At 34.9% G+C, this 288215-nt stretch overlaps 6 protein-coding genes and 2 long non-coding RNA genes across 33 annotated transcripts; 3 read left to right on the plus strand and 5 right to left on the minus strand.

Moving 5' to 3' along the window:
* The first annotated feature begins 2509 nt into the window (after window positions 1-2509).
* On the plus strand, window positions 2510-89820 carry LOC108381104 (platelet binding protein GspB-like). 5 transcript variants are annotated; one of them, XM_017637687.1, is made up of 10 exons: window positions 2510-3868; window positions 5117-5531; window positions 15372-15437; window positions 71194-71469; window positions 85011-85288; window positions 85363-85466; window positions 85580-85997; window positions 86075-86538; window positions 86606-86728; window positions 89180-89820. In XM_017637687.1, the coding sequence occupies exons 1-10, from the start codon at window positions 3691-3693 to the stop codon at window positions 89258-89260; spliced, it is 2403 nt and encodes an 800-aa protein (XP_017493176.1). In that variant the 5' UTR covers window positions 2510-3690; the 3' UTR covers window positions 89261-89820. The 5 variants fall into 5 exon arrangements, with proteins under 5 accessions (XP_017493176.1, XP_017493246.1, XP_017493036.1 ...); XM_017637547.1 differs by lacking the exons at window positions 2510-3868; window positions 5117-5531; window positions 15372-15437 and adding an exon at window positions 28829-30075; XM_017637615.1 differs by lacking the exons at window positions 2510-3868; window positions 5117-5531; window positions 15372-15437 and adding an exon at window positions 28829-30075 and having other exon boundaries at window positions 86609-86728.
* LOC108382403 (uncharacterized) lies at window positions 70568-71194 on the minus strand. Its single transcript, XR_001849685.1, has 3 exons — window positions 71103-71194; window positions 70966-71059; window positions 70568-70910 (listed from the first exon to the last, which is right to left on the minus strand). It is a non-coding gene; the product is annotated as an uncharacterized LOC108382403 (long non-coding RNA).
* Window positions 89821-100462: 10642 nt separating the features above from the next.
* vap (RAS p21 protein activator vap) lies at window positions 100463-108772 on the minus strand. 10 transcript variants are annotated; one of them, XM_017639353.1, is made up of 13 exons: window positions 108705-108771; window positions 108463-108643; window positions 105637-105719; window positions 105213-105501; window positions 104872-105063; window positions 104614-104727; window positions 104320-104392; window positions 103841-104250; window positions 103550-103761; window positions 102834-103468; window positions 101858-102764; window positions 101477-101627; window positions 100463-101411 (listed from the first exon to the last, which is right to left on the minus strand). In XM_017639353.1, the coding sequence occupies exons 5-13, from the start codon at window positions 104951-104953 to the stop codon at window positions 101263-101265; spliced, it is 2733 nt and encodes a 910-aa protein (XP_017494842.1). In that variant the 5' UTR covers window positions 104954-105063; window positions 105213-105501; window positions 105637-105719; window positions 108463-108643; window positions 108705-108771; the 3' UTR covers window positions 100463-101262. The 10 variants fall into 10 exon arrangements, with proteins under 10 accessions (XP_017494842.1, XP_017494771.1, XP_017494504.1 ...); XM_017639282.1 differs by having other exon boundaries at window positions 105213-105359; window positions 108463-108772; XM_017639015.1 differs by having other exon boundaries at window positions 108463-108772.
* Window positions 108773-111105: 2333 nt separating this feature from the next.
* Window positions 111106-131847, minus strand: LOC108354138 (probable serine/threonine-protein kinase DDB_G0282963). Of its 4 annotated transcripts, none has more exons than XM_017605432.1 (3): window positions 131254-131847; window positions 112982-113426; window positions 111106-112469 (listed from the first exon to the last, which is right to left on the minus strand). In XM_017605432.1, the coding sequence occupies exons 2-3, from the start codon at window positions 113399-113401 to the stop codon at window positions 111372-111374; spliced, it is 1518 nt and encodes a 505-aa protein (XP_017460921.1). In that variant the 5' UTR covers window positions 113402-113426; window positions 131254-131847; the 3' UTR covers window positions 111106-111371. The 4 variants fall into 4 exon arrangements, with proteins under 4 accessions (XP_017460921.1, XP_017460993.1, XP_017460850.1 ...); XM_017605504.1 differs by lacking the exon at window positions 131254-131847 and adding an exon at window positions 121621-122921; XM_017605361.1 differs by lacking the exon at window positions 131254-131847 and adding an exon at window positions 113561-116937.
* Window positions 131848-132184: 337 nt separating this feature from the next.
* RpL17 (ribosomal protein L17) lies at window positions 132185-134240 on the plus strand. The gene is made up of 3 exons (XM_017606091.1): window positions 132185-132263; window positions 132488-132578; window positions 133618-134240. The coding sequence occupies exons 2-3, from the start codon at window positions 132498-132500 to the stop codon at window positions 134095-134097; spliced, it is 561 nt and encodes a 186-aa protein (XP_017461580.1). The 5' UTR covers window positions 132185-132263; window positions 132488-132497; the 3' UTR covers window positions 134098-134240.
* Window positions 134241-141467: 7227 nt separating this feature from the next.
* LOC108383169 (synaptic vesicle glycoprotein 2B) lies at window positions 141468-202378 on the plus strand. Of its 5 annotated transcripts, XM_017605262.1 has the most exons (5): window positions 141468-142033; window positions 149336-150425; window positions 195347-195628; window positions 197889-198579; window positions 201043-202378. In XM_017605262.1, exons 3-5 carry the CDS (start codon window positions 195592-195594, stop codon window positions 202187-202189), a joined length of 1875 nt encoding a protein of 624 aa, XP_017460751.1. In that variant the 5' UTR covers window positions 141468-142033; window positions 149336-150425; window positions 195347-195591; the 3' UTR covers window positions 202190-202378. The 5 variants fall into 5 exon arrangements, with proteins under 5 accessions (XP_017460751.1, XP_017460546.1, XP_017460683.1 ...); XM_017605057.1 differs by lacking the exons at window positions 141468-142033; window positions 149336-150425 and adding an exon at window positions 156989-157056; XM_017605194.1 differs by lacking the exons at window positions 141468-142033; window positions 149336-150425 and adding an exon at window positions 172492-172670.
* A 4281-nt stretch (window positions 202379-206659) lies between these two features.
* LOC108354450 (E3 ubiquitin-protein ligase ariadne-1) lies at window positions 206660-228105 on the minus strand. 6 transcript variants are annotated; one of them, XM_017605662.1, is made up of 9 exons: window positions 227845-228105; window positions 227146-227748; window positions 213405-214497; window positions 211654-211809; window positions 211508-211564; window positions 210764-211410; window positions 210576-210699; window positions 210275-210501; window positions 206660-208614 (listed from the first exon to the last, which is right to left on the minus strand). In XM_017605662.1, the coding sequence occupies exons 3-9, from the start codon at window positions 213621-213623 to the stop codon at window positions 208533-208535; spliced, it is 1512 nt and encodes a 503-aa protein (XP_017461151.1). In that variant the 5' UTR covers window positions 213624-214497; window positions 227146-227748; window positions 227845-228105; the 3' UTR covers window positions 206660-208532. The 6 variants fall into 6 exon arrangements, with proteins under 6 accessions (XP_017461151.1, XP_017461280.1, XP_017461479.1 ...); XM_017605791.1 differs by having other exon boundaries at window positions 227200-227748; window positions 227845-228071; XM_017605990.1 differs by lacking the exons at window positions 227146-227748; window positions 227845-228105 and adding an exon at window positions 215946-216453 and having other exon boundaries at window positions 213405-213885; window positions 213955-214497.
* Window positions 228106-229270: 1165 nt separating this feature from the next.
* Window positions 229271-242247, minus strand: LOC108355217 (uncharacterized). The gene is made up of 3 exons (XR_001846540.1): window positions 241459-242247; window positions 241239-241391; window positions 229271-229402 (listed from the first exon to the last, which is right to left on the minus strand). It is a non-coding gene; the product is annotated as an uncharacterized LOC108355217 (long non-coding RNA).
* Between the last annotated feature and the right edge of the window lie 45968 nt (window positions 242248-288215).

Below are 288215 nucleotides of genomic sequence, written 5' to 3' on the forward strand. Positions count from 1 at the left end.
CTTTGTTGATCAAAAGACACATAAATCGCATAACGGCCACCACCGTTTTTCGTTAAACATTTTTTATACAAGAAGTCTTCTTCCCTAACTCAAGAGAGTTCCCTGCTGGGCATGCGCCCTGTATTTGAAGACAAAAGAAAGAAAATGAAACCGTAGAAAATAAACATTCAATTAGGACATGCGTATGTTTCTTTACCCCGCGGCAAATGCGAAAATTGAAAGTTCGCGCTGATGGGCAGCTGGTGGTTTAATGGGCGTGCTAAGGCAGCCAAAATTCTATACATATCCACTAAATAGTAGGTATGTATGTACATATATAGTATATGTAGTTGGTTTAGTTGGACATTTAAACGATAGTAATAGACAGTGAAAAGACAGCGTACACTGAATCGGTCGATTAGTTTAAAGGTCGTCAATGGATGAGAGCGCGTGTTGAATGTTCGTCATGGCGTGGGAGTGTCGGAAATATGATTTAAGTGAAAAAATGTTCGCTTCGTTGACTGTTCAGTAATGAAAATAATTTGACTAAATTTTTTTTTTAAATATTAACAATATACATACATACATGCATACATGCGTACATTAGTGAAAACTTTTAAGACATTCAAAACAAAAAATTCAAAATTGAATATGGAACTATTTAGTATATTATTTGTATTAAAATGCTTGAAAAAAAAACTATATTACAAAGTGCCCATCCCTTACAAGCGCTATTTTTGCTGTGCTTCCGTGTTTACTTTGCTTTGTCTGCGGGCATTTTAATTAAATAAAAATCCACACGTATTTTTGTATCCACTTACAAATGTAGATATGTATGCTTGTATGTGTGCGTCAACAACCCAGCGGGGCAAATTTGAGATGGTGTGGTGAAAAAAATGCCAAATACTGTATAACATGTCAGAAATTGGAGGAGAAGTTTGGTATAAACTGTCTATTAACCCATTGAAGTCAAGATGAAATAGCCCTCCTAAAATGCTACTCTTAAAAGCGAATCTTTAGGGTATTTGTTTGCTTGTCTATACGTTTTTGAGGACGTGAGTGATGTTATTAACTTGTTCATATCAAAAAAAATTTATCAATATTTTTCAAAAAAGTAGATACATAAAAAATTTATACATATATATTTTAGATTCAAAATAATTCCATTTACACCAAACTAATAATTTTTAAAATAAAAATTAATAAATAATTTCATTCCAAAATTTAAATAGTTAAAAAAGCTTTATTTTTGAACTAAAAATATCTTTATTAAGTCTTATACATACGAATATAGTTATGTATATACACAAAAAACTTGTAATTTAACCCTTTAAAAATTAAAATGAATTGAGAAAATACATATATGTACATATGTAAATTGATTTTTATTTTGTACTGAAAGAACTATGTCTTAAAATTCAAAAATACTTTCCTTTCATAAAGTTTTTGAAACAAATTTTTTTAAATAAAAAATTCTTGTTTTTCCACAAATTTTTTCTTCAAAAATGGTCACAGCTCAATAAAAAAGAATAATTTTTAATTAAAAATATCTTCAGTGAGATATGTGTACATAAAAATTTAAAATTTTACACCTAAGAAAAAGGAAAAATGTATGAAATTAAAAAATATATTTATTTTTTGTCCTAAAAAAATGTATTTCATACCAAAAAAATAAAATTAATTAATTTACAAACCTTTAACTATATAGGAGCTTATTAAAAAAAATTCTCTTTTAAAATAGTAGAACAAAGTTTGATATTAAAAAAAATCGAAAATTGTTTTTAGACCTAAAATATAAAATAATCTTAAATTAAAACTTTTTATCTTTTTATTTATTGGCCGTTCGTTTTACACAGTATTGTATATTTTTCGAGCTCAAGGCCACATGAAAATCGAAACAAAATTTTTGATTTTACATTTGTTTTTATTTGCCGATATTTCGACTTCAGTCTGAAGTCATCCTCAGGAACATTTGACAATGTTTGATCGACATTGTCAAATGTTCCTGAGGATGACTTCAGACTGAAGTCGAAATATCGGCAAATAAAAACAAATGTAAAATCAAATATTTTGTTTCGATTTTCATGTGGCCTTGAGCTCGAAAAATATACAATACTGTGTTAAATTAAAACTTTTAGCTTTAATGGAGCTAACATGTCTTGTAAAATATTTTTTTCTAAAAAAGTTTGCGAAAAATTTAAAAGTATATTTTTGGTTTGCTGACAAACCGGTTTTTTCAGTGTCATTTTTCATGCTTAACAAGGATTGACCGAAATTCGTTCCAAAATAAATGATCTTATCACCATGTCAGAAAAATTAACCAACACCAATAAATGAAAAAATGAAAATATACGGTACCAAGAATCTGCTATTCAATTCGTTATTCGTTTTTATTATTTTTTTAGATACAACTTTTTGACTTTATTTATTCAGCTCAAAAAAGACAAAATCTATAACCGTAAATTATTTTTAAATTAACAAAGGATATGTAGTATTATTAGAAATTAAAAAGGGTTTGAAAATAATTTTTTTTTTATAATTCAAACCCTAGTTGGTTTATTAACTGCCGGTTTCAGGAAAGCAGTTAAGTGAAAAATGTCAGTTTCCATATTAAATTCTGATTATATATTTCACTTAAATTCCTTTCGTGAAATTGGTTATAATATATATTAAAAAATATATAATCTTGTTGTTGAAGAGCCGTAAACTAGTTCCAAGTAATTCGAAATTAACAAGAAATTTCTAAGCTCCGAGTTCAGAACGGGTGGACTTCCCTACAGGGTCACTTCAACACGCAAACACTCCCATACATCTAACAGTTCTAACAGTCAATCATCACAACATTTTTTCTCTCCTACAATTTACAATTACAACATATATGTATGTATGTACATATGTATATATGTGCGTTGCCATTGAAGGCGAAAGTGGGAGCGTCGCACAACATGCGGTCGGTCACTTCATAACATCTGTTACGCCAAGGGGCCATACTAGGGTATCAACTACAAACAATTCCACTATCGTTTATTTATCATCATTTTGAATGGCAGCCAAGAACATTGATAAACAAAAGCATTGTGTTAAATACACAAAACAGCAACAAAATCCATTTTCAACATTCAAAATGCTGTGAGTGTCGCCGTGTCGACGCTTACAAAAACCTTTTCCTTATTACAAAACCACAAAAAAACTTAAAAAAAAAAAAAAAATGTGCCAGAAATAAAATCAAATGCAAAGTAGCGAGACTGTAAGCAAACATAGCAGCAACTTGCGGAAAATTAGGCGGTGTAGAGGGTGGAGTGGGGGAGTGGGTACAGGGGACAACTTGAGAAAGCAAAAATGCAACAGAAAACAATGAAAACCTTTTGGCCTCGATGTCGCGATGTGCTTCCGCTACACAAACGCCGGGTATTTTTTTATGCTTTTCAATTTGTTCGACAAAAAAAGAAAATAGCAAACCGAGATTCTCAATAAGACGTCGCCCTCAACAGCAAATTGTTTGCTAATTTTCATTGTCAATTTCAGTGACAGCGTAACCGTCCGCCCGACGGCTTGCTTTCATAAAAGTATCAAGCCTGTAAATTGTGCTGATTTCAGGACATAGCATACAAAAAATTACTTTAAAAAAATTGACGAATTTTAAAGTGAAGCAGTGTAAGTGCCTTAAAAAAAATTTTGAAAGATATCCGGGAAAAGGAAGAACACAAAAATATGTCACAAAATAAAAAAAATATGCAATATCTCTCCGTCAATACGGAGGATTATTTGCGTCCCCTCCGTCCGGCTCATCGGCGCATTAGCCGCTCCATCTCGCCTGGTTTGGATACAATGGAATCATTGGATGAGTGCGAGAGTGATCATAATTTAAGAAAGACAGCGAGCAGTAAATGTGAGTAGTGAAAGCGTCTGAAGAATGATATCGTAGAGTGCACAACTGCTGATGGTGATGGTGGGCAGCAATAAAGCTGATGTCAGATAAAACTTTGTGGCTTTGCGTGACATTTATAACTTTGCCAGCAAAGCGCAAGACGCAAAATGTACATAGTATGTATTTAGTTTTAAAAGTATTAGTAGTGTAATTGAATTCTATGTTTCTGCATGAAAATTCGAATGTGGACGACATAAAATAAATATTTATTTAGCTGATGGTCAACGCGCGCATCTTTTCGCTTCGCATGCTTTGTGCATTTTCATACATTTCATCTTATCTGTCAAAGCGAATCTGTCACGCAAAGCGAAGCACGCGTTTTATTTAGCTTCAGATCAGCTTAAAGTAAAAAAAAAACTCTTTACCCACTAGAGCTAACAGCGAGGATTTTATGCTTTTATCCCATTATTTTTTAGAAAACGAGTTGAATTACATACATACCTATGTAGCCATTTTCGGCCTTCCGCCCCGGATATTAATTAATGGCTCAGGTTGATTTTTGAGGAAAGACATCTCAGTTTCGAAACCAACATCGTCGACCTGGTTAAATTGTGATAAATCACCGCTAGTAGCATTGCCGATGGCTGAGCTTCGGAGTTGAGTTAAAAATCTGCGGTCCTTTTTTCTAGCGTCTCGTGGCTGCCCAAATTCAACATACCGCCCTATTCTCACGCCAATGACAAAACTCGTCGCCGCCTAAAATTTTGACGCCGTTCTTACGTACTCAATAGGTCATAACAATAACAGAAAAGTGTCATCGGCCAAAATCGCTTAGGCGGTTACAGAGACAACGAAGAAGAAGAAGAAGTTGAATCGGTAGAAATGCGATGGAATATCGCTGCGAAGCATGAGAATTCGCTGGATATTGGAGACATGTTACTATCTATCCGCCTATTTACGGCCAGTACTTCCAGAATTTTTTTCCTGCGGCTTCTTAGAACAAAAAAAAAAATATATATATAAATATCTCCTCTGAAGGACCACTTGCTGAGAAGTATCTTCTGAAAGTAATCTTAACCTGAGCTAAACAATTAGCCAGCGACTACAGCCTAAACTGTTTCTATGTACTTTATGCCTCGATTATACTATGTAGCTGCAAATTCAAAAAAATACTTACATAAATATTTAACAAATTTAACTTTTTCATCCACTTAGTTTATGCATTTTCCTCACTCATCTATTGCCCTCCTCATCTCTTCTATCCCACAGCACTGCTGATGCTACACAAATTCACTTCGAGTGATTCGAATCTCAGCACCACCGACAGTACGACAAGTAGTCGCAAAGCATTTTACAAGTCCACAGAAAATCTCTGCTTTGTACGGCCCAAGAAGCATTTGCGTCGGCAGGAGCAAGTCAGTGAAGTGTATCGACCACGACCGCGTTGTAATACTGATCCAGTGGATGTCGATTGGCTGAGAGAGAAACGTATTCCGGTGCCTATTTTAAGTGTACCGCCAACATCGAATTCTGCCTGCAGTTCCTTGGCGAATTCTGCTGCTCCAACGCCACTACTCGGCCGAAAACATCACCAACGTCGTTCGAGCGCATTGAGTTCTTTGATCGAGCAAGCGCTGAAGGTGACGACAGCATCGGTGGGATTGAAGTCGAAAACGGAGGAAAGGTGAGTTTAATGCCGGCCAATATGAAGCTGGGTGTGTATTTATAGTACGTGTATGGCTACAAAATTTGAAATTTTTAATGCTATTATTTATGTATGTAGTGTTATTTAATTCGGTAGTGGAGTTTCAATTTTATACTTGACCTCATATGACTGCTGCATTTGACTAGATCAAACTCATGACGCTAACACAAGCACATGTCATAGATAATAATCACTTGACATCGCACTCATTATCGCATCATATTACATCACATCACATCATGTCGCCGACTACATATGTATGCATGTACATACGTAGTGTGCGTGTTAGTACATCTTCTTTAAAACTATTCCACATTGATGACATCAGATTAGACACGTGGTAAATGATCACATCACGACTATGCGGTCACACCTCTCATTCTGTATGTAACTATGAATTACGCAATAAATATTGTACATATCGCATGATTAACTCGTCATACAAACTGATGCTTCTACATACAGTATTGGCCAATACAATAGCACCCCCATTTCAAATTGATATTGTTTGCCAGTCATGTTTATTTATTTATTTTTAGGAATTTTAAATTAAAATACAGACTAATAAAAAATTTTTTAGCGACGTTAAACTTGCACATTATCGGACTAAAATTGAATGGGCTATGAAACTGCATACTCGAGAAAATTCTTACACTTCTGAGAAAAAAGTTTGAAATTTGGGTTAAAATTTGTTGCGTTTTTTGTAGTCTTTTAAAAAGTTTTAAACTTGGTTTTATATTAGTTTTGTTAGAGAATGAACTGTATTTTAATTGAAAATGCTCAACAATAAATAATTAAACATAAGTGGCAAATATGTAATAGCCCTTTGAAATGGGTTTGTTATAGACATGTCCAATACTGTACATACATATCGTCGTTTAAAGTACAAAACCGCATATCGTCATTCTGCAAAGCCGCGTAACTGACATTGGCTGTCAAAAATTGGAAAATTGCTCTCACAAGCTCTTGGCCCAATCCTTATCCATTCGTCTTGAAATATACTAGCCAGAAATGCGAATGCTTTATAAAAAAGTGAACCATTTTGAAATATGAGTGTTTTTACGCTCTAGAAAATAATTTCTACAACTTCACATACGCGGTTTTGCATTTTGCTGATACGCGGTTTTGCATTTTAAACGACGATATGTATGTACATCAGTATGTATGTAGTTAGATCCGTTAGGTTTTGGCTAAAGTTTCGTGATTCGTCGAATATCGATTTTTTTTTGCCAACCATTCGCGCTTTTTGCAAGAATAATAATGACGTTTTCGGGTAGTAGGCACTTTTCATTTTTGGGCTTTCTACTATTGTGTTTTTGTTAGAATACCCGACAGGAAAACTCATTTTTATACGAAATGTTCGGAACGTCTTTGAACGCCTTTTAAAATTATACTTATCGATAAAATGCACGTAATGTAGTGCAGAGATTTTCCGTCACTTAATAATCGTGATTGTTAAGTTTACCGATACATTAATCGATATCATAATACTGTCATGTTGGTATCGTTATCGATAAGATCCATCTTATTATCAATATTGCCTGAAATTTAGTTGTCGATTTTTGTATCGATTATCTGCCAATTGAATTTTCAATAAATTATCGGTGGATGAATCAATATTTTTCGATATATTTGTTGGTATTTTTGTGTGCAATATTGCTATCGATAGAAAAACTTTTAAAACTAAAAAGTAATCAGGCATATTAATCGATGGATATATTATTGGATATCGATATATTTAATAGACAATTTAATCGATAAGATTGCTCGATTGATCTACAAATTAATCGATATGCATATTTATCGATGGGTATATTAATATATTACTCCAGACCATTTTTTTATTTGTGTAAGGTGTTAGCCCAAGTTTACTAAATTTAAAACAGTTTTATTCAGCCTGAGGACTCTGACTGGCACCACTCGATAATTTTAGCTTCTTCCGCATTTCCTGCAGGGTGCTCCTTGCGCCACACACGCGGACATGAGTTGGTAATTAATCGTTGTCAAAGTAAACAAGCTTAAAAAGAGCTTGAGAAAGAAGTATAAAAAAAATAAAAAAAAATAAAATAGCATTTGTGGGGGAAGATTAATTTCTGTTTAACTACAACACAAATTACCAGTCGAATAGTTCGAATAAATTAGATAAAAAAAAACGCCACACGGATTGTTGTTGCTTGTGACTTTGAAAAACAACCACAATATTGCATTAGTCCCATGCTGTTGAATTCATTTTCAAATGACTCAATGCACTAAAATGTTCGACTAAAATTTATTCACACAATCATGAAAATTCAATCTGTCTACCCTTATTTATTTGGTATTTGCGAAAATTCGAACGCAGGTCGGTACTAGGCCAATAAATATTATTGCTGACATAAAAAGCCCCTCACTTTTGGCTAGTGCACTTTTGAAGGTAGAAAAGACATAAAACACTAATAAACTTTGTGCAGCAAAGAAATGTCGAAGTTAGTTGTGGCAGGTATTTCATGTCACGCTATGCCCCACTGCATCTGACTCCTAATTTACCGCAGAATAGAAACACATTTACCAGCAATGTAAACAAAATCGTTGCCAAAAAATTTCTACATAAATATGTATGTATGTTATGTCGAGTGTGTACACTCATGGACAAAAGAATAGGAGCAAAACTCAAAATAACATTGTTTGTAATTAAAGTTTATTTATTTATATTTTTAATAACTTTCGTTTAAAATGTAATTCGTCCGTTGGGATTATTATTATTATTTTTAAAACCTACACAAAGTTCACAAAAGTTCCATATAAAAATAAATTTTGTTCATGCATTATATGGAAGAAAATGTTCAACTCAACTTGAAACTTGCACTTTATTTTACTAAAATTGAATGGCTTACAAAACTGCATACTCGAAAATTCTGCATAAAAAGTGTGAAATTTGGATGCAAATTTTTGGAAATTTGTTAATTTTGCTGAAGTTTGTGTAAGCTTTGAAATTTCGAACTATATTTTAAGTTAAAATTATTAAAAATAAATAAACATAAGTTACAAACAATACTATTCTTTTGTCCATGAGTGTATGTATGTAAAAAAGCTCGGAAAAGAAGCGATATCAGAGTGAAGATAAATGGAAAAATAAAATAGAAAATCACACCGAATCGATAACGTGAGATGTCAAATAAAAGGGCTTGGCTTCTAGATGTTTAGTGTGGTATTATTTTTTGAGTAGGGTTGCCACATTTTTATAAATTATAAGATCCTCGCCGTTTTTTGGACTTAAAAGGAGGTATCAAGTGAAAGGATGTGGTTTCCGGATGTACAATAAGATTTTATTTTTTTTAGTGGCATTTTTTGTTAATGACATCAGATTTGTACAGTTCATTCAATTATAAAAAATGAGGTGTCCTGTCTAAGAGCTTGGCCTCCAGATGTGCAATAAGGTTCTTTTTCGAAGAGGGTTACCACCTGTACGAAAAATTATAAGATGTGGGATGTTCGTTGGACTAAACAGTGAGTTTTTAAATGAAAGGACTTAGCCTCCCGATGCGCAATAAGGTTATAATTAATTTAAATTTAAATAACAACAAAAAAAATAATAAAAAATACGAACTTTAAAAACATAAAGAAATAAGTAAATAAAGAAATCTAATTTCTGATGACTAAGATTACACTGTAATTAATGAAAGCTTTTTTTGTTGTTGGGTTTTTCTTCCGTTAAAAAATAAAATAAAAAAGTGAGGTCCTTTATTCCTATAACTTCCTCGTGGTAGGCACTGCATACTGCAAGTGTGTAAATTTGCAGGCTAATAACAGGTTAAACTTTGAAATAATTTTTAATATCCATTTATCAATTTTAGTCACATGAAGGAATTTTTGTTTTAAATAATTTAACATAAAATGCACCACTTAACATTTTTCAATTAAATTCGCATTCTTATTTTTTAAATAATATAATTTAAATAATTAAAATGATAGCCTTAGTTGATAGATAGGCAACTTAACACAAAATCATGTTAATGCTAAAGCTTGTTCAAACACTTTCCGTTTGATACCCATATTATGATATTTAATAAGCATACATTTTCTAATAAACGTAACGGTAACTTTTTAGAAAGAAGGTGGCAACCCCACTACAAAATAATTTTGTTTTAACTCTGCAAAAAATTTTTAAAATACAGAAATTGAAGTATGCTTTGCAGCTTTTGAATAATTATAAATTTTCTTATATCTGGCAACCCTGTTTTTAAATTTTTGTCCAGAAACTTCCTACAGAAAATACCAAGTAGAATGGGAGAAAATATAATAACGGCTCTATTTTGTATCTGTGACAAATTTTTTTCACAGATTTTATTACGGAAAAGTATATGAATAAGTTTAAATTTGTCAGTAAAAAATTTTTGTCACCGATACAGACTAGGGCTAAATCCGTTGAGGCTGTTAAAACTTCAAAAAATTTAAAATACGTGCCTTTTCGGATTTTCCATAATTTTTGGACACCTGGTTCTTTTCGATGTACCGCGGATTTTGATACCTTAGACAATAAGCTATACCATCAAAGTATTTTTTTTTTTTTTCATTTTTTCACGTTTAAATAGCCAAAAAAAATTTTTGGCCACGTTCTATTTCTTTTGGCCCACTGTGCAACTGTATGAATTGATCAAAGTTGATTGCGTTTTCCCACAAAATTTATTTTTTTAAATAATTCTCTATCTTATTAAACGTGCGATATCATCACCTGAAATTCGAAAAATCCAATATTTTCTTATTGATTGATTATGAAACATTTCATCGAATTACAAGTCCCCATGCCGTTTTTGCAAAAATTTGTCTTTGTTAGTTACAGCTTTTCGCATTTCAGGTGACGATATGTACATTATTATTATTTAATTCTTCGCAATTTTTTTTCGCAGTGAGTCAATTGGCTTGGGGGTCACTGAACTTTTTAAAGAAAAGTTTAAGAATGCAGCTTTTAACAGTGGCGCGTGGCTCTAATTGCTTTAAAATTTCAACCACGAAATGTAAGACAGAGATTGTAAAATTAAATTTAGCGCATTGCAAAAGTTTCCGATTCTTCTTCGAACGGCAGGTTATGCTTGAAGATTATCGCAAAGCAGAAGAAAAAATGACAATATTAAATAACGGTTACATGATAATAACCAAGCAACTAATAACTGTTGGCATAAGGCAAAGGTGATGACTTAATGGCTCAAGAATATGTATTGGCGGCGCAAATCACAGCCAACTATGGACGGTGTAAGAGAAGCCTACCAGCCGCGGCAAAATGAAAACACAACAAGAAGGAAAGCCCACATCGACTAAAAGAATTAGACAACTTGCCACAAATGTCGCACGTTTGTTGATTTCGAATTTTTTTAGAATTCGCATATAACAGTACTGTTGCAATTTCGAAATTTGTTTGCGCATGCGCTGTCGCTAGACCATTTAAAAAAATTGTCGGTGTTGACAGCAAAGAAGCTGCCGGGTGCTAACGAGAGCGCAAAGAGGGAGAACGCACGCGAAGCTGTCGTATGGAATGCTTGACGCTGGGCGTATTACAAATGTGCGCATGCAAGAGAGAGCGCAGTCGTAGGACTCACGTGATGCACGGCGACTCGTAAGGGAAGCTGAAAATGCGCCTAAGCGTTGGCTGTATCAACGACGCGGCAGCGAACACAGAAGTGGCAGCAAAACGACTTCGGTAAGGCAAGGCAAGGGGCAAAGGGCTAACCACCTCCCGCCTACAGCACAAGCGCACGACGCACATCTGGACAAGAAGGCAAGCAGCTGCTGGCTGTGCTACTCAACGCTGCTTGGGGGAGCGGGCGCTACGCTAGCGACCACAACGGATGAGGTTTGTGATTACATGAACACTGCTGCTGCGACTACGGTCGATGACGGTGGCTTCGTGTGTGCGCGAATACGCTAAACGCGCCCCATCAAGAAAGCAGGAGGCTGAAAAAGGCTTCTTAATATCACCGAAGGCGAATAGAAGGCGGTTTAAAGGCGCTGCCAACGTCGTCAATGTCGTCGACGTCTTCGCGTCTGTCTCTGTCATCTATGGCTGGCTGGTTTGCCTTTGGGTCTGCGAGATGTCATAATCACTTGCGAAAATTCAGTATAGAGAGCACACGCCTGCAGTGACGGTTGCACGGAGTACGCGAGCGCTAGTTGTATGGATTCCAAAAATGCCAAAATGTTATGAGTATCTATACTTTATGGGGGAAAAAATTTAAAATGATGTGAAAATTCTACTGCGAAAAGCAAATTGTTTAGGCAGTTGCGCTATATTGTGAGAAAATTTGCCAACAAATTAGTGAAAAGTTGCACAACACGCAGCCAGTAGAGTTGAAAGGGTCTTCCTGCACGCAGTGTATTTAATATTTACGTCGTAGAAAAAATTTTTGAGAATCCTTAAGGTAAAGTGACTCCAATAAGCAGCAACCACCCGACAAGCAAACTCACTTAGAATCACTTAAAAATCGTGTAATTTTTTTCATCATCAAAATACGTGCACACGAAATTCATAAGAAGTGTCAAGCGTTTTGGGAAAATTGCATCAATCTCAAACGCCATGTAAAGCAATTGAATAAATCGCAAAAGCACAAATCACATTTATGCAATACGAAAATAAGGTGAGTGATAATGCACAGCGCTAGCCAGCGCATAAGAGAGGAGGATAGAAGTTGTTATTGTTAGGGGTTGCCGAGATGGTGGTGGTGGTGGTGGTGTTGAGACGTTTTGCATTTCGCTCTTTATTGTGTTCGGAAAGTGGGCCGTGGTGGTGGGTGGTATAGCCTGAATGGGGTATGCATGTAGGGTAGGTTGGTTGATTGCGCCCTACGCACTCACACCGACGCACATATAAGCGCACGAAAATTGCTGACAACACAGCGTGGTAGGTAAACAAGCGGAGATGAATTTTTCCGCAAGCCGTAAGAGAAGCGGAAATCGCTGTGGAAGCTTAGCTACTTTGAAGGTTGTGCAAATTTTAAAATGTAAAAAAAAAAAAACGGTAAAAAAATACGCAAATGCAGAGTAAAATGCAATGAAATTTATAGAAATAGAAAGTGCTGGAAAAAGTCGATGTTGCAGAAAAACATGAACAGCAAAAAAATAGACTCTTAACGGGAAGGATCGAGTATGTACATACATACATACATACGTACTCATGTGCGTATGTACATAGGTGTTTTGCATTGATTTTGTCGGAGGGTGAGCGCTTTTTTGAAGGCGTACCTTCATGCAATAGATACAAAAGTACATATGCACATTAGGGTGGTCCAAAAACAGTAAAGTCGAATTTGTAATGCGCTCACCCCCTAGGATTGTTCTATATCGAATATAAAAAGTATACCCTTATTTTTTATTTTGAAATCAAAAAAATATTTAGAGGTCGCTCAAAGCGCTCAAAGTTTTCCATATATTTTTATATGGGGAAAAACATTTTTTCGTAGAAATGGTATAGAATTCTTGAAAATCAATATTTTTCGATCGAAAAACTACGGTTGTCTTCAGGAGACTTTAAATAATAATACCAAATTTTTTATTTAACCATTTTTTAATACTAACGATTTTTTATTGTTCCCCCCATTTTTTTGGCGAACCTATAAATTATAGTTTCGATGAAAAAATGATTAAATAAACAATTGAGTATTATTATTGGGAATCTGTTGCAGAGAAACAGAGTTTTCCGATAGAAAAATATTTATTTTTAAGAATTCTATACCAGTTCTACGAAAAGTTGTTTTTTCCCCATACAAAATATGTACATGGAAAACTTTGGGCGCTTTGAGCGACCTCTAAATATTTTTTGATTTTAAATTAAGAAAAGAGGGGTATACTTTTTCGGTATAGAACAATCGTGAGAGCATAAAAATCCCACTCTACTTTTTCACGTGTATTTTTAACCACCCTAATGTATTTGCATGTTTACATTTAAATACACATGTACATATGTATATTTAAGCTAAGCGTACATACATACATATACGCATTAGGATGTCTCGTACACAAGTAATTTTTTTTTCAATAAAATCTTTATAATTTCCGTCATTTTAATTACCTCAATCACGCTCTAAAACTAATTTTTGCGGGACAAAATCAAAACTACTTAAAATGTTCGTATTGCAAACATTTCTAGACAGAAATTTATCTATATAAGTACATACTATTTATGTAGCAAACGTAAAAAAAGGTTACTGTGGAAATTTCATAAAAATTATAATTTGAACTAAAAAAATTTATTGAACAAAGTTACATTGCCAACAAAAATTTACTGGAAATTTTACTGAAAAAACTTGTATTGCAAACACTTCTTAAAAGAAAGGTTTGCGAAAATTTGTAGAAAAAATTTATGTATGTATATGTGCTGCAAAAAAATGTACCTAAGATTAATGTTATAAAAATTTACTGAACATTTAAAATTTATATTCCAACAACAGTAATTTACTTATGGTAGAAGTTATAGGCGGAAACATTTTCATTTATAGAATATTAGTTTTTATTAGGCAAAAAAGGAAAATTATAAATTAAAAAATTTATCTAAAAAAATGTATGTATGTAATGAAAAAAACTGCTAGACCTACATATATATGTATGCACATATATAGTTATGTACATATATACATTAAAGCTTTGCCGATATTTAAAATAACTAACATTTTAAAGGATTTTAATACTTTTGTTTTTCCTTACTAAAAACTGTCTTAAAACGTATTTTCTCCGCTACTAATTTGAAGACACATAAAAAAGTAGATATTGAATTTAAACGCCTAAAAAACGCCTTAAAAATAAAAAAATGTTTTTATGTGAATTAATTTTTTAACATATTTTTACATATATACATAGTTTCGCTTCAAGTTTTTGGTGAGGCAACATAATGTTTACATACTGCTTAACATCTTTTTATAATAGGCTGCATATTTTTTTTTAACAAAATTTATAGCATTTGCGTTCACTTCCTTTCACACCTTCCTGTCAAAATAAAACTAGGCGCCTCTTTATATCTCCTGCTGTTTACCATAGTCGTATTTATAGTGCACCCCACTACTCCCTCTACATCTTCATACCAGTTCCTCGCGTGGTCATTTGCATATTTATTGAGCGGATATTGCCACACCACATCCTCATCCTGCGCATTAATTATACTCGAGAAAGCAATTACTTACACATCTGCAGAACGTTGTTGTCTTCGTCCTTTTACTTTTTCATTCGTTCCTTTCGAATTTAATTTTCTCTTAATTTTTTCATTTGAATGAGAGTTATACGGAAGTTTTGTCATTTGCATACCAAGAGAGCAATATTTTGATAAAAAAAATCACACAATATCTTAAAGAGCATGACAGGGGGATCTGTATTAAAATAAATAAAGGTTACACTTTACTCAAAAAAAAAATCGAGGAGTATTTCATCTACCAGAAATATATGACTTATTTATTCAGTCTCTACACTCTTACGTCTTTGCTTTCCTTGCGGCAATTCAAAAAAATTGCGACTGGAAGTTAGTAAAAAAGTCGCTGATGATGGCGACCGACCCTTGGGCTGTAGGCTAGCTCTGCCTTCCAGTTGCTGCTAACAACTCACCGGATATACTATTTTTAAGTTCTTTTGATCGATATAAAAATTTGGCACTCACGAGTTTCGGCTTTATTTGGGAAAGTAATCATCAAGCCATTAACATATCTGCACAAATTGCTTCACAAGTAAATAACTTATCTACCATACACGGCTTTCTCAATTCAATCATACAATCTCAATCAATTTTTTTCGATCGTTTGTTTGCTTCAGTAACTAATTTGTTGTGCTATTTGAATATTTAAATTCTATTTTTTTTTTCGCTTGCAGATTAACTCAACAACAAGCTACAACAAAATCAGCAAATGATGATAATGTCAAACGCAGACTTTCAAGGTGAGTACGTAAATCGATATCTTGCACGCGTACTATTGCATACAAACACACTATGTGCTTACTTATATTTGACATAGAGAAAATAAAAGATTTAACAGTAAAGAGCGTGTCAGACTTGGCAATATTTCCAACTTTTCCACGCAATTCGCTGTCAAATTGAGAAAGAGAAATTTTATTTCCATGTGTGAACAGCCTGAAAGACCTTTCTGTCACTTTTCGGAAATCACTTTCAGAAATGAATGTTGCAAGATGTGACTGCAGCTCAAAGTGCGCAAATCGATTTCGGAAATATATTTCAGCTTGCTCGTGCTGCATTAGCAATTTGCATTTCGCCTCTCGGAAATAAAAAAACCTCTCTCGAAAGACCTCTTTCGAAATAGATTGCATACGAAATACGTCGGACACGATCTTAACAGTAGCAATGTTATGTAATGCTGTGGATATGACAATAGTTTGGATTCCCTGCGAGTAACATAATAAAGGGCCTAACTGTGTTGTGGGTGTGAGAATATTGGTGATGAGTGTCTACTACTATGTACATTTCTGTGAAATTTTGAGCAAAAAATCGAAATATATTTCATCAGGAAGCGCTTCCTAAAAGTATGCCATGCCACAGTCTTGCCTTTTTTCCTTTTTATTTTTTTTGGCTACATAGCAATTCTCAAGCGGCTTATGAAATAATATTTTGAAAGCTGATCTTGTTAGACCTTCCTTGAAGTACTTTAGCCAAAAATTGAATTCATAGTCATTGTATAATTTTTTAAGAACGTGTTCACTTGTTTCTAACTCTAAGTAATTTCTAAGTAAACTTGTCGGTTAGGTAATCATTGGAGCCTGTAGAATTCACAAAGTATCTAAAAGGACTATGGGCTGTGCATACATATGTCTATGTTTGAAACTGCAGTGGCAATGGGTTTTCATTGACCTTAGTTCAACGAGAAAATGACTGGAAAAACCAGCCGCCACTATAAAATGTGTTGAGACCATCTTTACATCGTCCGAACGACTTGGTCGCGTGCTTGGGACCCGAGAAAAACTCGAGAAAACTCTTATACATCTTGCTCTTCAAAGTAGACTAGTAGCTTACGGAGATAGAGCTATCTTATAGCATATATCCACCAAAGTCCTAACTGCAGTTAAGAGCTCAGATAAGCTCCATGATTTTAAACATGGGGTGATCGGCAAGATTTATTTCTAATTGGCTGAGCACAGATGCTTTCCGTGAGGGAATGGAATGCCACCTACGCCAAAAAAGCAGAAGCGTCTTCCTGGTACGTTAATTGGCATCTTCGAGGGTACACCCCACGGGTTCGACCACCAGCTCTTTACATGCCTACTGTCGGGTCCGAACCTATTGAAATTGCTCACGTAAGTGGGCGGGGTCCGTTAAATGACACCTTTTTTACTACTATTCTACTACTATTACTATAACTTTTACTACTATTAGTACTACATTTACTACTATCACTACTACTTTTCTATTACCACATTATAGTTGAAATATGCTTCTGGTCGCCATTGATTCGGGGCGGACAAGTGTTTCTTGGTCGTCAAATGGTTAAAATTTGTGTACGAGTTTAAATTAAATTTGAAATCTAATTTTCTCGTTAAGCATAACTTGACGAACATTAACTCGCCAGTAAACTTTTAATGCCATTTTCCGCCAATCAGGACAATAGTACTTTAATTCTTTTTTTGAATTTCTTTTTATCATAATTTTAAATTCATAGGATTCTAATTGAAGCGACATGATTTCAAATACTTACGCACACAAATGTTTATTTAATAATAATTGCCAAAGCCAACGCTTGCTTTCGCCATACGAAACGCACGTCTAGACCAACTCAATGCACTGACCAATAAATAACTAAAATGAAATAACAAACTGCGGGGAAAAAAATATGCCAAAAATAAAAATAAATGAAAGCCAAGTATTTGGCATTAAAAAATCACGCAAGAGTGAAGGCGAAACATTTTCTGAGCGCTCACCTTGTGTCGCTAAAGAATATTTTTATTTATTTATTTACTCAAAATCTGCTCAAACGTCATCAATTATGACGCTCTTCGACTATTTTCCTGGCGCGTCAGAGCGTTAAGGGCAATTTCAATGACGACTCACATTCTTTAGATGTCCAACCATGCTTGGGACCACGAAAAATAAGAAAAAAACCCAGACAAAATCAATTTGCGCGATTAAATCTCTTATTTGCATTGTCAATATTTTGCATTGCAAAAATCCACCAATACCAAAAAAAATCATTTATTTGTTAGTTTCATATACATAAGCAGATATGTATCTATCTACACTAGGAGACAAATGAAAGTGTACACCTTGTTCTAATATAATATTCACAATTATTTTCATGAACATTTTTTTGTATTATTTATTTAATATAAAGCATATAAATTTCACAAAAATTCAAAAAAATTTCACGAAAATTTTCAACTTTGTATATAACAAGTGCAATTTACAAAAACTAGCGTTGCTTTTTTTGAAAGCTTGTTGCTAACGGTCTCACGCATTTTATGCTTTATCATATATGTAATACTTCCATATTGGCAGTAACAGCTAGAACCGTTTAAAAAACATTACAGTAAAGATATACATTGCCGGCAAAAAGTATTGGCACAGCAAATTTTTCACAATATATGCAACATTTTTTTTCTAATATTTTTCCGCCAATTTAAAAAAAAATTGTTTATTCTACAAAAAAAAAAAACATAAAAATTTTCGTGAGTTTTCCACAAAGTTTAGGAATTTTATTTTTTTTTTTTTTGAGAAAAAAAAATTTTTTATTCTAAAAAAAAAAAAACATAAAAATATAATTCCTAAACTTTGTGGAAAACTCACGAAAATTCAGCAATTTTTCATGCAAATTTTTAATAAGATATTTTAGATCTTTTTGAGTATGCAGATTTGTAGCCCATTCAATTTTATTATAATAAAGTACGAATCTCTTTTGCGTGCAAACATCTGGCGAATTTAATATAGCGATGTCCTACGAAGCGTCAATTGCCCCTCGCTGCATACCTTTTTCGATAGTTCCGAACTAGTCCTAAATTCTATAACTCCGAACCAGTTCTAAAATCGACAGACAAAAGAAAAAAATATCATGATGTTACAATATTTTTGGTTCTTTTCTGTGTGCGATTTTAAATTATTTTCAAAGAAATTTGTTTTCAATTTGAAATTAAATTTGTTAGAATTATTGTAAGAAATGTACGTTCACATACCTTTGGCTTTAGCTGAGTTTGCAGAGTCGCTTGCTGTTATTGGTAAGATTCCAGAAGGTCCCAAGATGTTAAAATGTTAGCACAAATTTTCGCTTTGTATTACCAAACTATGAAAAAGCATCTGTGAAGTGCACAATGAAATGCGCGAACGCCGCCAAACACATATCTATGTAAAGTAAACAAGCCACCCGCGGCATCCATTTTTCGATAGTTCCAAACTAGTTCTAAATTCGACAGATAAGATCTAGTTCGTTCTGAATTCCTTTTTCTAAAGTTCACTTTAAATATAGATTTTTAATGGAAAAAGTGAAATAAGATAGTTTTTTTGTTTAGTGCCACATTTCGCTGATTTTGGACTGGTGGGGATCTAGTTACTATCGGACTGGTTCGTTTTTGGCGATAAAGATCTAGTACGGAACTCGAAATTTGATTCACTAGTCCACGGTTTCCCTGCAGGGTATCTACATATGTATGTACATATGTAGTTTCTGAGAGCTGGCCAATCCAGACAATTCAGCGTTGATACTTACATTTGACATTTGCGACTATCAGCCATCAGAATATAAAAGGACGACATTTTGAAGGCCATTCAAAGTGTTTTGTTATTGTCGGCTGTGACTGTGCGGCTCCTTCCTATGCACCGACAAACGTCCATTGTTGTGTTGCGTTACGTTGTAGTACTTTGCTGCTGTTGCTATCACTCTGCGCTTAATCAGCCCACGCACTGAATGCCGCTTTGCATATTTTAGTTGATGACTAATATTTTTATTATTTTGTTTACAACTTTAGTTCTTTAGTTGAGCGATCGAATTTTGTTTTTGTACGCATATGAGTACATTTTGCTTGTAATTGTAATGGCATTTAATTGTCTGTTGGGCAATGAAAAAGGCTCCTGAGCAGCTCATGTTAGTGTGTATTCCCAATGATACCATATGAACATGAAAAGGCAATTTTTTGTGTTGCCTTAAGTGCGTATGTACATGCATATACATATGTATGTATGTATATGTATTATATAGCAAAGAGTAAATAACAGTCCCCCAGCACTGCTCCTTTTAATTAAATTCTTCAAAATAGCGGTAAAAAGGCACATCATGGGAGAATTTAAGGGCTTAAAATGTTAGACCAAAAAATTGTTCGCTAAATTTCATTACATGTGTGCATCTGAAGACAATCATTATGTGCTGAAAAAAAATTTTACTTAAATATATAAGGAACATACACGGTTAATTACGGAATTTGTAATCAAACAGTGGAAACATCAATCCACTGTAAAAAAAAAATCGACGAGGCGAAACAAAATCCTCTTAGACCCACATGGATGGGCAATGTTTCGCTGTTGCCCCAAAAAACATCTTACAATTGGCCCAAAGTGAAGTAGAATGGCGATTATAAATGCATACAATTATTTTTTTCCTCAAAAACCCAACGTATGCACAAACTCCGCTAAATAACGAATAGAATAATCTTTATTTAAATTAAAATGGGAAATTAAAAAAATTTATAATTTTTTTTCAAGCGATCGGAGTTTTTTTTGATTTATGATGTTATGCCTTTATTTTATTATAGGAATAGGCTCAAAGAATTAGTACCAAATATATTTCCTGTATATACCATGTGGCTATATACATACAATTGTAAATACATATGTATGTATGCATCTAAAAATGTCTGCGGCAAGGAAAAAAATTTTTCGCGCGCCGCATTTTTTTTTTAAGCTTTTCGCATATTCACACACGTCAGTTCGCACGCAGCCATTTTCGGGTACACAACGTGCTTCGGAGCATTTTCATAAAGGTTTCATCTGAAAAAAACTTGCTAAAAAATCGCGAAAAGTATTTCACTGAAAAAGTTTTGAAATATAAGAATCTTTGGAAAGACCTAATTTATCAAAAATAATTAAAAAAACGAAAATTCGTTGAATTGTAATTAACTAGAGATAAGCGAAAAAATGCTCAATTCAAGCGGAGCAAAATTATAATAATCAAAACGGCAAACACTGATTTTCTAAACGCCTCGTAAGCTTCGATAAATTGCGTTCATCGCCTCTTAAAATTGCTCTCACCCGCTTCCAATTATCAAAAAAAAAATGTTTACCAATAAAAAAAGTATCAATCATCAATCAACGCTGAATAGGAAAAACTTCCAACAATTAAGCGCTAAAAGCACCCTCATAAAAATTTTCATGGCATTAAAACCATAAAAATTTCATTGGAAAATTGTCACCACATATCAGCCAGTCAGCCAGCTTCCAATGTAAACTTAGATTAGTCAGCATTGTAGTTACATTCTTATGAAGTTGCGCTGCTGGAGCGGACCGAGGAAACACATTTTCCTTTGCCTAACAACAAAAACAAAAAATTAATTTCTTTAACAAGAACAACAATAAGAAGAAGAGTAATTGCGAGCAACACAATGACGGGAGTGAATACGTATGTATGCACGTACATAAATATCTGCGCGTGTGTGTGCGAGCATCTGTGAAAAAATTGGTAAAAGCATCTACGTAATAAATAAAACAAATGACAACATCGACAATGGCATAAAGTCTAAGTTTAAATGTGCGTTTTCAGTGAAACGCACAGTGGGTTGAAGCTGAGCAAATATACTTTATAAAATGTTCTATTTTTTATATTATTGAGTTTTAGATACATATAATCGAATTTCCAAAAGAAATATGGTTTAAATTTATTTTTTAATTAATACGCATACATAAAGATAATGCAAATAGATTTGAAACTTTTGCGTTGCGTTTTTAGCGCTGAGTACAATGAGTTGTTAATAGACAAAGTTCCGACCATATATTATTCTATTGTGATCCTATTTTTTAAGCGAAATCCTTCTTAATTTTCGAAGGCGAGAAATTATTTTTTTAAATTACTCAAATTTAAAATTTTTTATTTTATAAGTTTTTCAAGTTCTATAGCTTCTGTTCTAAGTTCGCAGTTTAATTTTATATATTTTTGTTTTTGTTGATTTTTTATCTAATTTTTATTTATTTGTATTATTTATTTTTTAATTTTAATTTTTAATTTTTACATGTTATTTTATTTTATTTATTTTTATATGCTATTTTATATTATTTTTGTTTGCATAGTTTTTTGTAGAAAGTTTCCTTGTTATTAGTGCTATCATACACACTGTACCAACATTTTTAACACTACCTTTTATGTGTGTTGAAAATCATGCGGCACACGCATACGACATTTTTATTATTTTTAGAAATTACACATGATTTTCTCGTCTACTTTTGTAAACTAACAACAACACAACAAAACGCATTTGAATTTTATTTATGTAGAATATACTAAATAAATACATATGTAGATTTTAAAATTCTTACGTTAGAAAATGAGATTATTCAACTTAGCGAGAATTCTTGGGCACTGCATATAAAATTGAAAAAAAAAATAAAAAAAAAATTAATGACGGACGCAGGGAAAATTGCGAGAAACAAATGATAAATGGGCTATGGACGCGGTCAAAAATATAAAGTTTTGTTATAGAAAAATAAAAACGTTCACTCAAATCGATTCGTGTGAAATTTAAATGAGAGCTGCTAATTTTTGTATTTTAAAAATTTTTGTTTTGTATATAAACAATTTCAAATTTATTTCGAAAATAATTACTCAGCTTTCCGTTAAATTTTTCTATGTAATTTTATTGGAACTTCACTAGCTAAAAATTTATATAAATTTAGGATACTAAGATACAAATTTTGCATCAAAAACGCCATTTATTGCACCGAATAATAATCGATAGCTATGCAAGTATGTATGTACATATTTTGCTGCCACACTATAAATATTTACATACATCAAAATTTATTTGTTTACCCCAATCATATGCTTGACCCGTTCGAAAGATTAAAAATTCAAAATTCTTATAGACTATTCTCAAAATATGTACAAGGGTGGGTTGAAAAATTAACAGACTTGGCGCGGGCACTAAAACTAATTTTTATTAAAATTGTCCATCAGCTGATTACTATTCAACCTGTTTAAAACTTTTCTTGAAATATTTAATGAATGACAAGTCTTTGAATAATAAAATTATATCCACTTTAGAACTTTATGTTTTCAAACAACCAAAATTTCATGGGGAATTTCTAAATCACCAAAAACGTATGTTTAGGTTTCAGAAAACCGTAAAATTATATCTGTTATAAATTAGTAAAAGTTTATTTCAAGTTTTTTGTTTACCAACGAAATTTTTTTCCAGTCTTTTAATTGACAAAAACTTCTGTTTAGTTTTTAAAATACCGACGATTTGTTTTTTTTTTTAGTTTTCAAATAACCAAACATTGCCAGTTTTTGAATCAACACGATTTTTTGTCCAGTTTTTAAACTATAAAAAATTTATATCGAGATTTCGAATTAACACATTTTTTTGTCCAGTTTTTTCTAGTTTATAAATATATTTTTATTCAATGAATGTCTAGCTTTTGAATTGCCAACAATTTATGTCCTAAAGTTTTTGCAGTAACAAAAGTTTTCGTCCAGTTTTTTTTTAATTATAAACAGTTTTTATCGAAGTCTCGAATTAACAAAAATTTTTTATCGAGTTCGATTTCTAGTTTATAAATTAACAATAATTTATGTCCAACTTTAAACGACCAAAAATTTTTTGTCCAAAGATTCAATTATAAGAAGTTTATGTCCAATTTTTCAACTAGCAAAATTGTATTTGCAGGCCATAAATTAACAAAAATTTATGTCAAGGTTTTGAGCTGCCAAAAATTTTTGTACAGTTTTTAAGTTCTCATAATTTTTCAAAAATATAAATTAAATAAATTTTCCACTCATGTCGGCAACCCATCTGTCCACCCTATTAAATATTTATTTATATGGTAAAATACAATTTTCTAACAACCGGCCAGCAGCGCTTTATTTGCTTTTATAACAAATTTTGAATGCTATTTAAAGCCAATAATCAAGCGAATATTTCCTCATAAAACAAAAAATAAATTAAATTTAGGGCTTTCCTGCACCAAAAGTAGCTTTTCTGATTTGCAAAATAAACAAATGTTCACTCACGCTGATAACCGCAAGTCGCATATCGATAATTGATTGTATTTTATTAAAATTATGCCATACTAATAGCTGCTAAGTACTTACGTCAATATTTTTTCTACATATAATTTCACGTGATAATTATTTGCTGTAAAAAAATATGTTATGTTTGTATGTTTGCATATCAGATTATTTTAACCAGGCAAGAGCATTTTTTTTTAATATTACTTGTACTTATTCAAATATACTAAGCATGCTTTTTGATGACGTACGAATAGCTTCGAGTGGTTGAGCGAATTCTGCGCCCCACTCAGATACCGATACCTTGCGATGAAATAAAAAAATTTTTAGAAACTTTTATCGGGGGAGAATAAAAATATTTGTGATATCATTACTTTTTGCGTATACTGTATGGCATATATAACATTCGCTTTGATATGAAATCTACATTTATTTTGATTTTGTTTTTGCCTCGTTACAGCCATTTATGCTATGCACCTATGTATGTATGTACGTAGATAAACCTAGGTAAATTTTTTGGTTTACATTGAACACCTGCATTTTTATTTATCGGGCGCTTGATTTTTTACCCAATCATCTCAGCCAATATGGATAACAAGTTAGCATTTAGCAAAGGCCTTTGGACTTCTACGGGTTTTCACGTAATGCGATAGCGCAGGTGTGCTTTTCGAACATTTTTTTTTTTTTTATATAACTTAACATACAAAATTTTTCATATTTCAATTCGTCGGCTATGATTTGTTTTAGAAGTTTGTCAGCACTTTAAAATCCACCTTTAAATCCATAAAATTGAAAATAAAAATATGAAATTGTTCAAAATTGTTGTTGTTTGTGATAGAAAATGAGAATTTGTGAGTGAGTTTGGAACATAAATTTTATAATCTATTGCTTGCAAACGTCAAAAATGCTAAAAATGCCTCTAAGCGGTTCTGGCTTTCTATATTTTTTTATCATGTTACAATCAATAAATTTTTGTTAAGGTTTTGAAGCAAAAATAGTAAGTAGATCTTTTCCGAAAACCACTTAAACTATATTTGTGCCATTGCCACTCCAATAAGCCATAATAAGTATAAATGAGTTGCTGATAAGTAGAATATCAGTTTGCAAATTTTCACAGGGATCAGACTAATCAAAGTTTTGGGGCCATAAACTAAAAAAAAATAACATTTCAATATCCGGCATCATATAAAAAGCGATTAACCTTTGAAAGCGCCGTTGTCAGTTGATTACTTTATGGGTAAATAAAAACATATTGTACTCATTGAACTCATTACTCGAAGCGACCGAATGATGGAGGCGCCCAAAATGACTCATTCCGATTCCGATAGCTGGTAAAAACACCTGTGACAGATGGCAGAGATAGTTTGCTTGCTGACTGATATATTTAGAAATCATTTTGAATAAAATTTCAATGCCGACTGAATCAGAACTCAGACTGTGTTTGTTGTGATTCATTTACTTGGACTAGCATTTCTGCTAAAAATGTTATTCGCGATTTTCAAGGCGGTGTTTCTAAAGTACAGCCTGTGGCTGCGAAATGAATCTTCATTCAGTGTCATATTCAGACAGTAGGCTCCTGATCTATGTCGCCTGGCGCGCATCATAACTTTTCCTTTCAACCCTCAGAAAAAACTCTTTTTGAACTGTCAATAACAAACTTTTTGTTGATATTTCTCATTGCTTCTTTGACTTTCATATCGCTCACAAGGTTCATGAATGCATACTTACATACATACTAGCCATACGATATACAAATAAAGCGATAACAGCTGATAATTGCCATTTAAAATGCTTTAAAAAAAGTAAGAAACAATAACATGAAAATATACAGTTTTTGTTTTTTATCGCCGCTAAGCTTTTTGCCATATCATCTTATAAAACAATAGTTACGTAATTCATTGACAACTACAACCAAACCGCAAAGGTTCTATCAAGCTTATATATGCCCGCTTTGAAGAAAAATAAGGACCAAAGTATTAGTTCACACTCTAATTTTATATTTTTTTTGTATATTTTCTTCCATATACATTTCTTTTATATAGAAGAAATTGCCTAGCACCGTCAGCAAAAAAAAAATTATTAAAAATCAACCAGATTTTCTAGCGTCTTGAAATTTTCACTGCGTACCTAAACTTTTTCTAAGAATACAATTTTTGGGTGTAATTGTTAAAGTTTGTTGAATTTTTATAATTTTTGTACGAATTTCGAAATGTGGATTTATGTGTGCGCTGTTAAAGTAAAGTGCTAAACTAAAAAAAAATATAAACATTAAATAAACTAAATAAAAATAGCCAAAACTGGTAAAAATGTCACTTAACTTAATCAGGTGACCACAAGTGTATGTACATATCTATGGTTTCTTTAGAATTTCATTTCAAATAATAAAAAGTCTATACTTTGAAAAACCGAAAAGTTCAAACAATTTTGATCAGAACTTAAAATAACGATTAAAATATGTATACATTCATACATACATGTGTTTTCCACTTCTTCTCTCTTTTCTTAAAATTTGGGTAATAACACCACTGATTACTGCTGATATGTTAGGTTTCTCTGCATTAGGGAGTTGATTTATTAAAATCTCATAAATTTCTACCCAGTTATTACAACGATTTTTTTAAATGGAGTTACTAGCTATTTCAAAACATGAAATTGAAAATATTTATATATCAACAATAATAATAACAAACATAATTAATGAAATTTTAATTTTCAAGTCCAAATTAAATTTTTAAGTTAAAATTGAATTTAATTAAATTTGCAATGTCGGCGTTGAAGAAATTTTTTCGAGTTGTTAAACGAAATAACACTTTTTATACAAATAAATATTAAAAAGGAATATAACCATATGTGTTTGAAAATATTTTTTAGTAGGGCCGCCATCTACACAAATTAGAAATGTGTAGAGTTACCACCTATTTAAAAATTAAAATTAATCAATTGTTTAGCTTATACAACCACCGTATGGGTATTCGGGAAAATATTTATTAAGAATTTTTTTTTTGTTTTAGAGCTGCCATAGTTAATTTTAAAGTACAAAAAATTAAAAAAAGTATCGAATTTTTGAAACACTTTCATGAAATTATTTTTTGGCAGCATTGCCATTTATAAATAATTTAGTTATTATTATCAGTAGCAAAGTGGCTATGAGCCCTGGACATTGACGGGATTAGTAATGAAATTTAAAGAGATTATAAATTTCTAACCTCCCATCTAACCTTTGGAAATTACAAAAAAAATATTAATTGTATAAACAAATACAAAATTTTGTAAGTAAATATTATAGTTGTAGAGCTGCCACCTAAAAATTGTTCAATAGGAAATTGTGTGCGCTGGATAGTAGCTGATGTAATTGAATTTAAATTAAGATATTGCTAACCTCCCTTTCTGTGGTTTCTTTAAATTCCAACAGAAAAGCTATAATTTTAATTGTGACGAACAACGGATATCATTAGTGTTAAAACAACTGCGTCATAATTATATAATTAACTGCTCACTGTTAATTATAGATTTTATAATTATACAAAATACCACTTTATTGCTCAACTACAACGCGCGCTTGGAAAAATAAGACTTACAAAAATTAATTTCATACGCCCTGTCAACCAAGATTTACGAATCGGTAGCGCTTCTTGGTCCGCCCCACAGACAGCGGAAATTATTTTTAACAGCATTTGTCTTAATATCTCCACAACAAATCAACCGCCGCACCACTGCCTATCCCGCTACCCACCAACCAGCGCCAGCAATCGACAAGCGCCGATGCGTCGCGCAAACGCGTCAAACGCCGGTCAGAGGCGTGCCTGCCGCCCGTCGCTCGAACCTTTGTGTTAGCAACGCTTGGGCTTCAGTTCGAAATCGGCGCATGACAGCAACGGAACAACGGTGAATGCTATTACGTGCGAGTACGAGTGCTGTTGTTTGGGTTGTGGTAGTGGTAGTGGTAGTGGTAGAGGTAGTGGTAGAAACAAAACATATGCGGTTAGTGGTGTGACGATTTTTTACTCACTGTTTCTTGTTGTTTGAGGTTTGTTGTGCGAGCGCAATGTGTTTGAGGCGGTGAAAAGTTGTTGAAGAGACGGAAAATCAGTGTTTCTGTCCGATTGGCATCTGAAAAATGTCATTGTTGGCATGAAATGAGCTGTTGAATAGTAATTTAGTCTCGTGAAAATGTGAAATAAAAATAAAACATTTTTTAGTAAAGTAAATATGCAAAGTAAATTTGTGGATATGTGAAATATGACATCACTGTGGCGTTACGGTGTTGAGAATATACGCGAACGAGCGTGAAGAAAGTTTTTGACGACTACAAAAGGCATTGGCAATTATTTTGTTTACTGTTGCTTGGCATTTGTTGTTTTTGTGCGCGATTATTTTTTATTATTATAACCTGTTTCCAGATGGTGTTAGCAGTCAGCTGACAAGGCGCCAACCAAAAATAAAAGTGAAATATTTAGAATGAAATCGATTAGCAAAACAAAGCTAAGAAAAGCTGGAAATTTATAAAAAAAAAAAATTTTCTTGAGTTAAAAAAAAGTGACTACAAAAGTTTGAATAGTGATTAACACATAAACAACAACAACTAGCGCACATATGGACTGCAGCCATAACAGAGCAGCGCCAGATGTCAGTTGACATATTGAGCGCGCTGCGGCGGACGTGTGTGAATTGAGCAGCGCGCGCATTGGCCAACAAATACTGTAAGGCGTCGTGAAAGCGTGAGCGCGTCGGACTAAACGCTTGCCCGTGCCCGAGTGAATGTGTAAAAAAAAAACACACACCGCTGTATGCCTTAGAATCTGCGCGGCTGATCGATGAGCGGCTGTGTAGTGTGCGCGTGTACGACATAATTAATTAGCGTGACGCAACAACAAAATAAAGTAAAAATGATAAAAAAAAACTATAGAAAACAATAATTTAAGCCCTGATAAAAATAAAAATAATTAATAAACTAAAAACAATATACAACAAAAAAATTTGAAAATAAATTTGAAGTCAAAAGAATTCAACTAAAAAAGAACTAGGAAGTTAAAAAATGAATAATATAAAGAACCAAAAGATAATAAAAAAAAAACATAAGAAATGAAACAAAAAAGTATTAAAACAAAATTTTAAAACTTAAAGCTTTAGTACAACCAAAAATGTATTCCTTAAATAAATAACTACAAATGACACTTAAAGATACATATCTTACTAAAACATAAGCTTCATAAAACGCAATAAACCAAGCTGACCGTTGGAGTGACTCAAACATTACAAACGCATAAATTATAGCCAGCAATGAGCCTAATTCAGTTGCCCGTAGCGACTCTGACAAATGACAATTTGGAGGCGCAAGCAACAGCGTACAATTGCGACATGCCTGGTAGTTGCGAAAACGCCTCACCAAACATGGCTGCCAACAGCGTTAGCGCTGCGCTATCAGCGCCATCGCCATCCCCAACCGCTGTCGCGCTGTGCCGCAACAACTCTGATTCGCATATCGCGCGGCTAAACGTACAAAAAAATCAATCAAATCTCTACTTCATCAAGTCGTACAGCTTTATAGACCGGTCCTTGACCAATCATTCGCGACCACGAAAGTCAAAAAGCGCATCACCTAATCCCACCAGCTTACGGCAAATTGAGGCGCTGCTACTCGACGACACGCACTCACATGACAATGCAAAATCAGGAGCGCAACAGAAAGCAAAAGCGAAAATGAAAAAATCTAAATCGCCGCCACCAAACGATTCGGATGAGAATTTACGTGCCCTGCTGCGCCACCCCGCCGCGCTTGAGCAGGAGAGTATGAACGCAGATAAGGAGAGCTTAATACGCCGCGACACGCACTTGCGTCCAAAATCGATGCCCGCACCATCAGCAGCCCACAGCCAAACGCAAACAGACCCGGTGGCGCCACCGCCGCCAAATAAATCAAAAAAATCCACGTCTAATTTATTTAAGCGTGATTCCTTCTTACGTCATAGCCTGCAATCGATACGTCGCAGTTTTACCGCGCACAAGAAATTCGCCGGCTTCGGGCAAAATGCTGCAACGTCTAATGTGTCTACGAATTCCACAACGTCTGCGTGTTCGAAGGCGTCGAAAATATCTTCAGCGTCATCGTCATCCTCGTCGTCATCGAAGTCTTCTGCGTCCTCATCGACCACTTCGACAGCGTCGGCATCGGCGTCAGCAGGTGCAGATGCGGCAGACAACCTGAGGCATTCAAGCAAAAAGTGCCGTAAAAGTGAAAAGCCTGGCATCACTATTATGTTGAACGATAAGGCTGCGCCGCGCGTGGAGGAGGCAGTTGAAGATTGCGGCTGCGGCAATCACAGTTTTGTGGCGAATGCGACGGAGAACGCCGACGTGACTTTGTGTAAAAGGTAAGCTTACCGTTTGCTTAAGTGAGCGTTTTCTAAGGATTATGCGAATTCAATAGGCAGCAGCGAAGGGTGTGTGTGTGTGTTTGTGAAAGGCTGCTGGGCACAAGGTCAAGTAGTTTGGCATTCAATAAGGTTGTGTAAATCTAAGATTTAGGTGGTATTAAAAGCCCTATTGATGTGTTCTTACAATATTTCTATGAGTTTGTTGGTGACTGCGGAAAGAAGTGTGCGTCGAAAGATTTCAAGTGGGTATTAGCACAACTGACAGCTTCTTGCTAGATTAAAATGCGTATAAAATTGCAGCTGAAATAAAATAAATGTTTACCCATATGTGTCGGTAGAAGTTTTGCCGGCCTAAGAATTCAAGGTCAAAGCGGCTACACAGAACCGCGCGGTTAGCACCAAACTGGTTTGAAGAGATCAATCCCACTTCGTGAGTTTTTTAAATTCTGGTATTTCCTTTACTTTCAATGTATTACTTTTTGCGTTTTGAATCAGTTGTACCTACCGCGGAAAACGCTCTTTAAGTTGTATCAGGTCGTTTCTAGTAGAACTTATCTACACTCTAAAAACTGCCTGTAAAACTACTACTGAAAAGTGTTTATTTTTCAACGAGAATCTGTGCAAAGTTGTTTAAAATATACACATAAATACATACATGAAATATTTAAAATTACAAATTATTTGAAAGTAAAAATATATTTTTTACAAATAATAAATATCAAGTGCTCATGTTTACTCAATTTTAAACACTTTGTGTGTAATTTTTCTCTATGTGACAAATTTGGTATGTAAAAGTAAACAGACAGTGTGTAAATTTGCATTCATTAAGAGAATGAACTGCTTTCCTATCTTAATATGCTCAAATTTAAACAAAAAGTTTTTAGAGTGTAGAAATTGGGTGCTGTTTGAGGCTTCAGAGCTTTTTTGGAGGCTTTTTTATAAAAGCATTTCTATATTCACTTGGTACTGGGAATATTACTTATGCCTTCCGACCGCTTGAACCGGACTTCGACAAACAAATGTGCCTGTTTGCAGGACCAATAGTCGCACCTTTTTTTTTTTGGCTCCCAAGCAGTGCTGGACTTGAATTTGAGCTAAAGTTTATTCCCTCTGAAAACTGTCTTTCGAACACTAGGATTTCGCCTCCGCCTACCCACCGGACATAATCTATTGTCTTCCACATCCGAGAACTTCTGCAGAAGCTGTTTCATTTTACAATAATGCCTCGGCAGTGGTTTTATCTATTCCCTCAGTATTGGTACTCGAGATACAGTGGATGTGTGTGGGAAACAATCAAACTGTACTACGACAACATTTTGGGTCTTTTCTCTAAGGCTTCGATGAGGAGGACCCGACAGTCAAAGGAAGAGGCATTTTTATACGAGTAAAAGCTTCGATTCGATTGACAATTCCGTTCACTTGGTCTTCTATAATAAGTGACGTTTTGCATTTGATTCTTACTCTCTCCTTGTGTCCTAAGAAAACAGTAGTGATAATGAATTAGTTAGTGTTCGACCGAAGGTTCGCCCCGACTTCGGTATTCGGCCTATTCGGCTGATTTTTTATCTTCAGCTTCGGTGCCGAACAATTAGGCAATTCCAAGGTGTTATGTTTGTCGTGAAGTTACATTATTTTACCACAGTTGTTAAAATTTTGTTGTTGTTTCGCATCTCTATATAACACTGTGGAAAAATTAACGTAATAATAAAAATAATTTGTTACAAAATAAAAAATCACAGACTTATTATTTTTGAAACGTAAAATTTAATTTTAATGTTCGGCTTCGGCTTCGGTGTTCAACCAAAAATCGTATAATACCTAATATTCGGCTTCAGCTTCGGCTTCGGCCACAATTCCAGCTTCGGTCGGACACTAGAATTAGTCTAGCTGTACTAGAGCTTCCAGTCAGGTCTCCTTTGAAGTCCCTTCTCGAGATAATAACTTTCTTACTTCTTCTGCAATTATTTAACTTGAATTACTATCTTTTGTTGTATCAGACCTTTCTCTACTTAATCAAATAATAATGTTCTTCAGCTGCGTGCTCTTACAAAATTGTTACAATTCAAGAGCAACCAAACACTTTGCATCCACTTTTACTTGAGTAACCTTCCAAATAGTGCCCATCTCAGGTACTCGTGAACTTTTCACCTTTAAATTGTAAATTGCTTCAAAGCCAACGGAAGGATACACACATGTTGTTGTACGTTCATTAATTCCAGCAATGCCACAGACTTGTAGTTGGCAACTTTTCAAGTGAGACGCCCCCATTGGGCATTTAAAAGTAAAATATAAAACATTTGACTGCAAGCATATGAAAAATGGTAGGCATACAGTTGTCTTCTGCTGGCCGTTGGCCAACGTACGTCCAGTGTATGTGTGTGTGTGTGTGTCTGCTAGCGCAACGGAAACAGGATGTGCTCGCCTGGTTGGCTGGCGAACCAAGTGCCAAAGGATTGAAAAAAAATATATATATTGCGCTATTAGGTGCAAACTGCGAACTGCAGTGTAGGCAGACACTGTTGAGGCGAGCGTGGTCGGTGTGTTGCACAAGATGGCGGAATGCAAACAAATCGCCAACTTGCCGCAGGAAGTTGCAATGTTGTATGTGGTGTAATCTGGCTGGCGTGTGTGGAATTGCATGTGCGCTTCCTTTGCGGACTGCCTGCATTGCTAATTGCAGATTTCTTAACTGCGGGCTATCGAAGGTTTTTTCTTTTGATTTCTTTAATTTTTTGTTTATTTTTTCCTTTCATTTCAGTTACTTTATGTCGTTTTTTCTTTTTATTGCTTACATAATTGACTTGGAAAAAGCCGTTTGCCTTCCACTTTGGTTTGTTTAGAGTCGAAAAGTTTGTATCCTCAGCTAATAAGTTTTTTCTTGTTTATTTTTCGGTATGTGACTCTTACTCACAGTTACGGTGGTCTCCAGTATAAGGCTATTCCTCATTGCCGCAGTATTCAGAGATCGCTGTTCTCGCGCCTAAACCTTTTGGAAATTTATAGCTCCAGGCGCAAAGAAGCTATTGCCGGTCCCTTATGCTCCATTCCGGTCTATATGAAGATTCTTGCATTGTAGGGTATTGAAAATTGACGGGATTTTCCAATGCATGCAACTCAACGGAAATGAAGCGGCAGTATCTTTTCTTGCAAGCATTCTTGGTCCACTTCTTGATATTCTCCGTGCGCGTGCTTTCCAGCTGAGATATTATGCATGCATACATACATACATACATATGAACATCTTAATCTCCTTCTTTTATTTCAATATCGATCTACTAAGCTAACGCAAATCTCAAATGTTTTTCACATCACCAGTTACAGCAATAATTCTCGCGTTGATCTATTTAGTTTGCATCGGAACTCTTTTAAATCGTTTCTAATAAAATTGCTTTTCCCTTTCATAAGACACGTACGTACACAATCCAACAACCAATTCTCCGCACGTTTTACCTTCATTTCGTCAATAGCTCAATAAACTTTTCTCACGCCAATGGCACAGAACACATAACAAAAATAAAAATCAAAAAACTAAATAGCACAAAGAGCACGAAAAAGTGATACACTGAAGAAATTTGCATTTAATTTTCAAACTGTTTTTTTTTATTGTTTTTGTTTTTTTCTAAGTAATTTGCACGCTACGAGCAACGAATGAATTATTGAGCAGCATTTACTCGTACGATGATTGTGCGACGACGGGCGAACTGCCGGCACATTGCAATGCGATGCCTCCCCCTACTCGTAGGGAAGCTAGTGTCTTCAACCTAACTTTGCTGCTGCAGAAGCTCCTTCGCAAATACACTGCTTTTGTAGTAGTAAATAGTTTGCATAAATCACTTGAAAGAATAAATAAATAAACTAAATATTTACTCAAAAAGTAAGACGAACACAAAATTGACGCAATATCACGATTGCATTAGTGTTGTAAAATATCACTTCATTTGCCATTTGCTTGCAGTGTTGCTTAGTATTCAGTGGCAGCTAACAACGCGTGTGGATGCTGAAATTTTTCATATGCACTTACAATGACATGTCACATAGGTCAAAAGCGTGGGAAAATTGGAGTATTCACAGTTAAACTTAGCATTCGCATTTGCGTATTGCAAAGTGCTTGATATTATCTGGGTCATGTGGCAATTGCTAAGAATATCTGCAAATTGTAGGCTAAATTTGAAGAGGTGTTGAAGTAGGCGCGGTAGAGTAGCGGGGGGTGAAGTGCGTATTAATTTGTAAACCGCTAATAAAAGGGCTGTGTGTTATGGTATGGACGCCAAAAGATATCCAATAAAAATTTTGATAGTTTTCGAGCTTTAGCGAATACTCGTAGAGAAAATGGTAAAATTGCTGCAATTTTTGGAGTAAAATGTTACCTGTAGTTTTTGCTATAAGCAAAGTAAGAAATTAAAAATTTTTTGAAGTGTCTCTCGCAAAACAGATCCTTTAAAAACCGTGGGCCCTTATTGCTTAAGCCTGCTGTAAAAGCTAAGATGCGTAAATAAATCAAAGGAAATCCCGAAAAAAATATCCAAAAAACTCCCAAAAATCACGAATGACAAAAATCAAAAATCCCCTTTTGCCTTTAGCCCGTCGCTTTCAATATGTTTTCAGGCATGACTCTAGAAGTACCCGAAACTCATGATTGTCTTTATCAATATCATTCTTGGATATGAGTCCAAGAAAATGTCGTAAAAACTAAAAAAAAAAAAAATATCATGAATCGCTTTCCGATTTTTTTTTTTGCAAGTTTGCCTTAGAACCTCGAAAACATGCCAGATAAAGTCTCGAAAAAATCTAAAATGCTATGAATCACCGCTCATAAAAAAATGCCGAAAATTGTTAAGAAATTCCGAAAAAAAATTTTAAAAAGAGTCCAGTAAAAAGAATCCCGATAAAACTTAAAGAAAATGCGTATCATTTATTTTTTTCTTCATTATTTATTAAAAAAATTAATATAACTCTCGAAGATAATCACAAAATAAGACCAAGAAAATCCCGTGAGGGGTCTCGAAAACCTTTTCGATCACAAATCTCTTCATTCCGGAAAAAATCTCAACACAATTTGGAAAGTGATCGGAAAAATCTCTCGGATCCAAGAATGTTCGCGAAAAATCGGAAAATTGCGATTCCTATCATTTGTTTTAACAGCATCCCGAAGAAAACCCCCGATTAAAAAAAATAAAAAACAGAAAAAAAGTCTCGGAAATCCCAAAAGAATAACTTCATTCCCAAAAAAGTAACCAAAAAAATTACAAAAAAAAACGATAAAACCCCGAAAATACCGCAAAATAACACGAAAATATTTTCTGCCCAAACAATGACTGTCACAATTTTTGCTTTAATAAAGGGAAAAGTAATCGGGTTTTTCAATATGACAAAGTTCATAATTTTTTTAGGCCATTTTTGTTTTCGAAATATAGTCTGTTTACAACAGTTCCTATTAAAGTTATTCCGTAAATTTTGTTAGAAAATCTTATTTATTATTGTAACGTTGTGGCAACTCTTCATCTGCATACATCGCTAAAACTAAAGCGAATAGTCAGCGATTGCCGATACTTTTGACACACTACAAGCACTTTTCATCACTTTTTTTTTGGTCCTTATTTTCGTGGGTCATTGAATTTTTCGTCGCCATTCATCTTCAGTATAATACCGCACAGATATTTAAAAAAAATAATATTCATACATTTACAATAGGGCAATTCACATAAATTCCTAAAAGCCTCATAACCACGTTAACAACGTAAATTTGTATGGAAATCGGGTTTATTTGCGAGATTTACGAGGTTACGAGGCATTTATGCGTTTAGATGAATACCCTGAATTTTTTTCACACCTCCAAAGCAATAACATTACGTGGAAAGTGACACATTCTCTTTCCGACGAATTCGCTCATACTTAATCGCGCAGCCGCTACATACATACATACATATCTAGTATATACGTACTCATTTTCCCGTCTGTGTGCGCATTCCTGCATTTCACAATTTCCTTTGAAAAAAAAAACAAAACAAACATGTCACATCAATTATTTGTTACCAAGAATGATCAACATCAATCAAATTAAGACAAGTAATAAATGTATAAATAACTGCATATGTAAATATGGCTCATCAGCATGCGAGTATATCGGATATCTGTGGAAATATGATGTGCATTTTATAGCAAAATTCATAAATTAATTGACCTACTTGGCTGCCATTGCAATTGCAAGTGTAACAACTGCAGCAGCTGCTTCTTGCATTTAAATTTCCAAGCGTTCAATTGAGGGCTGTCACTTCGACTGCCGGCAGATAGACAAATAATTGAATTACAAACAAAAAAATAAAAGCAAAACTGATACGAAACTGTGTGAAATAAATTTGTGTAAAAAATGGTTGGATGCGTGCCACTGTACCGCGCAAAGTTGTGAAATCTCTGATATGAACTAAATTTCTTTGAAATTTTTAAAATAAAGCTAATTAACTGAAAATTTATGATTTTCTTTAAAGCCAAATAAAAATTGTTGCCACATTTCTGCCCATACGCGCGGCAATAAAAACGTTTTAGTTTGCAACTACAAAATTGCAACATAGACTGCAAGAAAAGCGCGGAGCAGCACAATTCATTTAAAATTTGTTTGAAATTTTTTATCCGCTGAGCGCATTAAATTTACTGTACATTTTTTGCTTGTCATTTACAGCATAAACGCCCGCAGCTATTTACTAGTATGTATACATATGTACATATGTATCTTAACTACAAGTGTACGAGTTTGTAGCACTCAAAAACAAATAAACGCCTCTTAAAAACAAATTCCAATTGCTTTAAATTTAGACCGGGAGTCAGCGTAGGGCGTACTAGTGTACATAAGTACATATGTATGTATGTATATAGTACAGCTACATAGGGTCTCTCAAAGTGTTTTCATGTTAGGCAGCTGAAGTCGTTATCACTTCAGGTGGTTGTAAAATGTCGAGAAAATAATAGAACTAAAAACCGGGAATAAAAAATGATGCAAATACATTTGTTTACATACATAAATACATACATATATACATATATGTGGGACGTTCCATGTCAAACGGACCAAAGCTCTGTCCAAAATTCTGTGGGATAGAAGCTAACGTCAAAAACATGTCATTATGCATCAAATAAAACGTGGCAGAATCGAAAATTTAGTATTACGTAAATACTGCGACCCCCCCCCCCCCNCCCCCCCCCCCCCCCCTAGAAGACGGCATTTCCGTAAATGCGTAAATAAATTTGTCATTCAGTTTGTTAAAACAGTTGTCAGTTATTAGGTCAAGACGGATTCTAATATTTTAGGGTCGCTGATCACGAATATAGGTTAAGAATTTTGATATTCAAAATGGCGGATCCAATATGGCGGACGATTTTTTTTTAATGTTTATCGGGTTCACTTAGAATTCGTTACTCGGGGGGCATCTTTGTCGCTGATTACGAATCAGAAATAAGATTGGAAAAATTCAAAATGGCGGACCCAATATGGCGGATAAAAAATCGAAATTTGCTTAGAATTTCACAATTTGGGGCTTTTTACGTCGCTGATTACAAATTAAAAAAAATTCAAAGTGGAGGATCCATATAGGATCTATCATTTATTTATGGAAAAGTTAAAATCGATTGGAAATATTCCATTTATCACGGAAAGCCAAAATCGAACGTATGTACCTACATGGGTATGGGTGACATTGTCATCTGTCGGTGTAACTCATACGCCATGTAGCTACATACGTTCGATTTTGACTTTTCCGTGATAAATGGAATTTTTCCAATCTTATTTCTACGCGGATAGGGGTTCTGCGCAAAAATAATGTCGCCCCGGATCTAGTTTGGTCTAGGCAACATTAGAGTGGAAAAATCTACTTTCTTGCTGGCGTCCCCCAGAATTATAGAAAATGAAAAAAAAATAAGGAGACGCTTACTTTATTATTTTGAAATCGATTAACCTCTAACCGTGCCGCTGGGTCTTTAAAGTTTTCCATATATTTAATATATATGGTAAATAAATGTTTTCGTAGAATTGCTATAAAATCGTTAACAATAAATATTTTTTTAACCAATAAAAATATTTCCCTTCAGAAATTTTCCAACAAATATGATGCGAACTTAACTAATTTTTGTAAATAAGAGATAGGTAAATAAGATTATCACTTCTCAAAAAGTAGTTGGTAAAATTTTAGAGTTAAATAGGCATTATAATTTTATTGTTTTCAGATTTCTCAATGGTCATATTTTTACTCAATCAAAAAGTATTTATTTTGAACGATTCTACGAAAATATGTATTTTCCACAAACATGTTAAATGCTAATCGACTACAAAATAAAAAATACGGGTCTCCTTATTTTCCTTATTCTTTAGTTCCGGTCGGTGCACAGTGGTCTGAATAGGAAATCTAGCGGGAAAAAACAGTTTGAACAGGTTCGCGTTGATGGATTTGTACACCACTACGTATCCACTAGTTTGTATGACCACTGATTACAAATCTTCAGTCAGTTTTCAAAAATCCAATATGGCGGACACAATTTTCAAAAGTGATTAACTTCGCTCGAAACTTGTTACTCTGGGGTTGATGGGTCGATAATAATAATTTTTAAAATTCAAAATGGGGTTCCAATATGTTACTCGCAGCTTCTTGAAATTGAAAACAATTATATGGGTGACGTAAAAGCGCGCAAAAATAGTATATTTTACCTTAAAGTCAAGACTTTACAGAAATAGTTTTTATAAATTTCAAGTCGGCACTCAACTCAATTTAAGAATTTATGAAATAATTTTCTATTACCGGTAGTCACTTCTCTTCATGAAAATAAAATTTGCAATAGACGCAAATCCCGACCTGTGTACGGTTACTGGACAAAAATGTGGGACAACCCTAATGTACTAAATACAATGTATGCACTTAAATAGTTTAAAGAAAAAAAAAATGTACAAAAAAGTGTACAAATTCCACAAAGCAACTATTTAAGTAATACAATTGCATACATCTTTTTTTTTTAACAAACATGTCATTTGTAAGTGTGTATGCATATATGCATTCAAACATCCACTATAGAAGTTTGCTCATTGAAATATGTACAACTGTGCCACTATTTTATGACAGCGAGAGCATCTCATTTCTTAATCAGCTATGTTAAAATGTAAATGTTTTCGTGTTTGTAGCGCAAATGTGATGCGAGTATACAAATGATGTAGTATCAATTACAGCCAGGGTTGCCAACAATCATAAAGCTGTGTGCACCGTCTAAGCTAAATTAACGGTATTTTTGTTAAGTCTTGACTCCACAAAAAATAGGCGCATCTGAGTTACGATAGTTTGTCTGACAGCGCTGAGATAAGATGAACATTCGTGCTCGGCTGAGGTCAGGCATTCTCTGTCTAATTTTGAATGCGCCGTGAATTAGCTCACAGCCCTTATTGTCGCTTGGATATTCGAGTGGAAGATCTTAATTGCCCTTATTGACGTCAGACAGTCGATCAACTTATAATTTTTTTAATGAACGTTACCCATGTCTGGAAAACACTACTGCAGATATGTATCTCTACCGATCTTTGAGTCCTTAGTCGATTTCTAAATTCCGGTCTGAAATTCGTTCGTGTAAATTTTCACTGCTCTGAAAAGTACACTTCAAGCAAAAAGTCCGAACTGTGCTGGGTACAAGGTTACTCCAGGGTGAGTCATGGGTACATAAGACCCGCAGTGCCTGCTTGAAGTAATCTATTTTCACATATCATCCGAAAAAACCCCTTACTTTTTAAAAATCTTGTAAAAGCAAAAATTCGCTTTATTTTCGGGTAGAGAACTCACTGTATCGTGTGGAGTCTCCCTCTCCTCTTTGTTGTAGTGAGAAAGCTTGCGCGAGACACGCTTGTGTTTGATAAATATTTTATATAGTATACGCAGCATTGAGTTCCAAAGTTTAGTTCGATACTACAAAGAACATTTTTCCCATCGCTTTCATACGAGTATACTGGGCCGTATGAGTAAAAACTAAGCAATTGCTTTTTCATAAAATTCATATTCAAACAAAATTGAAGTTAAAGGCATGAAATTTCAAGAAAATGCAATTGCTTAGTTTTTACTCATACGGCCCAGTATACTCGTATGAAAGCGATGGGAAAAATGTTCTTTGTTGTATACAGTGGGCCGATACATATACATAAATAAAGTCTTATGGCATCTCTGACAATCACAGAAAATGCATATAGCGCGCAACAACAAAGAACTCAGTCAACGGCAGTACTTTGATTAGCACAGCAACGCGGCTAGTCAGCGCACAGCTTCAATACCTTCACCAGACTGCAAGCGGATTGCTGTGTTGGGAGATCTTGAAATGCTCACCGAATTTTATTCATCCCGCCGACTCGATTCGAACGCAAAACCTCGCGTAAATTGAAAAACCTCAACAGCTATGTACTAGTCAATCGCGTACGTTTGACTTGTGTCCTCCGATTGAAGGAATGTACACGCAGTGGGAAAGAAATTTGCAGAAAATTCGCACACATAATTTTCCTAAATTTTTTTCGTATATTGAATTTTTCTTTTTATTTCTTTAATTTATGCGGCGTTGTGTCATTGTGACGTTGTGTTAAAATTTTTACCGGTGCTTGCGGTGATTTCACAGTTGTCTGTATCTTGGCGTGTTTACCTTGGCAGCGTTGCCAATTGAATGCATTGAATTCTGACAGAAAAAAAGGAACAGAATATGTGTGAAAAGCGGGTTTTGTGAATTCACATATTCATTTACACAAAAAGGCAGTGCAAAAAAGAAAATCTTAATGAAAGCAAGGTTAATGCACTATTAAAATTTTCCGTAAGGTGAAAAGTGTGTGGGATTTTCGTTTGTGCTGCTATTTAACAAATATCAAACCGATAGTGTCAATAGCAGCGGAAGAGGCAACCAGTCAGATATTTCGTATTGATGTCTGCTGAAATTTGCGCCGCTCGAATGCATCCAGTCAAAGCCAAGTGAACCGGTAACAGATGCGCAAATACATACATATGTACGCAAATAATGGCTGAAAAATTTGCAGCGTGGAGCTGGAAGCTAGCTAGAATATAAAGCAAACTGTAAATAAAAGTAAGCAAATAAAATGTGATTTTAAACAAAGAATTTCTAGGCAATGAAGCGATGCGTCGATGGGTATAAAAAGCCGCAGTTTCCGCCCATTTTTCTGCGCCCAGCGTCCATAGCTTTGTTTTTTTGTTTCAGAATTGTGGGCGTCATTTTAATTATTATTTGTTTTTTTTTTTTAACGCAATATATTGTTCCCAACTGTCGTTGCTCAGCGAATCTTGATATGTTTTTTTCATTTCCGCAAACAATTAACGAGTAAAAATATAATAAATTATAAGTAGAAAAAAACATGGAATTGATAAAACTGGGAATAAAAAAATGGGCACTTTTCAAGGCGTACTTATGTTCAAGGCAGACTGATTAAACTCGTTAGCAGCGTCAACTTTCGTACTCGTCGTATTTATATTTATTATATTTTTAATTGTGTTAAGTGACTTTATTGTGATAACACGAAAGTGTTGCGGACTAAAGCAGACCGCGCAGGCGCTTAATTTTAGTATAGGTCAGTTGTTTAAAGGTTATCCAATATAATAAAAAAATTGCAATATTGCTACAAATAAAATTATAGAAAAAGTGAAATATTAAACGAAATTTAAAACGAATTTACATTTAGCGAAGTTTACTTTGGAATTATCCATATATACATATTATATAAAATAAGATTTGAATAACAGTTATTTAATACATACATACCTTAGTAATACATTGCCTTTTACTAAATATTATATTTCTCTTTCTTTGCAGGTATGCATTTAAAAGAGAAAATCTTTTTATTTGTAAGTAAACTTAAATTTTATTGCATTTTTTTTGTAGTTCTAAATACATACAAGCAAAAATTAGAAGTGATCTCCTTAAAATAGAAAAATGCAACGCTGATCGAAATAAGCGGAGTTTTTGATCTAACACGAAGTATTCGGTTGAAAAGTTTCACTATTTATCTGCCAATTGGCGACCGTAATTTTAACTCCATGAAAGGGAGGGAAACGAAAATCGGCTACTCGATTATAGGTGAATCTTAATCGATTTGTTGATATATCGAACAAAAATTTGTTCAGCGATCATTTTGTATTAACAAAAAGCAAATAATGACGATGGCAAAACTAAATGGAAAGTTTAAACACTTTTGAATGAACTCCTCATGAAAATTAAATGTTATGCTAAAAGAATATTTGAAATTATATAATGACTATAGCGGGCGTTGTCGTCGAATAATTATATAACGGTATGCACGACACTCGGTATACTTAAGGTTCGATTCCTTTTCTATGACTTGTCAAAAAATTATCGCACAAAATGTTTCTCATTTAAACCCCATCTAAGTAATGGTACCAGTACGTACGCCGTAAATTGGAGTAGAAGCTCGGTCAAATAAATAGCAAAATGTGTGCCAATGAACTAAATTGCCTTCTTAATTTTACTTTTGTTTTTTGAAATAATCGATTAACTGTGATAAATTGAATTTATAATAATTAAATGAAATTGTGCAATTTGGGCAACGTGGAAACTCCCTTTAAGCCCTTTCTTGCTATTTCTATACGAGTATACTCAATTAACAGCAATACGTGATAGCCGCCTCAACGAAGTGACTGATAGTCTAATTAAATTAACGAGAAAACTCGAATGATGAGCAATCATGTCGTTTAACGAGCAAACAATTGTCATGAATTGAGCTATTAAATGTTCTCATTAGCCAACTAATTATTCACTGAATTAGGAAGGCGATTTGTTAAGTCCGAAAGCTAGGGAATGTCTTTTTTAAACTTTTTTTTTAGTAACTGGCCGACGCCCTGTGTTTATTAGCCATTGTAAATGTCTCGGAACCGATTGTTCACCAACGCTGAGTATGCGTGTTTGCTTAGCATATCTAACCTTGAAATCAGCCATGAAGTTGCCTCTTATACTCGTACTAGTATTACCAACCGTTTTGCTGCTGGTTGTTTAAACAAAAATCCGAAAGAGCTTTGCTCACAATTAGGTATTTAATAATGAATTTATTGGCTTATAAAGGGCGAAAATCAATATCCTTTACGATTTCACTGATTTGTGCATTCCATTGAATTCTTTAGGTTTCCACTTTATTTTTTTTTTTCCAACTCTTCCCATTTTCGCTCCTCACGATACGCTTTCCCACTAAACAAGGGTAGCTTTCTCAAATAATTACCGCTACACTTAACCAACCACTTAATTGTCTGACTGTCTGGCTCTTATGACCAAAGCGTAAATCACACATTGGCCAGCGCTGTCAATGGACGGGTCAAATGGTCAGTCCACATTTGAATAGGCGCTCGCTCACTAATGCGATTAAAATGTCCCGCATTGCCCCTGTTGCATTTCTTTCTTTTTATTATTTCTTTTAACTAGAATTGCCTGAAATGGTGAGTAAAATGCTGTTTGTTCACGCGTATTTTGACTTGGATTTTGTTGCTTACCTCTTCGCCTTTGGGTTAGAGCTAAGAGGGTAAATGAATTAGCGTGCAGCGAGCAGGCGGTTACTAAAGCATAAAAACGGCGCTGCACTTCCGCTTCGAAGGGGCTGGAAAGAGCGCGACAACACCTCGTTGCCTCTAATTGCTTTCGTTAGGAGGTCCGACGACTGTCTGCCGCTTGTCGCTCCACCCCACCTCCACTCCACTACTCGTTGTTATGATCACAAAACAAAAAGAAAGTAAACGACTTGCCGCAGATGTCGCGTCAAATGGCTCCAACCTGACGTTTATTAAAAAAAAAATGTTGAAAATATAAAGAAATTAGTGTGAAGTAATATTTTTTATTTGCTACAAACAAACTGCAACGAAAGAAATTATGTATCTACAATAGTGATGTGTTCGTTTGGTGGCAGCAAGCGAGTAAGTTTAACAATGTCACAAACATCAAGTAAAGCGTGCGAACAAGCCATTAGGGTAGCCGGAGCGGAAGTGAGAGTTGTACTCGCACGTAGATTGATACACCTGCGGTCAACTAATTAGCACCGAAATTCAAAATGATATTGTTTGCAACTTATATTTATTTATTTATGTATTTTTAGTAATTTCATTTAAAATATAATTAATTCTATAATAGAAACCACATAAATAAGAGTTTCAAAGCTTGCAGAAATTTAAAAAAAAATTAATCAAACCTCGAAATATGTTCATCGAAATTTTAAAAGTTTTAATCAGAATATTTAGAAAATTTTCGGGTATGCAGTTTTGGTTTCAAGTCGCTAAAAATTACCGTTAATTTCTTAGATTACTTTTGTGGAGGGTCTTGCTACTTTTGCACTTTATTAGACTTTTTATTATTTAATAGGCTACAAAACTGCATACCCAAAAATTTGCTAAATATTCAAATTTTGATGAAAATTTTTTGAAGTTTGATTAATTTTTTATTGAAATTTGTGCCAGCTTTGAAATTTTTATTTACGTGGTTTCTGTTATAGATTGAATTATATTTTAAATGCAAATTATTAAAAGTAAATAAATAAACATAAGTTGCAAACATAACCATTTTGAATTTCGGTGGTAATTAGTTGGCCGCAAGTGTATGTATACATGTACATATGTACATAGATACATATGTACAGTATCGGTCATATCTATAGCACGCCATTTCAAAGTGCTATTGTGTGCCACTTATGTTTATTTATTTACTTTTAAGAATTTTCAATAAAAATACAGTTCTTTCTCTAACAAAACCCATATAAACCCAAGTTTAAAAATTTGTAGAAAACTACAAAAAAGTGCAACAAATTTTCACCTAAATTTCAAACTTTTTTCTCGGAAGTGTTTGAATTTTTCTGAATACACAGTTTTATAGCCCAATCAATTTTAGTCTGATAATGTGCAAGTTTAAAGTGGCTAAAAGTTACTGTTGAATTTTTAGATTTTTTTTCGCCAAAGGTGTTGCGGTTTTCTTCCATATACAAATAAATTTAGTTTATTCATTATATGGAAGCCAATGCGACAAAAAAAGATTCTAAAAAATTAACGGTAATTCGTAGCCACTTCAAATTTGCACATTATCAGACTAAAATTGCAGGGGCTAAACAACTGTGTCCTCAAAAAAATTCTATCACTTCCGAGAAAAAAGTTTGAAATTTGGGTGAAAATTTGTTACACTTTTTTGTAGTTTTCTACAAATTGTTGAACTTGGGTATATATGGGGTTTGTCCGAGAATGAACTAAATTGTAATTTAAAATTCTTAAAAATAAATAAATAAACATAAGTGGCACACAATATCACTTTGAAATGGCGTGCTATAGATATGACCGATACTGTATGTGGGTGGCTGCTGGTGGAGTATCAGCTAAAAATATGTATGCAATTTGCAGGGAAATGTAAGCGGAAGTATTGGTTAGAGTTCGTTAAGCGACGTGGGTAGGAAATATGTAAAAAGCAGTGAGGCGGATTTTTAACTTATAAGGGTTGTAAAACTACTGTACACTTGACACTTATGCATAGATGTGTATGTACATACATATGTATTTGTTTCGTAGCTAAAACAAACTAGCTTAGCTGTTGTAAAAGTAATTTATTATTCGTAGAATGGGGAGAGATAATAAACCAACTCTTATCGCAAAGGAAGTAAAAAAGAATAAAAAAGGAAAAAAAAAGTTTGTAAAGAAAAAATAAGAAAAATTAAAACAAAAAAGTACAAAGAAGAAAAAATAATAATAAACAAACTCTTATCGCAAAGAAAGTAAAAAAAAAATAAACAAGGACAAAAAAGTTTGCAAAGAAAAAATAAGGAAAATTAAACAAAAAAGTACAAAGAAAAAAATTAAAATTAAAAAAAGATTAAATAAGTAAAAAACGAAAAATGTTGTTTTTATTTTCATTTAAATATTCTTTCTTATCGTTAAGAGTAACCTACTGCGAAATTCATTCTAGAAATTTGATTTAAATACGTTTACGCTAGTTAATTCATTTTAAGAATCTCAGGTGGGTACTTCAAGTAATCGCACTGAACAACCTCAGTGTGTGTTTAAAGTCAGAGGAACGTGTAGATAAGTAAATAAGCATTGCTTTCGAAGGAATTATCATACATTTAGATTAAAATGCCATTTAAATTTATTATTAAACAATATAAACCGACCTTCACTCAAATTTCGCAGCGCATACAAATCAAAAGCTTGTAGAATTGCGCGTTTTAGTTTTTTTTTTTTTATTAAAAAATAAAGGGAACTTTAAAAACGAAAACGAGGTTTAAAGCTTTCAAGGTACGTTTAAGCGCAATAAAAAAATAACAAAACATTAATTGATTGTCAATTCATCGAGATCATTGGAAAAATCCAAAATACTTCAGCGTGCGAAAATCGATGATCGGTTATTTTATGGATAAGAAGCAAATAGAATCCAGCAGTACCAAGAAAATATTAATAAATAAGCTTTGAATAATTATTATTGCTTCCTTTAAGATAGGTCAGAGACAACATTTTTATTTTTAGATAATAGAAAACTTTTATTTTTTTATTATTTTTTTCGAAAAAACTTTGATTTTTTTAATCTTAAATAACCGTTATTTTATTTTTTTTTTGCAATTTTATGGTTATAATTTAAATTGCATATTCAAGACCATTTTAAATATTTGATGATCTAAAAAATTAAATCTGAAAATACGGTTATAATATCCGCGAAAATAAAAAATAATGATACAAAATTTATCGAAAACATAAAAATCAAAAGATAACGGTTAAATTTGATCGAAAACATAAAAATCCAATTTTAATGGTTAAAGTATGATTTTTTATTATAAAGCAAAATCGATTAATCAAATATTAAGTAATCGAAAAAATTCTTAATACTTAAATCGAGAAGTTCATCGCAAAAAATAGGGTAAAGCTATCGGTTTTGTTTTTATGATATTTGTTTTTTATAAATGTACTCGCAATATCTCGAAGGAAATTCATAAATGTATCGATCATTTATCAAATGACAAAAATACAGATATATAGTAATCGAAAGAAACTCTTCAATGAATCGGTGTGAAAAAATTTCATCTAAAAAAATTACAAAAAGAGGCAGTTATTTGTTGTTGTTTTTTTTTAAATTGTTCTGCGTAATGGTCGCTAAGAATCAATCGATTAATAAATCGATCGAATTGATCAAGTAATTGATCGCAGTTCGAAAATCTATTATAGATTAGGTTATGGATCACAGAAGAATGAAATGGATTAATCGTTTAAGTAATCGAAAGAAATTCTAAATTAATCAACTATTCAGTATCTTTTCAGATTTTATTAATTTTCAAAAAGTCGGTGCCTAATCATTAAAAAAATTTCATAGAAAACAGACTATTGATCATTTTATAAATATTAATTAATCGTACTAACGCGATGTGGTAAAATCCATTTATTAATTACCTCATTTACAAAAGAAAAATTTGTATTGATTAATCGAATATCAATCAGTCGAAAGAAATAAAAAAAAAAATGGGCGCTAAATTTTTTCGATTAATCGATTTTTTCATAGCAAACATACATCGTAAAATGACATATTATATTTCGCCTTGGTTTTCATAAAATTTTCTTCCAAAGAAATCACCTGGAAATCAATAAATCGAAATTAATTAAAACAATTTGCATAGACTGGATGATCGATTTTTTAATCAGCGAATGTTTTAGAACTAATAGATTAATTGTAAAGAAATAATAATAAAGAAATCCATTAGGACAACCAAATAATAAGTCATTCCCTGTAGGGAAAACACGAATTAGTGAACCAAGTTTCTAGTTCAGTACTAGTTCTTTTTCGCCAAAAATGAACCAGTAATGGTTATTACCATTCCTAGCATACGCAGATTCTTTTATTATAAAATTGTTAGGGTTCGCCGTTCCATATCTATTCTAGTTTTTATTTCTCCCTTTCTGTGACTTTTAAGGGTTATACGTATGTGTTTACTTATTTTTTATTAGGTTTTATTTTATTTTAAAATTTTTAGCTCTATATTTTTTATTTAATATCATTTTCAATCTTTTATTTATTTTTTTGTATGTTGGCAAATCAAATATGTATTAAGCCCTCATTAGTCTCAAATGTTTGATCCGCTTGTCATTCTGTCCATAATATCGGCAATTACTTCATGATGTAAATAAAAACAAATAGCCATTGCCTCATTTGACTTTGCTGTCATTCGCTCATCGCATGCGCTTACCTTATTTCATAGTCGTATTACCATTGTACTTTGTCATTTCCTCGCGAATACTTTTAATTGCCAGTTACAAAGGCGCATGTGTGTAATTTTCTAAACTTTTTGCTTTTCCATAAAATCTGTAAACTTTGAACCGACCGCCAATTTTTTTTTTTTTTTGTAAAATCTCGTATTGTTTTCTTTTTCTCCAGCAATTTGTTTATAACTGACGATATTTGGATGTTTACGTACTTGTGTACGTATGCATGTGTATGCATTTTATCTACGGAGTAATTGGCCATTAAGACTATACAAAAAAAGCACATTCTCGCTGAAAATGGAAAGCAATGAAATGTGCGATAAATCTTACGTCATTTCGACAGTGAAATTTTTATTGAGTTAAATATTTTGCCACAACCGGGAGTAATAATAAAATATGATTAAAGCTGTAAACAAATAACGTTAGACTTATTTTTATTTGTTTTTTGCAATCTGCTGCTTTGAGATTTTTTATTTTGCATTTGCATTTGAAAACATCATCGGCCACTGCAAAAAAAAAATGAACTCTACCTCAATTAAATATCAGGTTTTTAGAGATTGATTTATGTTTTGATAATTGCCGAGCTACCGGAAGTGTTTTGATTGACATGAGAGAAGACTAACTACATATTTTGCACATTTATAACACTGTACAGCACTTGGCTGGGTATTGGACCAAACCAACCAGATTGAGTCATAAGTAAAAAAGTAATTTCTCCGTTTTTGGAAGCTAGCCTCCGGAATTGAGATATGGGCCTTCGAAGTTCGAAGGTTGACCTTTGGTAAAAAATATTTTTTGTTATTGTATGTGAACAACTAAAAAAGTAAAAATATGGGCGTGACCCGCCTTTTCCTCTTATTTAAACGGTACATAAGGGGTCAAAGGTCAGATCTTCGAAAAATCAAAAAAAAAAAAAATTATTCCAAAAAATTTTGAACTGATTTTTAAAGGCTGTTTTATTAAAAATTTACATATTTAAAACAGTTTTAATTTTGTAAACTTTACTGTGAAGTTCGCGATTGTTTAAGACGTAAGATCTGTATCACCTTAAAAAAGAAATAACAATTACTTACAAAGTTGTAAATTAATAAAATTAATGCTTTATAAAAAAAAAAGTACTGAAAATTTTCGAACAATTTTTTTAGGTTCCTTAAAAGCTTAATTTATGTATAGCTATGTATTAACAAGAACGGAAAATTACTTTTTTTTATATTTTAAATTTTTTTGTCTATTTGAGTTTATTCTAAATTTTATAATGACAATGCTGAATAGTTGCAGATTAAAAGTGAGATTTTTCAAAGTTATAGTTTTTTTGATTCTAATTTTCCATCTAAAGTAGTCAGTGAAATCAAATTTGTAAATTGATAAAATTAATATAAAAGCAGAAAACCCATTTACGCCATGCAATGCTATTTAAAGGGAAAGGGAAAAAAAACATCATCCAACAAATATCGAATACCGCCAATTTTCCATATAAACTACGCTGCGTAGTAAAAGTCCCAAAAAATCGTTCAAATAATCTTTCTTAAAATAAACATTCAAATTTCACTAATCGATTACAAACATTTGCTTAGGTTTTGTTTAAATTTACATTGTCTGTCGGCGAACCGATTGCGGTAAACAGACGAACAGCCTAATTTAATGCATAACAATGGGCATTTGCGATACGCGCTACTCACGAAAGCTGAAAAATATTTGCTTGCTTACTTGTGAACTATTTTGGGCAAGTAAAGTCAACACTCTGTATGTTTTTGTACAAAGTATTGTGGACAGAGACTACGCAAGCTCTGTCTAAAGTTTCTAAAGCTTTGGGGGGGCGGAGGACCGCAATAGCTGGCCGTGGCGTATAAGTAACTAAGCATTGGTTGGCAGAGTGTTGTTGCTGTTTGTTTGAAAATATGTATAGATGAAAACAGTATGTAAATGACATAGAAATTGAAATTGAAATGTGAACCCTAATTAGTGACGATAATTTTTATCTTATTTTGATATTTGTGCAAAGCAAATGACATATTCGACTCTGTGCGCATAAGTGGCGGATGAAATTGAGAAGCGCCTGGGTTAAATAGGAAATGCAAATTATTTTTGAAATTTAATATTTATTATTATGTAATGGAAGAGGAAACTACGTCGAATTAGAACGGGCGGCATTTGAGAATTTTATTAAAAAAAAAAAGTAAAATTGCATAAAAACGTATGGAGTAAGCGCAAACTTGGAATAATGTGAAATTACAGCCAGATTCATAAATAATTTTTAAGTTCCTTAAAATAAGAGTATTCCATGTAAGAATACTGATCACGTCGGTCAGTACTGGGTACGATGTTATTGTTGTTATAACGGGTGATTTTTTTGAGGTTAGGATTTTCATGCATTAGTATTTGACAGATCACGTGGGATTTCAGACATGGTGTCAAAGAGAAAGATGCTCAGTATGCTTTGACATTTCATCATGAATAGACTTACTAACGAGCAACGCTTGCAAATCATTGAATTTTATTACCAAAATCAGTGTTCGGTTCGAAATGTGTTTCGCAAACCCAATTGCTGCGAACGGCGACGAATCGACATTTCACGGTCTTCAGCAACACTCTCAGAAACAGACGCAATATTCTCTTCTGTACGCACTGTACGCATTCGTGTGGTTGGTTTAATGTCCAATAAAGTAAACTGAGTGCGAAACTTGGTCACAATCGCATTAATTGTTTGCTCACTTGGTCGATTATGTAGACCATAAATCGGACGTAAAGCGAACCGAACACTGATTTTGGTAATAAAATTCAATGATTTGCAAGCGTTGCTCGTTAGTAAGTCTATTCATGATGAAATGTCAAAGCATACTGAGCATCTTTCTCTTTGACACCATGTCTGAAATCCCACGTGATCTGTCAAATACTAATGCATGAAAATCCTAACCTCAAAAAAATCACCCGTTAGTAGTTTACTAAGGCCTGGACAGATCGGTGGGTTCATTACGTGTTTTTGTGCACCAAGCTCAGCCAAAAGTAGGCCCAAGTACAGAAGCTGCTTGGAAGAGTTAAGTGGGGAGGTGGTGGTTTGAAGCTTTATAAATTAAGTTTAATTTGCTGCAATATACTGAAGGGAGTAGCCCCAAAGTACCGCAGGCCTGCCGGGCGTGGTCGGATAGTATTATTGGGGTATAAGTTAATAAAGTTTTCGTTTTCCTCTCGATGAGCACCGTTCAAGGCCTGCCTATTCTTCGTCTGGTGTCGCTGAGATCCGTGAGATATGTAGCTTCTAATCTCGCGAACGATGTGCTGAGTACAATCTCTCAATGGGCGGTTCTATGTTAGCGCTCCGACCCGGAAAATCCTGACGAAGAGAATTCTCTCAGTACAACTTAAAATGAGACGGTTTCGAGGTGAATTAGCCGCAACCAAGTTCTTGCTGGGGAGGTCAATGCAGTTGCAATCCAATAGGAATTGCTTGCTTACGAATATTACGGCAAGACCAGAGCAGAGGTATCATTCTCCAAATCACACACTTAAGAGGAGAACAACGCAGTTTACTGCATGTGATGCTTCGTTACCACAATACCCCAAAACAATGCCGAATGCGACGTTTCTCCCAGAAAAAGACCAGATTTGTATCGCGCGAAAAATAACCGCATAACGTTACTGAATATTTTGTCTGTCCCTTTCAATTCATCCATCTAACGCCAAAGCTGATTTCCACCCCTCCTTTTTACTCAGTTTTTTCTAACTTTACCAATGCACCACCATTACTGGTTGTAGTTATATCCATTGACCTAACAACCCGCGCAGACTTCTTTTTCACCTTGCTGCGTGAAGTCAATAAGCATACATAACTCAAACGCTGTGGTGTATAGTATCTCACACATATTTCTTTTTCTTTTTTTTTTTTTTGAAGCGGCTCTGACGTTGCCATTTAGTGACGAAGCATTGTTTCTTACTTCATCACCGCGGTTGGGCTGTTAGTGCAAGAGGTCGCGATTGGTCAATCAGCTGTTGCATTGCGCAGAGCTACGCATCACATTTCTCTCCCTGTAATTTATGTATACAGCTGATTGGAGTTACTCAACACCTTCAATTTAAGCAACTATGAGAGTGCTCGTAAGGCAACTTCATCGCCACAATACGTGAAGAACTTGTATAACTGGTAGTGTTTGCAGCTAACTACCTGCTGTTTTTTGTATTCACTACGCGTGTAACTACAGCATATTTCTGCTACTTTTCTAATTCTCAAATGAGTTTCTTTCCTGTAAAATTTTTACTAAATATCTTATTAGCCATTTTATTTTTCGAATTTGTTTTTCTTTTTATTGACGTAGTTTTGTTTTCCATCCAGTTTCTCTTTCTACTTATTCGTTACTTTATACCTACTTTCTTATCTTTAAACCCCTAAACAGCTGCACTACTCTCACGACAAATGCATTGTTTAGCCGGCATTGCAGTGAGCAGTGTGACCAGATGATCGCAAAAAGCGGAGCTAAATTGGTGTTTAAAAAAGGTTAGAAAAGGTTATACGCTATGAAAGTTGAAGTTGAAAGAAGTCAATATATTAATTTCTTAAACCGATTTTCTGTAAATAATTTTTTAAATTATTCTCATCAAAACACAAAATAGCATCTATCAGGCCAATAACGGCTACATAACTTCTATAAATGCAAAGAGAAGTTTAGTTAAGGATAAGAAAATGCGAACATCTTGATAAGTACCAAGTAGGCCAACAAAATCAAATTGCAAAAATACGGTTTAAAGCAAATGTCTTAGGGCCGGTTTGCTCAAAGCCTTGTTGACACTAATCTCCGATTAACATCGTTATCGACGCTTTCCACTGCATGCATATAACAGGCTGTCGGTAACGTCGATGCCGGAAATTAGTGTCAACCAGGCTTCGTGCAATCGGTTCTTAGTACAAAGTCAAAGAAATGGTACTTTGCACCGTTATTGTTATATTTCAACGCGCAATAGTAATTTTAGAAATACTAAAGTTTTTTAGTAAGCTTGGGCTCTTTTTTATAGTTTCCGTTCGAATTTTATTATGAATATTTAATTTAAAAAAGACCAAAAATAAGCCACGAAGTCAGATCTAAATTTCTGAGGCTTTGACATAAAATTAAGTGCTAACTCTAGCCTCAAAAAGGCTCACCTGGTCACACTGGCAGTGAGGCACTATTCAGCCTCATACCCGAAGTGTTGCTGGAAAATAGTCTTTGCTTTACTTGCTTCTTCTCTCTTGATGACTTGTATGTAGATACATACATACATACATTTATTTTATTATTCTTCTTGCATTTTTAAGTACATACGTATCGTACTTTCCAATGCATGCCGTGCGGTTTTTATCCAACCAGACATCCAGTCAGGCCAGCCCAGCCGCGCGTTTGCCACGCTATCGTCGTCACCCTCCCATTGCCTTAAATCACCAATGCTTTGTTCTCTGTGTGTAATACTTTATCCTTAGTGCTTGCTGCGTTTGGCTGTTGGATATTTTGTTCGCCTTTTTCTACATATTTCCCTCGTTTTATTGAACTTAATTCAAATGCAGCTAAGCGCCTGCCAGTTCGGTCTCAGCGCTCGCGTGCGTCGTAACGTCGTTTGGGGGGCGCGTGCATTATTTTGAGAGTAAGCTATTTTTTATTTTGCATTTCGCAATCAATTTTATTGCTTGACAAAATACAAGTTTTCGAATAAATTTTGGGCATAAAATCGGCAAAAAACGTTTTTTAATATTTTTTAACATTTTTGATTGCCTTTGGCGCTTGTCTGAAGACAATCTGGCACGGCAAGTGCTGTTAAACCAAAAAAAAAAGAAACAAAGTGTGCCAGTTTTAATATAAAGAGTAAACCACAAAAAAAAGGAAATCAAGCCCGCAAAAGTTTCTTGTGCTCATTTTTTTTATAATTCTTCGCGACAAAATTTTTTGGTTCGCCAAACTTATCTTGATTACCTAAACGTGTGAAAACGCGCATTGCGGAGAACAAAAACAAAAAATGTACTCCAACAACAATTCGATGATGTGTCTGTTGCAGGGCGTTGCAGCAGCCACCTCCGCCACCACAAACAGCAACAGCAACAACAACAAAACAAAGGGCAGCAGCAACACAGCGAATGCTGCCGCCAACAAAGCAGGCAATTTAAGACGCCGTGGCAGCTGTGAAGAAGCCATAATACCACACGAAAAGTTAATGCCCACAACAACAACACGACGCAGAGGCATACTGCTGAGAAGGTATATGTACATACATAACATACATAAATTTAAAAGGCATACATATTTATGTACATTAGGGTGTCTCACCAAAATTAGTCGCTGCTCCTCGCCGGAGTTATAAAATGTATATATTATATTTAAAGAATTTCAACAAAATATTTCGGAAAAATATAAATATTTACATAAGCTGAACCAATTTAAAAAGAACTCAAAAAATGAAGCTTTTTTATAAAGAAAATAAATTTTACCTAAAAATCCACTAAGTTGCATAAAAATGTTTAAATATTTTATCAATGGAATGAATATGATAATATATTTGGAGAAATTTTAAAATCAGTCCAGTTCAAGTAAATCTTTTTATTTTTCTGAAACATTTTGCCAAAAATCGTAAAATATGACACCTGTTATAATTCCGGTGGAAAACCCGTACCGATATTTTTATGTGTGGAGAATGATGCGCCCTAATGTACATAGCACGAAAATAGAAAAATAAACTGAAAATAAAGAGGTGAAAAACGAAACTGAAAACTCGTTTAAAAGCCACACGCGTAAACAAACATACATACAAACATACCTTTATGTTAAAAATAGGCTTCACTGTTTTGGAGCCCTAACCTAACCTAACATTAGCATAACATAGTATGTATGCACAAATGTTTGTATCTCTAGCTACAGCGCAATCAATTTAGAAAAACTTGTTTCTGATGCCCTCTATACGTATGCATGTGCAAAAAAAAAACCAATTAAATAAAAATGCTGGGTGCATAAATTATCTACCATTGAATCAGCAAAAGGTTGAGGATAAGGATTAATACATTCATACATACAACGATATTATTTATGTAAACATTTACACACAAGTTTATTCTTAGGTTTGAATAATTTTTTAAAAACGTAAAAATATATTTTAGCTTTTAAAATTTATACATAGATACATTACCAACATAACCAACAGACGGTATAACTTTTCTTATATTTAAATCCTAGGCTTTAAGTCCTTACAACTAGAAATCATTTTTCGCTAATTTTGAAACTGGACATAAATTTCAGTAAAGAGAGAAAGAAAGTAAAGATTTGACATACATTTGGAAAAATCGAGCATGAATTATTGGTACTTTAAGAACAGCACGTGAATTTTTGTTTAATACAAACTAGACATAAATTTTTGGTTATTTAAAAACTAAGACCCGAATTCATAAAAAAATAAAGTTGATTTTTTAAATAATTTTTTTGTTTTTTTTTGTGTAAGCATAATTTATGTGTAAGAATAAATTATGGTAGTTTAAAATGCGGACATAAATTTTTATCAATTAAAAATTTTGCTACAAAATTTTGGCCTTTTATAAAACCTGGATACAAATGTTGGATTATGTATTTAAAAGCTGAACATATGTAATTTTTTTCTCAAATTGGACACACAATTTTGAACATTTACAAATGTTCCATATTTTTAGTGATTTTAAAAAACGTAATAATAAATTTGGGCCTTTGAAATACATTTTCGAAAATTTAGATACTGGATATAAGTTTCTGGTAATTTTAAAAGTGGACATAAATTTTGATCATTTAAAAAATGCACGTATGTAAGTTTTTGGTAAGGCAAACAATGAACATCAGTTTTGGGTAATTTAAAATTTTGGACATAAATTTTTGGCCATAAAAAATTTGGACGAAAATTTTTGACCATTTAAAATTTGATCATACATTTTTAACCTTTTAAAAAGGGGCCATACATTTGTAATCTGTCTTCATATATGTATCTGTCAACTTGTACGTCAATTCACTTGTTAGATTATTGCCCAACTACCTCAAAGAAGCGGTTTTTTAATATATTTTTTGTCTCAGGTAACTGTCAGACCATTTAGTTTTTTCTATTCTTTTCTCAAAAACTATGTATCTACATACCTATGTACCTGTAAACTTCACTACATAAACGAGTATCTGCGAGCAGCTCATGCCCTTGTGCGCTTCCTGTCTTCGTTATAATTTGATGTCTCTTTCTCTGTTTTCTGTTGATCTTTTGCTGTTACTATTCTTAGTTGCGCAATTTTTTATGAGAATTTAAACAGCTTAGCTTGTACTGGTATATATCCCCCCTTTGTTTACTTCGTTTGTATTTATGTACATAAATTCGGCTTAATTTGATAAGTCTTTACATTTTTCCAATAATTTTCATTTCCTATATACATACATATGTATAAGTACATATCTACATACATATTATGCATATTACATACATACATATTATATATATTACAAAAAAAAAATACCTTCTAATTCGAATAATAATTTTGTTTGGCCTCTTCAGCTTGTAATTCACATTTCCTCTAGCATAAAATATTCAGTAGTATTCTTGTGTATGTATGCTTAAATAAGTGCTTACATACATATGTACATACGTCCTAAGGTACATACACATTTACACATGTAAGTATGTCGGTATGTCTAGGCACCTCGCATTGATGTACTGTTTCGTGGCATCGCCCTCTTTCTTCGCCTTCCTTACAAAAAATTGGTTGGGTTATTAAATTGCGGTTGGGTTACTTCGCCGTAATATACGTTTACATTTTTTATTCACCTTTATAGTGCAACATGTATGTACCGCCATTAGCCACCCATATTCACCTCCGTTTTGTTCCACCAGCACTTCTACATACATATAGCCCTGCCAGTCCAAATTCACATTGCGCGTAATGACCTTTGGCGTGGCTGCTTTGACATTTGGACGATTGTTTCATGCACAGTCACACAATGTGATCGCGTCAGCTGCTTGGGTCTCAATTTACACAATTGTGTTTTTTTTTCAAACATGCTGGTAAAATAATGAAATATTTAGCATTTTTAAAACATGCAGCCAGGTTCTGGAAATTACAAGAAATTCAATTTTTCGTGAAGCAAGTGGGAGACGTCTGAGAAGTTGGCTAGTGCTGTATCTGTTTTTTTTTTGTTTTTTGTTTTTGAGACATTGGGTTTAGATTTGGTGTGTTATATGCTAGAGAATCACGTCCTTTAAGGGCTTAATTCTCTATGTACAGTCTCATGAAAATTATTGGCTGTATTTGATAAAAGATCGAGCTGGTTTGCGGCATACTTACATATGTCCATAGGGTCGGAAGTCCCCTATGACTATAACAATTGATGCCTCTGTGGAAATTCTTTCAGCACTGAACCCATAACTACATACAAACATACATTCATATGTATGCATAGAACTGGAATTAGCAGCTCAACCTTCTCAGGTTGCCTTTGTAGCTAAAAAAAAGTCAATCTTCTTTTTAATTTACCCACACCACAGCTCTCGAACTGTGGCCCACTTTTGGAAAAAATACGGAAGAGGCAATCAATACTTCCGCACACTGCGGTCGCATTTCACTCTCTCTACGATTTTCACTTTTCAAAGCATCATTGGTCAAATGTAAACAAATGTCAACTAAATTCAATTAAGATGAAATTTTAACGGCACATAAGCTAACAATGACAATAAAGAATTTTTAAATTGAAACGGAAATAGATGAAATTGAAGAGTTGCAATAAATAGCCGGTTCGGCTATGAAATCGAAATGTTGACAAAAAAAAAAAAGAATGAAAAATTAAATAATTCGATTAGCTTTCATTTAATTGAAGCGACATACTACAAACGAGCTATAGTTCTTTAATACTCAGTACATATATGTATTTATGTACCTATGTAAGTATGTGTATTTCTTTTCAAAGTGAAAGAAATGAGATCTCGCGCTTCAAAGCAACCGCAGTTGCTAGCGCTTAAAAATCGAGGCCATCGCAGCTCAAGTCTGTGGTTGCTTGGCACACAATACATAGTATTGAACCGAAGAAAAGATGCTTTATAAGCATGTTTTTAGAACATACACTCCCACGCACTTGAATAGGGACAATGCTATTTGGCTTTTTTGTGTTAATTTTCTTTTATTTAATTGCCATTATAATCAATTAAAATACAAATCTTTCTGTAACAATAACCATACAAACTTTGTAAAAAAAACAACAAATAATAATAAAATTTTAAAATTTTTTCTTAGAATTTATTTTTAGTATGCTCTTTTGTAGCCCGTTCAATATATATACATAGTAAGTATAATAAAGTGCAAGAGGCTACAAAGTACCGTTGATTTTTGAAAATTTTTTTACTGAGACTTCCGCATTTTTTCCATTTTCCTTTTTTTAATTTCAACAAAGTATGGTTTTCGTTAGAAAATGAACTGTTTTTAATTGATAATTAGTAGAAATTAACGCAAAGAAATTTAACCCAGAAGAACAGCGAACAGTCCCTATTCAAGTGCATGGGAGTGTACATATGTACATATGTTGAAATGTATATACATACATTCATATGTGAAATGTAAAGTTGAAAGCGGTGTGTATTGGAGGAAAACGTGTCCGAAATTATAAAAATCTGCTTGGCAACAAAACTAAAATGCTGACTTTATATGTATGTATATTTTTTTAAATTTTATTGAGGAGCCCCTGTAACGAATCGTTAAATCTTTGCATGAATTGTATGCCGACAACTGTTTTATTATAATTATTACTTTTTTATATATGTATATTTTAAACAATTAAAAGCGCCAACATAGCGCGAAAAAATTGATTATGTAGCGGAAAAAATTTGCAGCTCAATTTAACAGCCGGAGGGAATTATGTACATACATAAGTGTAATTAAGAAGAAAATTGGCGATTAATAATCAGCGAAAATATGTAAGAAAAATTGGCTGTAGTTTTTGTAAAGAAAAAAAACAAGCAAATATAGTATTTACATGTTCCTTAATTATTTCAACTAGCGTGCGCTGGGTTTGGGTCCCGCCACGTTAAAACCGCGCCCAATGAAAAAGTTCAGAAAACCTCGAATGAGACCCCTCTTTTTTGATGACGACCACGGCAAATGTATAAAGGACTATGGTTTGAGGGTATGCATCTAGAATATCCGGACTCTTGATGGGGAAGGTGCCTCTGCCCGACTGGTTGATGTCCTCGGGAAGACAAAGGCTGACATCACCTCCGTCTAATAAATGTCATGGACGGGGCAAGGAAGGTAAGCGTGAAGTTTGCCACGCAAAGGAGCACAAATTCGGTGTTGGATTCGTGGTAGGAGAGAGACTCCGTCGCCGAGTACTGGCGTTCACCCCGGTGGACGAACGTCTAGCCACAATCCGCATCAAAGCGAGATTCTTCAATATCTCGCTCAGCTGCGCCCATGCCCCGAAGGAAGAGAAGGACGAGGCGTCCAAGGATCTCTTCTATGAGCGCTTGGAGCTTACATATGAGGGCTGCACCCGACACGATATCAAAATCGTGCTCGGCGATTTCAATGCCACGGTGGGCAATTAGGGGATCTTTGGAACCACCGTCGGAAAATTCAACCTCCACGACGAAACGTCCGACAACGGACTGAGGCTGATCGACTTCACTGGCGCCCGAAACATGATAATATGTAGTACTAGGTTCCAGCATAAGAAGATCCACCAAGCTACATGGCTGTCTTCAGATCAAAAAACGAGAAACGAAATCGAACATGTTGTGATAGAAGGAAGGCATGCTTCCAGCGTTTTAGACTCCCTTTCCTGTGAATTATTTAATCTGATGCTGGAGAAGATAATAAGAGCCGCAGAACTGAAACGCTCAGACACAATACTTTACAAGAGCGGTCAATTGCTGGCGTATGCCGACGACATCGATATTATCGGTAAAAACAAGGGCTACCCGTCTGTTATGCCTTCTCGGGATTGGATAGAGAGGTAAAGCGAATGGGTCTGATGGTGAACGAGGACAAAACGAGGTATCTCCTGGCATCACACAAACAGTCAGAGCATACGCGTCTTGGCACACACGTCACTGTTGACAGTTAAAAGTTTGAAAAAGCAGACGACTTCGTTTATTGAAATCCAACGGAGAATCACTCTTGCCAACAAGTGCTGCTTTGGACTTAGTAGGCAATTGAGAAGCAAAGGCCGCTCTCGTCGTACAAAGATCACACTCTATAAGTCACTCATCATGCCTGTGCTATTGTATGGCGCGGAGGCGTAGACAATGAAGACATTTGATGAAGCTGCTCTTGGAGTTTTCGAGTGAAATATTCTGGCTGGCGTGCTGTTTTGGACTCGGCCAAAATCGCTCGGCGGTTCCAGCGCCAATAAAGAAGAAGAAGGACAGTTTAGGGATGTTCTAATCGTTGCACTAATTTTGAGTAACTACACCAAGGAAAGTCTTCCAGACCACAGTCGTGGTTGCACGATCGACTGGACAGAAGAGCTAAATATTTTCCTGATTTTTACGCGTTCACAACCCGCTCGTTTTACTGGCTAGCGAGAGACAATAGTGTTGAGAGATACGAGGATTCAAAGGTTTTTCGGCGTTCTATCAACGAACAACTTCCGGTCATACATTATGGAACTGGTTACCTTGGAATGATGATTCATGATGCTGAAAGCATATTTCGGATCAATTTTCGGAGGAGGGTCTGAGAATGCTCCCCACTTCGAGGGATTTTTGCATCTAAGACCTAGACAATTTAAGCATATGTAGTTAGTTCGTTGTAGAGGCTGTTTAGATTCGCTAAAAGATCGCGATAGTTTAGGGACATGTGGGATAAAACTGGCAAATGCTTCTCCCGGGCATCACAATAGGCCTCAATGGCCACCGAGTGAACTCAGCCCAGCCCGTCCATACTAACTTTACCTAACCGAAGGTTTAGTGCTAAGTTTCACGGTTCAGAAAATGTAGAGAAAAGCAAGGCCAGAATTCCATTAGCACTATATTTTTGTAAATGTCCCGATCAACAAAATGATGAGCTTTAGTTTTCTGGGGAGGTGTTTTTTTCTTCAAGGTCTTGGCTTCAATCTCCTAGGAAAGACAGAATGGATTTATCAAAAGATTCGGGCTCTTTAAAATCAGACGTATTTAAGACAACATACGAAGCGCTTGTTATTATAAAAGGGCTTTCGCGAAGGGCTCATTAAACTTTTAAACAGAAATTACGCAGCTATCTTATTTTGCTTCGAAGAAGTGAAGGCAAGTTTCATTAAATTAAGAACACCCTTAATAGTAATATTATGCGTTTTCAACAGAAAAACACTTTTTAACGGTTTATTGAACTGCTACAAAAGTAGTCGCGCGCCGCTCGCATTAACGTCAAAAGCGTGCGGTAAATTTTAATTTTATTTTTTGTTTAATTTTTGTATGCTTTATATTCCTTGTATTTTTCTGTTAATTTTTCTGCTTTCTTTTTCGCCACTCTTCTTGTTGCAAACTATTTTTATTACATTTTGCGCCATTTTCTTCTTACATTTTATTATAGCACATAATTTTTTGTTAAAAATTTTTATTTTACTCGTAGCCGTTAAGAATATTGTTTTTTTTTGATAATTTATTATTTGTTTTTTTGTTTTGTTCTGGCTGGCTGTTTTTTTCTTCTTTCTCTCTCTCAGCCCACTACTTTCAGCTACATCTCTTTATTGTTTGATTTTCGCTACTCTTGCTATTCTCATCTTTCTTCGCGGCGGCCTCTTTTGTTCGCCTGTCGTTCGTGTTCAGTGCTGCTTTCAATGTTTTGTGTAAAATTTTCTTTTATTTTATTTCACTATTCATGCGCTTGTTTTATTTTGTTGTTTCACTTTATTTAATTTTTCGTTTTTATTCCCAATTGTCTTCTGTTGGTGGCGTTGTTTAGTTCGGCGTTTTTGTGTTGGTCATAGCGTAACTTCCAAAATTAGTTGAATTCAGTTTGTATTCTTTGGCGGCTGCTGTGGTTCGCGACTCGCATTTCGCGGTTGGATTTTCAATATTTATGTTGTTGGGGCTTTTTCTAAAGATATTCGTAATTTTCATGTACACTTTAGTTCTTCTATCATAGAAATGAGACGTGGTAAAGTGCATATGAAAAGAAAAATATAAAGTACTTAATAGAAAACTTAAATTAACCACCTTAACTGTGTCTATAAAGTGTCGGTAGTGCAGTGATATCAATGCAATTTTCGTTTTTAAATAAAGTTCCGAGAATCATTATGAATATATTTACTTGTACTTAATGATCATAGAGTAAATTCTAGCCAACGTGTTACTAATTTTTGAGTATGTACATTTAAAAAAATTCATTCCGGTTCTCAGCTTAAATATACTCGCTTATACCCTGCCTCGGTATCAACAAGTGATTCGTTACGGTTAACGGGTGAGTAGAAGACGTTTATTTACAAATAAAAACAAAAAATAATAATTCATAAAATCACGCAGTCGTGTCGTGAGTTACAATTTAAGGTTCGTTTACAATAAAAATTCGAATTTTGGTAGGTATTAAATAAGTTCACACAACAAATATTAAAATTAGTTATAGGATATTAGTCGAAGAAAGGGTGGGACATCACATGCGTGGCTTACGTTGGGTATATCGGGGTCGAGTCTGGATAAGTGAGAGTTTAACCAGTATCCAGTAGTGCAAGTAACTCCTCGGGTGCTCACGAATTCATTAACCGATCAGAATCTTTTTGTTCAGCATAATATTACATATGTTCCCTTACTGCAGCGACGACCGGAGTAAGCTTTCACTCTATGTATATGCGTCCACATTAAATCTATAGGAATTATTGAAAAGCTTCACTTGCTGGATATGTGTTGGTCGTCAGTGCCTTATTGAAATTAACTGCACCTCTCGATGGATGTGGTGCTCAGACCTTATCAAAATATTTTCCGTGGCTATGAGGAGTGCTGTTTTGTTCCATGTTCATAGCTTCCTTTACTGCATCATACTGTTCTCCCACGCTAAAATATTTAGTCTGAAGCCGCCCGGCAAATGGTGTTGTATGTCTCCAGCAACGCTTCTTTTTCTTTGCCATAATTGATGTCGGCGAGCTATTTGGGCACTTTGTTTAAGCTCTGCAACTTAAAGGTTATTGTGGTAGTGTACGCGGGGAAAAAGAGCAAGCTGTAAAAGAGCGGTCCAAATTGGAGTTCAACTACTAAACGCAGCTTCTTTGCTTCGGGTGGTAAAAATGGTTGCGAACATTTCGTAGGTAGAGGATTAGGATCTAAGAGGTTAGGTGATAAATTGGAAAAAATATCAGTTTTTTTCTAAACACAGGTCACCACTGCATTACCTAAACCTAACTCTGGCGGTTAAATAAGGTCTCGATATTTAGATATTAAACAGCAGTGGTTAGTGGACAACAATTCCAACGTCCTGCTAAATTTTTCTATGTGTTCGAAGCCTACCTACAATTGTCGGTAGTGGTGGTGGGAGGATGTCACAGGTCTTTTCACCGATTCAACACGCTCTTAGTCAGTTTAGATTGGCGGAGTCTTCAAACATGATTCCCCTACATAAGATTTGTTAAGTATTCGGCTCCGTTCATTCAGCACCTTCTTCAACGTTTTCCTACGGCTTAGTGTCGACTTACAACGACAGATGGTTTTTTCGAAGAAGTTTTGCCATGCTAGGCTATCATGTGATTGTGTGGTGTGCTTGTCAATATTTGCAGCAGGAAACAGCTGTCCATGCCATATGATTTAAAAGGTCACCGTGTTCGAAAAACCAATATTTTTAGCTTCGGTACAATTTTAAAATTTTCTTCTTTTCAAAAATCCAATTAAAATATGTCTTAAATTTAGTTCTTATAAAAATGTATGTCTAAACAAAAACTAGACCACCTGCTGTACAGCTGCTTAAATGCATTTCAAAACTCTTCACGAAATTCAAGGTGCGACTACATATCTACATACATACAAACGTGTGCACCCAAAAGCAATGTTTTGCTGTGGGAAAATATTTTCGTTTGATTTTTTCTTTTTCTTTTTATTTTTTTTTTTTTGTTTGGTGTTTTTGTTTTTTTCGGCTTTGTGTGGCAAATGTGGCAAACGCTCATTTATCATCAAAACGGAATGGGCACAGCTGCGAAGGTTTTTGGGGCAAGGTTTTTTATGTAGCTTAGCTTTTGAAAAAAAAATAAATAAATAAACAGCTTTAAATATTAACAAGTAAGAAAGTCTAAGTTCGGGCGAAGCCGAACATTAAATACCCGGCGCAAGTATTAAATATATGTTTTTTCACCTTTCCGAAACCTTCCGCTAGATGGTNGACGGACGGACAGACAGTCACCGCTTAATCGATTTCTCTTTTCATTCTGATCATTTATGTATACATTTGTCTATATCTATCTCGATTCGTTTTGCCTGTTACAAACAACCGTTATGTGAACAAAGTTATAATACCCTTGTGCACAAGTGCGCTCGGGTATAAAAAGCAATAAACATTTGCTTTTTTGAAATCTCGTTTCACCAAAAATGTGACATAGAAAGTGTGCTGGCGCTATTCACTGAACTGCATGCAATTAGGTATGTGGCTTTGTTACACACTCATTTAGCAACTGTTGCAACAGCTCAAAACTAACAACATAACGGTCAGTAACATAGGCGGAGGAAAACATACAGCCGCATTGTTGCAACTCTTCATTAGCTAATGCAATTAACTGCTTACCAATAAGCGGTTGGTATTGCATATATGTATCTTAATATTTATAATAATATTTCTTGTTTTCTTTTAAATATTTACATACATACAGTACTACACATCTACTTGTTATTGTTGTTGTAAAACGTTTTTAAACCGTAATTAAGGCAATGGGTGCAAAGGTGGGGAAATAATATTGATTGGTGTACATAAGTAGATTTTATGCTATGCGGGGCGAGTTAAAAAAAAAAACAATGGGGTAGAAATTGTATTACAGCAGAAACTCTTTGCAACTAGACCAGTTGGAAACTAGTTTGAAACTGACTTAATATTGCCCAGTCAAATTTCTTAGCTGCTTAATTTAGCAGTGAAGTAAACATTACGTTTCAGTAATAGATTGATTTGGACTAGTTGCAAAGTAGTTAAAAGTTAGCTTGATATTAACCAGTCAGCTGTTTTGAAAGTATTTCTTTATAGCTCAATAGCTGTATGTAGCTATGTATACATATCGTTATTTCTGGATTAACCTCGTATCTACAATAGAGAAATTTTAGAGATCGTAAGAAAAGATATATATTTTCTTTCAATAGCATAAAATAAACGGTTCTACTAACACTAGTAAGTGCCCTCAATAAGTCTTTGTTTTACTTTCAGATAATATGACTCTATTAGTTTTCGCAAATGGTGTAGATACGTGGTAAACGCATTTAAAATTTTGGGTTAAAACTGCAACAATCTTTGCTGTCCAGTATTTTCTTTACAATTTACGCACTCAGGTGGAGCGATTCTTCGTCGCACAGAATAACTAATTTTGCGTGTACCTTCCTAATAATTTTTTTTTCTTAATAATTTTAAAATATTATCAAGCCCTTGATACAGGAGATCGGACTCAACAAAAAAAAAAACTACAAAAATTCCTGGTTATTCTTCCGCCGCAAGCTACATTTGCGAAAAAATTTCATTTTTTACAGCTGTGTATACACTTTGATCTACATATTTATGTACGTATAAGTACCTCAAAAAGTAAAACGAAAACAGTTATAAACTTAATTTTGGTTACCGCTGTTGATGCTTAAATCGTCAGTTCGCCTAATGTTACAAAATCAAATTCACCTTCTTTCACACGATATCTCATAAAAAATGTGTGCGGTTTCAGTTAACTAAAATTTTGATTATAATTATTAGTGTTTAGATAGTCGGCAAACACGACACATGCCTATGCTACTTGCGCTATACAATTAGATAAAAGTGAGGTTATGTTACAGCTAAAGCACAGCAGCTGTTTAAGTTAATTTGTGGTGAAAATTTTACAAGTTTAAAAATAAAAAAATTAAAAAAATCGGGAAAAGCGCAAAAAACGGTCAGGTCTGCGCCCAAGTTAAGTTTTAATAAAAATGTCGATAAGTTTGTCGGCTTTTGGAATATTTTTATAAAATTTGCTGCATACAAAAAAAAACTCTGCACATGAAGCTTAGTAAATCCTCAAACTCGCCGAAGCTTTTTTAAAAAAAAGAGTGTTTAAAAAAAATCGCCTTTAGACTTATTGATCTGAAAACTTGGGAAAATATAGACAATTGCATGCGCTATGAAATATGTATATATGCAAAAATTCTATACTTTTTTATTTTTTGTTCATTCATAACTTTTTTCAATTAACATTTTAACAAAGACGATGTTAGTCCGAATTTCAAACTTTGTACAAAATTTAGCAAAATTCGACAAATTTTCATCAAAATTTCGAAATTTTAATTAGATTTCTAAGAAACCTTTGAAGTGTGCAATTTGATTTTAGTATAATGAAGTTAAATTTTGAAGTAGATAGGACTTACCGTTGGTTGCGTAACACCGTCACAAAAAAGTTTAACTGGCTATAAAACTGCATACCAAAATAAAAAAATTTGGAAAATTTGATACAATTTTGTTTCAATTTGGCGAATTTTCCAATTTTGTATGTGAAGTTTGAAATTTGATTACGAGCTATACTTACATAAAAAGAAATATATATTAAATAAAAAATAATAAATATTTTCGCCACAGTACATACATATGTATATGTACATATATGTTTTTCACCAACTTATATGAGTATGCATGTAATATATTTCTACATTTTATTAAACACATAATTAACAAATAAGCAAAACCTTTACGATTATTTTACCTCGTTTTACAGCAAAAAAAAAGGAAATTTCTACATTTATTGGCGAAAGCGAAGGAAATTATAAAGTAATATTCACTTTGCTAGTAATTTACATACATACATACATATGTAAGTGCATACATACATACATATGTATGTATATTTGCATAAGTATGTAAGCATGTGTACTTACATAAAATGCGAGGTAAAAAGTGTAATTACTTTTAATTATGCACCTAACGCACTGTGCTTACATTATAACTGCCGTGATTTCATTTTTAAACTTTGTATGACAGTTGGACGACACATTACTTTATAACACCCATTATGTTAGGTTTTAAAAAAAAACAAACGAGAAAATGCGCGCACTAATTTGTCATAATTACTCGGTACTTACTGATTTTTTAAGTAGACTTTCTGCTTATTGTTTGAAAAAAATTTTCATTTATTGTTTAGAATTTTTTATTTTATGCTACGTATTTAGGGTCTATTTAATTTTAGCTCATTTAATTTTACATTATTTTTTTTTTTTACTGTGATTTAATTAAGTTTAATTGTGTTTCCATTTGCAGTATTTATTTCACTTTTTTTTCTAAGTTTTGTAAGTTTTTGTTGGTTGTATTTAAGTGACGTTTTATAATAATTCAAGCGACACCAACATTCACTCAAGGTTACCGCCGCGTTCTATATAAATAAATTATTGATAAATGATAGAATTTACATACTCGATTTAATGGGCGTATCAAATGGCCATGCTGTTGTTTTTTATTTATTTTTATTACTTTGAATACAAATAAGCAATTTTTTTTTTTTGAAATTTCGTGTGCTCTTCTAGATTAGAATCTAGCCTATTTAATCAATAATTGCCTTTTTCGAGCTTATTTTGAAACACTAATAGCCAGTTTCACGAAGGTAATTTAAGTTAAAAATATTTTTTTTTTTATTTGAATTTAATATGAAAACTGACAGAAGGTAGTCAGTTGTGGAAAGTGATTTTGACTTATCGATAAAGGTACTAAAATGAAATGACTGAAAAATAACAATCTATTTCTTTCGATTTTCAATAATTTTTCGCAGGTTTCGCCGTTTTCGAGTAAAAAAATCTTTATTTTATGTCCAGAACTGGTTTTTTATTACTTAAGTTTAATAAGTTTTTTTTTTTTATTGTTTATGGGCGGTCGCTTTGGTGAGTGGTGCGTACTACCACTCCGTAGTTTTTTCTAACAGCGGTCGCCCTTCGAATGTGTTTCTGCCATGAAAAAGGTTCTCATAAAATCCATCCGATCCGTCCGGGTCGGCATAAAACTGAAGGTCCCCTCACTTCTGTAAGAAGATCAAGACGCACACCAAATGGAGGTGAAGCTCGGCCAAACACTTAGCAAAAGTGTAAACGCCAAAATATTATTATTAATTTTTTATAAAAATAAAGTTCATTCTTTCTTTAACAAATTTCAATGAAACTTTGTTGATATTTTTTAATAAAAAAAGTAATAATTTAAATTAAATAATAAAAACTTGCCAATATGTGGCTGTCGTATAGTTATGATAAGCACTATACATGTGGGAGCACAGACTTTTCTTACTTAAACAGACTTACTAACAGACTTAACTAACTTAAAGATGCAGCTTTAGGATAGAATACGACCCTGGGTCCAATGCGACCCTGAATGCAATGCCGCTAGTTTACTTAAAAATTCAACTCTACAACTAAAAATAACGGAGTTACAGTTACTTTTTGGAAGTAAGCGAGTATACAGCTTAATTAAAATACCGTTAAATATCAGTTTTAAAACTAAGTAACTTTTGTGCCACTAAGTACTTTAATTAATACATTTTAAATATTTAGTCAATAAACACTTTCGTTTGTACCGCTATGTACTAGTGTTATTCGGCATCCTACATACATACATATGTATGTAAACATATATAATATATTAAAAAAAAAACGACAAAATATGAGATAGTAGTTCCTTATCAATGCCACGCGCTTGTCAAATACATGCTTACCTAAAGTTTCTTGTCCAATCCTAAAAGCAGGCAACAAATTTGTATACTGGTAAATTTCTTGTGGAATTCTACGACTATAGAGATCGGCGGTTTGGCGTAAAAAATTGCGCTTGTTTATCGGTCTGTTAGCCCACATGCCTCTCGACACTGACGTCAAAAGCCGCTGATGGACGTCATAGCGGCCAACCAAGCCTCCAGATGAGAATAAATTAGACTGTCACTTTGAATTTTACCAGCCCCAATGTTTGAACACCTTCATTAGCATCGACATATTTCGTTTGTTTTTTTATTGTTTTTTTTCGCTTATTTGCTGTTAGCAAGGCAGATTGCCAGAAATATGTGTATACTTAGTACATTTCTGAAGATAATAAATATTTTTTACAGTAATGTATGGGTGCGTGTAAACTTGCATGTTTATATTTTTTATTGAATGAAATTCGCATAAAAAAAATCAAGAAAACCCCACCCAACAAATGTGGTTTTGAAATTGAATTAGGGAGCTCACAAGGTGTTGTATACTGTCGTAAACTTTAAAAGCTTAAAAAAATGTTTAAAGGACTTCAAATTACAACCAAGTATTTTCTAACACTGTGACAATTTATAATATAACTTTCATGGTACCTAGCGATTGCCCTTCATATACATACATATTTTTAGCCGTTTAACAACACCTTTTGAACTCCCTAGAATAACATAAATAAAGAGGTAAGTTAGCAGAAATCTATATAAAAACTTACCGATGTGCGCCTTTATGTACGCAATTAACTTTCAAATGAACTCCAATTAAATAAATAATAGGCTAGAACTAAAAATACGCCAAAGTCACCAGCAGAGAGGTGATCGAGTACTATGTATGTATGTATGTACATCATATGTATTAGGTAGATTGACTCGGTTTTTCCAAACCGGTTTCCACCGGTTTTTTTTTGCATATCTATAGGCGTTTTTTTTGAAATCTTAATTTTTCAAATATCGGATAAACCGGATTTTTTTTAATATAACCAACCAGTTTTTTCGTTTTATACAAATCTTGACCTCTAAATAAATGTTTTGAGTTTTTCGAAGGGTTCGGGGATGAACAGTGTATCATATTTGGCTCCAATAAATGAATGTTTGGCACTTAAACGTTTTCTAATTGTTTGCTGGAGCTTCTCCTCCAATTCTGGTTCTGCTCCGAAGAAGTTTTTTTATGGCAGAAGGATACTCAGAGGTTTGCATAGTCTGCCAAGGGGCGACCGCTATTTGGAAAAACTGTTTTTGATTTTGCAGAAATTGAACCATGCACCTCCCGAGTGGCAGTAGACATATCTAAGCACTCGGTTACGGCGACAATTCCATTCCAATTCCAATTCAATTCCAAAAAAAAATGCAACGAATTATTAAAAAAAGTTAAAATAAAACCAAACGTGAATTTTTCCCTGATTTTTTATTTGTATTAGTTTTGATCTAAAAAAACTTTTGAACTTATTTTGCTTTGCTCTTTTCGAAATAAAATCAAACTGTTAACAGTTTTATTGAAAGTTATGGTCATTACTTCATACCAAAAAAAGAATTTTCATTGTAGAAACCTATCTAAAATAAAACCGGGTTATCGGGCTTATGCAATTTTTCGAATAACTCGGAAACCGGTTTTGGGAAAAAACCGAATAATCGCAAACCGTAGTATGTATGTATGCATATACGAAAAAAAAGTGTAACTACACTTCATACATTCACACAAACTTAAATGCAAAACAGCTATTCTCGTTTTTATTGCAGTCAATTATCAGTTCAAAGGTTCAATGGACAAATGATAATGCCAACTAATAATAGGCTATAATACAAAAATTATAATAAAATAAAATAATATAACACTGTTGCATACTTACAAAAGCTATTGTGAACCACACTATAAATCATTATGGGCAATGGTAGTTGTAGACACTTTCTACAATCTTAAAGCTTCTACTTTTATGGCCTCAGCTGTATAACAGATATTTCTTTTGTTACAATTACATACATTTACCTTTATTTATTGTTAAATACATATTTATTTCTACTTATTTTTTTTTTAATTTTATTATACATTTCCACTTTCTTCTCCTCCTTTCTTCCAGCGTCAGTACATTTGCTGCAACTCCCAACGATTCTACTTCCATGGCACCATTGCAAAGTCACGCTGAAACGCAAAGTGTCACAACGTTAAATTTGCACGAGAAAGACAGCACCGCCTCGCCGTTGACGTCGATCGGCAGCAATAGCAGCAATTCGAACAGTGCACAGAAGCAAAAGCAGCTGCAGCGTCATCAGCGTAACAACTCCAATCAAAGTGATTACTACACCGCAGCCTATTCGGCGACAATATCGGACAGCAACGGCCGTGGCGAAGGGAGGTGAGTACTTACTTATGTACATCCACCCCAAGATTATTGAGATTAAAAATATGTATATACATATATATGTGATTTGTTGTCTGCTTGAATGATAAAGTGGGCGTGGCGAAAAGAATTTAAATCCAAGGGCTTAGTATAAAAATTGTGCCGGTAAAATAAATCGTTAGAGGAGTGCAGTGAAGAAAGACATAAACAAGTAATTTTTAGCAAAAAAACCGACTTAAAAAAAAATATATATATATATATGTATCATAATCGAATGATCGGATCTAAACTAGATTAGTGTGGGACCACCTCTGAGACACTTCCTTTCCGATGCAAAAAGAATTATCTAAATCGGTTGACGTGGTCCAAAGTTATGCGGTAACATACATAAAACAAAAACAAAAAAAAAAATATTCCGACGGACTGATAACCTTCTCTTTTTTTGGAAGTCGGTTAAAAAGCATAAAAATGCCTGTTATCCGAAAACAAACATAATCGGTAGGGGTATATCTTATTAGTTTTGTTCTATTTAATTACGTAGAAAATAAATGCGACAGTGTGCGAGGTTCTGTTCCAAATTTTATTTTTATACCGGAACAAAGTATTGGCACATCAAATATTTCGCAATATATGCAACAATTTTTCTTCTAATATTTTTCCGTCAATTTTGTATAGAAATATGGTTCATTCCACAACCAAAATCATAAAAATATAATTCCTAAACTTAGTGCAAAACTCGGCAAAATTCAGCAAATTTGCATGCAAATTTTAAACTTTTTAATCAGATTTTTTAGAATTTTTTAGAGTATGCAGATTTGTAGCCCAATCAATTTTATTATAATAAAGTACAAGTTTTTAATAGTTAGCAATTACCGTTGATGTTTGATTTTTTTTCACGCAGTCTCCTGCAAGACAGGGCTCAACACACTCGCTCATTTCGTCGAGAAGGCAAATAAAATATGATCGGAAGAACCCACATGGGGGACGACTTGACAAATCTGGTCCAGCCTCGACGAGCAAAAAAAACCGACAATGACTTCTGCCGAAGTTGCTGCTACGGGGACGAAATTGAGAGTGTGGAAAACTATCTCTGTCACTGCCCTGCCCTTTTGTGGGCCTCTTTGTCTATCTGGCCGACCTAAGTGAAGGACGTATTCATGAATTCTCGCGCTTTCTTAACCTAACCAACTGGTTCTCTATTTGTAGGTGAACAGTCGGGTTCGAATTCGTGCTCTGAATTTGTATCAAAACTGAATCCGAGGTGCCTCTCTCCTAAATTGTATGAAAGCAGCCGCTTCAACCTAAGTGTGTTCAGTTTACATCACTAGCTTCTGTTTTTATCCAAATGAAACTTCATCCGAACTTTTGCGAATGGGAGCCGTTATAAGCGAAGCTTTTTGGCCTCGGCCCAAATCGACAGACGGTTGTAGTGCTAAAAAAGGATAAAAAGTCAGCCGACTCCTTCAGTTCCTTCTCGGGGTCTCTACGATGGGACTTAACCATCAAATTCGCGTTGGGGTCTGACGTTTCTTGATGATTTTAATTCAATTATAAAGCTTCGGCTCGGTTTCTAAGTATTAAAACTTCTAATTGGCTGATGTGTAAAGGCTAAAGTTTGCAATCGGTAGAAAAAAAACGTATTTACATTATTATAAATTTCAGAATGTGTAATTAAATGCCGCATGACCTTGCGAAAGCGCCCAGAGATCTCCTTTAATAAAAAAAATAAAAGAATAAACTCGAAGATACCCGCAAGTGTACCAACGATTTTTTCTGTTTACAAAGTTTATCAAGAAGAAAAATACGCAATAAAGAGACAAACCGTAATATATTTTTTTTTTTAATTTGCAGCTTTTAATCCCGTACCATGTGACCAAGTCAATGCGAACAAGATATCCTCAAACCGTCAAAATAAAAAAATAAAAACAAATGAATAATTAAACACTCTAATAAAACTACTTTCTCATTCAAATTCTTTGATACCATTTTAAGATAACTTATCTAAATAGTATACTGCATACATAGTATGTAAATATATATGCACAATGCAAATATTTAGTAGCGCACTGAGCTTTAGCTGGCATTGTAGTAAACTTTTTATCTTTTAAGATATTTGTAGCTTTATCAGCATCTTAAATACTCATTTAAGAAAAGAGAGAGCCGCCTACTTGATGTGCATCTTTTAGCCTCAACAATGATGCCGAGACATCGTAGTTATTTACAAGTTTAACAACTTATGAATTCTTCTACATACAAACCGGCATCTTTGCGGAGCGTAGACCGTGCGCGATTAACTTGTCATAGCAAGTATCTGAAGAGGAAACATGTAGTAATAATGTAATTAAAATCATTCTACGCCAAGTGGACATTTGAAGCATTTATGTCGCATTTAGTGTTGATTAATTAAAGCTTAAAAATTACCTACAACTTTTGACAGGCAGTATGCAGATGCCGATGCTGGAGAGTTTAATGCATTTATTCTGATCTAAATTGCTAAACTTTTAAATTTCACTCCTCCGTGCATTAAAAGGCAATTTTTTGTGCGATTGATCAATTGGCTGGGCTATCTATAGTATATGTGTAGTTGGTAGTTTTTTCTTTATTGAGATCGATAGGTATTCAGCATTCTACGTTGGCGATTGCTCATTCATGGTGGCCGAAAATGCCATTGATTTGCTTTGTTCAAAAAGCAATAGGACGAAACATACTTTTACACAAAATAGCGGAAAAAATTTGAATAAAAATTGTTGCATATATTGTAAAAACCAAATTCTCTGTGCCAATACTCTAACCACACACGACATTAAGTATCTTTTCCCTTGCCAAAACAAAGGTCATTGGACAATCTATTCTAAATCTAAATAACATGAGTTTAGCCTATATTTACGAAAGTACATAAAATGCACACCGTCTCCAAAAGAGTCACAACTCAAAATTTGGCATTTTTGAAATTATACGCTAAAAATGTACACAGAGCTTTTATTTACCTTTCAGCTAAAACTGGAGCAAATTTTTATTATAATTTGTTAAAAAAAAACCTAAAGTGAAGTCGCCCTTGCCCATATGAATATCATGTGTTAGGAAATAGTTTTTCGCATTTTCTGACAAACGTATTATTTTGAGTTGTGACTCTTTTGAAGACGGTGTGCGATATGTACATACATACATACGTCCATAAATTTTTCAATGTGAAAACGTTATTTTTTAATTATTATTATTTTTTTGATTGTGTGTAATTAGACAGGTGAGTTCTAAACTAGATACGTACGTACAGTAGAATCTCGAAAAAGTTAACCGAAATGTCGCGAGGGTATTTAATTTTTTCGAACTACATATTAACTTTTCCAAGCGGTTTTCAAAATGAAAAAAAAATATATATATATGTAATAATAACATAGTTTTTAGGAATTAATACGCTAAATTTATGACAATGACAAAGTCTTCATCTTTACGAAAAATAAACTTGGATTTAATGTTTACCAGCATATTCTAGTTTATAGAGAGTTGTCTCGTTTGCTTCTTCATATGCGCTCGCTACAGCCTTCAAAATATGATGACGTTAGATACATCATAATTCAACGCCAATCGATTTTCCTAAATACCATCAATTATTATTTTTTTTCAATCTCAGCTCTTTGATGTAGATTTAATCTGATTTGCGACGACTTTTTCTCCCTGTTTGTTGACATTCTTAAACACACAAACGATACACAACTAACAAATTCAAACGCTCACAACAAAAAGAAATTCGGAGAATAGCCGTAAACAAATTGAGATCGGGCTTGTTTTTGTTACCAAACAAATCGTGGGTTTAAAAAATTTATAAGCTCCCAAAAGTTAACACAAAATTTAACTTTTTACGTGCACGCTGAAATTCGGTTAACTTAGCCGAGCGATTAACTTTTGCGCGAGTTAATTTTTACGTGATTCTACTGTATTTATTTGACACACAGACATACTCACTTATCCACTTACATAGCTTATCATATTTGTAGCTAAAAATTCCCTCGAAACCCTTCAATTGAAGGAATGTCGAAAATTGTGTATTTATGCTTCCAATTTATCGTCAAAAATAAGTCTTTATTTGCACACCTGGTTGTTTTATAGATAAAGCACTTATCTATTGAATTGGCAGTTTTTTTTTTATGTGCGAACTCTAAAGGGAATCACTGTAATTGTTACATATTTATACGCACAGGTGTTCACCAAAGCGATAACAGTTTTGCTGATTAACATATGTACATATGTACATACATAATTGTTTGACGGCTGAGGGTTTGTGCGAGAACTGCATATGTATGTATGATCCATGAGAAGCATTGGTGCTCTCAGCTTATTCCTACATATTTTTTCGAAGATATTGTGGTCACCCGATGTTTATAATAAACAATTACTTTGTATACCCCTATCAAATATATACAGCTATCAAACGCTTATTATCAGCTATAATTCACGGGTTAATTTTTTCCGCTTATGTAGTACATCCACAACGTTCGTACTTAAGGCTACCACTTACATACGTCCCTTATGATCGTTTCAAAATTTGATTGCTTCAATTTGATACATAGTTTGACGTCAACGTGACATATATCTTCTCATGTATAAAGCGGATTGTCACTAGTGATATTTCCAAAACACTCGTGATTCAAGGCAAAGTTAATTAGGAAAAATAATGAAAAATCATATGACGGCTCGAGCGAATTTCAACGAAATTGCTTGACAATTAATATCAAACGATCTGCACAAAAGTACACCAATGTCGATCGGTTAAACTCTTAAAAGTGGTCTCTTAGCTTGTTCTTTACGGATGGACAGGCTCCGAGGTGTCAATGTGTCTACTCTGAGGGATGAAGATTAGATGGAAATACTTCTTGCCGCTGCCTATATCAGCTATCTCTCGATCGTTGTAGTCAACTTCAACAAACGACAGACCCTGGAAACGTGCTGTTGGGATAAGTTGAAAGCTAAGGAAATTTGGTGTTAGCTGGGTGAGGTTTAGGGAGGAAAGAAGACGTTACGAAGAAGATCGTAACTTCAATCATCGCTTGAGCCATAAACCAATATTGATAGCGAGATGAGACCTTTCAGTTTTCAAAAATATAAAAGTGAAATAAATGAGATTTTTTCTTTTTAAAAACTTCACTTTTCCTCCAGACGGTGGATCCAACTCTGAAGGGCACCATTCGAATAGTATCGTATACTTTGAACGGCAATGTCTCTGAATTCTTTAGAAAGGAATATTCATGCTGGTTTAAAATTTTGTGTTCGTTTCTTAAAATTTCACACCCTTGTAAGGCAAGAAAGGGACATTATTTATCTGCCCTTTGAAGCTTTTTCTGAGGGGAAGGTTGCCCTGAAAACCAGGTGATTGCTTAAAACAGCAACAATATGAAATGCGTGAGCCAGACAAGGACAAGGGGGGCAAAAAAATGCCCTTTTTCAGGGTTTAGTGTAACATCAAACATATTTTGCACCGTGTAAAGGCAACATTTTTTGGAAGAAACGAAATCACCATAAGCAAAACTACGGACCGACAGTTTTCAGGAAAGAACGCCTGAAGTTTTGTATTTCTGAACGATTATAGAAAGTGGCAGACAGGCCAAGACGTTAATGCAGAAAGCGTCAAGAAGGTAATTCAAGGCATTTTAAACTTTTAAGCCTTAAAAGCTTTTACGCCGTTTGTAGCAGGGTGATGATGAACTTGTTAAATCTTACGAAGAAGGAAAAGCCGAGGAAATAATGGCTCACTGTGAAGTCCCCACAAGGCTTAGATCGGGATGCCTGATACTTACGAGCAAAATGAAACCTCGCCTTAAAGACTTAAAGGTATCCCAAATTTTACCTGAATCTGTGCATGTAGTCTATCCTAAGAAACGAATCTACCCTTATCATGCCCATGAGATCGTCAAAGGCCTCACCATGCTCAGCAACAGAAGAATCTTCTCCCGGAAGTTGATCAAAGCCATGCCTGTAATTTGAAACGCAGATTGTCATCAAAAGCAATATATCGATAATCTACATACATATGTAACGCATTTGCTGCCTCTCAATCTTCCTCTCCCAAAGCTTTCAAAATTTTTTTAGCTGGCATTTCAGCAGTGATTTTATTTCATTTAGTTACTAATACTTGTTTGCATAAACACACTTTTCATACACTTGTTGAGTGATAATGGCGTCAACACTTTGGCTATTCTTCTTTATTGGCCATCTGGACGGAAACACCTGTGTCTGCGTTACAACTGATAAGTGGGCTATTGTTTACAAAGGTATAGTTAGAGCTCTTCTGCTGCCAAAAAAAAGGGTTCGACGTTTTAGTTGAAATGTGTTAGTTTATAAAAGTGGTTCATCGGTGCGCAAACGAGCGTTTTACCCAAGCATACAAGGGCATACAATTAGTTAGTGGAGCGTGTAAGCAGCAATGTTTAAGCAACGAAAACACTATGCTCCGGAAATAATGTAGGGGTTGAAAAGCAAAATTCAAGATTCAGTTGCTTTTAAACTGGATAATTTTTTTTTAATTTCTAGGACCTTGTGTATTTTTAGTAATAGATTGGTACACTAGTCGTTGCCAATACCTGAAATAGTACTATATATATGTATTTGCCATTGGTTATATTTTAATAAATATATACATACAAGCGCAAATATATCCTTAGCTACTCCGATAGCCATATCAAATATATCTCATGCGGTAAATTTCAATAACTATATAAAAATAGATCGATAACAATATACAAATATATCGATAACAATATAAAAATATATCGATAACCATTTTAAAAATATATCGATAACCATTTTAAAAATATATCGATAACCATTTTAAAAATATATCGAAAACCATAAAAAATATATCGAAACCATATAAAAATATACCGATAACTTATCGATACATTAATATATCATTCTTTCAATTGTAATTTTTTTTATTAATAGGTATATACATATACTCAACCCAAGTGTATGCACTAGAAAGGCTTTTGTTTTACTATTTTTATGGCGCTTACATAAAATGAATTTCCGGTACTCTACTCAATAGTAAACGCGCATTTTCTATAGTTAGGGGAAACCCCTTTAAATATTGTTTTATTAGTTGATAGATATGTAACCAATTTGACACACAGTTTTCGAAAGTAATGTGTTACTAACTGACAAATAAAAATATTAATTTTATTTTTACCTTCTTACCTTCCTTTTATTAGCTCGGGATGTAACTATGTAATATTGATGCGCCTAAAAGATGCAGCGATTTCTATTCTCAAGTTAGATACCTGATGACAGTACGATTTATTATACGTTATCGTTTGAGTTCTAAGAACTGTGCATATGCATATCTCAGTGAAATAATACCGATGTACATAGTTTAGAGACACAGTAAAATTTCACGAGGAATATTTCTGCAGTATATTTTAACCCACTAACAACTGAGCCAATTTATTAAAGTTGTATCCATCAAGCCAAGTTTGGGTTAAAACAAAATTTAAAAAAAAAAAAAAACCCAAAACACTCTTCACCTTTTGCCCCCTGTTTGTATGCTTGCATGTTTTAAATGCTCAACTACATTTCGTCTTCCTTCGTTGGAATATTTAATGCGTTCGCCGGGTTGCGCTGATAGATAATAACTGTTGATAGGGCTAAATAAACAAATAAATAAAAAAATAACTGCAGGGGGAGGTGCATATAAAGATGGCTGGATGGCTGCTTGACTTGACTCATTCACAAACACACACAAGCACACTGGCACGCACATAAAAAATAATTCCCTCACCTGTTAACCTAAAAAGTATTCACACACAGCGGCGATCACAAAGCTATGGAGGAATATCGCCTGCTGGAAATTTTTTTTCACTCCCGCCAGTTGGTTAGTTACTCGTAGTATGCCGCGTGCGAGAGTGCGATAAAGTTGCGATTTCAATGGGCGCCGGAAAATGAATTGAAATAAAATATTATTGAGAAATTCACTCGCGACGCAGTGTGACTAATGCAGTGAGCTTGCATATCGGTGCGATTCCCGCAAAATATTCCGCAATATTATAATTTGCAATTAAGAAACAATTAAAAAAGGAAATATTACATATTTATACTATGTGCAAAGTTAAATGTCTCCACAGTGGTGACCCATGGTTCCTCAAAGGTTATGGACGTATGTGCGTGTAAAATTTTAACGTTAGCAAAAGTAAAGAAAAACCGGCGAAAAGTATTTTGTGTATTGTGTCGTTAAAATTATTTCCCCCACCATCGCCATGGTCAACGATACGCTGAGCAATCTAATTTACAGCGCGAAAAGCGTTTTTCAGCCCAAAAATGAAAATGATATAAGAGCATTTGAGAAGTATATATTCGATAATTATATATCCGATGCGGAGGGCGACGGCGAAGCCGTGGCCGAGATTGAACATTACAAACGTTCTAAAGGCAAATCGATTTTCGAACTGCCGTGGAAACATGAAGACACGTATACGGTGCAATTTCGGCGAGAAATGTCAAGGGAGTGAGTTTTTTTACATTATTTCTATAGAATTTTTCCACTCGAAAAGAAAGGTATTTGGGTGGGTAGTTTTTAGAAGAGATCACTCGGAAGGATTAAAGACCTGTTTCAAGGGAAAAAGTTTTCGTACACTTTTTTTTAACTGCGATTGCCCCGCGGGAAATATATCAGGCATGAAAAAGATTCTAATAAAATAAATCGTCTGCATAAACCCCCCCTCTGGGATCCCCTTTTGGTGTGCTAACATAAAAGTGTTACAGCGTAAAATATTTTTTTTTTTAGTTTTATTATACAGTTTACATGTATATAAATACATATTAAGGTGGTCCTTAAAATATCAACATCATGTGCGTGAATAAGTTTCAATAATATGTCCAATTTACAAGATTTAAAGTAAAATTGTGTCGAATGTTTTTTACCTATAAATTTTTTTTGAAATTTTCGCGGATTTTTTTATTTTTAGGGACCACCCTAATAAACACACACATACATACATACATATTTTTTGCCATTGCGCGCTTTTAATAGAAAATCGTTGACAGTTCCTTAAACATATATTAAAAAGATTAAGAAATATCTCAAGCGCTATCAGCTATAGCTGCCCTACATGTTTAACAAGAGCTTATATTTTTCTTGTCCATAAATGTAGTGTTCATTAATTTCGTAAGTGCCACGGCAATAAATAATGGACTCACACAATTCAATAAAGTATTTTACAATTATTTTATGGCTTATCTCTACTTAACAAAAGTAAAGAAATATATTATTTTTTTATTATTCATAAGCGTGCAATACAGTATACGGTTAACGCATTGTGAACAATGCAAAAATAGTAGAAGTAGTTGTACCAGCGATTTTCCTACAAGTGGGGACTCAATTTCAAATATTTTTGGAAATCGATTTAGCTGGTATCCTAATGTGTCACCAAACTAACTACTAAAGATTGTAGAAATTAATGTAGGAAAACTATGGGTTGAGCTGAAAATACTTTAGATTAAAATTTAAATGCAAGTTTGGCATGCGATATCTCAATATTTCATCGCAAAATGGCCCTCAATGATATGATGAAAGTTTTTCACCACACTCTCGGGTGAGGTTTATGCCTTTGACAGCGCCACCAACACGCTAGTTTACCAATTTTGCTAGCCATAAAATATTACCTAAGGAGCCGGATAAGATCACACTGATTTGTCAAAACTGTGGAATTTTTAAATTTATAGTCAATGAGATTTTATGTTTTGTTAAATGTAGAGTTTTCTAACCAGTTTTCACAATCCGTACGTAAAAACGTATATACGTATTTTGGTGTCAGTCACCAGCGATAAGATGTCGTCACTTCTAAACGTCGCTAATATATTTTTTTCTATGCTAATCAAGGGCAATAAATAATTACAGATAATGCTAATTTACTACATTTAACTATTTTCAAATTACTTATCTTTTATTAATATATATTAAAAATACTAATTTATGAATATAAACTAATAAGCAAAAAACAAAAGCAATGTAAATTTGTTAATCTTTATTTGTGTTTACCTGTATATAAGTAAGTACACAGAATTTTTAATGAGAAATTCAAAATTCCACCATTCTAGAACCCCACCGCATAATTCATGCCCACTATCCTTTATCTTCATTATTATTATTACCAGCTTGTCTTGCCTGCACGCGAGCGTCCTTTGACTCATTGCATTTTATTTAAGATTTCCCATGGACACTTAAGCTGAATTTCACGACCCTTTTTCTCGTAAACAACAGTAGCCTGCAGCAGCAATTTATATTAATCAATATTATTGGGGTAATTAAATGATGATGAAAAGGAATACCATTTTTTATAAGAAAAAACATTTTGTTAATTTAAAACTATCAGGCAGGTTCTGCATAACCGAATGAATTTCAACCCCCGCTTTATTGAGCTCAAGCCTGCCTGTATATGTACATATGTAAATATGTATGTACATAAATATAAACTTTACTTTCATTCGGACATTAGGTGTTTACAAATAAGTGTAATAGATAATTATATACCAAAGTTATACATATGTACCTACCACATCGCTGCAAATGAAGCTTATTATATACATATCTAGTTTGGATTAGAAAAGGATTAGAGACATGTGCCACTATTCAGTAGTTAGGGTTGCCATCTTCGATTTTCAGACTAATTACCCAATTTCGCTGATGCTAGGATTGATAACAACTAAACATGTGTCTGTACGTACGTACATATGTCGACATTCCCAAAAAAAATATGGTTATTTATTAACATAATGCGCTATATAATTTAAATGCATGAAATTTTGTATTGTGTCGTTTTTACAGAGGGCCATTATATGTAATATCAAAACAAAACCAAATATTCACACAGTACTTAAGTTTTTAAGACCTTAATTTTCACAGTAAACGCTTGTGAACAAAAGCTGACTTTATCAGAATAAAAATTTAGACTAATTGTAAGCTAAGGCGCACTATTTATCCATAAGTCTCTTGAAATATTTCCAATATTATCTGCATTGACTCAATCGCCTTCAAAAATTCTTAGTTTCGAAGTAACGAAACTTCGTGAATAAGTAGGGTCATTTGTATTTATGAACGTTTTTTTTTTCCGAGGAGAAAGCCTCGAAAGCCTAACCCCGTCGATGTGAGACTTAAACCCACTAAACCTCCTACAGTCTATGTACCGATCCCCCCAAGACCACCGTTAAGTATTTCGTCGGGAGGCGGTTTGAGCACTAAGCTGCACGCCTATTACTGGTCATGTTATTCCACTGTCTGTCTTGGTTGGTGTTAACCTACAGACCTCTTTTGTTCGTTCGTTTCTATATTTGTACTGCCCGGATGCAGCAGTTTAATGCAGGTTCTTCGATACTAGTTTAGAGGTTCGTCCTCTGATTGCCGTAACTTTTCAAGAAAGCGGGCTTTCCCTATGACCTTCCCAGCCGTCATTACGGGTTGTATCGGAGATATTTTAGCACTTGGGCAGCCATATGGCAGACATCTTTCCAGGCTTTCTCGTTCTTAAGCATTAACGATATCAGATTCCCCCCGGTTTGTGTTTGAGGGGCAGATGCATTTTAAAAGCTACTTGAGAAAGCGACACTTAAATAATATTGTTAAAAATCAATATTCAATACATATTGCAAGACACTTTCTGTGGGGGACAAATTGCGCCAGACGCTTTAAAGTTCACGTAATCAATATATAGTTATTGATTCCCACAAAATAAGTTTCATCAAACGCGCGGATACATGGCGTATGAGCAACATATTTGCTACAATAAATGAAAAAAATTTATTTTAGTTCAAAAGTCACATAAATTGCTTTTTTGCATTTTCAGCCAAGTGGTAAGGTTTAACATACAAATAGGTTAGACAAAAGATCATGGAATTATCTCCATATAAAACTGTAATGATACTTTTGTTTCTAAGAACTACTAGGGCGTATTCCTGTTTCCGTACGAATCGAAATTCTTGAAATTTTCTTATCATTTTCTATAAAAAAATTTAAAATTTTTGATTCGTTGGAAAACAAGAATACGCCTTATTGATTCTGGACAATTTGTTGAATTTTTATAATTTTTTCTACAAAGGTTCAAATGTGGATTTATTTATATGGTGTTTGTTGTATAATTCGCTATACTTTCATAAAAATATTAAGCATTAAATAAACCAAGGAAATATGGCCAAAACGGGTCCAGCTCATTTCTTATCACCCTGACATACCAATCTTAATATTAGTAAATAAAATCACGCCATTAAATTAATCGATTTTTGCTAAGGAAGTATTTTGATTATTCCAGTAGAACTATTTATTTATAAAACAATTGGTTTCCCGAGTCGCAGTAAATAATTTCAGGAGTTAAGAGCCCTTACAAAAGGCCTTCCTGAAAGTCAAGTCCACTCTAAATTCCTTTCTCCTTTCTGTTCCCAGAATGGCTTTTATATATAGGACGTACTTCAGAAGGCCTTTTGAATGAGTTCTTTTAAAGTTGTTTCTTTAATTTATAAAAAGCATAGGTACATCTTTGAAGAATTTGCTTAAGGTTTATATCAAATATGTATTATTGCAACTTAAAATGTTTATTGAAATTCATTGTAATGCTAAATAATATAAATTTATGCATTCGCGTAAATTATAAATGAAGAAGCCATTCTAAAAATCCTGCAAGGAAGCGGGGGTTTTCAGCCCTTCTTGGGTACGCCTCTTAGAATGGCTTCACTTAATAATTATCTTCTGGAATATTGGTGTCACAGAAAAAATGGGGTCACCAAATTCGGTCAAAAATTTCAAAATTTACTTCCAAAAGCAATTTAGACTTTAGTGTACGGCGAAGTTTTTTTGTTGGCTTGTAAAGTGGGGCGGTCTAATGTAGATATGTATGTATGTAGGTATGCATAAGCATATACATATCAAAGTATGCTCTACTAATAGCCAAATTGTATTATTGCTTTCGCTGACCATACGCCGCATTGGTCTGTGTATGACGTCATAAATTATCTGTTACGATAGCGAATGCGGCAAATGTGCGGAAATTAAAAAAAAAAAAAACAAGAAAAAATAAACATAAATAACTAAACCAATAAACAAAACCGCTGTTGTGCAGCAGACCACATATTTACATTGGCAGCTGGTGTACAAAGATAATATGTATGTCATACATATGTAGTAATTATCTTATCTTTTTTAAAAAAATATTTTTGTTGGTTCATATTAATTGGAAACTACTTTCAAATTCTACTACTATTTTTGGCTCAGCAAAACGTTCTCGAACACAAAAGAATCCTAGCTTCCTCAGCTCACTGGGCAGGAAAAGTTTTCATGACCCTTCTAAAATTTAGAAAGACCTTAAAAACATTTTGGGATATTCCAACGTTCGAAACTCGGAAAAGCTATTTTTTAAAACATTTAACGGCTGAGTAAATGTTGCCTCGAGACTTTTGAGCTTAGATAAAAATACCTATCTATTAGCTGTAATATTTTTCGTTAACAAATCCCGTATCTAAAATCCTTTATTTTGAGTATTTACTAAACCTGCCCTATTTTTCCTACTTTTCACTCTGAATTGCAGATCCTTGAACCCTTTAGCGCCAAGCGAGTCTACAACCAGCGTGCGCAGTATCAGTCCAACGTCGCGTAAAAGTGCCACCAGCAGTAATTGGAGCAGCCACACCACGGCGAAGCATGAGCAATCGACGGCGGCAGCAACAGCTGCTGCTGCTGCCGCTACAACAACAGTGCCGGCGGAGAAGGAGAAGGAGAAGAAACGCAAAGAGGTCTCCAGTTCGCGTGTGAAGAAATTCCATCGGCACTTCACGCAGGTGTCCAAGGATGAGAAGCTCATTAATTGTGAGTTGCGATATTTGAAAAAAAAAAAAAATAGATCCATACAAATTTTTAATTTAAATACTTTCTCTTGGTAGATTTTTCTTGTGCGCTTGTAAGCGACATTCTGCTACAAGGACATCTTTATATAACGGATCAGCATTTCGCATTCTACTCAAATGTGTTTGGTTATGTTACGAAGGTGAGTTGATTGCGAGCAATACTCAGCGCTCTTCCCCATTGAAGGTGAAGTTTTTCTCCACACACTGCTTGTTATTGATCAAACTTCTGCTTTTCTCCACTCCCCCGCGCCAGGTTGTCATTCCCACTTCGTCGGTAACGAAAATTTCCAAAGAGAAAACGGCCAAAATCATACCGAATGCTGTCGGTGTCGCCACCGCCGACGAGCGCCATGTCTTCGGTAGCTTTATTAGCCGCGAGGCAGCCTTCCGTCTGATGTGCAGCGTTTGTCCGCCACTAGCTCCTGCCGAAATTCTTCCAAAAATACCCGCAGAAATTGAAATTTCCGAAGAGTATTCCATCGAGGATGACAGCAGCTGTTCGATTAGCGGCAATGAGAGTCCACCACAAGCGCTGGTAGCAGCAGCAGCTGCCGCCGCCGCTGGTGGTATAGATGGACTTGGTCAAACGCTAATACGCCGCAATGTGGCTAGCTCAAGTTTGAACATAGCCGATGGCAAAGCAGCAACGTGTGAACACCAGCGACATTCCGGTGAGTTACATACATATATACATATATAGCGCGCGCAAAAAACAACGAAAATCGTAAATAAAAACTCTCGATTACAGCTCCTCCAGTAGATGCCAAACAAGCCGGCGCTTACTCCAATTCAGGTGCAGCGTCACCCGCGGCACGCAGCGGCCAGCCGCTTAATGCCGATGGTACAAACGCCAGCTGTAGCAACGATGCTATTGCTGGCGCAGGCATTGCACTGATAGTGGCCGGCACCGCTTCTTCCACATCGGCTTCATCGTCACCCACACCGTCGACATCTTCCTCGTTGCCCACCACAGTGATGGCGGCCACAAGCAGCAGCACACCCAAGTCAGCTGCGCACGCGGCTGTGTCCAGCTTTAAGAGGCTCACACAGAAGGCGCTGCTACGCTTGAAATTCCCCACGGAATTACATGTGGTCTACTTGGGTGTGCTGCTCACCATGGTGTTGGCGTTGTTTTCCGTTTTCCTGCTCTATCGAATACTAGACATTGAGGCGAAAACGAGCGCGTACCGCACGCCAACTGAATTTCATTGGGTAAGTGGTGGAGGGCGGCTAAGTGAGGTAGAAGAAAATTATATACGGATGTTTTTCGTTTCTCCAGCAGCGTTCCGGTAACGATGACGATATATTTGCAGAGGCTTTGCGTTGGCAAAGGGAATTGCAAGCAAAAAGTACCGAAGAAGCTCAGAATATACTTACACAAAATTTAGAACAAATTGCCAAGGTGGGTAACGTTTTCTTAACCACTTAAATCATTTTCAGTTTGGCAGTGGCAATTTTTTCTTTTAATATCGTTTATTTGCTAAAAGTAAGCGACGGCTCAACGACGGCTGTTGCTTGTTTGGTTTCTCTTCTCTCATTTGACGCTGTAACCGCCTAAGCGAGTTCAATAAAGCACGAAAGTCGTTTCTCTTCTGCTTTTTTGGTTTACTTTTGATTTGATTTTATTTTAAGTGTTATCACCTCAATAGAAAGCGCATGATTACTCCAGTCTCAGTCATATATTAAATTAGATTACCCACTTCAATTAAAAAAAATAAAAATTTGCATTGCTGATAATCATGCTATAAATAAGTCCTAATTTTTCACAAATCTAAGCCAGTAAAAAAAAAAAACAATTTCCTATTTAAAGCTTATAGTCTTGCTTTCAAGAAAAATCACAAGAAATATTTTTAATTTTTTCTGCTGCTTGAAAAGCAGTTTTGCTGTAAATTTTCTTGAAGAAATACTACAAATAAAATCAGTACGCAGCTCTCAAGAAAAAATGCTCCTATATTTATGTATGTATTTCTTCAAGAAAATTTACAGCATCAGCAAAGTACTTTGTGACTTTTCTTGAGAACTGCAGACATCCGTTTGAATTTAATTAAATTTAAAGTGGCATACATACGTAAAATTAGTAAAAATCAACGCGACTTTTTAGCCGGTTGAAACTTGCACTTTATTAGACAAAAATTGTATGGGCCATAAAACTGCATATCTACCGAAAAATGTTCAGATTAAAAGATCGAAATTTTTATGAAAATTTATAGAATTTTCCTAAATTTTGAAACTGTGATTTATATGTTTTTTGTTAAAGCTTAAAATAACAAAAAGAATTTAGCTCAAAGAAGATTACGAATATTAAAAAAAAAAAATCAACACGTGGTCATTTGTTTGAGTCACTGTATGTAAGTTTGTATTTACATGCTATGAGTTAATGCATTTGTACTTATTGTTTATTTATTATATTGCACCTGCTCATAATCAAATATAAATGTCAGATGTGTGCGCAATAACAACAATTAAGTTTTGTAATTTTTTTCTAATTTCAAAGCAAAGCTTATCAGCGCTGAAAATAAGCTTACCTAGATAACACTAGTCAATATTGAGCAGTAAATTAGTTATAAAACTTAAAACGAGCGCCAAAACATTTCGTTTTAACATATTTTCAACTTTTTTTTTTTTAGTTAGTGAGCGCCTCTAATGTTTTCCAGCGCTGAGTAATTACAAAAATAGGGTAAAGTAGGCATATTTATGTGATTATCAAAACTCCCGTCAGAATTTATCTATTTATATGGCAAAGTCCATAATTGGAAATCTCTTAAGTCTCAGTAACCAATAAGAGGATTATTTTCTATGAAAAAAAAGCCGTATTATAATTTCAATTCATGTCTACTTGGCGAACCGTTGTGGTCCTCTTGGCCCTTCGTTAAAATACGGAATACAATCGATTTATTAGTTCATTCATACACATACTTATGCCGTAGTACTTATTGCTGAAGGCGATAGCACAGCGGTGTTCCAGAAAACGGGGAAGAGCTTAACCCTCTGCAGCGGACGCAATTCTACTGACGTGTAGTCTGACATGTCACTCATTTTCTACACCAAAATATATTTCTTAGCTATTTACTAATAAGTTCCTTTTTGCACTGAACTGCAACTTTCAAAATCCTTGGCAGGATATAAATCTGGGTCGTTCTAGTCCCGTAGACACGACTGCAGTGGGAATACTGCCAGAGTGAACTCGTTAAGTATAGTTCATAAGTTTTGTTCGGAGAGAACGCAAATAGCTATAGCGCGTGTATCCAGCGCCCCTACAATGCATTTTCAGCCAATCTTAGCGCCTGAATATATATTATCGTGGTCTACTTATGTTGTTAGCATTATGTTTTGAATTTGGACCACAACTGCAATTCCATCTGTTTTGTTTTATATTGAAGTGCTTCTCTTCCGAGTTATTCCGAAATTATCAAAACCTTGTCAAGGATTGAGATTTAATAATGGATACCACACCGATTAGGATCTAAAACTCGGTTTTAACTTGACGGTTGTTTTCGTAACAGCATACAAATTCCCCCAAGACAGTCCTCAGCCAGATGTAAATCTGGGTCGTTCCGGTTACGTCGTGGGAACGGTTTTAATTTGGTCAACAGTTGTCCTTTTTGGCTTTTTAAGCCTCCCTAAATGAATGCCTTTATCTACGGTTATCTGCAATTGCAACGTTGCCAATTTTCACCTCATCCCTCTTCATGCTACGCATATTTTAAGTTTACTATAGTTATTAGCCTTTAAATTTACGCACAAATATTTTTATTATGTTATTTATATTGAAGACATTATTGTAAATTAATATAAATGGTATTGCAGCCTTTATATTATTGTATCTCTTGTCTCTCCTCCACACTCATTGCAGGTACGTCGCAGCTTAGAAACACTCTCAATGTTAATCCATGACCGAAGCTCAGCTTATGCAGATCGCGATGATAGTGACTGAATTTATATTTTTAATTAATATATTATTACTAAATATTAAAGGTTAAATTGGAAGACCTACACATGCACACCATAAAAAGTACATTCATACATACTATGTAGGTTCACAATAATTTTTAAGCAAATGAAATGAAATACTATTATATTTAGATAATTATATTATGAATACAAGAAAAACTGCGTACTAAAGAAGGCGAATGCATGTAGAGAATGATGAAATGAAAAGCGCAATAGTGAATAAGTGAAGCGAGAAAAAAACTTAATTAAGCAAAAACTAGAAGAGGAAAAAATAAAATAAATAAATAACATTGAATATTTAGCCCGCAAACATATGTATGTATTTCAGAAACACTTTTCTTAGTTACTGTGCACATTTCAAGTTGAAATACCTTTACTAAATAGTATTAACCTAATATTATTAAGTGTAAACAACGCTGTCAAAAGAAAGTAAGCGAGCAAGCGAAGTTTTTTTTTTAGCATTCTCGTGCATATTTTGAAATGAGCCGACTGCCAAATTTAAGATTTTTTGTTAACTACAAACTATTTATATTTTTATATATAAAAAAAAAAACATTTCTTTGCATATGGCTGTGCTTTCAAGTCACTTTTTTATGGTTCCTATTAAGGGTTAAAGTATTATTTTGGTATAACATGTACATAGTCATGTCAGTATGTGCCAAAGGTATTTTAAAAACGTGCGAATGGAAGAACTACCGCAAGTCGAGGAAGGCTACCTGTTCACTGTAGGCAATCTACTCATTTCAAAATATGTGCATGTAAAGAGCAGGCCTTTTGTGTGATAATTCAGAGTTCTATAGTAGCCATTGCAATTAAAAGTATGCACAAGTTATTAAGAATATATCGTCACCTGAAATGCAAAACAGACGTAACATCATGAAATGAAATGGAAAAAGTCGGTCACTAATATTTTAACTTTTTTCACAAAATGATGTGGGGAGTTTTAATTCGATGAAATCCATCATATAAATCAGAAAGTGAATTTTGATTTTTTTTATTAGTTATGATTTTTTGAATTTCAACGAAGATGTTTGTTACGTCGTTTTTTCGTTTTAGGTGGCGATATGTATTTTTGAAATTCAGATTCCATTAAAGATTATTATATTTTTTAGAAATTTGGCAACGTCGCAAAGACGGATTAGTGTATTGCCAACGTAACGCAAATGATGGCCGTAGGTGTATTAGGATGATAAGTGTGAAATTTGGCAACACTGCAAGAGTTCATAGAGCAAGTTGGCCGCATGCATAAAACAGTGAAACTTGATAAGGCAGCAAAGCATAGGCGTTCAAGTAATAACGTGCCTAGTATTATAAAACCTAATAAAAAAAGTATAATATCACTTTTCATTAAAAAATTGAAAACATTAAAAGTATGAGGAAAATAATGAAAATTGGCAAAGTGCGAAGCGCTCGGATAATAAAAAGTCCTATGAAATATTGCAAAAATATCGAAGATGACAGCAGCTCTGGGCACAAGAAGTTAGTTGAAACAGCACAGAGCTGACTGAAAATTTGCAACATTGCATGGCAGTTGAATAAATCCAAAATTGTGGAAGTGCTCAAAATATTTTCCACTGAAAGCGGAACTGCGAGCCGGTTGGCCGGTTATTGAAAAAGTTAGTTTATATTGAAAGAAAGCGATTACTTTTCAAATGTGAAATAGGTGCTGTTGCCAATGAAGTACCACTTCATGGCGGTTATGGGAAAAAGAAACAAATATAAAATTTTGGTACTAAATATCAGCCATTTGGGATTTTGATTATTAAATGCATTGTTGCCAATTTTGCATGCAGCAGAAACTGTAAACTTTTTCAGTGTCTGCTAAGTGAAGAAAAACGTATTATTTTCACGGAAAAAAATACACTATAAAGGGGGATTCATCTTTGTAATTCTGAACTTTTTCTTCTATGTGGTTGTTGTTTTGGTTCTCTCTCTGATGTTAGAAAAATTTATACATTTGCGCTTGCTTGCTATGCTCTACTGCACTGCTCGAATGATTGCAAATAAACTATATCTTCGCATTTTTAACTAAGAAAAAAAAAATGAAATATTTTACTTCACAAGCGATAATTGCAACTAAATTTACTACACTTGCAACAAAAAAGTGAAATAAAAAAATTCATAAACCAAGAATATTAAATTTAAAGCCGCTAGCAGCTAGAGAAAAAATAAAAAAAGAATAAAAAAATGTACGAGAAAGCAACTAAAAAGCCTTTCTGTAGCAAAAAAAAAAACAAGCTGGGACATGGTGCAATGTTGGAGACGTTTGTAGGCCGCGGCAAGTAGCCAAACGGCGCGCTTGCGCAGTGCCACGCGTCATAATAAAATAATAAAGCAAAACAAAACATTTGGCTCATTCAATATCATTTATGTAAACATAACAAAAAAAAAATACAGTTAAACAAAATAAAAAAATAGCATACCATTTCCCTGTCCCCGCAAATGTACATACATATGTATAGTTTTTTAAGCATATTTTTAAGAATTCTTTCGTTAACTTCTTAGCTGCGCGCGCCTCAATAAAATTTAAAAAATTTAAAAATTTTAATTTCGAAGTTGAAAACTATTTCCCATTTGCATAAAAATTAGCTTTCAAAAAAAAAAAAGAAATTTTAATTTTGCTTTCGAAGTTATTAATGCACTTTTCGTATTTCCCATAATTTTTATAGCAATTTGAAAGCGAAAGATTCCCCTGTGATACATAATAAACATACATATATGTATGTATAAGAAAATGCAAAAAAGTAATGCAGCAAAAATTTAAGTAAATTTTCTGTATTTAGCTAAAATATATTTAAACTTTTATAAGTGCGAACGATTTTTGTTTAGTTTTCCATAAGTTTAGTAAAAAAAGGTTTAAAAAAAAATATAAAATATTGGTTATGTTAATCGTGTTATATCGTAAGTTATCTAAGTACTAATAAAGTAAGCTTTTAACACCTAAGAAATGTTTAGCTTGTGTGCAATTAACTAATCTTATTCGTAAACAAGTTTTAAAAAATTTCCCCATGCTATGTGACTGTATGTAATGTAAAATTTTGTATTTTTTGTTAAATTTCATACATTTGTTATAAAATTTTTTCACCTCTATATACGCTCTATTCCTTCTGCTGGCTCTTGAGCACTTTTGCTGTCGTAACTAACCATTTCAAAAAATTTTATAAAAATATTTTTTTTTTGTATCTTAGTGGCGTAACAAAAAAAAAATTAACTCAAATTTATTATGTGTTTTTGTATGATTATTAGCATTCGACGAAATTAATATTAAAATACAAAATTTAAATATTTAGCTGTAGCTTTGGCATGACTCAAAGTGGTCGCATGCAAACCAATATAATCCACACTTCCATTAAAAAAGAAGAAAATAATTGCAAAATGAAAATAAGTAAATAAATAAAATTATTGAGAAACATATTTTTAAAAATGTATGTGTAAAAAATAAAACAATATACGACAGTAGTTGTGTATGTAATGATGTATAGCAATAATTTCTGTTTAAAGGAAATTTGTGTAGTATAAAATTAAAATTTTTAAATAAAAAATAATAATTTACAGTCCCAATTGGCTTGTAGTAAGTAGTTGATAAAAATATATTTAATTGTGCGAAAAAATGGAATAAATAAATCCAAATACATACTAGCGTAACCAGCAGCAATTTGAATGGGAAAAGGTTTAGCATACAAGAAAAAAATTATATATAAAATACGATTAAATATAATACTCAATAAAATATGCAATTTAGTGCAAAGGTAAAAAATAACAAAAAAAAAAGTTGTATTAACAAAAACAATGGAACTAGATCGTTGATAGGCAAAAGAACGAGCAGTGATAAGATTTTTAAGAGCGGTAAGTAAATTTTATAGGTCGATTTAAGTCAGCAGTATAGATTGATAAGCATTTTAAAGAATCACTTCTTCTTAAATTTTTGCTCAAAAATATTACTTTATAAAATTCCAAAAATATATTTACCGAAATCCCCATATAAACAAATTCATAAGTACACTCAGTAACTGACAAAAACAATTCAACGATTTTGCTGTTTTATTTGCGGAATAACCGTTAAAAAGATATCTAGAAACTTTCGAGAGGTGAGTATTTGTTTTCTAATTTTTGGATCTGAAATTTTTCCCAATAATTTTTTGGAAACAAAAAAAAACATATAAATCCAAATGGCTAACGAATTTCTACGACGTTCGCTGGTAGGGGACACTTTCGGCGAATTTTTCTGCAAAGGTTTTAGTATTTATAGTTTGCTGCCAAATATGCACAAATCAGTTTGGACCAATTTTTTCAGGCCTCTTAAACTGTCGGCACCGCAACTTCAATTGTGATACTCGAAGTGTTTGTTGTAATGCGTGAATTTTCGAAAACGACAAATGAAAATTGCGTGGAAATATTGTAAAAAAAAAATTTCAAAGTTGGACTTGAGATCCGTTAAAATTGTCTTAATTTGACGTCTTTTCTAATAAAATTTTTCGTTTCGCCAACAAAGCAGCCACGAATGGAAAGAGGGAGTTTTCATCTAAAATTGAAAAATGTGAAAACGCTTTTGCCGTGCCCCCTTTTATCCTTTTTGTGCTCCGAAACAAATTAAAATTTGAATTTTTACACATTTTTCTAAATAAAAAGTTACAATTTTAGTTTTTGAGAAATATGAATCTATTTTGTAAATCTAGAAGGAATTCCACAATTAATAGTTTAAAAACGAGTGACGGAAACTGCGTGCAAATATTTTTAAAAAACATTGGGTTTTCACAAAAATTGTATATGCATGGGATTCGAAATCGTATGAGACGTCGACTGCGGTACTTCTCAATAAAATCGGAATAACGGTTAAAAAGATATTTAAGAGCTATCGAAGAGGTGAAGAAGGTAGCTCACGAATTTCTACGTCGTTCTCCATACGATTTTGCCCTTAAAAATATCGAAATTTACGCCGAGAACTTGCCTTTTCCTGAAAGGATTTGGCACATTTTTAAAACTAGTTTTAAAGAAATATATGCAAATCTGCCAACAAACGGCCCCGATATCAATAAAACAATAATTTTTTAATATTTTCTGGGTTTTTATTAATTCTTTTCCTGCTATATGCATATCTTTTATTTCAAAATTTTCACATACATACTTCTAAATGCGTACATGTGTTTTGGTTGTATAAATTTTGCAAATACAATTACATTTTTTTTTTTGTTCATTATTTTCGCTTAGGCTTTTGTAATATATTTTTTGCGCTTATATTAAAAAAAATTAGACTTGCTAATTCCCTTTTTTCTTTTTTATGTATTTATTACCATAAATAACTACGTATACATGAATACAAAAGGTTTGTTTAAGTTTAGGAGCAGCATTTTTCGCTTTTTTAACTTTTATTTTTTTAATTTTTATTTGGGTTTTCCACTTGGATTTTTTAAATTTTTTTCTATCGATTTGAAAATATGTATCTTTGTGGGTTTACTAGTGACCCACTCTCACCTTCCGCTAAGCATGGCTTCGTTACGGGGAAAAAATATTCTGCGTTTGATTTAGTTTTAAATTAAGAAATGAATAAAAAAAAATATTAAATTACTAAAATTTTAAAATAAAAAAATGCGAAATGAATATTAGAAAATACTTGCAAGGCGATTTCGTACAAGATTATAACAAATTATACGCCCATTGACAATCAGACAAAACAAAAGTACAACAAACACATCATTTTGACAATAAGTACAAATTCGCCTCGAAATCAATAGCAACAACCGCATGTATTTTATATTCCGGGTGTTATTTCAAATCTCAATTCGCCCCAAAGTTTACATGTGTTTTGTTTGTGCTTGTATAAAAACGCCTTGGTAGCTCGTTTCTGTAACAATTTCAAGGAGTACTTAACAAGGTGATGTTGGGGCGACAGCTGAGTTTTTCGCCGTGAAAAGCATTACGTCAAAATGATGTGTTTATTGTTATTCCTACCAATTGACAGTATAGATATCTGCGTATAATTTGTTAGTGTAATTTTTAACTTATATACGGCTAACACCACTTTGTTAAATACGTCTGAACAATTCTCATATATGAATTCGCCGCCTTGTTCTCTTATGCTAATTAGAAGTAGGGAATGACGTATATTCTCCTCCAGTAGAGAAATAATCGGTAGAGAAGAGTTACAGAAACGAGCTACTGGTAACACCACCTTATATGAATTCGCCTGTATCGAAAAAGTAGAAATCTATACAAAGGCGATAAATAAGTAAAATATAATAAAATACGAAGATAAGAAAATTAAATAAATTTGACACATCGCAAAATTAAAAACAATTGAATTTGAATTTAAAACTTAAAAGAAAATAAATAATTTGAAAAAAACTATTTGACGATAATAAAATAACTTAAATTAATTAGAAAACTGTTTTATTTCCCTCTCAGATTTCTTGCCGATTTTCTTAAAATGAAATTTACTGTGCCTACTTCGATTTTTTTACGAAATTTCAGAAGGCAATCGTTTAAGAAATTAAATTTAATACTGCGATGTGTAGAATTTGTTTCAAAGTTTTCTTAAAGAAACCGCACAGAAAGTTCTTTGAGTTCGAGTCAACCAGTTCACAGGATTAACTTTGAAGATTCGTGAAGAAATCGGAACATATTGCCGGTATTCTTAAATGTTTCATTAAGATTTCGGAGAGTTTGGTTACTCTGCAAACCATTTTTTCAGAGTACTCTAAATTGTAGAGAAATTTTTTGTCGAATTTTCTAATATGAAATAAACTGTGTACACTTTGATTCTTTTACGAAATTTTGGAAGAAAATCGGTAAAGCAATGAAAATAATGTTGCTATGTTAAGAATTTCTTGTAGGATTTTTTTTTAGATTTTTCTTTATTTTTCGTACAGAAATTTCATTACGAGTTCGTGTCAAGCACTTCATATCCTTGTATTTGAAGATTTGTAAAAAAATCGTTACAGAAATGTTATACTCCTAAAGATTTCGTAAAGATTTTGGGAACTGTGGTTTGCAGGGTTGCAGGGTAAATGAAAAAATCTAAAGCAAAATTAAGCAAATGTTAAAAATATGATAAACAAAGATTTTTACTAAATACATATCGTCATCTGAAATGCAAAAAAGGCTAACTAATGATAAATTCAAAATTTACTCTTTGATATGATGCATTGCATCATCCACACTTTTATGCAAAAAAAAAAAAAAATTGTTAGACACGCCTTTTTGCATTCCAGGTGAGGATAAACCAAAAAAGCATAATTAGAAAAAAAAATCCAAAATTTAAAAGAAACAAAACAGTAATTAAATTAAAAAATAAAATAACGCAAAAAAAAAAACAAAAAATAGGCAAGTAAAGAATCTTTGCAAAAAAAAGCAAAATTAATTGGAAGAAAAATTATATTTTAGATCAAACAAAAATTGTGAATGAAAGTGTGTAAATACTTTAATGTAATTAAAATGAATTGAATTTAATTATAAATCAGTAATTAAAGAAAAAAATTAAAAAAAACTCATTTGGTTAAAAGTTCAACTAGAATAACTAGTAAAGTTTAAAAGAATATGAGAAAATAAAGTATACAAAGATATATAAACATTCATAGAAATTAAAATGAAATACTTTACGAGGCCCATATTAACAATACTATTTAGACTAAACAATAAAAAAAATTTTTTAATCTTGAAAGAAAATATAAAAACAAGTAATTTTTAGCAAAAAAAAAACCGACTTAAAAAATATATATATATATCTATATATTTCATGATCCAATGATCGNAAAAAAAAAAAAAAAAAAATATTTCGACGAACTGATAACCTCCTCCGTTTTTGGAAGTCGGTTAAAAAAATAAAATTCGATTTAAAAATTTCTTAACCGTAATTTTTTTGTATAAAAAAATTTATTAAAAAAAAAACAAAATAAGAAAACATCTGATTTTTTTTTTTCATTACAAACTTTAGTGGATATTTCAACTTCGAAACAAACTACAAGCGATAGTGAGTTGTTGACTTGGCTTAAGAATGTATCGCATCTGCAGTCTGAAAATAACCATGACCACGTTTTCATGGACATGCGAGCTTCGACCGCTGCTGGCAGATTGTACTTTACCGATTTAGATGGTATTGATTATGCATTCTACGATACGGAAGAGAAATCTAGTTTGGGTTATTTACGCTTTAAGCCGTTGCAGTGCAAACCATTGAAGCGAACTAAGAAATATTATCATTTGCACTTTGTTGTACTTGCGGGCAAATTTCGAATTGGCACCGAGCGCGAACATGGCACATTTGGGATTGGCGATATGGTTGCTGCTATCAACATCGGTTGCCATTATAAAATCACTAATTTAGATAATGACGTTGCTATTTTAATGGTCATTAAAAAGTAGTGGAAATGCGTTTGCGAAAAGCATTTAAATAATACCCCGGTGCATACACAGACAAAGGAAGACGAGTTCCAAGTTGCATGTTGTTTTGTATTGATGTGAAATATATACACAATATATACAATGTCAGTAGAACAACTCTGCTGTTTTGTTTCAGTTTAAGCATATTAAAAATTAATCATGCGCGGTATGCTCGATTCATGCGTATGTATCTGCAACACATAAAATGCAAATCGGATACATTGCACAAATACAAAGCAACATGCAACTTGGAACTCGCCCAAAAAATATGCATTGAAATTATTACATATATAATATTTCTTTTCTACATACGAATGTATTTTTGTTCAGTTTTTCCCACTGGGAAAATAGGTAAGCACCTTGCGAGGTAAGCCATGTTTTCTTTCAGTTTTTAGTACCAAAATTGTCATCATGGCCAATGTCATCTACTAGTAAAGGGCAAAATGAACACCTCCGAAGACACATTACGTTGTCAGTTGCAAAATAACGTGCAGCCGAAGTTATTTCCAAGCACCGAACTACTCCGAGCGACTGCTCTGCATTACACGTAACTTACTTTGTAAAGCGGCTCAGAAGTATGTCTGATACCAAATGTACATTCTAAATTCCTACTTACATAAGGCGGCCATGCCTTTGTAAAAGTAAGGGACGTTCGGCAGGGAAATGGTAATGACTGCCAGGTGAAGAGTAAGTTGCTAATAAGGTATTATTACGTGCTCCTAATTCCCACTGGGTTCTTTTGTAATTAGCTTTAATTGTAGTAGTGTAGTGTCCTCAAGCACACTGTGTATGTGTGCACTGTAATAATAAAACGAAAATTGTTATAGCACAAAAAAAAAAAAAAAAAAATTTCTGGTCATAAGAAAATAATCGTGATCGTGTGTTATACGCTTCAATTACTTTTTTCTTTTTTAACCGACTTCTCAAAAAGGTAAAGGTTATCAATTCGTCGGAATATAAATATTTTTTTTTATGTATGTTAGAGCATAACTTTGGACCATGTTAACCGATTTCTATAATTCTTCATTTTTTAAAGGAAAGGTGTTACCTCACAGCTGGTAATTTGAGAATGAGAATCTTAAATTTGTATATGAGAATTGAAGTCGGTTTTGTTTAGTGCTTAAAAATTCCTTGTTTTCATTCATTTAATTAATTCCGTTCTTTGCTAAGTTCTTTTTGCATAAATACTCCACCGAAACTAAATATTTGTTTATTTGGCCAACTGAATCAGCTCCAAAAGCTCCAAAAAGCCTGTGACCAGGTTTATGTACTTTTTCCTTCTGTTGTTTAAAAAAAAAAACATGTGTACGAATTATGAATCTAAGCTATACACTGGAGTTATTGAATTTTTTTTTTCGGAAAACTGCGCACTTTGCTATTTATGAATTTGATTTAAGCTACATATCTATATGAATGTGCAATAGTATATATATGAGTTTATTTTTGAATAAAAAAATCCATTTCGCTATGAGTTTATTGAGTTGATTTCGATAAAAAAAAAATTGTAGGTATGAATGGTTTTAATTGCAGGCTAGAAATTTAGTATTTTTGAAGATACCAAAGGCTGACAATTCCCATTAAATATACCAAAAAAATTTTTGGTCAAATCTTTGCTGCACTAAAGGTTCTGTAATTCCTGCAATTCCTATATTTAAATACCCTGAAGCGGCATTCAAGCGAACAATTAAAATTACAAATTGAAATTTTTAAAATTTAAGTTGGCTGCTAAGCAAAAAAAAAAGACTACTTGGCGTTTTTACTTTCACGAAATATTTTATGTACCGGCATTAGCATTAACATGCTTAAGAAAGTTGCAATTCCAATATTTTGCTATTTTTATGTTATTAACTGTTCTGTTTGTTATTAAGTATATTTTAATAAAAGCCCCGGCATATGATTTTTTTCCACGTCATATATCGATGGTCCTCTGTAATAATGACACAATTCAAAATTCAAAAAATAAAATCATTAACTAATTGGCTTAGTCCTTGTCTAACCCATGTCTAATTCTTACTAAAGTAAGTAGTAAAGATTACTGCAGTAAGTAGTAAGGATTAGACATGGATTAGAGACATGAGCCACTTGACAGTAGTAAGTTTTTATTTTTTTTAATTGTGCCGTCATTGCAGAGGACCATCGATTTGTACATACATATGTATGTAATCTATTTGCTATTGTTGTATGCTTCAACTTTTGCTTAGTAAATAAACGATAATTACGGTAATTGCTGTCAGAGGAAATAATCCAGTATTCATGTACATAAGTTCGACTAGGATATAAATGTTTATGCAGTTATATTTTTTATTTTAGTTTTTACTTTTAAACTCAATTATTTTGTTTTGTTTTCTTTTGTTTCGGAATATTTAATTGAAAATGTTTAAAGCTAAATAGTGAATTAAATTTAATGTTTTTTATTTTACTTCGCTTCGCCATCTTACGTTTTACATTTTTGTAATCGATTATCATTAATGTGTATATAATTTATATATGTATGTAAATAATTACAAAAGAAGACGTATAATACGTGTGTAATATGTATAAGAATATATTTATATAACATTCATATGCTTGAGTATGTAGGTATTTATTTAAATAAAAAAGGTAAAAGCAGAGAGCAAGTATTGGTTGTAAATAAAAAAAAAGCGCTTGAAAAAAAACATGTACAAATAAAAAGGAACGCACACCAAAACGGAATATTTGTACATAAAAAATATTGAGGAGAATTCCCTTAAAAATTTAAAATGGAACTTTCGAAATGCGAGCATATTTTTCAAACAAAAAAAAAAATATGAAAGTTTAATAAAAGTGTCGTAAATTTCGAGGTTTACCCAGTTAAAAAAATATCGGTATTCATATAGTTTTAGCACAAAATGTCATATGATGAAAAATTTTAGGCTTAAAAACATTCTATAAAAAAGCTTCTTCTTGAGTAACAGTTTTAAAGTTTCAAGGCTTGTGACAAAATTGATTTAGCACTTTGTTCCTTAGATATTTATATCGTATTTAAAACAAATGCAAAAGAGAGATACATACATCTGACGTGAGAATTTTCGCATAACTAATTTTATATAATTTAAAATCAAAAAATAAGAAAAATCACCGTTAACATTGCAGCACATATTTTGGCCTTATGGAATTCTTCAGCTAAACATCCAGCTTTAAAAATAACTTTTTCTAAGCTAAACGCTACTAGAAAGTGTTCGGCCGCGCAAACGAAAAATATGCGCGCCAACTGCTCATTCTACTGCGCAACATGCCAAGAAAGTTCATACAAAAATTATTATAAAAAATGTTTATTACTTCACGTACGTGAAAATCGCTCTTAGTTTACGGGCGCCGTCAACACTTTGTATTCGCAATTCCTAAGTGAATATGTATGTTTTTACATTCGACCGCGCATTACATTTATGTAGGGGCGTTAGCGTACTATTTATCGCACAAATAATTGTTTGGTGTTGCTTCTGTTTCTTTACTACATATTTCATTTTTGCACCACTCTAAATTTCCCCGCTGCCTAACTGCTGTGCTGACTTGTGGTAGCTGACTTGCACTGCTGCCACGGCTTGGCTAACGCGCTGCAGCACTCGACGCAACTTATTCACAATCATCTTAGCTAATCTTTTCGCGATATTTTAGTTTATGTTTTGTCAGCATATCGGTGACTGTAACCAATTTCTTAATGGATAGTATATTCGAGAGTCCTTGCAGCTCGGGCAAGTAGGAGACGCAAATGTGATGGAGTGTGGCCAGTTCGCGACCTGCAAAAACAACCAAATATATAAATAACTAGGCATAAAGGTTGCTGAATTTGTGTGCTCCGCACCAGTATCCTGCACAGTATGATTGGAATTTTGTTCACTGAACATGCCAGGCGGCGGATTCGGATCCGTAACAAGCGATAATTGATCAAGAAATACAATCATGCGCTCTTTGTTCTTCAATATGAATGGGTTGACCACCTCCATGTATTGCTCCTGCAAATAAAAAGACATAAAAGTGGATAAATATTTAGATATTCATATTGCCAATTCCAAGTGAATTAATTGTTCCCATGATTTTACATGCAAAACTAAAACAAATTGGGAATTTTTTAATTTTTATTTTTTGGTTTGGTTTATAGTGTTTGAAAATATTTGTTCACATGGAATTCGCGATATGGCCGATTATTGGCTACACCCCTTTCTCTTCTCTCCCTCATACGTACCTTGCCTCCAAACTCGATGAGATTGGCCAGATTTTGCAAACATTTGGCCACCATAATCAGCGAGCGTGTTGCCATTGTTGGCGGCGTCTCGCTTACCAAACCGAATTGACGCGGATTCAGCAGCGCCGGGCATAGCAGACGCAAGAATATGAAGCCAGAAACGACGCGCGTGCGCACCAAACGCTCTGTGGGCCATTTAGCCACAACTGCCTTCTGCAGGCAATTGCATATGTAGCGCACGCTGCGTGGACACGCCTCGGGCGAGGTGAAAATCGAATGCGTCACCAAATCGAGTATTTGCAACAAAAATTCGGCATTCGAGCAGGCATCGTCATTCACATCCATCTTGGTGGGATTCAGCTCGGCCGACTGCTTGCTGTCGAGTATGCGCTGCACTGTCTCCGAAACGGCGGCATTCAAGAAGCCGGTACACTCAGTGCGCATGTGCAAATCCATTAGCGTGGTGGCCAACGAAGCACCGCGGAAGAGTGTGGTGGTCTCATTTTCGCGTGCTACCTCTGCCTGGCAAAGTATGCGTATCAGTTCGGTCTCACGCTTCTCGTGGCGGAACACGCGCAACAGCGCAGTGGCGAGAGGCACCCGATCGTTGTGGCAGAGTTCAGCCAATGCTTTCACGACGCACAGTTCTGGCTCCAGCAGCAGTTCTTGCAGCGGGCTATATTCCTCGCAGGGCATAATCAAATCGTCGAGGTAGCGCATGCGCAGGCGCAACGAACCCCACTCTCCCATCGGAGTCATGCCGGTGAGTTGATGCCATCCCTCGGTCTCTTGGCCATTCTTTAGGCTAGCCAAGTCGATGGTCAGCTCAGCCACTTCCGAATCCTTGCCGCGCTTGCCACGTGAAACAAGAGTTATGGTGAGTGAAACCACATCGGGCGGCACGTCGCTGAAGGGTAGGAAATGAAATTTTAAATTGAAATAAATAAGTGTACTTCACTTATTTTTCTTTACTCACTCCAATACAAATTCCTCCTCCCACACCGGGTCTGGTGCAATCTTCACGCGCGTCTTTCCCACCTTCACCTGATTCAGCGATATGCTGCAGTACGGATGTGGCACCAATTTGAATGGCAACTTATGCGCCTCCAATACATGTAAATTCAAGCAGCGCAGCTCACGCAAGCAGGGCACTTTGATTTGCGCGCGACTGAACTGCGAACTGCATTGCGCCTTTAATGCATTGATCCACTCCACGTAGGTCTCCTGCGTCGCGCACAAATAGGTGTTGTTGGCCAAGCACGGCAACGCGCGCTCGACGATTTGAAAACAATATGGCCGCTCCCATAGCGATTCATGGCACTGATAGAGATAGGCACACGATAGATCGATGAGACCTTTCGGTTTAGTCTTTTTCGGATTGTCGTAGAAGCAAAGATGCGTTTCGCTGCCCTCGCTGATAAGCGCAAAGTACAGTTGCTTCCATTTGGCTGTCTTATCGGACTTTTTGAACAAGTGGCCGTGATGCTTGATGCCCTTTATCTTCTTCAAACCAATTTGATCGCGACATTCACGCAGTGTGGCGTATATTTTTTCAGCAGCCTTTTCAACGACGAACTGCTGATTGAATTCCGGCTGCGAGCCATTGACCACCTAGCAGAAAAAAAGAAATGACAAATTTAAAATAATATTTAGTGCAAATAATGCAAATGACAGCGAAGTGAATGCACTTACCGGATGACTGAGCGAGTGGCCCTCGACGATTTGCTCTTTGCGATAGCGATTAATCACGGCGTCAAGACACTCGAACGTACGTCCACCCATCAGATAACGCACGCCCTTTTTCTCAATGCGAAAACGTTGAATTTGATTGTTGATGTGGAAGAAGAGCGAATAATCACCAGGCGAATTATCACTAGGGCGCACCAAGAAACTGCCTGGTCCGGCTGTCAATCAAGAGGGGACGATAAAAATGATTTATTATTAAAAATTTACTCTAGAAATAAACTTCATCCTCTTACTTACCCTTCACCAACATATCAACAGCTTCATTCTTCGTGCAGTTTGGATGGAACCACGGAAACACCGTATTAGGATCAATGACCGGATCCAAATCTTCGACTAGTTCACGAAAGATCATGCCCTGCTCACCGGTGCGATGAGCCGTCACCCACAACCAACCATCGCCCATGTCATTGTGTACAAAGAATATGTCACCCTTCTGGAAACTCAACTCATCGGTGTCGGCCATTTTAGTGTAGGGTAAATGTGCTACAACACGCTTCTTATCATTCACCGGCTCGGGCGGTGGCACTGGTATAACCAGGCGTTCACGTTTTAGCAAATCACTACATGATGTGTAGTAGCCAACGAGATCGCTCAATGAAACGAATTGGCGACCGCCTATATAAAAGTCGCCGCACACAGCCGTAATTCTAGCGGAGAGAGGGAGGCATATAAATTAAGTTGGATATCAATGAATGTTTGAAATAGATTTAACTCACCGAAAATGATTAATGCCTGTGCGACCCAAATAGCTGAGCACATATGAGCCGGGTTTACGATCACTCTCACGTACTGGTAGTTTGAAAAAGAGAAAGAAATATTACGAAATTTTTGCTTAAGCGTGTAACTTGGTTATTCATTATCACATAAGAGCATTTGCTTGGTGGTTGAATTGGTTAAAATGATTGTTTGTAGTTGATCAGTCAGTTTTTAGTTAACTCTTCTTACGCCAAGCATATACAGCATTTTTGTGGCAAAATACTTTCTAGAGGGAGCTTATAGCTTCTATTTACCTAAATAGCTGCCCAATTTGCTGCTTCCGCGTAGTCGCGATTCAGCCGAATATCGATCCAAACGTCCATGATACCATTCACTCTCGGGTGGAGCAATTATGGCTGGACGTTCACCTGTAAATGTAAATGAAATCAGATGGAGTACATTCCATGCGTTATTGCATAAGTTTGAGTTAAATTGGCAATACAACCTTAATTTCGTATATTAAACTGAGCTTAATAAATTTTTGTAAAATTATTTAGCAATTTTCTACTCACCATTCAACATATTTGGGCCGTCAAATTCATCCTGATCTAACTCCTGGGCTAAATCGCCCAAATCAATACCTCCCGTAGCCATCAATGCGCCAAGACCGAGTGCGGCTATATTACCGTCATTCAAACCGCCAGTTGGTGAACCAAGTTTATCTTTCTGTATGACAACGTCCACATTCCCCAAACGTATTATATCTGCCATAGTTTGCAAGTCAAAGCGGATTTAGTAAATATTTGTTTTTGTCGAAGGTATACTAGGAATGTATGTATGTGATGATTTTGTATACAATAATATTTTAAATAATTTATTATAGAAGTGCCAGCTAATAGAGCACACACATTACAATGAGCAGAGCAGCTAAGATTTACGTATGCATAAATAGACGGTTTGCGAATTCGTTCTTTTTCGCTTTTTTTGTTATTTTGGCACGTGCTGTTGCTGATCACGAAATCATTAAATAGTGCAGATGACTTGTGGGAGACGACGTTGTCTATATACGAGATAAATATGTGTTGAAATGTGGAGCGCGCGAGGTATACACTGCTTTGTGAATAATGAATGACGTTTCGCGATGACCATACCACAGAGCGCACAAATGTAAACACACGAATTTATGCAGGTTATTAGTAAGACTGATTAGTAAGAGAATATAATCGAATATGCATTAACGATGACGTTAATTTAATGCAAGAAAACGCATACATATATATAAATACATATATGTATATATATATATATGTTTTGTACGTATGTATATATGATATGACCTGGCTTTGCCTTTGTGACCAACAATGAACAGGTAGGTGAGTGAGTCAGTGGTGACGATGGACCTTCACTATCGATGTAAAAACTGGAAAGAGTAGCAAGCAAAAGTTTGCATCTATGGCTAAGTGAAATAAAAATCAATGCAAATTATAGAAAGCAAATGGGAATTTGTTTATACAAACATATGTAGGCTCATGCATACACTCCACGAAAGCTCATACGCAACGTTTAAGAAATATGTGTATGTATATACATATGTATGTCCAAAATGTTGAAAAATCTCAAAACAACTCAAGAATTTCATATCCAATCGGAATTATAGAATGCAACACAAAACAACAGCGTACAACAGGAAAAAGGAAATAAAAAACCGGAAAGGAAGGTGAGGCACCAGACAGTATTAGTGAGCGCCACACCGCTAGAGGAATACTGAAACAGCAGCGTATGCGCTGCGCCGCACTTCAACGTCGGAAGCGGCGTCATTGTCAGCAGAACGCTGCCGCGGAGCACAGTGATATTAATAAATGCAAGGAACAATGTTGTTTATTTTAAAGTGAATACCCAGCATTAAATGCACTTTGGAAAGTTGGCTCTACGTTCTTAATTTAAAATTTCCTTCATTTAAATATCTGTGTTCGTATGGAAAAGTAGCTTATGTCGAAAGGCTGGCTTTAGTATAAATCGGCATTCGCAGCATACGATTGCGAATGACTTACGGGCGCTAAGCCGTTAAACAGCTTTTAGCAAATAAACGTGCAAGAAATAGTTCCGATGCTAGCAAGTCAATATTCTTTTTAAGTCTCATCAAAAAATTCCTTGACGTTTAAAAAATAAAGGGAATGCCGCATTATACTAAAGCCGGCCATTCGACATAAGCTACTTTTCCATACGAACACAGATATGTATGTACATACAGGGGTCAAAATTCAGATTACCCTAGGAAGACGTCTTAACCGACTCCGATCGGGACCAAAATTTATATGTGATATCTTCGACTACGGTAGTATCAATTTTGGGTATGAGTTGGCAAAACAATTAATTTTCATTTTTTGAGCCGTGGTATTACCGATTGAAGGGGTGAGACTGAAAAAAAACGCTCAATTGATTTTTTCTAAGGACCACCCTAATGTGCATAGACTTTCTGCTAAAAAATATTATCCACTACATAGATATGGCTCATTTACAGCAGGCGTGCCATGATCAAAAATAATTTGGAGTTAACTATGCAGAAGTGACCGCCGCCTCTTTTTCTATGCTGCGTAAAAATTTCATAGGTGTATCGATTACCAAAGCTTATTAGAAGCAAATGGGTCTTCATTTTTACTATGTGAGCGTATGTAAACTATAAACTTAAAAGGTTCGCTATTAAATAAATAAAATAGGTATGCGGACAAAAATGCTAAGCAATCACAAATAGATTCATACAAACATATGTAGAAGTAGTGCTGAACTTTGAAAATAAAGTCACCAAATATATACATATATTTTTTTGTTTTTCTATATACCCTCAGGTTTACAAACTTCCTTTGTTTACCATTAAATCACTGTGCATAGACTTTTTCGTCGTCGTCAACGTTGTTTAGTGCCCTCGCTGTTAAGTGCATTGGCCAGCGCGAAGCCGCACTGCCGCGACTTCGACGACCTAACGACGTCCGCCAGACAGACAGTGTGGTATGAGTCAGGAGTAGGGATGAAATGGATGAATGAACGCTCGTTAATTCGACAGTGTGAAGTATGGATGCAAACACACAAACAAACACACAGTGGTTCTACAGTTCTATAGGGGAACGTGGCTGAAGTTGTACGTCTAGACGAGCTAACATGGCAAAACATAAACTCAATTAGGCATGTGGGCGGTGGCAGACGCAGACGGCTGCGTGGAATATGTAGGCACTGCATGGATATTACACCGATCAGTTGCGGTATATTTGCAAAGAAACGCAGGAATAAAATTATTTCTGCTAGTTATATGTATACCATCATTTTCAAGTATGTTAAGTCGCTGACTCAGCGTGTGGCACACGTATACGTAGTGAAGAAATAAATAAATTTTCCTATTTATTCACCAGCCTGCAAAGGCAAGTCACATAGAAACTTACCACCCTCCAGAAAAGTAAAAAATCGCGCAAGACGCTAGCATGCAGCAGACTCAAATTGACATTTTAAAATAAGGAAAACTACACTTTAAGGAACAAAATTTACTTCCAAGCAATAAAAAGTTATCGTCATAGACAAGAGAGCCGCGAATTTGAGGTTGTCGTCTATTCGTTTCACACTTTTCTTCAAGAGTTTATTTATTTCTCTATTTTATGTGCACCCACTAAGCGCGCCGCCGACGTCTACAACAGCGAACGACCACCACTAGACTATACTAACAGCCAGCGGAAAACCCCGATGTGGCGACGATATTTAACAACGCAATGACAAAGGCGACGACTGCGACGGCGCTAACAATGCCACAGGCAACGCCGACTTCGAGATATATGTTGTAGCCGCTACAACAACAACAACAACAAAAACTTCGAAATATGACGAATACACCATCTAAAGCAGCGACGTACTATCGCATAGCATCTATATAGCGTGCGTTTTGGCCAGTGTGTTGCCCGGTCCGTGCGTTGCTGGACCGCTGAGTCGTCTGCTGTTGCTGCGCTGCTTCAGACCTAATTGAGCACTTTCAATTTTCACTGCATCACCCGTTCCCGGCCACACATGCATGCACAAACGCACGCACCCCACCCACTCGACGGTGGGCGCTATTACAATTTTCACTTCCATACATGCAAACACACAAACTAATCAATTTTTGGATATACATTTGCACTCACATCACTCCTGCATTGCGTTCCTTTGCACTATCGAATCTCCGCTGCTGCTTGCTCTCTGGCCACTGTTTCAGCCGCGCCTCCTGATAGAAACACCAATATTTTCCAATCGAGTCCAATAATCGGATGTTGGTTAAGCCGCAAAACTTCCAGTCCACGTCGAATTATAAGCCACTGCACACTTCTAATACAATTTCACAATTCTTTATTTTAGCTTACAAATTATTGCAGAAAAGCCTAATTACCGCTGGTTTTTCCATGACAGATTGAGAAAACCTCTGGAAGTGAAAATTTCCCTTCCGCATCTGCTTCTTCTTCTTCAATGAACGGCCAATTCGTGTGAATACGGCTTGACAGCAGTGAAATCGATAAACGATGACTGTGAAACCGATAAGAGCAATGTTGCATGGTTTGGGACAATCTGAAGAAATTGTGGGATCGGGGGAAAAATTGTGCTCGTAATGAATTACAAGTGATTTCGTTATAACTTTTATATATCATTTTTAATTTGCGATTAGCGAGCAGCTGCGTAGTGGAATTGACAACCTTGATTTCGCAATCGAAAAAAATGCTAGCCAAGTTCACAACCGCTAGCAAATTTTACATTACTTCAGTGCTCTTCAAACGGTCTTATCCAACCGGGCTGGTTCTTTGGTGTCGGTACCAGTGTTGCCATTTAGTTATTATTTAGCGGTAAAATTTAGATTTCGGTGACTAGCGGGATTTTTAGTTTTATTTAAGAGGTCTTAGCTAATTTTTACCGATTTTATTCATTTACATTTACATTTTGCACTGTAAAAAATCGAGACTGAAAAGCTGTTTGCTATTCATAAGATTTTTCCGATATTATCAAATGGTGCGCAATATATAAATTTCGGCTCTGGAACTTGTCCTTTCAGACCGACTACACAAAACCAGTGTCAGTGCGGCTCGGAAACTTGCCCTTTCAGACCGAACACAGCTTCTGACTAAATCCTAGAGTACTGGAACAAATTGTTGATTATTGTTAAAAAATCTTTATTCACATTTCTTATTATACATGCCACAAATATGTGTTTTACAATTCAAGTCTACAATAATTTTTATATTCAACATTTTTAGAAATTTGTGTTTTTTATGACTAGGCAATCCCTTTACAAAATGCTTAGCAATGTTAAATAATTTTTTTTGGTAAGCACATTTATTTAAGTACATGTTTTAAATTGAAAGCCAACCTTATAAAATACGAAAACATTAAAAAGAATTACCTCAATGTTTTACATTTCACTAAGAAAAACGGGTTAATAGTTCACTAAGATATATACGGGAAAAAAACGTAAAAAAAAAATACCGAGTACAACACTCGAAAAGTCATGGCATTGAGACCAATTGCATTCATTAAAAGCAGTCAAAATATTCAGCCACATTGCGTAATTCGTAAATTAGGAAGGAAAAATTCTACGACTCGTCAACATTGGCATTAGTTGCGTTTCAGATGCTTCGCCATTTGCAGGCCCCAACTTTTTCAAATCCTTTAATACTTTTTCATTATTTGACCAGCTTAATCAAATTGAAATTTGTTGCAGTGATATTAATGTAATGAAAAATATAAAAAATTATGCTTATTCATGCCTTTTGTTTTTAAATACAAGTTAATTTATTTCTATAAATGAGTACAGCATGTAGATGTACATATACGTATATTCTAAATTTATGGGCACATATGAAGAGTTTACAGGTTTTTAGTATTCCAAGCTGCTTCCCTTTAACCTTATTTATATCCAAAGATAAACAGACTTCAATACCAAAAGATATAAATTTTTTTTAAATAAATATTTACTTACAATACTTCATACATATTAGCGATGATAATAGGCCGTATTCTTGTTTTCGTACGAATCGAAAATTTATAATTTTCCTATTGTATTTATAATCAAATATTTCAAATTTTCAATTCGTACGTAAACAAGAATTCGGACCAATAGCTTATGTTTGCTCTAAAACTTATAGAAAAATTCTTGCTAAAAACGTAATTAATAAAAAAAATTTTATCAGTAATAATTGGCAACTTCATGCAATATTTTTGGTTTGAAAGTGATTTCATTTGAAATTGTTTTGTTTTTGGTTTAGGGTTCGATTTGGCAAAACAAAAAATTTTTTAGTTACATACTTATGTGTGTAGGTATGTAAAAAAAAAATTAGTTGGCTTCCTGTTTCTTATAAGACAAGAGGACTAGATTAGGAACCGTATTTGTACATTTGCTACTTTTAATACATTTTTACAAGCTATGACACACAAATTTTGCATTTATTGAACTACATATTTAACGCATAACGAAAACAAAAAAAAAACAAATGCTTAGTGAGGAACGCATAACCAAAAAAAAAAAAAATATTTAGACACAAAATACTTGCAACGCTAAGACTTACAAATCTATACGCTTATTAACTAAAATTTAAAAGTTAGCTGCTATGCGCACACTCTTAAAGCTGCACGTTCTCCAGCTGAGGTTGTGCATCTTTTGACTTCGCCCCTATTTATACATTTTCACCAGCAGACATGCCACATCCTCCGCATCATCGAATTCCATCTCCTCCGCGTAGGCGTCTAATTCGAGAATTTCGAAGTTCTCTGCCGCCAGTTTGAAAGCCTCGCTCATTGTATGACCAGCCGCATTACCAGTGGAGGAGGAGGATGCAAGCGAGTTGCCAGCGGCGCGTAACACTTCATCTCTCATCATTTTCGCCGTCACACCACTTTCCCCCGCCACTTCTTGCGCATTGAGCTCCAAAGCGGCCGCATCGCTTTCAATCATTCCGGTCGCACCAAGCGCCTCATCTGCAACCTTGCCGTCTACTGCGCTTGCCTTCCTCTTCTCATCGACCACCTCTTCCGCCTTAACTTCCTCCTCCTCCTCCTCTTCCGTATCGGACTAGCTGCTGCTTGTCGGCGTTTGCAAACCATTCACTTTGCCGGGAAAATGACACATGCACGCTGGCGTCGGATTATGCGCCGCATTAGCGTCCAACTTCTTCGTAAGCGTCTTCCAGTACTCGATTTGTGCATTCAACAAGTCAATTTTTCTCTCGCGCTCCTTTATCGCCAGCGACATTAGATAATCATTATTGCGGCTATTAGTGCCGCTGTGTGCTCCACCGCCGGTACCCAAGCCGATGCCGCTGCTGCTACCACTGCTGCTGTTGCTGTGATTGTGCAGGCCGCCACCGCCGTTGCCCCCATGGCCGTTGTGATGACTGTGACCGTGATTGTGCCCATGACTGTGACTGTTTTTGTGCAAGCCAGCATAGCCGGCGTTGGCATTCAAGCTCAGCAGCAGCTGATTTGTGCTGTTGATAAGACTGCTGTTGCTGTTGTTGTGGTTGCCTGTATGTGTAGCGCGCTGCAGCTGCGGCAGTGGCGGCTCCGGCGGATGCACGGCGCTCAAGCCAAGGCCGTTGAGTAGCAATTGCTGCGCGGCTTGCTGTTCGGCGCTCACCTGTTGGCGTGTGCTGGGCGTTTGACGGCCGTTATGATGGCTGCTATGTGCGTTGCTATTGGTGCCGGCATTGTTGTGGCTGCTGCCGCCGCCGCCGCCGCCGCCGCCGCTGTTGTTAGGTATGCTGAGCGCAGAGTTATTGACGCCATTTTGTAGCGCCTTCAAATTGGCCAAGCTGCCAATGCTGCCAACGCGTATGCCGCCAACATTTTGTATTGTCACTTCGGGTTGTTGCTGCTGCTGTGAGCCGTTTTGCTGCGGAGGTGGACCATTTGCGGTTAAGGAACCACGTTGAGACGTATGTGCTGGCGGGAGGGGTGTTGATTGGCGTAAATCAGTAGCGAATATTTCATCATCTTCCTCCTCGAGGCAAACTTCCGGTATGTCCTTCGAGCTCAGGCAATCTCCATCGTCGTCGTCCATGTCCTCAGGCGGTTGCGACTGATCATTGTCGCTAATGTCCTCGGATTTTATGACAATCACGTCGGGATCCATGCCATCGTAGGCGAGAGCGGCGAGTTGTGGGAAGGGATTCTGGAGGTGAATGGAAAAATAATACAAAAAGCCGAGATTAGTAGAAGTAGAAGAAACTTGATTGAAGCACCTCTCTAAATCCTCTAACTGCGTTTTGAAATCTTTTTTTTTTATAAATTTTCATACCCTAACGCAAGCGAGCAAGCGATTTTAGCCGAAAACTCTTCTTAAACCTTATGATTGCTATTAACTTACGGGAATCTCCAATAACTCTCTTATCTATTCCGCAGTTCGCGTACTCGTTGCTGCTCTGCTTTATCGCTCGCTCCCAGTTTAATCTGTACCGCTGGTAAATCGCACTTGTTATCAATCGCACGCCTACAGCCCCTTGTCTAAACACATATCTATCAAGCACTTAGCTACTATTCACTTTCCACCTCCCAACTGCAAGTAAGAGCCTCGCCTAAAACAACTCTGCACCCCATTTTCATTGCTAGCCACCCTTCCATGCCCGCACACACTTATCATGCTAATATTTTAGTATCTTTTTACATTTTTCATTTTGAACTCACCTTTGAGTCATCGTAGTCATCATCGTATTTGTGCTGTCGATTGCCGCCATAGCTGCCATTGCCCACGCCGCTACCACCGTTCGGCGACATTTGTTCCGATATGTATTGCGCCACGGACTCCTGCTGCGACAGCGTATGTAACAGATCCATAAATGTGCGGTTGCCCTTGCCTTCGCCACAGAGATCCTTCTTCAACAGCAGCTTCATATTCTTGTACAGTTGACGCAATTGCTTGGAGGAGCGTTGGTGGTAGACACGCGCGTTGAACTCTTTTGCTATTTGACGCCAGACTTCGTCCTTTTTTCGATTCGATTCGGCATCGGTGCGCTTATTCTCGATGACGTCCTTATATTGAGCGGCAAAACCCAACACCATATTGCGCTCCCGTTGCGTGTAGCGGGGAGTCTTCTCCATTTTCATGCGCTTTTTGTGAGACGTCTTGAAGCTGCAGATTTGGTATAATACGCGGCACGCAGCACACAAATGCAGCAGGAGTATGAAATAAGACAGAGAGAATAGTCAAAAAAAAAAAAGATTAGCTTGATAAGCTTGCGTTGAGCCTTAAAAAAGTTTATCTACAAGTAGAGCCGGGCCGCGGCTGTTAACGAACCACAGCGTGTGCGTTGTTGAGCTGCGGGCTGTGTGAAACGGACTGGCCGTTTAGAGTCGGCCCAGAGCACGTATAACTGACAGTTAGACGAGTATTTTTTGTAGCCGCCTGACGGTAGTAGACCGAGTTTGTGATAAAACCGTGAAACTTGCATGCTTGTCTGCGTATCCAGCTACACATATACGCACATTTACTAACACATAAGCGCTTTGTTTTTTGTTTTTTTTTTTGTTTTACGTTGCTTTCTTGAGCGTGCGCTTTTTCACCTTTAATAAATATGCTTTTGTTTTGTTTTTGCTTTACTGACGATTAATTAATAAACGTTTGACAAAAACCAAAGCTAAAGCCAAAGCAGGGCGCAGCACACATAATGAGAATATTTAGCCCCAAAACAGTTAAGCGTCTAAACAAACGGTAACTTTCGAGCTCGTACTAACACTGGCACAACTGCAAGCGGACACACACACATATGCAGCGTTCGACGAGTTATCGTCGTTGCTGATAATGATAACGATTTTAATTTTATGATAAGCGCTCGCTTTGGTTTTGGGACGAACTGTAGCTGCGCTGAGCTTAGTCTCTGGTCTGTGGCGTAGTTCGCTTTGCTGCGTCTCCAAATTTTAGCACGCTACATACATGCATACATACACCTTGTCCACCCTTTCTGTCAGCCAGTGCTAGCGTATATTTGCTTGTTTTACAAGGCATTAACTGTGCCGTAGCCACGGTGATGACGCGCTTGAATAGCTGGCGAAAGGCAGAGGGTGGCGTATAAGATGATTGTTCTGAAGAGGCCAGCGAATGTAGCTTATTACTTCAAAAAATTGCTTATGAACAATGAAAAACGGAATGAAAACTTCTGAAAATACATTCTCATACATACATACGTATGTATGCATTGAGGTGAGGTTAGGTAAGGTTAGACGGCAGCCTCGCGGAGGATACACTTAGACATTTTTTATATTGTCTATTGTGTTGCCACTTAATAACTCGATTTTGCTAGAACGGTAACCGCAGATAATCCATATGTAGTTGTTGTTGAGAAAAGTGCTGAATGCTAAAAACGAAGTTCCGCAGGCAGCCAATGATCACCCACCCCAGAGTATTCCTCGATGGTGCCGCTGAAATACGAGCCGAATGTATGAACCTTAATCTTGCAAAAACAGCACAGATACGGCAATGGGGGTTAGTGTATAGTGTCCGACCAAAGCTCCTATCAGAACCGAGAGTAGGCGATTGGCCAGCTGAAGAAGTGCTGTTGTCCATACCGCCAGTCGACTAACGGCTAGATCGTAGAACACTAATTGCCAGTCGAATGCCCCTTTCATACATAGCTGCCACCTCTGATTTAAATACGAGAAGCCCCGATGAGCTCTCTGGGTTGACAAAAGACGGCTGTGCAACTTTGTTGTCGGCAAGCTTAACTTTCCATAGTTGCCTCAAAGTAAAACGATCATCTTAGTGAATAAAATACATACACATATATACAGGGCTGAGTTTCGCTCTCACTCGGCAAAATCAAAATACAATGTATTTCACTTGAGACCTTTAAACTCGAACTCGAGGGTATTTTTCTTAAGTTTCGCGATACTCGGGGCTATCGAGGCTTTTTTGAGTTTAAGCAAATATCCATAGTTTTTTTAAACCATTCATTTGACTCTAATATACCTACATAGATCTCTACCATTATATGTAGGTACGACTTCACCTGCTACTTAAAATTGCTGAATTGTTCTCCAATGCCTTTTGAAAGAACCCACTACGTACATATGTACATATCAGCCTATCAGCGCTTCAATCTTATCTTAAACTTTGTTGTCGTCGCGGGCTGAGTATTTGTTTGCGTACACCTCACGCAGACCAGCGCTATAAAACTTAGGTGCACAAACTCATACAAGTGTAACAAAAGTACTTACATATACATACATAGTTTCCAGCGCAGCTCTGACTCAGCTGGCTTTGGAACGTACATATGTATATCGCGCGCGCTATCAGTTGATATAGCCTAATTTAATTTTTTTTTCCTATACTCGTACTCTGCGTGCAGGTAGTCTTGCCCACTTGTCGCCACGCCGAAGTGTCAGCCACCTTCGTGGCAGGTTGGGTTGTGTGTGGTTGGATGGTGGTGCGCCTCTTGCATTTGGCTGGCTGGCTGGCTGTCTGTCTGTCTACTACTCTTATTTGTTAACCTACTTAATCCTACCCTCCCCGCTTATTCTTTACCAACGTGTTGCAATCTTAAATACACAGTCGCCGCGCTTTGTTTGCGCATTCACAATAAAATCTTCTATTTAGTTTATTCTTATTTTTCAAACTGGACTTGAAGCGCGTCTTACAGTGTAAAATATCTGTATAGCTAGCTGGCAGCTATGTATCTGTGAAAAATATTTTCTCAAGTTACAATGCCCCCTGCTACAAAATCTATTATTTTCTAATCAATGCTTTGTTTTAAGTACTTATGTAGATTTTTAAGCTCGTCATTGTATGTTTTATTTTGTTCATACAAAAGTATGGTTTGTAATGATCAAGCGAATGGCCTCCCACAATACGTCCGCCCCTACATTGACTGTCGTTACACGCCTCAGCCTGTCCTATCAGTTGCGTGGCTTGTTTGCACACTGTTAATTTTTTCCACCGATTCGCTAATGATTAATATAGGGTTAACTTGAATTTTTACTCATAAAGAAATATCTAAGCTGCTTTGCTCGTTGTTGCACTGGTTTCTGTGTGTGTGTGTGTAAGTGTGAGTTTTTGACGCCACTATTTCGTCGACTTCAATTTGAAGATTAGATATCTGTCGCAAATATTCGATTTGTAAATATGTATGTATGTATATGTGAATTTTTATGAGGTGCTTTTTTTCAATTGCTGGGGTTGAGTCGTAAGCGCGCGGAAAACTTTCAAGTTTAATCAAAGTGGGGTAGGTAAATAAAGACAGGTATTTTTTTCATGAAAGATTGCCTTTGTGCTCAACGAGCAAAAACGTGGCTTTTATTACTACACCTTGATAAAAACGATTTCATGGAACAAAATCGAAAAAAAAAGATGGGATGAGGACTAAAGAATTGTGAGCAGAAATTGGATTCGGTATGGAATAAAGTATTTACTGAAGCGTTCTTATTTGGTGAAAACCAAATTATGAAATCCAAATACATATTGCCAATCAAGACCAAGATTTTTAGGTCTACTTATTAAAAATCTCTCCCCTTTATAGCCACCGTCAGAGAATGTCCCTTCAGATGCGAAATATAATTTTTTTGGAATTTGTAATCAGCTTAACGTAGAGATTCGTCAGTAGCCTTTTCATACTCTGTATGGTTATCGTTATCGTTATCGGTATACTATTTCATATACATATTCTTTTATGTAATCATTTAAATATTTATCGATAAGCATTGTTGATATACATATTTATCGATGCGGCCATGTAACATCATTTAACATTTTATCGATACATTTTGTTGATATAATTATAGATTCAACCATCGTTACCGCCAAAGATATATTTAATAATTATTCATAAATTTATGGACACCGTTGTTTAGTGCGCATTTTACGATGCAACAAGCGGCGCAGTTATCGATGAATTTAACGATCGATATCGAGAAACAGAGAAACTTTTGTTGCTCATTTTCGGCAATTTCTCCTTTGGTGTTGCCCTTCGCGTTTACACAGAGAAATTCGTTTGTACACAATTGTTGTTTCAGCTGTGAACGGCCAACTAGAATAACTCAAACGAACGAGAGCACAATGCGTGTTAACGAAGCATGAGCAACTCGGTGCCCTTGCCCCTTCCTCGCTTCCCCCTCTCCCACAAGTAACGAGTTGCCGCGACAAAAGTTTCTCCGTCTGAACCTAGACTAAGGAGACTTCCTCAAACGAATTAACAGTTCTCTGTGGCTTTAACTGTTGACTACTATGTTAACATTGGAGTAAATTTTGAAGCAAATCTACATACATACTTCACATCCGAAACTCCTCTCACTCCCCTAGATTTTAGTTAAAAGCATTGTAAATATGTATCTAGTCTCTAGTTTTTACGTCCGATTTTGTGCCTCAATCAGTTTTAATCGGCGCTGCTAAAGGTAGCCTCCGATGGCCACAAATTAAGCGCTCACTATCTGCACCAACACAGTAAAAAAAACCATACAGATAAAGATATGAAAAATAAAAACAATGTAAATAAAAAATAATGAAAAACAACACAGAACGAACACGGGCTTGAGTGCTTTGGTTGAAGCTCAATATCTACACGCGAACACATGAAACACACCTTCCCGCTGGGGCACAGAGCGGCAGGGTGGGGTGATAAAAACTGAAATCAAAAAATGTTATCGGTTCTTATCAGTAGATTCACCTGTGTGTGCAAGACTTTGCAGCTAATTGAACGCGCATGCACACATACATACGCACATACATACAGTAAAGGCTTAAGAGACTATTTGCATGTATTGATGCAATTGTGGCTCATCGTCTCAAAGTCATGCGTTTGAACTCGTATCATTTCGAAACACCACAGCACAAATGCCCACTTAACTGTAAATTTATCAAGCACTTAGCCAAGGATTGTAAGTGTGTGTGTGTGTGTGTGTTTGTATTTGTTTATTAGAGAAGAAAAGCTTATAAAATAACAAAAAAACATGGCCTCAAAACAAGATAAAGACAATGTTTATTTTTTATATGTATTTTTACCTAATTGTTGTTGTTTCATCGTAGTTTTAGTATTACACTATCGCGAACGTAATATACTACATACTATGTGCATACATACATATGTACATAGTGAAATAAATCAAATATGTACATCGTATACATATAAATATTTTTTTTCAAATGGAGTTAGAGATCTCAACAGATTTTCTGAAGTCAAAAAAGGCTGTAGAATCATATCCAACTCCGATTGTTGGGTTTTTGAAATTGCAAATAAAAAAGGTATACAGCTAGACTGTGCTAAATCACTTAGCATTAACAGATGGATGAGCGCGCAGGCATAGGACCTCCAATTCTGCATAGCTCGATTTAAGTATACTACTTTGTAGATAATAAATACGAATCATTGTCAACCTTTCAACTGAGTCAAAAATGCATGCATAATGAGCAGTCGAATATTCTTAATACCAAGAAAACAGCTTAGTTTTGGCAAATACAGACACACAAATTTAAACAAAACTAGCTGTGTATTTTCCGAAAATACTAAGAAAAGCACTGCTAAAGCTTTATTTATACATTCCTATTACAAATCCACACGTATGTACATATGTATGTACATACATACATACATACATACACAGTATGTGTGGCGAAGAAAATGGGAAATTTATTTTTGGCTAAGCCAAAATCACAAACAAGAAAAGTCCAAGTGAGTGAAAGAGATGGCAGCGCTTGAATTTGCTGTTGAATATGTGCTCGAAATGTTCGATTAACGCGATCGAACGCATGGAAGAAGAGAAACGCTTAGGCGCAATACGCTGAGGATACTTAAAATAAAAAAAATTAGCAGAAGGCAAGTTTTTTAAGTAAAAAATATTTCTTAGTCATTTGCCACTAATTGACAATGCTAGAAATGACAAAAATAAAAATTGGAGAGTTATGGAGACTTTTATGTAATGCCTTAATATAACTTTACAACGAAAGGAAGAGTAATAAAAAATTGATTTTGAGTCTTGGAAATGCCATAAACGCGAGAATAACACGCTTCAGATGACAGAAAATGGAGGATTAGAAATATTACCATTTAACAGAGAAATACTTTTTTTTTTAAAAAGAAGGCATTTAAAGTGGAAAACTCAAGCATAATAATTGCACGACAGTTGAGTTTTATATAAAAATCGCAAAAAATTTTGGAGACTTGGAGGCTGTGGAGATGTTGAGACATGTTTTTAACATGCAAAAAATTTCTCCGAACAAGAGTTAGGTTTGTTATTTTCAAAAGCTTCGAAAGCTTGCTCTACCAAACCAAAACAAGTTGGGGAGCTTAAGCAAAAATTAACTAAAAAAAATTGAGGTTTAGATTTGTAGAGGTTATTTTTTACCATTTAATACACAAATTAACCTATGCTACAAAGAATAGTAATTTTAATCTACATTTTGCGTATTAGAATTGGGGACAAAAAAATTGAGGAGTTAACGCGGTGCGGCACTTCGGTATTTTTCAACAAAACCAAAGCATTCAAAAGCCAAAAATTTGAACTAGGTTGCCACAAAAGTGAATGCTTAAGTCTCCAACAGAAAAACTTTTGTAGACTTTTAGAAAATTAAAGTTGTTTTAACAAAATTACAATTAATAAAATAAAAGTATACAAACATACATATGCATATGCATGCTTGTATACTAAAAATTAAGCTATAACCTGCAAAAACTTGTTTGGAGAATTACAAAAGTGACGGCAGTTAGTCTGGCATGTTTTCCGTATGCGTTGTTTTGTGTTGGTTCTGATTAAAAGAAGTTATTTTATGTTTTTTTTTTTAAATCGAAATATTCAGCATTTTTTTTTTTAGAAAATATGTAACTTTGTTGATTCTAAATTTTGCAAAAATTAATTATAGAGGCCAAATCGAAAGTGCTATAAAGACGTTGAATTAAAAAATTTGGCGTTAGATTTTCAAAGATTTCGAATCCGATTCTGCTAAATGGAAAAATATGTAAATTGAGAGCCATCCGATTACCATGCGAATTACGAACAAATCGCTTGCGTCTCTAATTTTAATCGGAAATTTATCGAATCAAAACTGGAACTTTTTATGAGAATAATAATAAATGTGTATATCACCAATTTAATACAGAAATTTATAAATATTTAGCAATAACTTACATTTTGCATCAATTTCGTACCGAAAAAAAACACAGAGACACAGAACAGTCAAATCGAATTAAGAATGTGCCCGTGGTGAATGAGGGAATTCGCGATCGTAATTGGGGGAGCGAACAAAGTAATTCACGGTAACGTGGGAAAGCCGCATTAGAAGTTAACTACTCAAGACATTGAAACACGAGAAGCAGTGGAGAAAAGCATTCAGCTTTGTCTTCAAACTACTTTAAATAAATATAAATACCCGGGAAAAAATTCCCAAACCGCAGTCGTAAATTTCAACCACACACTATAAGAAACCCAAAGCATAGGGCGGAGATTTCGAAATGCGTTGCTATTTCCAACCCCACCTTCAACTCGCAAGCAAATATACACACACATATTTTATAAATGTACAAGTATGTATGCATGTGTGTATGGATATGTAATGCACACGCACCCGCCAACAGCAAATCCGAAATTCCAATTCAAAATCGAAGTGATGAACGCTTACACTTCGCTTTTGCTGATCAACGCGCGTATACGCAACCCAACAGCCAAATTAAACAAACCAACAGTTAGCCAACAATCAAGTATTATGGATGTGTGTGTCGGAGGGAACGAGAGGGTGTACAAGTGAGCAGAGGCCAAACAACTAGCCAAACGAACGATCAACCGAACGAATGATCGAACAAGCGAACGAGCGAGTGATCGCGCACAAAAGCCACAAACGCTTTAAACCTTGGACTAAAATTAAATCGAAATGAATTTACGCCAAGATGTGGTGGCCAAAAAGTTCAAGCGAAAGCGGACACGAAAGCGATCGCGAGCATCTAAAAAATTATGCAGAGCGCAGGCACTTGTAGGCGTACGAGAGAGTGAGAGTTCACTTCGCTGGCCGCTATGCGATCGTGTGTGTGCGTGCGTATAAGTAGCCTAGGTTGGCGGCTGAAAGCTGTTGGCCACTACGCCTTCATATAAGCAGGCCACAAGGAAAATACGAAAATTGGAAAATGGAAAAGCCTTCCGCAGCAAGTCGCAATTGTTGTAAATGATACGTAGGAATGCAGCAGCGTTAGCGGCTGGCTGCCACCACAAATGTGAGCGTGTGTTTGTGTGCAATTATTCTAAACTGTTGCGTAGTGCTTGAATGATTGTTTATTTTCACATCCGCCTAACGCAGGGAGACAGCAGGCAGGCAGCACTTGGATGCCTGCTTGAGTTCGCGTTATAGTTCTTACCTCTGTGAAAACGGCAAAATTGGCACCAATACTGCGGCTGTTACTCCCTTCACCGCACTTCACACCTGCTACTGCTGCTGAACTATGCCTTTTCTATTCACTTACATATGTATTGTTCGTGCCACCAGGCGCTTCGCTTAGTTTGATCGAAGTTGGATCTGCTGCAATCCTCTATCTGTTCCTTCTTATTTCTTAATGCACTTATTAAATACTTCCTTTGCCCGCCTCTTGTCTTTGCCGTGCTTTGCGCTATTACTTTCCACCTCAGCGTTTACGACGAAAGACGCGTGCACCGCGTTCAAAGACAGAACACAGACTAGACACAAGAGTTGTGCTCGTACAAAGACGATGTTTGAGTTCTATTTTTAATGAAAATTAATGCAACAACTACGCAACGTTTTTCTTAGCAAAGGAATATCTACAACACTTGAAGCAAGCTGATGTGGGCGAGCGCGCAAAGTGGTGGCTGAAAAACGGGTGAGGGCGGCTTGTCGGTGCGCTGCGTTCAGGTCAGCGCCAAAAGAACTGCTTACTTGCGCTGGCTGCTGTGCTTTTGTTTGTTGATGCTTTGGATTTTTAGTAGAAAACTCAATGAAAACACGGCACTGAAACACTGCTCGGAGGTAGTAATCGACGTGTCGGGATACGAATGTACACTGAAACACGAAGTGAAACTCAAATTGGCGCTGAGCGTTGGAAATTTGTCTGCGCTTGATCGGAACGATGCTTTTTTACAAATGGCTTTGAATTTTCTTGGTGGAAAACTTTTGTGCTGATCTTCGGTGTAGCGAAGGTAACTTAGTAAATGTATAATGGATGTATGTAAGTACGTACATATGTTTACAGAAGGAAATACTTGAGCATTTAAAAATAGTCTATTAATTGAGATTACAGATTTTTGGGCTAAAAAAAGTAAAAAAAGTTTGAACTATGATGAAATCAGATTTCTGTTTTAGAGAGCTTGAAGTGTAAAATATTGAATTTTACAAGTCGCTTAAAAACTCCGGATGACTGTAAATAATATCCAAAAGATCAGTGAGAGAGAACTTACATATTGTTGATACCGCGCTACTTCTTTTGTCTGACAGCGCTGAGTTAGTACAAAGTTAGGATAGTTCTTCGAGTTCAGATAGTCTTTCGCGCGGCTTTCAAGATAGGCTGGATTGACGGTCATCGAAAGATGAAGTAGCCCAGGGCTATCGATATGTATAGGGCCAATGTCTATCGCCTAGATTCTCACTTCAAAGTTAGTAGAGAGCTTTCTAGAGCTTCAGGCTCTCTTGCAGCACTTAACCCTCTACCGCATACGAAGTCATATACGGTGTCAGTAGTGTTATACTTTTTTTTTAAACTAACGCCCGGAGCTCAACTGCGAAAAAGAAAAACCAATGAAAAACGCAAGTTGTTCTTGTAAAATAAAAAAAAGTTCTTAATTCACATTCTCCCCTCTGTCAATCAATAGTTAGTTTATCAATATCCAATAATTTTCTCTTGTTTTCATGCAATTTCCCTTATATTTCTTTCGCAAATAACGTTTTTCACAGCTAAAAATTGTTTATTCATCTCCTTCATAATTCACGCAGTAGAGGATTAAGGCTTAATTATACGTCAACACCTTATGTAAAGAATGAATTTCATAAGTCATTTGAGAATTTCTGAATAACAAAATATGAGAAAGAAAATGTTCACGAATTTTTAATCGTACAAGGGATGAAATAAGAACGGCAGCTATACGAAGAAGAGGAAAAAAGATAAATTTCACAAAAAAATAAACGAAAATTTTAACTCAGTTTCTTTCGAAAGCAAAAGCAATAGTTAATAGTATAACACCGAATGTCCACTAGGCATAGAAATGACAAAAAATTTATTCCATTTAAAAAAGTCACCGGGAGCAGACACATTATATTTATTATTAATAGCTAGGGATGGCAAAAAATAATCGATTAATTAATCAGATGATTAATCACAAGCCAAAAAAATTGATTACAATTAATTACAATTATTGAGAAATAATCGATTAATCGAATTTTTAAGGGCACTTGAGTATTCACAAAAACACTTTTCCAAAAAAAATATCTAATTCTCTTGTTAATTAGCCTTATTTTTAGCGGCGATAATTATTTAGTATTTACCATCACCAACCGAGGTACCAACTAAATGACAGTATTTTGGTCGAAAGTCCGTAAGGTTTTGGCTAAACAGTTTTAATTTCCTCCCAAGCGTCGATGATATATATTTCGCTTTAGTTGTAGGACTTGACAATTTAAATAAAAACTCATTTCATCTTGTGGGTGACCCAAATCATAACTTTTTAATTTTTTCTAGTGACGACTCGCTACCCGTTTCCATACAGTCATCTGCGCACATTATTTTATTTCGCAAGAACTTCATTACTGAGGCCAATGCTAACGGACCTTTGAAATGAATTTTTGTGAACCTCGGATCGAGTAAAGTTGATGCAGCTAGAAAAAAAAGATTGTTTTTTACCTCTGCTTGACCGAACCGGTATAAGTTTCGGAACCTCAAAGCGTGAATTGCCAAGTTTGTCCGAACTATTTAGGGTTAACTATGTAGGAAAAAGCTGAGCCCTGCCTCGTCTCATTCTACAAATCTTCGCCAGCTACCGGGAAAAGTTTTTCAACACAAGATCTAAGGTCTTGTGGGGGGTGGGTGATGGTTAATGGGAAAATGTTGCATGACGAACTTTATGAGCTTTAGAATGATCCTCCAGTTAGACCATTCTAGAGTAAAATGAGGCAATGAAGGATACTACATATCCTGGGCCAATGAAGTTCGCATAGAAAACCCACTTTTTCACGATCTTGTAAGAACAGTCGAAGCCTCAGTAAAAGCAAAAAAAAAATGCAAAAATTAAAATGCCTATGAAATTTTTTTTATTTATTTAGTATTTGTTTTTGTATATGAGCTCATTTAGCAATGTGTGGCATTAAATAAAAGCGCAGAATAAATACTAAAACCATTTCGTTTCAAAACCAAATGGCCTATATGTACTATGTACATAAGTATGTATATTTGTGCGTATGACTCAGCGCCGAAGCGGCCAACTGGTCGCCTGACTGCCAGACTGACTAACTAAAGACTGTATGCCTGACTTCTCGAGACAAAGCGTGCCAAAAAGCAACAAAAACATAAAAAAAAGGAGGCAAAGCCAGAGAGCAGAACCGAGAGCGCGATATGAAACGATTTTCCAAGAGTGTGCGATTGCTAATCTCGGACTAAAAATAGTAACCGAATACCGAAATATTTACAAAAACGAATGATTGCTTAAAGAAAAAAATACAACATTTGGATGGTGCATAGGCAATATAAATCTACATATACATACATATGTATGTATAGTACATATGCGCATACATACATACAGATGTATGTATGTAGATACGTAGAAAGATAAACAGACATTAGTAATAACATACCGGAATTCTGCGATTGCTGCAAACCATAAAATTAACCACCCACATGTGTGCAAGCATTAGTACTTACAGAGAATAGAAGAAGAAAGGGGTTTGTGAAAAAGTTGCCTGCTTTGAGGCCGAGCGTAAGGAGAAGCAATTCCATTACCAGACTTGCGAACAAATGGTATTGAACTCTGGTTTGCCTAGGTGTTATTTTAAGAATAGTTCAATTACCTCCTCGAAACATGCACGCTACTATTCTTGCTGCTGCTGACACTATAAGGCCTCTATAAATTTATAAACAAAAATGATGAAAAAGTAAAGGAACCAAGACTCTATGGCAAGCCATAAATAAATCTGAACTCATCTCAGAGCATTTGATGCGCAGACGAACCAACGCACAGCAGACTCCGCAGCTACTACTTATTCTACTCCAGCAAAGAAGGCAAAAGGAATTGGCGCAGCGCGGACCAACAGCACGCATACAGGAAATACTCACATACCCATAAACAAAGCACAGCGCCCTGCCACGGTGAGCCAACCCTATGAGCATTGTAGTGACGGACGATCAGCACGATCACTAATGTTGCTGATGGCTGGCGCATTTGTAAGACTGTTGGTGTTGCTGCTTTGCGCTACAAAGTTTCGAATTCAACGTGAAAAAAGTATGTACTTGCAACGAAGTGCATTGCATACATAGAATACGATATCTTCAAAAACACATACAACAATCCGTGATCATTGCTGAAGACACGATCAGTAGTAATGCGTTGCCAAGGTATACTCACACGCAAAGTCTGACACACATATGTATGTACGTGCGTACGAATACACAAGTGCAATGCCAGAGCTGAGCAAATATGTATGAAAATACGAATGTTGCGAGTTTATTTTTAAAACTCATATAAACTATGTATGTATGTAAATGTATTTGTGCAGAAGTAGGCGAACGTGCACCTAAGTAGGAGCAACAGCGGCAACAGTATAACAACAGCAATAATAATTTTGTAGAAATGTTAAATCATCGATTTTCCATCGAATAACAAAAGCTCGAGCCCGGCGTCTAATGACACAGAACAGCTAGCCAACCAGCCCGTGCCACAAATGAGAGCAAAGGGAGCTGCGAGCTTCTCCGTAGAAAGTAGTTGAGCTGCTCTGAATTTTATGCTCAGATCACAACGACCGGATATTTATGTATATCCACGTATCCTCTGGGTAGCGACAAAACACCCGTTTGGTAAGCGTGGAGCCTTGCGACGTCTGTGACGTGTGAGACCCTCCGTACTGGCGTTCACCCCAGTGGACGAATGTCTAGCCACAATCCGCATCAAAACGAGATTCTTCAATATCTCGCTCATCTGCGACCATGCTCCGAAGGAGGAGAAGGACGAGGCGTCCAAGGATATTTTCTATAATCGCTTGGAGAGAACATATGAGCGCTACCCCTGACGCGATATAAAAACCGTGCTTGGCGATTTCAATGCCTCGGTGGGTAAGGAAGGGATCTTTGGTGCCACTGTCGGAAACTCCAGCCCCACCGACGAAACGTCCGATAACGGATTGAGGCTGATCGACTTCGCCGGGCCCGAAACATGGTAATATGAAGTACTAGGTTCCAGCACAAGAAGATCCACCAAGCTACATGGCTGTCTCCAGATCGAAAAACGGGAAACGAAATCGAACATGTTGTGATAGATGGAAGGCATGCTTCCAGTGTTTTAGACTTACGTACACTTCGAGGGCCAAACATCGACTCGGACCACAGCAAAAAATGTCCGCCCAACAATGCAAGGAAAGCTAACGTCTAAAAACTGCAATCACAACAGACGACCAATTTATTCGCCACTCGACTCACAAACCTGCTCTCTGAGAGCACTCTTCAATAAACCGAAATACGCGAGCCGTGGAACCACATCTCCCGCTCATTTAGTACCGCCGCCGAAGAAGTAGTCGGATTTCAGCGAGCCCGAAAGAACAACTGATACGATGAGGAGTGTCAGGAAGCTACAGAGAAAAAAGATGCCGCCTATAGGGCCACGCTGCGATCACGCGCAACGCGCGCTATGTGGGACCGCTTTAGGGATCTGAAGAGGGAAGCGAGACGTATTTGGCGCAATAAGAAGAGAGAGGCCGACATACGTGAGTGCGAAGAGCTTGAAATGCTGGCCGACAGGAAAAACGCCCGAAAATTTTATCATGGAGTTAGGCGACATACTGAAGGTTTGAAGATCAGGGCGAACTCCAGTAGGAACAACCCTGGCGACCTAGAGACTCATATCCAGAACGTACTTAAATTATGTAGGGAACACTTTTCCAGTTCGTGTTCTAAGTTCGTGCGCTAGTTCGTATAGATGCCCTCTGACATACCTTGGCGAGAGCTCCTCTGCAAGCAAGTGTCTGTTTGGGTATCCACGTCTGTGGCTCCGTACTAAGAATTGCTTGCAGAGCATTGTGTTGAGCTCCTTAACGGGGAGCATTTGCCCCGCGTCATGTAAGTGATGTTGTGGCACCATCAGAAGGCATCCGGTAGCTGTCCGTAGTGCAGTGTTTCGTACTGTCTGCAGCTTCATCCACTGCGTCCTACTAGTCCCCGGCGACTAGACTGGCGCTGCGTAGTTTAGAACTGGCCGGCCAATCTCCTTGTATGATGCCAGCAACTTTTCTTTGTCCTCAACCCAGGTGGTGCCGGCTAGCGACTTGAGGAGCTTGTTGCGGCTCTGTACTTTGTTGACAATTACGGTTGTGTGCGCAGAGAAGGAGAGCAGACTTTCGAAAGTTACTCCGAGGATTTTCGGGTTATTCACCGTCGGAATTGGTTCGTCATCGACGTGAATACCCAACTGCAGTCTGACCTCCTACGAATTGTGCGGGAAAATTTAACTCACGCACGTTCACGACAGACAAAATTTCAATTACGCAAGATGACGGAGGATACGTGATTCTCGTGTGAGGATCATCGCTAAGGGGAAAGTTGATCTATCAGGACTATTTACCGAGAAAATAAAACAAAGGCCTTCAAAAAGCCATTCAATATTTCCTTTAAGTATAACCATTTTTCTCTCTAAGTAAATACTTTCCTTTAAATACCCTAATAGGTCAGGGTTTCACCAAAATTTGCTAAAATAAATTACCCAACTTCTTTTTGTTAATATGGAGGTTGATTCGGTGAATAAAATTGGACGAAACTGAGGAAAATTCTTAGCTCTTGAAAACCTGAGAGTGTTTACAAATGAGTCGGTAAATATCAAAGCTGTCTAAGTCCACAGATTTTTTCCATATCAATCATATTTTTGGTACAATATACACTGACCTAACAAATAAATAGTTTAAACTACTGGACTAATTAATGTCGATAAGATAAAAAAAGCCATTTAACTGTAAGTGTAAATAAAAATTGCTTAAGTTAAGTAAGTAAGAACCGGTGGAGTCAGGCAGGTTGGATATGTATCAACTCAATAATGAGGTTCAAGAAGCTATCAACGTTCTGTCTCGAAAACTTGTACTCTGACAATGCTCTGGATAAGATAACCGGTAAATTTTGTTACCATCTCATGAGCAGGTAACAAAATATTACCCCGTGAAATATGCAACACCAGAATTTCAACAAAACTCCATTGCTGAATTGCTGAATAAATTAAAACGTTACCAAGGTAAATAGAATTGCGGTTGCAAGCAGTGGTGACAATTGTTGGTAACAAAATTAGCTTGTTACAAAATGTTCGGTTACAAGCAGAATATGCCTGTTATTCTTACGTTCCAATAGCTGTTTGAGAACTTTCTCTAAGATACATTCTTTTACCATGACGATTGGTTTAGAGTGTTATTAAGCTCAAGTTTATAAAGTCTCACTGTTATCCGTTGGAAACCAGTCTACCCTGTTAATATTTTTGTCGGTATAAATTAATTTACAATTTGCGATTAAAAGGCGATATATCGGTCAATGTGGCTAGAATTCCAAGTATTTAAGTTCTATAAAGGCCTAGCATTTCAATTCGCTTGAGCTTATATTAAATTTCACCAGCCGAAATTCTTCTCTTCTCCAAACTATCCGCTAATTACATTATAATATACCACGAACTGGAATACTCAGCTGTCCTTTGACCCAAAAATGAGGATTAAAATGAGCTCATAAGAGTCGCTAAGTCGCTGAGTGTTTTCTGCTTATGCAGACCGCAGTCGATACTTTTTGAAACTAATCAATAGCAAATTAATAGCAAGCGAGGACACAAAAACAATACAAAACGCAACAAAGTGTGGGTTGGAGTGTGGGTGGAATTGAGACGACGTAGCCTGAAAAACCGCAGCCTAACGTCAAACAAAAAAAAAACAGTCGGTGCCAGGCACAAGCGCTCAGCAACTGTATAAATTAAAACAAAACAAAAGCAAATGCTGAAACAAGGCAACCACAAGGATAATCGCCGCTAAAGTCAAAGTACAATCAACAAAGCAGTTGGAAACAAGCAAAACAAAGCTGCGGCTAGCAAGTCGAGCTACAAATCGAAGCGCAATTAAATGACAAGCCACGGAGCAATGAAGCATGGAGAGGAAGTGGAAAGGTGAAAAGGCGACAAGATAGAGAGAAATATCAGGAGTATATACATAGCAGTTGGGTAGACAAGTGGAAAAAATGGAGTAAAGGTGTACTTTAAAACAAAAAAAGACATTAGGATTGTGGTGACAACACATATGTAGATAAGGATGTTTGTGTGGGGCCGTGATTAGAATCGTCGTGAAACGACAAAGGCGCGCGTAAGGACTCAAAACGGCATTTGAGGCGAAGCGCTCAGCGCCACCTTAAGCTGGAGCATGTGGCAGGGGGGAATTAGTACAGCGTGAATAGCAACTTGCTGCTACATTCATTTGTATATATGTATGTATGTATGTACTATGTTTGTATTTGTCTCGGTCTGGACATGGCAAATAGACAAGTTGATGTCATAATCGAAAAAGTAAAGTACAAAGTGCTATTAAAACGCGCGCTCGAACACAAAATATTATCTAGCAAGGACAGCCAGACAAATAGTCATTTAGTTGACGACAGGGTATTGAGCGCAAAGAAAGCCTACGTCGATAGAGTACGGCAAATGGGGGAACGAATTAAAAACAAAATGAGGAGTGGCCGAAGCGCTCAAACGAATGAACGAACACGAGTTCGGCGACGTGTTTCGAAACTAGGTGGAGGCAAATTGCTGGACGAGTCATAAGACTCGTTTTAGATGCCGCTGTGTGCATTGAATTTGTTGAAGCCAACTTGGTTGGGGCATTGGATAGGGTGGTGGTGGGTCTTATGTAAAGCCGAGCTGTAGCGCTTCAGCAGGGTGTAGATGCGGCGGCTGTTGATACAACAAAGAAGCAGAGAAAGAGCGCAGAGTAGAGCGAAGTATGTATTTAGCTGAAGGCGGACTTAAAAATTGCGCATTGATGGGTAGAGCGCGGAGAGCGCCTTGTGCTATTTCATAAACGATTAAAGCTAGCAACTCAGCCATGCCGCTTCAATTGCATGACGTGGTGTGCATTAAGCTAGGGGTGTGTGCATGTGTGAGGTAACTTTAGGCGCTGGGAACAAAGCTTGTCGACAGTATAGACAGCAAACTGCAAAATAAATTTGTGTGGGCAGGAAATCGATGAGAACCGCAATATGGCAGATAATCATGCCTTAAATGACAAAGCCTCAAATTTGCAAAGCATACTTTTCGGGGCTTTAAGAGAAAAAACGTCGATTGCTGATTAAAAATTGATTCATATAAGTAAAATAATATATCAAATGGAGAAAAATTACATTTAAGAAATGAAATTAAACTTTTTTCCAATAAGATTATGTTATGCCAAAAACCTCTTTAAAACCAGTGAAGTTATAATCACCCACCGGAAATGCAAGAGCAAGGCTTGAATATTTCCTACCAGATTTTGTTCAAATCGTTTTGTTTTAGTAAAAACTTTGCTTTACTTTTGAAAATATTTCAAAATTTCAATTTGCCGGAACCATGTGTATGCCCTGAAGCCGAACATCGAAACACTGCACACTGATTAAACCTTAAACAGAAACCGGAAGGGGTGAAAAGCCAAACTTGTGAATGGATAATCGCACATTTTTACAAACAGTTTTCAATCCAATTAGACTTATTTAATATGGTGCACTCCACTACTGTTTCAAATTAGATTATATCTTTTCAAACTAATATTTTTCTAAGAAATTTAAATAAAATCACACACTCACCAGTATCAGCCGTTCTTCCAATGCAAAATGCACTTTTTGGTCCTTTAACTGCTTGCCACTAAAACAAAACCAACCTGCCACATTCGTTTCGAGCAAAAGCCAGCGTTGAGCTCTGCTTATCCTGCTGACGCGAGCGCACGCAATCGGTTTCTCTTTTTATTTGTTCGTTGGTTTGATGATGATGAAATGCTGATGTTCCACGCACCAACTATACAAACGCAAAATACACACAAACACGGGTAAAGAAAAAGGGACAAAACGCGATTTTACTTATGTTCCTTTAAATAATTCAGCACTAAAAAACACAAATATGAACTTCACTGCACACAATGAGCACAACAACGCAACTGCTGCTACTGTTCTCCTTGCAGAGTAGCTGCTCCTCCGTTCGCAGTGCGTCAAGATTTTCCTATATTTGGCTTGGCTTTCCCCGTGGCTCGCCACAATCCCGATCACAATGCTACGCTTGAAACGACGAATAAACTCGAACTGGGCTTTGTTTTATCGCTCGTTTGCTCACAACTAAAAGCCAACCCACCGCCACCCTTTGCGCGGCAATTGCTATTTTTCTTGCTAGTAGAAATTGTTGTTGCAAAATTGTTCCATGCGTTTTAATTGGGTTTTGATTTTTTCAACCCCCACTGCATTCATCTGTCAAACACAGCTGAGAGTCAAAATACCGCGGAGAAATGAGCTGAAGATGCCGCTGCGGTAATAAAGATGGCGTTTCAAAAATTGGTTGTTCATTGTGATGAAATAAACAGGCATTTTAACTAAAAGGCGTAATTGTTTTCAGATATATAATTAACTAAATTAGAAAATAATCGAAATTGTTAAAAACAAAACTTCTTTCATGGTCACAACATTTTTTGTGCAACCCTGCAAATTCACTTTCACATTCCACTGTGGAACTCCACGTTCCACTGACATTTCTACTGGACTGCACTGCCTTACCAACCAACTGACAGCTGTCAAAATGGTCTTTTCCGGTTTAATTCATCACGAAGAAGGTACGATTTTGTGATAGTGAAAAATAAAAGTGTTCAACATCCATGAAAATACCGATAATTAGCAGGAAATATGGATAAAAGTATAAGCGGCAAAGTGTGGTCTTGTGTAATTAATGAGCAATTTCAGCATTTTGCCTGCGAATTCTATTAAAACGATTCGTAAATTTCGTAGCATCCAAAATGCAAGTATCGAATAAGTGTGTTTTTTTTTTATTATTTTACAGAAATTAAACAATGGGACGGTACTCGCGGGAACCAGATAATGCCACAAAGTCTTGCAAGGCGCGCGGACCCAATCTACGTGTGCACTTCAAGGTGAGTGAATTTCCTATAGCAAAGTTGAGTATGAATAAGTACGCTTTACGTTTGCTTGAGGTGGAACTGTGGCTCTGAAGTAAAATTTAACAAACAGTGAAAGAACTGTTTAGTCCCAACCGACGTGGAAATTTTTTAACTCGTGTCTTTTTTTCGGGTAGCGTTGTTTACGTGTATATGTTTATGGCGAAATCTTGTTATGCATCTAAAATCAGTGCATGAAAGGCAGCCCTCTTTCATGATACTTTTGCAAAGATGCTAGAGAAAATAAGCAGTGACTAAAAATCATTGCAGCCAAGCATCAGCTGGGGAATCGTCATTAACTGCGATTAACCATCTAGAACTTGTGCAACAATTTTGTCATATTAAAGACGTTCAAACTCGATAGCATAATACATAATTAGTGGTGCATTTAACACAACACAGTGCACCGCTGGATTATTTATGCTGATATAAACTCAGCAGGAAAACAGTGGTAAATACGCCTTCAAATGCGGTTCATCACTACCTGTCCTGTTGCACAAAAATATACATCATATCGTTATAAAAATACAAAGCGTGCATCTTAAATCAGTGCTTAGGAGAATCTAATTTTTTGACACTTTTGCAAAGATGCCAGAGTAAATAAGCAGCCCCTTATAGGCTGCGGCCAAGCATCAGCTGGCGAATAGTGAATCTGTGCGATTTGCCATCTAGAACTTGTGTCACAACTCATACGCTACCACCAACAGTTACACCAGCCAACACATGCCATCAGAAAAAACGAAAATTTTCTAATTCGAACTATTCGTTATAATTTATAGCATAAAATGTGTTAGTGGCGCATATGATTTTTTTGCGTCGCTAAAATATATTGTGCTTAAAGTAAAATCGATGGGAAAACAGTGGTAAATGCGCCAACCACTGCGATTCATCACTACCTGTCCCATTGAACAATATTAGCTCTTAGAAGATTATATCAGTTTAAAATATATGCACATATCACCTCCCCACCCAGTTTTATAGCACACTAATAATCTTGCTCTTCCTTCTTTTGCAGAACACCCATGAAACCGCCCAGGCTATCAAGCGTATGCCACTGCGTCGCGCTCAGCGTTTCTTGAAATCAGTCATTGAACAGAAAGAGTGCGTGCCATTCCGCCGCTTCAACGGTGGTGTTGGCCGTTGCGCGCAGGCTAAGCAATGGAAGACCACTCAAGGTCGCTGGCCAAAGAAATCCGCTGAATTCCTGTTGCAGCTCCTGCGCAACGCTGAAGCCAACGCTGACTGCAAAGGGCTCGATGTCGATCGTCTCGTTATCGACCACATTCAAGTGAATCGTGCGCAATGCCTGCGTCGCCGCACATACCGTGCTCACGGTCGTATCAACCCTTACATGTCGTCACCATGTCACGTTGAGGTAATCCTCACCGAAAAGGAAGCTGTCGTGTCTAAGGCGTCCGAAAACGAGCCAGCCAAGAAGAAGCTGTCGAAGAAGAAGTTGCAGCGACAAAAGGAGAAGATGATGCGTTCCGAATAGATGTTGTAAACTTAAGTGATTAAGGTAGTAGATTCAAGAGAGTGGACAGCTGGATTTGATTTTGTATATGCGTTCGTGAGTACAACGGTGTTGAACGCAGCAAATTTTTCAATAAACAAAAATTTGTTCAATACATATCTCGATTGAACGCTGTTTTTAAAATATATCGCTTTTATTTAATGAATTGGCTGGGTAAGCAAACAAAAGTTCAAATATAAGATTGTTATGTATATTTCCATATATAATTGAAAACGAAATGTGAATTTTTTGTTCTATTTAGGGCCGTTTTCTCAAGTGGGTTTTAAAATTGATCTGCCCTTTAAACATAAGTTTGGTTCTGAAAAAATGTGTTCGCAAGGACAGGTAAATTTTAAAACCTACCTCAGAAAATGGCACTTAAGATTTTGTAAATGCTGCATACATTTAGGTACTGGCATTCAAATTTGGTAAACGTTTCTAGCATCGGTGTATTAACGCTTGGTACCCGACCCTTCCTTTTTTGCGTCAGTCAATTTGCAGCGGACTGCAGTGTCGTCTGTTGGAAACGAAATTAAATTTTTGAGTATATAATTTTTTTTTAATATACATACATATATGTGTCTATAGGGATAAAACCAGAAAAGAAAATAAATGGAATCATTCAGTATCAAACCCAGTATGTATCCAAACTTCCTTCCACATTTCATTTCCTTTAATTACTTTGAACCTTAATCACCCTGTGAGCACAAGAATTCAAAAAAATGGACACACGGAATATCCGATAAAAAAAATAAAAATCTGCTGGTTTCAACTTCCTGCCGCTTTGCATTTCCTTGAATATCTATACACCTTGGTCACCCTGTGGGCAACTGCACTTTGCTAGTTTGACAATTGAAATTAATTTTGTGCGCCAAACTTTGCCAACGCGGCCTGTGAGAAGCCAATATTTTGGAAAAATTTAAGTTTTTAGTGAAAATAGTGCAATAAATAGTTGTGTAATCGAAGTAGCGTAGTGTAAAGTGTGTGTGAGTAGTGAAGTTACGTATACAGCATACGTGCGAGTGCATTCCTTCAACACGCGGCTTGGTGTGTACTGCATTAAAAATTTGCAATTAACGAATCTCTGCTGTCAAATTATGAATGCAAGTAGTATGAAACGTTCCTCTAAACTATTGGGAATATTTATACTCCATCTTTTTAACAAAATACCGGACTACCATAAGCGGGAAATCATGCGGTGCTTGGTGGCAGATGAGCGCAACACGCGCCTTCAAATTCCAAGGTTTTACTATATTGATGTGCCAAATATAATAACACTATTGCATTGCAAATTACGACCAGCAAATTACATACCCAAACAAATATGCTACGTGCCGCCGATCATCTGTTCATCTATAACCAAAGTTAAGGGACGCAAACAAGCTGTGCAAGGTATGCTATTTGCCATTATCACTTAAGGGNTATCGTTCCATACCCTTCTTAATGCCGAACTCCGGGGATGCCAAACTAAATTGCAGCCTAAGGGTGGGAACTACTAGACGGCTGAGTTGGAAATCGGACCTATCTCGGCAGTCGATTCGAAAACGCCCTATTTCAGAATTTATTTGAAAAACGCCCTATCTGAGAATTTGGTTAAAGGGCAAATTAGAGGTGCCATAACCATAACGCCTTAGCCATAACGTAGCAAAATACTTCAGAGTTGCCTTTGGTTATGGCGAAAAAAAAAAAATTAAATAGATACATGCGATTATGGTTATGGCTCTGGTGTTATAGTATGACACCAATAATCGTTTACAGAGCTGCGCGTACGTTTTATCGGAACATTTTATTGCTATGGTTATGGTTATGCCTAATGTATGGCACCACTAATTCAGCCCTACCCCAGGATTTGATTCAAAAACACCGTATCTCAACTGAAAATATGTTGATAGTGCGTTTTCGAACAGGCTGCATTCGATATGTCTTAAGGACTTGTTCCCATTGATAGGAGATTTCGGCGGATCAAACTAAAAATTTGGCATTTCTCGTGGTGAATAGGAAGTTCAGAATTTTACATATGTAGCTCATGGGACCAGATAAAATTTTGACAGATTCTAAATATGTATACACATAACATTGTTTGGCGGTAAAAAAAGCGAAAATCTAAATGGAAGCTAAATAAGTTAATAGTAAAAACAAACATCTCTAAGGCAAGCTTTCTAAATATGAACGAAATCGGACCATAAATACTGGTTTACGAAATATATCGACTCGTGCGCCACCTATCGGGAAGTTTTTTTAGTGGAGTTATTCCTTTTCATTTAGTTAAAATATAAGTTCCAAATATGAACCGAATCGGACTATAAATACGAGTTTTTTCAAATATCTCGAACGAGCCAACTGTGAAGTTCAAGTCCTAGTCTCTAGGTCATCGGGAATTTGGTCAAAACCTGATTGCAAGATTTTACAAACAACATACAAACATACAACATACAGAGCAAGTTAAATAAAAGCTTGTAAAAAATCCTACGGTTACAAAATAAATAGAAATTTCAACAATTTCAGCAACACACAAAAAAAGAATTCGCGCGCGCGTTTGTTTGGTTTTTCGTGTTGCAAAATTTTACCTTGTATTTGGCATAGCATAATTCAATTTATTTGTAGGTACACCATAGTAAATTTTTTCATCCCGTCACGCCACGAAGATAAAAGTTACCGAATGGCACACAGCCTTAAACACAAATCCTCAAGCATCACTCAGATCAGCGCTAAGTATACTTTCAATTTATTTGAGCGCAACTTGAATTCAATTGAAAATTTAGCTTGCAGGTTTGTGAGCTTTCATTTCTAAGATTCTCATTTGTATGTATGTATATTAGGGCTGTTCACGATGTTGTAGAAATGTTCTTGGATTTGCAGTTGGAACTGCATTTGCAATTTTATGCTTGCAGCCATGACAACCGTGTGCCTTTTATTGTTGTGTATTTAGAAAAGCTACGAATATGCAAATGCAAGGGCATATCGCTAGCTTAGAGTGAAAAGTTGCTAAGTCCACTTTTTAAGAAAACTCATATTTTGATATAGGAGGCTAGAGAAATTGAACGCGCATCGTTTCGAAAATTATAAAGGTACTTGTTTTATTTTTTCCTCTTCATAAGCAATAAAAGGAAAATTTGCTAAGTCCAAAAGAAGCACCACAAATCCGATAAGGCCAAAATAATACGACATCTTTTAATAAATATCGAATCCTTCTGATTCTTATGGAGTTTTGCTTTGCTTTAAACGCGCAAAATGTTTGATTCAAAGTCTTGCGAAATAGTTAAAGAAAATGGCTATAGGATGATTTTTTCCTCTCCTGTAAAATTTTTAAAATGGGACTTAGCAACTTTTCTTTCTAAGCTAGCGATATGCACAAGATCCTTAACAGCCCTATCTATACATACATATGTATGTGTGTATCTGAGCATGCAACACTTCGACAACTAGCAACTGCACAATTTGTCAGTTTAAATTAATTGAAGTACATATTTATAACAAAATGTGTACGAACTCCATTCCGAGATTGGCTTTTTTTTATATGTATTTACATATATATTCACATGCATACGTATGTAGTATGAACATATATAGTATCTATATTATGTAGTACATGGGTCTTTCCATGAAAATGTAAACCGAAAATGCAAGCAAATGAATTCAAACGGCTTTATAACTTTAAATTTCGTAATCACATGGCGGAAAAAGGTTTTGAAAACGCGAAATGGTGGAGAAGAACTGAAAAAATTAAATTAAAAATTTAATTTAGTATGTGTTACTAGTAAAAAAATTGTATGGTGGAAAAATCTGTCGCGTACGTTATGTGGCGTATGTTACTATGTTTTTTTTTTTAAATTAAAACTAACCAGTGATAATTTCTGTTAAAAAAGGAAGGATTATTTAACTTAGTTTAGGAATTTTTAAAGAAAAGAAAAACTCTCATGATTCGCAGACTTTCGCATATATGTATATGTGCCTTAAAACCACTTCTTTTTTTGTCGCATACGTTACCACCTTGTGTTGATCGGATAAACGGTTTTGATCGAGATAAACGGCTTTAAAGTTCTGAATTCAATTTGTTTTAGTGAGATACTGGTAATCGTTATAGCTTTGAAATTTTTACACAACATGGAAGAAGAGGTAGCGGTAATTTCTGCATACTTAACTAAATTTTCAAGATTTTTGGATTATGACTATTGAAGTAAATAAAGAAAATATAATTTTTTTTTTTTATAAAAGTATAGCTCATTATCTTACAAAAACCATATAAATGCATATTTAAAACTTTGTGCAAAAATTATAAAAATTCTGCAAAGTTGCATCTAAATTTTCAACTTTTTTTTCGAGTCTTATAGCCAATGAAATTTTAGTATAATAAAGTAAGTCTTAGGTTGCCAAAAAAACGCGTTGATTTTTTTAAATTTTTTCACGCAGTTTTTCCATATAAAGTACCTACTTACGTTCCATAATTTTTTTTGTATGCAAAAAAATGCGTAATACAGTCAGAGAAAAAAAATAAATCTTCAAACTAGCACTTTATTTATATGTATAATAATTTATTGAACTTAGGTGCAGTTTTGCAGAATTTTCATCATTTCTGCACAAAGTTTGAAATACGAATTTATATGGGCTATACTTTTATAAAAAAATAATATATATTAAATAAACAAAAGAAAAATAGGCAAAACTTGCTAAACTCTCTCGTCCCTATTTATTTTTCCAACACTGTATTGTACATATAGGCACCCACGCTCTTGCGTACATACAAATGTATGTATATATGTACGTACATATGTAGACTCTAAGCGCGTTGACTTGATTCCTTAAATTTTCCTCATTTATGTATACTTTTTACACTCGTTTTCTCCGTAATTTTACTACGTTAATATTTACATACATACATATGTATGTCCTAGAGATGGGCGCGGGATATCGGGACCCGCGTGACCCGCGGTACTGATTTCAAAATGAGCGGGATGGGACCAAAATCCTTTCCCGACACTACCGATAATACCCGAAACCTCCACAAATTCCGAACATCTTCCTTAAAAAAGTTTTATGAATTAAGCAGTTTTTTATGTTTTATTGACACGAAAACGAACAGCAAAGAAAAAAATAATAATAATCGGAAAATGTCAGATTTTTTATTTCCTGCGGTACAATTCTTAAAAGTGTCGGGATGGGCGGGTTCGGGACTTAAAAATTGAATTTCGACATGGGCATGATCGGGACTGGAATTTCTGTCCCGTGCCCATCTCTATTATGTACATATGTATTTACCCTATTCCTCCTTTACAACTTTGGCGCTTCTCGATCCACCATTTACGTCTTACAATGCAAATTCATTGGATTAATTCAATTTGTACGCAGTACACATTTATTCACATCGCCTTACTTAGGAATTAGTAATTTGTAGAATACAATATGTAATAAAACAGTAGGGGGTGCTGGTAATGCAGGTGGGTGGCGGTGACTTCCTTACGTCTTTGTTGGTGTTGTGGTGTGACAATTTCGGTTGGGAACTGTTTTCTTACTTGACATGAATGTCATAGAGTGGGCGTCATATTGTACCGATCGTGACATGGTTGTGCTTGGGCGAGTATTGGTATTAGAGTGAGCTGGTAAGTTCGTCAACCTCCTGTAAAAGAATGATAAGAAAGCAAAAGCATTGGCCAATTGCTGCATTCGTCTGCTAAATATCATAAAATAGTGTTTATAATTAATTAAAAGTAATATAAATAAAAGTAAAATAAAATATAACAATGAAACCAAAAAAAAAAATCGGAAAAAGACTATGAAATATCTGTTTCCAAACGATGTCGTCAACAATATCTTTTAATTTAATCTCCACTAGTTTGTGCTTATTATGCCAATTTTAAAATAAAGATGGAAAGGAACATGAAAAGAGGATAATATTAAGCCATCAACATTGTAGTGAAGCTCTTTATGAATAATCAACGCGAGCGCAATAAACGAACCACTTTACGCCCGCTCATAAAGACGCAGACTTTTATATGTGTATAGCTAGATACGGACACACAGATGTCAAATCTTATACTTCACATCTAGCAACCTGTCAACAATGCCGCCATTATAAACATGGGCGTACATACAAATTTAAGTAAGCGGGAGCATCCGCTTACGTATATTTCGCAGTTGCGATGGGTCTGCCGAAGACCTGCGGCACGTCGAACAAACGGTGCCGTTGAAGAAACAATCAAGAACGTAATGTGTATGTACATTAAGGCGTGTCAATTTTTGTTGACTATACGCGTATAGCATAGGAGGATTCTATGAGTAACTCTTATCAAATTTTCCGATGAAACCATGGGTCTAAAATCAATTTGGAGTTTGCCAAATTGCGAGAATAGGTTTCAAAGAAATAGTGAAAATTTTCAGTGCTGCGTCCTCTGATGGAAGTTTAAAGAAAAAGATAAGTGCAGAAATGGATTCCTCATATAATTAAATCCTTATAGCATGTTCTTATACAATATTTAAGCACTTCTCTACGACAATTCAGCAAAATGCTAAAAAACCTCCAAACTCCAAATTGATGTTAGACCCGTGTTCTCTCCGGTAAAATTGCTTAGCATTACACGTAGAATCTATCTGTACTACTTATACGCACATAGTCCAAAAAATGTCCCATACAAATTGACCCGCATTAATGTACATTCAGTCAACTCTTTCACAAAAACAAAAAAAAAAAATGCTTTAACAGTGAAACTCTGCCAGCCATCCATAAAGCTATCGACCGGTCTGTAGTAAATTATGACGATTCATTGCTACCAGCGACTCGCAGTGGAAGAATCTCTGGATATTCCAAACACAAATGCTCTGCGAACAGATTATGGGTGCATCCTTATGATCAACAACCCAACAGGCAGCACAGCACATCAAAGTCCGCTGTGGGCCAGAGCTGGAGGATACTTATCAAAACCCTTCACCGCAAGCTGTCACCAGATCCGGTTGGTGCACTAGGCTTTATTTTCACACAGATTATTTAGCAAAAGGCTTAAAGATGTCTACCCCAACTCAAAATCTCTGTCGTATGCTTACTCGACTAAACTAAAATTGGAAGTTCAATTTACTTCACGGATGTCGACAGAACCCGGACATAGAAACTCAGCTGCCGACTCGGAGGCACTTTAGGACCTTCTTGGACTTGTTTTATTATTTTCTTCTCTTTCCGGCCATGAATTCAGCACTTTTCCAGCGCCCTTTTTTGCAACACGCCCCTGCTTCCAATTGTTCATCTCATCCATTCGCATACTCAACGATGTCGCCGATACAAAAGGCGACATGACAACCGCAGATCAACAGATCAAGCCCGCTGACAATGCCTGATGAGCAGATTTAATTTACACGATCGCATTATAATCAGATTTAGCGCATTGAAGCCGAGCTCTAGCATCGAGGCGCTACACAAATCAGCTACGCAAACAGACATTCTTACACACACACACACACAGACATATACGGACATAGATAGCAGTAATTGTAGTGCGCTCATAGACATTTGTTAAGTGCAGTCGTCCGGCACCGCCAAATACCGCTTGCTGGAGGCACTTTCGGTCGGTGGATCGGTGGATCGGTGCCGGGCTGCCGGGGCAACTCACACCAAATTGAATTTGCGGCAATTGTGTCTGTGTTTTTGGAGCGAATGACGGATTTGCTTGTAAATCAGCTAAACAGTTTAGCATTAACCGCGCCACATAACGTTTCTACGACGAGTACGAATTTCCACGGATCGAAAAATTGTTGAAAGCTGAGTTCTAAGATCTAAAAGGAAAAATTGGAATATTTATTTAAAATTTCGCTAGCATTGAGCTAAGTTTACTAATTCCCAGGCAGTGCAAAGTGGAATAGTGGAATTAAAAAAATATATGTATATCGCCAAGCTATTTGCAGCTTCGATGCTTCTCCAACTGTTTTTCTGAGCGTATGTGTTTGAATTTAAAATTAAGTGAAAAATCTAGAAACAAAAACCAAAAAAAATCAGCATTTCAAATGAGTAAAAAACAAGACGAGGAATGATTGTGAAAAATACTAACTACATGTAGCGCATAATAATCCATACAATTGCATTAGAATTGGAAATTGAATTACATTAAAACCAATTAAAATCACACAGAAAACAAAAGGAAAATTAAGGCAGAAGAAACAATAGTCCAACTCACTAGCGACGACATCGCCACCGACAATGAACGCGTGTGACTAAATCGTGTTCGAGCAGAGCGTTTTTCTTTTCCACACTTTTTTTTTTTTTGTACACTGTTTGTCGGCTTTTATTTTGTTTATTAAGTGCCGGCATTTTTTTTTTGTTTTGTGCGCGCATTAATTAATTAATCAAAACAATTATTTATCTTCGTTTAAAAGTTTTAAATACTTTCAATGATAAAAGTGCAAATGAAAGACGAAATCAGCAGCTAAACGGTGTGGCATGTATTAATTGAGTGAGAATTAAACCGTTTCAATGCACATATGTATGTATAATGTTAGTCACTTTTCCACTGTGGCGAGTTAACTCACATTCAGTTGTTATCTGTTTATAGGTTTACAGTACAAAAATTGAAAGTTAACTGCAGAATATGAATTTACACTGCACCATGAAAACGGCCCTAAATACCTATTCTATGAAGTCCAAAAGATTAGGATAGATAGATCACTTCTGGTTGGTTGGTTGGTTGAAGTGGCGAGTTTAACAACTCCAATTAGCACTTATGCGTGCCGTTTTAAAACCACTACTCGCAATTTAAACCTGAAAAGACAGCCCGAAAAGAAAGCAGCAGAAGTCGGTTATATATCTCAAACCCAGCCTGTGGAGTTCAAGAACTTAAGAAGTTGCAGTGGGTTAATATCACTTATGTCCGTTAAACCGCAGAAGCAGGGTTTGCCTAGAAGCCTGATTCTAGTCCTACATAGTGCTGGGCAATCGCAGAGCAGATGCTCCACCGATTCTTCTGCATCTGGTGAATTGCAACTACAACAAGATATGTTGTGTTCCAGTCCTAGTCTTGCAGCATGGATTCCCACGACCCAGTGGCCTGTGTAAACGGCAGTTAGTCGAGATAGATCCTTCCTGTTTAGTTTGATAAGAAAAGCAGTGCGTTTTGCGCAGTAGGTGGGCCACAGACTCCTGCAGACCCTACAGGATTGTAGGTTTTTCCACCCACTGCTAGCCACATTTTTCCAGTGCTGAGAGATGCGGCTCTTGATATAGCTCAGAGGCACAAGAACCTCCTTTGCCTCTGAGATATCCAGAGCCGACCCATTCCTGGCCAGCTCGTCAGCCATCTCGTTGCCATGAATTCGGCTGTGCCCCGGCACCCAGATCAGTGCAACGACGTGCCTGTTGGCTATAACCCTAACGTTCTCCCTGCACTGTTTTATTATGCTGGAGGTGTTGCTTACAGAGCCAAGTGCCTTGATCGCTGCCTGACTATCTGTGAAAATAGCAATGCTGGTTCTCGCTAGCTTCGAGGCTAAAATTATTTTGCACGCCTCATTTATGGCAAAGACCTCTGCCTGAAAAACACTGGCCGAATTAGGTAATCGAATAGACTCTTCAATTTGGAGGTCGGTTGAAAAAATTCCCGCCCCTGCCCCACAATCCATTTCTGAACCGTCCGTAAAAATTGATACTTCGAAGCGTTCAGTAAAAATAGGATCCTTCCACTCCTTTCTTGATGGAAAAATCGTGCCGAAGTTTTTCTTGAAGAGAGGCGAAGGACAAATGTAGTCAGTTTTTTCGCGAATGCTTGGGTTGTTGAAAGAATACAGGATACGTCCATGCCCGTACGTACGTTCTTTCCACAATCCAAGTTCCCTCAACCTGAGCGCACTCTGTGAAGCACTTTCCTTGATAAAGAGATCAATCGGTGGCAGATGACAGATGACATTCAATGCTTCCGTTGGACATGATCTGATCGCCCCAGTAATCGTAATGCAGGCTGACCTTTGTACCCTGCCTAACATTGTGCGTATGTAGTTCATCTCTACGGCTTTCCACCATACCAGCGAACCGTATGCAATAATTGGGCGAATCACTGCCTTGTACATCCATAGCATAAGATCAGGTCGTAGGCCCCACCTCTTATCCAGCATTTTCTTGCAGGAATACAGAGCACCATAGGCCTTTTTTACTCGGTGCTCTGTATTCATTTTCCAGTTTAATTTCGGTGTGAGAATGACTCCCAAATACTTAGCGTAAGGGGAAAGAGAGAGAGTAAGCCCGTTCAAGGAAGGTAGGTTAAAATTAGGAATCTTTTTTCTTGTAGTGAATAATAGTAATTCGGTCTTCGAGGGATTAACGTTGAGCCCGCAGCCATTTGCCCAAGAACCCATTTCCCCCAGTGCTCTTTGAAGCATTTCGCTTATCACATTTATAGGTAGATCACTTTTATTTCCCCAGTTAAATATTCGTTACGGATTTGGTAAGGATGAACATCTTCTTAAATAATTTGTCCAAAAGAAATATAGCCTAAAAACAACAAAGATAAAGTGAGAAAACCAAACGATGAATTATACAGTGTAGGCCTAGGAGAGGTGGACGCTTTAGATTTCGCAAGACGTCAAACGATACTCTTTAATAAAGTCAACAAAATAATACAGACACTCGCTGCTAACTTACCATGCAGCAAGGGGATTTTTATTATTCTACAGACAGGGTTTAAGGTTTAACGGCGTTCGCCTTGAAGTTACGTAGCTTAGCGAATCTGGCTTTAAAAATACATCAGCTCGAGGAAGTATAGAAAAAGTCATCAGGTTCGAATCGAACGCGTAGCTTTTCGAGCAAATTTTCCCTGCTCGAAAACTCAATACTGAGTTCAACAGTGCGCGCCAGAAATTTCTTCGTCGTGGATAATGGCACCCATCATCAACTCCAAAAGAGAAGCCGATGACTGCTGGAAAACTAGATTCCAATGCGGTTGTAGACTTTCTATTTTAACACTCCGCTATATACATACGGTGGCGAAAATGTAAGTAGGGAAGGGATATTTTAGCTAGTGTTGGCTATTTTTCTTTATTTAAAAAAAAGTATTATTTTTTTTTATTAAAATATAGTTACTATCTATAAAAAAAATATGTAAATCAAATTTTCAATCTTTGTAGAGCATTTATAAAAAATCGACGAATTAAAACAAAAATGCTCATAAAAGTTTGAACTTTTTAGCAGTTAGAATTTTCGTGAGTATGCAGTTTTGTAGCTCATTAAATTTTAGTATAATAAAGTTAAAGTGTGAAGTAGATACTACTTACCGTTGATTTTTTGCAATTTCTTTTGTTCGCGTATTTTCTTCCATGAAAAAATGTCCAAAAATTGCCAAAACTAAGTGGGATACAAAACTGCATACTCAGAATGTTTCTAATAAATCTAATTTATAAGCTCAAAATTTTTATGAAATTCTGTACAAAGAATTTTCCTAATCTTGGTACAAAGTTTAAATTTTTGCCTCGCATGGTTTTTATTAGATAACGAACTATACTTTCATAAAAAAATAATAAAAATTAAATAAGCGAAAGAAAAGTAGCCAAAACTGAAATGCCTCCTCCCCATTTTTATTCGCGCCACTGTGCATACCAATATACATACATATTTACGTAGGTATTTGTTTGTTTAGAAAATTTATCTTATGACGTTTAAGAAATGCTAAAAAATTTGTTTAGTAACACAAAAACCTAAAAGAAATGCCAAGTGTTTGGCCGAGCTTCTGCTCCGATTCGTGGCGTACCGCTTGATGTTATCGCACAAAGGGGAGCGGCGCTAGGAGACACTTTTTTCGTTTGGTGTTGGTCGGAAACTGGCACTTCTAACCACTACACCACAGCGGCCGCCTTTTATTTGGCCTATCTTTTTCTGGCCCTCAAAATTTTAAAATCAAGTTTCTGTTTTTATTTGCTCTTGCAGTTCTTTTGATTTTAAAACTGAAACAATGAAAAAACAAATCACATTTTTTTAAGTAATTAACAAAAAAAAATTTATAACACTTTTTCATACGTATTTTGGTTTTTTTCAAAAGTCGACAAAATTTTAAACAGCGCGCGTTAAAAAGGGAACAATAATATATTTAAGCGAATTTATAATTGCTTATTTCCTTCGCCGCTTATTTCTTACTTATTTTGAACTCAAAAAAATTAAGAATTAAAACAATACCGATTTGTAACATAAGCGTAGAATACGCTTTTTTTCGTGTAAAATATTTCTATTTGCTTTTTCTGTTGTTTTTAACAAAAAAAATATAAAAATATCCAATGGAAATTTCTCCAAAAATGTAATTTTTGAAAAAGAATTGAAAATAATTCCACTTTTTTCATCGAGGTACATGTGTACATACCTATGTACATTTTTTTTTCAAGAATACCGATTCCACAATAGTTTAATATTTACATACATATTTTCTTCTTTCATCCATATCTTTTCTTAAATATTTTCAAAATTTAGCAATGAAATTCTTTAAATTTTTCCTGTCACGAAAGCCAACCGATTTGAACTCGCCGCTTAATAAATTGATTAATAAAAAGATAAAGTGGCAACAATTTGAAACCATAATTAATAAATTGGTTTAAACTGGCGTTCGTGATGCTATGCGTGTACGTGAAATCAGCCAGAGAAGGTTAATTAACCTGAAAATTATAAAATAAAAATCTACTTGACGCGCCTTACCCTTTTTCACAACTTCCGCCTGAAGTACACCTACTCTTTGTTTCACTTTCCACTTCGTTCCTTTGCTGGCATACAGGAAGACCCTTTCACATTACATAATGTGTGCTGAAAAGGCGCAACCGTAAAGGACTTGCGCACACAAACACATGCATGGCAAGCCGCCATATTTTCTCAATTGTTTTTTTTTTTTTTTTGTTTACTTTGCTCTGTCTCCCATTTGTTGCCTGCTGCTACATACATACAGATGTACATACATATGTCGCCGACTCATTCATAATTAAGGTAATTGATGAAAACATAAAATCAGCCTCCATTACATACATACATATGTACATATGTGTGTATGCATGTAGATATTTATGTATGTATGTGTACATAACGAATACACCTTGGTTTTACTTAAATATGCCCGCACATATCGTCGTTGGGCGTTTGTGTGTCACCCCGAAAAAAGTTTGCTAACCGCAAATGAAACTGAATTTTTCCAGTATGGAATTTCACTTGCCGCCAGCTTAGCTTCGGTGACTATTCCAGGCAGACGCTGCGTCAGGCAGGCTGTGGCCGAGAGCGTAACGAGATTGAGGAATGAATTTTCATGAAATCGCAATTTGTTTACATCACAGAAACTAATAATGAAAAAAAAAATATTTCGCCGGACAGCCGAATGAGTGTCGTATTTCTTCACAAAGAAATGATAAAATTTGCTAAGCAACAATTTGCAAAAACAAATATATGTATGTATACATACATATATGTATGAATATTAGCTTTTTTATTGATTCAAGTAGATTCACTGAAAAAAGAATAAATTAATAAAATTCTACAGTGCTTGCTAAATGTAAGCGACCGACCATAAATAGCAAACAAACAATTTAAAAGCGATTAACAATTAAGTGAAATTAATAAAAGAGGCAATAATTGTTGAAAATTTGCTATAAATAAAGCATTGATGAAATTTAGGAAAAAAATAGCAAAAACAACGGAGGCAATACAACGGAAATTTGGAAAGATAAGTAAAAAATACGTTTATACTATTAATTGAGCGTAGGTCGTCAGCAAAATTTGAAAAAAAAAATCATAAAAAAAAAATTAAAATAAAAAAATCAATTATGCCAATTAAAAAGCGCGTAGGAAATTTACTCACACAATTTCTTGAAATTCCTTGCGTGTCACGTTCGCTTTAGTCTTGCCTTCATTTATTATTGAAACTACATTTTTTTCTTGTATTTATTTTGCAATTTTCATCAAATCGCCTGACTTCTTAATTGAAACTTGTTCTCGTTCACGCTCAGAGGAGGCGGCTTGACGTTGTGAAATTGTTCTTTGAAGCAAAAATAAAAAAAAAAACATTTGTACGTTAGATGGTTTCAATATGCAACTTATGTATGCTACAAAAATAAAATTTATACAATTTAAAATTCTCGCTGTGCTACAATTTGCACATTGAACTTACTTCTCGCCGGAAAATAAACAGAGACGCGAGAATTTAACAAGTTTTAACAATTTTACTTTTGTTTATTATTTTTTTATGAGTCCAAAATTCAAACTTTGTGCAAAAGTTAGAGAAATTTAACAAAGTTTCATTCAAATTACAAAACTTTTTAAACAGAATCTTTAGAAGAAATTTAATTTCAGTATATAATTATTTTCTTGGCGACGGTGTTACTCTTCTTATTAGGTACGTATAAAAAAATTGTTGAACATACTTCGTGTGGAAAAAAATTTCCAAAAATCAACGGTTAGTTCTAGCTACATCTAAACTCGTAAACGCCTTGTAACAGCGTAATTTAGTTTACGAGGTTACGTGTAGATTAATTGCTACATAACTGCATACCAAAATTGTTTCTAAAAATTCGGGTAAAAATGAATTAAATTTTGATAAAAATTTTTCTAATTTTTGAACAAAGTTTGAAGATCGGACTAAAAGCATGAACAGATGGCAGCGTTGATCCGGATCAACTCTGGAATTAACTGCAGTTGATCCGGATTAAGTCCGAGTTAATCCGGATCAACGCTGCCGCCTGTTTAAGCTTTTAGATGTGTTTTGTTAGACAGTGAGCTATACTTTCATAAAAAGTAAGAAATATTAATTAAACGAAAAAAACTATCCATAAAAAAATTTAAAATGTCGCGTTCCTATTTAATTTCCCACCACCGTATTTTACTATGTACGCATTTAATGTCCTTGAGCTCAGCGGTTTTATAATTTTCATGCCCAACAATAAGAGAAATTTAAGGAAAAATCCTAAAACAAAGTCTTAAGAAATTGCCTTTTTTAGTTTTGCGAAAAACATTCTATGAAGCATTAAGACTCCTGCAAATTAAATTTTGCAAAAAAATATACAAAATAAATTATTAAAACAAAATGATTTGATCGGAGAATTCTGCAGTGAAAAAATACTTGTTAAACATTACCTAAAAAAAAACAAAGAAATAAAAAATTGTGATATGTTCATATAAAACGTGCTAAGATCAGTTTGCATAACCTTTCTAAAAAGTTATTGAACAAGAGTTTTTAACACTAAAAAACAGAAAAAAAAAATTTGTAATTTTTATAATTTTTTTTTTAATCAACAGTGACCGATTGTGAACAAGTTAATACATATGAAAGTGTTTAGTAAAATGATTATGAAATAGAATAACTTAATAACAGAATAAACAACAACAAAATCATCAAAAAAAAACAAAAAAGGACGGGAAATATTTTACTGAAATACTAAAAAGCTTAGAAAAATCTACATACGACTATTACTACACATGCATAAAATAAAAGCACACTCAAAAATTTCGTCAATCCAAAAAAAGATAATAATTGAAAAAAATTATAAATCCACTTTAATATCCAACAACGAATCGGAAGTGCGCCAAAAACATAAAAATTAGCAGCCACAAATTGGACGAGACCAATGTGCAATCACAAATAATAAATGTTACAATCATACAAATATGTATTCTAGTTAATATAATACAATAAAAGTAAAAATTATTATGATTGTTTAAAATCACAATCAACAAACTTAAATTGCTGAAGAAAAGAACGCCAACACAATCGGAAAGCGAGCAAGCAAGCAAGCAGCAGAAAAAAACAACGATTTGACGTCGGTGATCAAACGGGCATACTGAGTGTCAAATTGTGCGCGCTCTCCAAAACTGAGCACGCAATAATATCGCACCAATCGCAGTTGTTCTTTTTCTTATCTCACGCAAACTTTCCCCAACTTAAGCAAATACACATCTACTTTATAGACTACGCTCGTTTGCCATCGCCAACGCCACCTCCAAACGACTTGCTGCTGCGCCCCTATTCCCTCACAAATCATCAGCTCTCCAGCAACGCAATCAATTGACCCAACAGCGGCGCCATTAATTTCCTTTTGAATGGAAACACTGGACAGTGGCATTTATGAGACGCATAACTGCCGCCGCCTGCGACACCTGCAACGCCTGCTACTCAACGCTGTTTGTCATCGTAACGATAAAGGCAGCGACGCCGTTAGCATCTGCTTCAGCTGCAACGTCAACGACACAGCCAACTCCAAAGCTAAGAACAGCGTCAGCGTCCACACGTACGCCATTTGCGTACAACAACAACGCCTCTTCTGCGGCTGCTACCTGCTAGCTAGTGGCGACTATACGCTGTGGATTGTCAAATTGAATTATCCAAAAGGTAGGTGAACAATAGCCGCTAGGCGGTGAGGCGAACGGGGAGAGTTACATACATATGTACATAGATACGGGTAGAGAGGGCGTTGAGTGAAAATAATGCACTAAAAATACATACAAAACAAATTAAAGCACTTCGCTGTAAGCAAGTTAGTTGCCATAGCGGAAAATTTTATGCCACATTTGCTGATATCTTTCAAATAACAGTTTGCACACAAATAAACAGTATCTTCTGTTTATCTTGTAGCTGCTCTAGTATATTAGCTACAAGTTTTAGAAATGCGCCGGAGACATGCCAATGTTCGGCGCGCAGACATTTTGACGGACAAGCTTGTAAACATAAATAAAACACGCGCATACCTCCACCTCCACCTGCATATTCGCATTCACACACACACACAATCCCAAATCACTTCATGCTGCTGCTACACTTCCACTACCATTACTGCAATCCATCAAAAACACTAAAGTAAATAAAACCGCAAGTAAACAAAAAAAAAAAACAACACGAAAACTCTCCACTCATCGTCAGCAGAAACGCTGCTTTTCCGTTACTCATACGCCATGTTGCACCGCCACATTGTTTTGCTTTAGCAGCCAGTCTCTCAGCTGTCAGCCATCAGCCGTCATACGTCAACAACCTGTTGCTCTTGCACGCTCTCGGAGTATTTCTGCTTATCACATTTAAGCAAAAATACATACATATGTATGTAAATATTTTCTATTTAAATTTGTGATAAATTAAATTAAATCTAATTTCTAACTGCGTTGCACGTCTAATGAGACATTGTACTCTCCATGCGCTTGTTATTGGTGTATGTTTATGGCTTGTTATGTGCTCGTTACGTGTTATTTAATTCTTATTCTAATACAATAAATTAAAATGTATGTATGTATGTATGAACTTACATTAGAGTGGTCCACAAAAAAAAAGAAAAGGCCAAGTTTGGGTTTGGGGCACCTTCCAAAATTTTTCCTCTTGCCGAATGAGTTGCTGGTAGCAAGCCTTACGTTTCTAAGTATAAATTTAGGGGTTGCTCATGATCAGGGAAAAGGAACGGATTTTTGTGAAAATTGTCCTTTTTTCTGCTAAAGAGATAGAGTATATTCGATTAAGAATGTCCACGATTTAGCTTTCCCTGATTCCATGTACACTCATTTGATGTTGCCGGTTTTTTCTATGTTTAAAGTTAACCATTTCTATTATCGGTTTTTGGCGTATTTATGTTTCTTGGTTGTAAGCTAATTTAAAATCGATAATAAAATGTTTTACTTTAGAAACAATGATAAATTTTAATGCAACCTCAACATATAAAGTACGCTTTAAAGTTACAGGTTACTTGAGAAAACGGCCCTAAGTGGGGTCATATGAAAATGCGCAAAGAATTTTTGTATGAAAAATGAGCAGGAAAGAATGTTACTCATACGCCATATACACCTGAAAATATCTCGAAAACTTATCTACAGAATAAAAAATTAACTCGATTTTCGGAATCAGCTAGAAATTCTATATCGGAATTTATTAGTGGCGTCCGTTGAATATTTTTTCTGCAAACCAGTGTGTTATTTTTCAGTTTTTGTCCTTTTTTAGTGCCTTCTTTTGCCTTTTTCGCTATTTCTAATGCCTTTTCCAGCCTAATTCGTTATTTTATTTTTTGCTTTTTCCAACCTATTTCGTTATTTTATTTTGCCTTTTCCAGCCTATTTCGTTATTTCTTTTTTTTGCTTTTTCCAACCTATTTCGTTATTTTATTTTTCCTTTTCCAGCCTATTTCGTAATTTTTTTTTTTGCTTTTTCCAACCTATTTCGTTATTTTATTTTGCCTTTTCCAGCCTATTTTGTTATTTTTTTGCCTTTTTTATAGGTTTTTAGGTCATAAAGTTCCGTTCCTTGCTCACGATGCTCATATTTTACTTAGAAGTATTGCATACATACATACTTGTATATTAATCAAACAATTGGTTAAGTAACCTAACAACATTTCAAATTGAAATTATCTAAGAAAATATCATAAGCTCCAGTTGTCATGGCAACAGCACCTTTTTATAAAAATCACCAATATTTTTGCCAGTTTCACAGCGATCCAGTAGCGCATTTCAAGGCGATTGAGCACCCTATATTGGTTGCAGTACAAAATTGCAAGTTGGTATAGATATTACAAATCGATGGCTGAGTGGAAGATCGACCTATCTCGGCAGCCAGTTCGAAAACATTCTATCTCAAAAAACTTTTCAAGAACGTCCTATTTCAAAATTCGTTTCAAAAACGCCCTATCTCAGCTGCCGATTCAAAAACCCCCTATATCAGCATATTTTCAATACATTTTGAAGTGCGATAGGGCGTTTTTGAACCGAATTTTGAGATAAGGTGTTTTTCAATAAAATTCTGAAATAGGGCGTTCTTGAAAAGTTTTTTGAGATAGAACGTTTTCGAACTGGCAGCCGAGATAGGTCGATCTTCCACTCAGCCATCGAAATATTAAAAGGAAAAAAACTAAGGGGGTCCCCCGTTTTCTAGGATGGAAATTTTTTTCCCGATACAAAAATTGGACCACTTTAATGTATATATATACGTACCTATGTATGTGTGTGTTTGTATGCATGTATGTCAACACTTGCGAAAAATTATAAACAAAGTCTGACATGTGACTTTGTTTGGGTGCCAGGCAGTTTATCTAGGTCGCTGTATCACGGGTAGTTTAAAAAAAAAAAAAAAAAACTGGAAATTTCGTAGAACATTAAGTTATTAGAAAAATAGTTTTTTTGGAAATTTCGCACCCTACAAAATTCGTTGGAGGGCTTTGTGACTCAGAAAATTACTGCGGCTTACTGTACGTAAGCGTCAGCTTGTCAATAAATTTTGGAAAACATGCATGAACTGGAGAGCATTTATGTCGCTTTGTTCTCAGGATCCGTTTACCTTGGGAATTCCCAAAGGAACTTGAAAGGATTTTTTTCTTATTTACAATTAACGGATTCACAACGGTGTCGTAAGTGTCGTATTGTTGTATGTCGTAAACTTTAAAAGCTTAAATAAATGTTTAGAGATCTTGAAACGACAACCAACTATTTTTTAACACTGAAAAAATTCATAACATGACCTTGATGGTACTTTGCGAACCCGCTTAATATATTTCTCACTTTTTTCGTTCAGTTTGAAATCAAAAAAAATAAAAATAAAAAAATAAATAGGTATTTATATAATTTTGCGCGCACTGCCTCATCAGTCGCAATGGCTGAGTGGGCAGAGCACTGGCGTGCTATTCGAGAGATCTGAGTTCGTGTCCTCGGGCAGGAAAATTTTCTTTTTTTTTTTTTGTTTATTTTTTTCTTGTTTAATCTTCAGAAACTTTATTTATTAAATTTTTCGCTTATTAATTTAATTTTCTTTTTCTTTTGATTTACAGATTTGGTTGTTTTAAAAGGGAAACTAATATTTTTAATTTAATGCAGTTTTTTAAAACGGTTTGCTAAAATACAAACAAAACCACTAACAGGCCAATTCTGGCATCTGTCTTTCAACTCACCACAGTCTTTCCAAAGACAAAAGGCTTTCTATTCCGGAAACTATCTTGAAAGTTCTTTTCTGTATCTCGAATGACTAATTGACAGATCTATTAACGAGGATATTAAAAAATAGTTTTTTTTTTTTTAAATAAAACCACCATTACTACTGTAACAGCAACGTTAGCGAAATTGAAATTTATTGAAAACAAACTAAAAATTTCATAATGAATCGTTAAAAAGTTAAGTAATGGTTTTTTATTTACTTAATTTAATGTTCATTAAATGCTGTTAATGAATTCATTAATGATTTTTATTAATTGAAATACCCTTTAACTAGTTCAATGCGGTGTTCTAACTAAGAGCCTATAGAGGCTATTTCAATGAATTTAATGAACTAGAAGTGAACTAATCCTTCCAGTGATTTAAAAAATCCAACTCTACTACCTACATACATACTTGTTATTGTTTTACTTATCATTATTGTTTTCGATAATCAATTTGGTTACCTCTATTACTGTTATTATTGTTTTGAGTGCTTTTATCGATAATGCTATTGCTGATGTTATTTTCATAGGCATCGATACTCTTATCGATACCAATAATTATTTTAGTTAACGACTTTTGATAGTTGTCGATATTTTTATCAACGTTGCCAATGTTGGAATTATTATGGATATTTTAATAATTTTCCGTTATCGATAAATTTATCGGCTAAGTTTAGTTTTCGTTTTTGCTGAATTTTCAACATTGTTATTTTTAAGGTTATCGAAATTTTTATCATCGAACTCTTAGAGTAAAAGTTTGTGAAGTGGGCCACCATTTTTTCGAAGGTCGAGCTTTTTTGTGCAATCATCTGCTTATGCTTCATAACGATTAAAGAAAAATACTAGTTTCACAATTTTTCGAAATTCTAGTTATTTTGGAAGTTATAGCTATTAACATTTTTCGAAATTGTTTAGATTTTGACTGTTTTCTCGCGATTGGTAATACCGATTCAGCTCATATTTTAAAGAATTGAGAATGATGGTGTTTTCTTCCCATTTTCATTTTTTATTTGGCCATACAGTTTTTTTTTATGAAAATTATATATTTTTTTTTTAATATCAGTGACATCTCAATGGCTTTAAAATCGCGTTTTGGGGTAATATTATTGTACGTTCCATTAGTAATTATTTGCAAAACAAAACTTTGCCGCAATGCATCGACACGAAAGTTATTATATGGAAAACGAAGAAATGAGCATCGCAAGGGCGCTAGATTCGCTGTCAATCGATACTTGTTGAAAAACTCATGCGGGGTAAATATCTACGGCAAACGTTTTCCAGCAGCACTGCACATACCGTCCCCAATTCTGCTCGATCCTTTTGGCACCGTAAAGCAGAACTTCTTCTAAGGCAACATAAACAAGTTTTTCCAATAGCGGTCGCCCCTCGACAGGCAGTGCCAAAGCTCCAAGTGTATTCTGCCATGAAAAACAGCTTTTCATAAAAATACAATCACCGCTTGGAGTCGTCGTAAATCTGGACGGAGGGACGTAGGTGACAATATCAATATGCATGTCACAAATCGAAGGAGGACATACTATTGTGTAAGCGCCAATCTATTATACTAATTATTATAGTTAGTTAATTATTAAAAAAGTTCGATTGCTGCTCCATAGTCTTCGGTCAACTTTATTTAAATTTTTTATGAACTACTCTATTGCGTACACGTAATACTTTTAAATATTTTATCTGACCAGCGTACACATATGTATGTATATTATGTACATAGTATCGTAAATAAATAAATTCATGCATCTGCTGGTGGATTTGTAGGTGTAAAACCTTTCTGATTCGCTTTAGCTTTAGTTTTTTACTTGAAATACTTATCATTAGGAATTGATATTGAATTGGAATGCTGATTAAATTTATAGTTGTAGATATTGCATGCCTCGGCAGAACCCTAATAATTCCACTCGCCATGTTATTGTTGTATAACTTATAAGCTTGGGAATATGGCGTAGCTTTACGCTGTAGCACAAACTCGCGCCAGAAATTGTATTGATCACCTTATCTTATTACGCCAAAGCTAACAGCTCGGCTTATGTACGTAGTAGATAAACTTAAACGCACACATACCTGAGCTACATACATATATATACAATTAATATCTTTTATTGATTCCGATGTAATGATTTTTTTTTTGTGTTAGAAATTCAGTAAAATAATTTTTGTCCCAAGAGAAGGCAAACAATTTATTTCCCTTGACGGTCTTTACACCTGTGCGGAGTTGACAGAGAGCCGATGAAAGGTAACTAGTGAGGAAAGCAGTTTTGCGCCGAAATGCCGATTTAAAAACTAAAAAATTGGCGCAAAGATGACGGTTTCGATTCCTAAGCGTCTCGCAAATGACAAATTGGTCATTTATTTTTCTTTTGTGTCGTTATTTATACTTTTATTTATTTTGCACTTTTCTTTTAGCGGTGCCAGCAATACCTACACTTGTTTTTTTTCGCTGTGAAAATTTTGAATTATGGTCCATTCCATGCGTTCTTCAAGTTGCGTGTGAACACGACGTTCAACTTGATGACAGTGAACTCCGCACAGGCGTATCTAAATACCGTCTTTCACGCATTCACAATGCATGCCATTTTCCAAACAGCTCATCAAAACATCCGATTCGTTCACAGTTTTGGAACATATTGAATTGAAAAGAATTGTGCACAAATATTTTGTGGAACAACAGAATCGTACACTTTTTCGTGGCATGTCGTTCCAATAAAAACGAACAAAAGCCATTTAGTGTGAATGACCAAAGAACCACCAAGAAAGAAATGCCGCGAAAACAAAGCATAATATGCCCAATATTTATACATATATATGTCCATACATACATTTGTACGTTTTGTGTGTGGAACTTTTTCAATACGAAAATTGCGCCAGTGTGTGCACCTGCGTGCGTATACATATGTATGTATATGAATTCAACTGTTTTTTTTTTTTGGGGAAATTTCAAACAGTTCCACAAAGATTCAGTACCAAAAAATTTTTCGGACAATATAAGCTAAAACGGAACAATCTATAGGGTCATTTGCTGGGCAATACTGCATCAGCAAACGCCGGAGCACGTTGGAGCAGAGAGACAGGGTATGTACCAAAAGTGAAATGTGAAAAGTGAAAAGTGTATACATATACATATATACTATATATAGTAACTTAAATAGAAACAAACTTAAAAGCAAAAATTTGGCACTTTAAGGTGGTTAGAATAAGTGTTGTTTCACATTGGCATAAGTGTATGTACATACATACATACATACAAGGGGAGCGAGTGACCAGTGATCAAAGCGTGCAAAGAAGGAAATTCATGATCTGCTGATCTGCTAAAAGTGATGCGTAAATGTGTTTGCTTGTCGTTTGTAAAATTATGAAATGACGATGTATGTATGCGATGTGGTTTGATGATGACGGTCAGCGATGACGTCGATGATCGGCGCGTTGTGTGGCCAATGATGAGATGTCAACGCATGCTTACATATAAAGGGTGCTTCAAATGACATCTTAATGTATTAAAAACAAAGTGAAGTTGAGTAAAAACTTGTGTTTTTATTAAAAAATTTTAAGCCTTTCGTGTTATCAGGACCAATAAACATGTTTTGAAGTATATTTTTTCTACAAAAAATAAAAAAAAATTTGTTAATGAATTAATGAATCTAATTTTTGATTTATATTCTATTTTAAACAAATTGTTAATAAAAAAAAAAAATTTCAAATTAAAAAAATAAAAAACTTTTCGCTATCAGCTTTCCCAAAGCTAGCTAGTGGTTCGCCATTTCTCAGGAATAGCTCAGAAAATATTCCTCTTGCTTTTTTGAATCGTTTCTCGATCAGTCTCAGCTCTGCGTTAATCGATTTCCTTATGAACTACGGAGTTCGATGTCAAGTCGATGTACATACTTAACAATACAATATTTTCAAAGTTTCAATCGCAATTCGTCTTGCAAAAGAAAATATTATTATTTCATTTAAACCACCCTAAATGTCAGCAACCATCTTTGAGTGTAGCTTTCTTGTATTTGTATTCCGTACACAGCAACCTGCACTTGGCAATTGCACGCATTACTCTTGCACATATGTATGTACGATGCATAACTATCCAAATATAATTACTGAAAAGTCATTGAATTGGATTACACTGGACATAAACTGGATGTAACGAGCTGCAATCGGTTTGTCGACTAGGCGACTGTATGCCTATCAATAATATGGCCTGGCGCTACAATAGTGACTGTTGATGTTGCCACAATAGAATCTACTTGCTACATTTATTTACACACATACCTTTTTCTATAAATTCACGCAGAGTGTCGGTTAATTTAAATTCATTTAAGCGAAACGCGCGCCAGTCCAGACTGTAAACTAAGCGATAGTGGCAGCGGGCGACACATAAAATGATCGTCGAAACAATCAAAGTTGTTGTGGTTGCTGTTGTTGTTTTTGATGCTAATTCGAACTCGAACGCTGATCAACACTGGCAATCGAAGTGCGAGTGATCAATTTGTGGCGACACTGCAAAGCGATTTATGCAAACATATGTAAATACGAGTATGTAAATGCAAGTATCGTTAATGCACAGTGGCAATTTTTCTCGCAAATATGGTTCAAAAATTGCTGGTAGAGTAAATTTTTTGCTGTATTTAGTAAACTTTTTTTTTTAACATACTTGGAAGGGATTTTAGAAAATATGTTTAAAGCACGAATTTTAAAAAAAAATATCAGCACTATTTTCCGCTTGACAATTTTAATAAAATTATAGTTTAAAAAACTAAAACCTCCCTATTATAATTGCCATTCGTACTGTCATCAGGTATGTAACTTGAGAAGAGAAATCGCTGCATCTTTGAGGCGCATCAATATTACATAGTTACATCCCGAGTTAATAAAAGGAAGGTAAAAATTAGTCTTTCAGCCATTTTTTGAACAAATTTATTCGAAAATGTTCCACTGTGCTACGGCCCGCCAGACAACTTTACATATTACTCTCTTTAAAATTAAAGGTTTTTTTTCTCCAATTTTCTTCAGTCATTTATTTAACTTTATTCTATTTTTTAATCTTTGTTCTTTGCTTTTTTGATAATTTCCATTATTATTGCTCTTGGCGCGCGTTCTCTGTTCTTCTTCACTTAATTTAGCCTATATACATGTGTACATGCGTACTTTCAATGTTTACTTTCGATTTTTATTGCCCATTTACACTTGTTTGCACCGCGCGAATAAAAATCAATTAGCTGCGTTTGTTTATAAATAAGCCCACTTTAGCTGGCCGGCCATTCAAATGTATGTGCTATGCTATAATGATGATTTGCATGCTGTTAAATTTACACAAACCAAAATTTCGACGCCGCAATTCGCGCAAACCGAGTGCAAGCACGGGTAGTCCTTAAGATGAACCCACAAGCATGCAGCACACAAGCAGCAGCAAATCCAGCTTGACACAGGATGCGTTGTGTGCTTGAATTTCCATCTTCGCTTATTTCCTTTTTTTCGTGTACCGCCGTGTGGCCGCCAGTTTGTCTACATATAACTTCCCGTTACAATCGAACAAAGTGGATTATGTTTACACAGCCCGTTTACACAGGCAAATCTCAGACTGTTAGCCGTCAAATTTGTTCTGCTTGTTACAAAAGAAGGAAAATAAATCAACGCACCGCTGTCGCAGTTGAGTGTTACTTGATGACATGTGCACGCACTTGTTCACTTTTCATGAAGTAATATTGTTGTTACTGACTTTAAATCTAATTTGAAGGTTACTCGCTTCTTTTATTTAATTCATTTATGCTATCATATTAAATGATAGATTAGTTAAACAGAAATATGCAAGAGTTTTCTCAACAATCCTACTGCTTGCTCACCTTAACCTTTTCAAATATTTACCCCTTTAAAAATAATAATAAATAAGTTTTTTTTTTTAGCAGTCTATCATTTTTCATTGCTCTACTTCCTATTGTTTGCATTTATGCCATAATTTTTAACAGACAAGTCAATATGCATAAATCCTTCTGGCTATATATTTGCTGAAAAAATATTTACACACATACCGTGTTGTTAATGAGTAAATGGTGAGCTGTAATTCATTAAAAAAATTATATACAAAAAATTTTCACTCATTAAATGTCTGCATGAGAGTGGCGGCGCATGTTCGAATACGTTGCTGCTGATGGCTGACGACGAGTGGCGGCTGCGTGTAAAGAAACAAACAAATTTATTTAATATTTTTCTTTAGTACACTTCTTGCGAAAATAAAATGTCAAAAAAAAAAACGAAATGCAAATCACTAAACAACAGCGTGGCAATATATGAAAGAGAAATAAAAAAGCTAATCTTTGCCGCTTGTGCGTCATTACTTTCGCCGAGCGCTGAAAATGCCGCCATTGCTAGCCGATGGAAGAATTTTTGCGTGGTTTGAGATGCTTGCATAGAAAAAGAAAAAATTTTCGCGAGACTAAAGTTCTCGCAGAAAACTAATTTTTTTATGATTTCAAATGTAATTTTTTATGTACAAATGTATTTCGCCAGCAGACAGACTTATACTAAGTAAATATTATTGCGAAATTTCGAACACAAATTTTTCCTGGAAGTAAAAGCGAAGTGCTGCTTTGACGTGACATCCCTGTGATGGAATTCTTTGCCATTGACTGCCTTCACTCCGCACTGAAGCAACGAAATTCCATGTCCGTTCTGGCACAAGCAAAAAATTCTCAAAACGATTGAGATTTCATCGAGACCCCCAAATTATCGAAACTTTTATGAACTATTTTTCATCTTTCGAAAATTCGCTCTTGGACGAAATCGCTTAACTAAATTTACTCGCCTCTAACTCCAAATGCGCTTATAAAATATTTAGATACGCTAAATTAAAGTAATTTTTAGATTTTGAAATCAAAAAGACGCACATTAGTAAAAGTTGTAGAAGACTTACAAAAAATAGCTTTATTGTTTTGAGCAAAACAAAAATAAAACATTAGTCCTGCTTTTTTATTTTTTGAACATCTCGAAAAAAATTCAAGAGCTTTCGGACTTTTCCAGTGTAATCCAAATTATCTCGGACCTTTTGCTTGGAATATTTTTCTTTGAGCTATTTCAGAACCTTTTGAGTTTTTTCATAAATGTTCGAATTTTTTCAAAACTTTTCGGCATTGTGTCAGTATATAGTTTTAAGCAGAAGAAGGCGTTTTCCGAAAGAAAATCGATAAATATACTATTATTTTCGTAGGTTGAAATCCTTCGAGAGTTTTAAACAAAATATATGTGAATCCAGGAAATTTGCAAATGCGTCTACTTTTTATACAACCGTTTAAGCTTTGACGTCATTATTTTTTTAATAAATTTTTTGCCATCATATCGAAGTGATAAACAAAGGAGAACTTTTAAAACGCCGCCCCTTTTTAGAGATTTCTCTTGCGCCCACGTCGAATCTAAAAGAGAAAAATATGTTTAATGGCATTTATTGCATAATATCCCATTGTAAAAGGTTTAAAAAATCACGAGAAATGTGTTCGTGCAAGTTCATTATTTTAACAATTTTTTTTTTTTAACTAAATAGATCAAATAAAAAAATGTCCATCAAACTAGTTTAACTAATTTTAAGAACTCGTAAATACCAAAACTGGTCGTAACTACTATAAAATTTTAAGTATTTTTTTTTTTTAATTATTTGCTGTTTATTCTTATATTTGTAACTTATGTATGTACTTTTGACACTTTCAGATTTTTTAATTTCTGCCCGAAAAAATAATTTGCTTTACCATGCAATTTTCAATACAATGGCTATTCTCACTTTTAATTACTTGACTTTAAGCATAAACATAGTACAATGCTTCCAACTCTTCCAGTACAATAATCAACAACAACTCAAATGGGTATTACCCATTTTAATGTTTTAATTTAATTTTGAATTGCATTTTTTTTAATAACATTTAGCAATTTTGTGCGCTGCTATAGTCTTTTAAGTCCATTTTATTACCCTTATACATTTTTATGTATGAGTAATTGATTACTTAGTTAGTAGTACTTTCTGCTGTGGAGGACCCACCACGCCTACAGCTACCCACAATCGAATTGTTCATTTCTTTATTTCGTTTTCTGATTTTTTACTTGGTTTCATTTATTTCATTGCTCGCTTCTTCTTTGACGTCAACAACAAATTTTTCTTTTACTTTTTAATTATTTTAAATTAATTTTGCGTTGCTAAAAGTTATTTTTAGTTAGCTCATATAGAGTTGTTGGACCAAACCGACCAGACATTTGCGTGACTTCAGGCGACAACGCGCTGGACTAGCTGTGCGTCTTAATAGTCACTTGATTTCGAAAATATGTACATACATACATATATACAATATTTGCGCTCTATTACATACATATATTCTCTGTTGTAAAAATTTTTCTAAAAAATATGTGAAAAATTATGGGCAAAATATATGCTAAAAAATTGTGTTTATCACATTTTAAAGGCGTATTCACCCGCACAGACAATCAGCAAGGCCAAATGTGCCAAAATGTCAAATTCATATATTAAATGTACTCAGGCACTATTCAGCCAGCACATGCAAACAACATTGGCGTGTTGTTGGTGGAAGCAAGAGATATGTAGAGGGAGTGAGCAAGAAAAAACTTAGGGCAGGCAGAGTGGGGGCATGAGCGCGCTGCCGATCTGTCGCGGTCTAGTCTGGCGCAACAGACTTTCGCCGCCATAGGACAGGGCCGCGACGGCGGACTTTTGTGTTTGGTCTATGTTTTTTTATTTGAAATTGTGCTTTATATACTACATACATACTTTTCGCACTATAGTAGGTGGTTTTTTGCACTAACCTGAATTTGATTTTTTTTGGTTATTAAGTTTTGCTTTTCGCTAAAGAATTTCGTGTATCAATTTGAATACTCAACATAATACACAACTGTGCATACAAGAGTATATTTATAACTCTTTCAATAGCCGCTGAAAAATTTTCTTGTGGGAAAACGGAAAAATACATATATAGACACGATATTTGTTATTGCTATTTTTCACTCGTTTATTTTATTTGAAAGAATTGCCATATGTCACATGTGTACTTTATTATTGATCGCAGTATTTTTAAGAACATTGATGACTTTTTTCTGCCTACATATATGCGTCTATGTACATCATTTACTCACAGCGTCTTGCTATTAAATTTTTAATCAATTGATAAATTGAAATATGCTCGTAAACAAGCGTGAATCATGCGAATCATGAGCGCAGCATAAGTTATACATACATATCGAGCCCTAATCGCCAAAATAACGTAAGCGACATTTTTTTCAAAATTTTATTTTTGATGCAGAAATATTCCTTGAACATCTACATGCATTTCTGCATCAAAAATAAAATTTTGAAAAAAATGTCGCTTACGTTATTTTGGCGGTTAGGGCTCGATATGTATTTATAACAATTCCAAAAGAAAAAAATTTGGCCAAGCTAAACCGGCTAAATTCACAATAACAAATGAATTAAGCAATAAATAGCAATTTTTGTTAATTTTTTGCTTCTTTCATTTGTTAATTTATTTTTCAAATTTATTCTATGCGTCAGTTTACTTCTTTTTTCCAAACATTTCCATTTGGCTTGCTAGCAGTCACCCTGCCATTCTCAGAATACACAACCCATGGTGAAGTCTGATATATGGGCTAAAAATAAATGCTCATCCAGTGTGCGAATGAAAAAAGTGCCGAGTTCCTGAAAACACGACAATTTTGTTAAATATTTTACTAAAATACTTACCAAGATATAAATTTGTATGTACACTTGTGGTCAGCTGACTAAGTTGATGTTTATTATTATTATTTTTTTTTTATGAAATTACACATATAGCAAGCACCGAGTAATCCATATTCAACAAACATTTCTCCCAAACTTTATTCAAAATTAAAAAAAAAATTAAAAATTAGCTATGTATTTATAGCCCATTTAATTTTGACAGTGTTATGCATTTTCATCCATATAAAGTATGCTCGATAATTTCTTTTATATGGAAGAAAATGTCTGGCCAAAATGTCACTAAACTTAATCAGCTGGGTATGTCTGGTTAAAATGTGTGGGTGAGCAAATTAATTTTTGCTACTTTCAGCATTTCTTTACGTATTCTTCACGAGCATTTTCCTGCTTCTATGTGTTGAATTTTTCTAAAAGTACTCCATATGCGGCGATTCTATATTAAGTTTAATACGCTGTAGAAAATAAATGCCCAAAAACTGTCTAAAACCCTAAAAAATTTCTTTAAAAAATATCCCTGTTTGTTTTTGGAAAACTCAATATAATGAAAGCGAAAATAACTCCATAAGAAAGTAAGCGAAAAAAACAACAAATTTTGTTTTCAATACTATTAATATCGTTATTTTCTGCAGCGTATTAAGGTTCAAATATAACAAAAATTGGATATTTTTCGATTTGGCTAAAATTTTGCACACAACCTGATTTCATACTAAAACTGGCGGAAATTGATCTAAAAATTTTAAAATTTTTTAATTAAGGGCGAGGCAAAAATCTATAAAACAGTCAAGTAGGGTTAAAAAAAATTTCATATAAAATGCACCATTTCTAGCTGTAAAAGACTCCACTTTATCAGGCCTACTGAGAATTTTATTTTTCTCGAGTAACTCGTTTAACTTCAAAAACCTATAACTTCTATGCCTTTTGAGACTCCATCTCGCAAAACATGTTATAGTTTCTGTGCAAAATTTGAGCCCGCATGTTCTTGATGCGTTTAATTTGGAATAGTCGTAAGTACTTGTACATTAGGCATATGACTTTTTAAAGTAAAATATACCTACATATGTATGTATGAGAAGAGGAGAGAAATGATGAAAAAATAACAATAATAATCGATTGGTGCTTACACATCTGTGAGTGTTTGGCCGAGCTTCTCCTCCGATTTGTGGCGTGCGCCTTAATGTTGTCACGCGAAGGGGAGGGATCTACAGTTTTACGCCGAATTTGGTACAAAATGTTCCCGCACGGACATAGGGAAAATTCCATTTCAACCCAATTATGATTAATCAAAAATTGGCTTCTAAAAATGTGTATTTTTTATTCGGTTGACTTGGAATTTTCATATGTTGCTGACCTTCATGAAGTGACATCTGTATATCTAAACAACTAAGTACAGAAAATGGTTCTCGATACCGGCCGCCACCAATACAAAAACTTTGCCAAATTTTGGAGCATCAAACTTATCGTTTTTGCATTTAAGTTCGCAGTGCCGTCAATGCTATCACTGCAAACTCCCGCAATTATCAGGTCATGATGACCTCGACAATCAAATATCATCAAAAATCATCTGCACTACTCTCGGCACTGCAATTGCAATAATAAAGCTCACAAGAGTCACAGTAACAACAACAAGAATCACAATAAAAATTAGTCAAAGCGACTTTATCTTTAATTCTCGTTGACGTCAGCGCATGTCCATCTGCCTCATCAGCATGTGTTTGTGTGCGTGTGTGTGTGTGTGTGTGTGTGTATGAACGCAAGTTTATATGCGTTTAAATGTAAGTTTATGCATATAATTTTATTTATACAAGCTTGCGTATTTCATAATATTAAGAAAGTTTTTTTTTCGCTAAATTTGAATGCGTGCATGACATGCATAATAACACGATAAAAAGATTATAGTATTTTTATAATGCATAATACATATCGTTGTTTAAAGTACAAAACCACGTATCGTTATTCTGCAAAACCGCGCAACTGACATTTGCTGCCAAAAATTGGAATTGCTCAGACAAGCTCTGGGCTCAATCTTTATCCATTCGTCCTAAAATACTATATACCAGCCAGAAATGCGATTGCTTTATAAATAAGATAACCATTTTGAAATATAAGTGTTTTTACTCTCTATAAAGTAATTTATGCAACCTCACATACGCGGTTTTGTACTTTAAACGACGATATGCGCTTATTAAAGTTTATCTGCGTTTAAGTTAAAAAAAAAAAAATTGTACCATTTCAAGCAAAAACTTCATTTGCTTCTTTGCTGCTGTGCAATTTATCTTTTTATTATGATTATTATTAGATCTAACACCAAAGACGTCAACAACAGCAAGCGCGCTAGCAACACGGAAAGCGAAAAAGGGGGCGGTTATTATTTGTTATAAAGGCAAAATTTTTTATTAGCAATTTTTCATATCTTTACATATTTGTTTCACTTATTTTTTTTTCGTTTATTTTCGTTATTTTTTATTTTATGTATTTAATTTTTGTTTTATCTGTTTTGCTGCCTGCCATTCACGTTTAAAGCATTTTATGGCATGTATTTCGGCCGTCTGAGCTTCACGTTTTACGTTTTATGATAGGCCAGTAATTCTAGAAGCGTTTGCGTCAATAGAATATACATTAGTAAACACTCTTTATTAGAGTGATTTAGAAAAAAATAAGACGCACAATTTATAACTTAAACACCAAGAAGCAAACAAAGGATAATAAATTGTTTATGAAAAATAAAAAAAACAATGGTTTCAGCAAAGGGAGGCAGGTAAATGCGAACAGAGACATCATTATGTGGTCCCATTTTTCCTTTGGTACGTTTTTCTATGAGCTATTTATGGATTTGGGGATAAATATTTTCCAACATCAAACAGAAAAGCGAAAGTAAGTGAAAAAGCGAAAAAAAGTCAGCCAAGGGGTGACCGCTGCACAGTGCTTCAAAACTGGAATTTAGTATTCATAATTCACTAGAGCTTTTATTTTTCAACCAATTTAATTTTTTTTTAAATGAAAGCTTTTAAATTTCCAAGAGAACAGGTGAGCTCCATTTTAGAATTTTTATACATTTATGTTAAATTTTTTAATACAAAGTGCGGAAAAACATAATATACACTAGTTGAAAACGATTTTAGAGTTCCCCCAAAACAACACAAAAAAAAAAAAAAAAAAAAAAAAAAAAAAAAAAAAAAAAAAAAAAAAATCGCAAGGAAAATTTGAAATGTTAAAAATTAAAATTTTGTTTTCGAGTTTTTAGAAAAATTTTGGGTACATAGTTTTTTATATGATTATATTTTAGTATAATAAAGTGCAAGTTTTAAGTAGCAAATGGTGTTTTCGTTTCTACCAAAAAATGTCACATTTTGATTGCCCCATTCTCTGCTGGTTTGTGATGTTGCTTGAACTAAATTTTTATAAAAAAATACGAAAAATTTGATATGGAAAATATAAAAAAAAATAAACGACATATTTTTGACGCTGACTGTATGTATATGGGGCGTTCCATACCAAAACGGAACGTTTGATTTGTTTAAAAATTTTAGAGTTGATATATAAACATAAATAATAAATAAATTTGAAACTTGAGCTTGATTAATACATTTTTAAAAACTTTACAGCACAAAAACAAAAACAAATCGATTTAATAGTTTTCCAAATATCTCGAGAACGGGGCGAGGAAAAAATTAAAAAACAAAATCACACATACACACATCAAAATTCTCGATGCAAAGAAATGTTTTAAAATTTTTTTTCTTGAAAAATTTTTCACATACAGGTTTTTTGAAAAAAAAAATAGTTTTTGGAAATATGCCATCTCAAAAAAAAATTAAAAAAAATCACAATGGTAGCTTTGAGTATTGCGCAATATTTAAGTATAGTATTATCGGGTGCACTCTACAATAATTTGAGTTATGAATTTTTTTTTACACCGAAGTTGAGTAAAATGAGTACATTACAAATTTACGAATTTTTTATTTATTTTTTTCAGAATTTTATTGAGTTTGCAGTTTTGTAGCCCATTAAATTTTAGTAATGCAAGTCTCAAGCTTCTGCAACATTGCGTTAATGCTGACGGCTTTTTGCACAAAACTGCATTAAAAAAAAAAAATAAAAAAATTTGTAAATTTGTAATGTATTTACTCATTTTACTCAACTTCGGTGTAAAAAAAGAATCATAATTCAAATTATTGTAGAGTGCAATAGAGTATTCGCATTTACGAGTGATCTTACTTTGATGTATGTATGCGTGTTGAGCTTTTATTAGGTGATCGAGGATCTTGAGGAGTTCTCTTTTCTTTAGATACGTACGTCACATTTTTCTTAAAACCCCTATGCTTTTTTGTTAATTTTCATCAAGTTCCAACTTAAACCTTGTTCTGCTGAGATTATTTGACTTAACTTAGTTATTTTTCCTTTGAAAAAATTTCGTGGCATCTCTCCGCCTTCATCGCACAACTTCCGCTTCCATCAACCAATATTCGTCAGCATCTACTGTTTTTACATACTTACATTTGTAGTTTTGTACGAGTAATCCTATGCACTCATTCGTGTGCTTAACCGAAAAATCCACTTCGCCAATGAACTTCAATTGCATTTCATCTGTTCGCCAAGAAAAACTTTTTATGAACCCATAAATTTCAAGTACATTTTAATTAAAGAAATAAAAAAGGAAAAAAAAACCGTCAGCCAGTGAGTAAGTAGTGATATGCAAACAATTTTATGTACTATATATTGTGTATGTTTACATGTAGTTATGTATGGAAATATGTACGTATGTTATTTAAATACATCTGTGCATTTGTTACTTGCCGTTAGCAAGGTAAGTTTTGCATTAAAAGAACTTTCATTTCAATTGTACTCATTTGTTTCTGTACGAGTATTTTCATTGCTTGTATGCATTGACAATGAAATAATATAAAGGCTTACTTAATACTCGTAACTTTTTTTTCGTCTACAAAAACGTACGTACATTTGTTCTTACATACCCACATTTAAAAAGATAAATATTTATTTTTGCACGAACATCAACGCATAAAACTGAAAAATTGCAAACAATTATTTGTATTTAAAAAGCGGAAGCGAGCTATGTCAATGATTGGCAATGGATAATAAAAGTATTTAAAAAAAAAAAAAATGGAAAAATTAGTCATGCGTCAATTTTTGTGAATCATGTCCATTTTTTAAAATACATACAAAGGTACATATATGCATATATCGTCGCTATTATGTCGAACCATCGAATGTGAAAATATGTACTTTTCAGGAGAGCAAAGAAACTGTTGTAAAAAATGTTGTCGTCATTAAGGAAAAGTGTAGGATTCGACACTTAGAAAAACTGTTTGCATTTTTCCTTCATGTTCCTTTCAAATTTTTTATACTAAAGCGCTCCCTGGCAGCCGTTTTTTTTTTGTAAAGATAAATTGCTGATTCAGATTCCTCGTACTCGGAAACCTTCTGAAAGCTCTTTTGATGGTAGGAATATCAAACTCCTAAAATCTTCAAACTGGAAAAACTGAGAAATCACTTTTCTATACACATACAACGCAGACTTTAAGAAAAGCTTGGTTTCATCAATTTCATTTTTTGTGATATTAATTTCGCTTTCAACGAGAGCCCAGTTACTCTGATTCGGCCCTAGTTTGGGACAGTTGGGTTGATTGACTTCTTTTGGAACCAAAATTTACGTTATTCCTTTAAGCCACTCTAAGTCTGATGTATGTATATACAAAGTGAATAATTCATGTAAGCGTAAGGAAGGAAGTTACCTCTTCTGCAAGCATTCCTTCAGCGTTGATTATCCCCTAAGTCACAAAGAGCTCCTTTTTTGACACAACTGCAGACGGGCCAAACAAGGATTACCTTGGAATTTTTATCACCTTTTTGCTCTCTGTTTTTCTATTGCATTTGCTGGAGAATAGGCTGTATGAAAATGGGAACAATCCACTGAAACGCACTTTTGTCGTTCACTACGGAAAATATGAATTTCTAAAAAAATGTTGCGGCAATTTAACTTTTTTTTTTTGGTATCATTATGGAATTTTTTCACCTTGTAAATCTTTAGTCTTGTTTTCTTGATTCTAAAAAGTGTATTTTACTTGCCAATTTCCTCCTACCTGTGTTGTTAGGATCCTTCGTTAGGGTGGTCAAAATTTCCTTTGCCTCTTCGCGATCATGTAACCCCTTCTATTTACTTGAACCAAGGACCATAAAAGTTACAGCTTTTTTTTTAAAAATCGCTCTTTAACAACAATTTTTTTACTTTTATTTAATTACTCCTTAAATAACCGTTATTTCTGACTGTTATTTTATAAATCCAAAATAAAAATTAATTTTGATTTTTATCTAAATAATCTGCAAAACAGTTATTTTTTATTTTTAAATTATATGTCTTACATAACAGTTATCGAAAACTTTTATTTATAAAAGTCATAAATAAAAATCAGTCAGTGATCTTTATTTTTTAAATCATACTTATAAAAGTCATTTGTTTTAGTCGTAGTAAACTTTTATTTCCCAACATCTTCTTAACTGCTAAAAATGTTAACAACTTTTATACGAATTTAAAAAATAAAAGTCGGGGACTGATTTATATTGATAACTTTCAAAAGTAAAAGTCAATGACTGATTTTTATTGATGACTTTTATAAATATAAGTCTTTAATTATTGTTATCTAATTTTTATTTTGGATTCATAATATAAAAATCAGAAATAATTGCTATTTTTTTTTAATTTTGCATGAAAATTGCAAATTTGGTCTCGGTGAAAAAAGAAATCGATTGGTATGTATCACTTAGTTGTAGAACATTTCCTTCATAGAGAATTTTTCGATGACAGTTTTCATCAATAACTGTTATGTTCGGTCCCTGACTTGAACCTTTCTTTCGAGCAATACATCAGTCGGTTTTGAACTGTTTCATAATCCGATAGCTTTTTTTTCTTGCGTTAAAATCCATCTCTTAAATACAGACGCAATTTTTAAAGACCAATCAGGTTGCTGCTGAAAAACCGTTATTACATATTCTCGCCATTCGGATTTCCTTGCAATTTCCACGATAAATAACTTTTTTATTTAACTAAAGGACACTCATTATTTTCTGACATTTAATGCAGAGCTAGTTAATATAATAAAAAAACGTTTAATTTTAATATTTTATTTTATTCGGCGCAGTGGGCCACGTGCATAAAAACTAAGCAGTTGTTTCTGCTTAAAATTTCGTACCTTTCACTTAAATGTATTTGAACAAATTGAGTAATAGGTCTAAAAATTTTGGGTTTTATGCATACGGCCCACTATGTTAGTGTTTGGCCAAGCTTCTCCGTCGCCTTAATGTTGTCACACATGGTGGTATTATTATTTTCTTATAGTTCATAATAAAATTCGATTTCAATTAAAGCTCATTAATCACTCATATCGATATAAATTTTTTGTCTGAAATTAAATCAATTTTGTTCAATCAAAAAACACACATTTCCGAAATGCTGATCAGCCCACAGCAGCAAGGAATTTGGCAAAAAACTTTCCAAATTGAAATGCGCAGTTTTTTTTTAATTTTTTCCAGCAAGCATAAACAAATAGAAATGATTAAAGACCATTATTCGCCACGTACAGCGGGTAGTACTTTAAGACAATTTTAATTGCAAACATTCCACTTTTCTTGCGGCCAGCCTCTGACTTTTCCACCAGGAAAAGTGCTATAAAACTAATTGGCATTGCGCGTGCGCATTTTTTAACATTTGTTTTTTTGCTTTTCACGGAAAGTATAAAATACGTTGGAGACTTAGGCACTCCATCTATCTATCCATTATCTAGCGTGAGAGTTTGTAAACAAGTGTGATTAGATGAACAGGAAAATAAAGAGATTAAAATAAAACCCAAAAAAAAAACAGAAGAAAAACCAAAAAGAAAACAAACCGTTAAGCTGCAAACACATTAAAATGCCAGGAAGCTAGCAGTGCCAGGCTTATCGCGTACATAACAAAAACAAGACCCTAGCGGCACTTGTGGATAATGGTAAGCACAAAAGGGTGTCCTAAATCATTAGCAAATATCAAAAAAATAAAAGTTTGAAAAGCGATCTACACATGTACTACATATGTACGTACATGCAAAAACAACAAAACCCAGCAGCAGTTGACTAAAACGTAGCTTGCAAAAAAAAGAAAAACAAACGTTAAGAAAATATTTAACAAAATATTCAAATAAATTTTGTACACTTTAGACCGCTGAGTAGCCATAAAATTGCTAAACAATGTGTGCGAACGAATGTAAATATTATTTTGTTTTGCAATAAAATTTATAACACTAAATTACGTAGGTAGGCGGTTGGTAGACAGCTACAGATATAAGCGGTATTATCTGCAAATGATATGCACTCGCTTGAGGCGCACAAAAAAAAAAGACAAAAAAAAAATAAACAAATATGTACATATGTTTTTATATACAACACTTCTTGTCCAGCCTCGCATTGCTTAGCAAATTTACGTCTTCTATCACTGCACTCCACTCCACTCCACGCTGCATCACGCCGTTGTTTGTTCTTATAATTTTTTTCCTTGATTTTTCGCTCAGTTGTGATAAGAATCATTCGCAGCTTCTGTTTGCTAGCATCACTTATCAGTAAGATACAACAACAACAACAACAACAACAATAGCAACTAGATTAATCATATGCTCGTATATGTACTTACCTATCCGTTCACCCACCCACACATACATACACACACTTACATTCATTATATACGAAAACTTCCTTAATATAAGGCTGCGTTGCCATAGTTCTAAACTCATTGTCCAACGGTTTTTAGAGCCGTCAAGTGCTCATTAACCTAAATTCTTTCTAAAAAACATTGCCTGGATAGTTGGCGTATATATTTGGAGTAAGCTTGGAGTTTTGCGGCAGCTTTTCAACATTAACTAATTCGTGGGTTTGCGAAAGTGACGATCAACAACAGCAACAATACAAACAACAAAAACAGATTACGGTTAGTAAGTGAACAGTAGTATTTTAAGTAAATGGGGGGGGGGTAGAAAATTGAACATACACAAAAAGAAAAAATCAGCATTAAAAACCCGGAAAAAAAGAATAAATCAGCTATCTCAAAACAAAATACAGAGCAAAATTGTAGCGAGACAACTCGAATGTTGCTGCTTAAAACCCTGGAAAGCTCGAATTCGTTCCTATGCAGGTCGAGGTTTTTAACAAAAGCGCTACCCTTTTCTAAAGAAAACACTTCTGCCAAATAACAAAACGTTAATTTCAAGATTTTATAATCGAAACTCTTTTGAAAATATGTACAACAAAATAACTAGTATATGCTAGGTGATGATACTTATTTCAATAAAATTGAATATCTTGAAACCAAAAAAAATGTATAATAAAAATGTATCTCAAATCGGCACAAGCACTACCTTTTTCTATTAATTTTATTTAATTTTTCATTTAGTAAAAAAGTAATTAGTACAATAAGATATAAGATCTTTTACAGCACAACATACAAATATAAAAAGAGATTAATTTGATAAAAAAATTAACTTTTAAAGGGTCTTACATCTATTTTTTTCACTGAGGTACGAACGCCGTTTGCCTTTACATTTCTGTTATTATTTTAATAAAAAAAAAATTAACCCATTGAGCAAAATAAAAATATTTTCGTCTAAAAAAAATATTTTTCCTTTTTCGCCAAGAATATTGTGGTTGTTCACACCTGTCTGTTTAGCTGACTGATGACATTCACGCGTCCAAGCGCATAAGATCGCAGCAAGAGCAAGTCAAACGAGCACCACATGCCCAACTAAGGCAAAACGAAGGCAGTTAGTTAGTTGGCAGCTAAAGTGCAGCCTGAGCAAATAATAAAAAAAAGTAATGTATTCGTTAAAATAAAGACCCACTAAGTGACGTTAATTCGCTGCTTATACTTACGTACATACATACATACATACATGCATGCATGAATATTCATATTGGTATTGATATTTAAATGAGTAAAACACACCTTTTTTGTGTAATATTCAAACATAAATACATTTTAATTGTTTCGCACTTGTTATCATCGTGGTTTAATAATGTTGATTCTTTTTTGCATAAACACCTACACATACAAACAATTCCTTTAAAATTTCCTTTAACAAATATTTACGCTACTGCTTACCTTCCTCTGGCATTATTTTTTTTTATCTTTTGCACGCATTTGCGAGAAATATATATTCTTTTGCAACTGCATTTCACATTTTTAAGTGCATTTACTTTGATTATTTGTATGCTAATTTAGTTAAAAGTTTTCCATAAGACCGTTTATTGTTGATTTTTCTTTTTTTGTTTTAAATTATTTTAATATACGCTAGTGTGCCCCACTAAAAAAAAGCTGCAGGTTTTCCAAAAGAACTAGATCTACAACTTATTTTATATTTTACGACTTCCGCCAAAAAATTTCGGAAGAATATTAATTTTATTGATTGATTGATTTGTTGAATGAAAAAATGTTAAGATTTGCATGAGCTGGACCGATTTGAAATTACTTCCAAAAATCTCAGTGTTTTAATTCCGTTGATAAAATTAAAAAAAAAATAATAATAACTAAGTTTAAACACTTTTTTATGTCTATATCTAAAAGAAAATTAAATAAATAAATATATAAAGGTACTTTATTTTGGCGGAAGTCTTAAATTATAAAAAACTTATAATTTCGTGGGAAAAATACTACCGATTTCTTTTATGGAGAGGGATGCACCCTAATGCACATGTACCTACATACATATGTACATATGTAAATATGTATATTTTTGTTTTAACAATTACGTAAATGTTAAAGAGGCGTGTTTGTTAAAGGTATAGAGCGTTTTATTCTTGCAAAATATGCAAAAAAAAGAAGAAATTCTTATATTTAAATTTGGTAAACATGTGATTTTTACGCAGATCAGCATTTAAGAATTTTTAATGGCTATTGTAGTGCTTGTGGTTGTAAATTTTTAAGGTCAAGCTCCGATGATTGTCGTGCATCAAAACAAAAAATAATATGTGCAAGATTATGTAACCTACCACGTGACTGTCAAAATATTTGAAATGTACGCTGCATTTGCGGCGCATTTTAACCCTTTGGCGACTATTGATTTTTTTTTTCGAAATTGGGTCCAAGTTTTAGGTAAATTTAATTTCACTTTGCCATTAAAACGTTTTGAAATGAAATGAAAAAAAAAATAAAATAAAAATGAAAAAAAATAATAATATGATATGGTTTGGAAAATGGCACGAATTGAAATGAAAAATGAAAAGAAAAATAGAAATGGAAAATAAAACGATAAATTAAAAAGAAAAAATTTAATAAAATTTAAAAGAAAAAGAAAACGTTGTAGTGTTCAGGAACGTCAACCGGATGAAAAACTTGTTTGGTTTAGTTCAACAATTGGAACCGTTTTTGTACCTTTGGATTAGTTCGTAAAAACGGTTTTTTGTACTTGAACCGGGGTTTAGGTTCGGTTCAACGTTTCGGGAATTACAAAAATTTATATTTATGTTATAGATATTTATTCATTAACAATCGAGAATATTTTTGGAAAATTTAGGTTAGGGTTATGGTTCAGTTAATTAGTAAAAAAGCGGCTGGTCCGGTTTAAACCTGTAGTATTTCATGTAAAAAATAGAAGCATTTTACATTTGCATTGTATTTAATTTTCAATAGGCAAGAATTTAAAATAAGCATGTAAAGAATAAAGATACAAAGAATAATTTTACGAAAATTATACGTCGGAATGCTTGTGAGCAGTCATTTGGAAGGGTTATAGCAAACAAAATTTAAAATAGAGTTGCCGGGCAGCTAAAAATTGAGTTCTTAGAATACCATCAGGTTCATTGGAACATTGTTTATATGTCAATAACTTTTTAACATGTACTTTGTGAAAATTAAATACGTTTTTATTAATGTCAAAATCTAAAACCGACCAAGATATGGCTAAATTATTGAAGATTAAATAAAAATATAGGAAATACTCCGGTCATTACAGTGTTGTTATTTTAAAAATAGATTTAAACAAATTTTTGCTATTTTTTCAATAAAATAGTCCCCAAGTTCAATAAAATTTTTGCATATTTCAAAATATATGAACATAAAATGGTAAAATTTTTAATTAATTTTTTATTTTTGAGATATTAAATACCGAGTATCATGCTACATTAAGTTTTAAAATATTTTCACAAAATAATAAAAGGTTAAATAGCTTCAATAAAAAATTATTAACGAAAAGGTTGCCACATTTTCAAAATATTACCACTACCAATGGATAAATAAATTTGTTATGAATGGAAAATTCCTAATGATTTTTTGTATGAAATAGGAGCAGGAAAGAATGTTACTCATACGCCATGTAGGAGTATATTAATTTTAATGCAAACTTAAAATGAAGATATCTTTGGAAAATTACCTGCTATAGTAGAAAAACGGTACACAGATCCGCAATTTATGACCCAAGATTAAATTTACGTGTTTCGGCGTTTTTTTTGTGTCGCTTTGGCGTTCGTAAAGTGTTATGAAACTAGCTAAATATTTGTGCCGTTTATTTAGAAAGTGTCATATTTTTTGTGCTTAAAATGACCCAAGGGACCTGTAAATCGTTCTTTCGTCATAAACTAATGATAAAACCTTTTATCTTTGGTGGATGAAGTTAACGAATAACCGACGTACTCACACTAAGAAAAAAAAAATAAACCATACAACAACAAAAACACATATGAACAAGCTTTTGTTTACTTTGAAAAGATTTATTTTTGGAAATTTTTTCGTTTGAATACGATTTCATTGGTGCACTTCACAGATGCTTTTTCGTAATTAAGAAAAAACGAAAAAAAAATTAAAATTGGCAGCAAGCAATTGCAGGGCGCTTTTAAATGTTCACTTTGAATCAAGCCAAATTAATTATTTATTAATTGTACATTTGTACAAATTTGTGGCGTTGTTTGGAAATTTTTTATTGGACTGAACTCATTCTCTTTAAAAATTTCTAGACAACACCGTTCTGTGATCGGCGCACAGTGGATCCTTCTCATAGAGATGGCGGCCAAAAATAGAAGGGGGTTACCTAGAGCAACGAAATTTTGCAGGCTTACTTTTAAAAAAAATNAAGTTTGAATGGCTATAAAGGAATGAAAAAAAAGAATCCGTTAACTTTTATTTTGGTTTTGGTTTGGCGGGAGTGTGAACAATCTTATCGACACTTCGAATTCTTGATTAATGACATTTGATTTTTTTAATTTTGGCCAATGGCGGTACCCACAGTGCGGCGGAACAAACTTTTCACAAATTACAGAGTGCAGTTGTTTGAAATATTATTATTGGGCTGAACTGATTCTTGATGAAAATTGTCTAGCCAACACCACCCTGTGATCGATCAAACAAGCTTAAGTTTGTTTAAAAAATAATTTTTCTGTTCAAAAACTTCGAATCGTTAATATGGAAAACCCAAAAATGACGCGATTTGAAAAAAAAATGTGTGACTTTTTTCTTAGTGCAGATACAGGTAAATGCTCATTTAAGCACAAAAATTGTGAAATGGCTTATGCCACTTTCAAAATAAATGGCTAATTTGTGCTTAAAATTATTTTTCCTAAGGTTAAAATTTTAAACAGAATTCTTTATTGACTTTTATTTTTATTTATGTTTTATTTATTTAATATTTTTCCCTAATACGATGTTTCCACGCCGCCTAATACGATGTTTCCAAGATTCGTAATTCGCTCTCTAAGTAATTCGCTAAGTAATTCGTGAATTACCCTGTTTCCACGACACACATTCGTAATTCGTTTGACAGGTTCTTGTTCTTTGCTATTTATTATTACTTTTGTGTACGGCAAATATCGAAGATGTAGCAAAAATTCAAGTTGTTATAAAATATTTTAATTTATACAGAGACTATTTTATTAATTTTCCAGCAGCTACAAAAAATGCCAGCAAATGGAACCAGGCCGTGAAAACTTCGATATATTTCCGATAAATATTATGGTAATTCGATCTGAATTACCTACAAATGAGGTAATTCGCTCTCAAAATTTTTTATGGCGAATTACGTAATTCAAAGGGTAATTGGCTGGCGAATGACGAATGGGAGAGCGAATTATGAATGAGAGAGTGAATTATGAATCGTGGAAACGTCGTATAACAGCTGTTTTATCAATCATCTCATTTTTTCCCCCAGACTGTGCGCTTCTAACGCGGAGAGTGTCGCCATGCATTTATTACTCGTACTATATCCGCCGTTTTATTTTTCCTCCTTATCGTGTTTTTCCACAATATCTTCCACAAAAGACGATTATCTCACCCTGAATTAACAAAAGGGCTTTCTACTACATAATAACGGCACACAACTAGGCAATTGAATAACGTTTGTATTTGTGATAATTTGCAAATAAAGTCACACTTCTATGGCAATTACTTTGAAATACAAAGATTTGAAAGTAAGTCAACAGCCAATGTATTGGCTGATGCATCAGCCCGCAAACGCTCTAACTAGCCATTTACAGAAGATCTACAGTATGTATGTATGCACGCGGCGCAAGTCACTTGTAAAAACCCGCCTTAACAGTAATGGCAACAATCAAATGTGCTAAACGTTGAAATCTAACAAATACATATAAAATAATTGTAAAATGTATGAATGTAAATTTTTTTGCAAGCGTCGGGCCTAAAAGTGAGCGCGAAAAAAGAGAACCTTGCGACTCAAACCGATGTTTGTATGTGTGTACATGTACATAGGTATTTGCAAATGAAATGCAAATCAGCAAAAATGCAACGCAACACCTGTTGCTATTTTTACCCACTGGCGGGGACAACTGCAGACTGTTTATTTTTGCAAGTCATGGAAATTCACAAAAGAAAAAAAATTAGCTCATTTATCAAGAATGTAAATAAAAATAAAATTTGCGATGTGTAATACGCATTTTAAGTAAAAAATTATTATTGCATTACTGGATTGCAGGGCGGAGATTTCGTGCATGGTAATTTATTGGAGCAAAAAACAAAAAGCGTTTGAGCTGTGACCGACAGCTGGCAAAGGGAAGTGTTTCGGCAGCTTAATTAAAAAATTATTTAATTATACAAATGCAAAAATGCGCGCTTGCTCTATATAAAAGTGTGTTTGGAGCGTACATTTAGAATAAAATGCAAGAAAACAGAAAATTTGGGGTTTCCAAAAATTATTTTTCGCAATTCAGCAAAATTTTTGTCTCGATTTTTTTTATTAAGTAGATAACTTTTTCGTTTCTTTGAAATAAAAACAAGTAATTTTTAAGCAAAAAACAAAACCGACTTCAATTCTTATTGAAAAATTTAGGAGTACTGTTAATTTCTTCATGATCCAATGATCGGATCTAAGCCAAATTAGTATGAAATTCTACACAATTTGCATTTGTACGTAAATGAGAGCTAATCTGAAAAAACGGAGGGCATATCCGGAGATGTACATTCACAAGTATTCATAAGTATTCCTATACTTCCTATGAAGTTTTCAAATACTACTGAATGCCTGCAACATACTCAAGTACTAGGGATGTTAATTTTTCGGCTTTTTCCGATCCCGGGATTTTCGGTATGTCGTTATCACAATCCCGGAATCCCGGGATTTAGATATTCATTACTTTTTAACAACTTAAGTCGAAAAAATTTCATTCTTGGGATTCTTGGCAAATAATATTTTTTGGGACCTTAAAAAGGCCGGTATCATGGGATCAACAATCCTATCAAGTACTCTGGAAAAGCGGAACAGTGTTTTATGGAGCAGAGCGCATTGCTCAGTTCCTCAAATTTATGATGCTATCTTTTTTGTTCCTATCTTTTTAGGTACTCTAAAATATATGTTCCATTTACTCATGTGAAATAAGCACCAAAAAAAAAATATATATATTTTAAACCTAAACAGCCTGAATGGAACCATAGAATTCTTTGCCTGAGTAAACATCACAATAACAAAGCTTTATAATTATTATCATTTTAGATAATTTAGCTCACTGCCATAACCACTTACCATTATCTATATGAAAATAGCAAATTTTGAACATTTATTTAACTGCAAAATCATGCAAACAATTATTAAACAAAACAATAATAATTGCAATTGTCCAAAAACTGTCTGATTTTGATAGCTATCTATCAAAGTGCCCAAAATAGTATTTGTAAAGAATAAAGACAAGCGATAATAGCAGATAGGCGGGCGATGGGTCGAACATTTGCGGGCTGCAATGTTATGGCAGCTACATACATATCATAGATTCAATAAAGCCACTGACTGCGAGCCACACTCAAAGCAAAGTTACATACACTGGCGGCAGAAATAATAGAATCGTCGTACTTTGAAGAGTTTTGGCTATATTTCTTTAGAATATTTTATGCTTAATATTTTTTTTTATAAAAGCCTAGGTAGTTATACAACAAACATCATATAAATCCGCTTTCCAAACTTTGAACAAAATTATAAAAATTCGACAAATTTTCACCAAAATTTCAAACTTTTTATTCAGAATTTTTTGAAAATTTTTTTTTGTATGCAGTTTTTTAGCCATTCAATTTTAGAATATGACGGTGTCACGTATTTTTTCCCGTACAAAGTGTGTTCGAAAATTTTTTTATATGGAATTGAATGCCTAATTTCTAAAAATTCCGAAAAAAAGTGGGAAACTTTGGTGAAAATTCGTCGAATTTCATAATTCTTATACAAAGTTTGGAAAGGGAGATTTGTATGGTGTTTGTTATATCTAACGGGTGATTTTTTTGAGGTTAGGATTTTCATGCATTAGTATTTGACAGATCACGTGGGATTTCAGACATGGTGTCAAAGAGAAAGATGCTCAGTATGCTTTGACATTTCATCATGAATAGACTTACTAACGAGCAACGCTTGCAAATCATTGAATTTTATTACCAAAATCAGTGTTCGGTTCGCTTTACGTCCGATTTATGGTCTACATAATCGACCAAGTGAGCAAACAATTAATGCGATTGTGACCAAGTTTCGCACTCAGTTTACTTTATTGGACATTAAACCAACCACACGAATGCGTACAGTGCGTACAGAAGAGAATATTGCGTCTGTTTCTGAGAGTGTTGCTGAAGACCGTGAAATGTCGATTCGTCGCCGTTCGCAGCAATTGGGTTTGCGAAACACATTTCGAACCGAACACTGATTTTGGTAATAAAATTCAATGATTTGCAAGCGTTGCTCGTTAGTAAGTCTATTCATGATGAAATGTCAAAGCATACTGAGCATCTTTCTCTTTGACACCATGTCTGAAATCCCACGTGATCTGTCAAATACTAATGCATGAAAATCCTAACCTCAAAAAAATCACCCGTTAGCTATTATCTATCCAGGCTTTTATAAAAAATATTAAACACAAAATAAACCACAGAAATATAGCCACAATTCTTCAAAGTACGGCGAGTCTATTATTTCTGCCGCCACTGTACCTACTTAAACGCAAAACAATGAACGAACGAAATCAGAACAAGCAATACAATACGTATGTACATAGAAACGCGCATAAATAAAAATGTGTGGAGCACCAAACTAGCGAAATACATACATACATATCGCTCATTTGCTGCACGATTTATAATAAGCCTAAAAATCAAAAAATCAAAAAAAAAAACGGCTTTAAAGTTTACAGTTTACAAACGCTCTCATAGTAAAAACGAAGACGCATTTTCTTCGAATGAGCTATTGTTAATCGATAGAGCTATTTGTCCACAACATAGAATAAATTTATTTTTGTAATTATGACATTCCTGCCGCAAATACGTGATATTAGCACAATCTGGCTCTATTTGTAGATGTAGGTACCTGGAAAAAATTCCACACCTAGGCCAAGTTTGCCAGGTCGTAGTTTGCAATCACCTCTCGCTCGCGCTCCTTTAGATAAATTCTCTAAAAAGCAAGTGGCGAAGGGCATACCAATGCGTTCTTTGCCCGGAAGAATCTCCTTTGTCCTAAGTTCTTCCGCCATACAGTTACCCTCTATGTCCCTATGACCGGGAACCCAAATGAGGTTTAGACTGTTCTGCTCAGCCATCACTTGCAGAGATCGGCGGTAGTCCAGCACAGTTTTAATTGCTGCCTGGATGTCACTAAAGAAGAACAGCGATTATGGCCTCCTTTATAACGGAGACCTCAGCCTGGAAGACACTAGTCCGGTAGTCGAAATGAACGGCTCAGAGCAGGTCTACGGCAGAAGAACCCCCTCCCACTCCAACCATAATAAAAGTAATGGGCGTGATCGCTCCATTTTTCTCAAAATTGGTAGCCGGTACAAAAACCCAATTTCATTTTTGAAATCACCGTAAATTTTCAAGAAATTATGTCCACTTTTTCCATATTTCAACATTTGTGCGTCAGTGCTAGTAAGTAGCAGCGAATTGTCAATAGTTTTAAGTTAATTAAAAATATTTCCTTTAAAATTTATTAAAATATTTTTTGAAAAAGGTGCTATGCCTTTTATTCTGTGTGGAGTTTTTTCCACCTTAAGTGCTATATTGACTTACTATATATGTATATGTGCTTATATAAGTAGTATGTACATACATATCGCACATCTATGTAGATCTAAAGCGAGCTAACTCAAAAATCCGATCGGGAAATATAATTGTTAGTAGTCGTTAGTAGTTGTTTAATTATGAAGAAAAAAATATGTTCATATGAATTTATTTATGCAAACAAATCGTCCCAATTTTATTTTTTTTGAGTTGATCGTACTTCAGATCCAGGTAGGTAAATTTAGATTTAAAAGCGAGGGCATTAAAAATGTATAAAATACAGTAATATAAATTTTAAAAACTAATTGAAACCCGATTTAGTCACAATTATAAGAAAAAGTTAATTTTAACTATTTTATTTTATTACTGCGATCTTGTTTTTATTTAGTTATCTACATATTTTCATTCCTTTAATTTCACTTATTTTCATTCATTTCTTTCCATTCATTATTTAAAAGAAAAATCAATTTCTATAAAGGTAAATCAACACTGCTCCAAAAATTAATTACATAATTAATTCATTATTATTTTTATAATTTCCTTCTTCACACTACACACATACATATATACATACATACATATGTATGTACGTAGACCCATACACGTTTTACTACTTTGCTCTGCGTTGCAAGCACAAATGCGCAGTTACTATGCATATGAAAGATAAATATTCTAAAATATCAACAAGTGTTCATATTAAAAGCAGAATAATTTAATTTTGCGCACATTGCTCTTTAGTGGCTTGTTTACATATGAATTTATGTATAAGGTTTTTTTTTTACTGTACGCTAGTTTATTTTTTTTTTAACTTGTACATACTACTATTTTTTGCCATTAATGTTTGCGCCTAGCGCAGCTTAGCACGTTTTTCCAAAACAATTTGCACACAATGCGTGTGAAAACGTCGCCGTGCAGTTAATTTGTGCTGATTGTACTGATTTTAATTACATACAAATACTAAATAAAATATCAGCAGAGCCACTTTACTTACACATAAAAAACAAAAACAATAAATTAGCCTATTTACATATGTATGTATGCATGCACATTTTGTCTGTGTTGTAAAAAAATAAAATATATTTAATATGCAGCAGCAAACCCTTACGAGTATTCACCTCACTAGTCATTCGGCAACCACTTGCAAAACGCCCTGTGCCCTTATCGCTGCACTATCCGATCAAAGTAACTGACATTCGTTATGAATTTTTAGTAAATACGCCAGTATTAGTCGCATAAATTAATTCTCTGTCTGCGTTCTTCCATTCCCACCAGTCACAGCATCTTGCTTTTCGCCCATATGCGGCACGCGCCAATCATTGTCGCCATAGTTGGGGGCCCCACCAGCAATTCTTTTTAATCTACTATGTATGTACATATGTACATATGTACATATGTATTTAGCTGCTACGCTATCGCACATAAAATTGCAATCACAAGCGCAGTCTGCGCTGCTCCAAATACCAAGTAATAAATAGTGATCGCTATTCGCTCATTGCAACCGCACCGTAATTTAACGACTTCATTTAAAAGCTCAGCACAGTTGCAAATCAAACTAGCGCTCAATTTAGTTGAACTCGCGTTCGTTTTGCCTTTTGTTTGTTTTTGTATTCGTGTACTCTGTGTGTTATTCCCCAATTATCCGATCCGCAATTAATTAATAAACACTTAACCACAAATATTACTTCTCTTCATCCTGTTAAATGCTCGCTCCAAACTTGCGGTCGCATGTGATTTGTCGTGATTCCATTTCGTTCCGTCACTTCGATCCGTTTCGTGCATCACACCGTTTACACATGCATTTGTATGTGTGCATTGTGCGTTAAAAGTAACTGCGCTTTGTTGTCGTTTGTCTTCTGGCGTTGCCGTTTTGATACCATTGTATAATTTTTGATACTTTTTTTTAATTTAATACTTTGATATCTACTTTTTTGTTCACAAATGCCCCATTTTGATACTTTTGGCTGGCAGAAATGAATTTTTGTAAACAACATATATACTAGTTTAAAGGCAAATCATTTTTTCTTGTTATTTAAAGTCTTGAAATTTGATATGTAGATAATTATACGTTTGATTTCGTAACTCTTATAAGGGAAATACAACCCGGAATTCTTTGCTGAAAATCAAAATCATTTTGATATCTTGCTCATGCTTATCTTATTGTACAATAGTCTGTGTTGCGCATGGCGACAACTGCGCAATTATTAGTCTAGTTTTGACATTTCGTTGGTCTCCAGATCGTGCCGTAGAAAAAAGATTATTTCTTTTTTAAATATAATTTTTTTTGCGTTTTAAAGCTAAAGCTATCAAAATATACAACGCACATTCATATTTCTTGCACATATTTACTTGAGCAACGTTTCTTCAAAATAACGTTTGCCCAATTTTATTGTTTAGTTATTCCACAATATTGACTTGTACAAGTTTCGGGTTGCGCAATGATTTTTTGTGGTTTAGGAAACCTTAATTTTTTTTTTTTTTTCGTTATACAAATAAGCATACAGATTCGCTGTTTTTGTTAAAGCAAGTAGTATTAAACTATGGATCTAATTATAACATTTTATTTATTATTGGCTTTTCAAATAAAAGTAAAAAAAAAATAACAGTTGTGTTTGCTTTTGATACTTTTTCTGCTTGGCAACTGATACTCGCGGCAACGCTGGGTCTTCGCCTTTGCCCGCGTTCCATTTCCATACGTTCGCAATCACACACACACACACACGGTCGCCCATACACAATTAACCGCCGCCAAAAACGCACCGCACTTGTGTTTCTCCGTTAATATTTAAGCAACCGTCGCTGATCTCAGTGATGCTATAGCGCATTCGACGCGTAACAAAGCCACATCAAAAAGCGTCCACATCAGCGGTCGATCGGTCATCGTCACTCGGTACGTTCATCATACAACATACATACTATATAAATAAATACACATCTTGAGTCAGCAGAGTTTCTTTACATTTGCAATTATTATCAATTGTTATTGAAGTTTCTTCGCGCACACAGTAACTGTGCTTTGTGCTCGCGAACGCGACTTTCTAAAGCGCCATTAAATAAATAAAAATATTTTTTGAAACAATTCTACTCTATCTAGTAAATCGCCAAGCGAAAATACATACATAACTACAAAGAGTTTCTTATCAAACGTTTTATGATAAACTAACCACGGCTCGAATGTGCGTTCGTGTGGCATCAGTTGGTTTAGTGTTTTGTGTATAAAGTGTTTTGAAAACTTCATGTTTTCGACAAGCAATTACTACCAAAGTAGCAATAAAAATAACAATAATAAAGTGCAAGTTTATTGTGATTTTACAAAGACTACACGTAGGACTAAAAAGTACGAAAATTCGTTGACATAACGATAGCTTCTTTGTTTTTTGTTTTTGCACTCTTTTTTTTTTGAAAACAAATAACGGTGATCCTGACAAGCGCAAAAATATTTCAACTATATTTTATTGAAGAAGCCAACTGAAAAATAAATTGTTTTAAGAAGAACAAGAAGCATCAGCGAACGCCATTGCCACACCTGCTTTCATACTTAAATACATACATACATATGTACATATTGGTGGAGTAGCAGCATAGAGGCGGAGCAGCAACGCTTTAATAATTTTCCTAAACAATTTCAATTGCAAGGTAAATTGTTGAAATATTTTTTTCACAAACGTGCATGAATGTGAATTTGTTTATCAAATATTCATAAGCTAAACGTGACAAATAAATTGCAGAGCAGAACTGAGTACATACATATGTATGTAGCTCTAGTGCGAATGAAAGATAAGACCAGCCGATTTTTAAGTAGCGATAAGTATTGTGGCAAATGTGAAGAATTTTGAAAAGATTACGAGCGGCGTTGATTGATTACCAGTAATCCATAAATAAATACTGTACCAACTGTCTGGCAGAAAAACAAAAAAAAAAAAACAATAACCATAGCAAAAGAAAAACGACAAAATATCGAGTAAAATGGCGACAATGTTTTTAAACATACTTTTCCACAAATTAGACTCACTTGTTAATACCATATTCAAAATCGTAGCATCAAGATCGAATTAATTTCTTCTTTTTAGACGGAGAGCTCACACTTGCGTTTCCTTCAACTTCTGGTGTACGCCTTATAGTTGCCACAAAAATTTATCATTTATTTGAACCTGGTTGGCAGTAACCCAGAGCATAATAAAGCTAAAATAATCTTACCGTTGCCCCGGAAAGCACCCAGATCGCTTATTTTGCCAGCAAAGCACATACTTCAAGCGATAGTCGTTCTTACTCGTCCTCGTCAGAAGACTCATTACTAATTTTCAATAGTTTGCATATACATATGTACATAGATAAGTTAAATTTTTGTTTTTAATTCAGGTGTGGTTTACGAATTTCAAGTCCGAACGCTTCACCACATGATTCGTTTAAGATCGCCAGACAGCGAACAGTTTCATAAGCTTCAAAGTTCCATAGGTTAGGTTAGGTAGGATTGACTGCCCCAGATCAGGGCCATACACTTTGCGATGCATTTTTTATTGCCATTTTTAGTAGCACAACGCCAACCAAAATTGCCAAGGCATGGAACCGAAAATAACCATTAACCAAGATTGTTATTTTTAGATCATTCCAAAATCGTTATTTATTGATTTTTATTATTTCAATCAAGAATAATGGATAAATTTGGATTTTCACTTTTTTTGATAAAATTTTATTATAATTTTTATTTTTTGATCAAAAATGTTCGTTATTTTCAAATAATTTTAGACCAGGACTGCGTTTTGATGATTGAAAATTGAATCTGGAAATATGCGATGAAGCTATAATGGAAAAAATTAGAATCGTTGTTATTGACTTTAATTTTTTTAATCAAGAATAATCGATAAGTTTGTATTTTTATTGTTTTGATAAAATTTTATAGTAATTTGAATTTTGTTTTTAATCATAAATGTTCGTTATTTTTAGATAATTTTAGATCGTTATAATGGGGACTGCGTTTTAATGATCGTTTTAATTATGTTATGATCTAAAAATTAAATCTGGAAGTATGCGATTAAGGTATAATCGAAAAAATAAAAATCCCAAAATAACCATAAAACTTGACCGAAAAAATCAAAATCCAAATTTAATGATTATTTTTAATCGTTAAAATAGAAATCCCATATTAAAAAAATGATTCTCATAATAAAGATCTTAAACGTTCACGCTCGCATTGAACTGTATAGCGTGCTTAATAAGTAGCTCTATGTAGTTTAAAAGCCTGCATCGAGCCCACATAGTGCCGTACTTTTAAAATAAATTTTACAAATAACAGTCGGTAATTAGAAACTATCACTGCACAGGAGGTTGCTTGGCAAATGTCGCGTCAACTAATATATTTAATTTCTGTATACCCTGTGCTGATTCACCTAATTCATACTTTAGCTTGCTTTAATTCCCACAAGTTAGAAAATAATTTCATTCATTGTTTATTTAATTTTTTCCACATAAATTGTAATTTATTAAATGAGTCAAATAATTAAAATTATATAATTTTTTTATTTTGCATATTATTATTAATTTATTGTATTTCTATGGTAATATTTTTGAACGCAATCAATCAATCATTGCTAACTAATGTATGTACATCAATTAAAAGCTCATTAAATTCAATGCACTTCTAATAACGCTTAATTTTGTTTTTTTCGATTTTTGATTTTTTCATGCCATTAATAAAACAAATGTAAAAATTTATAATTTTTGGTAAATCCGGTTTTGTAAGCAAAATAAAACGCATAACCGTCAAATGCACTTTTTTCGCACGACAAGCAATCACCTGCCCGCATTGTCATTGAACCTGGTCGCTAACATCGCCATGTGTTAGGACAACAGCATACATACATACATATGTAGATAAATCAAGCAAGATTTTTTGTTTCTTGCAATTTGCATGACGGCTGCAATAGAATGGCATTTTATTGTTGTTTTTCCAATTCTTAACTGCATTTGTATTAATTTTTATTTTTATATTTATTTTTTTCTCCACAAGCACACACACACTCGCCACACAAGTCAAAGTCCAAATGAAGGAGAACAGGAACTTGTTGGCTGTTCGCTATATAAACTTTGTTCTTATTGCTCATTTTATGCTGCTTTCGGGTTGCATTCTAATGCTGCAAGTTTGCAATTGTTTTTGTTTACGCCGCACTTGTCACGTTTTTTTTTTCATTTTTTATTGTAATTTTTTGTGTTTTTTTTTTCGCCAGCAAGAATCTCATTGTTTTGCTCCATTTGCTATTTATTTCAGTAGACGCTAAATGCTGTACTTTTATTTATTACCAAAGTGGCGAACATTAATTCATTAAAAACATGTAGACGGCAAATATGTACATATTTATCTATTTATTGAGTTGTACAATTCATTCTTAAATGCGACACAAGGCATATTGCATTAATGAAGAGTATTAGAAAGAGTGTTAGAAGCGCGGAGGGGGGGGGGAGCAAATTAAGCGCACATACATACATATTTACATGTGTGCTTAATTGACGTAGTACGCCGTATAAGGTATTCTAAATGTAAATAAATTAGTACAACTTCACGTTGCGTTGTTTGGAAAATGGTGCAGCCTTATGTATCTAAGTAGTCTAAATTTCATAAGGCAACTTGCTTGCACTTAAGTAAATTAACGGCGGCAGAGTAAACATATTTGCATGCCTGCATAAATTAGAATACATACTCATTATCGATTTCCTCATTAATCAATGACGTTTTTGTTTTTATCACTGCATTCATGCCTTTGTGCGCTCAAGGCCGCAGCACTAATGGGCTGCATTGTGAGAAGTGTATTTTAGCTTCCTGGCGGCTTTTTTTTAAAAAATGCATCAGCAATATGTTTATCTTAAGCGTCCAAACAACAATATTTATGTAATTATCACAAGCAACAAACACCCTGTGCCACTAAGCAAATATTTATTTGAATTTCCGTGCCACCATGCAACCTTGCAAGTCAGCGGAAAGAAATGGAAAAGCGAAGCAATATGGAACGGAAAGGGAAAAATTGCAACGGGAAATACATATTTAGCAAGTGCAGCGCAATTGTTGAAAATTCGGCCTCTTTTTAGGCGTTTCATGAAATATAAACTCTGATCCAGTACTCCATGAAAAGGAAAAATGTTCCCATACTCTAAAATCCTGTAGATGAGAGGCATTTTTGTAGAGTTGTGTAGAGAATGAAGTTGCACAAGATCTTATCCGAACTTTTTCTTCTGATAAAATCATGAAAAGTTTCAAGCGATGAGCTGTTGGACGTTTTTACATGAAAATGCCTTTTTGTTCCCATACTTTTTGGTTGTTACTAACTTTTTACGCTGAGTTCAGACAGTAGCTAACGTATGCGGAATGAAATACGAACTGATGCAGTAACAAGCAATTTTTAAGCAAAAAACAAAACCGACTTCAATTCTCATATGATCTAAAGATCGGATCTAAACCAGATTAGTATGGGATTAGTATGGGACCACCTCTACGACACAACCTTCTCGATGCAAAAAGAATTAACGGACGAATTATTGACGTGGTCCAAAGTTATGCGGTAACATACATAAAAAAAAAAAAAATCCGACGAACTGATAACCTCCTCCTTTTTTGTAATTCGGTTAAAAAGAAACAGCTATACTTTCGGAAGCAACAAATATTGTTTTTCCACTCACATATTGTGGAAATTTCCAAGAAAAATTTTTATAGAAAAGACTCATGACCTTAACTATAGACCTGTTTAAGTTTTCACGCATAGTGCGGAGGGCTTATAAGCTGTGATTTTGCAGAGAGATCAAGCAATTTATGATTCTTGTTACGGTCTCACTCTCGCTGCTATGTGAAACATGTTTTTTCGCACTCGTGGGTTTTCCTTCTACTGTTTTCCTATTCTTTAAAACTGACATTTCCTTTGTAAATAACGTTTTTTTTTAAGTCTCATAGAGAAGAAATTAACAAGCACGTTACTTTTCGTGACATTGAGTTTCGGTATACAAAATTTACAAGCAAATTTTCAAAGTTCGTTCGCTTTCAAGAAAATTATTTCAGCATTATAATATATGACGAGATAATTTTTAGTGGAATGCTTGATAAGATTGCACAGTAGATTTTGGTATATGTACTTAGTTTGGCTCCTGTGTTTACCCGAAATTTTTTTAAATCTGCTTAGAAATTGTCCGCATTTCATTCCGCATACGTTATATACACATAAGCTGACACACGCTACATATGTATGTAGGTATAGGTGGTTAAATAAAGCGAAATAAAAAATGCAAATTAGCGCCGTATTTTCAAAGTTTACCAGCATTTCATTCAATGCAACTACACTGACAGAAAAAAATTGTTGAGCAGCTCGTGTAGTTGCGTAATTCCAAACGTGTAACTGCTTGTGCAAATTAAAATAATATTTCCTAACTACCTGATGCAATATGCCATAAATTTAATATAACCGGATTTGCAAAAAAAAAAATTAAAATGGAAGCAAAAGGGGATTTTAATTTTGTAAGCATGTGACACAATTAAAAGACTTGTATGTTCTCGAATTAAGTAGCTGCCCTAAAATCACAACTTGAATTTAAAAATTTTTGATACAAAGAACGAAGAATTATTATTATTAAGTACATATTTACATTAGGGTGCATCTCCATACAAAAAAATCGCCACTGTTTTTCCATCGGAATTATAAAATTGCTTACATTTTTAGACCTCCGCCAAAAGATTTCGGAAAAATATTGAGATTTGCGTGAGCGGAACCCATTGGAAAAATTCCATCATTTTTCAGTTAGCGCTCGCAAAAATAAGAATTTTTAGTGAAACAAATTTGCTGCTTTGTTTTGCAATAAACAATTAAATATATTAAATAAAATAAAACTACATATATTGTAGCTAATTAATTTTTGGAAATAATTTTGTTGAAGGTTTTGTATTTTTTTTTCATATAAACAAGTCGTCGAACATATCGCATACCTAGATATAAAGTGCGATCAACTCAAAAAAAAATAAATAAAATTTGGGCGATTTTTTATTGCCTAAATCAATTCATAGAGGACTTACATTCAATTAATGCGAATAATTTTTGCTTCAAAAACTACTGTTATACCTGTTTTTGTATTAATAGAGTTGAATCTGTACGATCCACAAGCAGTTATATTTGCATCTGCGTGTGCATATCGCTCGTATATACTTCGTATGGAAGAAAATTACTGACACCGTCAACAAAAAAAATTTACAAAAATCAACGATAAGTCTTAGCTACCACAAACTTGCACATATTGTACTAAAATTGAGTACAACACTACAAGAGTGCCTTACTTTATTCGTTACATTTATTTGTTTATTATTATAAAGTAGGTAAAAAATTGTTTCACTGAAAATTTGTGTTTTTTGGATCAACAAGAGAATTTTCATATGGGACCAAAAGAAAAAAACGTTCGTTTTATATGACACAGTCTAATGTACATATTTACATATGTATGAATAAGTAATAATAATATTTTGGCGATCACACTTTTGCTAAGTATTTGGCCGACCTTTTCCTCCAATTTGTGGCGCGCGTCTTGATGTTGCCACACAAATGGAGGTACTTACCGCCTCCGAACGGCAAATTAATTTTATGATAAGCTTTTTCAAGGCAGAAATATTATAGGGACCAGGGATTGAACCCAAGGCCTACGGGATGGCAGTAAGCACCTCGTGACTACTCGGCCATAGCGTTAAATTGCAAAAAAAAAAAGTATTTAAGAGTGCTTTAAATTATTATTTGCAAGGAATCACACTTAATCAGCAAACAAGTCAATGCAGACGACGCCTTTATTGGTATAATACATACTCGAGTTGTATCAATAGCTTATATCTTTTTTTAGGAGACATCAAATGCTACAATTCTATATCAATAATAGTATGTATACACACATAGTAAGTTGTTCACACCAAACAGTTGTAGATTTACAAAAGATCGTATCGGCGACTTTTGAGTGTTTACACTCAAATTAACAGAAATATCGTTTTATATGTTATTCATATGTATTTATCCATATATGTATGTACATTCACACACTTCAGCCACTTACACTCGAATTTGCAGTGTACACTTAATTGTTTTTAATAATAATACGCGTTATATGTATTCAACATCAAGAATTCTTTAATAAACAACTAGCTAAATATTTTCGAGTTCGAGTAAATACATACATACATACATACATACATACAATTGAATAAGTATATAATACGCTTAACAAAGTAGTCTTCCAATTTATCGCGTATTTATGTAATGCTGGCGTACTTATTTATACCGCGCGGCACTTTATTTGCACGCTTATGGTCTCATTATGGCAACTTAACGTAACTTAGGGTTTCTCACTCAAAAATTCTGTTAAATGGATGTTGCCTATAATTGAACAGCCGAAAGTTAACGTAACTTAATGCCACGTCGAAATCTGTTTCATTTTGATTCTCTAAGTTCTGCGATCCGTTAAGTTAAGTTAAGTTGCCATAATCAGGCTTTTAGAGCTTGAAGATTAACATGTGGAGCTTTAAGTAAATACATACATACATACAAACATATGTACATATGTGTATCGCTAGCTTAGAGTGAAAAGTTGCTAACATCACTTTTTGCAAAATCTCATAATTTGAAATAGGAGGCAAAGAGAAATTAGAAATGCATGGTTTCCAAAATAATTAAGATACATACTTGTTTTATTTCTTCCTGTTTCAATGCAAATTTTTTAAGTCCATTCGATAAGAGGTGATTTCATGTAAAAGAGGAAATTTAAATATGTCCTTAATATCTCTATTTCTTTTTAAATGACTACATTTCATCATCCTGTTGAAAAATATAAAAAAAAAACGAGAATGATAGTCTAACCGCCCAATTCTGTGTTTTCTTGATACATTTTTTGTAAAGAAGTTTTATCAAGATTTTTATCAAGTAAAAGCTCCCTTCGCATTCTGTGTCAATATTTATAAAACAAAATATGAAATATATGAATTTAAAAGCAGAAAAGCTTTTGACTGCCGTAGCCGAGTAGGTTAAGATGTCGACTCTTATTCCGTTTGTCGCAGGTTCAAATGCTGGCACATGGAGTATTAGAAACAAATTTATTAATATACAAAATTTCGACATTTCACATGAAATTTTAATTTGTCAATAGCATTTTCAATCTTGACAATTTATCAAGAAAAGAGCTTTTGATTTCTGTGCTAGAATGTCAATTCTTGATAAATAATAAAAAATTGACAAATTATAAAGATTTTCAATTTATCAAGTGCACAGAATCGGGCTGTAAGTTCAGGCGTAGCCGATGGACGGACGGACGGACGGACAGACAGTCACCGCTTAATCGATTTCTCTTTTCATTCTGTTCATTTATGTATACATTTGTCTATAGCTATCTCGATTCGTTTTGCCTGTTACAAACAACCGTTATATGAACAAAGTTATAATAAGGAGATGTCCCACCAGTCACAATTTTAAATATTTTTTTTTTTATATTTCTATGAAGATTATATAGTCCTTAATTTTATTGAAAACGAAAGCTCATAATTCATATTTTACAACGCAAAAACACCGTTCATGAAAATTAAGTGTTTTAAGCTTAAATTCATCTTTGAGTGAACAAGGGTAAAATAGAGTTATTTTCAGTATCCCATCAGTCACATTCATTCAAATAATAGTTACACACAAATCTAAGAAATCTTTTGGTATTTTTGTTGAAGCAATTTGATACCGTAGTTATCGTTCTATGTTATAAAATATCTTTCGCTGTTGTATAAGTTCCGACGGCATAGCTATAATTCACAATTGATCACATTCTAGTGTAAAATGTCCACCAGTCACAATGGAATGGCCATAAGGCAAAAAAAAAACGAAATCTTTTTACAGAATGTTGTAATCAAAGCCTTTCAAAATACTTGAAGAAACAGACTATAAGAAGTTGTTTTTCGTTCCGGTAAAGTTACAAAAATAATGGACTTAGCAACTTTTCACTCTAAGCTAGCGATATGAGTACATTCATATATATCGTCGTTTAAAGTACAAAACGGCGTACCAAGAAAATGCAAAACCAAATGTCAGTTACGAGGTTTTGCAGAACGACGATACGCGCTTTTGTACTTTAAACGACAATATGTATTTACATAAGTGTTCTTTTACTGTACTACGGGTAAATGTGCTAGCAGCTAGAAACATGTGGTGATGTAGAGGTGTTGTACTATATTTGGAAGAAAAGTGGTAAAAATTTACGCAGTTACCTTTAAAAATATAAGTGATGAATTCGTTCGGGAAGTACACCATAACAAAATATTTATTTTTATGGCAAATGTAAATGTTTGTGTTTTCTATTTTATTTTGTTTTAATTTAATTGCCACGCGCTGTAAAAGAATGAGCACTATTTTTTTCTGGCTGGCAAATTAGGTTCTTAAAAAATATTTGGCTAGTTCGCGGAGTTTTGCTGTCAATTTTCTCCGCACAAAACAGTGAAGCAGTCAGGCACTTTTGGCTAAATAATGCGATAGCTGCCCCTTTTTAATGCCCTGCATTGGGAACGAAGAAAATTTATGCTATATTTGGAGCAGATAATAGAGGAAAAACTCACAATATATAATTGTCGTGTCATTTCATGTTTATCACTTGGCTTTACTGCATATTTACATACATGCAATACATAGTACATCGTTATGCACAAATGCTGTGCCAGCTGGCTTTGTGCTAAGCGCAAAATTTTTTTAGTTGGCGTAAAATGATCCCGCAAACTCAGACTATCAGTCTGTGCCTTAGTGCACATACATAAGTTTTTTATTTGTCAATAAAATATTAAGACTATATTTATAAACCAAAGCAGCAGCAGCATTTGCAGACGCCTTTCCAGCATTCGCGCTGATTGATGTTGTTGAACTGCACTGATAACGTTTTAAACTCATGTTTAAGATTATTAACAAAATTATAAAAAAAAACACACACACGCACACACACACACACACGAAAGAGAGCAATTTTCAGCATAGGACATTAATTTTGAGAGTAATCTTATAAAGCGGGGAATATTTTTTATTAAATGACCACCTTAAAAAATCTGCATAGTATTCAAAAAAATATGTTTTTATTTTTTAATAATCTTTCCGCAAATTAATAATCCATTTCCTTTCTTTTCTTTGCAGATCGATAAAAAATTCTTCAACTAATTGTTTGAAATTTCTGATAAACGGAAATTTTGCCTACTATTTTTTACCAAACGTAAACAAATAGTGGTATTTGCATCGAGGCAAACCGGAAAAAAACACCGCAACAAAAACTCAACATCTATTTTTTAAGTGATTAATTTCACTTCTTCAATTTTATTCACTTAATTTTATTCGTCTCGATTCAAGCGAGAGAAAAGCCAACAAAAAACCGAACTCATAGAATGGTAGAAGGTGATTCGATTAAGAATAAAAGTGATTGTAAGTATACAAGAAAAACATACAAAAAAATTAAAAATATTTAAAAAATTAATTATTGAGAAGAAATAAATTATATACTTTAACTATAAATCAATTTGTAAATTTTTCTTGTTAAAGAAATATTGAAAGCTTAGCAAGGTTTTTAAATTGCCAAAACAAAAAAATAAAAAGATATAGCTAGTGAATTTCAAAAAATTTTAACTAAGTTTTAATTAATAAGAAACATTTTTTTTAATAAACATACGGCTTCTTTGCGAATTTCCTGTGAATAAATATTCCCCAAAAACAAAAAAAAAAATTCGCTATTTATTTTTGTTTATCGTTTAATTATGGGAAGGATTTACTCACGTGGAATTGGTGATAAGGCTGATTATTTATAATTTTTTTCCCAAAGTTGTATAACTGAACACATTTTTGAAGTGCGAAAATCCGTATTTACATATGTATGAGGAATTCTTCGTCAACTGAAGCTCCTATTTTCAAAATTGGTTCAGTTAAAAAATCGATTATGCTCTTGAAAATTTGGAAAAAAATTTTACCTTTAAATGACGAGTGGGCGTTTTTTGAAATCCAATATGGCGGACGAAGTTTTGAAAAATTATTGGATTCACTCAAAATTTTTTAATTGCGAGTTTTTGGGGTAGCGGATTACGAACACGTACATGAATTTTTAAAAATCAAAATGGCGAATGTTTACTTTTTCGATCGAATTTTGGAGGGTGGATTGTTTCAGTTAACGAAGAATGCCACATATATTTTTTGCAATAATGTCTGCTTAACAAAATTTTCGAACGCTTAAATACGCGCCGACTTTCACTGATAACGACAAGGTTAGAAAAAAAATTGATAATACATACATACATACATACTAGTGTAACATTATTGCTACGACCTCGAAGAAAAAAAGATGAAGGCACACGTTTGCTAAAAATAACAAAAAATGTCACACCTCCTTTGAGACACTGAAGTGGTTCTTTGTGTTCTTTCAAAGCCAATATGTTTTGATACGCCTCATCATTTCCTTTAAAATGGAAAAAATACATAATATTTTACTATTGATAAAGCGCGATTTTTGACAGCTTTTTTTTTAATTAGCAACTTTGTGACGCAAATTGCACAAAAAAGTGTGGTTTGTGAATCATTTTGTAGTTAACTGACTCATAAATGTTTGCCATAGGACGTACAAAGATAGCCATTTATTAAATTTTTTAAAGATTTTAAAAGGTTTAATAAAAAAAAGGTTTTTGATTTTTTTTTTTAACAAAATAAAAAATCAGTTAATTTTTAAAACCAACCCTGTTATTAAGAATCTTAAAATTTAATTTCAAAATTTCTTCAAATGATAGAAGGTAGAAGGTAGAAGGTAGAAGTGACCACTCAGTCGAGCTCTCTCATAGCTGACTGTAATGTCAAAAAATGTAAACAAAGAAATTAACCCTTTGTTATGCATTTACCATATTTGATAAAACTCAATTTCTTTGAAATAAAAGTTTTTGTAAATATGTAAATATTTAAAATCTCATTAGAATGAGCTTCATTTTAGTTAATGCGTTTTCGTTTTAACGTAAATGTGGAAATGCATACTTAAGCTTAGTATCCAGCTCTTAAGAAAACGGTCAAGAAAAAATTGCCATTATTTCGCGTGTGTGCCCAAGGAATTTTGACATTTTTGATAACGCACAGCCTGTTGCCTCACTCTTTCCTCAAGAAATAATGGAACGGGCATATATTTCTGTTGCAAACCTGGGTTACCTTGTGCTCTTTTTTCACAAAAAACTTTAGAAAACCGTAGTAGAAAGCGTACTAAATTTCTGAAGAACTGCGTACTGCCTTAAGGAAATTTTACTCAAGAAAATTTCTTAGCCATTTATTGTACGTCATTTTATATGGAGTTTTTGCTTTTCTTAAGAGCTGGATACTAAGCTTTAATGTTGTCGCTTCACTTAACAATTCGGAGGTTTAAAATAACGCACAAGTTTGTTGTCCTGGCTCTTGCCAAACACAACACACCGCCCATAATTCCTCTTCATTTTATTATGTATTTTAAATTAGCCAAACAGTTCACAACTGAAAACTTAAATTAAAAAAATTAAAATTGACATTTCAGTCACAGTTCAAAAGAGAGAAATGTCGAAATCTCTTGTACCTTGTTATGCCTTGAATTTCTTCAATAAAATTTTTTTTTTCTGTTTAACAACACCCTCACTTAATATGTTCTATCTCTTTCTATTTTCCTCCTCTCTCTCTCTCTCTTCCACAGCCTATAATGTAGAGGCTGGCATCCAACCAAACTACAATAACAGCAGAAATAACTCGATCGACAATCGTTCCATTCTACAGCCCTATTCGTTGGGCAGTGGCGGCAAGGATCCCGAATATCAATTTGCAGCAGTCAATAAGGGTTACGAGACGGACATTAGCAGCGCTGGCGGCGATAAGCATGACGTAGAAAAGGGTAGTGCGGCCGTCATTGAGGTCACCCACAACGGCGTCGTTCCACACAGCGGCAGCGGCAACGGCAACGGCAACGGCGGTGGCAGCAATGGCGGAAGTGGCGGCTCAGGCGCCGATGGCCGCCGCTCCACTGGCATACGGGCCGGTTTCGAGCAGGCCATCGAATTATGCGGCTATGGAAAATTCCATTATATTCTATTGGCCATTTGTGGTCTGGTGAGCACCAGTGAAGAAATGGACGTCATCTCCATGTCGTTCATTCTACCATCGGCACAATGTGATTTGGATTTGAATACGAGCACCAAAGGATGGCTCAATTCAATTATATTCATTGGTATGATGGTCGGTGCCTACTTCTGGGGCAGCATCGCCGATGCGGTCGGACGTAAAAAGGTGCTCATTGTGATCTCCTTTATGAATGGCTTTTGTATTGTTGCATCGTCATTTTCGCAAACCTACGGATGGTTTATGCTGTTTCGCTTTCTCAATGGCGCGGCGTAAGTATACACACACACACATACAAACAAACTAATAGATAAATATTTCATAAAAATCCACTAACTCATCAGCCATTTGGTTTCGCCACAACACGCTAATCCCAAAATGAATCATTGACATTGAGGCAGCGAGCGCAGCTGCTGTAAGAGTCGAACTTGTAAATAAGCGCGGCTTGGTGTTAATTAAATCGCTCGTAAAATGTTAGTTAACAGCAGCGACTAGCGACTGCGGCCAGCGTGGCGTGGCGTGGCGTTAATGTGTGCGGGCGCGGAGTCAGCCCTACATAGCTGAAACTTGGGTAGCGCTGAGCAACGTGGCTTTCTTTAGTGTTTAGCCCCACACACACCCATACATACATAAGTAAATTTTCGCACACTAAATTTTTTTTTGCACTTTTCACCCGGTTCGCGAGGTGTTAATTTGCCACAACAGCCGCGCATATATGTATGTACGTACATACATGCCTTCACAAGCTCTCACATTTTTTAAGTTCATCAACAAATTAGTAATATTCGAAAATTGCAAACAGTTGCAATGCACGCTTTTTGTTTATTTACACAAGAAGCGCTCAATGAGAAATAAGGCGTAAACAAAATTTTGAAATCATCATTAAATCGACGTATTTATAATGGATGTTGTGCGCGCGAGCAGCGAAAAAAGAGGGCAATAAAAACAATGAGCTTATGAATATTTATTATGGAATATACTTAATTGATTAAAAAGTAGAAAATATTTGAAAATAGATTTTTTGTATTATGCGAGCGAAAAAAAGTTGCGCATACGCCGTGTGGCACGACGGTATGTTATTGTAGAATTCACAGCAAGTGCAAACAGGGGCAAATACTACGTAAATTATGAAAAAGTATTTGTTTTTAATTCTTGAAAAAGGAACGGAAAAATCGAGATTTGAAGAATATTAGAAAATCCCAAAGAAAAGATTAAACAGAATAACTTGGAAACAATTTTAAAACATAGTTTGGAAAAAAGTTAAAGTTTAAATTTAAAAAGATAACTTGGAAACAATATTTACGAAAATTAAAGAATATTAAGAAATGTATGAAATGAAATGAAAAAAAATGATAATAGTAATTTAGCATCAATTTTAAATTTGGTTTGGAAACATTTTTCTTTTTAATTTAAAGCAAAACTTTTATAGTTTTTAATATCCTATGCTCTAATTTTTTTTTTAAATCAACTTTTAGTATTTAAAAAATTTTAATTTTGGACGCTCATGAATTTTAGCTTCCTTTTAAATTTTCACATTATAAAAGAAAAGTTTCATATTTTCTATTTACGATTTTCAAAATTTGCAAACAAACTCATATAACTATAATCAATAAGTCATAAATTTTCTGTTGTCCGAGACTTGATCAATGAAATACTTTGGCAATATTAACAGTTTTTGTCTTTCTAATTTAATAATATAGATTTATTGCAGTAAAAAAAAAACTTAAAAATAGGAACCACATTTTTTGTGCGTTTTAAAGGAGACCAATTGGTTTTGCTGCATATCTATATATTAGTACGCTAATATAAGACAATGAGAAATACATAAGAATTAGGATAACTGAAAGAGTAAAAAAATTAATTGAAATTTTTTCAATAGGAATCGCAAAGTTACAGAATTTTATCGAATCGTCGAAGTTTATAGTTATCGAAATTAATCGAGTTATCTATGCTTATCGTAATGTATCGAATTATTCAAATTGATCTATGTTTACTGAGTTGTCGAAATATATTGACACAGAAACTTAGTTGCCGAAATTTACGAATAGTTATCGAGCTATAATAATTTATGTGATTATCGAAATTTTTTAAAATAAAGAACTTACAGTGTTATCGATAGTTATTGATTTACTGAAATCGGTTGATTTATCGAATCGAAGTTTATGAAATTTTCAAAAGATATCGAGGCATCGAAATTTCAAAGTTACATAAGTTTATCGAGTTATCACTGCTTATCGAATTTTGTCGCGTTAACAGAGTTTAACGAGTTATCGAAATATATGGAACTGTCAAAATTAACCGAGTTATCGAAATTACCTGTATACCTTTATAACCCAAAGTTTGTCGAGTTATTAAATTATATCGACATACATATACATATATATTTTTGAGTTATCGAGCCCTCGAATTTCACAGTTATCGAAATTAGTTAAGTTACCGAATTTTATTGAGTTATCGGATCATATACCACAATATCCGAACTTCAGCTACATACATACATACATACAAATGTACATAATTCATCACTCCTCCTTTTAGCTTCATATTTTGTGTTAATAAATTTCCATTTTTCCACTTTGTTTCATCATTTGCTCGCATACTTCGATTTCTGCTCCCATTTTTCCTATTCTCCATTTCGTCCTTAGCCTTATATCCTTATATATATGTACATATAATTTACTTCCGCTTTTACTACATACATACGTTCTTTCTCTCTCTTTCTCTTCAACTTTCAGTCTCGGCGGCAGCGGTCCAGTCATTTGGTCGTACTTCGCCGAATTCCAGCCGAAAGCGAAACGTGGCTCCATGTTGAGTTTCATGGCTGCCTTCTGGACCTTTGGTAATCTCTTTGTTGCCGGCCTTGCATGGTTGATCATTCCCAGCAGCCTTGGCTTCAAAACCGACTTAATTACATACAATTCATGGCGTATCTTCTTGATGGTGTGCGCTCTGCCATCATTCGTGGTCGCCTTCCTGCTCTTCTATTTGCCCGAATCGCCGAAATTCCTGCTAACCAAGGGCAAACAAGAAAGGGCCATGGCCATCTTCCGTGGCATCTTCGTGACCAACACACGCAAACCGGCAGAACAATATCCCGTCATCGAACTGGACATCGACGAGAAACTGTTGGCCGAGATCAAGGAGAATCAGGCTGGCGTCAAGGGCAAATACAGTAAAATGATGTCGAATATGGCCGATCACAGCAAACAACTGTTCACCTCGCCGATTCTAAAATTCACACTCATCTCCATTACCATCAACTTTACCTTTCACATCGGCTACTACGGCCTGATGATGTGGTTCCCAGAGCTGTTCAATCGCTTCGAAAAGTACAGCGTCGCCTTCCCAGATCAGCGCGCCGGTGTGTGCACAGTCACCGATTATGTGGTGGGTAAGATAGAGGAAGAAGATGCCGTCTGCTCAGGGCACATACCTCAGAGCGTATTCCAGGAGTCATTGATCTCCTTAGCCTCCGCGCTGCCAGCCAACCTGATCGCCATTTTGGGCATGGACTTGCTGGGGCGCAAATTCTTCCTTATCTTCGGCACCATGACTGCTGGCGTGTGCTCGGCTGCCATGTACTTCGTGTTCAGCTCGACACAGAACCTGATCGTGACGGCTGTGTTCAGTGGTGCCATCTCAGCTGCCAATGCAGCCTTGGACTGTCTCATTACCGAGGTCTTCCCTACACATTTGCGCGCCACCGGTGTGGCCATCTCCATGGTGGCGGCGCGTATGGGTGGCATCATTGGTAACATTGTGATTGCATCACTACTGGATCAGTATTGCCCGGCACCGACGTTCATTGTGGCCATCCTATTGATGGGTGGCGGTCTCATGTGTTTGATGTTGCCCAATACAACGCGCAAAGAATTGAATTAAAAATGGATTGGCGAGTAGAGATTGTGGAGCAGAGCAGATGGAAGAAGTTAGCGGAGAATTGTAGCAGAGATCTGCCCGAGTTAGGATAAAATAAATACTCGGAACAAACGAATTTCGTGGTGGGATTTAGTTGAGTGGGGAACAAAACGCATGTACACATACAAACAGAAAACAAAAACAAAAACAAAAGAAAACACATACATACACATCTAAGTACTAATGTAATGTCGCTTAGGAACTTGTTGTAAATTTTCTAGCCATGTAATATATGTAACTACCGATTAATATAACTAAAAGTAATAGAATTTACACACATACATATACACGTAATTACCAAAAAGTGAATTAAATGTTTCAAGAAACGACTATAAAAATGTTATTTCATATTTTGAATAAAAGTTTGATTTAAGAAAAAACGAAAAATAGAGGAAGAAAAAATCGCTTTTATCTTTAAAAAAAAATAAAACCACACCCTTACCAATATTTAAAACAACACACTCGGGCAGACCTGGCAGTTGATACCCATATTGCTAGGTTTTGTTTAACTATTTGTTTCATATAAAAAAAGTGAATATGGCAATTATCAATTTTAGATAAAAACTGCCTGCTTTGTTGGCGAAACGAAAGGTTTTAATAGAAAAAACGTTAGATTAAAACAAATTTAACGGATCTCAAATCCAACTTTGAACATTTCTTTACAATATTTCCACGCATTTTTAGGATTTAAATTTAGGAAATTCCTTACAGACTCATAAAATATTTTCTTATTTTCTAAAAACTAAAAAAGTAAGTTTTTATTTAGTAAAAATGTGTAAAATTTCCGTTTTTAATTTTTTTCAGTCCCAAAAAAGGATAAAAGGGGGCATGACAAAAGCGCTTCCGAATTTTTCAATTTTAGCCAAAAACTTCCTCTTTCGATTGGTGCCATTACTTTTGAGGAAAATTAATATTTTAATAAGAAAAAGTATCAAACGAAAATTCAAGTATTACAACAAACATTTCGAGTATCACACACGAAATTGCGTGCCGACAGTTTGAGAGGCCTAGAAACATGAACAAGTTAACAACTTTTCTCGAGTATATCGGCATGAAAAAATTACCTAACCTAATATTTGTATATTTGGCAGAAACCTATACAAGTTTAGCTCTTTAAAATCCGTTTTAGAAATTTTCCAGATCCCAAAACTTCTGCAGAAAAATTCGCGGAAAAGTAGCAAGTTCTCCACGGAAGTTTCGATATTTTTAGGGGCTGAAAATTTCAAAACCGAATGGGGAACGACGTAGAAATTCAGCAGCCATTAGAAATGGAAAATATTTTTTCGAAAATTTAATCAAGAAAAATTTTAGACGGAAGAAATAGCAAAACAGCCATTAATCTTCTTGAAAGTTCTAAAAAACCTTTTTAACCGTTATTCCGATTTTTTTTTTAAAGTACCGCAGTCGACGCCTCATACGATTTTGAATCCCATGCATATAAAATTTTTGTGAAAACCCCAGTCGGAACGCGCCAAATATGCAACTTCCGGTGAGAAAAGTGCTCGTACGAATAACGGAAATCAAGTCCAATTTTGTAAATTTTTATAAAATATTTGCACGCAATTTCCATTACTCGTTTTTAAACTATTAGTTGTTTAGATTAAAAAAATAGATTGATATTTTCTAAAAATTAAAATTGTAGCTTTTTATTTTGAAAATTTTGTAAAATTTCAGTTTTTAATTTTTTTCGGACCCCAAACAAAGATAAAAGTGGGCACGGCAAAAGCGTTTTCACATTTGCCAATTTTAGACAAAAGCTCCTTCTTTCCATTCGAGTCTTTTTTGTTGGCGAAGCGAACGTTTTTGATAGAAAAAACGTATTAAAAAAAATACGGAAATCAAGCCAATATTCGTTTTTATACGATTAGTTAGGAAATTCCTTCTTGATTCATAAAATAGTTTCATATTTTCTAAAAATTTAAAAGTAACTTTTTAATTAGAAAAATGTGTACAATTTCCATTTTTAATTTTGTTCGGGCCCCAAAAAAGGATAAAGGGGGCATGGCAAATGCGCTTCCGAATTTTTCTATTTTTAACCGACCAAAAAAGGAGAAGGTTATCAGTTCGTCGAAATATTTTTTTTTTTTTAATGTTGTTACCGCATAACTTTGGACCACGTCAACCGATTTCGATCAGAAAGGTAGTGTCTCAGAGGTGGTCCCATACTAATCTGGTTAAGATCCGATCAGTGGATCATGAGATATATATATATATATACATATATTTTTTTATATGAGAGTTGAAGTCGGTTTTTTTTTGCTAAAAATTACTTGTAGCCCATAACTTCTTTTCGCCTTTTTTTGTTGGCGAGACGAGTTTTTCAGCATAAGCATTTTCGGCGTAATTTTATAGCAAAAAAATCGAAGTAGGGCCTATTTCGAATGAAAAATGTTGTGGGACACCGCCCCGAGCGATGCTCTTTCCTTTGCCACCAAAATCGGTTCGACTATGTAGGAGTTAGTTAAACTGAGGTTTCTACGACTGTCATAGATTTTCAATTTTTAAAGTAAGAACACAGGCTCTTTTATGTTTTTTTTTTCATTTTATTATTTTTTTGCAATTTTTATTTCCTTGTTTATTTGTTCGACCTTACTCGCTTTGATGTTTTTGCTGCTTTAATTAATAAATTTTAATAACTATTTACACAATATTTAAAGCATCGAAGACCATTACTATTGTTTTAAATATAATTTTTATTTTCAAAAATTTTCAAATTCAAACGCTTATATTTTTTTTTTGGTGGCTTAAAATTAATTTTGCAATTTTTTCTTGTTTCGTTTTTGTTACTTTTAATGTGGTACACTGAAAATAATGGGGACTTACTACCATTTTATGGTGACTTATGATGGTTGCTTATGACGAGGGAGATAGCCAACTGTGGCCAATTATGTTGCGTGTGAGCACAACTGAGAAGGGTTGTGATTTGTTGAACTTTTTAATTTTTTTTATTTTCATTTAACATTTAATTTTACAATTTAAACAATATTTTTACTAACTTTATGTCTTTCAAAACGGCAAGCAACCGCGCGCTGGTCCTTAGCTTTGGAACTGTGTAAGGTTATGAAAGCAAGTAAGCAGATCAGATTTAGCAAGCAATTAGCTAAAACAAGCAATGCATGAGAAAGGACATTTTCTATTGGAAAATGAATGAAAAGTTGAATTTAGAATTAAAATTTTGTCAATGAAAATTTTTTATATGCTGGAATTTTTTTAGAAAATAAAATTTTTTTGGAAATTTGTGGCAATCTTTTTTGTTTTTTTTTGTGAAAAATCACAGATTTGAAATGAAGAGATAAAAATTTTTGCAGTTTTTTAGAACTAGAATTTTCTCAGTGAAACATTTTTGAGTTTAATTAAAATATGCGTATAAATAATATGTATTTTTATAAAAAATCGTTAATTTAGAATTTTGTTTTATAGAAACTTAAATTCTAATGTAGATTTAGTGGGAATCCAAACAATTTTTTTTTTGGAAATTGCAAAAGAAAATGAAATCTTAACGAATAGCTAAAGAATTAAAAACGAATTTTTAGAGCAAAAACATGAACTTAATTTATTAAAAAACATTCCGATACTGAACAGAAACTCCCTGAGAGTTTTCTCTCTTTTCCCTTTCCTCCCATCATGAACAAAAATTCCCAGAGCATTTTTTATTTTAAATGGCGGCGGTGAGCTGTGAGTGTCAAACAGCTCTCTCGAAGTTCGAATTTCCCCCTCCCAAATTTTCGGGGAAAATGCTACTCCCATGGAGTTAAATATTGGAGGATTTCTTTCTCGGTAGAAACAAATTCCCCGAGAACAAACTCCCCGGGAGTATTCAGAATTGGGCTGAAAATGTTTGAACCATACTTTTAATTTGCACAAATTTCCAAATTTTTGGTAAAACAAAATAATAACAAAAGAATTTTCTATTTCGCACGCTCTTTCCCTGTTTCCCAGCTATCTTTAACAAAAAGGTTGCGAATGTAGCAGAAATTAGTTTAAAGTAGATATGAGATTTTTTAATGGGTCTGTAGGTATTTTATAATTTATTTTTATATTTTGGGTTTTTCTATTTTCAGTTTAATTAAATTTTTATAACCAACATAATTTTGTTTTTTTTTCATTTGTTTGGAGTTTTCGGCGATAGTTTTTTTTTTAGCTTTTTTATTTATTTATGTATTTAGTATTTGCCTGTGTTGGTGTTAGCTAAATATGCATGTGTATATGAATATAGAATATATGTATGTATGTATGTATGCATGTATGCGTGTCTGTGTATACTTATGTATGTATATGCCTGCTTCGTATTTTAGTTGGGTTTAGCAGTTTTTTATTACATATAAGTATTATTTATTAATTTTCATTTTTATTTATTTTTATTTTGTATTTTGCTTGCTAAAATATTTCTACCGTCTGAAATTGGTTTTACATAGTATTGTTTTTGTGGTTTTGTTTTTTGTTTCAAACAAGTTCTCATAACTGCTAATGTGTTACTTTCTAATTGTGGACTCTGATCTCTATTTATGTGGTTTTTATTATCAATAATTATGTTGCTTTCATTTTTTTCAAACTGCATACCTACTAAGTTTGCACAGCTGAATTATTACCCAGCTAATTTTTAGTTACAAATTTTTTTATAGAAATTTCCAACTTGTTTTCCGAAGATTTAGTTTTTTTTTTGTTTCCTTGCTCTCACCACTAATAAATTGGCGCCTAAAATATGCATAGTAAATTTCTATTATTACTTTCGTTTAGGTTTTCATGATATTGTTGTTGTTGCTGTTTTCTATTATTTATTTATTTATTGTGTTCGTTTTCCAGTGAGTTAGTGTTGGATGAGTTAGCGGCTTAGGGTACAGTTGCAATTTTATACACTACTACAAGAAAAATCAACGTAAAAATAATGACAATTAAGAGAAAAACTTAACATTTCTTTGTGTTCATCTTCTTTGAAAAAAAAAACACAAAAATTATTACAAATTTGTTTGCTTTCATTTCCTAAACATTTTATATAACATAAATCGTATTTATTCAATGCGGCAAAATGCAACCAACGTGAGCAGGCAAGTCTTTTTCGCATCTTTATTGAAATATTTTTGTTTTTTTTTATATATTTTAAAAATTTTTCAACCCGCGCTTGTTAGTTCACGCTGCCGCTTTGCTCAGCTTAATGCATCAGCTATGCATTATTAAAGATGTTGTCGTTTTTTTTTTTATTTAAAACTTTTTATTGTATTTTTTGTTTTTGTTTATATTTTGCTTTACATAACTACTCAAGTGTCGTCCCATTTAAAACGCCACTCTAACGCTAATTTGCTTAGTAAAAACTAATCATGTAGAGCGATGAGATGAAAAAGACAGCAAGCAATGTTGGAATTTCATTAGCGATCGAGAAATGCGCGGACATACCAAAGAAACCAAAGCAGACGCGCACTCGAGTGTGTGTGTGTCTAGCAAGTTGTTCGGGTAGAGGGAATTGGAGCAGAGCAGAGTACGTATTTGACTATACTTCGGTGCGTGTGTGTGCGGGCGGATTCATGGAATTGAGGCCCGTCGACGACCATGCGGAATCTCCCAAAGGTTTTCATATTTCTATTACACATTTGTCAACAGCTTTTCAGCGTAAAACTACAAATCCTTCTGGGTCGTAAAACGAGCCAAATTGGCCGACAAGGCAACTTAACACCACTCAGTGCTACAACAACAACAAAGCGACTAACGATGGCATTTTTCCTTTTGAAGTTTATATACTAGCTCTAATCGGCCGCAATGTCGCGTGTAATTTACTTGCGTATACATACGTACATATGTTGGAAGATTGTTTTTGTTGTTCATGTGTTGTTTTGTAATGCTAAAAAATTGTTTGAATTTGTTTACTTTTCCTTGTTTGTTGTTTTTGCGTAATGGTGATTACAATTTTTACTAAAAAACAATTTTGCAACTGAGTGTTGTTTGCCGCCATTTTATTGCTTTTTTGGTACTTGCTATGCCTCCTGGTCTCTGGGCACTGCCTTGCCGTAGAGTATGCCGTTTTCAACAGTTTTTCGCGCTTATCTCCTTCTCCTCTGTCCCCTTATTTCCATACCCAACCAACATACTGCCAAATGCGATCGCCCTTTCATCGGTTTGGTTTCATTTTGTTGTTTTTATTTCTTCTTGCATTTTGTATTCGATTGATATTGACTGACATTTTAACTATTTTTCATATTTTTTTTTGGTCGTCGGTTTGCTGCTTTGCTCATTCCCTGCTCGGCTTTCTGTTGCTTATTGAATCAAAATATTTTTTTTTTATTGGTGCTGTTTAATCATCCATCCAGGATTCGCGTCATTCTGTGTACTCCCACCAATCCTTTTCGTAGCCTTCATGCACATGATCCAGCAGCACCTTGCGACGCTTCTCGCAATATCTGGAAAATTAAGAAACGGAAAGTGGGTAGGTTAATAAAACAAATTTAAGAGATTTTTAATAGAAACTATTGAACCCGCATGGCGTTCAAACGCCCAAAATTGAATTTCAAAAATCTAAAAAATATTCCAAATGTTAATCAGACTTATAAGCGATCCGAGTGCCATACTTCATCTCAATGCCGTGAAGACGTTTCTATGCCGAAGAAAAAGTTCCATCTTCAAAAAATAAAAACTTAACCCATATATACAGCCCACGAACTTTACTACAGCTCTCATACTTGAAATTCCCTCTCGTATATTATACGNAAAGAACTCCCTTTTCTTGGCGCTTTTTCTGGAAAGGGGGTGGTGTAGGGACTAGCCCTTACACTGGTGCGGTAATACACTCAGGTGGCAACACTGAGCGAGATGAAGAAACGTCAATTTTAAATTTTAACCGATGCACGTCAGCTAACTTCACGAAAAGATAGATACACAATTTTCATTAGACATCTTTTGGTTGCAACGCAATTGTATTGAGAGAATTGTATTTGATTAAATTTTATAATAAAGAATATTGAATTGAGTTCTATACGTATATACTTAGTTAGGTCACTATGACTTTTCCAAAAGCTGGCAAGCCTGATGATTAATAAATTAAAATTTACGAATAAAGAGAAAATAATGTTGTTTTTTTTAATTCTATGCGATTAGCAAATATGTTGACATTATTGTCTTTACATGGAGCATTGAACTCACCCATTACCGTAATAACTGGTTGATTTAGAGCATATTTGGTTTTACAAAAAAACAATCGCAAACAAATCATGTTGGAAAACATTCTCATTGGAGTATTATGTTTAATGAGATCTATTTCAATTTTTCGTTGTGTATAGGTTAACTGAATTCGACTTTTGAAAGAAACAAACTTTTCGTCTAGCGCCTACATTGTGATAAATACATATGTAGCTATGTCCATCACCTAATTCCCTTAATTAAATTTGATTTAATTTTTTAAACAGGTGGCACCCGGTACAGTTAAGAAACAAAGCTTTTTAAACCCATTTCGATTGATACCAATTTCGTTATAATTGGTTTAACTTTTTAAATAATTTCAACTTAATTTTTTGAAAGGTGGCAATTCTTTTTGACAAAGTAAACCACATTGCGCATCTTCAGCTCGCGCCCTTTAATTTGGCACCTCACTTTTAAAAATCGAACGAAGATTGCAGGTCTGATGGCATTGATTATTAAATAATTTGAGTTTAATTGTTCAACAGGTGGCAACCCTATTCGAAAAACAAAACCAGTTTGCACATCTACAGACAAAGCGCTTTAATTTGACATCTCATTTTTGAAAATCAGGCGAACGGTACAGATCTTTTATCCTGGACAAAAAATACCTTCGGGTATTATATATATAGATATAGATTGACATTATGAATAATGCATAGAATGGGGAAATTTAAAAGAGCAGAGTTTATCAAAAATATGGTTTTTACAAATTTTTATCAATTTTAAATTTAAGAATATATTTAAACCACGCAGCTCTCAAACTTTAAGATGAACAAACCATCTTTTATTTTATATTGCTATTGGTAGATGCATTTTTCGGTTATCAAATGGTTTATCTGTTAACTGTTTTGCGCCGTCAAACTTGAGTCTTATTCCTCTACTCACCTATATTTATCCTGCACTTTTTGTTTAATATCAGCCAAGTTCTCCGACGTTATATCACGTTCCAAGTACTCGGACAATTTCTCTGTTGCCGATTCCAAATCCTTTTGATTATCCTCAAAGATCATTGACTGATTATTCTTCTTCAGATAGTAGGCAAACACGTAAGTGTACATAAGTGTTTGGCGGCACTGGCAGAGTATGTCTACAGCCTTTTTCAAGAATTGCACCTAGCAAAAAACAAAGCCAAAGGAAAGGGAAATATTTTCAGCGATTGTTATTATTAACAATCAATTTAGCTTACTTCGATCCAAGACATATTGTGTTGCTGCATCTCCTCCATTTTATGTTTGACCGCCGCATACAGTTTATTCTCAAATTTCAACGACTGCATGTGATTCATATAGCGATTGTAGTAGTGCAAGTACCTGAAAAGCAAAAATGCATGAATAAATATTAATTTATATGTTTCCGATATTTTTGTACACTCACCTTGCCAACGAGGAGCGCAACTTCTCTTGCGCATCACGCGCCGCTTTTGCCTCATCCTCATCATACCGATTGCAATTGTACCATGACGAACCGTGTGGTTCCCACGACCCCAAGCACACCCAACAGAAATCGTGTTTGCAGTTTTGATTCTTGCACACCATGTGATTGCAGCCGCCATCCTTTTCAATTGTCACATTACATTTAGGACACTCTTTGGTGTTGGCCGCAATCCAATTGGATGTCTCAGAATCATCATCGCACTTCTTAATCCACTTTTTCAGCCAACAACACTTGACCGGATCATGCCAATTCTCGCCGCATGCAAAGCAAAAGACGTGCCCACATTTGCAACTCACCGGACGGGAATCGCCATACGACACTTTGATTGCATACGTACAGTCGACGGACGGACACCAACGCAACAGCTGATTGCATTCGACAAAACTATTTGTGATCAATTGCTGGTATTTCACTTTGACACGCGGATCCACTAGTTTGGTGACAGTTACGTCGTCGACTAAAATATCACAGCCGTGCGCGGCGCACGAGATGGATTGACCGAGACCTTCGGTGACGATCTTTGTGGTTAAATACTCACGCCAGCAGGCCAAACAAAAGCGATGGCCACACTCCAGACCAGTCATACTCTGTAGCGAGGCGAGAGAACGAAAAAATAAATGAAGTGACAGAAAGAGTGATAGACCAAATTCGGTAAGTAGTTGAGTTTAAAATTCATTTACTTACATCTGGTGACAATAATGAGAAGCAAATTTCGCATTCTTCGACGGGGTTTTTGTTCACCTGCAAGAAAATTCAGGAAATGAAGAAAATATTTTGCCATGAGTGGATTTCTTCCCATTGTCAAAATGTTTTTGTTCATAAAACTTTACCTTGAGTCGACTTGGATTGGCGGCTTTGTTGAAAGGATTGATGACATGTGCGCCCTTGAAAAATTCCTCTGTATTACCGTCAAAATATTTCTCCAACAACTTTTCTTTATCCCATTTGTAATGGTTAAGCAGTATGCGGATTATTGTGGGCGGCAGCTGAAATGAATTAAAATAAATAGTTGAAAAGCTTGTGACTGATAGGGTAAAACGAGAAAAGAGTTCGTGCCTACAACAGGCGGGACGTTACTAAGTTTTATTTCTGGCATAGAAATGGCACTTCAGCAGCATTCTCTAAAGGGCACAAATCTTCTTAATTGGAGTCCAATTGTACAGAAGATAACCAAACCGTGTAAATTTAAGGGCCATGAACATACCTATATGTATTTTTCTAAGCTAATATTCAAATGGGAGTATTTGAAATCCCTTCTTCCCAATCGATTTTCTAACAGCTGATATTCAATGCCAAGTTATGCAATTAAAAAATGCATTCATGTACGAAAATTGCATGAACAGCACAAAAATTGGCAGCACAAAGGGCTAAACTGACGTCAAAGCGACTATTTATAGCCGAGAGAGCAGTACCAACAGCTGCGACATATTGCAGCGGGTAAAGGAAAAAATGCAAATCATTGCAATTTCTGTGTAAAAGATGTGTTGGTGCGGATTCATATTTTTACCCCTTGCAATTGTCAACTTATTTACAATACAACAACAGTTTGATGTTTTGTAAACAAACTCGGCTTTCACCTCCACCACAAAATAGGCAAAGCAAAATTAATAATGAGTAACAAACAAACAAAACCACTGGGACACGGTAGAAGATCAATAAAATAAATATGAGACTAAAATTGAAATGCATTGGATGTACAAATGTATGTATATTAAAAAGTCGCGTGAGAAAATAACAACTGATTGTAGGTATGCATAATTTTTGTTTAAATCCGCTTCAATAATATGCCTACATACATACATACATATGTAGGTACATGTAATGTATTAAATAGGTCAGCAGAGCTGTTGTATGTATGTACATAGATACGTAAGTGCGTCTGTTGCATATTTCGTAACAACTCTTGACGGACACATTTGCAAATCTCGGCCTGTTTTTTATCTCACCCCATTTTTTGTGATTTTATTTTTATTTTTTATTTTTGGTTGTCGCGTATAGCCTTCGCTGGTGTGGGAGGATTGGTAGCAAAAACAATGAAAGTAACTAATACACATGAATGTAAGTAGGTTTGTATGCTCTCACATTCACAAGAAAGGTATCACATATGTATATACCAATGAAAGGACGCAAGCTGCTGTGATAGCAACAAAATTTGTTATATCATCCCACTGTAGCCACCACACTTAAGTGGAATTGGCAACCTTCAACGTGAAGGTCGTGAATTTACAAAATATAGCAAGACTTTTTAAGGAACAACTAACGCCCAAACAGCAACATAAAATCATTAAGAGCAACACTGTGAACGCAAGCGGAAGGAAGAAAGTGCTAACACCCTTTATGACTAATATGCAATCCGCTGGCAATTAGAAGTAATGCCGTAGGGACGTATGTACATATATACAAAACATATTAAAAAAATAATAATAGTAATCAAAAAATTTGGCATACATTCATAAAGGCCCTCTAAGACTTTTTTTATTGAGGCACTCCCAAGAATTTCTCAGCTTATTTGCCATAAGTATAGTAGCGCAGTAGCTACAAATCGATAAAAAACTTATATTGACATAATTTGCTTAATTACCTTGAGCACATTGTTGACCTCATCGATTATTTCGCGCTGATGCAGTACTATTTCGTCTGTCGTAAGCACTTCATACTGATATTCCTCTGTTTCCATTTGACGATCATGTGAAGAGGGTATATCGACTTCCATGCCAAAATCTTCATCGCCCTCGTCTCCGGATGATACATTGCCAGAGTCGACATTCTCCATCTCGTACGAATCCTCGTCCGACTCCATGTTACGTGATTACTATGTCCGGTTTTGTTTATTTCAGTTTAGTTGCTGCCTGCTAAATACGCTGTCACGGCTATATTTCCAATAGCAATGCAGCACAGCTCTTTTGGGTTATCGCCCTTATCAGTTGGCCTAACGCGATGTTTCCAAATAGCAGCAAATTTTGGTTGTTTGATTTATGGGCAAATTAAATTTTAACCAGCAAATAGTTTCAAGAAAACAGTGTAATCATATGCACTGTATTCCCCAGCAGCTTGCTTGGTGACTAATAAAAAGGTTTTAATTCACTTTTATGTTTTGCTTTTCGCTACGTTTGCAGCAGCTAATTTATCACCTATACGCCGCTTTTAGCACCTTCACTAGCTTAGTATATGAACAGCTTACGACGCGATTTAATGTATGCTATGCGCTCTGCCTACCTCCCCAATCACCCACTCCTTTGTTTCGTTTGGCGTGTCTTCAGTTTCTCTGCTTTGACACTTCCCAACGACTTTGTAAATAGCAGTAGCAGCAGCGATGTCAATGAAGCGACGGTGGCGATAACAGTGGCGATACCAGTGGCGATGCCTATGACGATAATGCCGTTGATATCAAATCGCCTGTTCCTTTCTTTTTGGGGTTCAACAAAGATCGTGACCAGTAGACTACTAGTAGCCAATAAGTAACAGCGTATATGACGCTGCTCCAATTATTTATTTATTTGCTTCGTTGATTGGAGTTGTCGTGCTACTTTTCCAAGTTTTAAGCTTGCTTCGCTAGTTTACTTGCTGCCCTACAAATACAAATCGGTTTTTCTGGCTTTCTTTATATCGGGGAAGCTTTTGTGACATTCGCCTCGTTAGTACTCCCTTCCTCTTTATATTCAAAAATTTGTGTTCTGGTTTAGAGAAAAAATAAGAAAAATTCAGAATTAAAACGTTTTGAAAATTTTGTGCACACCAAAATTTTTCAATTCTTTGAGATAATCAAAAAATCAGAAAATTAGAAAAAGAAGCAGAGCAAAGATAAGACAAAACAAAAATGGATGTGAAAGGAAAAAAGTTCAAGGCTACTGCGGTGTTGCTATTATTCGATTTGTTTTTTGCTATACGTGTGCTCAATTCGATCCAAAATACACTCAAATTTTATTGGAAATCAACAGCACATTTTTGTTGTTAGCGCCTGCATGGTTTTAATCCTTTTTTCACACTTTTCAGCAACAATTTTTTGCAACCAAATTTAATATTAATAGTTTTTGCACGAAAAATTAATGGCAGTAATTTTCCAATTTTATATGCTGATCAAATCAACCAACAATAGAAGCTAAAACAAATCTTGGACGTATTTTTATTTGTTTGCATCGCTCGCGAATCGACCATGAATTCAATGGGAAAATTTGTGACCAGCACAAAGGCAAAACTCATTAAATGAAAATGAAAACAAAAAACATCAAGTAAACAGAGATAACAGCAAACGAGTAAACACAGAGATTAGCGTTTTGTTTCGCTGCTTCAAAGGAAACAGATAGTTGTGCGCATATAGGTTAGAGTAGTACAGCTCTACAGTGCGATGCAATGCGAAACTGAAAATTGACAAGCGAGCGTTGCCGTATTGTCATTAGTGTGACAATGATCATGAAAATGTCGACTATGGCGAGTCTGGCAAGTCGGCACGTCCAATTGGGCACAATTATTGTTGTATTTATTTTATTTCAGCTTCGTACATTGATTGTCGTTTTCTATTTTGGTGTCATTAAACTTTTTTGACCGCAGTTATTTACTTTTGTTGAATTCCCGACTTATCACACTGCCGTACTAATCTACTTTGATTTTAGCACTACACATATCTTTTGTTAACAACATCCTAACAATTACGATTATTCATTGCCCTTTCAAGGTACACCCCCCAACAAGTGATTACAAAAACGTAATTACGATTTTCCTCCAATTCGAACCGTACGAACGACAACGCGTTGTGCATTGCACTCGCATTAAACTTCGTCTGTTTCTTTGTCTGCTGGCTGTGGGCTTGCAGCCGTCGTATTGCTTTGTTTTCCTCCTTTCTTGCTGTTAGTTGGCTACCACTGCACTACAAATCTTTAATATGTAATTTTCCTTTCTCTATTTTTTATTCCTTCAAAATAAGACCACATCCACACGACGTCAGCTTCGCACCACTTTACACACATAAATGCATTACGTCAAATGGCGAACAGTATGCAACTTATGTGCGCTGCAAAGAGTGAATTACTCAATGAATTCTCCGCCCCAATATGTAGCAAAATTATCGCACAAAACCCTTCAACAGCACTTAACAAGTAACGATTTTCCATGGACACTTGGATACCTTGAAAAAGTGTTTCGCCCCAATAACTGCGCGTTAAGCCCCGATATGTGTCTCACGCCACTTCGCAATTACCGAACATATCAAAACGCAAGCATTTAACTTCAAAAAGCAGTGAGGCAGTACCGTTTTTACTAATTAATGAAATGTACTTTTCTCACAACAATTTATCAGCCTTAAATTCAATAAAACACTAAACACACGAACTTTTCTAAAAACGCAGCTAGGAAATGAAAATGACAGTCGAATACACACACACGCACATGCAATGGCAAGTCGGAGCAAATCGGTCTGCCTTTTCTAATTCGTTACAAATTGGAATATGAAAGTGAAAAAAGGAAGACACAATTGCAATATACAGCGTTGCCAGCTCCAAGGCATTAAATGCGTACATTTACAATGCTGCTGTTCCATTCTTAAATAATAAAGGCAGATGATAGTCATGATGTGTGAGAAAGAGACGAGTGAGGAGCTCAGGCACAGGGTTGCATGTTGCGCGAAGTGTATGTTCAAGCAGTGGTGAAATTACAAAATTTCAAATGTTGCATTTACTTCAAAAAGTGGTGAACATAATTTCAATAAAAAAAATGTAAATAAAAGCGGTAAGCTTTGGCAAATAATTTCTTTACTGATTAATATTTAATTTTAAGGTATTAGTAAGTTTCTATATTTCATTAAGATTTAATTTCACGTACAATTTGTATGGCACCAAATGTAGAAATTACTTCAACATGTAGGGAGTATATGGGCGCTTCCATATGATGGTCTATCGAGTCCTAAGGATGGCAGCGATTAATCACATGATTAAATTAATCGATTATTTTCGTCCAATTTGCGATTTAATTGTATCGTAGTTTTGTGTTTCATTATTCTATTATTAATCGATTAATTGAAGATTAATGGTAAACATATTTTCTAAAAATATGAATTCTGTAGCTGTCTAAAATTTCAAACAGCCGCAAGGATTCAGATCCATACAATGGTGCAAGTAGTTGTGCGTGTAAGCCTTCAAAACATACAACCGGGACAACGTGTGGCAACGTTAAATTGATTTATCGGCGAAGCAGGGGCCTATTTCATAAAACAACAGTGATAATTTTGTAACGACGGGCATTTTCCATGTTGTCAGAGAAAATGCGACAGTTTGATCGGTGGTTTGTTTCATAAAAACAATTGTCACCACCTCTTAAATTCTATTGAAGAAGTGACAAATTGTCGTTATTAGTAGCGTTCTTGTACGCGATAGTTTGTACCAGTTTGTACTAACCATCACGTTTTGGTGTTCTTGTACCCAAAAAACTCGTAAGAAGGGGCAAGTGAGAAAAACAGCTGATCGCATGTTGCTGGGTGGAATTAAAACTAATAAAAGAAATGTTTATGAGGTTTTCACAGTTGAAATTGACAAAATAAACCTATTTAAATATAATATATATTGTTTTAATAGGAACTAGCTGCGAATAAACAACAAATTAATCAGCTGTTCGTAAAACTTGCAAATTATTACTGGTTTTGCGTTCTTGTACTTTTGTACTATGAGAGCGAATTCTCAGAAATTAAGTTACCGGAGAATTACTGGCAAATTACTGGATAATTTGTAGAGGAACACAACTATTGTCGCCAGCCATATGAAATTTATATGTTAATCATATGTAGTAATTGCATTTGCATTATTTTAGTTTAAATTATTCAAATTATTGAAAAGTAATGAAATGCGCGCAATTACCATATATAAATAAATTCACAAAACTCTCATGTAAAAGCTTTCCGACGGAGCTATTTGGTTTTGTCGGCATTGTCGCGACAATTTTGCCAGAGTGACAGTTTCCAGCACAATTGTCGACAATATTCCATATTATCCCTGTCGTTTTCCAAAAATTTTCACAGTTGCCTACAAGCGTATATGAAACAGGAAAAATGTCGCCGACAATTCTGGCAGTAAAAATCAAGTCAAAGCCACGTAGAATTAAGCACGAGTACCTGCGGCGTACTTTGTCTGACACCGTTTAATCCCTGCATGGCAAAACTCAATCCGCCGCCAGATGGAGTCAACTTGGTGAGCTACACTGTTGATTAGACGATCATGGCTCATGGATCCAGTTTTTTTTACAGCCACAAACGTCGTGATCTCTGCCGCAAAATCCGCCACACTTTTCACCATCTGGATCAATGAGATTGGGCTCGAACTAGGTCGATAGCGCCAAAATACCGACGGTCAACACCCCAGAATCCTGGGAGTGACGTTTTACAGCCTATTCTCAGCGCACGTCACAGCCACTTGTAACAAACTGCGAACCTCAAAAAAAGTTCCCAAGTCGCTATATGGCGGTACCTGGGGAGTCGACAAGGAGGCCCTGCTCACAATTTATGGAGCAATCGGCCGGTCGATGGCAAACTACGCAGCGCCAGTATGGTCGGCAGGACCGAACGACATGCAGTGGAGTAACCTACAAACCTGCTAGAACGCAGCTCTAGGTAAGGCCACAGGCTGCTACCTCATGTCGTTCTAGCATCGCCTACACGAAGAAGTTGCTGGGGGTGAAAGAAGACAACATCATGTTATCGAAGTAATTCCTCGTGAGATGTCATTGCAGGATCCACCCCAACAATGCTGTTTCGAAATATCCTTTCGACGCAGTCCGGCACAAAGCGGCGCTCAACAATCTTCACAGCGATGCAGCCAGGAGGATTCTCAGCATTCCCAAGGATAACATCGTCCTAGGTGGTCAACTGCTGGCCATCAACACCGAAGAAGCAGAACTGCCGAGAGAGATCAGGTGCACCCTAGCATAACTGAATTTAGGGTGGTGCCACAAGCGCTACAGCTAACTCTCTCTCTCTGCTGAACTCAAAAGTGGCAAACACCTGTACAGCATACGAGAAAAGTCCACACAACACCCAACACCTCTTCGCATCACCCTCCAACCCGACGACCAGGACGCCGGAAGTCTTATGGACTGCGCCCATCGACGTCGTCCACTTCCTTGGCCTCAATCTTGCGGAGTTCGGGGGGGTGAAAATGACGAAACTCCGGGGGGTTAAGCAGTGCTCCTGCAACAGTAATAAGAGCTTCAGTTGCCTCGGGAGACTCAAATTGAAACGCAAGATATACTATGTTTATGCTTTCGGTTATATTCTACTGGGGTCAATTCGACCCACATGCATAAAAACCTTTTTTAATCGAGTTAGTAAGTCTATTCGAGTTGAATATACACATTTTTTTCTATATCGTAGAAATCCTAACGGATTGAAATTTGTACAAAAACGATTTTAGAAGTGTCAGCCAGGGTTGCATTGGCTCTTATATAACTCCAGTTGAAAATTGACCGTCTATGAAATTGAGAAAAATAATCAACAGATCGATTTCAGTAATTAATTTATATAAAAAATATTGGTCATCTCCGCATCGACTTTAAAATTCAAAGTATGTTAGGCGGTTTAATTGCTACTCTCATGCAATATTATTTAAATACATATACATTCGTACCCTTTTGTACTTTCTCGAAATTGTACTTAGTTATGCATTTTCTTTTGTCGTTTTGTTCGTCGTTGGCACTTTTGCAAATTTTGTATAAAAAAAAACGAATCACTGATTTATTACAACTCAAGCGACGGACCCTGTTTTGTAATTTAACAAAGCGCAGCGATAGCGAGAAACGTAATAAAAACAACAACAAATAGATTCATATATTCAATGACAGCGGCAAACGTATTGTATGTAGTTTGCCTTAAAAAAAAAACGCTCGAAATGCACAAGGTCAAGATTTATATAACCTTGATTGATTCAAATATTTACAAACAAACGTACATAAATATAGTACATGAATACATACACTGTATGCATGCAGATATGTACATACAGACAAACACACAAAGCACCTACTTAGATACATACTTACATATCTACACATGCATCCACCGCTAATAGCCCCCTTTGGCTACGACCAACATTCAGGGACGATAAGATTAATTACAGGTGATTTTGCTTATAGTGAAATATTTTTGTTTATACATACATACACATGCATTTAAGCTCATAATATGCACATATGCAAGCGTAAATGCGCAAAACCGCTATTCGCTATTCACGATCATGCCAAATACACTTTTCGTATTAATAAATATTAATAACAGAAATTCAAAAAAAAGAAAATTAAAACCGAAACGAAAATAGGGGGGAAAACGGGGAAAAATACCTAAGCTTTACATACAGTGAGTAACTTTTATATGCGGTTTTCTTGATATTCTTCTACACTCAGAAAAAAGCATTTCCTTAAATCAAGAAAACAGTATCCTCATATTCGAGTTACTGTTGTTTCCTTAATATTACGAAAACTTTACTCAATTTCAGAGGTTTTCCCTTAATTTAAAAATAGCGCGTCATTAATTTGAAGAAGTAAATTTACTCAATATAAGTAATAATTTCATCAATATAAGTGATAATTTCCTTAAATAATTTTGAATTTTGTCAGTGCTGTTAAGATAAAGTTAATTGCTACTATTGCTTTAGGTTCTGAGAACGCAGGTTCGAATCCGGTTGGAGGTGGTTTGAGTAAGGTAAGTCAATTATTTCAATTTAAATATAAATTACAAATTGTAAAATAAATTTCATATATGGAAAAACTTATTTACTCAAATAACATATAAAATAAATTAGATAAATTTGTTTTTTAAATGCCGTTTAAAAAATTACAAAAAAAAAAATAATAAAAATAAAATTTCCTGCTCTGGGACTCGAACCTGTCGGCCATTGCCACTGTTTGAGTGCCGCGAGCAAAATGACATACTATTCCTTTCACGGGGATGAAATGTGGCAAGTAAATTTTTCCTAAAAACTAAAGAACTGTGTTTTCCTTAAACTGAGTCAAATCGTTTACTCATAGTAAGGCAGCCATGTCATTGGAGCCATTTTAAGGTAATATTTCCTTAGAATAATATACTTTTTTCCTAGCATCAAGGAATGTTTTTTCTGAGTGTAGTTTAAAACTGCACAGAATTGTAATTTTCTCATCTGATTGCTTTAAATTTTGTCTCAATATGTTAAATAAATATCCTTATTCTCAATATTCCCGGTGAAAACGAGATTTTAAGTTCACAGGGATATAAAGCACCCCTAAATCAAAACATGGTCCCCTTCATGATTTAATCGGCTTTAGGTGGTATCGATTCTGGGATTTTATTCTCTTGGGTTGGCTTAATTGATATTTCAGCTATTGGAATATGTCGAAGACGGCTCCTAACCTTTTGCACCTATTTGTGTGATCAGTGTGAAAGTGTTAGTTGGCGCAGCGTTCTGAAAAGTAAAAATGTCATGCTAAAGTTTAAAAGAACGCCAAAAGCCACAGGGCTATCGGTTTTGATTTTGTAAAATATGTAGGGTTTTCTTCTACGGATGAGTTTTATATAAGGTATGTTTTAGAATTTGTTAATATGTTCAACTGATTAGTATTTTATCAAATATTCAAGTGAATTTTTTTTTAATAAAAACCATTTAAAGAAAAATTCGTAAGTCGTTTTCTCCATGTTTCACCAAAAAAAAAATTATGTATATTTCAAGATAATTATATTTTAAACTATAATGGTAAATATTGAATTCAACCGTGTCCGACCTTTTATTTAAGACGCGATTTTGTACTATATAAAATTTAAAGTTTTTCTGAAGATGATTTTTGAAATTAATTTTTTCAGCCAGTTTCGCGTAAGATACATGATTATATATTAATTCAATAGCATTTTTACTTAAGAATTATAAATACAAAGTTAAAGAACCTAATATATCTCAATACTAAGTGACTGTAATAAATATTTTTCAAATTAAACACATTTCTTCAATCTCAGGCGCCAAATTGGATCGTCCATTTTGTTTTTTGTCATTTTGATTTCAGATTCGAAAAACTCTTAAATAATATAATAAGCCATTCTTATTATTATTTAAAGAAAAATATTGTGTTTAAGATTTTAGGAGCCATAAACTGTATATAATCTGAGAGAAGTGCAATGTTTATAATTTTTCGTGCAAAAATTTAGTATAAAAGGTATAATTATAAAAAAAAAAATGAATATTAAAGCTACTCACTGTACATACAAACGAGTGAAATTATTAAAGCAAAGCTGATTAGTAAAATGTAAAATGGCGCAAAACCGAAGCGCAGAAGCAGCAAATTTTATTGTTGATATTTTAGTAAAAGTAGCAACAACAGCAAATCAAAACCGCACATCTATGTACTCGCATACACATTAATATAGCAAACCGAAAAAAAACGCGACAATAAAAATAAAATTATACGCCAACAACAAGCAACTACTAGACACAACGGGAAAGTACCCTGACGGAAACAAGTGATTCTTTTTAAATCAACTAATTGAAAGACTACTTTAAAACAACTGCAAGGAGTAAATGTTTCGAATTTTGATACTCTTTTTACTCAAAAAAAAAAAAACAATTTGTGTCTTGGAAGTATGAAAAATCATCTGTGAAGTGCAGAACGTAAGCGTATTCAAAAGAAACATACTGACTTTGAAGTTGTTTAAACCAAATTCATTTTAAAGTAGTTTAAATTAAATGCAGAATAGGACAGTCGACTTGCTGCTTGCACACAATTCAAACTGAACATATGAAAGCACATTTACATACATGTCTGGCTATAGCTGAGCGTGCAGAGGTGCTTGCTGTTACTTCTTAGCTCTCTAGAAGGTCCAGGTTCGAGTCCCAACAGAGGCGTATTCAAACGAAACATACTGACTTTGAAGTTGTTTAAGCCAAATGCATTTCAAAGTAGTTGAAAATACATGCAGGAAAAGGCAATTGACTTGCTCCTAGGAAGTGAGAATTTCAATTAGTTATCATTGAAAATAAAGTAGTTTATAAATTACTTTCAAACTAATTAAATTTCCGGCAGGGTAGCGACAACGCAAAACACGCAAACAGAAGAAAATCAAACAAAGCGACGACTTGGCTGACCTCTAAAATTACAAATGCAAAGAAGAAACTTAAATAAAACAAAAACGAAAACTAAAGATATATTTACTATACAATAAATTTACACAATAGAAATTGAAAAACAACAAAAAAGGCACAATAACAAACTAGAAACAATAAACAGAAGGAAAACAAGGAAAGTAAACAACTTCCGGTGGTCAATTAATTCAGCGCGCAGTGTAGTGTGTGGGGCATATGAGCAGATGGGAGCAACGTAAAGTGGATGGGGTGGTGGGAAAGAAATAATGGAGAATAACTTAACTTCTTCTTATTTGGCGCACGCCAGTCGTTTCTCTTCTGTACCAACTGACGGTAATTGGAAATGCAAAGTGAAGCCAAATCCTTTTCCACTTGGTATTTTCATCGCAATGGGGGCTTTCCTCTTCCTCTGCTACCACCAGCGGGTTCCGAGTTGAATACTTTCAACATATCTATTCATTCCTAGGATATGGTGTAGCCAGAGCGGCCACTGTATTTTAATTCGCTGCACTATGTCCATGTCGTTGTACAGCTCATGCGGCCCATCGTTGCATCGACTTCGGTACTCGTCGTTTTTTTTGTCGATATCATCGGCATACGCCAGCAATTGCACGCTCTTGTAGTAATTCAAGAAATGACATGAAAGGGAGCCGCCCTATCTGCAACCCCGTTTGGTAGCAAACAGCTCGGAGAGCTATTTCCCCATTCTGTCGGAGCTGGTGGTTTTGCTCAACGCCATTTTACACAACCGTGTCGGTTTCGCGAGGATACGAATTAAGCCACTTCTTTTCGTGCTGTCCAAAGCGGTTTTGAAATCGACAAATAGATGGTGTGTGTCGATCCTCTTCTTGCAGGTATTTTCCAAGATTTGGCGTATTGTGAATACCTGATCTATGGTGGATTTGCCAGGTCTAAAGCCACACTGATAAGTTCCAATCAGTGCGTTGACCGTGGGCTTCAATCTTTCACACAATACGCTCGACCTTGTAACCTATTCTGAGAAGCCTGATTCCGCGGAACTTGGCGCGTATGGCGGGGTCAACTTTCTTGTAGATTGGGCAGAGCACATTTAAATTCCAGTCGTCGGGCATGCGTTCTCCTCACCATATTCTGCCAATAGTTGATGCATTTACCTTATCAGCTCGTCGCCACCGTACCTCGTCATAGTCAGGCGGTGGGACATTGACTCCATCGTCATCGACTGCGGGCTCGGGTTCGTCTTCTCCACTACTTGCAGTGCTGCTACCATTCCGTAGGGTGGAACGTTCTTTCAATCCCGAAGCATTTTAACAAAACCGTAATTTCGGGATGCAAAATCGCGGTATTCCAAGATTTTTCGGGATTTCGACTTCATCACAACTTTTTGCATTTTACAATAGGTTCGCCTTTTTCAATCAACACGGATTTATTGTCACCACATTTGGTCTTAGGGGAGCATAATGCCCCTTAGTAAGAGAGTACATAATTTGATGTTTAAATATTTTGATAGTATTCTAAAATATCTATATTACTTGACAAAAACATTTACTCATATTTGCAGATATCCTTTGCCAAAAAACACCAACAAAGTAAAATGAAGAACAACTGTAAAAGCTTGTTGTGTTTTCAATTGCTATTACACAGTTCTTGCACAAAATATTTGAACAAGTACAGATATTCAGGCAGGTCCCGAAATTCACTTCCAACTGCAAATGGCTCAAGTTTACTTTGAATCCAAATTTTAGTGTTCTGTATTTCTCGTATTTCATGTTAAATTAATTATTTTTTTCATTTTCAACATCTCTTTCATTCTCTAAATGAATCAGTAAAAATCTCGGGATCCTGGAGCTGTAATCCCATGGAAAAGTGTGCGGGATCCCGGAATCCCGGGATTGAATGCCCTAGTATGTACGTATGTACATATGTATGCACTATTATAATGTATAAGCTTTAGTTAACTTCCGCATTCGTACAGCCAGCTTCCCTCTGCCAACCAAGCGCTTTATCACTTGATTAAATATTTAAATGTGTATGTACATGCATGCAGACATAAATAAATATGTGCATTTTAAACAAATATGTACATATATACAATCTGCATTACTATCTAGGCTAGTATGGGTGTAAGAGTAAGCAAACGATTTACAGATAGGAATTATCAAAACAAAACTCACCAACTTTGTAGTTTAATTGCAATGCAAATTTAGTTTATATGGATATACATATATATGTAAGTATGTATGTATGTATGCACGAGTACATACATTCTATACGAACGTTTAGGCGCTTATCACTTGTACGTGTCAAAAATTAGCAGAATTAATATTTAATTTTTAGTTTGTATAAGCAAAGCGCTAAATAAGCATTTTTGAAATGCCTCTCACAATCTACTGTAAGTGAAATTAAACTACACTGCCGGCAAAAAGTATTGACACAGCAAATTTTTCACAATTCAAGCCATTTTTTACAAAAACCTTAAAAATATAATTCCTAACTTTGTGTAAAACTCACGAAAATTCAGCAAATTTTCATGCAACTTTATTTCAGATTTTTTAGAATTGTATGCAGATTTGTAGCCCAATCAATTTTTTATCATAAAGTTTTAAATATGTAGGAATTGACGTTTATTTTTGGCAATTTTTTTCACGCAGTCTCTTCCATACAAAAAAAAAAATTTGGAAAATATGTGGATAAAATGCAAAACACTTTCAACAAAAAAAAAAACTTAAAAATCAGTGCGATTTTTGACTATCTCCGAACTAGCATTTTTTTTACTAGAATTTAATGGGTTGCAAAAAAAATCTAAAAAATGTGATTAGAAAGTTGAAAATTTGCATGAAAAGTTGCTGAATTTTCACGAGTTCAGCACAAAGTTTAGGAATTATGTTTTTATGTTTTTTGTTGTAGAATGAACCATATTTTTATAAAAAATTGGCGGAAAAATATTAGAAAAAAAATTGTTGCATATATTGTGAAAAGTTTGCTGTGTCAATACTTTTTGCCGGCAGTGTATGTATATAAATACCATTTTTGCGCTCATATCTTCCTACATACCTGGCATATTCGAAATCGTTTAATTGCTCACAAAATTTCTAGTACAATTAACACAAACACTGGCAAATTTTATATTTTTTTGTTTTTAGTAGTAGATGAAAGCTTATTTCGGTTCTCCATAATTTGTCAATCGATCCTAAAAAGGGAAATTATTGAAATTACTGGGATTCGATTTGAGTGATATATATCCGGGGTGTTAGATATTTTCTATATACATACTTTATAAAGTAGTCTCTGTTTTCACAGATTAGCGATTTTAAGCGTGGCTTTTTTTCATTTTGAAGTTGTTGGTCGCAAGGGAGCATTCGAAACAATTAAAATTTATTTCAATGGAAATATTTTTACCATCAAAAGATCCTTATGGAGATGTTCGGTTAGAGAAATCTGAGTTTGCAATTTATTTTTACCAAAAACGGCCGCATGGCTGCGCTTTGATGCAAAAAATATGGCAAAACATTGTTTAGGAACATTTAGTCTGTTCGATAACCTGGTAATAATTATTGATACGGGGCAATACTGATTTTGGTGCGGCAATGTTAAAGCTGTTTTTGATAGAATTTTTGGTGCTGATTAAGAAGAATAAAGTTTAAATCAGCTCCAGATTTTGAGAAAAACGAGGCCAAAGTGTCGAAAAATTGCATTTTCGCAATATTTGAGAAGCGCCTAGAGCAAAGAAAGAAAAGGTGACAGAACCTTCCACTTAGGCTTAACTTAAAGCTAGATCTTTCGACTACTATCCCTGAAAATATCATCCCTGCACCTTCATAATCATAACTGCGTGGGAGCATTGAAGAGGCATCGCCCTGAAAGTAGCAGTAACTTTTTCCGCCAAACTCGTCTTCAATTAGAATAGTGACTACTTTCACTACTACGCGACGATGACGATCGGCATCCAATATCCCCAAAGAATATATGTATCTACACATGAATGTATGTATGCATGTACTTATTTTTATATGTATGTATATATGCACAAATGAAAAATACATGTTTTACGTAGAATTCTTAAAGCTCAAACAGTCAACGACGTAACGTAGACGTAGGTTGACGCAGAAACGATCTACATTATGGGATTCGCGTGTTAACGAAAACTCACCACCGCATGGCGGTGACGTGGCCGTTGCTTCTCTCTCTCTCTATCAACAGTAAATTTGAAATGCTGCTACGTACGTCAACCTACGTTTACGCTACGTCGTTGACTAACTGCGCTTTTACCTGTAAAGTATGAACATACTAAGTACATATAGCCAGCCATTCGAAACAACTAACCGGTTGATTTTCTCCTTTTCACTCATTTCCTACTGCATTCCAACAATTCTTCCACGAAATTCACTTTGACTACATCCCTCAGCACTTCACATCGCCTTCAACCAGTCGTAACGTCAAAGCAATCAGCTCGTCGTTAGTATGCCTGCAGACGAATGGGCGAGTAACAACCACTTTAATATAAAGAAACCAGCTGAGAGGCCCCGTTTAATACACCATCGTCATTTCAACATCACCGGGCTTGTGCACGCGTTGTTGTTCTTTTGTTCTTTTTATTGCATTTTATTTTTCATTTCCGTCATTTTAGCGTGATGCTTCAGTTTTTTTCCTGTTTTTCTTTTTCTTTGTTATTTTTTCCTGCTCGACGTACGACGTAGCTTGCATTGGCTTGCGTAACATGCTTTCTGCTTTTCCTTCACTTGCCGCCACAACTACCCTTCCATGTGGACATACTATATATGTATAGCGCAGCGCAGCTGGCCGAATGTTCGCCCTTTTCGATGCGCTTATTGACCTGCGTCAGGCGTAGGCGCTGCAACCTTCGATTTTGTGCTGTAAATACAACCAATTGCTTGATTAAACAGCGAAATAATTGCTATTTTTTCTATAAAATTATGCACGATTTTTTTTTTTATCTTAACCTCTTACCACTTTCCACAGTTGGTTCAATGTATGCTTCTTTTGATGTTGCCACACAGCTCTATCAAAAAGATTCGTTTTCTTTCCCCTTCCATCATTGACATCAGAGTACATACATACACACATATGTACGAATTGAACTCTGAGCGTTCCGAAATTGTATAAATTGCTTGATTAAATTTCAGGTTCTTAAAAATGCGTACATACCAAGGTAGGTATGTATATTCGTAGGCGGTGGTGATTGTTAAGATTCTATTTATGTATGTACATAGATACATATACATATATGTACACTGGCGATCAAAAGTGAGTGCATGGGGATTTCTGTTAAATATTTTCAATTTTCAAGTTAATTTTTATTAGTATTTTTTAAAACAATATGCTTTATGTTTTATCCAAAACCACAAATTTTCCTCAAAATTTTGAAATTTTAAAAAGATTTGAGTATGCAGTTACAGGCCTATGAAATTCTAGTGAAACAGGTCAAACTTTAAATGTCTAAAATATAGCGTTGATTATATTTTTAATTTTTTTGCTGACGGCCTTTTGCACATAAACATGAATTTCTTAAAGAAAAATATACACAAGACTGTTTGCAAAAAATTAAAAAAAGCAACGCTAGTTTTTTATATTGCGCTTGTTATACGAAAAAAACCGTCAGCAAAAAAATATAAAAAACAACAAGATTTTTTAGCAGATTAATAAGTGCCGTTTTCACAGTGGCGAGTTACCTCAAATTCGGCAGTTAACTATCAATTTTTGTACTGAAAACATATATGTAGTTCAACTGCCGAAAGAGAGTTAACTCATCACTGTAAAAACGACCCTAAAAAGATCAAAATTGTGATGAAAATTTTTGAATTTTTCTAAATTCTGTGTATGCATGCTTGAGTTGCGTGGTTTTAGTTTAAGCTTGAACCAAGTTAAAAAAAAAAAAAACAAACAACAATACCAATAAAAACAAAATTTTTAACCAGAAAAACATTCCAAATACATATTTAGCAAACATCACCAGACGACATTGCATATCAAGAGGTAGCATATGAGCAAAAACAACATTTACGTGTATGTATTTTGTTGTTGCTTCTGGTATCTAAAGTGCCAAAAAATAGTACGTATACTTTTTTAGATATCATTGCGATGTGAAATATAAAAAAAATTAAAAATTGGAGCAACTTTCTTTCTTTATAAATTTGTTTCATTCCAGAAGCATCAATAGACGCTCTGCAGGGCCTAATAATAAGCGTTTATGCTCCTGAGTTAAGCAAACGTTCCAAAGGTTGGTTTTCAATCGCTTCTATTTTAAATATTCACATGCAAACACATTTTGCCAAATAAAGAATTTTTGTCAAAAAAATTAACAATATTTGACAATTTAGAGACCAACTAATTTGAAAAAAGTCAAATCAGCTGCTCTACTGATGGTACCTGTTTAATATGCCTTGCCATGCACTCAGTTTTGATCGCCAATGTACATATGTGCATGTGTATGTATGGTTTTTGGATTTAAGATTGAATAAATGCTTTCTCCGATTTCCAGGTTCATATGAATCACATATCGGTTCAGCTGAAAATAAATATAAAAAGTACACATGTAGATACATACACACATACGTATTAATAGATTTAAAGCTTAAATTTAATATTATATTTATGTATTTATGTACATATGCATATTAACAAAACAGACGTTGGCATTGTTGAGACGAATGATGTCTATATCATCGAAATATATCTGTGTGATTTAGCTCTGCAGTTCTTCTTAGCTTATTCAGCATCGGATTCCGCATTTGGGTATTGAAGGGCGGTCCTTCTCAATTCCGACGGAGCTGCGTCACATTGCTAAACGTCAGTTTACACAGCTGCTAGGCGTGTTAGTTAGACGGGGATATACCACATTCCGACATGGCGGTTCCGTTTCGTGCTATCGCAGGCGACTTTAAAATCAATAGACAGTGTGAACCCATAAGGCCCATATTTCAAATACCTTAAAAAACGTTTCAGCAGTAGGGCTCGAAATTTCAGACTTTGGTATCGATACTGAGTACTCGTTCTGGCATCCAGCTCATGGTATCGATACTCTAAAAGTATCAGGGAAAAAGTATCGATACTACTCAGTATCGAACTCATTAAACTACGTTTTTTTAAGATACTAAAATTATTTTATTTTTCAGTCGTATATCTAGTTATTTCCTGAAATTAAAATAATACAAATTTTAAATATTTGATTTTTTTTTCACTGCAAAACTTTCTTTCACGTAAGAAGTAATTTTAACGTTAAATGTACATACATACATACATATATAAATATACTTTCACGAATTTCAAATTTTATTAAGATTTTTTGTAAACTTTTTGGGCGTCCATTTTTGTAGCCTATTCAATTTTAGTGTAATAAAGTGCAAGTTTGAATTAAAAGTCAACGGTAAGAGGCTACACGTAAAGTTGAATAGGTTACAAAACTGCATACCCAAAAGGTTTCTAAAAATTCTGCATTTTCGTGAACTTTGCGTAAAGTTTTATGGCCTTATTCATAAAAAATTAAAAAAGGTTTATAAACTAAAAAATGTGTGAAAATGTTATTTTATTAAGCTCTTTTAATATACTTTATTTTTTATGAATAAGACCATTAAACTTTGACTTATTTGGTTTATGTTATGCAACAGACTACACGAAATTTCAGTTTATTTTAAGTGGTGGACAAAATTGAATGATAGTAATCCATATAAGCAAAGAAAATTGGGTTGCCAATCGAAGAAAAAATTTAAAGTGTGCTTTTTAAAAATTTTTCGATACTACGAGTACTTTGCAAAGTATCGAGTAAAATCACCAAATAAGGTATCGAGTATTAAAGTACTCATTTTTATACCCTCAGTATCGATGCTTACTCAATATCGATAGTATCGTTCGAACCCTATTCAGCAGTTCTTGATTTATAAATGGCGTAACTAACCTGACTTGATTTTATACATAATTATATGTATGTATAAGGATATACATGCGTGTATATATACGTACATATGTACATATTTATTCAAGCATACTCAACTACGTTCTATATATGTATATTAGGCTCTTTTTCAAATGCCTCTTAAAACTCAATGGTTTTTCATGCAATAATTCTTTTATGCATCCAAAAAAAAAAACAGAAAAAGGTTTTTCACTGCGGCGGAAAAATCTATGAGACGTTATACACTTAGGTCTTTTTTTAGGCGGTTATTCAAACCATTTTTTCGCTATAGCGTTTTTGCTTTTTTGAGAGTTGTTATTACTTTTTTCAGTGTGTTTTTTATTCTTACATAACTCATGTATTTTTTGTGGTATTTTTTTTTTGTTTTTGTTTAAAATATCTACAAATAGAATTCTATTTATTTAAATAATGTTCAGTTCTACATGGATTAATAAGTGTTGAAGTGAAGAAATAAATTGTTTTGTTTTGCTTAATATTGCCTCAGTGGATTTTTTTTTGCATGGAGCAAGGTACATTGAACAGGTAGTATCAGTAGAGCAGCTGATTTGATTTATTTTCAAATTATTTGGTCTCGAAAATGTCAAATATTTTTAATTTTTTCTCACAAAAATTCTGAATTGTTAAAATCCATTTGCATGTGAAACCTTTTTCCATACAAAACAAGCGATTGAATAGCAGCTTTTGGAACGTTCGCCCAACTCAGCAGCACAACCGCTGATTACTGGCCCTTGTAAAGGATGGATCAATGCTTCGAGAAGCAAACAAATTTACTAGGAAAGAAAGTTGCATCAATTTTTATTTTTTCCAATTTCAATTTTTTATTTTTTATAATTTTTTGTATTTCACATGGCACGCTTTGATTTAGAAGAAAAAATTCAGAACAGTTTTTGACACTTTCGATACCAGAAGCAACAACAAAATACACGCAAATGTTGTTTTTGCTCTACTGATACTACCTGTTTAATGTGCCTTGGCATGGAGTATATGAATTCATGCGGTTTTCTGAAAATGCTGGAACACATCCCCTGTTTTTGTATGAAAGTAAAGAACTTTGTTATGCGGTTACGCATATACCGCATAAAAGAGACCTAAGTGTACTCACACACAGACCCACTTACATACATACATATGTACATATTTCCGATCACACTTTTATGTATTTCATTTTGATTTATAGGTACCTTATTTATTTCTCGATTATACGAACTTCGTCTTCTGGTAAAGTATGAGCGAGATAGCACATAACCTCACATAAAATTTTTCTGTGTACTTACTGTACATACCTACAGGTTTTTAGAAATATCATATTTCGTCGTTGTAAGTACAAATAAAACTTCTCTAAAACTTTTTTGAGAAGCGCTGTATGATTATTGCACCCCTTTAACCCTGTACTGACATTTTTACAAAAAAGAAAAAAACATTATTTAACAAAATGCATTTGTGTATGTATGTGTAGTAACAAAGTTTATTTATATATGTACATATATGTATATGTAAGTATATACGTACATCTTATACAGGTATTTGTATATACATAGGTACATATAGTGCTTTCTTTCCCTACTCACATATGTACATACAAACGTACATACCTACTTATGTAAACACATAAATTTGCTTTATTATTTGGGTGTATTTGTAATCCCATTAGTGCATATTGGCCTTTCGCCCTCCCTCTTCCAACAACTACAGCACACAAGTGGCGCACAGTGGGCTAAAACTGAAATTTAATGTTCGTAATATTGTATGAACTTTTTATAATTTTTTTTTTTTAATATTTTGCAATAGATTAATCAAATGTAGTCATTTAGCGAGAGGATAATACTGAAATAGGGATAATTAAGGCATTTTTTGAAATATATGTCGTTTTTCGCTTTTACATGAAATGACCCAAAAACCAATAAAAATTAAAAAATCACGATAAGTCTCTTCCAAATCTCATCAGCATTCCTTTAAAAAGAAATAAGTAAATACAATCGGACAAAATCTGTGGCCCGTAGTCGATTATGAACAGTACATTTCAGTTTCAGAAAAATTTACATAGGTATGCAGTTTTATAGCCTATTAAATTTTAGTATACTAAAGTTCAAGCTTCAAGTGGTTGTGTTTTTGTTGTATTTCGAACACACAAATTGAAAAAAATTTTATTTCTTGTGCAATTTTTTCATTAACAGGAGCAGGAGAATCGATTTCCCTTAAAATTGCTACTTTCTCTGCACTTTGCACTAAAAAATTCAATAAAAGAAATTTAAATTAAAGATAAAAATCTGGCTTGACAAGCTAAATTTCATAAAAAAAAAAAAAAAAAAAAAAAAAAAAAAAAATTAAATCGGTCAATATCTGTGACCTGTAGCCGTTTATGAACTCTACATTTCAATTTCATACCACTGTACGGCATTGCCACCCGTAGACGGACAACACTGACGAAGAAAAAAGTCCTATGTACATACATAGATACGTTTTGTATATGTTCGTATGTTTGTATATGAAAAATAAGAAATACCACACTAAGTACGAAGCTGCAAACGAGCGCGCACGAAGCTTAGCCGAGTGCATATGAAATGCTTTCGGCCCATTGGTGTGTATACCAAGTACGAGTACATAGCTGGGTTTGCAAAACGGTATACCGCGTCGCCACCTACATACCTTATCTATAGTTGTAAATAAAGATGTACTTATGTATATTTGTATGTACATTCGGGTGGCCCAAAAAAAATTAAGTCGGAATTTGAAGGCTCTCATTACCTAGGATTGTTCTATATTAAAAAATAGACTCCTATTTTTTATTTTGAAATCAAAAAATGCTTAGAGGTCGCTCAAAGCGCTTAAAATATTCCATGTACTTTATATGTAAAAAAGCACTTTTTATAGAAATGCTATAGAATCCTTGAGAAACAATTTTTTTCGATCGGAAAACTCTGATTCTCTTCAGGAGATTTCCAATAATAATATCCAATTGTTTATTTAACCATTTTTTAATACTAAAGATTTTTTATTGGTCCCCATTGCATTTTCTGTGGGTTTTGGCGGACCTATAAAATATAGTTACCAGGAAAAATGGGAGTCTTCTGAAGAGAAATAGAGTTTTTCGATAAATATTGATTTTCAAGAATTCTATATCATTTCTACGAAAAGTTGTTCTTTCACCATATAAAATACATGAAAAACTTTGAGCACTCTGACCGAGCTCTAAATATTTTTCGATTTCAAAATAAAAAAGAAAAATCGATACAGAAAAATCCCAGGGGTGAGAGCATTTAAATTTCGACTTCACTTTTTCGCGTGCATTTTGGGACCACCCTAATGCACATACATATACAAGGTTTAGTATAGGTACTTGCATACTTGCACCCCTCCATACTCTGCAACACCGCATTCCACTATTTGGCTCAAATTCAACGCTTGGCTCGGAGCTGCAACGCGGCTGTTGCTAGGTCATTTATTATGCGCTGCGCCATGAATTTGCTGTTGGCAATTGAGGTACATCCGACGCGCCTCCGTTGCCCGCCGTTGTCGCAACTTGCTGCACGGAGAAGTTATCGTAAGCAATTCGGGAGTGGCTGCCACACGGCAGGAGAGGCATTGACTGTAGCAGGAGGAGCAGCAGCAGAAGACGAAGAAGGTGCGGCAATGCTGCAACCAAATGCGCATGGGATATAGTATGGTGATTCTAAAGTGCATGTACATTAGGGTGATCAAAAAATGCACTTGAAACCGAAAAATATATACCACTATTTTTTTTATTTTGAAATCAAAAAATATTTAGAGGTGGCCCAAAGTTTTCCATGTATTTTATATGGGGAAAAAACCACTCTTCGTAGAAATGGTATAGAATTCTTTAAAAGCAATATAATTCGATCGGAAATTTTGTTTCTCGTCAGGAGATTGCCAATAATAAAACGCAGTTATTTATTTAACCATTTTTTTAATACTAACTATATTTTATAAGTTCGCCAAAATCTCCAGAAAATGCAATGGGGGAATAAATAAAAAATCTTTAGTATTAAAAATTGGTTAAATCAACAATCCGAACGAAAAATATTGATTTTCAAAAATTCTATAGCACTTCTGCGAAAAGATGTTTTTTCCCATATAAAATACATGGAAATCTTTGAGCGCTTTGAGCGACCTCTAAATATTTTTTGATTTCAAAGTAAAAATATAGGCGTATATATCTTTCCGATGTAGAACACTCCTGGGGGGGTGAGAGCATTAAAATTCCGACTTTACTTCTTTTGGACCACCCTAATGTACATACATATAAATATATCTACAATCGTGCACACGATACCACTATTGGTTTGGAAGAACGGCTTGAGGGGCATCAACGAGTGCAATTGACGGCTGGGTGTAACGGGAAACATGGCAGCACAGCAGTGGGTGCTTGATGGACGACACACATAGCACACTCAAAAGTTTTTTTTAAAGTATTGGTGCTTCGTTGCCTATGTGAATGCAACGATAGCACTCGCAAAGCCGAGGCCGATAGCAACCGAGGTGAAATGCTTAAATGGGTTAGGGGCCAAGGGTCGCTCGTTCCCCGCGAGTTGTTGTCATGGGAACCGTTTTTTTTGTTGTTGTTGTCGTTAGTGACAATCGTGCGCGCTGCCAGAATTGTTTTTGTTTGCTTTGCAAGATCCGCAGGTCAGCTTAAAAACCAACAAGAATCATCGAATGGTACGACGAACAATGGCGGCTAGCAGCAACAGCAGAAGCAACATAGTAAGCGAAAAAAAAGGAAGCAGCAAAAACTAAGTACATACATACATGGATAATATTGAACCAGCCAACAGCTGAAATCAACTACGGAGGTGAGCAGTCGATTTGCGAATGTGGATTTGTCACCTCTTACCTCCTGCCAGCAGGCACCTGCCTAAAATTAAGCTGCCTGTTGTTTCGTGATTTGGTTTGGACGCTGTGGGCGCCAACATCTAATGTCGCAGATGTCCGGGTTTAATCTAATTCCAACTGATTGATTTTCTAAGCTTTGCATTCAGAATACAGCAATACACAGGAGTTGGCAAATGCCCAGCGGTGGCGACGGCGTCGGCAGCAGTGTAAAGTCGCCACCCAACAATATGATGCCATTTCATCAAGCCACATAAATACATAAATACATACAGCATATGTACAAACAGTCAAAACTAGATAATATGACTACTGTTTAATAGATATGAAGAGTGCTAAGAGGCCTAGCCTAACTCCCACAAAAAGCGCAGCAGAACTTTCGCGGATGGGGAGTATGTTGTTATTATTCCAGCACACTAGCCTAACCCTTAAAAAGCAGAGAGTGTAATTTTCCAGATATTATGTGTTTGCTCTACGGTTTCCTCTGCAAACCCACAAAATCTGCCGTTCGCATCCTCAGGGAGTTCAATTTAAAAAAGATGGTACCTTAGCTCGCTCTATCCCGCCAGGTATCCACTAATAGATCTTTGACCCTCTCCTCAAGGTTAAGCAGACGGTTTCAGAGGCTCCAGGAGGGGGAGATATAAATCTCTCCTGCAACCTGACCGTTATTCCATCTTCTTAGGAGCTCTGCGTGTACCCATATATACATATGTATGTCCTTGGATTTACCTCAGAAATACTGGTGCCATACAGGCTCCGTTGTATCAGTACTTTCGTTGCTTTCAAAGCTCTCGTGCGGTGGAAATTACGGCAAGCTAACCTGGCCCCGAATCGCGGCATTTGATATCGAAAGCAACTCGAATTGATATTTGATTTTGGGAGTGCGCTGCGTCAACTCTCTAGAGGAGGTGGAGTACTCATTGCAGTTAGACGAAATTATCGATCCTTGCTTGTCCCACTGATCAATGAGCATGCCCTGCTGGATCAGCTCTATGTTTCTATCAATGGCTTGTCTAAACTTTTCGTATGCGCTTCTTATGTTCCTCCGTCTAAGTGCTGAATCTTTATACAAAGCGCAAGTGGATAATATTCTTGCTTTAGCATCTACGTCGTTGACTGTTTGCGCTTTTAATCTATTATAAATTAACAGTTTTTCAAATAATCTATCTAGAATCTTAGACCTTATCTTTATTAGTAACGATATTAATTTCACACTTACTGAATGCCTCGACCCTTTATCGACTCCCGGTCAACATCATGTTTCGATTATTCTTCATTTAGAGTTGTATGAGTTTAGATCTGTTTTACCGGTTAGTAAACCTACTAGCTTCTGCTATAGAAAATGCAACTTTGATAATGTAAATGATGCGGTTTCATCTGTAGACTGGGATTCGTTATTTACGGTTGTCGGTGTTTCGGATTGTTTCGATACTTTGAAGCAAGAAATGAATTTAATCTGTGTGGAAATAATCCAGTATTAGATAAAAAAAAAAGCTATAGGCTTCCCTGGTATACCAAAGAACTTAAGAAATTTAAGAATTTCAAAAACAAGTTTTTTTAATAAATTCAAACTTTCAAATGCTTTATCTCACAAGGATAAATACTTGCGATACTCTAGAGAGTTTAAGTCGTTGAGTAAGTCTCTTAAGCGGAATTATGTTCTTAAATTTGAGTCGGATATAAAATCGAATCCAAAGGCTTTTTGGAGGTACATATGTCCAGTCCAAGTACCAGCATTCCCTGTGATGTTTTTGAAGATAAAATGCAAGCTTCTGCTCCCTCTGAAGCTGCCAATCGTTTCGCGGGTTTCTTGCGTTCTAAATTTGAGTTAGATTTGGATGCATGTGGCCGTTATCCTCAGAGTGCGCATTCTCCAATCAAAATTTCGGTTCGCTCGCAATATCAATTGATGATGTTGAGGATGGTATCCGACATATCAATGTTGATGTGGTATCGTCGTTCCTGTTGAAGAATTGTTCTGCTTTTGCCTATCCACTTTTTTTTGATTTTCAATAAATCTCTTGAACAGGGTAAGTTTATAGATGCTTAGAAGACCGCTCTTCACCACTCACCACCGTATTCAAAAGTGGCAATAAAAACGATATAAGCAACTATGGGTCAATATGTGAATTATCAACGATATCCAAATTATTTGAGTTTATTGTCAAACAAAAAGTATTTTTTGCAATTAGTCCCTTAATCTCTGTTAATCAGCATGGTTTTATGCCTGGAAGGTTCACTGTTACTAACATTGCTGTTTTTTCCGAATTCTGAATAACTGCCTTTAAAAACCGTTCCATTACCCCCGACTTCTTATCTCATTGGTGACTCGCAGCTTACCACCATTGGTGAAGTCTCTAACTTAGGAGTAGTTTTTGCAGCCATATTTGTTTTTCACAGCCACTTAAGTTATACCATAGCAAAGTCATATTCAATGCTCGCATTTATCCGAATATTCAGCTCTGATTTCACCGATCCGTATACCGTAATATTACTATACGCTTCCCTTGTTCGTTCTATGTCATATTAAAAGGGATTGAACGAATCCAAAAATCTTTCATTCGGTATGCTCTACGCTCTCTACATTTTGTTGGCCCATTTCCATCTTACACTGCTAGATGCATGCTCATGAACCTTAAATCACTGCACAATAGGAGGATTACTCTTTCTTACACTCCTTTTCAATATTATACAGGGTGCGATTGACTCGCCGATCTTACTCGAACGGAATCTACTATAAAATTATCTGTGACAATTATAAATTTCTACTTTGGGAGATGTTGGGAGGTGGATGGAATTCGAATCTAATAGTTACATCAGCTACCTTCTTTCACTCAACTCCCTTACCCATACCTTGCACATGGCCAACCGATTCATATTAGGTAGAACGTGCTGCAATCGGAACTAATAATCGAGTTTCGACTGTATTGTGATTATATGACTCGTCCAAAAATATGGATCATCACGATGAGGGGCTCGTGGCGTTGGGCAGATGTTTGGGCTATTGGCGCTAACCGCATCCCGTGTGAGTGAGTGCGAATGGAAGCTGCTTGTTAGGTGCTCTACACTCGAGTTAGGTTCTATGTATAGTACATAGTATATATGTACATATGTATGTACTATACATACATGCATAGATGCAATTCTCGTGTGTTGAATATCAAAATATATACAAATAAGGGACATAAATATGTTTGCGGTGGCATTCAAAGCAATTATTGGCTATGTTCGCACCGGGATAGATATCTAAAAGATATATAAGGATCTATATGGTGCATACATACATAAGTATGTGGTACAGAGATGCATGTGATGTATTCAAACTACATAGTACATTCTTATACATTAGGGAGAGCCATATAAAATATATAGAAAACTTCAAATCCCCGGCGGCAAAATAAAAAATATGGGTCTCCTTATTTTATATTTTTTATAATTCTGGGGGTGGCGGCATATACATTCCAAAAAGTAGATTTTCCTGCGTATTTTTGGACCACCCTAATATACATCCGTACAAACATATATTTGAATATATGCGTGAAATGGTGGCATTAGGATAGTTTGCGCACAGAGTTCCTGCTATGCGCCATATTTAAATACATACATACATACATATGTATATACATACAACAAAAGTAATTTTCGCATATGCACTATTATAAAAAAACAATGGCGGTACACAATTTCATACATGTATAATGTATATGTATAAGCACATATAAGTGCATGCATGGTTGCGTGCCTATAAAATTAGTATAAAAATCTATTTGCATTTTCGAAAGGATTTTCTTGAAAAAATGTTGCTTTTCAAGTGCTACAGAGTTGAAGATTGATACAAAAAATAGATATAACGGTGTACTTTTGTTAGTCTGATAAACAGTCATTTAATTAAAAAAAAGGTAAAATAATTATTGTCTTTTAATATTCACAGAGGTTTTGTAGAAAAAACAAAAATGAAATCATCACTACAACAATTAATCGATTTGCAGAAGACACTCGAAGACTATTGTTTAAATAAACAAGTAATTTTTTAACAAAAAACAAAACCGACTTCAATTGTAATGTAAAACTTTAAGATTACCGTTCATTTCTTCATGATCCAATAATCGGATCTAAACCAAACTAGGATGAGACCACTTCTAAGGTACCACCTTTCCTTTAAAAAAAGAATTATCGAAATCGGTTATGCGGTAACATACATACATAAGCACATAAAAAAAAAACATATTCCGATGAATAGATAACTTCCTCCTTTTTTGAACAAAATTACGATTTTGGTGTAAAGATGAAGTCGCAATATAAAATTTGCATGCAATTAAGGTAACTAACAAATTTGTATTTAAATCTTCAATAAGTTCATAATAAACTTTATGCAATATAAATTCCTTTGTTGGGCTCGGTACAACTCAATTGTTAAAACAACAAATAATTTTTAAGCAAAAAACACAACCGACTTAAATTTTCATATAAAAATTCTTCTTGATCCAATGATCGGATCTAAATCAAATTAGCATGGGACCTCCCCTGAAGCATTAGAATAAGAGTTATCGAAATCGGTTAATGTGGTCCAAAGTTATGCGGTAACAAAATCCGATGAATTGATAAACTCCTTCTTTTTTTGAAGTCGGTTAAAAAGAGAAAAATTAATGAGGTAAATTATTATAAATTTTTAATAGCTATATTTTAACATTTCTAATAAAATTAACATTAAAAAAATCTCAGGCCCCCCTAAATTCTGCTCTGCGTATGCCCATGAAGCCAGTCGCTTCTCTTCCATGCCCCTCTGTGACAATTGGAAATCCTAGGTTATCAAGTTATCTGATTATCCCGGTTACCAGGTTATCTGATTAAAAATTATTATTCTGTAGTGTATTTTATTGCTGTGAACTGAATAAAACTATAATCACATAACCAGATAACCTGATAACCAGGCAAGCGTGAACAAGCACACTAACTTTGTCTTAGATTTCTGCATTCGGGATGTAAATGAGGCTAGGATAACCTAGGCGAGGCCCTCAAGCTTCAATTTACTTCTCATTAAAGGTCAGAAATTTCATTTAGGTGCCATTCTCATATTTTTTTCACAAAATGGTGCCGCAAAAGTTGTCACCCGATATTCATCAACGATTTTAGTTGAATTTGTTTATACCTACTTCTAACAATACGATAATGGCAGATACAGAAAAATACACAATAATGACTGACCTGCCGAATAACTGGGGGCATGATGGGGATGTTGATGTTATCTGCTACTCTAGTTACATATGTATGTATGTATTATTAGTTTTTTCGGTAAAATCCCAATTATAATATAATATTATACTATTGAAAAACACGACGGGCCAGACGAAAAAATTATACTTTAAAAACACCTCAATGTATGTCCAAAATCCCTACAAATGGCTGGAGGGTGAGGATAAGCGTATCGTACAAACAAATATACATATATATATATATACACACCGTTGCAGCCGGTTTATACCAAATTTGATTAGAAAATATTTTAGTAAATAAAGATTATGACTGTGAGCATGCAAATACCTACACAAACGCGTATAAACAAACCTACAAATGTTTGTACCTTCAAATTTGCTCATTCTCTCATTTTACAGCCAGACGCTGTCTGTTGTTTGTACTCCAAAATACGACGCAAAACCCGCCGACCAGCGCGCCAACCTAGCATTTCCAGGCTCCAAAAATCCACACCATTTGCTTTCATGTGCGCTCTCACTTGCTGCTCCAATAGTATACGTATGTATGTACATATGTACAATATACTATGTAAGTACATATGTACATACCTCCGTACCAAGGCATTCTAATAATGCAATGCATTGTGCAAACGCTGTCGCTCTCCAGTCGCTCATAAGTATGTATGTACACTCATCAGCATTCACTCACAGTTACCTTTGCTGCTTCTGTTGTGTTTTTTTTTTGCTTTCCGTTTTTGGAGCTCCATGTGCTAGCGGCCCACTCGCCCGCCTGTATACACGCCTGCTCGTGTGCCTGCTTTTGGTGAGTTTTCGCAAAAGGCTGATGTGCCAATACCAGCCAACAAAAGCTACAACAAAAACAGCAACAACAATAATGCACACAATTTTACCCAGCAAAGTGTTGCCGTTTTGCTGGCGTTGGCTCCACATTGTGGCCCATAGTTGGGTATGTGAATTCGTATAGCGGTGTGTTTGTGTGTCGCTACAGCTACGATTCAACCAACAACTGCTGTCTGTCGCTTCGAGTATTGCCGTTTCAAATAGTCTCGTGCCAGAGGCTCCATCACAGCAAGCTGCTATTTTTTCCTTTTCTATATGTACGCGCGCACTCTACACTCAACAAAATGTCTACTGCCTGCTGCTATTCTTCTTCTTCGTTTTGTTATTTTGATATATGTATGTATGTATACACTGCAGACGCGAGTACTCAGCTGCTGCTGCTGCTGTTGTTATTGCTTCAGTGACGTCGCCGGCTTTCTTGTTGTAGTAGTTGTTGTCATTTCGGCTATTCACATTGGAACTCGTTCGTTCGCTGACTCGTTTGCTCACATACTCATCGGCACAGGTCACCCGTACGCTCCCTCTCTCACACCAATATCGTTTTTATTGTTCTTTTTTCTACTCGGCATGAATGGGAAAATCGTATAATGTTTTGCTTTTATTTGCCTTTAAAGCCATGTGCGCCAGCATGTGGTGTTGTCATGCTGGCGTCGACGTCAACGTCGTCATCGTCGCCAAAGTGGGTATTTGCCGAGACTTTGTGTGTGTGTTGTTGGTGTTGTTTTTATGCGATGCCAGCGGGAATTTGAGTTAGAATGGATTGGTAATTAATACGAATTGGAATTTTTAAAACATATATACATATGTTTGTATGTATGTATGTAAATCTGTATTTCTCATCGTGCTCCAAAACGTTATCGATGCCTATTGTTGTCACCTGATATCGTTTTTGAACGATAGGTTTGGTCCCAAGTGGGAGCTTTTTCTAATAAAAGTCGCCGCTCGACAGGCAATGGTAAAACGCTGAGTGTATTTCTGCCTTAAAAAATGTTTTCGTAAAAAAGGGGGCATTCCAAAATGTCAAAATACAAAGCATCAGTCGCTTTTATTTCTAAACCTCAACAGCTTGCAATGCCAAATGTGCGCAACCACGGTTGGACGCTCGTTTGCAACTTGGTTGTGCAAGTTCGACTTTTTCTTCTAGAGCGATTTAAAAATAAATGAGACTGATGCTTTGTATTTTGACGTTTTGGAATGCATCCAAACTATCTGTCGTTCGTAGGTGGCATAAAACTACAGGCTCCTCTTTGTGCGACAACATCAAAGCGTACAAATTAAATTATATGAAGCACCAATTTCTTTTAGGGTGTATTTTTTATTAGTTCCTGAATTTTTTCTAATTGCGCTAAAGCTAGATTTTTCTCACTGGGTTGCGGTGGAGCTCAATGTTCAAATTTTTTTATTTGTATTTGTTATTGTCGTTATTAGTTTAACGTTTGTGGCGCGATATCGATGATTTTATAGTATAGACACGCAAACAGTCGGTCAATAAAGTATGTAAATAAACACTTTGAAATAAAAAATATTTGATCTGCAAATAAAATTCGCACTAAATTAAAACTGAAGGAGCTATGCATGTTTGGTAGGTAAATGTGAGGCACCTAGACGAGTAAAAAATGCTGCGAATAAGACAAAAGAAAGCTTAGTAAGTGCATGCTCTTTAAAGACTAGTTTTCAGTACATCGCAAGTAGTATTTTGTTTCACTCTCTCTTCATTGCGGTTTGTAATCAAATTTTAGAAGTTTAAGCTGTAAAGCATAAATTTCCAATGCCACCTGCATACAGCCGAAAAACCATTACAGATCCACAGTTTGTCGCAAGGATGGGCACGATTTTAAATCTTCCGTTTATTACATGCTCGATATTTGTGTTATCATTCTTCCCCCTTTAGGAAATTCCCAGTCTCTCAAGAAGCTAACTACGCTCCCTAGGGATAACTGGTTAATAATAATAACAACAATATAATTTATTGTTGTAAACTAAGTAAAGATATAGAGTCCTAACCGCCAAAATAATGTAAGCGATATTTTTTTCAAAATTTTCTTTGTGATGCAGAAATATTCCTAGAGCATCTATATGCATTTCTGCATAAACAAAATATAATAATAAAAAAAAAAAAATAAAAAAAAATGTGACTTACTTCATTTTGGCGGTTAGGGCTCGATATAACCACATAACCAGCTAAAATGATAACGTCGTAAGCTGGAATTTCTACAATAATTTCTATAATTTGATATCATCTGGCCATAAAAGTGTGCTACAGTAATTAAGGACCCTTTATTCGTTAATTTTTACGTTTCCTCCTCCCTTTGTTTGCACATAAAAAAGCGCTTCTTTCATTTTTAAGTAACATTAAACAGTTTGTTTACTTTTACGATCGACTGTAAGCGCGCCAGTTATGTGTGTATGTATCTACGTTATGTGTGTACATTAGAACGTACCATCTTAAAAGCAAACAAAAAAATTTCGCCGAATGCCCTGAGTCTAACATACATATTTTTACAAGGAAATTTCTATTTTTTTATTGCTTTGGCCGAACCTAGAGTTCGCCTCGCCTTCGTACATTTTTCGGTGACAGTTACATACATACATACGTTCACCAAAAGATTTAGTTTTTAAAATAGTTCTACTGGAATATTCGAAATACTTCTTTAGCCAAAGTTAAATGATTTTTCGTGGGCTTTAATTCACAGAGATGACGTGATAAGAAATGAGATGTGAAGCGTAGGGACTAGAAAGAGGTACTTGAGGTCCATGAACTTTAGAACAAAACAATGATTGTATCATACTTTGAGATCCAACAGTAAATGCCGGTTGTACGACGAAGATGTAGAAAACGACTCGTACGTGCGGCCAAAATATTTTTTTTTCCAAGTTGCCTTTACAAAATACTTTAGACTCCGGGGTGAACGGCGAACTTTTTTTCTGGTACGATCTAATGTGCATATACTACATGCATACATATCTACCCACATGTATTTTTAACACTAGGGAATTGCTGGCAAAAACTGATGGGTTTTGGCGCAATATGATTGTTGGTTTCCTCTGCTCACGCCTTCCACTTCAACACCCCGCATCCCATGACTTGCGGCCACCTGCCCACTTTAAACATCTCCCAGCATGCTCGGCATGGGCCCAATATCTTCTCCCACACAGAGCGACGCCTTTGTCTTGCAAAGCGTATCAAACAACCCTGCAGGGAAACCTCGAACTAGTGAACCAAATTTATAGTTCCGTACTAGATCTTTATTGGCAAAAAGGAACCAGTCCGATAGTAATTAGATCGCAACCAGTTCAAAAGCAGCGAAATGTGGTACTTTTTATTTTTTTTTTTTATTTTTAGAAATCTGTATCGAAAATGTCGAATTTAGAACTGATTCGAAACAATAGAAAAAGGGATGCAGCGGGGCTTGTTTTAAATAGATTTTTTTGGCGGCTTTTTCGTTCAAATGCGCTTTTAGTCTGCACTTCGCAGATGCTTTTTCATAGTTTGTTAATACAAATGAAAAATTTGTGTTAGCATTTTAACATTTTGGCACCTTCTAGAATCTAACCATTAACAGCAAGCGCTTCTGCAAATTTAGCTACAGCGAAAGGTATGTAAAGGTGTTTTCAAATGCTCAATGCTTATTTAACATACAAATTTGATTTCAGATTAAAAACACATTTCTTTGCAAATAATTAAAAATCGCTAGGATGGTAAAACCAAAAAGATTCTGTTTGAAAACATCATTTTACTTTTTCATCTGACGATTTTATATGTATCTGGTATCGAACTATAGAAAAGGTAATGCAGCGAGGACAATTTCTGATTCCTATGATATCGCCGTTTTAAAATCGCCAGTTGTTTGTTGCATGCAAAAGAGATTTATCGCGAACCAGTAGTGGGTCTAAATGTCCTAGAAGCGCACCAGTTTAGAACTAGAGATTTTCCCCACAGGGAATCTACAATATGCTGTATGTGTTGTGTTTGACCGTCGGTAGTTCATTCGCTTCTAATGTTTGGCACTTTTTTCATAGTGGCCTATACATTTTTTGCATGTGTATGTTAATATATTTTCTATTTTATTTTTTAGTTTGCTTTTAATTCATTTTCCTATCTGCCGCAATGCTTAACTTTGTATTGATGTATTTATTTATGTTTTTTGTTGTTGTTATTCGTTCTAATTTCATTTCGGTGCCGCTGCTATAATGATTACTAAAACTAATAGCCAACTAACATGCTCGTAATCATGTATGTACGTACATACATACATACATACATACTACATATTTGCGCTCATTCATATTTATACGGGTATCTGGGTAACCACAAAAAATAGTACTAAGTCAGCAGATCTAAAAGGTTTATGGCATTTATAACAGTTATCTAAAATTTGATAAAAAAGTATGTGTATCTATGTACATATTTTGTAAGTGCACTATTATTTAGGTTAGAAAATGTACATACCCTGCATAAAATTGTGCGACTAATCTCTAAAAAGAGTATTCCGAGATTACTCTCAGTCCGGGTACAATTGGGCATTAATTAGTCGCAACTATGTAGTCTCTTACGGGTATAATTGAAGATCAATTAGTCCCCGATTCATCACTAAAAGCTCAAACAGACGGCGGCGTTAATCCGGATTAACTCAGACTTAATCCGGTTTAACTGCAGTTAATCCGGATTAAGTCCGAGTTAAACCGGATTAACACTGCCGTATATTTCAGCTTTAACGAGTACTATTAACTATTTAATGATACATATGTACCAGGGTCGTTGAGAATATTCGCATTCGCTCTCGCAACCGCGGAGCTTCCGAATTAATTTCAACATTCGCATTCCCAATAATCATTACGGAGCTTTTGCTAATGCGAATGTTGTGCAAGTGCACCGATAAAGCGTATAAATATATGGCAAACAAAATGACAAATTGTAACCAATATTTTTGCCAGTGGTCGTGGGAGTATTTGTGTAACAAAACTGGTCAAATGTCTCATATGTATTTATAAACTTTGATAAAAATGTCTTTAAACATATTATTTCTTAAGCTATATAACTATATAGCTATCAATGGGCAGTCATACAAGTTCCAACTTCTACTTGACCTTTGACGTACGTCAAAGAGAACATAGTATTTTTAAAAATTATTTTTTTTTTCTGTGCTTTAATACCTGCATTGGTTTCTTTCTTTATTATGATTATTTGGTCCAATCAAAAAAAAAAACTACTAGACACAAAGAAGAAAGTTTGCACTGTAATCTTAACCAAAATTGCGTGTTTTGCTTTTGTTGTTACATATATTCGTTTCATTAATTCTTTGGGGAATTTATTTTTAGCAAAAATTTTAAAAACAATAATTTTGTTTACTCAGCGGGCAATGTTTTTTTCATGGGGATATACTTTGGATTCGTTGGTGGTAAAACCTTCTTTGCTATTTAAAGTCAAGGAGTAAACTCCTTTAATAGGGATTTCCAGCAGAAATGATCAACGTCTGGCTATAAAGAGAATAGATGCTCAAATAATTAAAAAACTATAGGTCTGATCGTTATTAAGATAAGAATATAAAGTAGAAATATTAAAAAAAAATAACAATATTCTGATCCGATTCGGTTGGCAGTCACGACTTTGAAAATAGAATTTTGTTCAAAATTTTTATTCCTGGAAAATAATAATTTACTTTCCATATCCACCTATTTTGCTCGCTATAAGCACAAAATTGGGAACCCAGGTTCGAATCGCAGCTGGCGAAAATTTTTATTTTTATTTTTTTAAAGTGACTAGTCTCTTCATAGGACATGCTCGAATAAAAGCGAACAGTTCATTCCATATAAAGAGATCAAAAGTGGTATCAGTCGCATGTTCCTGCTTGTACAAAATGTGCATGTATCCAGAATACAAGCATTTCCCTATCCTTGATCAACATTTTCCCTTTATTGATTACAGAGAAATGAATATTTTATCATTAGTACGGTAATCAATTTTTCTTAGAAGTATGCAAGTAACTGATATTTTTCTTAACTTTGTGTATGGCTTAGGTATTATGTATGTATGTACATATATGTGACTATTTTTGAGTACGCACATACATATGTATGTATGTATAAAGACATATTTTTGTACAGTTTCATCAGTAATTGAATTCTATGGAAATTTAGGGGTGGCATTTTTTCGATAATTCATTATTCTTTGTACAGATGCTCAGAGATACTATATACAAAAGTACAGGCATTTACTTTGACATACATATATGCATACCTAAGTACATATATCTTTTGAAGTAAGCGATATTGAGACGACTGCTTCAAAATGGCGTTTAGATAATTAATTTTCTCAATTAGTTTTTGAATGGATTCTTGGAAGGTAGTAGGTAGGTAGTTACCCCCTGCTAGGTAGAAATGGTTGGATAGTTACGCTTTTCGCGACAATACATAAACACATATACATACATATTACATATGCATGTACATACATTTCGAATCCTACATATTAAACAGCGGTTTTTGGTATTTATCGTAGGTAGACCACGCCAGCAATTGGCTTCACGGGAATTGAGGCTACTACTGCATACATGTGTTCATACTTAAATATAATATAATACGAATATAGAGCCGAAGAAATAAGTTTAAAATTGGAAAGCGGCCTAAACGTCCTAATCTTATTCATTCTCGGAAGCGAAAAAGGTTTAAGGGAGAGATTATAGTAAGTAAGGGTGTAGCCGGGATCTAAAATAGAGATTAATACCTAGTCTATCTACCAATTAAAATCTTTTTTAAACATTTTGTATTCAAAATTGATAGCGTACGACATCTATGTATACTACATTTTATTACATTACATTTGTTGTTGAGTGGAGGCCTCGATCACTTGTTTCCAGGTGGACCCCTATCAGTAAACGAAAGCTTAGCATATTTGGTCCAATAGTCTGAAATTTCAGCTTTTATAACCTCCACTCGGACAACGGAGATAGGCTCACCGACTTCGGCGCAGCACGGAACATGGTAGTTAGTGGTACCAGACACTAGCATCGAAACATCCATAAAGCCACTTTGGTGTCGTCTGAATAAAAAACGAAACCGAAATTGATATCATTGCAATAGGCGCGACGAAAGTTTGACGTCGAAAAGTTGTATTCGGAAACGACAGCCCAGAAATTTCGCAATCGACTCTCAAATCTGCTTGAAGAAGAAATTTCTCATTTACCGCTTATACGTAAATGACCAGTGGGAATTGGTCTCCCAATCTTTTCGTACCATTGCGGTTGACTCAAGGTGCATTTAACACCTTTGGCCGTATATAAGTAAAAAATTACACTGACAAATTATACGCAGATATCCATACTGCCATTGGTATGAGTTACAACAAACACATCATTTTAACGTAATACCCTCCACAGCGAAAAACTCAGCTGTCGCCCCAATACCACCTCGTTTCGACTGCTTGGGTTGACTACTACTATCAACCACACAGGAACGACGGATGAGGGATGTATTTTCAAGAAAAAGAAAAAAAAAGAGACCGAAAAGCGTGCGTGTGAATCATTGATGGAAAAGTAGGTACAATTGTACTTTTTTCTGTCGTATTTTAATTTGAAAGTACATACATTGGGTATAAACGCTCCATTTTGGGTACATTTGAAACATAGCCAAATAACTATTCAGAAAATAATTTCTTATCTTTTCTTATAGTTGATTGTGCCAAGCTGGTGCGGTTTGTTAGGTACCGCAACAAACTAGGAACCGGCGATAAAACCTTGTACCCGTAATATAGGCAGACAGCGAATGTTTTGTTTTAAAGCGTCTGATTAAAGAACTATGTGGAAAGTGATTCACATTCACATATACTTTAAGGTGTAATTTTTTCGCAAATTAGGGACAATTTGAAAATCTGATTTTCCATGCGGCACAAAAATTTTACTGGAAAATTACGCAGCAATAAAATGGAAGTATGATATGGAAATCTAGTAACTTACGTCCCGAGTGTACTTGAGATGTGGCGTTTGGCGAAGAAGGGCCCAGCCCAATGTATAAGACCAATTCGTTTTAGTGTTGACTCAGAGTAGAACTCGACAAGAAACTTTTCAGGCACTCAGGGTAAGTACTACAACAGGGTACTTGAGGTCAATGAACTTTGGGTCCCACAAATAATGACAAGAAAATCGATATATCATACTTTAAAATCCGAATATTACGTCCTTCATTAAAATTTGTTATCAATGCTCTTAAATCAAAAAAACGTTCCGTAGTTTTTACAGAGTTGCAATGAAGTCTTTGTAGCGCTTCTGGGTACCTACTCAAATGAGAAGGAACTTTAGTGTGGCCACTTCGACGTATTCGGTGCGAGTGCAATCGAGTGTATGTCTCGGAGCAATTTGCCGAAATTTGCCTTTGTTTTTGGTTGTGCGATGGGGAAAACAATAATGTCTTCAGCCATCTTTTTATTGATGACAAGCACGGTAAACGTTTAAAGGAATACGATTGGAAGTGCACCTGGATTGCTCGGACCCTTAATGGGAAAGCTGTCGATGCGTGGCTAAAGGTCTGATTATGCATACTTCGCACAACCATTTGAACCAGTGCAATAAAAATGTAACTTAAGAAAGTATGAAGCAAAACTAAACTTAACAGATCGCTAAATTTTTAAAAGTTCTGCTAATTTCTGGGTAATGGAATGCATACAAAGTACATACGAAATTACAGTTTGAAATTTATGCGAAGTTATGCGAAGTTATGCGATGTGTATGTACATAATCAGAACATAAGTATGGGTTTCCTAGATTTAAGTATTCTCATCAATATTAGCTGGAAAAAATAAAAAGTCACCCCATATAACTCTTTAGTATACATACATACATAAGTATGAAAATATATATATACATATAACAAAGGGACTTTTCCCATTTTCAGTGAGTAATCGGCTTGATAAATATTTATTTAAGTGCGTGGCTTATTCCAGCCTAGGCTAAAATGATGATGCAATGCGTATTTTTAGAGAAACTCGCAAAATTGATGATGAACACGAAGATAAAGTGTATGGAAATGTATGAAAACGTGATTATATTTAGATTTACAGAATATGTACATATATATATACTAATACTTTTATATACATAAATATGTAGTATATCTATATGAATTTGCTAACTGTGGATGGAGCTCAAATAAAAGCTCAAGGCCTGCTGATAAACGACATGCATATGCATGAATGTACATACATACATACATACATACATACTACTTATACAGTGTCGATAGCATTCATATGTATGTATGTACATTGTATCAGTACCCAGTGGGAATTAGGAGCACGTAATAATACCTTATTAGCAAATTACTCTTCACCTGGCAGTCATTACCATTTCCCTGCCGAACGTCCCTTAAGAGCGAAATACANCAAAGGCATGGCCGCCTTATGTAAGTAGGAATTTAGAATGTGCATTTGGTATCAGACATACTTCTGAGCCGCTTTACAAAGTAAGTTACGTGTAATGCAGAGAAGTCGCTCGGAGTAGTTCGGCGCTTGGAGATAACTTCGGCTGCACGTTACTGTGCAACTGACAACGTAATGTGTCGTTGGAGGTGTTCATTTTGTGCTTTACTAGTAGATGACATTGGCCATGATGACAATTTTGGTACTAAAAACTGAAAGAAAACATGGCTTACCTCGTAAGGTGCTTACCTATTTTCCCAGTGGGTAATTAAAGTTATCTGCCGCATATACACACATACATGTGCAATATACTACATAGTAAGCTATGTGAATAAATGCCAAGTAAAAACTTTAGGAAATTTTTTGTTGAGCTAAACTCAGTTTAATTGCATTTTATTTTAAAACTTTTCTTTATTTAATTTTGTAATTTTTTATTTCTATTTTAGCAAATTATCTCATGCTTTATCTTTTTATTTAATGCTAGCATTTACTGTACATTGTATATAGTAGTATTTTTAAGTATTTTTTATTTATTCTTCAACTTTTGTTAGTGTATCTAATGGCTTTATGGGTGCCTTGAACTGCGCTCTGAGTGATTCATTTCATTTGACAATGTTTCAGCGAACGATCTCAGATGATTAACGATCTCGTTTGTATATGCATTTGCTTTGTACCTTTGTACATTTTTTAATTTTTTTTTAAATTCATAAAAAAATGAATCACTGCAAGTGGAGAGTGAAGAAAAGATCGATGAAGATGGGAATTTGCATTCTTTCCAGACAGGTATGCAATCAAGATTTTTTTTTTTTGTCTCCAAAACCAGTTTACAGGGAAAAAATAAAATAAAATTTTAACAGTCAAAGAAAGAATCTTATGATCGGTGATTAAAGGGCGGCCGCTGTGGTGTAGTGGTTAGCAGTGCACGCTACCTTTACGCAAGGACTGGGTTCGAGCCTAGTTTCTGAACAACGTAAAAAAATAATAAAAAATCAAGTTTTTTTCTAATAACGGTTGCCCCTCGGCAAGCAAAAAAATTGGGTATAGGGCCATTCCATTGTGACTAGTGGGTTATGTTACTCCAGAATGTGATCAATTGTGAATTATGTATAACTATCGCGCCGAAACTTATACAACAGCGAAAGATATTTTTTAGCATAGAACGATAACTACGGTATAAAATTGCATTAACAAAAGTACCAAAAGATTTATTAGTTTTATGTACATATGTACATAACTATCATTTGAATGAATGTGACACTGAAAAGAACTCTTTTTTACCCTTTACGCTATAAATGCATCGTTTGAAAATTATAGAATATCGATAATCGTACCGACAACAATATAGGTGGGCCTTGAGGGCCAAAGTAGCCTAACTCACATCTCAAACAAAAGTTGACGCACACCTGCATTACTAGAATCGAAAGGGTAATACCCCGAGGCACGACCTTTTAGCTATATTTTATTATAATATGTAGCATCAAGTAGGTGCCGCATTTATTTTTTATAGATCCTTCTTTCTCATATTACTAAAAAACTTTTTTTGTAGATAGGCTCCTCTGGCCCTCATGGCCTCATATGTATGTACATTGATCCATGTCCAATCCTTACTTAGTAAGTATTGAAAGTACTTAGACAATGACTAGAGACATGAGGCCCTTAAAAGTAGTAAGGGTTTAGTTTTTTTTGAGTTTTGAGTTGTGCCTTTATTGCAGAGGACCATCGATATGCTCGAATATGGTTTATATGGAAGAAAATGAGCAACACCTTAAAGGAAAAAAATGTTCAAAAATCAACGCTACTGTTTGTATGTATTTATGTATGAATATACATACACCCCTTCACTAAACTTTTATTCCCCGCCAATTGCTTTCGCCTACCATCTACCTATGCCCATGCGGCAGATCAACTATCGCATTGACTTTAGCTGAAGTCAACCTGACCTGAACTGAATTTGTTTTGCTACCGCTGTATGGGCACCCGAGTGGCTGATATGTATGTATGAGAAGCACTATGCCCAATGCTCGCACTTCTCTAAGGTCCCTCCATCTATCCATTCCACATGTTGCATGTTGCAGCTTCGAGCGCGCCATGCCATGTCAGCAATGTTGCCCACGCCGCGACTCCACCCACGTGAAAGGCAAAGCAGAAGGTACAGCTGTGACGGTGATGGAGACGTCGAGGGCAAAGCTTAAGCCGTCGCCTCAGTTGTGGATGTACAGCCGGAGCCAGAGCCAGAGCCACAGCCACAGCCAAAGTCATAGCCACAGCCACAGCCCCATGAGCGAAGGCAAAGCCACTCACTATTAGTGCATTATAATTGTTTGTTTTTGTTGTTGTTGCGGTTATTTGTATGACTCTTAGTTGTGTGGATGCTATGTTGTCATTGCTGTAATTGTTGTAATTGTTGTAGCTGGCTGATGGCAGGCAGTGTTGTGTCTGCTCTTTCGTAGGCGTCGTGTAAGCAAAAAAACATACAAATTAACAAAACTGTATGTATCTGTATTATATATAGGTATACGTATGTGTGCATTAGGGTGGTCCAAAAAAAAAGAAAAGTCGGGATTTTAACGCTCTCACTCCCTAGGATTGTTCTATATCGAAAAAAATATTTATATGGAAAATTTTGAGCGCTTTGAGCGACCTCTAAATATTTTTAGATTTCCAAATCAAAAAAATATGCATATATTTTATTTCGGTACAGAATAATTCCTGGGGGGCGAGCATACAAATTCCGACTTTACATTTTCACATGCATTTTTGGACCACCCTAGTATACGTACATACATATATACGTATGCAAATATATATGTAAGTTCATACAAGTTTAGTATAAGTATAAGTATATAAATAGAGTATGTACATACATATGTACTATGTACTCGTTAGTATCTGTGTTCATAGAAATCGGCAACAAGAACCAGACCAACATGTGTATAAACTTAAATCTGTATGTGAGTCGATGGTATCTAACACCTACAACATTTGCCAATTTATAATCATAAATAATAGTGTTTTCGTTGTTGATGAGTTTCGGGTTTTGTCAATATGTTTATGTTAGCACTTTGGTATCTACATAGTATGTATGTATGTGTGGTGTATACGCCTGGCTAAAAACGCTGTTTTCTCCCATTTCTCCCTCTTTGAGCCACTTGCCACAACCACTTCATTAACTTGCTTACCACCACAGTCAACAACGCCGACTTGCATTTGTGTAATGTTTCTAGATACATACTACATACCTACATATACAACATATATAACCATAGTTGATACACCTACACCTAAAGTCCCGCCAACGCCTTTGTTCTTTGTGCGCTTTTTTGGAACCAAACGACAACGGTGGGTAGGTGGATTTGTTGTTAGTATGTATGTACATATTAGTAAGAGCGATCTTTAATGCAACACAAAAATATTCGTATGCACATATAGTGCATACATACATACATATATAAAACACATACTCGGTAAAAGCATGAAAAAAGGCGTTACCAGTATATTTTAACAGAGTATACTTCTAGATTTTTCTTTTTTTAAAGACCGATATTTTTTCACTTACACCCATATAAATGAAGGATTTCCCCAGAGCTTGAGGGCAAAGTCGAGATGATTCCACCTGGTCATCGTACACAATTGCTGCAACACTCAAGATCCAGTGCGGTAAGTAGACTCCTCGCGTGAATTCCAAGCGGACAGTGTCCTGTGAAACGTCCAAGGAGATCCCTTGCATACTTCCGATCCATTGAAAGACCTTGAGGTGCCACTTTTTTAGCCCAGTCCTCGCTGAGTGGAGATAAGTCTCATCTAAGTCTACCGAGTGAGCTCAAAGTTTTGTTACTCTTTGTCGCTTAGAGTAGATGTTTACCGCTTTTTAAAGGCAGCTACTGCTGGCTAGAAAACCCTACAGAGGTCCGGTCAGTCGATAACTTCACCGAGCCCTCCGTCAAACTTCGAAATGGCTGCGTAAAAGTACATTAGAGCTTCCATCCTAGGAATAGAGTACGTTTTGATATCCACCAAATTGCTCTGACAACAGGCAGCTCTCTCTCAAGATTTATGACGTTTCAGAGCATATCTTGTGGGATTTTCGGGTCTTGAACAGATATAGACTGAATGTAATTTTTCAAGTAGTCTGCAGGATAACTTAAGACTTTTTGTGGCGTTAAAGATGTCTCATTCCATCTATTCACACTCTCGAACATTGGGTTACAGGCGTGTATTCTGCCAACTGCTGATCTCTTTGAGTAGCTGGATAAGCAAAAGTATTTAAAATCTTAACCGCTGGTGGCAACACTTTATTACATTTAAATTTTCGCCTTGCATATACATACGCCATTGCAGCGATGGAGGCAATACTCGAATTCTCGTTGCCATTTTGCCGCCCTATTCCCACAACACTGACAAAATTCATCATGTGACTATTGTCAGAACTACTGCGCCTAAAACACAATATAAACATTGTTTCGCCGTTGTCACTTACTCAGTAGGTCATAACAATAAAACTGACAATTGTCATACGACAGCTTAAAATAAATTTGCGGCATAGTATTAGGCGCAGTTGTAAAGGCAATAGTAAGCCGCTGAGTTTTGTCAGTGGTGTGGGAATAGGGCGGTTGAAGTGGCATATCTTTTGTTTTTGTTAGCATTGTTGGTGTTGTTGCTTTTTGCTAACAAAACAAATAGACTGCAGATGTTGTTACAATTGTCGTTGTAACTTTTTTGTTGTTTATTTGTTGTTGCTGCTGCTATGTAGTGTCGATAACTGGCTGTTATTTCTCATTTTGTTTTTGGGTTTTAACACCTTTTTGCACTTTCAAACATGTGTACAGACATATAAATGAATGTACTTAATACTATGTACTATAAATGTATGAATACTGAGATACAGTAGATGAACAATTGCAGGTGGTATGTATGTACAATAAATTATACCGTACAAGAAACAAGTATTTTCGCAAGGCAGCTTAAAAAAAAAAAAAGATTTTGCCGAACGTACGGGTCGCTTTTTTACATTGTTCGTCATATCTTCGGCATTTACAGTCGGATCTCAAAGTACGATATATCGATGTTCTTGTCTCGAGTAGACATTTTCTTCTCTTCAATTCTTATCATCCCAAAGTAATGCCCTAATATCCGAAAATTAAAGCTCACTAAAAACCATTAAACTTTTGCTAAAGAAGTATTTCGATTATTCCAGTAGCACTGTTTTCAAAAAGAATTTTATTACCGAATGTAGGTGTCATCGAAATATGGAAAAAGGCAACGGCCCCCTAAGTTCGGCCACAATTTTTTTTTCGAATTGTTTTGCAAAAATACTTTACACTCGGGGGTGTCCGGCCAACTTTTTTTGTTTGTTTTTAAAGTGGTATGGCTTAATGTAAAGTGTCGAACAAAAGTATTGGCACAGAGAATTTTTCGCAATATATGCAAAGTTTTTCATTCTAATTTATTTTCGAGCATTTTTCATAAAAAAATAGTTCATACTACACCCAAAAATATAAAACTAAAAATTGGTGCAAAACTCAGAAAAATTCAATAAATTTGCATTCCAATTTTCAACACCCTATTCATACATATTTTTTAGTTGTATAACAAAGTGCAAGTTTGATTTTTGGCAATAATATGGAAATTCAATGAATTTTCCTGAGTTGTACACAAAATTTAGAGATTTTATTTTTATGTTTTTTTGGTTTAGTATAAACTATGTTTTTATGAAAAATGGTTGAAAGAAAAAAATTGTGCATATATTGCGAAAAATTCTTTGTGCCAATACTTTTGTTCGTCACTGTACATAGATATGTACAAGCTTATGTATTTTCTACACTTGTTGCCACCAAAAACAAGAAAAAAAACAACAACGTATTGAAAAATATGCATTGCGTTAGTAATTGTAAGTTGTTATTCTTTTTTGTTGCTGTTGCTTTACGGCTTTTCATTTCGCATGCATCTACTTTATGTGTAATTTATGCTGCTTACTTGGCAAAATATTTTCGCAAACTTAAAGCGTACATACATATGCCAGATAGGTAAATATATACTACATAACTATGTACATATGTATTTATGTATATGTACATATGTATGTATGTATGGCTGTGTGCATAAATATTTACTTTTTTCTCATTTCGTTAGACATTTTTGCAAAATGTTGCCACTTGTAGTTGCTGTAGTTGCCGCATTTTGCACTTTTTTGCCATTTCATTCCTTCATTTGCCGCTGATTTGGCAAAAAGTTTAGAAAATCGTGCATTTTGATGAGTCATCGGTAAAAAATGTTGCCATCAGCCACCACCACTGCCCCACCCAATCGTTGCAACTGAAAAGTTTGAACGGCCTCGCAAAGCCTCACAACTCGCCTGGCCAACAGAGCAAAAAAAAACAGCATTCGCACTTCGGCGGTGTACAAAATTAACCAAAAAAAAAAAAAACATGCACATTGCCAATATTGCCTTTCATCGTTATTTTCCAATTTAATTGCTTTTTGTTGGTGCAAATTTGCTTTTGCATCACTGCGTTGTTCTTCTTTTTTTTCTGTTTTTTTTTTTTGTGCGGTTTTTACTGAATTATGGTAGAATTATGAACAGAAATACGGAATGAAGCAGATTTTAAAGTTTCTAATTGGTTGGTTTAGAGGACGCGTCGAAAGTTCGAAAGTACACTCGGCAAAAAAATTTGTTGGTTGTTCAACTTTGCGTTCAACCCAACGCAGGGTTGCACGAAAAAAAGTTGTTGAAAGCTGATAGTAAAAAGTCCGTTCAGCCAAAAGTTGAATGCAAAGTTCAACATTACAAACGCCTTTTTATGGCAAAAAATTTTGAAATTTTTTTATATTTTTAGCCATTCAACTTTTTTTGCGTGCAACCCTGCCTTGAGTTGAACGCAAATGTTGAACTCAAAGTTGAACAACGCAAACACTGTTTTAGACTTAACACGAAAAAGCCTGCGAACGATAATCCAGCCATAGATAATATGTGTTTTAGTAGCAGCCATGAAATTAACCAAATTTTGTGAACCGATGCACTTCAATGTTTTGCAGAATTATGTGCAGTATTCGAACTTAACTCCGATCTGAGAGATTTATTCCGGTTTTTGGAGAATTTTGAAATCTACTCCTCTACTCCGCTTCACTTCAAACCTACTCCGTTTTTTCAATAACGTTATGACCCTCTTAAGCACGAAAGCGAAAATAAAAAAGGCAAATCTACTACGCGAAACTTTCTTAATAACGCTGATCTTAAAAAATCGAAAAAAAAAAATTTTAAAAATCCAATATAGCAGAGAATGTTTCAGTTCTCTTTGTAATTTTTTTGCTGAACAGAAACTTAAAAGCCCGCAAACGAATACATATGTATGTATGTATGTACATAGAAAATGGCCAATGAAAGCCTAGTGGATATTCACTTGAAAAAATTATTTTAATTTTTTTAAATTTTCTTTCGGTTTGTTGTTTTCAATGGAAGTCATCGAAACCCAAGAGAACAATAGAGAGAGAGGGTAAGATTAAAAAGGCATACATATTAAGTTAAATGTATGTTTGTTTGTACATACATATGTACGTAAATTTGTATGTACATAAAAAATACATACAAAAATACGTACATAAGTATACATATAAGTGCATGTTAGGAAAAGAGGTGCGCCCCCAATCCACTTTTTATGTACATACATAGAGATCACATGACCCAGTAAATACGTATGTATGTGTGTATGTACATTATACCGTAATACCTTACAAGCAAAAAACAAGTTCGCGTACACCCATGAGTCTAGAGAATGGGCCTTATGAATAAAAATAAGCAATTGCTTTTCCTTACAATTTCAGATCTTTTACTCAATTTATTCAAACAAAATTGAAGTAAAAGGTATGAAATTTTAAGAAAAAGCAATTGCTTAGTTTTTATTCATACGGCCCAATATTGTAAGGCAATTTCAGAAAAAAAAAATTTTTTTTTGGCTGAACCTACATTTTGCCGTGACTCCTACATTCGACAATATTTTTTTTGTGACATTTCTAAATATCATAGCAAAACTTTAATGATTTTCGGTGAGCTTTAATTTTCTAACATTAGGGTGGTATGTATGTACGTCTGACATCTGATGGGTAAGTACTAGAACGGGGTGCTTGAGGTCAATGAACTTTGAAACGAAAAAAATCTCCAGGCAAGTGCATATATCGTACTTTAAAACTCGACTGTAAATACCGAAGATATGACGAAAAGTTTAAAAAGGTGACCCCTACGTTTGGCTAATACGTTTTTCTTTTTTTCGTAATTGCTTTTCAAATTAATTTAGACTCAGGGGTGAACGGCGAACTTTTTTCTCTAGTACGGTCTAATGTGCATACATACATACATACATAAGTACATGGCACGAAACACCTATAGAGCAGTCAAAATATCGATAACAGCATCAACAGAAAAAGCGGTGCGCCCCCAGTCTACTACTCACTTGGAGATCACATGACCCAGTACATATGTATGTACATACATACATACATGCATTTGGCCAAACAACAATGGCGTCTATGGCGCGGATGGCGAAGTTTTCGAGCAAAGAACAAACGAAAAAGAGTGAAAAGCAAAATGAAAATGTACACAAATACTAATACAAATTTAAAAAATTAGTGTGTATACATAGATACATATATACATACAAATTTGTACATACATATATACCTATATATGTACATATATATACATATTATATACCCTATGTGCAAGGCCTACCGGGGTAATTGGTATTTGTGTTGGTTAATTTTGGTGTTGCTGGGCTTAAGCACAAATTAAATTGCTGCTATAAATCATGCCTTTGTTTACAATGCTCTTGGCAGGGCAAGGTACATACACAAATACCCTGCAGGAAAAAACATGGGCTAGTTTTCGAGTAAAAACGATACATAACGGAGCCGTAGAACAGGGCCGGCGAATCTCCTTACATAAAAATACGTGCCATTATTTCCAAAGAAATATTAAATGTAGTCATGACGTGCCAAAAAAAAATAAAAAATATGACTTATCACAGTTCTAGGACACACCAATTGACACATAAATCGTACAAAAATTTTCAAAAGAACGAATTAAGCGTCTCTTAAGAAGAGAGAAACGCAACAACAATTCATAATATTGAAAATATTCTAACTTCTTTAAAATTATGAAATAAAAAATGTAAGCTGTTCTTAACAATTTTCCAAAAATTTTTGTAATATTTTTTGGCCGAGGTATTAGCTCCCCGTTTCAGCAGAAAAATTAAATTAAATAATGATTTTTCCCTTCTATCAGTTTTCATAATAAATTAAAAAAATATATAATTTTCACTTGAATTGCTTTCGTGAAAGTGGCTGCAAGTACAATAGTTTCTGGGGAGTAGACAATTTTTTCCACAGGGATACTTACATACATATGTATGTATGTATGGTTGAACGCTCCTTAGGAATGTATGTACTGCTAGTGCCATATTTCTCTATACTTATATGCATACATCCATATATATATGCCTGTCACGCCATGATAATTATAGATTTTTTCCATCTCAAATTTAATAAATTTAATTCCAGTCAATTTACTGGTTTTTTTTTCTGAAGTCTACTGATTTTCGTATTCGCGCTAATTGTCATATAGCGGCTACAAAGAAATAATAATCGATATTTCGTTGTTTGTTCCATGCATGAAACGGAGTGTTTAGTTGAAAAATGCAACCCTTGAAAAATTACATATATACATGGGCGTACGCAGAGCATAATTTAGAGGGGGCGGCTGAGATTTTTCTAATGTAAATTTTATTAGAAATGTTAAAATATAGCTATTAAAAATTTACAATAATTTACCTCATTAATTTTTCTCTTTTTAACCGGCTTCAAAAAAAGGAGGAGGTTATCAATTCATCGAAATATTTTTCTATGTACCGCATAATTTTGGGCCACATTAACCCATTTCGGTAATTCTTTTTCTGGTGCCTCAGAGGAGGTCTCATACTGAGTTGGTTTAGATCCGATCATTTGAACTTGAAAAAATTAACGGTACTTCCAAATTTATATATGAGAGTTGAGTCGGTTTGTTTTTTGTTAAAAAGTTACTTGTTTATTTAAACAATAGTCTTAGAGGGTCTTCTGCAAATCGATATATTGTTTTAATGATGATTCCATTTTTGTTTTTTTTCTACAAAATCTGTGTGAACGCTAAGCATACCTAAACCTGAATTCAAGTATAAACCAAGAGAAAATATTAAAAGATGATAATTATTTTACCTTTTTTTTAAGTAAATGACTGTTTATTAGACTAACAAAAGTAAGCTGAAAAGGACGTTGACAGTTGATAAAATTATTGAGGAACAACCAGCAGTTTACCAAAACTACCGTAATGGATGTGAAGACACCCAAAGTTTTAATTTATTGCATACATTTTTTGAATTGGAAATTGATTATGAATTCATAGAAACTAAATTTATTTATGTATACATACATATCATATCGAAACCAATATGAACCCTGCAAAAAAACGATTAGTGCGCCATGACTCTGGAATCAACCGCACTCTTTTGTTCGAACAAGTCTTAAAAAAGGACTAATTACAACCTTTTGTACTGAAACGGGTTTAAATAGCGACTCTTCTAGATTCGACAAGTCTCTGCAGCCAATGGCGACAGGCGCGACAATTTGGAGGTGCTGTGGAAAGAGGAGGGAGAGAGGCATATTTTCAAGCGGACAAGAGTAAGAAAAGAGCGTCAGAAAGACGTGAGTGCGAAGAGCTTGCTGCCGGACAGGTATGCGGACAGAAAATTCTAGCAAACAATAAGGCAGCAAACGAAAGTTTTTAAGACCGGGGCCTGCAACTGCAAAGACAAATTTGGAAATTTGGTAACTTGCATCCATAGTAGACTTCAGATATGGAACGAACACTTCCCAAAGCTTTTTAATGGCGAAATAAGTAGCGCGTTTGATACAGATGAACCCGGACTAATATATAGGCAAGAAGCTTACATCCCTCCACTCGACCAAGCTAAGGAGAGAACAGCAATAATGCGGCGTAAAAACAACAAAGCTCCCAGAGTAGACGGTTTAGCGGCTGAGGTGTTCAAAGCCGGCAACAAAAAGCTAGTAGAGAGCAATTGCCGTAGAAGAAGCTTTTCTTAAAGAGGTACACACAGAAGAACAACTCTTGTCAGAAGATTCTACTGTAGGCTCGTTAGGCAATTGCAAATCAGAGCCCTTACTCGAAGAACATCGTGACCGTAATTGGTAAAGCGCAGAAACATGGACTGTGTCGAACAAAGATGAGCAGGCTTAAGGGGCTTTCGAGAAAACTATTTTCCGCAAGATCAATGGCCCTGCTCGGATGTTACCGAAGAAGATAGAATGAGGAACATTGGTAGTACCAAATGCAGAATAACCTGTCTGCACTCGAGATGTTCCACCGGCGCAGTTTCACAAAGGGGACACGCAATTGGCGAAGCTTTCTGGTCTTAACACGCACCGACGAACGGTTGTAGAGCCAAATAATAATAAGAAGAAGACATACCTACATAAATATGATGCCATGAGGGCCAGTGTGAGTAGCCTAACAGACATTTGAAAAAAAAGTTCAGGTGAACCTTAAAATACATTACTAGAATCGAAACGGTAATAGAGCCCTGTTAGAAATCTTTTACTGAAATATGTACCTAGTAAATGATAGCATTTATTTTTTCATATTACTAAAATTTTTATTTTTTGTATATAGGCTCCTCTGGCCCTCATGACTTCATATATAAAAGCGAGAATCTTTTATTTGCCATTTTTGAAGACTGCTCTGAGAAATCAGTTAATTTGAAAAATTTCTTAATGTTTTTCAGGGCCTTTGAAATTTCTATGCCGTCATACATTTTCTGGTTTTTATTTAATTCTCTTACTTCTTTTAATAGATTTCTTTTGAAATTTTTTATAGCTAGCTGGAAAAAAGTGAAGTAAAAACGAGCTACAAAACATCCCTTCTCTTCTTTCGCTAGTGCCTCGAGCAACATACAGGCATATACATAGTAGTGCCCATACCATACATACATACATATGTACATATGTACTACATAAGCTTCTACTTTGGTACTCGTATGTACCCTGAACAATCGCCAGCTGCAAAAATTTTGTCTATAACTTTCAATTCTCCTTTTTCTACAGTATTCTCTTTTGTACTGCATACTCAGCTTTCCCTGTGCATTTTCCTACTAATAATGTATTTTCTTTTATATTTTTTCCAATGGAGGCTGCTGCTTTTATTAGTTCTCGTTTATTTCGTTGTGCCTATTTTTTGTATTATTTTTTCCCTCCCGTTTAACTGCGCCGGCTCCCACAGCCTCCGCCAAGCGCTTTCAAATAAAAATTCCATTCAATTCCGAATCTCGCGTACTCCTAAAACCAGTTCGAGGTTTTTTGCCATATAATTTTTTTTTTTAATTTTTTCCCTACTGTTGTTATTGCTGCTACGTATGTACGTACATTAGGGTGGTAAAAAAAAAAAAAGTATAGTCGGAAATTTAATGCTCCTAGGGTTGTTTTATTTTAAAATCCAGCAAGCAATTTTGAAGCGAAAAACAAAACCGACTTCAATTCCCATATACAAATTTAAGATTATCGTTAATTTCTTCAAGATCCAATGATCGGATCTAAAACAAATTAGCATGGGACCACCTTTGCGGTAACATCTTTCCTTTAAAAATTATAGAAATCCGAATTGATAACCTTCTGCTTTTTTGAAGTCGTTTAAAAATATTTAGAGGCTGCTCAAAGTTTTCCATTTATTTCATATAGGAAAAAGAAATTTTTCGTAGAAATGGAAAACTATGTTTCTCTTCAGGAGACTTCCAATAATAATACTCAATTGTTTGTTTTATCATTTTTTACACAAAAGATTTTTATGAGCCTCCTCATTGAATTTTATGGGGTTTTTGGAGGACTTACAAAATGTTTTGATATAAAAATAAAAATATAAAAAACAGGGGTATGTTTTTTCGGTATAGAACAAGCCTAAGGGGTGCGAGCATTAAAAATTCCGATTACACTTTTTTTTTTTTACCACCCTAATGTGCATGCTTCTTTTGTAGTCGGAAAGGCTAGGTACACATATACGGCGCGCAAAATGGAATGGAAATAAAATATTAAAACAGAATTTAAAAAATTAATTCGCATTTACGCGTATGTGTGTGTGTGTGTGTGTGTGTGTGTGCTAAAAATACCAAAATGATTGTGAAAAAATGAAATTTTAGAAGCAGATAAATATTTAAAAGTAGATAGTATATATGTATCTATTTGCGTACTATGACTGTAGTGTGTACATAGTACATATGTATGTATGTAAATATATATCTTTTCATTGCGTTGAAGCAAATCACTGACCTGAGGCGTCAAGGTTGAGGGAGTTTGAAAAAGATATATTTGAAAAAACATATGTACATGAATTAATTAAAAAAATCATAATTTATTGTCAGATGTTTGTGTTTGAGAACGGGGACCTAAATTTAGTGGGTAAATTTTTTAACCAGAGGATTTTTTGCGGAAAAATTTATTAGGGTAATTTTTATGGAAATAATTTGTCTGCTTACTCTTGTTTAATTGAATTTAATTTGCTAAGTGGTGCGATCTTTTTGTTGCGACAAATAAAACCCCAACTTTGTACTTGTAGAATATCGAATTAATGCGGGGTTTAAAGCTTTTATTTCCGCAATTTTTCTCCAAGTCTTTAAGAAAGAGACTTTGAAGAGAAAACAACGGTTCTGAAAAACCAAGCATAGATCCGGGGGCGAACCATTAAGTCAGAGTTCGATATGATACTTAAGTAGTTCTTATCTTAAAGCTCAGTTAGTCTAGACTTAACTTAATTTAACTTACCGTAAGAAATTATCAATGGCTACTCAACACGTCAACTTAAGCAAGAAGCGGAAATATTTTAATTTGGATTTTCTTTTTCAGCTGTTTTACAGTTTTCCGACTAAAATGCTACAACAAAAAAAAATGCATGCAAAGGAATATGTTTGCGTTCATTGATTTTTGAGAAATACAAAAACGAAAATCTGGCAAGCCTGATTCTCTCACCGCTCTCAATTTCCTTAAGTCCGTAACTTTAGAATCTAAAATCTACAGGTTCTTAAGTTGCTTACGGTAAGTTAAGTTTTAACTAACCACCAACAATATTAAGTTAAGTTAAGTTACGAAAATTATGTCTAGACTAACTGAGCTTTAATTTTGAATTTTTTAGTAAAGGTCTGATTATGCATACTTCGCATAACTTCGCACAACCATTTGTACCAGTGCATAAAAATGTAACTTAAGAAAATGTGAAGCAAAATCTGCTAATTTCTGGGCAATGGAATGCATACAAAGTACATACGAAATTACAGTTTGAAATTTATGCGAAGTTGTGCGAAGTTATGCGAAGTAGCATTATCAGACCAGAACTTACTATTTTTCTTTTCTATTCGCGCTTTTGATAGCAACTTCGTGTTGCCTTCTCATTCTTCATCTTATTGGCAAGAAAACTCGTACTTTCTTTTTATAGTCTTTCTCCTTGTTTTCATACGATCGGGTACTGCTCAGCTGTCGTAAATGTGTTTCCCGAGCTTGAACACGAAAACCCACGTAAATATATACATATGTACATATGTATGCATATGTACAAATATGCACATACCAACTTACGTACATATGTACATATATTTTCACATATTTAACTGCCATCAATATTTACATGTATGAATGTATGTATGTATGTATGTATGTTTTGCCCACGTACTAAGTCGCTCATCTAAGTTTCTATGCGTGCGTATGCGTATGGGGGTGTGTGTGTGCGTGAGTGCTTCTTCCATGTGTGCGTTTGCTTGCATCACCCTTATTGTTGTTGTCACTGCTGCTGCGTCTATGGAATAATGCAGCTGCTGTTGTATGTATGTGCGTATGTATATATATAAGTTTGAACTTTATTTGCGTCCACTACACCAGCGCGCAGCAGAAAGAAGCCCTTTTATTGCAATCATTGCTGTTGTTCTTTTTTTTTGTTTGTTTATGTGCACTCGCATACATACATATATAAACGCACATAAGAGTCCCACTGGCTGTTACCGTTGTTTTTTTTTTCAAAAATCGTTTAATTGCATTTTGGCGACCTCATTCATCTCTACTCTTGCCAGCTCATAGCTCCTTTCTCCTCTATCCAAACATCGCCAGCATCGCCTCTTTTGAGAGTTACAGTAGATTGACCAAACCGATGCAGCAAACATGCACCTCGTAGCCCGCCCCGTCTTCACATAGCTCGACTGCAATAAAAAGGAATGACGGCTGAGTCACTCACCCTCACTCACTTGCTCAGTTCAGTTTCACATTTTAAGTTTTTGCTGCATTTTATGTGCGTGATTATGTATGTGTATGTGTTTGGCATGAATGTGTGTGTACATACTTATGTATGTATGTACATTGGGGCGGATCAATTTGTTTAAGATATTTTTTCGACTACGCGCGTATGGCACAGAAGGATTCTACGTGTAATTCTAAGCAAATTTGTCTAAGGAACAATGTGTCTAAAATCAATTTGGAGTTTGCCAAATTGCGAAAATAGGTTTCTTAGCATTTTGCTTTAGTGTCGTAAATTGTCTATATGAAATGCTATTGAGCGTTTTTTGGTAAGGGGAATCCATTTCTGCACTTATATTTTTCTTAAAACTTCGGTCAGAGGGCGAAACAGTGAAAATTTTCACATTTCCTTCAAAACCTATTTCCGCAATTTAGCAAACTCTAAATTGATTTTAGACCCATCATTGCTTGGGAAAATTTGCTTAGAGTTTTACGTAGAATCCCTCTATGCTGTACGCGCATAGTGAAGGAAAAGTGACCCGCCCTAATGTGCATATATTTATTCCTAGACAGCTGCCACTCTTAAGCAATACGCAAACTGCAGCTGGGCAGAAGATGACGAGTATTTCGCCAAAATTTTGTTTCCGAATGTCTAATTTTCGACACGATATCGACAACATTTATCGATTACAAACATACATATCATATATCGATGAAATTTTCTCCTAACGAGGTTCTCTTTTTAACCGACTTCCAAAAAAGGAGGAGGTTATCAGTTCGTCGGAATATTTATTTTTTTTATTTATGTATGTTACCGCATAACTTTGGACCGCGTCAACCGATTTCGATAATTCTTTTTGCGGAAAGGGTAGTGTCTCAGAGGTGGTCCCATTCTAATCTGGTTTAGATCCGATCATTGGATCATGAAATATATACACATTTTTTTTGTCGGTGTATTTTTTTGCTAAAAATTGCTTGTTTTACTTAAGGTGCGATATGTGCATATTCGTCTCGCAAACCTCAGAATGAAAAGCTTTGTAATTTTCAAAACTTTCTAAGATTTTCTCTGATTTTTTTTTTTAATTTTCGGCATCCTTTTAAGAACTTTAGAGATATTTTCAAGTCTTACTTGAACTCTAGGTGATATCTTTTTGGAACTAGATTGGTGCTTACGCAATATATTAGTGTTTGGCTAGATAAATACCTAAAGTTTTGTACTTAGTACTTAGTATTTACTAACTACAACCCATAACTGCAGAATGGTAGTGGTAATTTCAGTAGTAATGGTATTTCAAATGGTAATGGTATTTTAATTGAGATGGCATTTCTAATGATAATGGCAATGGTAATGGTACTGATAATGGTAATGGAACTAACAACGGTAATGTGATGGTAATGGTAACTTTAATGGTAATGATAATAGTAATGTCATGGTAATGGTAACGGTAATGGTAGTCGGTGGCGGTTACAGCGCCAATTAAGAAGAAGAAGAATAGTAATAGTAATGGTAACCGTATTTGTAATGGTATTAGTTATTAATATCAAATTCCCGTTTTTTTATTGAACTACTTTTTAAAAGTCAAATAAAATCTTAAACCTCTTGTCAGCTGTAAGTTTGGCAGACACCTCAAAGTATTTTTTTCAAAATTCAAAGAGCAAATTTTTATTTCCAAATAAATCTTCATATTTCATGAATACATACATGCATCCGCTTAAAATTTTGGCGATGCTTTTCTTCCAGTTCGAATGTGTACACTGGTTTTCCAACCACAACTTTTCCCTTGAAAAAATACGAACATATATATATATATGTATGTAGAATACGTATGTATTTATTTTTATACCCGAGCGCACTTGTGCACAGGGTATTATTTGTAACGTATAATAATTGTTTGTAACAGCCTAGAGGAATCGAGATAGGTGTAGACAGACATTCACATATGTATATACCAAAATGCTTAGAGTGAGTTCAGCCACCTACTTAAAAATTAAATATTTATTTTTATGTGTATAAAGTTTTGATAGTGGGTGGCAACCTCTCTCCTCGGTACCATATCTACTTTTGGACTCACACCAAACAATTTTTGCTATTAAAAATTTCCTTCACAGGAATTCCGTGGAGCAGTTCCAGCCAAACTTATATATGTATGTAGGTATTCACCAAGTTGCGCAAGTAGCCTGGCACTCTGGCAAAAGAGCAGATTAGCTAAAGCAAACACTGATGGCAGAGTGCCACGCCACTTGCTCAATTTGGCAAATACCCCTTATGTTTTAACCAATTTTTATGTGCCTTTGCAAAGAGGGAGGCGATTGGAAAATCCTTTGAAACTCCTATAAAATAGGAGAAAATTTCCCGATAAGTAATTTGGCTACGTTCTCGTAGCCATTTAAAAATTAAAAGAACTGTTATGAATTTCATTGTCAAGACTTTACCATACGTTTGGATCTAGTTGCGATGGACTGTGTACACGGCGAAACGGTCTAGCTAAATAGCTCTCCCGTAGACAGTGTAGGTGAGTCTCTCGTAGAGCTCTGTTGAGTGTTTACACGTCTTTACCGAGATAGTCTCGCGTTTTTATCGAAAGTGTTTGAAATCGAAAAGGATGAAAAAACGATATTTAATCCATGCGCCGGGTCTCGCCCGAACTTATACTTTTTTACTTGTTTCTTATTATTTTCGTACAGTGTTCAATGTAATTGTGCATAGATTATACATACATACATAGTACTTATCTATGTGTCTGTATATGCATTAAAAGGAAAACAAAAACCAAGTTGAATGACTTTTTAACATTTTCCATTTACATTTGTGTGTATAAGTGAGAGCACAAATACCCAGTGAGGAAAATGGATTGCTTGGTAATGAAGAAAGCGCAAAGTAACAAGTCGCTTTATAAAACTATAAATAGAATCTATAAATAGAAAAATCAAAAGCACTGGTAGCGCGTTCGGCTAGTGGAAAAAAGACTTACTTAAATTTATTCTCAAACTTTTTGTTTTGCTTGTGGCTTCAAAACTACACATTCCGGCAGGTTCTGCAATTCATTGCCGAGTGAATTTGGGTCAAGTTTGCTTTAAATTCAAATTGGCAAGAATTGAAATTCACTCGGAAGTGAATTGCGGAGCCTGCCCGATTATCTCCTCGATCGGTTAGGAATGCAACGATACGGCTTCAAGACAACCCCGTTTGCATTGCGATGCATCATTTCATTTACATTACCCATTTTCCGACTGGGTATGTATGTATGTATACGTAGCGCAATAAATGGTCGTAAGCACGGCGGAGGGGGAGGTTTTTAATTTGCCCAAGCACGAAGCTGGTATAATATGCGTGCACCTCCAAGCTGCATGAATCTATGTATGTATGTACATACATATGTATGTATATGTAAATACATTTTCTTAACGATATACATATGTACATACACACATACATACATACATTTACTTATAGAATTCTGCGTTTACGTAAACGTTTACACGCATAAATAAATGCACTTTGCAAACTTTGCGCATATAAATAACGGCACTTAACTACACTGTGTACTTATATACATACATATATGCACGATATATCTATAGTATAATAATAAGCGTGCATTATGTACAACATACATACATACATACATATGTATGGATGAGTAAATATATAGAGCCCATTACTTTTATTTATGAGCCACATAAATGTCTATCTTTATACAATTTAATGTGCGTATATATGTACATTAGGGTGGTCCAAAAATGTATGGGAGAAAAGTAAAATCGGAAATTTAATGCTCTCACCCCCTAGGATTGTTCTATACCGAAAAAAATATACCCCTGTTTTTTTATTTTAAAATCAAAATATATTTAGAGGTCGCTCAAAGCGCTCAAAGTTTCCCATGTATTTTGTATGGGGAAAAAAAGACTTTTCGTAGAAATGGCATAGAATCCATGAAAATCAAAATTTTTCAATCTGAAAACTCTGCTTCTCTTCAGAGGACTTCAGAGAATAATGCCCAATTGTTTATTTAAACGTTTTTTAATTTAAACTATTTTTTCTTTTGTATATTTCTGTTTGTATATTTGATTTTTTTTTGGGATATTTCGGAGAACCCTAATTTCCATGGATTCTATGCCATTTCTACGAAAGGTCTTTTTTTCCCCATACAAAATACATGGGAAACTTTGAGCGACCTCTAATTATATTTTGAATTTAAAATAAAAAAAACAGGGGTATATTTTTTCGGCATAGAACAATCCTAGGGGGTGAGAGCATTAAATTTCCGACTTTACTTTTTGGACCACCCTAATGTACATACATATGTAGGTTTATATGCACAAAAGTAAATACATATGTACGTACGTATGTATGTATTTACGTGAACCGTTAACGCCTCTGAGCTCAGCTTAACTCCACTCCACACTCCCTTCAGCGCCGACTCAACGCCGAATACCGCGCAAAAAGGCAAGAAAAACCAATTTTCTTTTATGGATTTATGGGAAAATGCTACTGCCAGCGTATTTGAGGGCGGACAGCTGTAGTGGGGCGTGGCAGTACAGTAACCCGTAGGTTTAATCTCGTTGTTGTTTTTGCTTTGCTGATGCTGCTGCGACAAGTCTTCCACGCTGCGCTGACTTTCGCAAGTACACGCGGGCGGAGTGCGATGTGCGGTGGGTGGCCTTTAGAAGTATTTAGCTCGGCTGAAACCATTGTTGCCAACTTAGTACACTTCGCGCTAAATTTAGTGCTTTTCTTTAGCCAAAACGCGAAAATTTTTGAGTTTGGTGCTTGGTGCGTTTTTTGGTGCTTTTTTTTATTAGTTTGAAGACACCAAATCTGTAAATCTTATAAAAAATCGAAGCTAAATTAATAGCAATTGTAAATATTTTAGTAACTTTACAAAAATTTAAACATAATCATGACACAATGACAATCGTAAGCGAGCATATGTTTGCCAAAAATTTTTGACACACAAAAAATATTTGCCACTATGCTAAATTTTTCTTGAATCTAAGCGAAGCGGCAACGCTGGACACAGCTGCAAATTAGAAAATAAGAACAAGAATGTTTTCGTCGCATGGACGAAAATATTTCAATTCATGGAAAACAGAAAAGATTCGACCGTCGAGCAAGAAACATTGATTTTTATTAATTTTAATCAGCATCCATACAAAAAAAATGTTTGTGCATGTGTTGTGTAAAGTCTATTAAATACTGCGATAACAATTTTGTAGTTTTTTCGAGAAAAAACGCGATTTTTCGTGGGTTTTAGTGCTTTTTCAAATTCAAAACTTGGCAACACTGGCTGAAACTGTGTTGCTGGTTGGCGTCGCTAGGCGAGCAAGTGCATGTTGGTGCGGCCATCTCTAGCTTCCCATCTCTCTCTCTCTCTCGCTCTCTCTAGCCTTACCACGCGATCATGGGTGCACACAGGAGACTGCAAAAGTGGCCTCTTAAAGGCAACGCAATTTCAAATTGTAATGGAAATTAATTCATTTGAAAGTTGTTGTGTTTTTAAGTTTATTGCTTTTTAACTAAACATACATACGCGCGTACATATGTACATAAGCACGAGTTAATTTTTCAGCCCACCCTTCTTCACCGATGTGCGACACTGAATTTGTGGTAGGCAGGGTTGCATTTTCTAATGGTAGTTCACTTTGCGCACTTAATCGCATTTAAGCAATTTATGCATTCACTCATACAGACTTTTACATATATATGTATGTATGTACACATGTTAATACATATATTTAAGTATGTATGTATGTATAAAACATTTTCTTTATTTACATATGTGCCGACTGCACAAGCTATTCGAATCTATCTTTCGACTTATTCCAAAAAGTTATACATGCCTTTACATATAAGCTGTATGTATGTATACTTATATAAATACATACATACACTTCGATACATAAAAGTGCGAAAAACTATTTCCTAGCACATGATAATCATAAGAGCGTCTTTACCTTAGGTTTTTTTTTAACAAATTATAAAAAAAAATTGCTCCAGCTTTTGCTGAAAGGTAAATAAAAGCTCTGCGTACATTTTTAGCTCATAATCTCAAAAATGCCAAATTTTCAGTTGTGACTCTTTTGAAGACGGTGTGCGATATGTACTCGTATATGGAACGTTTGTATATAGAAAAGGTTAATTTTTGTTTTAATTCATGCGTATGGTTAGTACATATACCATTACATATGTACATATGTTTGTCTATTTTCTTAAAGTATTCATGCTTTAATGCAAGTTAACTTTTCGCAAAAATCATTTGACTTTGCAAATGCGCTGTATTGTCACCCTCATCCAGACAGGAGAGAGAAGTGGGTTGTTGATAATTTATATGTCAGGCATGGGACCAGGGTTGCGTCACATGGTAATCCAACTAACTAGCGTGGGTTATATACATATAGTACAATCAATCTGGCTCTATTTTTAGGTGTACCTGGAAAAAAATTCCGCACAGGGTGAAAAAGGTACCATGCTATTCAGAAAAATATTTTAATCAAAATAAGAAAATGTTCTAACTCTCAATTTGACAGGAAATATTTTTCATTCATTAAAAACTAGTGTTGGGATACCAAAAGTACTCGGAACTCGATTCTCAAAAGGATCGACAGTACCCGTCTTTTAAAAGTATCGATGCTGAGTACTCCAAAGTACTTAGTACTCACAGAAGAACTCGAAATTACTCATAATTTAAAAGAACGCGAAAGAACTCAGTACTCAAAAATACTCTGTTCTAATCATCACTTTGATACATGAACTCAGGATCGATTCGAAGTACTCCGTAATAAGTATCGAATAGATAGATACTTAAAAGTGCTGAGTTCTGTTTACATTTGCCGGTATTCAGAAATGATTGTACTCAATTTCAAGTTTCAATACTTTTTAAGTACAATAATTGTACCCAGTACAGTTAGCCATTCATTTGACGTAATTTGGGATTAATATGTTAATTTGAATAAAGTGCTGCCAGCTTATGAGATTTATAAATTAAGCATTGAAATGTTACCAACATGTGTGTGCTTAAATAAAGTACTCAAAACTCTCCAAAAAAAACCCGTTCTTTAAAAGTATCGATACTTCCCAACACTATTAAAAACTATTGACAATTACCGCTGCTACTACCAGCGACACACAATATGAAAAAATTTAAAGAAAAATACAACTTTACTCCTACAAAATTTGCTTCACGGGGATTTGAAAATTAAATCGGTTTTTGTGCCGGTTACCAATTTTGAGAAAAGCAGAGAGTCATGCACATTTTTTATTATGGTTATTTCAAATTGTTTTTTTTTTTGTCCAAACACCAGTAAGCCCTTAACACCTTAACTGATATTTCTGAGCGTTTTCCGGGGTCTCTATAATAGCCTAGCCACCACTGCAGCTCCTAAAGTTATACTAATACCAGAGTGAAATTTTACACAAACGGTTTCATACAATTTTACATCAGCCCGGTCAAATCCATTGCCATTTGTTTTTTGAAATGTAAAACATGAATTTTTCCCTGGGCTTCCGGCAACTACATATTTTGCTCGAAAACATCAAGGGACCTTGGAACAGATTTATGAAATTGATGCGAATCATGATATATGGAGAAATGATCACAGCGGAACTAAAGATTTCACTCGTTGATTTGCTAATTTTTGTTTGAATTCTTTTTTTTTTATCAATATCTATACAATCACCTGGGGTTAAATAAAATATTGTATGTATATATACGTGTACTATATGTAAGTACATAGTACATATGTATGTATACTAGGGTGGTAAAAAAAGGACAGTTGGAATTTTAATGCTCCCACCCCCTAGGATTGTTCTATATCAAAAAAAGTATGCCCCTATTATTTATTTTGAAATCAAAAAATGCTTAAAGGTCGTTCAAAGCGCGCAATGTTTTATGTGCATTTTATTTGGGGAAAACAACTTTTCGTAGAAATGGTATAGAACTCTTAAAAATCAGCAATATTTTTCGATCGGAAAACGTTGGTTCTCTTCAGGAGACTTTCAATAATAACTCCCAATTGTTTATTTAACCTTTTTTAACACTAACGATCTTTTATTGGTCCCCCCCCTTGGCATTCTTTGGGGGCATCGGGAGTTTTTGACGGACCTATAAATTACTGTTACTATGAAAGAATGGTTAAATAAACAATTGCGTATTATTATTGGGAATCTTCTGCAGAGAAACAGAGTTTTCCGATCGAAAAACAAGGATTTTAAGAATTCTAAATATTTTTTTATTTCAAAATAAAAAAAATAGGGCTATAGTTTTTTCGGTATAGAACCATCTTAGGGCGTGAGAGGTTAAAAATTCCGACTTTACTTTTTCACATGCATTTTTGGACCGCCCTAATGTACACACATCATAGAAAGTAAGTAAGCAAGTAATTTTTTCACTTTGAAGCAGTGGATTTATTGCATATGCAAATTCAACCGGTTTTTATTTACATATAATTAGCCAGCAAGAAGTGCGAATGAGTAGTGGAACAAGAAAAAAATAAAAAATCAGTGCATTGAACCATCAAGTGAATAAAATTAAAAAAAAAATTAAAAATTAAATTACGCGTTCGTTTCGTATGGATATAAAAAAAAATATTTACCAAAATTTTTATGATTTATTATATAAATTTAACTATAATATAACAAGTAATTTTTAAACAAAAATCCAAAACGACTTCAATGCCCATATAAAAACTTAAGATTACCGTTAATTTCTTTATGATACAATGATCGCATTTACACCAAATTAGTATGGGACCACCAGTGAGGTAACGTCTTTCCTTTAAAAGCAGAATTGTCGAAATCGGTTAACGTGGTCCAAAGTTATGCGATAACATACAAAAAAAAATATTTGAATTTAATTTCGAATTGATAACCTTTCTCCTTTTTGTGAAGTCGGTTAAAAAGGAATCTTCCGAAAATAAAATTATGACGCATATTTATCTCGAAAACTTCACTAACTACTTTTGCATAACATGCGTGATGTGCATAACGTGCGTGACGTGCTTACGAACACATGATGTTGCACATTTTTGTATACATATGTATGTATGTATGTATACTTAAGAGATAACCGGGTTGAGAAAGTGGTTAGTACAATTATTGAAATTTAATATGCATCATAACTTTGGGTTTTGAAGATCTCTGAAGGGAAATATTTTCATTCGATCAAAAAATATTTGTTTTAACTATTCTATTGCAATTCGATGAAAAATTATATTTGCCTTATATAAAATATATAGCAAACTTCAAAACACCGGCGACACGGTTACACATTAACCGATCTCTAAATAAAAAAGGGTCTCTTTATTTTCGATATTCTTCACTTTTGGTGGGTGGCTGGAAACAATTTTTATTTTTTTTTACTGCCCTAATGTGCATACTTAGCCTTATCCACCACTGTCGCAAGTCATGACGAACTTTTTTTTCGCCCAGAACAAACTGTACCTCTCCAGGGGGAAATAAATACATACGTACGTACAAAGATAAATATTAGAGGCAAGTTCATACATACATACATTAATATTGCATATATGTACTCATGTATGTATGCACATATGAAAATATATAAATAAATTATAATCATCGTAATCGATTGCACATCTGCTCTGATACTTCTAAGTATATGCACATATGTATGTGTTTGCAAATACGATCGAACATACATACATACTTAAAAAATTTAGTAAAACATTTTAAATAGTAGCAACTACAAATGTATTTAGTATCCCGAAAGTATGGATAGCAAAGAAAATGAATGTAAGAAAAACGATTCCAGCCGAAGCGGTAAGACGATGCCAACTTGGGGGAGGTATAGGGCAAAGTACGGCATATACCAGTGGGTGGCAAGGGTGCATGGAGAAGTGTAGCGGTGATAAGAGTGCTGCTCTTGCGTGCAGTAAATTGATTGTCTAAAGCAAAATTGCTAAAACAACAACGAGAAACTATGTACATTTGTATGCAGTATCTACATATGTATGTATGTATTTAAATACATACAACATAGCGTGCTGATTGTGTACTTATAACAGCAAATGGTCTCTACAAAAAAAATGAGACGAAACCAATTGTCTACAAATTACTACATACTTGTTTGTAGGTGATTTTCAATAAAAATGGTCCACGCATTGCAGACTGGGTAGGGTAAGGGTCCATTTGACCTACATATTTCTTGTTTCAATTATATGCAGAAATAATCGATGTAGCGATGCATCGATACTTAAGAAAAGTGACATCTCTAGTACGTTGAACCGTTATTTCAGATGTTCAGGTGCGCAAAAAAGATAAGTGACTTACCAAAATTTTTTCTCATTCAAAACTACGTTTTAAGTTACATATGTGTTTCGAGAAAACATAATCAGCCTTATCATGAGTTTCATTTTCCCCGAACCGGTTCACTTTTCACTTTTGGTTTCCATGGTTTTACTATGGGCGGATGACAAATTTTCGGGTGAATTTTTTTCAGGTGAAACTCAGGATAAGGCAGATTATCGAATGAAATAGACAACAGACCTGTAATCAGGTTTTCCAAAAAAGTACACTCAAAAAAAGGAAAAATTGTCAAGACTTAAAAACTAAAACTTTTATGATTTCTAGGGTTTTATGAAAAAGTTATTGACCTTATTTAACAGCAATAAGCTCAATTATAGTCATAATTTAAAATTTTGTTAAATTTTGCAAATTTGTTGCGAAATATCTGAAAAATCCTATGCAAATCGATGCATCGATGTATCGAAAAGTATCAATGTATATTTCGATGCACTGAACCAAAAATCCATCTCTGGATCAAAGAAAAACTTTCCTTACTTTAAGGACGAAAATTCTTCCGAATGAGTAAAAAATTCTCCCGAATGAGTAATTTTTCTTTGGAATGTGTTAAAACGTACATGAAAATATGGAACCGTGGATGTAATCTATCATTTTGAAGAAATGTTGGGCATGAAAAGAGGATAAAACTTCTTTAGTGCTATTTCGTTCCCATTTTTCTTCATTTTGATTTCTGTTTTTCTTCAAGTAAGAGAAGTTTTTTTTGGAATGTGCATCGAATTAAACACATCGATGTATTTTTCGCCACTGACATCACAAGGAACAAGCTGTCTGCAAGCGCCGATACTATTTATTGCCATGAGTCAAATGAAATAATATTCGCTTCTTCAAACACCTAAAATTTCAGCGCACGTTATTCCATAATCGTGTGCACCCAGACCCGAACCTTGATTTGCTCGCTCGCCTAAGACCTTTTGCTGAATTACTTTAGTTGGTGTCTCGCACAAAATAATTCCATTACCGAATTACATAGGTATGTAGTTGCCAAGGAGCTCAAACAGGTAGCTTCTATAGAACAGTTACGTTTGTATGTATTTACATATATATGTATATATGAACGTAAATTCATGTATGTATTTTTGAGACCAACTAAATAGTGCCTACCCAACAATAACTACATATTCATTACGTTGACTACATTGTTTTGCATGTGGCCAATGGGCGTGGTTTAGTAGCACCACAACACATTGTTTTCGAGTAATTAAAATTCAAAAAACAACAAGAAATCGCATGAGCTAGTAAACACAAGCAACAACAAAGCGCCCGGCATAATGAAAGCATTCTTTTAGTTTATTTGTGTTTTTGTATTTTCTAATGAGTTGGCCCCGATAACTTCGCTGATATGTGCCGTTAGTGGCGATATGCGCCGTTAGTGGCGATAAGCCGCAGCACATGGAGCGACGCCTGCATGAACACTTTCATACATTCATGAGCACATATGTACATATGAATGTATGTACATTAGGGTGGTTAAATTTTTTTCTAGCCGCCACCCAACAGCCGGATTCCAATATTTCCTATCGCTAATTTTGATCGCCAAAAATCTCCAAAAGAATAGCAGATGCCCCTAACAACACGCAACATCTAGTTGCATGTCAGCCACACTGCCAGATTTGGCTGATTGCGCATCGCATGTCTTACTCTTCCATATTGTATACTTTTAGGCCCTACTGCTTTTCATTCAAATTAAAAAGCGAGAAACACGATGAGCCGTAAAATTGTAATTTCGGTTTTTATCTGCAGAAATGTTCAATGCCTAGTTATATGAATAGTCAACTGTCGCATTGTTAAAAACTGTAAGTCTGAGCTTTAATTTGGTAAAATTTTACGTAAAGATTGTATAATATTTGTCAAAGATCTATTGAAAAAACTCGATCCATAGCTTGTTTTTCGTAACTTTTTTCTTCATCTGTAACAATAACTTGAAAATATAAGAAAAAGAATGCTGAAAAGTGTCCTAGAGAGTCAACTGCATTTGCCGGAGTTGGGTACCTACCCATATTTACTGAGTTGCTTACCCCTTAACTCTTTGAGCGACAAAAATTTCAAGAGACTTTTAGCCCCGTAAAATCCGAAGAAAATTTATTTATGGTTTTTGTTTTTAACAATAAAAATTTCTTGAATATGAATTAAAACTAAAAAAAAATGGAAAAAATTTAAAGTAAAAAAATTTATTAAAGTAAATAAAAATATATAAAAAATAAAATAAATAAAAAATAACACAAAATAAAATAAAATTTCAAGAGTCTTTTAGCCCCTTCAGTGCCAAGAAAAATTAGTTTTGGTTTTTAATAAAAATTTATTGAATATGAATTAAAACTAAAAAAAAAATAAAAAATAAAATAAATTTTATATGAAGAAATACTAATTAAAATAAATAAAAATTAAAACAAATAAAACAAATTTCATATACATATATATTTTTAAAATCTTTGCTACGGTTTAAAAAATATACCACCTTCTCGCAAAACTTCAAACATATGTGGTTCAAATTCTAAACCAGTGCTGCGAAAGAGTTAATTTTAAAGTCGTTTTATAGGCCATTAAGTAAATTTTAATATGAAAAGTGCAAGCTGCTACTTTAGCATCATGGTAATTGGCAGAAGTGTAAAGTACTCGTACTTTACTAACATAGTCGGTCAGCTTACTGGTATACATTGTACATGCGTATACATATGTATGAATGTGAATGCAGCCAATACAAATAACGTAGATACATACAAAAAACCACAAACAACAACCTTCACTGCAATTTCCTTTGGTATTTTGTTGTTATGTATTTTAGTTGTCATTCATCATATCACATCATGTTGTCTCATTCATTAAGCACTCGAAAAATTAGATGAAGGAAAATAACAACAAAATTATGAAACAACAATATGGGAAGAGCAACCCAGCCAGCCACAAATGCACAGCGCTCCGAATATGGAATGGCAACACGTCGAAGAAGCGTTTTCGAATCGATTCGCATAGGGAGTGCAAAAGGAGTGAAAAGGGAGTCAAAGTGTTTTTTTTTTACTTTGTTTCAAGATTTTGTATGTAATCTGTAAGATTGTTAATGCCATAGATTCAAACAAATTTCGTTTTATTTGAAACATTTTGAAACTAGGGGTCTGCACACCCATTTCGGTAGTTTTGGTAAATTTACACCGAGTGAGGACGTAAGGGAGACAAATGGAAGAAAACTAAACTTGTTTACATTGTGAACCGGAAAAAAAACTAAAATTCTTTGCTTGAACGTGTCATGGTTGCATGGTGTATGGTGAAACGGGAAAAGTTCGACGAACCGCTTGTGTGGTGTGTTTCGTTCTTTACTCATATGCGTTATGCCTTTCGGCAGCGGGTTGGTTCGAAATTGAATTGAAAACAGCTGAATGCGGTTACCAACTACCAAAAAAAAAATATCAAGCTTGGCACCACGATAATTCGGTAATCGGTAAACCGATAATAAACAAATTTTACACAAACAAACCCCATGGGGAAAAATTACCCAACACCTAGTTACCGAGTACCAAGCTTGGTCCCCTAATATTTAAACAATGTCCAAACAAAATTATGACTGACATCCTCGCTTCCACAATATTACCTAAGCGCATGCCACCTCGAAGAAACGTCCAACAAAGTAGGATAGGATGTATTTACTAGGGATGGGTAAATTCGATATTCGAAGCTTCGAGATTCGAATTTTAGCTCCAAAATAGCGAGTTTTTTTAAATCGAACTTCGTGGTGCTGAAATTCGGATAGAATCGAATTTTACGAAAAAAATTCGAATTTCGTCTTTATTTGCAAAAACTCTGCAACTTTCTTCTTTCTGACTAAACTTAAAATCAATATGTATGGTACCAAATTTGCCAAAAAATGTGGCTCGATAGAACTCTTCACGCCCAATTATTTTGTTCCTTCTTTAGATTGCTTTTACACAGTTCAAGTATTGAATTCAATTCTGCTCGCATGTGGAAGAGAGGGGGTGAGAAGAAAAGGGACGAGTACACATGCGTCTGTACCGTCAAGTCGTTTCAACTTTCTTGCTTTGCTTTTGGCATTTTCGTTGCTTCCCATTTAAAGAACCAAAAACTTGAATTCAACAGAATTGAAACGTGTAAAAGCAAATAGAAAACACAAAAGAGAATGAGCAAGAATTGCTTTCAAGTACTTGAATCATGTAAATCGGGTGTTACTTAAATAGCTCGCTGTAAAAAGCAAAATCAAACGTCGTTATTAAATGTAAGACTGTTTTATTCCTTGTAAAAGTAAAAACATCCGTATAAATTTATAAGTATGTAACGTGAAGTATATACAAATGTCTTTTGTTCTTGTAAAAAATTTGTTTCCATATACATTTTGTTAATTTTTTTTTAAATTTATATCTACTAAAAAAAAATACATAATATAAATTTTTAGAATTTACTCTGATATTTTTTGAGAAAAAAAATTCTTATTTTTATGTATTTTTGGTTGTGAAGCTAAGAATAGCGATACAGATAATTAATCACTTTAATGTAAGTTCAGTCTCTTTTTCGATTTGAGCTATCATTAAAAACAAACTTTTAAATCTTCTTGTACTACCAAATTTCGAATCGAATGGTTGGGAAATGTTCGAAATTTGGAAAAAATCGAATTTCAACCGTCCCTAGAATATATACATAAATTTGTCATTATTTCTCCGTTTTGATCTGTTTTGTGTTAATAATTCGAATAATTTTCTATCAATTACACACACATACATTTCTACCCATGTATAAAATTAAAAAAAAAAAACAATTCCAGACTTTTTTTTACTTTTCCTGCCGACCGTTTGTTCCTTTCAGCACCAAAACACTCCGTCTGGATTATCTTAGAATGATTTAAAGAGTCATTTTCAAAATATAATAGCGTACCGCACATCGAGTCCTAATTATGCACCTTACGAACCCCACTGGTTGATTGGGAATTTTTTTAATACATTGTACATACGTAAATACGTACAGTCATGCATATTTATATGTACATACAAGCATAGATAATATATGTAAATGTATGTACATACGTACCTACTTATTCGTTCGATGGCCATCAACCATCACCTCCGTCATTATCATCAGCGCAGTGTTGTTTTATTTTCTGTTGTTGCTATTGTTTTTATTGTTGTTGGCCCATTATTGCTACCACTTGCTTGCTTGCTAGCTGGCATGCCAGTCAGTTAGTCAGTTAGTCAGCCAGCCTCAGCAACAACGGCAAAGCAGCCAAGCAGGGCCTCGCATGCACGAGACTATCTCGAGATAACAGCGGCAGCAACAGCGCACTCAAATATTCACACAAGCAAAAAGTAAAAATAAAATTCACACAAAAACACAAAGTCCAAAAAAAAAAGAAATGAGCTACAACGCGAACGTGAGCACGAATGAAAAGGCAACGGCGGGCAACAACCAGCCAGCCAGCCAGCCAGCCAAGGCAATGTGTCAGCCACGTCGCCGATCCGGTTTTGGACGGGCGCGTGGAGGGTGTCCATTGCGCGCGTAGATATGTATATATGTATGTATGTATATAGATATGTATACAAATATGAACACATAGTCGGTGCTGGGGTCGTTCGGGGTTACGCGGGCAAAACGAGCGTCATTCCCTCGAACTTTGCTATATGGTAGACATACATATGTATGTACCTATGTATGTATGAATGTGCTTAGACATTCGATTGTAAATTGTTTTTACAAACATTCACGTGGTCATACATCCATACATACCAAAGTATGTATATACCTACATAGTATCACACAGTGCTCGGTACATTCGTTTGCTCGCATCATTGTCATCATCGGGTTTCAGCTGGGTATAGTCGAAACGGCGTTCGGATGTTATATGTATGTATTCGTATTATTATTGGGTTTCAAGTTGCTAGACAAGTACAGTCATCGCACTGACTTGCTAGTTGATTACGAAAGCATTTTGAATGGGGGTCAGCAATGGGGGAAAAATGCACAAGAAATAAATATAATAAAAATGATACAAAATTTGCGAAAAATACCAGCGCTACAGAGGTACATATTTTTAGAGTATATGTACATGGAAACGCATGGCAAAATGTACGTCCCACGGTGGAAGAGCGATCAAATAAAAATGTAACTAGGAGCTGATTGCATTTTTCTGGGTTTTTGGGGGACTTATAAAAAATAATTATGTAATATTAAAGAATGGTTAAATAGACAATTAGGTATTGTTATTGTAAGTGTCCTGGAGAGAGCGAGAGTCTTCCGATCGAAAAATATTGATTTTCCATATAAAATGCATGGAAAACTTTGAGCGTTTTGAGCGACCTCTAAATATTTTTTGATTTCACAAAAAAAAAACACGTGTATAATATTTTTCGGTACCGAACTTTCCTAGGCGGTGAGAGCTTTAAAATTCCAACTTAATTTTATTTTTTATTACCCTAATATCCATACCTCGGCATTAAATATTTTAATAGTTCTACTGGCAAAATCGGAATACTTCCATAGCAAAGGTTTAATGAATTTTAGTGAGCTTTAATTTAGTGACATTAGGGTGGTAAATTAGGATACGGGATACTTGTTGTCAATGAACTTTGGAACAAAAATCTCTTTGAAATCTGACAATAAATGCCGAAGATATATGTATATGACGAGAAATGTAAAAAGTCAACCTCCACATTCGCTCAAAAAACATATTCTATATATATCTTTTTAATTATATAGGGTGATCCATCTACATAGACCTTGTTTTTTTTTTAATTTTAAACAGTTAAAACAGAACTGAATGTCTGAATTATTATTATCACCCGAAAGAACATTCGCTCACATTTCTTCATCTTATTTGGCGCTGTAACCGCCTGTCGTTTCTCTTTTGTGCCTAGTGACGCCAATTGGAAATGCCAAGTGAAGCCAAGTCCTGCTCCACTTGGTCTTTCCAACGCAGAGGAGGCCTTACTCATCCGCTACTACCACCAGCGGGTTCCTAGTTGAATACTTTCAGAGCTGGAGCGTCGGAGTCCATTCGAACGACATGGCCAAGCCAGCGGAGCCGCTGTATTTTAGTTCGCTACACTATTTCTATGTCGTTGTAAAGCCCATGCAGCTCATCATTGCATCGTCTGCGGTACTCGCCGTCGCCAACGCGTAAAGGCCCGTAAATCATCCGCAAAATCTTTCTCCCGAATACTCCAAGAGCGGACTCATCGGATGTTGTCATTGTCCATTCTTCTACGCCATATACCAACGCGGGCATGATGAGTGACGTATAGCCTCGTCAGAATGGGAACGGACAACGGAAAAGTATGCGAAGGAGGTGACGTACGTAACGTAGATATACGCCACGATGAAGGTTTTGCGTCTGCTGTTATGGCCGCATACTTGGCGTCTACACAAGTCAATTTTGCAGATACAATAGCAATACCTTGACACTTTTTTACTAATATATTCACACTCTCTCGATGTCTTCGTCAGTGCCTTTGGCTTTTCAAAGACAGTTCATTGTCTGGATGCCTAATTTACTCAAACAATTATCCTCATTGACCACCAGACCCATTCCCTTTTCCTTATCCAACTGAAGAAAAAGCAGAACAGAATTCGCGATTGTTGTTACCGACGATGTCGATGGCATCGGCGTATGCCAGAACATAACCGTAAATAACGAGCGCTACCGCACCATCTCTTTGTTGCCTAAAATTGAAGCAAGTGATGTTGACAACATTTGGTTTCAGCTATTACGCCCAATGCCGGAAAGGGTAATTGAAAAATGGACTTTCCGAATGGACCAACTACAGCGTAGTGGCGGCCAACATTTTAATGAAATTATTTCCGAAAAATAAATGTTAGAGATTCTTCTTTCGAGCGATAATAAAGATTCGGACATCCACTTCTTTTTTAAGTGTTTTATTTAATGTTAAAAACCCAACGTCTAGATGGAACACCCTATATTTCGGAGAGCTGAATTTCCCGATTACTGGGCAACAAAGCATTGTCCTACTTATCTGTCCAGTTTAGCGACAAAGTTGCTAAGAAGAGTTTTTAGACACAAACGGCCCTATTCCTAGTAAAGATCTAGAAATTTCAAGCGCTTATTGATAAATCGTAGTTCTTGGACCGCTTGCAGGGTTAACGTTTGCAGAGATAAATATCCGAGGTTTTTTTTAGATATTTTCATTGGTACTGATTTTTATATGGCTGATTCCAAGCATAAAGCACAATGCACAAGCCTCAGTTGCGGATTTTTCCATACTACAAAATTTCTTAAAATCATACTCCCAATCTTACTAAAAAAAACTTATTTAATATGTAGGTACTTTCCCACAAGAACAAATACAACATTCCCAGCAAACAACGACACAGCCACAATCGCATCCGCCACTTACGCGGACACCAATACTACTAACACAGCGAATTAGTCACAAAAGGTCCCATAAAACTAAGCGCATTCCACGCGTTCGCCCCCACCACAAAACTTACGAAATTCGTTGTTCCCCTTCATTGAGTCGCAAGAGCTGCTTTGCACTGATGCAAAACAAAACAAAACAAAAAAAAGAACGAACGATTCAATGAAAACGCACACAAAACATACAGGTGACGATTTACGTGCGGAGAGGAAAGCGGATGGGGTTGGGAGATGGGAGATGGACGCCAATATGAAAAGTGTTAAAAAGCAAAAACAAACGATGTATTATAACAAGAGGAAGAAGAAGAAGTAGCAGCAGAGCGCCACTGCGTGACTGCAAAAACTACAGCAACAATGCTACTCAAGGCAAACGAATGGAGCAGTGTTGTTGGAGCTGAAAGGAGCAACACATACGTAGGCAAATGGAGAGGGCCAATTTCGGAGCGCATCCGAAGTACACTTAGCCAGTGTGGCAGCAGCAGCTCACAGAATGACATGAGAGGTGTTGTTTTTGTTGTCGTCACTGCGACAAAAGCAATAAACCGAAGCAGCCGAGCCAAAGGTTGGACATACTGCTGATACTGCTGGAGTTCAGAGAGCGCAGGAGAACTGAAATAAGTCGGGAATTGCAAACATTTTTGTGCTTTTCCTTTGCTGCCGTTTTGCTATCTGCTTCTTTTTAGTGCTGTTGTTGGTATTTTGGATATGTTGGGCTATTTGGCGCGCCCGAAAAAACAAAAAGCAGTTAGTAGGTTGGTAAGAAGAAAAAAAGGAATTGTAAAGCCAAAAACCTGAATTTGCACCGGCGCTGGAGAGTACGACAGTCAAAAGCAAGCAGCAACAGGAAAGCGTCATCGCCAGATCGGGAGGAAGTTAAAGAGGAAGGAAAAAAAAAAACGATGTTGGTAAAGTAACAGGAAATGTGGAGGTGGCACAGCAGAAGAAAGCAAAGTGAGCGAACTGAAATAAATTTTTAAATACATGCACATTGTACATGTACATATCTGTGCGCGTCAATTAAAGTAGCTTAAGTGACTTTAGAAGATTTGACTTTGAATTACAAAATATTAAGTTTCCCTTGAAAAATTTTGTATTTTTATGAGGTTTCTATTAAGAGGGCATCCTGAACTACACCTATGGCTAGTCAAACGTTAACATTTTTTTTTGGAACCCGATGAAATATCATGTTAAAGAGAAAATGGCCTATGTCGACTTTGTTTTTTTTATAATTGACGAGTATGTAAAACATACTTCCACAAACATAAGCCGACTGATGGGGAGACGGGGCTGAGACTGTCTGCCTGCTGAAATCTCACGAGACAACAGCACATTTCGGCAGCCGATGCCGGCTCAGGAGGTTTTCGAAGTGACGCGACCGGCAGGCGAAATACATAGCTCGGGTACGGTGGGCAAACCGCCACTGCTGGCAAAGGTACTCAAATGAATGGGCGAGTGGGTGGTGGGAAGTGGGCTAGCTAGCTGGCTGGCTGGCTGTCTGCTTGCCTTGTCACCTTGTCGCCGTCGCCTTGCCTGTTGGTCAGTTGGCAGCCTAAGCGAGCGCATTGGTATCAAACTTCGGCAGCAGACGAGCGCAATATTGAACGGTTGATGGCACAGCAACGACAGCTGCTGCTGCTTTGGTTTTGTTTTGGGTTTTCATAAATGAAATGCGAGCAGAGCGGGGGATGGTGCAGTGCGGCGCACGGTAATGGGAGATTGACGACGAGAAATACAAACATAAATTTGTATGCGCTCTTATGCATAATTAAGTAAAAAACATGTTTAACCAATGCAAATTATAAGTGCTCGCACGATGTTTGATAAAACTGATAAGAGCACATGATAAGGAAATGTCATCTGACTTATATAAGGTTAATCTATATTTTGTATAAAAATTAAAAATTCTTCAGAGATAAGAAAATGTACACTGTATTAGAAATACATTAGGGTGGTGGTCCTTAAAAATCAAATGAATGATTTTTTTCAATCTCAATCCCTCAAATTGTACTTAATACCACGGTCACAGATATCACATATGACGTGTCGCTCAGGGGGCAAAGTTCAGATTCCTCTAAGGAGACTCAAAAAATTTAAATTAATTTTTTGTTCACCTAATACCCAAAACCGATGCAACCATAGTCGAAGATATCACCTATAACATTTTGGTGCCGATTGGAGTCGGTTAAGGCGTGAGGCGTTGTGAAGTAATAAGGGAGTTCACTATTTACAACAAACTCATTATTCTGATAATCAGCACAATTCGCTGAGCTGAAATCAGTAGCTCCGGTAACACCACCTTGTAAGAATTCGCCTTGAAATGGTAGAAAATTTTAAAATTTTCCTATGAAAAATATTTTCTCTGCAAAAAAAATAAACAAGATCTTTTCTTATTAATTTAAGAATATATTAATTTAAATAAAATCAATTTTTACAGCAAAATTTAGGAAATCTTTATAAAATTATATAGAATTTTTCCTATCTCATGCTCTTCTTCTAGTAACTGCGCCTAGATAATTTTAAATTTTGTAAATTTTTTTTAGCCAAAAAAATAAATAAAAAATAATTGTTATTTTATTTTTTATTAATTTTAAATAGTATGCGAAAGTAGTCTACGAAAATATGTGTTTATGGATATGTGCAGCATTTGCGAAAAGTTGTATGTACCATGCAGTACGTCATTTCAATTCATAAATACATATTAAATACGCCTCGAAATGTTAAACTGGTTCTCATGGACAAATCTATATACATATGTACGTTCGTACCTTTGTTCGTACATATTTATGCATGTATTGTACGTCTATTTAATTTAATTTTTTTCTCCTCATTTTGTTGCTATTTTAATCACATTTTGTAGAGAAAGTGGGTTGGGTTGGCACCTTGAAGTATACTGAAAAATGTATCTATACTTAAGGCTGATGTACATACATACTACAGGTACATATGTATATATATGTAGATACATATGTACTAGACTCCTGCGCAATTCCATTTAAACGGCCCAACAAGACATCCGATCGCCGCGCAAATACTTTCCATCCCCTACTTTCATCGTTCGGGTCAATTGTGAGTAAGCATAAACCAGTTTCAGCAAGCGTACCTAAAAA

The sequence above is a fragment of the Rhagoletis zephyria genome, unplaced genomic scaffold (assembly GCF_001687245.7).
Source record: "Rhagoletis zephyria isolate East Lansing unplaced genomic scaffold, Rhagoletis_zephyria_1.1 Rzeph_scaffold_00006, whole genome shotgun sequence".
NCBI lineage: Eukaryota > Metazoa > Arthropoda > Insecta > Diptera > Tephritidae > Rhagoletis > Rhagoletis zephyria.

Excerpts from the sequence above, each read along its gene's own strand:
- LOC108354138 (XM_017605361.1), bottom strand. The coding sequence starts at position 113,745 with ATGCAAGTTTCACGGTTTTATCACAAACTCGGTCTACTACCGTCAGGC. Across the intron at positions 113,427-113,560 it reads GCCGCGGCCCGGCTCTACTT|CTTCAAGACGTCTCACAAAA; the intron begins GTAGATAAACTT and ends CCAAATCTGCAG. Across the intron at positions 112,470-112,981 it reads ATGACTACGATGACTCAAAG|AATCCCTTCCCACAACTCGC; the intron begins GTGAGTTCAAAA and ends ATTCACCTCCAG.
- vap (XM_017638877.1), bottom strand. The coding sequence starts at position 107,863 with ATGACGATAACTTTTTATTGCTTGGAA. Across the intron at positions 103,469-103,549 it reads GCCACTCGCTCAGTCATCCG|GTGGTCAATGGCTCGCAGCC; the intron begins GTAAGTGCATTC and ends TTTTTCTGCTAG. Across the intron at positions 101,628-101,857 it reads TCATCGAGTTTGGAGGCAAG|GAGCAATACATGGAGGTGGT; the intron begins GTACGTATGAGG and ends TTTTATTTGCAG.
- LOC108381104 (XM_017637547.1), top strand. The coding sequence starts at position 28,985 with ATGAGCCTAATTCAGTTGCCCGTAGCGACTCTGACAAATGACAATTTG. Across the intron at positions 30,076-71,193 it reads GACGTGACTTTGTGTAAAAG|CGTCAGTACATTTGCTGCAA; the intron begins GTAAGCTTACCG and ends CCTTTCTTCCAG. Across the intron at positions 86,539-86,605 it reads CGCCAACTGAATTTCATTGG|CAGCGTTCCGGTAACGATGA; the intron begins GTAAGTGGTGGA and ends TCGTTTCTCCAG.
- RpL17 (XM_017606091.1), top strand. The coding sequence starts at position 132,498 with ATGGGACGGTACTCGCGGGAACCAGATAATGCCACAAAGTCTTGCAAG. Across the intron at positions 132,579-133,617 it reads ATCTACGTGTGCACTTCAAG|AACACCCATGAAACCGCCCA; the intron begins GTGAGTGAATTT and ends CTTCTTTTGCAG.
- LOC108354450 (XM_017605662.1), bottom strand. The coding sequence starts at position 213,623 with ATGGAGTCGGACGAGGATTCGTACGAGATGGAGAATGTCGACTCTGGC. Across the intron at positions 211,565-211,653 it reads CCAATCCAAGTCGACTCAAG|GTGAACAAAAACCCCGTCGA; the intron begins GTAAAGTTTTAT and ends ATTTTCTTGCAG. Across the intron at positions 210,700-210,763 it reads TTGCGCTCCTCGTTGGCAAG|GTACTTGCACTACTACAATC; the intron begins GTGAGTGTACAA and ends TTTGCTTTTCAG.
- LOC108383169 (XM_017605262.1), top strand. The coding sequence starts at position 195,592 with ATGGTAGAAGGTGATTCGATTAAGAATAAAAGTGATT. Across the intron at positions 195,629-197,888 it reads GATTAAGAATAAAAGTGATT|CCTATAATGTAGAGGCTGGC; the intron begins GTAAGTATACAA and ends TCTCTTCCACAG. Across the intron at positions 198,580-201,042 it reads CGCTTTCTCAATGGCGCGGC|TCTCGGCGGCAGCGGTCCAG; the intron begins GTAAGTATACAC and ends TTCAACTTTCAG.